This window comes from Quercus lobata, chromosome 11 (assembly GCF_001633185.2).
Source record: "Quercus lobata isolate SW786 chromosome 11, ValleyOak3.0 Primary Assembly, whole genome shotgun sequence".
In the NCBI taxonomy this organism is placed as follows: domain Eukaryota; kingdom Viridiplantae; phylum Streptophyta; class Magnoliopsida; order Fagales; family Fagaceae; genus Quercus; species Quercus lobata.
In genome coordinates this window covers 3,810,753-4,050,589 of record NC_044914.1, presented here as the reverse complement: position 1 = coordinate 4,050,589, position 239,837 = coordinate 3,810,753, and the positions used below count along the sequence as shown (strand labels likewise).

The window sequence follows — 239,837 nt, the reverse complement described above, 5'->3', positions numbered from 1 at the left end:
AAAATAAACGTGGGGCTACTTTTATGTTTTTTTATTTCATTTATCTAATTCTTTTATTAAGTGAAACCCATATTAGGAAATTCTTTTAGCCCATTTAAAAGGTAAATAGTAAAACAAAAAGGCAAATTAAACGTGAATGGTAAAAATATAATAAACAATTCAAATTTACAGGGCAAAAAATGTACTTTATTTTATTTGTAATTTTAGTTGATTTTTTTTTTCTTTTTTTACAATTACACTCTTCTTCTTCTTTTAAAAATATTGATTGTATTTATAAGGGTAATGCTCAGTAACTTTTTTTTTTTGAGAGTCTCAATAACTTTATTTTAATTGTTCTAAATTTTAGGTTGATTTTATTTTATATATATTATAACAAAAAGGGGAAGTAAAAAAAAAAATTACAATTTTATTATTGGCACAAATTAAATCTCAAAATTTCATACTTGTATATAATGAAAAAATAAAAACCAAAACAAACCCACCCCTTACATATAAAATGCACATCCGTGAAGTTATAGATTTAATTAAGATGTCTAATATAAAAGTTTGGGGTTTAATGTGTTCTAATAATAAAACTATGGGTACATTTGGGATCCACTTATTTTACTAAAACTGAAAACTTTTTACTAAAAGTACTGTAAATAAAGGTAAAAGTTAGTTGAAATAGTACAATGAGACTCATGAATAGTAACAAAAGTGCAGTAGGACCCATAAATAGTAACAAAAATAAACTAAATAGTAAAATAAGTTTTACCAAACGGACACTATGAGGTTTAAATTTAGAGGGATCACTTTCATTACATTTGTACATTAAAAGGAAGACAAAAAAGAGTGTTGTTCTTCCAAACAACCAAATTACGTCTAGAAATAAGTAGGTTCAGCCGTTTAGGCAAGATTAACTATATTGTATTGTAGGTATTTTTTTTGGTTTTTTTTAAATGAAGGAATTCAAATTTACTCTGATATGGAGAAGATATTAGATATGTTATATGCGTCATCTCTTGTATGTTTATCAAAAAATTGATGAAGCAATAGAATGATAAATGAGAAGTTGATAAAAACAAATAAATGCCCTAATGTTACGTGCTCGATAAAATTTTCAGACCCTAGTCAACTCAATTGTCCATCATTCTCCATTATGTTTGGAAACAAAAGGGTTGTTCAATACACCTGCGTGTTGACCAATGTTGGGTTGTTGGGTCAGTCTATGAAGTGGCCATCGGTGTGCCAATGATGGCGGCCATGAAATGAAGCCTACAAAGCTTGTTTTTAAATATGTTGGGGGAGAAACAAAGTAGACGGTTACCTTTGTTAAGAGGGATGCACTCAGGGCGGCCAAGTCTTAATCTGGGCCAATTGTCTAGAGCAATGCCAAAAACCATGTTAAGAGCCCAATTTTTTTTTCATGGACACAATTGTGAGATTGGATTCTATGCCATGCCATTTTGGGGTTAATTTTATGACTGAAGGGGCTTGTAGAAGGACGTGTGGATCAAGATATGAGTTGCGTGAAGTTTGGGGAGGCTAGTTGGTTGGTTAAGGAGTGTCTAGGTGATAAAAGTGTTTCCCAATAAGACTTCTAGTGTTAATGAATAATTAGTGTCACATTAATGACATAATATATAAATAAATAATACCAAGGTAACTACAAAATGTTTACAAACTAATGTAACAATTAGTATGATTAATTTGTTCCACATTACTTTCTCAAAAAAAAAAATTGTTCCACATTAACAACATAGAAAATAAATTTCTTAATTTCTTTTTTTATTTATTTTATTTATTTTATGTTTAAAAATTGATACATCTGTTTGTAAATCCTATATAGTAAAACTTATAATAGTTGCAGTTGTAGTACATAAAACATCTTTTTGAATTATTTGCAACTTTTTTTAATGAAAAAACCAATTTATAGCTAGGTTTCCCATAATTTACCAATCAAATAAAAGTCATATAATCATCTAATTATATTTCATATATTTTTTGAACCTTTTTTTTTTTTTTAAGAATCAAACATTTGCTTTTTATTCAATTGGCTGGTAAATCAGCTAATAACAAGTGTGAAATGTCCAGAGGAACACTCTCCATCCAAACTTCATAATCACTATAAAATCTAGCTCTTCTAGCTAAGGCATGTGCTACCACATTCTCCTATAGTATATTTTTTGAACCTAAAAGCTAATTAATGTTACGAAGAAAAAGAATATGGAAAAAGTTAACGAATGCCCTAAGGGCATTTGTTAATGAACCACTTTAGGAAAGATTTTATGGGAAAAGAAAAAAAGCAATTAATGTTTTGATAACCTTTTCAACTTCCCATAAAAGTGTTTAAAAAAACATACCTAAAATGGTGTATTAACAATTGGTTTGGCTTATCTTTAATACTTTTTTTAACTGAACATCTCTTTTTGTTTTAAATAACAATTGCAAGTTGTAGTGAGTTTTAATCTTCACTTTTTATTTAGTTAGTGGGTTATATGACAGTTTCTCATTAAAATAAAAGGAGATTCCAGTTAAAAAAAGTATTAAAGGTAAGTCAAACCCATTAACAATTGCCCTAAAAGTATCCGTTAACATGACCCTAAAATATTTTTCAAATCGCAAATAGGAAATAACAAAAGTCAAACAAGGTATTGATTCCTATGTCTTATCCCATTGTTTTGTTCTTATTTCTTTCCTCAAATTAAAACCGCGTCCTACTCTATTTGTCTTGCATTAGTATCTACTTTATTTTGCAAATGGATGCCAAAGAAAGTGTACCCTTAATCTCTTCTCCTTTATCAAATGGGAGGTTTTGGGTAGATAGCTAGCAAAGCAAAGTTTGACAGTAACACTTGTTGGGGTAATTTGGTTTTGGGAAGTAGGTTTTTTAATCATATAAACTACTTTTTCTAAAAAAAATTTAATTTAAAACATCGAAAAGTTTCAATGAAGTATTTTTGAACTGAAAAGTTTTTCAATTAATGTTTAATAAATGTATTTCAACAGAAATTCTTGTTTGTGAACTACTATTCTAATATGGCATCAGTTGATGAGAATAATGAACGAGGAGTCCTAGTATTTATAGCCTCCTTCGTATCTCTTGAGAAGAGATATGTTTATTTACAAAGAGTTGTATCTTATCTAAGAGACACAACTCTTCAATAAATAACTAACTCTAAAACTTTTAATTAATTCTCTACTCTATGTTGGTGAAGTAACACCATCCACACTACCGCACACCCCCGGTAAGATGGTCACTCCACAAGTATAAGTGCTTGTGGAGTGTGGGGGGCAAGAGCCAGGGTTCAAGTCTCCAAAAGGGAGTTTCACATACATATACACTTAGATTAGATTAGAGTAGAATTCTATCTTGTATAAATATATATATATATATATATATATATATATATATAATACATCCACCAAATGAAGGATATTTTATAAGTGAGGGTGCACCATATTATCATGTGATCACCTATCACTATTATATATAACATCTCCCACTTGATCGCACCATGATTAATGGTGTTAACTATAATCAACATATACTATGGTGTCACTGCAGTATTGTCCAATGTTGATTTTCATCTATGTTCTTCATAAATTCGCATCAATGTCTGACTTTGGTGTATGGACACTTCAATTTTTTTTTTTAATAAATAGCACAAGCCAAAGGAAGATGAGTGCACCAAAAAAAAAAACCCAATATTGAGAATTACAAGAAAAGAAAGTGCACATGGGCAAAGAAACGACGAAACCCATGTGCAAGTGCACATGAGCATTTTCGTCACCTCAATACATTGAGCTCCCCCTCAGTTTTCTCCCCATTTTAGGGAAAAAAAATTTGGTGGGCTCGAGGAGAAAACACTCGAGTCCACCACCTTTTATTTTCTCTCCCTCTCCCAACCAATGATTCAGATCCTCTAGATTTCATAGGGTACTCTACCAAATAAATTTTCTTAAATCTTAACCATTCTTTAATGATTTAATGGTCTAGATTTGTCATGTCATCATCTACTAACAATTTTCTTAAATTTTTTGTTTGCAACATTATTTTATTATTTTAAGAGTATTGTTAGTAAAATGTTGACATGACAAAATCTAAACCTTTAAATAATAATAGAGTGTTTAAGATTTAAGTAAATCTATTGATAGAGTACCCTAGGAAATCTAGAGGATCTGAATCCCCCAACCAAACATCCACTAAAACTACTTTCTATCCAATTTTCTCTCCTCAATTTTCCATTCTCCCTAAAATCTCTTCAAACAAACATACTCTAAGGGAGAGACCAACTAAGGTAGTCTTATATGTTAGTATTTTTGGGTCTTATATCATCTCTACCATCTTGTTTCTAACTTTGGTCTCCTTGGATTTCTCATTGTAAACTATCCCTTCATTCCCACATAAAAATTAATTGCAACATTAGTCTAGTCCAACCAAGGTTGACTCAACCCCCACAATATTAATTTTAGAAATGCTTTTTTAAACTTTATAGTATATGCTTATATTCTCAATAAAAAAAAAAAATAATAATAATGTAATATTGCCATATCCTTATCGTATTGTATTGCAAGTTTCAACCATGTCTAGTGTTCGTATCAATGCTACTTAGCCCTCTCTTTATATATCTAAGGATCAAGTTCTATCTGTTCGATGCTCCACACATATACATGACAAGACCAGCAGTGCGGTTCCACAGCTAGATGAATCAAGTTTTTGTTTCCCATATCTTAGAGCCAAGCAATTCAGACAAAATAAAAAGAGAGCTATGACAAATTGTATAGATAACAAACTAACAAGGTTATCACAAAATAAAAGACTATGGCTAAGCTAAGTGAAGGAATATACTGTAAACCAAAGTAGAAAACAAGGAAATAAATTTTATGCATTCCAAATCTTGGAAGGGCTAGCATCAACAAAGAAAAGCAACAATAACAATTCAATTAACAAATTACTAATTGATTAAACTCTTTTAGACCGGAGTAGTCATTACTTCCTCTTAATATTCATGTGGATAACAACTCAAAGACAAAAGTTACAACAGTGTCACGGACTCACAGGGTAAAGAGAAAGTAATATGACCGCGTTATTGTTACCAACCCCAAATTCATAAACAAATAATTGATCATGCTTTTCCAAACTTGATTCTTCCGCGTAAATCAAAATGGATGGATCCAATGTGACAGAATTGGTGGAGTAGTTGATTGATCCTTTAGAGAAATTACTGGGTTATAAAAAGTAACAAAGGAGCAGTTCTATTATCTTTTAGTTTTAGTCGTTTTAGCAATTAATTGTATGGAAAACTGAAATCTACTTTCTAAGGATAAAGAGAGACTTTATACTTTCCTTTTAGATACTAATGAAAAATAAAAATTATTTTATTATTCAGTTTATTTTTGTTACATTTATGTATCCCATTATACTTTTTAGGTTTTACTGTACTATTTTAGCTAACTTTTACTTATTTTTATAGTACTTTCAGTAATAAATTTTTAGTTTCAGCAAAATAAACAATATACAGACTCCTAATTTTTGTGCTATAATTTTTTGTAACAATTTTGATGCAATTGAAAAAGAAAATGATCCGTTCATGTAAAAATCATAGTTACCAACTACAGTCGACCCATAAAAAATTATGGCACCAAATTCACCAATAGTTTCTGAAAGTAATAGTAATCTAAAACGAAGTAAAACCCTCGTGGGCCATCACTAATCAACTGGAGTAGATCTGGAATCCACTAATGGATAGTTTCGTCAAAGCCGTGTGGAGCCAGATGTGAAAAAGCTTGCTAAAGTGACAAGGAAAGAAAGATGGGCCAAGATGTAAAAATGAATTAAAATCCCACTAGGAATATATCATCCAAAAGAGAATATGCTATAGTCAACTCAAGTCCACGCCCTTGGAACCAAAAGTAAAAAGACTTACAGGTAAATTAAAGGCCCTGAAGCAAAATACTAGCTGATAAAGCATTTCCCTTCTGGCAATTCACTTCTCTTCAACTATCCTGTATTCCTATAGCAATTTATTACTAGAGTGAGTGAAAGAGAGATCATATGGCGGACTTACTTCTTTCTGCCTTGGTGAGCACTGTGGTGGGGAACTTGAATACTTCTGCACTTAAAGAATTTCTGAATTTGGAGTTGCTTGGGGCTTAAGATTTATACCAATTCTTATCAAGCCTAGTCTTCACTGTTCCCAAATCCATTGGATGCTTTACAATAGTATGGTAATCATGAAGCCCCAAACCCTTCACATCCACTGGCTTGTTAAACACCCAACCAAACTTATGCTTCATCAATTTCGTTAGCAAATCACTACAGGTCTTAAACACAGGACTCGAATGCCAATCCAATTCAACAACACTTCCCCCATTGGATTTCACCTTCTTCATCTTCTTCTTTACATTATTGGGATTCGGTGCGTTAGGAACGGTCCTTCGCTGATCATGATTGGGCTTCTCCTTCTCCTGCTCCTGCTCCTTAGCTTGAAGCTTCTTGATAAAGCCTCTAACTTGGTCTAGCTCAGTGGCTAGCTTCCTCTTAAGCTCTCTAACCTCACTCTTCCTTATCGAATTTAAGGAAATCTGGCGGAAGACATTCCCAACGTGGCTGGACGAGTCGTCGTCGGAAGCATCACGAGGCGGGGAAGTGGAGTAGTTGTTATCTTCGGTTAGGGTTAGGGTTTGGGTTTTGGGTTTGGTTTTGGGGACATTGTGGGAATTCTTGGGCTTCTTAGGGGTTTTTCGGGAATAGAGCTTGTCGCCATCCTCCCAAGGACGCTTCTTGTCTCTGGCTTCGTCATCGCCCAATGCACCTAAAGCCATACATACATACCCTAATTAATTCCGAACCAAACAAAGCGGCTGTTTTTCGATCCTTTGCTGTGCCCTGAAAAAAGTGATAAAAAAACAGAGCATTTTTTACGGAGTAGAAAGGAAAACAGAGTAAATAGAAGAGAAAAAAAGATAAGAAAGAAAACAGAGAAGAAAAGAGAGAAAATTAACGAAAAATGAGAGGTAATATAGCAGGCATGTATCAGTAGATCGGTTTCTTTTTTTTCCCTTAAATCTTGCTCTTTCAAAATGCAAACAAGGACTCTTCTTTTTTGGGCACTAATCATTCAGGTCCGACACTCTTAAAGCCATTAATCTCCACTGCAGGATCCTTTCCTGGGAAATTATTTACATTGAGAAGAGGCGTTTTTTCCTCTTTGGTTTTGCTTCGGCAGACTAAATTTAAAACTTGATTTATGCCCATTTGATTAGTTCGTATTATTTTCTTTACTTTTTCTGTGATTGACATCATCATGACTATAATCATACTTTATAAGTAGGGATTACATAGTCATTTATTTAAAATAGTCAGAATACTTTGTTTTAGTTATTATTATTATATCTGTTTGCCGTAACTCATCTGCAACAGTTTTGCTTGCCGTAAGTTTACTCCTGGCAGACAAGGTATAAGTTTGTGCACAAACCGGTCCCAGTTGAGTTACAATTGGATCAGTCCCAACTCCCTTACTCATAAACATTCGGGCCCATCACCGCAGGAGGCAACTCAACACACCATGCACATAAAGGGCCCCTACAAGATGTTATCCACGTGGGTTCGTTTGAATATAGTTTATTTTGCTGAAAACTGAAAATTCAAAATATTATAGCAAAATAATTTTTAAATATGTGAATATTATCGTGAAAGCCATTTTTAATGAAAAAATTGCTAAAAAATAAGGTTTGTGGGTCTCGTAAACAGTATACTAGACCCACTGGTGTGCACAGAAAAGTCAAAAATCACGGCTCAACAGTGCATGAACAACACTTACCACTATATAAACAGTGTACTTTGTCCCCTAAAGCTGAACGCGTGCAAAAAAAAAAACAAAAAACAAAATGCCAGACGCAAGTTCATCGGGATCTAAACACATACTAAGTGGAAGTAATGATTAATCCGGTCTAAAAGAGCTTTAACAAATTAAGGTTTGTTTAGTACATGTGTTTAAACAAGAGTTTTCTGTTTTTTTTTTTTTTTTTAAATATGTATGAATGAAAAAATGTGTGGAAATACATATAATGTTATTTAAAAACTGAAAATATGTGTTTCAGTTTATGTACCAAATGAGCCCTTAGTATTTGTAAATTGAAATATTATTGTTGCTTTTCTTTGTTGATGCTGTCCCTTCCGAGATTTGGAATGCATAAAGTTTGTTTCCTCTTTTTCTGCTTTGGTTTACAGTATATTCCTTCACTTAGCTTAGCTATAGTCTTTTATTTTGTGATATCCTTGTTAGTTTGTTATTTATACAATTTGCCACAGCTCACTTTTTATTCCGTGTGAATTGCTTGGCTCTAAGATATGAGAAACAGAAACTTGATTCATCTAGCTGTGGAACTACATTGCTGGTCTTGTCATGTATGTGTGTGGAGCATCGAACAGATGAAACTTGATCCTTAGATATATAAAGAGAGGGCTAAGTAGCACTGATACGAACACTAGACATGGTTGCAATACAATACAAAAAGGATATGACAGTGTTACATTAATTTTATTTTTATTTTTATACTGAGAATATAAACATTTTCTAAAGTTTTAAAAAAATATTTCTAAAATTAATATTGTGGGGTTTGAGTCAACCTTGGTTGGACTTGACTAATGTCACAATTAATTTTTATGTGGGAACGAAGGGATAGCTCACTGTAGGGACTCGATTCGTGACGACCCCAAGATAACATTAGGGTTGTACGTAAAGAGGGTCCAAACAATATCATTTATAGAGCGTGGGTTTGAAAGGTTAGGCCTTGGTCACCGGACGGTGGTTCAGGTTGGCTTCAGTCAGTGAATCTCGTCCAAGGAGTCTGGGGAGCTTTGTGCTCTTGTTATTCTCCTTATTTCTAGGACACCATGGTTGGGAGGACTGGTTGTCCCCCCGCCCCTCTCACACTGCCTTTCTTAACCTTTTATACGGGCGTTTACCCTCTCACCGGTGTCCACGTGTAAGGTCAATTTCCTAGGATTTACGACTTGTCCTGTCAGCCCATACCTAGAGTGGTTGGGGGGTGGTTGTAAAAGCTGAAGAGTATGGTCCCGTCAGGTGCAGAATGCTTTATTGCAGTACTGGCAGCATTTTATTTGGGCTGTTTCTGCACTGTGCTCATTTTTCCTTTTAGGGGCATTATGGGATGCCGTGCATAAGTTCGTCTTCGGCCATTTCCTTAGGCCGTCCTGGACTCTCATGATGCGTCCTCGGCCTTACCTCTTCTCGGCATAGGCCTTGAGCCTTAACATGAAATGGGCCGGGGTCATAGATTTTCTGACCCCACAATAGCCCCTCAAAATCCTGCTGTCCGATCTCTTGGTCGGAGAGGAGGGTTTTGGTGATGCCACGTCTTTATTACGGTCTGCTTAGTTCTGCCCTTCATCAATGTGGGTGTCTCTTCTTCTACCCAGAAAACACGCCGGACTACGAGACATTCTTCTAGATTCACTTACGATGCGCTCCTGCCGTTTCAGTGTTTGAGACGCGTCTTTAATGATTTCCCTTTACGAGACCACTCAAATTCGACGGTTATTGACGGCGTTGGGAAGTGGAGTGGGTATATTCACGTTTACAAATCTTCTTGGAAATTTGGATAGATTAAATGCCACCCATCTTGCCCTCCATATAAGAAGAAAAGCAAGAGGTTACTTCCCTCACACAGAGACCCCTTAATCCCTCTAAAGTCTTAAACTCCTAGCTTCACCCAGAGTTTCCCTCATCCGCTCATTCACACCTTGAATTGTGATATGTCTGAGATAGGAGTGGGGATGAAGAGACCATATCCTTCCCGAAAACGTTATGTTCTTCCGAAACTTAAAATGGCTCAGTTAGGGCAGGGTTGGTAAAGACTCAAGATACCTCTCATCCCTCCTTCAGCCAAAATTCGAAGCAGGGGCTCATCGCGTCAAACTTTTGGTGCGACTGAGCTGGGGTCACCTATTATCAGTACCAGCCGCTCTCTTATGAGTATAGCTAACATGGCACCAGCGTGTTAGGAATCAGGGCTGACGCAGGGATAAAGTGTCCCTGCTTCTTCTTCTCTTCCTTTACTGGTGCCTCATTTTGCCTCCCTTTCTTCTTCTTTCCCATCACCAGATCCATCTTGGTGCTTTTACTTCTTCCTCTTCTTCTCCTCTTCCATCGAAGGAAGTCCTCCTCTCAATATGGTTGCTACTGGAGCAGAGTTTGGAAAGACTTCGGAGCAGAGCTTAGAAAGACTTCTGGTTGTTTGTTTTTTTTTTTTGTTTTTTTATTATTGTTTTTGTAATTCGTTTTCTGTATAGGCTTGTTTAAGCCCTTCATTGTACGCTGTACTACTTCTTTACATTAATAAAAGTCAACATTGCTTTATTTTGTGTATTCTATCTTTTTTTGCAATGGTTATGCCGTGAATAAACGTACTACCATATGACTTCTTTTTCATTTTTATATTCTGAACGATGCTTAGGGCCGAAATCCCAGTTAATAAAAAGCTCTTGCTCTGCACTTATTGAAACTATCCGGCACAATAACGCCGACTTGAACAAATGATATTTAGGACAAAAACCTTTATTTGAGAGAAAGATGTTATTCTGTACTTATCGAGATATTTAGCTTGATAATGCCGACCCCAAACTAACCGAGATGATAGCTGAATACTCGGTGCGGTGTAGGAGGTAACCATCCGAGGATGGGTGGTTCAAAAGAGGATCGTCCATGCGGGCCGCCAAGTACTGGAGTGTTTCGCCGCCTTCCTGATGGCTTTCATAGCCTTGGTCCTTTTTTGGTATCCAGTCTGAGGACCGAGGTACGATCATGCCGAGCTTAAATGCTCGTTTGCATCAGTTCCCTTAGAGTTGAGACTCTAATGACAGGTCGGGATCTTCATTATATCTAGGACTTAATCCAACTTTAGTAAATAATCTTCCCATAGGTCTGAGTAACCTAGAATTCTCCTTAAGTAGTTGGTTTCCCCATAGGTTTGAGTCCGAAGACCATGCAATACCTTGGTTCTGTCCAAAACTTAGATTTTTTAAGTAGTTGGTTTCCCCATAGGTTTGAGTTCGAGGACCATGCAATACCTTAGTTCTGTCCAAAATTTAGATTTATTTTAAGTAGTTGGTTTCCCCATAGGTTTGAGTCCGAGGACCATGCAATACCTTGGTTCTGTCCAAAACCTAGATTTCTTTTAAGTAGTTGGTTTCCCCATAGATTTGAGTCCGAGGACCATGCAATACCTTGGTTATGTCCAAAACTTATATTTCTTTTAGTAGTTGGTTTCCCCATAGGTTTGAGTCCGAAGACCATGCAATACCTTGGTTATGTCCAAAACTTAGATTTGTTAAGTAGTTGGTTTCCCTATAGGTTTGAGTCCGAGGACCATGCAATACCTTGGTTTTGTCCAAAACTTAGATTTGTTAAGTAGTTGGTTTCCCTATAGGTTTGAGTCCGAGGACTATGCAATACCTTGGTTCTGTCAAAAACTTAGATTTTTTAAGTATGGGAGGGATTAGCCCCTCAACCAAGATGTGAGACGTTGATCCGCCATGGAAAGCCCCTAGAACCGTCCGCATTGCTAACGTTTCGACACGCAGCCCCTAGTGGAACTTTGTGTTAAGATACAACAATGGTCTGCTAGAAATGATGAGAGGATTTCTCGTTCCACCGCCTGGGCCAACGCACAAGCCTTCCCCACAGACGGCGCCAATTGTAGGGACTCGATTCGTGACGACCCCAAGATAACATTGGGGTCGTACGTAAAGAGGGCCCAAACAATATCATTTGTAGAGCGTGGGTTTGAAAGGTTAGGTCTTGGTCACCGGACAGTGGTTTGGGTTGGCTCCGGTCAGTGAATCTCGTCCAAGGAGTCTGGGGAGCTTTGTGCTCTTGTTATTCTCCTTATTTCTAGGACACCATGGTTGGGAGGACTGGTTGTCCCCCCACCCCTCTCACACTGCCTCTCTTAACCTTTTATACGGGCGTTTACCCTCTCACCAGCGTCCACGTATAAGCTCAATTTCCTAGAATTTACGACTTGTCCTGTCAGGTCATACCTAGAGTGGTTAGGGGGTGGTTGCAAAAGCTGAAGAGTATGGTCCTGTCAGGTGCAGAATGCTTTATTGCAGTACTAGCAGCCTTTTACTTGGGCTGTTTCTGCACTGTGCTCACTCTTCCTTTTAGGGGCATTATGGGATGCTATGTACAAGTTTGTCCTCGGCCATTTCCTTAGGCGGTCCTGGACTCCCATGGTACGTCCTCGGCTTTATCTCTCCTCGGCACAGGCCTTGGGCCTTAACATGAAATGGGCCGGGGTCATAGATTCTCTGACCCCACACTCACAATGAAAAATCCAAAGAGACCAAAGTCTGAAACAAGATGTTTGAGATGATATAAGACCCAAAAATACTCACATATAAGACTACCTTTAGTTGGTTTCTCCCTTAGGATATGTTTGTTTGGAAGGATTTTAAGGAAGATGGAAAATTGAGAAGAGAAAAATGGAGAAAAAGTAGTTTTAGTGGATGTTTGATTGGGAGGGAGAGAGAAAAAAAATGGTGATGGACCTAGATGTTTTCTCCCCACCTAGGAAGGGGTTGGGGGGGGGGGGGGGAAGAATCTCAACTGTATTGAGCTTATGAAAATGCCCATGGAGGGATGACAATTCTGCCTATACAAAAAATTCATGCCAAGGAAATTTGCTTCACCCATAAAACCAAACATTATCTCATTCAAAATTTTTTACAATTACAAAAATTGTTGAACCCCTGCTATGTTGCTTTGCTTTACTCTCTCTAGGAAAAAAAAAAAAAAAAAATCTCACGTTAATTCCAAGTTTCCAACTCAATCATTTATGATTTTGATTTTGAATGTTTAGGGTCTGTTTGGTTGGTTAGTTTGAGTAATGTTGTTTGAGTGTTTTTTATATACATGTGAGAAAAAAATGTGTTGAAATGTGTGTATGGTTGTTTAAAATGTGTAGAAATGTGTTAGAACTAATCTACCAAACACCCCCTTAATTTTTGTCTCTTACCGGTTACAAGTTCATATCTCTAGTCTCATTTGGTTCATTTCATAGATTTTAATACATTTCCAGAATATTGAAAATTGAATTATTTGATTTATTTCATACTAGATAGCTAGATCTTAATAAATTTCTAGAATATTGAAAATTTAAGTATGTTTTAGGATGATATCTTGCCAATTGAAGTATGCATTTTTTTTCCCTTGAAAAAGGATGTTTACCTTATGGTGGGGTACATACAATCACGTCTAAAATACCATCTACAATGTAAGTTTGGGATTGTCCATCGACGTTGAGAATTTTTAATTTACACCCTCAAGTATGAAATCAATGTAAATGTGCCCCTTCCATCTTGGTCGGTCTCATTTTGGCTATTAATCCACTCAAATATGACATCATTATAGGGTGGTTGCAGCGATATCGCTTGGGTTTGCAGTTAAGTTTGTGGTTAGGCTGGCAGACACAATGGTAATTTGGTGGCTCTGAGGTGGTTGGGCAATGGTGTTTGGATGGGTTGATTTTTGAGTTTCGTTAGTCTTTGGGTTAATTTCTTATTTTTAATCAAAAGATGTAATTTAATGGGATAACATGCAACATACAAAATATATATATATATATATAACCAAATCAAATCAACATAAAATAAAGTTGAACATAAAAATTCATCAATTTAAAGAATTAAATAATCATCAAAAGAAAGAATATATATATATATATAATTCAGAAAAAAAAAAAAAAATATATATATATACATACATAAAATGTATTTACCTTTTTGTGTGATTAGAATATAAATTGAATGGAAAAAATAAAAAAATTGACAGAGACAGCTTACATATTTTTCCATCTTTCTTTCCTTGTCACTTCAGCAAGCATTAATTAGTGATTTTCAAATCTGGCTCCACACGGTTTTGACTAAACTATCCATTAGTGGATTCCACATCTACTCCAGCTCATTTGATTGCTCCTTTGTTACTTTATATCCCAATAATTTCTCTGAAGTATCAATCAACTGCTCCACCAATTCTGTCACATTGGAATTGGATCCATCCATTTGATTTACGCGGAAGAGTCAAATTTGGAAAAGGGTCGGTGACAGTGACGCTGTCATATTGCTTTCCCTTTACCCGTGGCAAATATTGTAACTTTAGTCTTTTGAGTTGTTATCCACATGAATATCAAGTGGAAGTAACGACTACACCAATCTAAAAGAGCCTTTTTTTTTTTTTTTTTTTTACCGAAACAAGGTAAAAATGTAGAATAGTATATTTAAATAGCACTGATACAAACTCTAGACAGTTTAGATATGGTTGTAGAAAATTATTAAGTACTTTTGAAGTATTATAAATGTATATTTTTTCCACTTACATGAATAATAGGTCTGTGAGAGTGCCTTTTTTGTGACACTCAGGCCCAAAGATCCCGGGCCTAAATAAGAGGTTTGGTGAATCGGGTCTTGACTCACTGTAGCTAAAAGGCTGTTTAAGAATCAAGTAATGTATAGGGGATACTTCCTACAATACAAGTAAAATGACAAGTAAGGATATTCGTATTGAAAGACATGCCAAAACAACAAGGTAAATTCAAAAAGAAGGATTAACAAAGAGGCACAAAATTAATGCTAAAGGGATCCTAGAATTATTGAGACATATTTAATTAATATGTTCTTTGTTAAGTTACAGAAAGCTCACTAGAACGTGATACAAGGTTCAATAAAGCTCAAAAATTACAGTCTTGAGTGGCTATTTCAGCCTTCAAAACTTGTAAAGTTTGATTCTCTTTGAATCCGAGTATGTGCAATAGTAGCTTTTACAGGATACCAGAAAGCAATATTCATTTTTCCCTTAGTGTTTTTTCTTTCTCTTCACCACAAATTTACTGATAGTTATTTTCTCTAGAAAATCTCTTTTTTTTCTCTCTTTTTCACTACCCCTTTCTTCGCAACCTACCCATTCCTTTTATAATGAAGTTCTGGTCTTCCCGAGGAACCATTGGTTCCCCTGTTTTGCCTTCTTGTGAACAGAGCCTGTTCCATGCCTATCACTCGGTAAGTCCCATTTCTCGTTTTTCTCATTCTTTCCTTCTTTCAGCTTTGATTCATTTGAAAGTCCCTGGTTGGCTACCTTCTTTGGGATGTGCTGAGGTATGCCCTTCTCGGCCTCACCGTTTGGCAATTCCACTTTTCCCTTTTTTTCCTGTCTGGGCAGAATCCTATTCTGCCAACTTGAAAGCCGCCTGTCACCATTCTCTTTTTCGTGTTTCTTTGTTCTGGTTCCCCGAGACTCTTTCTGCTTGTACCATGAGAAGTCGCTGGGTTTTTCTGGCGCTTGTGTTCTTTTGCTTTGTTTCTTATTTTCTTTTTCTGTCTTTTCCTTTCGAGCTGTCCTAGTCTTCTTTTGACTGTGTGCCTGGAAAAATCCGCGCCTCTTGATGATTGCTGAGGATCCTGACTTCTTAACCTCTTACCGTGGTTTTCTTTTTCTTCTCGATACTTCTTCGTCTGGGCTTCAAGCCTCCTGGGCCTCTTTATTCCTTTGTGGTCCATTTGCACCTGCTTCTTTAGACTTACCTTGTTCTTTTCCTTTTGGGCCTGACTCATTCTTTTGGGCCTCCCTTACTATGATCATTTTTAGACCTCAACAAGGTCTTATCATGAATTTAATTAATAAAATCTACCAGTAATGTGAGAGTAGAGAGTACATATTAATAATATTTTGAAAGTACATAATAATTTTTTTTTTTTGAAAAGCAATATAAGACATTGATGCACGTAGCTGGCTCAACAATTTTCGAGGCTTTAATCGAAAATTTTTGGGGAAATTTTTTATATTTAAATAGTAATTAAATAATATTAATTTTTTTTTTTTATATTTTTAGTTTTATTTATTGTGTGATTTAATAAATTAGTATTATTAAAATATAAATAAGTTAATATAATATATATCAAATTATTAATTGATATAATAATTAATAATAATTGATGAATTAAAAATTTGCATTAAAAAAAAATATTAATTTGAGTGGGTATACATTGAGTGTGGCCCGTGTGGGTGGATTAGGGAGTTTGTAGCTGTGTTGGTGGGGGTTAAATTGTTTTCCACTTTTTTAGATAATAAAATATTATATACTCAACAATTGCACTGTGCCTTGCATTGCTAAGTCCTGTCATTTTATCAAGTACAAAGCTTTGTGCAGTGTGCACTGTCACTGTGCATTGGCATTAGTGCTGTGGAGTGTGAGTAGATTGTGCGAGTGTAAGAGCAAACCCAGCGTGTTGTCCTTGTCGTCAATCAAGTAATTAAAAAATGTAACTTAAAATGAATGACTGAGCTTATAGAAAAAGATCACGAACCAAGACTCAGCGTGTTGTGCTTATCCTGTCAATTAAGTAGATTAAAAAATATAACTTAAAATGAATGTCTGAGCTTATGGAAAAAGATGAAGAATCAACACAAAGAAAAGAAAGGAAAGAAGATAGATAGAGAGGCAGACAGATTGCAAGATGAAAGATTTTTTCTTTTGATTTAGAAATTTATAATCTTTATTTTAGTATGTTTTAAGATAATTGTATTGTATTATTAATAAATTTATCTAGTATTAATTTTGATTTTAATATATTTTAAGAATGAGTTAATAAATTTGTTTCTTAAAATTTAATTTTATTAGTTGAAATTTGGTTATTTTTGTTTTTTTTTTCTATTTAATTTTCTACCTTTTTAGATATAATGAGATTTTTTTAATGCATTTTACTAACTAATAAAAAGATTAAAATATTTTTTATAATTAAAATATATAAATAAATATTACACATATATATTTTTTAAGTGAAACTTTCTTTTATTTAGTAGCTTTAAATAATTGATTCAATTGTATCTACCGTTCAGTTGCCCGTAGTAATCTAAAATAATGTAAAACCCTCGTGGGCCATCACTAATCAACTGGAGTAGATCTGGAATCCACTAATGAATAATGTAGTCAAAGCCGTGTGGAGCCAGATGTGAAAAAGCTTGTTAAAATGAATGACTGAACTTATAGAAAAAAAAAATCAAGAATTAAGACTCAGTGTGTTGTCCTTGTCCTCTTAATCAAGTAACTTATGTAAAATATAACTTAAAATGAATTTAAAATGAATGACTGAGCTTATAGAAAAAGATCAAGAGTCAACACAAGGAAATGAAAGGGAAGAATATAAATAGAGAGGGAGAGATGAAAGATTTTTTCTTTTGATTTAGAAATTTATAGTCGCTATTTTAGTATATTTTAAGATAATTATGTTTTATTATTAATAAATTTATTTAGTATTAATTTTGATTTTAACATATTTTAAAAATGAGTTAATGAATTTATCTCTTAAAATTTGATTATTTTGTTAGTTGAAATTTGGGTTTTTTTTTCCTTTTTAATTTTCTGCATTTTAAGATATAATGAAGCTTTTTTAATGTATTTTATTGACTATTAAAAAGACTAAAATATTTTTTTTTAGTTAAAATTTATAGATAATTATTATACATACATATATATATATATATATATATATATATATGAATTTTACTAATGTGTGCCTTTAAGGCATATATTAATTTTCATTTTTAAAAAAATTTTCTTCAAAAATTAAAAAAATAAAGGTAACTTTTTCAATCCTTAAAAAAATATTTTCAAAAATAAAAAATTTAGTATATACATATATATATATATATATATATATATTTTTTTTTTTTCTTTTCCAAGAAAGACCTTCTTTTATTTGGACCTTAAATAGTTGCATCAGCCGGCCCTATAGAAATCTAAAACAAAGTAAAATCCTTGTGGGCCATCACTAATCAACTGGAGTAGATCTGGAATCCACTAATGAATAGTATAGTCAAAGCCGTGTGGAGCCAGATGTGAAAAAGCTGACAAGGAAAGAAAGACGGAAACATTAATTAAAATCCCACTAGGAATATACCATCCAAAAGAGAATATGCTGTAGTCAACTCAAGTCCACGCCCTGTGGAGCCAAAAAGTAGAAAGACTTGCAGGTAAATTATAGGCCTTGAAGCAAAATAGTAGCTGATTAAAGCATTTCTCTTCTGGCAATTCACTTCTCTTCAACTATCCTGTATTCCTATAGCAATTTATTACTAGATTGAGTGAAAGAGAGATCATATGGCGGACTTACTTCTTTCTGCCTTGGTGAGCACTGTGGTGGGGAACTTGAATACTTCTGCACTTAAAGAATTTGGAGTTGCTTGGGGCTTGGGAGCTGAGCTCGGCAATCTTAAGAGCACGATGTCTGCCATCCGATCCGTTGTCAAATATGCAGAGGAGAAGCAGTGGAACAATGAAGTTATCATGGATTGGCTGGGAAAGCTCAAAGATGTAGCTTGTGATGCGGATAATGTTCTGGACGAGTTTGCAACTGAAGCTCTAATGCGAAAGGTGGAGAGAGAGAAAGCTGCGACAAGCCAAGTAAGTAGATTCTTTTCTCTTCCAAACAGACTTATATTTCGCATGAAAATGGCACATAAATTGAAGAATGTGAGGGATAGACTGGATGCCATTTCTAGGGAGAGATCTTTTCACTTGGGAGAGGGAGATATAAACATGGAAGCTTTTGATGTAGAAAAAAGACAAACTGGCTCATTTGTGAATGAAAGTAAGATTTATGGAAGAGATGAGGAAAAAGAAAAGATCATTAAAGTGTTGCTCACTAATGAGTCTGATGATCAAGATAATCTGGCCATTTATGCTGTATGGGGCATGGGGGGCTTGGGTAAAACAACGCTTGCACAGTTAGTCTACAATGATGCAAGGGTGAAGAGCCATTTTGAATTGAGAATTTGGGTATGTGTGTCAGATAATTTCCAGATAAAAAGGTTGCTAAGGGCGATCATAGAGTCTATTGATCGAGGTGCATGTAGTATTTTCGAGTTGGATCCACTACAGCAACAGTTGCAAGAAAAATTGCGTGGGAAGAGATTTTTACTTGTATTGGATGATGTTTGGAACCATGAGGAATGGGACCCTCTAAAAGATATGTTGACGTGTGGATGAAAGGTAGTATGGTTATAGTGACGACTAGGATTGAAAGAATTGCGCAAATGATGGCCCCAATACTTCCTATACACCACATGGGATTCTTGTCAGATGATGATTCTTGGTCCTTATTTAAAGGACATGTATTTGGGATGGGAAGGGTAGAAGAGAAAACAGAATTGGAATCAATTGGCAGGAAAATAGTGAAGAAATGTGGAGGCGTGCCTCTAGCTATAAAGGCTCTTGGAAGCCTCATGTCCATAAAAAGTAGTAAGAATGACTGGGAATCAGTGGAAAAAAGTCAGATTTGGGATTCACCAATAGGTAAGGATTCCATCTTGCCGGCCCTCAGGTTGAGTTATCACCATCTATCCCCACATCTAAGGCAATGTTTTGCTTTTTGCTGTGTATTCCCCAAAGATCACAAGCTTGAGATGGATAAGTTGATACAACTGTGGATAGCTAATGGTTTTATTCCCTTCAAAGAACCATCAGAGTTGTATGATTTGGGTGTTGATATCTTCAATAAATTAGTATGGAGATCTTTCTTTCAAGATGTCAAGGAGGAGTATCCTGGCTATATAACGTGTAAAATGCATGACCTTATGCATGACCTTGCTCAATCTATTATGAGGCATGAATGCGTTGCAGTGGAATTTGTTAAAGATGTGAAGGTTGAAGGCAGGATTTTTCATATGTTTTTTGGCATGTTCTCATCACCAAACATTTCTTTGAATGAGGACCTATATAAAGTTCGATCTCTACGCTCATGCCTTGGTGCATTTGATGGTGAAGCTTCTCGGCCTTTCTTCTTTAAACAAAAGTATCTTCGGGTATTGGATATTAAACATATGGGTCCGGAAGTACCGAGATCAATCAACAATTTAAAACATTTGAGGTATCTTGACATGTCTAAGTCTGCTATCAAAGTTTTACCTAAATCAACAACCTGCCTCTTGAACTTGCAAACGTTGAAACTAGATGAATGCCGCTCTCTTTGTGAGTTACCCAAAGGTATGAAGCACATGAAAAACCTAATGCATCTTGGGATCACTAATTGTGATTCTCTTACTCGTATGCCTGAAGGAATGGGACAACTAAGTTGCCTCCAATCATTGAGCTTCTTCATTGCTGGCAAGGAAAAAGGTTATCAAATAAGTGAGTTGAAAGTACTAAACCTTCGAAACAAGTTGACAATAAAGGAACTTGATAATGTCAAAAATTCAGAGGAGGCCAAAAGTGCAAATTTGATCGGAAAACAAAATCTTTATTCACTAAGTTTGGTTTGGCAGAGTGACAATGAAAGCCATGTACCGGACCATGTTGAAGATGTTCTTGATGGTCTCCAACCTCATTCAAATCTGAAAGAACTGGCCATAAACAACTATCATGGTTCAAAAATTCCAACATGGATTCAAGATTCAATTCTTTGTGATTTGGTTCAAATTTCGCTCTATTGTTGGGAAAGATGTGAACATTTGCCACCTCTTGGCAAACTACCATTCCTCAAGGTTCTTGATATAACTGACTGGCATGCTGTGAAATATATTGGCAATGAGTTCCATGGAGACGGTGTAATTTCATTCCCCTCATTGAAGGAATTTAGGCTCCATAATATGCGCGATTTGGAGTAATGGAGAACAATGAATGGAATAGAAAGTTTTCCCTGCCTAAGCACATTAAGAATCACTGAGTGCCCAAAGTTAGTTGAAATTCCTATTATTCCTTCCATTACAGATTTGACTATGAGAAGCAACAATGCAATGTTAATTAGGTCAGTGATGAATCCCACTTCACTTTCTTCCCTTGTGATTGAAGACATGGATGATGAATTGACAGTTCTTCCAGATGGACTGTTGCAAAATCATAAGACGCTTAAAAAGTTGGAGATTTCCAAAATGCCCAATCTCAAGTCACTGACTAATCAGTTGGATAATCTTTCTGCGTTGAATGAATTTCGTCTTGAATGTTGTGACAAGATCGAAAGTCTTCCAGAAGGACTCCAGAACTTACATTCATTACGGAGACTTTCTATAAAGGAGTGTAATAATCTTTTATCCTTACCAATGAATGGTTTGCAGGACTTATCTTCACTACGGAGTTTATCCATTTCGAGCTGCTACAAATTCTGCTCTTTGTCGGAGGGAATTCAATATTTAATTGCACTTGAACATTTATATATCAACAGGTGTCCTAAGTTATTTTCATTGCCAGAGGGTATTCAACATCTAACTACTCTCCGTTATCTGTTCATCTGGTACTGTGAAGACTTATCTTCTCTGCCTAAGCAGATTGGATGCCTCACATCGCTTTCAGATTTGGATATTTGGAAATGCCCTAATCTAATGTCTATGCCAGACGAGCTACAAAATCTTACGTCACTCAAATTATTGATGATTGAAGGATGCCCACATCTGGAGAAGCGGTGCAAGAAAGACAGTGGAGAGGATTGGCATAAAATATCTCACATCCCCAAAGTTCTCATCATTCCTTATTCAGAGATACCATCATCGACGGGTTGGGGATCGCTACGAAAACTGAAATGTTGCTAAGTTGGTCAACGCTGAGATGGCAATGTTAACATTTATAAAGGTAATTTTCTCCCCCCCCCCCCCTCTTTTTTTTTTTTTTTTTCCTTTTAATGTTTATTCCTTATCTTATGAAATTGTATTTGGATTTTAATATGGATATTAATATATGCATTACTCTAATGTATGCTTGCAGTGAACTAAACTAATGATGCCTGCGGTGGACAATACAGTGGTACATTTACCTTCAATCTTTACTTGCTGCAGTGTTCAGATTTTCTTCTCTCTTTTTTTTTTTTTTTTTCCCCAAAAAAAAAAAAAAAATGGTTAATTCAATTTTGTGACACATTTGTCATTACTATTTGTATATTTATTGTATTTTAAAATTGCTATGGACAATCCGATATTTTTTTTTTGCTTGAGTTCTTAGAGATTTCCTGTTTGTCCAATCTCAATTGCCATTATCTATTATTAATGTGAGTAGGTGTGGCAAGTTTGTATAATGTTTTTATTTTATACAATTGTCATTATCTATTTGTCATTGTTTTTATAAAAATATTTTAGACTAAATGACAAAACTAAACCATTGGCACTCTATTTTTTGTTGATCCACACAGCTACACTCATCCATACATAAATAATGCACGAATTCTTTACTTAACCAATCAAATGCTTAAAACAATCCGTCAATCACTAACTTTACCATTCTTTTTCTTGAATCTAACTTTATAACAAAAAGTTATTATAATATAATAACAATAACAATAACAATACATACACATGTAACAAACACTCTGTATTTATTAATTATTAAATTATATAAAGTTATATTATATTTATACTATAAACGCACACATTCACACACACCACAATTCACACAAACAACATTATAACCAAAAAAAAATTGAAAAATAATGCACACTAACAGTATCACAATCAGAATTAAACACACACTTACACATACATAATATAAATTTATAATAAAGAAAGAGATACTCACAACTAATAAACACTCACTCTTAACTCTTAAAGCCAGCAATACTGAGATAGTCGAATAGAGAAGAGAGATAAGATTAGATAAGATTCATGATACTGAGATCAAAGAGAAAGAGAGAAAGATCGATGACCTATGTTGTTTGGTTTTGGGATGGGCAAATTTGTTTTGTTGCTTGATTTTGGGTTGAGCTAATATGTGATTAGGATGTGCAAGATTTAAATCAAGGTGTGCAAAAGTGTTTCCAAGATAAAATTAAACTAGTAAAAAAATATTTTATATATAGATAATTTTTTTCTTTTCCCAATACCCCTTGAACAATACGTAAAAACACAATGGTACATTACCTTCAATTTTTGCTTGCAGTCGGAGTTCAGATTTTCTTCTCTTTCTCCCAAAAAAAAAAAGTTCAATTCAATTTTGTGACACGCTTTTCATTACTATTTGTATATTTGTTGTATTTTCAAATTGTTATGGACAATCCGACATGTTCCACTATTTTTTTTCTCAAAAGAAGAAAAGAAAGGACTTTTTTTTTTTTTTTTTTTTTTTTTTTTTTTTTTCTAAACGAGCAAGAAAATTTCTCAAAACAAAACACAATTAGAAATAAGTCAAGTAGCTCATAAACTAGCCAAAAAACATGCAAAACAAGCAAAAAAGAGTTGCAACTCTCTTAGCAAAGCAACAAGCCTCTTGACCAGAACCACTAAATCAAACTTGAGATGCATAATTAGAAGCAGTGTTTCCCATCCCATATATAGAGGAGAAAATGGGCCAAAAAACCATATAAGTCAACCTTGTCATTAGTTCAGTCATACTAATTTATTCTATACTTTTTTTGTTTAGATCATAAATAGTGGGAGTATGAAAAATAAGATTCAAACCACATGTACAGAGCACAAAAGGATGCCCTAACAATTAAGCTATCACTTGAGATAACAATTTTTTTTTTTTAATTTCTTATACAACCATTCACTCTCTTCTAAAAAAGCTCCACATTACCAAATAAATAAAAACTAATTCACTTTTGATAATTCAATAATTACAATGGGGAGGAGGAATTTGAGCCCTAAATATTTTTATTAAAAACACTAGAAGGTATCCATTGAGTTATAAGGCTCTTGGCAAATAAAAATCATTATGGAATCAAGTCACAAGAAAATCTTGAACATTAGCAATGCAAAATCACCCTAAAAAGCTTGAACATTGCACATCTTTAAATTGAAAAGGAAATAGAAAATTTAATGATTTAACCATTATTCTATCACCTCCTTATGTGTGAGCCTAGACTTTCACTTAATAAGTGATTAATACCATAATCAATTACCAATTTATGCCAAAATCTTAAGTTGATAACAACTAGTGGGTTAGATTAACGTAATAATTATTCTAAAAAGTCTATTACATCATCCATATAAATACCAAGTCTTTTTTATCATAATATACAAAAATATTTATATCTTCTGCACTAGTGAAAACTAAAAAGAATTTGCCTTAAAATTTGGCAAGAAAGTGAAATATTGTAAACCAAGTTAGGTATAACTAAAGTGCGTTTACATTAATGGGATGGAGGACCACAATCCCTATCTTCAATTGCCGAAGTTAGTTACAACTTGGGTCATCCAACATCTCTACTACCGGAGCAAACTGCAAAGTTGAACAATGAGCAAGGATGAGATCATGAGCGAGAAAGTCCATAGATCAAATTTTTAATATGGATACGCACTAACCTCGTCATCTCCTTCAAAGTATATTCCATTGACTACACTGTTTAGCTGAAATTCCCACCCTAGATTGTTCTCAAGCAACTCTTTAAGTTTCCTTGTCTATAATAATAAAAAGAGAGGACATTACAATTTGTCTTAATAAGTAGAAAGCAACTACTTGCAATGAAGTGAAAGCTTAACAATCCCTTATGGGAGGTTTCACTCAAATGAAGGCTCAACAAACTCCTTTCCTATAGCCTATGGACCAAATGACTTCAACCAAAGTGTTAAAATGCATTAAAACTAATGTGGCTCAAATCGAGTGTAATGGCCCTTACATAACATTCAGAGTCACAGACAAAATTTTACCAAAACCAGCTGAAGCTACCATAGACTGTTGAAAAATATCAAATATTGACAACTTTTGGCCTTTATACCAGATGACAAATATTGACCACTATTGGCCTTTATGTCATGCATTTCAGCCATCACTAGCAATTACAGGCATGGCATTGATATCACAAATTCATATCAGGCTATCGGTCACCTAAACCAAGACAAATCAACTATTTTCCAAGGTAACCACCAAAATTTGACTCTTGACTAAAATACGATTTACACCCTTTAAGTTTGGCATTGCTATCATTTTGTCCCTCGACGTCTTTTCATTCTTGCTGCTAAACCACCAAATAATTACGCCCTTTTGAATATAAGGAGACAAAATTAACCAAAACCCAAAAATCAACCCATCCAAGCACGATTGCCCAAACACCTCTGAGCCGCCAAATCACCACTGTGTATGGCCAACCTAACAACAAACTTAAAGTCTAACCCAGGGTAAATCATTGCAACCACCCTGTAATGATGTCATATTTGAGTGGATTAGTAGCGAAAATGAGATAGACCACGATGGAAGGGGCACATTGACATTGATTTCATACTTAAGGGTGTAAATTACAAATTCTCATTGTTGATGGACCGCAACCCCAAACATACAAAGTGTAGATGGTAGTTTAGCCTTGATTGTATGTGTCCCACCATAAAGCATAGATGCTGAGGTCATTGATTCAATCTTATAAAAATACGTGAATTGTCTTTATCTATTAAAAATAGGAAAGTAAACATCCTTATTCAAGGAAATCAAAAAATGCATAATTCAATTTGCAAGATATCATCATAAAACAAACTTAAATTTTCAATATTCCATAAATGTATTAAGATCTAGCTATCCAGTATGAAATGAATCAAATGACACTAGAGATATGAACTTGTAATTGGTAAAAAACAAAAATTAAACATTCAAAATCAAAATCATAAATGATTGAGTTTGAATTAATAAGATTTTTGGTTTTTTTTTTTCCCCCTAGAGAGAGAATAAAGCAACATAGTAGGGGCTTTCAACAATTTTTGTAATTGATAATGTTGGTTTTATGAATGAACCAAATTTCCTTGACATGAATTTTTTTATAGGCAGATTTATATGTTATATACATGTATCTCTATAAAACCAGTTAAAATAATAAATACATAACATCTAATTCGCAGAGTAGAAAATCCATAATCTTATACAGACCAAAACAGAGAATCAATTGCTAATGCCTAAAAGGAAAGTGTATGAAGAGAAAATGAAAGCCTGACAAGTTGCCCCCAGTCCCAACCTCCAAACCAACAGAGAATCAAAATGAAGAACATGAAGAAGCAGGATTAGTGTTCATACCCACGACAGCAGATGTCCATCAACAGATGAGGCATCTAGCATCAATGAAAAGAAGTCCTGCAATTCCATTTAGCAATTCGTCAAAAATCTGTGATAAACTTACCAGTCTTCTTTAACAAGTAAAAATGTTACGATGGAAACATAATTCAATCAATGTGATTAAAACTGACTAAGCAATGCTTTTTTATTTCCTTTTAAGCAAGTTGCTCAAATTGACCGATAAATGTTGGTGAGTAGGTAAACAGTTCACTAGATCAATGAAAGCCTTGAAATCTGACTTGCCAATAAAAGTTTTGACAACAAGGGAAATTGTAAATTTGCACAAATGCCCGTTAAGCATGGCAGCACAATCATGCATTTAAACAATGACTTAGTAACCTCAGAGAGGTACCTTGCAAAGATGGTATAAAAAGCTATCAGCAGATAACCATGAATCATCCGATAGTGCAGATACCCCTGTTGATGCACCACTGGTATCTGTATGATCTTTCTCAAGCCCAAATTTCAGTTGATAGTAGATGACCTTACTGAACTGCATAGAATTCTATAAGTTGTCAGAGCTCTGTATAATACTAACATAAAAAAAAAAGGACAATTACATTTATTGAGTGTTAATCTATATTAAATGAAGAAAGAAAATGCAATTTTAATTTGGCAAATAGCCAAAAGCCATGTAGCTAATTAGTTGGCATTTCTTAGTGTTTCCAACCAAAACATCCAAAGTTCAAATCCCCCTACTCCCAAATATCAATGCATCAAAAATTTTAATTTGGCGAATCAAACATACTAGGAAATTCTATGCAAGTTAATTACAGATGTTGCAAAGTCAAAACCTGATAAACCAATGAAGCTTATTTCATGCCCAGTACCATAGTTTAATACTTCAATTTATAAGGGGCTACATAAGAATTAAAAACTTCAGCAAGAAGAGGACTTCAAAGAAGTAACTAAAATAAAAACTTTCGATAACACAAACTTATAAGTTATAAAAAAAGGCCAACTGAAATTGATTAGGCTTTTGAAAATTAGGGCAGAATATCAAACAACCTTACCCTTTCTTATTTAGTGTATTGTTGTTATTATTAACAAAGGAATAAGGTCCTATAGTCTATCAAACAAAATGGCCCCACATTGAGCACAATGATGAAACAGAAAACAAAATCATAAAAAGAAAATAGTTGGCAAAGGGTCGAAGGCTTTGCCGGGTTGACTTGCATCTTGGATATGCTTTAATAGTTACATTCCAAGCTCAATGGTGGCTCCAGGAAAATTTTTTCAGGGGTCATTAAAGGTTAAATTAACAACAAATTTTTTTAAAAATAGAACTTGAATATATTGAGTTATTGGCACACAAAAGATAAATAAATAAATAAATAACACACACAAATACATGAAATTTTACAATTTCCTTCTATGGGTTTTCATATTTTGAAATCTTTACATGATAGTTAATTATCAATTGTCAATGTAAATAGGTGTGACAAGTTTGTATAATGTTTTTATTTGTATGCAGTAGTCATTATTTATTTGTCATTCTTTTTATAAAAATATTTTAAACTAAATGACAAAACTCAACCCATAGGCACTGTATTAGTTATTGATCCACACAACCACACTCATCCATACATTATACATATAAATAATACACTAAGTGTCTACTTAACCAATTAAATGCTTAAACAATCAGTCAATCACAAACTTTACTATTTTTTTTTTTGGAATCTAACTTTATAATAAAAAGTTATTATAACATAATAACAATAACAATACATACACGCATGGAACAAACACTCTACATTTCTTAATTATTAAACTATATAAAGTTATATTGTATTTATACTATACACGCACATTCACACACACCACACGCCCAAAACCGCGCTTTGCCAGCCTCCTTGCGTAGATCGACTAGCATTATCCTTGTTAGCTGCCTTATCATCGATCTAGCCGGCTTCATCTTTGGACTCGCTATGCTTCTCATCTTGCCATAAAAAATGCGCAAATGTTGAGCCAAGATTGATCTGAGTCTTCTGGGAGCGAGTTGGAGATGGAGTCGTCAGTGATGGCGATGGAATTGGCGTAGATCCAAATATGAAGAAAAGGCAGAAGGTGATGGGTTTTGTGGGCATTCAGACCGGTTTGGATCTGTGGGACATCACGATCTACAAAATCAACCTAGACCCACGAGAGAGAAAGAGGGAGACGGAGAGGTGTGTGTGTGTGAGAGAGAGAGAGAGAGAGACGGATGGAGGGAGAGAGGGCAAGAGTTGTGGTGGATTGTCTGTGTGTGAGATGAGGTTTATGCGTGTGGGTAATAAAAAATTCTTTTTTTCTTTAACATCTAGCTACAATGAGCTACTAGAGATAGTAGCTACTGTAACACGCTAAAATTTTTTTAACTTCACCTTCCTTGCTGTGAATGTTCTAAAGCAGGTAGAGAAAATAGGAACAGATATAAAATGTTCATATTATTGAATGGAAAATAGAAAATCCTCGTAATGCTTGTATATCCTTACTAAATAAATAGAAGGAACTGTTGCCCTCACTCGCTTGCTAATGGACTATAGCATGAACAAGGGCATGGATTACATACCAAGTCTTTCTCATACTAGTGCTAGTGCAGATGAAAGCCTTTATGGGAGAGGAAGGGATTATTAAGGGCATCCTTGGTCTTACAGTGTCTTTATGCAACAAGATTAAGATTAAATGGAGGTAGAGGGAATGGGTCTAGTTCAGTTTTAATGGTGAAAGCCTCTTGAAAAAGGCTTAGTCATTGCCGAGCAACATGAGACAGGAGCTATAGTATCTCCATGAAAGTATAAAACCGAGTCATTCTTTCTAAAATACTTGCTTGAATGCAGGACAAGACTGGAACCAAAGCCAAGGGCCCGAAGTCTATCATTAGGACCAACAAGTCTACTCGCAGGTAGACCTTACCTCCCATTAAGTACAAACAAGATACAAAAGGATGGATCTAATGGCCTATTTGGATTGAGGTGGGAGAGATGAGGAGCAAGGGGGAGTCTAGTAGAGTTAGCCGGAAATTAAGCTAATTTCCAGCCAAGTCCCCTCTATTCTTCCTCTCTTCCCCTTAATCCAAATGGATCATAAGAGACTACTATTAGCAAAATTACTTTCTTTGCAATATATTGCCAATGTATTGATGGAACCAATGCTTTCAAATTGTAGGACCTGCTAGAGCAAACCTCAAACAAGACAATTGAGCATTTTTTCTATGAAGCAAACTAATGTGTAGATGCAACTTGTTATATTTTGCATATTAACCGTGGTGGTAAATTTGCTAGCTTTGATAAGGCTGAGCTTTTTCTTTATAACAGAACAATATATGTTAATGCATTTTCTTCTTATTATTGAAACAAAAGCAAAAAAGTACCGTCATCTAGTGAGTGTGCTCTCATAATCAGCATATTTAAAGATGGAAATACAATGGAACATGTTACAGATTGTTTTCATAATTAAATTACAAAAATTCAATCCCATTCATTGCTACATTTTAAACCAAAGAGAAAACATTGCAACTATCCTGTACCTAAGGACTATAAACTTTGCACTCCAGTCTTTTAACTTTTTCAGACAAAAATTGAAAAGGGAAAATTGAAAGATATTTATCTCGTGCTATTGATTTACTTGAAAAGTTAATTTATAAATTATATGATTATCATCCATAAAAGAGGTGGCCCCATCAAATTTGAGAAGACACCATCCTTTTCAAACAACAATAAATCTTTTGACACTTGTTAATGTACACTCCACTTGACAATTAATCCACAATTTCAAGAGCAATATCCACATTTTTTTGAGAGTACCCACATTTAAAACATTGAACTGATTCCTTAAAAAAAAAAAAAACATTGAAATGATTATGTGGTGGACCCCAGTGAAATGCCTAGTGAGATGCTGTGTAAATTTTTTCATTAAAAAATCTGGTAGCTGTAGCAGAACTCATCAGGATAACATACATAACTCATGCCCAATGTATGGTCAGTCAAAGTTGAATGTTCAAGATTAGGAAAGGTTGCAAGTTCATGATATGTTTATGTGCATCTGATCCTAAAAATCGAAGTAAATTATAATACAAGTATATTATAGCTGTATATTGGCCGTAAGTTTGAAAATTCACAATTTCACATTATATAGAAATTAATAATAAAGATTAGAAATTAGTCTGCATAATACAACTAACCTGTACTCCAAAAAAATCAACCTTCATCTTCATTTTTTGTTTATACTTATGAAACCAATTACAAACTCGCATTACAATCGCTGCATAACCATGCCCTTAAACTCACCCCATTTGGCCTCTCATACAGCATGTACCAAAATGCAGTGAAGCAAGTGTAAAGCAGAATGGCAGCGTGGTTAATTAATGCTGGCTCTAGAGGGCAACCAAAAAAAAAAAAAAAAAAGCATTTCTCTCTGTCTCTCTCTCCCCACAAACAAAATGAAAGATTATTTGTAATATGAATTCTTTAATTTACAAAAGAACCCTCAATTGTCTTTCTAATCAAGGCAAAATTGTTTCTTTTTTTCTTTTTTTCCTTTTTTTTTTTTTAATTTTACACGTCAGCGATCAGTTTTTTAATCAGCAGCAATCTTTTTTTGTTTATGGAGGGATGGAGAGAGAGACAGAGAGAGGATGAAATCACATTTTCTTTTTATAAATAATGCTAAATTGTATCAGATAAGCATGATTATTAAATAAGCCCCACCGCATATCACCCATTTAGTTGAATTTTTCAGCTTTGAATGCAACTTGTGGATTGCGAATGTTATCCTGGCTTTGAATCAAACGAATCTCCAAACTACTTGATTGGTTCTATAGTCATTCAGTGTCCTCTGCAGAAGTGCCTGCAAGGATGAGAAACACTCCAACAATCAATTTAGAGAATCCAATTGCAGATGGTAACTGCAGGCCATAGTTTAATAATCTCAAAAGTAATGGTTCCTCTACTAATGTCTTCCTTTCTTCTTTTACTTTGTAGGCACACACATGGAAACAGATGTAGAATCACTAATTCTTTTTTTGCTGTAATGTATAAAATCACTAATCAAAGCTTGCGAAAGTGGCAAAGAAAGAAAGACATTAAAATAAAACCCCAATCAGGTCATGACTAAAGCATATTAGCATCTCATAGAGGAATATGCTAAGTCAAGTCCACGCCATGTGAAGCAAATGATAGAAAGACGTGCAGAGTTGTAGGTAAACTAGTCTTTAAAAATATAATAATAATTAAAAAAAAACCATTTGATCACGAAGCACAATAGCAGATCAAGCATTTCTGTTTTCGCAATTCACTTCTCTTTACCTGTTCTGAATTCCTATAGCAATTTGTTACCAGAGTGAGTGAAAAAGAGAGGATATGGCAGACGTACTTATTTCTTCCTTGGTGAGCTCGATCATGAGGAGCATGAATACTTTAGCTCTAAAAGAATTTGGAATTGCTTGGGGATTGGAAACTGAGCTTAACAAACTTGAGAGCACGCTGTCCACCATCCAAGCCGTTCTCCAAGATGCACAGGAGAAGCAGTGGAACAGTGAGGCTGTCAGGAATTGGCTCAGAAAGCTCAAAGATGTAGCTTATGATGCGGATGAGGTTGTTGACGAGTTTGCAACTGAAGCTCTAATGCGAAAGGTGGAGAGAGAGAAAGGTGCGACAAGCCAAGTAAGTAGCTTCTTTTCTCTTCGAAACGGACTTATATTTCGCATGAAAATGGCACATAAATTGAAGAATGTGAGGGATAGACTGGATGCCAATTCTAGGGAGAGATCTGAATTCCACTTGAGAGAGGGAGTTATAAACATGGAAGTTTTTGATGTAGAAAAAAGACAAACTAGCTCACTTGTGAATGAAAGTGAGATTTATGGAAGAGATGAGGAAAAAGAAAAGATCATTGAAGTGTTGCTCACTAATGTGTCTAATCAAGATAATCTTGCCATTTATGCTGTATGGGGGTATGGGGGGCTTGGGAAAAACAACACTTGCACAGTTAGTCTACAATAATATAAGGGTGGAGACGCATTTTGAATTGAGAATTTGGGTGTGTGTATCCACCCTTATATTATTGTAGACTAACTGTGCGTTTTGAGTTGTTTGGGTGTGCGTTTTGAGTTGCAAGAAAAATTGCGTGGGAGAAAATTCTTACTTGTATAGTTGTATTGGACGATGTCTGGAATGAGAACCAAGAGGAATGGGACCGCCTAAAACAACCAGAGTCTCAAAGTTTTCATCATTTTTTTCTTAACCTATGTACCCAATAGAACCAATCTTTACCAAATGGGTTCTGCTTCAGAGCTAACAGTTGCTGCTAGAGGCATGAGACACATTTTACAACAACTATTTACACTCAAACGTAATTAGTTTGACACTTGAAAGTTCAAATAGTATAAAAACACCCTTAAACGTTTAGACCCCCAATTTACAAATTAACCAATTCAAGTTTTATGTCAAACAACTAGTGTGCGGAAAATGAACAAAAGCTATAATATAGAATTGGAAAAACTATCTAAGCCAAAATAAAATCACAACTCACAGCAGATAATAAAAAGCAAAGATAAAAGGGAAGGAAGATGCAAACACAAAGACAACACGTGATGTGTTATTGAAGAGGAAACCGAAGCCCTCAGCGTAAAACCTCTCCGCCACCCTCCAAGCGGTAAACAATCCACTAGAAAATGTAGTTGGGATACATGGATAGTAATAGACCCTCCAAGCCTAATTTACCTAGTGCACCTAAGCCCTCCAAGCTTCTTGCTCCAACGAGATTGCGCCGAACCTTTTTCTTTTCTAACTTCCCGGATTCCGCTACTTGACCATAGCATCAACCAATGTAGATTGGTTCCTTCCTAACGGCTTCCCAGAACACCAAACAGCCCTCTCACAGTAATGAATATGGTGAGAACAAGGTTTTGGTAAAATGCCTCTCAAGGGTTTGACAATGGAGAGGAAGAGAGTTGAGGAATTTGAAGAGACTCTAATGTATAGATTGTAGGTGAATCAATCTTATTTTACTCTAGGCTTTCTCTCTCAAAATTCTCTCTGGAAACTCTCTTTCATTTGTGGGTATAAAGGGTATTTATACTGAGATGAGAGGAGAATGTGAAACGTCAGGTTTTTCAAAACAGGGGTGGCTCGCGGCTTGGCCTCGCTACTTGACTGAGTTGCGAGATCCAGTCGCGAGATAACCATATGGCCAGTTGTCCTATTTTGTCCTGTAGTGCTCCAGCTAGCATGACTGTTCACCTTTTAACATGCTTGGCAAGTGTGCTGCATCTGGCGGCTTGCAGCCGCAAGTTACTCGCGAGATCAAGCCGCGAGTCTCTGTTTTCTTGCACACTCTTGAGCAATCAACACTTTATCTCACTCACTACCCTTACAACAAAACCCACCTAAATACAGGGTTACTAAATGCTGAAATACAAGTAAATTTGGTACGGAATAAAGCCAACAAGATGGTTGATTAAATTCAACCTTACAACACCATTTACAACAATTGTAACAAAATCATGCCTACAATCGGATAAGACACATTTTACACAAACCCAGAGACATCACTGAAACACCACCACTCGATTTGCCAAAACCCCCCATCAAAACCCCAAGCACATTTAAACTCATTAATGAGAAAATAATCATTGCGGCATGTAAAAGACAACAAAATTCTCATTAATGAGAAAAACCACACAGACATAACCATATAGCAAGAAATACTTTAGATCATCATCATTGCAGCATATAAAAGACAACAAAATTCTCATCTTGATTAGTAAATTTACTACTTTTTAAGTTTCAACAAAATAATCAAAATCCCACATAAAACACAACCTAATATTAACCAAGATCAGAAAAGATATCAGAGGAGAGGACCGTACCTATAATCAACGGCGGCGGGAACCAATGACGACTGATGGAGACTGGAACCAACGACGACTGATGGAGAGTGAGGAAGAGTGGGGAAGCCTGATCGCAGAGCGAGCGAGAGAGAGTGTAGAGAGAGAGTGATGGCAGAGAGCGAGGGAAAGAGAGTGTACAGGGAGAGAGAGTGAGTGAATAGGCGTTGTGAGACGTTAGGGTCCTATTGATTCAAACTGCTGAAGAAAACTTGATTTTACGCTTCCCGAGTTATGAATGTCTACACAAACATTTTTTTATTGGGAAAAACCTACGTCTGCAGCGCCAACTTGGCACAAAGGACGTCAGACTAACTCGATCATAGAAATATCGAGTTCTTCATAAAAACTAAACTCTCGTATTGTCAAGTTACAAAAGAGGAGCATTTCCTTAATTAGTTTGGGAAATGGGGCAAAAGGATGTTTAATTTGCGAGAAAAGGGCATTTGCCCATTTTGTCCTATCTCAATCAAAGTCCTTTACTCGTTTTGGTTTTCAATGGCATGTCAAATGAAGAAAAAATTGTTGCTTCTGCTACTTGTATTGCTGGTATCGAACTTGCAACCTTGTGTTAATGGAACGCAACAAGTGCCTTGTTTCTTCATTTTTGGGGACTTATTGTCTGATAATGGGAACAATAACAACCTTGTGACTAAGGCAAAGCCAATTATCAACCATATGGGATAGATTTTCCTGGGGGACCCACCAGAAGGTTTACTAATGGTCGCAATCTTGTCGATATCATTGGTTAGTATTTACCTTTTTTTAATTATAAAATTTATACTCCTTACAGTTTTTATAATTTTTCCTTTTGCGCCGTTTTGAAGTATTTGAATTGGGAAAATTTGATTTTGATTCAAGGAGAGTTTTTATATTTTGGAAGAAAATTGATTTTGATTCCAAGAGCTAGTCTATAGGCTTGCAAAGTTGAATACAAACTTTTTTATATTTTTTTCTTTTTGCTATCAAGTTGAATACGAACCTGCCTATATATCTACTCGCACTTTTTCTTTCTTTCTTTCTCTATTGTTTTTTTAAGAAGATGTTTAAACCTACTTAATTCACTAGAAATTAAAAGAAAAAGTAGTTACAACAAAATGGAAGTAAGAAATTTTATATATAAATATCTCCATTAAAAATACTAAAAAGTATAAGATAAATTATAACTTACAAGGTTCTAGGCATTAATTAATCAAATATTAGCTACACGTTTAAAAATGACACAATCTCAAATTATTTGAAATGGAGAGAATCCATTTCATAGATATTTTTTTTAATATGATATTGTATAAAATACCACGTCGTTTAAAATTTTAAATGAGATGACACTAGTGGCTAAGCAAAATTTAACTTTAAGCGAGGAAATTTATAATTTACTTACATATATCTTTTTACATGCACACATACATAGTTTTTATACACATTTTGGATGAGCACACTGTACAAACATACTACATATAATACTTAAGACCAACCTGTACAATAAAGTATCACACACACACACACACTCACGTGAATACTAAAGTGGTATTTTAATGGTGGGTTCTAGTTAGCTCAACTGGTAAAATTTCTGATAGTTGTATAAGAGATCTAAGGTTAAATTTTCGCCTACACTAAAAACTGATTAGACGCTATAGGTTGGAACTCTAAAAAAATAAAATAAAAAATAAAGTGGTATTTTAATGTAAAAAAATCCTTAAAAAGATAACATATACTATATTGTATTTATTTGTAAGGTTTTTTTTTTTAAAAAATAATCTAAATAAGTTGTGTTACAATTTTTCCATAGTCAAATTAACTTATAAATCTCGTATAATGGGTTTCAAAGATTAAATTAACATCGAGTACAACTTATATCGATTTTGTTAAAGTGATAAAATAGTTAGACTATATAACAATTTTTTTTTTCAACCAGCAATAGACGCGTCTCGATTAGAACCTCACGGACTGCGTCATTGCCCCAAGTGCAAAGATAACTATATAACAATTTTAAACTGATAGTAATCATATATTTTGCGCCTATAATTTTAGATTTAACTTGAAACAATATCAATTTATGTATTTTGCTATGTAACTATTTACAGATTTTTATAAAAAAAAAATAAGTTACTGCATAAGGAATTTAAACTCATATAACATTTTTGGAAGGCAACAATACGATCTTTTTTTCTTGGTTCAACCCGCCCCTCCCCTACTTTTGTTTTTTTCCTTTTCTTTTATAATTTTTTTTTGACAAACAAGAGTATCTAGATCTCTTTAAGTATCTGATTATTTTCTTAGGTATTTGTAGTCTCCTTGTCCTACACAAACCGGATTATTACATGGAGAAATCTCTTAAGGTGGCTCTAAAATGCTGCCAACACAAACTGGGTTATTATAGGAAGGAATCCCTTGAACTGACTCTAAAATGCTACCAAGATGTTTCAAACCGAGGATCTTATAGATATCATGAGGTCTTAAAAACCATTAAACCAACTTCTTGAGATTACCTTAACAAACATAGATATAATAAAAATTATATATATATATATATATATAACTTTTTTCAATGAAACTTATTAAAAGGAGATATTTGAAACAACACATAAAATAAAAGAGAAAAATAAGGAAGGTGGGGGGGGGGGGGGGAAGTATATAGGGAAAGTTTTGGTGGGGCTAGGGGGCAAATGCCCTTTCGATCCCTTACTCCCATATACATGTAGATTTGTAATATTTAATCTCATGGATATGTTTATATGTTTCCTAATACAACTGACACAACCGAGTGCATCTCTTTGTTACAACCTTTTGAACTTGACTACTTAACAAGTTTTTCAACACTTTCTCCTTGCAGCTGAACATCTGGGTTTTAAAAATTCCATCCCACCTTTCGCTACAGCTAGTGGTCAAGAAATACTTAAAGGGGTCAATTATGCATCGGGTATTCGCGAGGAAACAGGACAACAACCGGTAATTAGTCAATAAGGAAAATGTTAAATTAGGTTATCTCTTGTGCCTATTATGGACGCCAAATATGGAAAGTTAATTGGGTCAGTATTAGCCTTTATAACTTGGCGTAGGAATTTTTAATACAATAAACTAAGGGTCATTCTACCGTACCCCCTCCCTCCAAAAAAGAGAGGGTACGATACCCACCTACATCTAAACCATTCATTTAATATTGTTTTAATCTGGACCATTAATGTAATTTTAAAGGGTTTTGGTTACCAGTTAAACAGGTTTCATATATAAACAAAAAAATTATAACATTCATCACACTTTTTTCCTCTCTCACGTTTGCTTCACGCTTGCTCTGTCTCATGTTTGCTCCTTGCTCTATCTCACGTTTGACTTTCTAAACAAAACTCTCAAAATAGACAGCTAAAACCATACCCACAGAAGAACCAGACAGTGGCACAGCCACAACCTTAAATCAGCGGCGCTTCTTCTCATCCAATCCAACTCATCGGCTTCGCTCTCTAGCTTCTTCTCATCCAATCCATCCTTAAATCGACAGCGCACTCATATCCAATCCAACTCGGCGGCGCTTCCTCTCTTCCATTCTAAATCGGTGGCACCACCCACAATCTTCAGGTTCTCTCTTTACATATGATTTACACTAATATGGGTTTATATTATTTCTCTAAACTTTGTGGGTTTAAGCTATTATTTTTTTGTTTGAGTTTCGGTTCTTATATATTTGACAAATTAATCTATTCTGGTTAATTTTTTTCCCTTGTTTTCTTCTTCTTCTTACATTTTTGTTTATATTTTTTATAAAACAATCTTGAGTTTGAATCTGGAAAATTCTACAAGAAGTATTTAACTTAGGAGTATAGTCATGTGTAAGTTCAAAATAGCTTAAATCTTTTTTTACCTGCTTGCACATTTTGATAACAACATAAGGATCACTGCATCTGACATCCCTGACTGCAAGGTTTACCCCTCTATGGACCTTCATGAGGTTTGCAGTCATATCTTGGCTTTCCTTCGTGGTAAGTCCTTTACAACTCTGTTGGTAATATGAGTTCTTTATATTGGGTCTTGTATTTTTTTTCTTCCTTGTATGATTATAAGATCATGTTAACTTACCAACTTGTCATGGACATATCTACTTGAGATTCTTTACCTGTTTCATGTATTTGTTACAATATGACATGATTTGGGATAACTTTTGCTTGTTGTCTATGTGGTCTATAATTACATTCATTAGGAAATGATTTTAGATAACTTTAGCTATTCACAAGATACTAGTAAAAGAGAGCTAATGACTTCCAAGGAAGACAAATAGTTTTTGGTTCTTAGAAGTTATTTGGGTGAAATTTAATGTGTGGGGAAGGTACTTTTTTGAAGAAAAAATGCCAACTAAACTGCCTTATTTATCATTATGCCTTTTGTTTCTTCTATCATAAATGTGAACACTGCATAATCTGCATTATTTACAATATTTGCATGACATATTAGGGGATATGTGCCAAGACACAAAATGTTGCTGAGCAACCAAAACTAATCTGCTTTCTGTAGTTTTATATTGAAATCAGGCATTAGTGTTTTGCTTGGTTATGTTGAGTGTGGTCCTTAGCATTTGATTTTTGTGATATAAGAAACTGGTAAACCATTCAATACGGTGGCTTGGAACTGCAATATTTGCTTCATTGCTGTTCAGAGGGCAGTTTTATGTTTGTAAAATCAATAAGGGTTTAAAGAGGGGAAAAGTTATTTTTTCTTTTTCTGAGATATTTGCATCAGGTTTTGGAATGGGGAAGGGGAAGATATGTCAATTTTTTTGCATGGGTTCATATGTGTGATAGACCTAGTGCCATCAAATGAATGTACTGCAATGTTTTCTTCTTTTCTATATATCATTCTTTTGAGGTCTCAAGCTGAACCACGAGGTTATAATTTACATCCTTTAACTGTTATTGCAGAAGCCAAAACTCCCAAGTTAGGCAAGACGCCAATCTCATCTGGCAATGAACAAGGTAAAGAAAGCAATGGGATTGCTGGGATGAGCCGGATCCCAATTGGCTAAAATCTATTTATTCAGAGAAGGCCCCTCAGTTGGACAAGGCACCTGTTGTATTTCCTCGATTCACAAAGTTGCATTTGGCTGAGGCTTAAGAAATGCATAAACAAAAATACGAAGAAGTCCAGGCTCTAGATAGAGCACATCGAGAGTACTATGATATGAAGATGAGGATGCAAGCAGATATTAAAGATCTGTTACTGAAAATGGAAGCTACAAGACAATCTTGAATTGTGATTAGCCGATCAGTAGGTCTTTCTATAGAATTGTCATCTTCTCAGGTAATTGTATCCTTACTGCTGAAGGTTCTATGTTGTATTATAACATCATGTGTCCTATCTGTTATAGTTCATGATCAGTAGGTGAATTTTCTGTTCTAGGTTCTGTAAACAATGCAACTAGATTAGAAAATTTTCTTTTGTCAGGTCTCTTAGTCTTAGGCAATTTGGTGGATAATTTCTGTCAGGCAGCTGACCCACCTCAAAGAAGCAAAAGAATAAATTATGAAAGTAGTGTGTGAATGTAAAAAAATTCTATAATAATCTTTATTTTCTGATGTGCTGTAGATGGAAGAAACCACTTTTATTTGGATAAGTTTGTCTTGTCAATGGAATTCTCCTCTGTTGAACTGATGGAACATTAGGAAATGTGTTCTAAAATACTGTTGGGCTTTATAGAATTTCTTAGGCATAGTTATCTTGATTTGTGATATACTTGGAATGATTAGATACCAAGTAGTACTTTGGAATATGTGCTTGTGCTGCACTATAGAAGCCTAAATAGCTAAACATTTATTGGCTGCAATTGTTTCCTTCTAATTTACTTTATGTCATTCAATGGCAAAGGACATGCTTGAATCAACAAAACCGAGTATGACTAGCAGCTTGGCTACTCTAGCTTCTACGTAATACATTCTTCAATCTCTTTTTCATATGTTGTTGTTTCTTTTTATGTGGCATGGTTTTTAACAGGTTTCTAATTTGCTCTCATTTATCAAGAGCTGAGGAATTGAAAGGCAGCAGTGATGAGAGGCCTGCTCTATTTAGTGGCAACCCCTTTGAGTCAACAGTGATTGAACTAGCCAGTGGTTCAAAAACAGGTCTTCAGAATCAACCAGATGCAGAGCTAACAACACCTATTTCCAAGACCAAGGAGTCTCTCCCTTCTTAACCAAAAGAATGAATTATGAAAGTAGTGTGTGAATGTACAAAATTCAATAATAATCTTTATTTTCTGATGTGCTGTAGATGGAAGAAACCACTTTTATTTGGATAAGTTTGTGATATACTGTTGGGCTTTATAGTAAAATCTCTAGATCTTATACTTACAGTTGCCCCATCTCTCTCTCTCATTTGCCAATGATGAGGTTAATTGAAATTCAGAGTTTGCAGTTTGCTTAAGTACTCCAGCATACATTTGGTAGATAAGTCAATTTCATTTTAGCATATATCTTTGACTTCTCATTTTCCAAGTGCCACTACATTTTAATCTCCTATGATGAGAGATCCACAATAAAATAAAATACATATAATAATCCTCAACCCAAAATAGTTTGCATGACCAAATACATCCAATTTATGACTTTTACTCTGTCCAAGTGCCACTACATGTTTGGCGGAGCATAAAATAGAACATAGTAAGAGTAAGACAGAGGACTTTTACTCTGTCCATTTCACCTTGCATTACAAGCTGTGGTTCTAAAGCTCATTGCCATTTAATTATTAACATTGTGGGAACCAGGTATGAGGCTGTTGGGCCTTAAATCACTTGGGCTCACAATTTATTTGTAGTGGGCTTGAGGATTTCCTACTCTGGGTCGTTCTCGGCAGAGGCACTCAAAGCAACAGTCAGTTTCTACTTTCTCACTTGACTGTTTTCTCTCTATTTTTCTAAACCCCTTCTTCCTCCCAAACTTCTGCTATTTATAACCAAGGTTAGTGGTGAGATTACGATTTCAACCTCTGTTAGTGCTATTGAAGGTCCAATATTATCTGATTTAAGTGGATTTTTAGGTGGGAGTGGGGTGCAACAATTATCGCCTTGGAACTTGGTTCCAGCTTAGTCGATAGTGCTCGATAATGCAGTTTACCGAGCATATCATGATTTACCCGGACACGGTTAATACGCTTGCTCGGGAAAGCTTGTGTCGAGCACATATCAGAATTCAAGGCCCAAAATTAGTTTTTACGCTAAGGCAGATCCAAGAAGGGCTTAGGGCAATGGGGTTGTTCCTATTGGGCCTGGGCCCAATGGCCTATATGGGTCTTGAGATCTCGGTGCCGTACAAACATTTTAAAAAAAAATTAAAAGGAATTTACATTATGGCACTGAGTATGCACTTGGGGTTGTAGGGTTATCTCTAAATCACTCTATTTGTAATTGTGTTGCCTGAATGTTTTTAGGGATGTTTGCCAAATTACAAAGCTTGTTTAGTTTGATACAAGCTGAACTGAAAATGAGACTATTAATCCAGTTTGTCTAGAATCAAAACCAGTTTTAGTTAACAGGTAGCTTGTGAAAATGTCAAATTTGTACGCATGTGAAAACACCAAAATTTAAAAATTTAATTTGGAGGGCATGATTTTTAAAGAACCACTTTGAAGATATGGGAATGCATTTAGTTCCCACTTTGAATAAGTTTTTTGAACAAAAGACTTGCCAAACTAAAAACAATTAAAACTAATTATGTTGATCTTGGCTGCCCGACCTGGTTTTGTGATTTGCTACATTCCTTTACTTATTGGTAATTGCTGCTGCCAGGGAGGCATACTTGAAAAAAGAAAATAGTGGAGGCTCTCTCAGACTTAGCTAGTGGAGGTTTTGTTGACTCAAATGAGGCTCACACTTATCATTATGGCCGAAATGCTAAACTCTCAATGACCAAATTATTTTTGATAATTTTTTTAAAATGACTGGGTTGTTCGTTTTTTGTAAAATTGGTCAATTGTGCTTAATTGTTTTTAGCTTTTTTATTGGTAATTTTTGTTATTGTGGAAATTTTTTGGGATGCTTATTTTGTTTTAGATGGGTCCAAATGTTATAATAATTTTATGAAACAAAATTGCATAGACACTTTAGTTGGGGTGGTTATATCGGTGTCGGACATAGACATTTGGGACACCTTCGCACACGTAGATCTAATGAAAATGCCTAAAAAATATAAAATCTAGTGTATTAGCCTCGATTGATGACTATTTCATACTGGATCTGTAATTTCAATTTAGGTGTTTACTGAAAATTTTAAAATTGTCAACAATCTTTGGATTGGATTTTTTACATAACTTGCTAATTGTATGGTCACCCTATTTCCAACCTTAGACACCACAATAAAAACACAACTATGATTAAGTTGCAGATGTTGCATAAGAACAATTAGAGAGCACATAAGGTTATACATCTTCGGTTTTATAGTATATATAAATAATAAAAATATAAACATCAAGAAAGTGACCAAACACAAATGCAAGAAAAAAGAAAGGGAACCACCAAATGTGAGAAAAGAACTGTCACATGTAATGGTAGAACTGCACAATGTGAGGATGGAACCGTCAAATGTGAGAAAAAAGTAAGGGAACCACCAAATGTGAGAAAAGAACTATCACATGTGGTGTTGGAATAGCATAATGTAAGGATAGAACTGTCAAATGTGAGAAAAAAAAACGGTCACATATAGTATTAAAATTGCACAATGTAAGGATGGAATCGTCAAATGTAAAAAAAAAGTAAGGGAACCACCAAATATGAGAAAAGAATTGTCACACGTGGTGTTAGAACTGTACAATGTGAGGATGGAACCGTCAACCACCAAATGTGAGAAAAGAACTGTCACATGTGATGTTGGAACTACATAATGTGAGGATGGAATTGTCAAATATGAGAAAAAAAAGTAAGGGAACCACCAAATGTGAGAAAAGAATTGTCACATGTGATGTTGGAACTGCATAATGTGAGGATAGAACTATCAAATGTGAGAAAAAAGTATGGGAACCACAAAATGTGTGAAAAGAACTGTCCCATGTGGTGTTGAAACTGTACAATGTGTGGATGGAACCGTCAAATGTGAGAAAAAAGTAAGGGAACCACCAAATGTGAGAAAAGAATTGCCATATGTGATGTTGAAACTGCAAAATATGAGGATGAAACCGTCAAATGTAAGAAAAAAGTAAGAGAACCACCAAATGTGAGAAAAGAACTGTCACATGTGATGGTGAAATTGTATAATGTGAGGATGAAACCGTCAAATGTGAGAAAAAAGTAAGGGAACCACCAAATGTTAGAAAAAAGTAAGGAAACCACCAAATGTGAGAAAAGAACTGTCACATATGGTGTTGGAACTGCACAATGTGATGATAGAATCGTCAAATGTGAGAAAAAAGTAAGAGAACCACCAAATGTGAGAAAAGAACTGTCACATATGGTGTTGGAACTGCACAATGTGATGATGGAACCGTCAAATGTGAGAAAATAGTAAGGGAACCACCAAATTTGAGAAAAAAACTATCACATGTGATATTGGAACTGCACAATGTGAGGATGGAACTGTCAAATGTGAGAAAAAAGTAAGGGAACCACCAAATGTGAGAAAAGAACTGTCACATATGGTGTTGAAACTGCGCAATGTGAGGATGAAACCGTCAAATGTGAGAAAAAAGTAAGGGAACCACCAAATGTGAGAAAAGATCCGTCACATGTGGTGTTGAAACTGCACAATGTGAGGATAGAACCGTTAAATTGAGAAAAAATTAGGGGAACCACCAAATGTAAGAAAAAAACTGTCACATGTGGTGTTGGAACTGCACAATGTGGCGATGGAACCGTCAAATGTGAGAAAAAAGTAACCTGATATAGCAGGTTACTTACTAGTGGGTACTGTACCCCCCCCCCCCTTTTTTTGTGGGGGGGGGGGGTACCATAGAATTACCCTCAAATATATATAGATAAATTGGTTACAAACCCGTGTGATGTACAAAAATGCTATTGGAAATGAGATCTAGTAAAGATATTTTGGTTTAATTTTCTTATTTAGTTGAATATATAAACCTTTTCTTTTTGGAAGTTTGAGTTGTTGTTAGTTTTTTTTTTTTTTTTTGATAGACTGAGATGTTGTAGATTAGAGAATATTTTGATCATTATATGATTTTAGTTTTGCAAGAAAAATATGCACAAATGCATAATATTTCTAGAAACAAGAGATGATGTTAATAATATACTAATGGTGTTTAACTTTAGTTTTTGCAATGTTTTCTAACCTAATTTATCGATTTTGTCTTTACTTCTATGTCTCCATATGTTTAATTCATGTAATCATGACTTCTTTTCTTAATAAAATATAAATTACACCCTTTAATTTAAATGAATTTTATTTATGTCGCTAATTTTTTTGTGAAGTCCATATTTTAAATTTTATTTTTGTTATCAAGTTAGTCAATTTTTTTTTTTTTTTTAATGTGTGTTCTAGTAGGTATTACTGTTTACTTAAAAAAAAAAAAAGTAGGGATGTTTATCCCATATTGATTACGTGTATCTAGTGTCTGCTGCTTATAACCTCAAAAGACAACTATAAAGATTAGACCATTTTATAGTTGTACTTTTATTATATAATGTATTATAAACCCGGTTTAAAATATTAATATTACTATTTTCGTGTGTATTATAATAGATATTACTATTTACTAAAAAAAAAAAAAAAAAAGTTAGTCATTCTCCTCATTACAAAATGACATAAATATGGCTTCTATGCAAGCTTTATTGTTTTGATACTATCTAATTTTTTTAATATTAAAAAAGTACCCAATTTTATTTTAATATATCTCACTCTTCTGGATGTTTCTCACTATTCTTTCTCTCCTCCTCGAATCGTGGCTCGCCAGGGGAGACAATCAAGCTGGGCTTTGTTCTTGTCAAGGAGTTCATTAAATGCATGTGAATTGTTTTACACAAGGTTTATTTATTTATTTATTTATTTATTTATTTATTTATTATTATTATTATTATTATTTTATTTTGTTTATTTATTTTTTAATAATAAATGCTGTGTGGCATATGACGTGTCTTCAAAATAATTATTTAATATAACCTTTTTGCCATCTTAGATTTTTGGCTAAAATTACAAATTAGTCCTCTAATTTTGACCACACAATCGTTCAGTTATTTTCTCTAAGTTTCATGTTTATTCAATTAAGACATTTTTAGGTGAGTTCCAGTTAGCTAAATTGATAAAGTCTTTGATAGTTGTATAAGATATTTGGGGTTCAATACTCGCCTAAACTAAAATTAATTGGTATTTTGGTATGATAATAAAGAGTTATTATCAGGAACGGACATCATAGATTGAAACTCTCTAAAAAAAAAAAAAAAGGTATTTTCAACAATTTTTGTTAGATGTTGTTGTTAAGTAAATGTTTTATTATTTTTAATTTTTAAAATAATAAAAATCCATAAAAATAATAAAAATATTTTTTAAAAGATAAAAACTAAAAATATATAAAATTAATTTTATTTTCAAATGGGAAGAACACAAACCCATTACATATAAATTTGAACATAAAATTTCTTCACAGATTCAAACAACTTTGAATCTTACAACCAATACCTTGAAGCTCCACTATCATATACACAAAAGATGTTATCAAATCGAAGAAAAATAAAAAATTGATTGCAATATTGAAGTAATGAACCTCACAAAAAACCTAGAAATCGCAAACATAAAAAACCCAATAAAAATTACAAAACTTAACTTTAATTTCGTCAAATTGGTGTGCAAATAAATAGATAACCCATAATCTGACCCACAACAAGTTAGAGGCAAAATTTGAGATAGATCATAAAAACCTCAAAAACCAAAGATCTGAATGCTAGTGTTTGCTTTGTAAAGGAAAAACAATTAAAAAGAGAGGGAGTACTGTTTGAGATGGGTTTTTCGATAAAATATTTTTTAAGCTCTTTTTTTCCAATCCAACAGAACCATTGGTAATGAAATCCTTGGCGATTATGTAGGTTTGTTCTTTGAAGAAAATGTTTCGATGGATTTGGAAGTGTCGTAGTCTTGATTTCTTTGCAAGGCATGAGCATTGGGATTTGGCTAGAGATCAAAATGTAGGTTGGATTGGGCGGAAGGGGGGTAGTGTACAAGGATGCCACAAATGACGTCGTAGGGTGGTTGAAGGGAGGGAGCAGATTAGGGTTTGGGAGATTTGGGTGAGGAGAGAGGGGAATGAAACAATGAGACAAAGGTTGATATAAATTGGGGAAGTGATTCTAGATTTGAGCTTGAAGTTGCTAAATTTGACAACATAGATTTCATGGAGTTAGGGAATCAGCGGCTCCATTTATGCTTAAATAGGAAGTAGAGTAGAGGAGACAGTCAAACAAGAATTGAATTTAGGACCTCATACTCTGACACCATGTTAAATTATTGATTCTTCCAAAAGTTTATGCTATTGGAAATAATAAATTTAACCATTTAATCACATACTCACACACACACACACACATATAGAGAGAGAGAGAGAGAGAGAGAGAAGTATTTTACCACTATTTGCTTTTTAAAAATCCAAAATAGGAAAAAAAAAGTTCATTTTGACACACAAAATTATTATTTTTCTAATAACTCACACATAAAAATATAGTTTCATGTTGCATGCTCACATACATTAATTATGAATCCCATCACTCATAAAAACACAAACTACTTTGGATACCTTTTATGTGAACAAAGCATATAAAATATTGCATTGTAGCTCAACCAAATCCGGGTTCAAATAACTCCACATTTAATTATTGAAGTTTTTTTTTTTTTTAATTTTTTTTTCCAAAATACCAATATATTTTCTTTATAAATTTTCATGTGAAATATTGGAGGAAATTATGAAAAAGTTGAGGGATTTCTTGGAGGAAATTATGAAAAAGTTGGAGGAAATGGGTGCATGTGTAATTTATAAATATTGGAGGAAATTATGAAAAAGAGTTTCACATGATCTAATTGTGCTCAACTCATACATTTTTTTCATTACATATCTTAAATTAGGAAGACCAAACTGAAAGTAGTATTACAGAAGTTGAAGAAATAGAGGTTGAAGACTCAAAGCATAACGGCTAGTTTTGCAACGGCTACTTGTAAAGAGTTAAAACGGAGTGTTTTACTTTAATGAGACACGACGTCGTTTTACATTTATACACGCGTGTCACATTAAACCTTTAAACCAAACGGTGCCGTTTTGATCAAAGGCCTTTCCCTCTTCATAGATTCAATACATGCTCTGTTTCTTCTCTCCTGGGTTCAATTATGAATATATTAGATATTTGTAGATATTTATCTGAGATGTACAGCTGTAATTTTCAGTCAGTTTTGGTAGGAGTTTGTTACAGGTGGTTAGATTAGAACCTTCTAGAAGCTTCCAGGGCGGTTACCATTCTTTGTAAGATATAAATAAAAGATGTGTAAGTAGTGTTCATTTAACAAGCTTGAATAGAAATCTTTTCTTGATTCATCATTTTTTTCTCTCTGTTTTTCTCTTAATCCGCCATTGTTAAAGCTTTAAGCTTGTTATCTTTCATGGTATCAGAGCCTGAATCCATGGCTTCCACTACTCCTGCAAACACTACTACTTCTACAAACACTAATCTTCCATCACCACAGATCACTACTCAAGCACCCTCACCATTATTGCTACTGTCTAATATGTCTAACTTGATGTCAATCAAGCTTGACTATACAAACTACATTCCTTGGAGGCACTAGTTGATCACAATACTGGAAGCTTACTCTCTAGTTGAACACATTGATGGTTCAACCTCACAACCTGGTCAGTTTCTTCTTAATGCTCAAGGGCACTTGACCACGAATGTGAATCTAGAGTTCTAGACCTGGAAAATCAAAGATAAGGCTCTCCTTTCTTTGATCAATTCAACACTCAGTCCACAAGCTTTCTCTCTCATGGTTGGAATTACCACTTCAAGAGAAGTGTGGAATACTTTAAAGCAGAGGTTTACCTCAACTTCAAGGGCTAACATACTCAATCTGAAGTTGGAATTTCAAAGTCTCAAGAAAGGTTCAGATTCAGTGAACAACTTTCTGTTGAAGATTAAGATCGCTCGTGATAAACTTCTTGTAGTTGGAGTAGTGGTGGATAATGAAGAACTCATCTGCATTGTTCTTCGAGGTCTACCCAAGGATTTTGCTCACTTTTGTTCAGCAATCCGTATTAGGAGTGAACCAATTACCTATGAACAACTCTCAATTATGCTGCAGAGTGAAGAACAGGCCATGGCAGAGAGTCTTGATAGCTTTTCACACTCTCTAGCCATGTTTGCTTTTGGAAATAAGGGCTCCATTAGCTCTCATCTCCAGCCACACAACCATGGTGGTTTCAATGGTGGCTCTAAGAGAGGAAGAGGAAGGAACAATGGTAATAGGGGTAGAGGTGGAGGAAGGTTCAACAACAGTCATGGTGGACATCAACACCAGTTTTTCAATTCCCAACCTCAACAGAATTATAACTCACCTCAGAATGCTCACTTTGGAGGTCAATTTGGTGGTCAATCTGGTGGTCGGACCTTCAAGAATGATAGACCTAGCTGTCAGATTTGTGGCAAGACAGGTCACCAAGCTCTTGACTGTTATCACCGAATGGATTTTGTCTATCAAGGCAAGAATCCACCAACCAAACTAGTAGCAATGGCTTCAGCATCTAATGCAGCCTTAACCAATTGTCAAGATCCTTGGTTAGCTGACTCAGGCACTTCAGACCATCTCATTGTTAACTTGAACAACCTTTTTGTTCAGTCACAGTATAAAGGTTCATAACAGATCACAATTGGCAATGGACAAGCCCTTCCTATTAACCATATTGGTAATGCTTCCCTCTCTACGAAATACCATAAATTTCTGCTTAAAGATGTCCTTCATGTCCCGAGGATAGCCATGAACCTTCTATATGTTCACAAGTTTTGCTTACATAATAACTGCTCCGGTCATTTTGATGCTAATCAACTCACTGTTCAAGATGTTCCTATGGGGAGAATCATTTACAAGGGCTTGAGTGAGAATGGGGTTTACCCAATCTATCCACAGCTTTTCAACAGACCTTTTTCACACTCTACTTCATCCACACAGTTCAATTCCCCTTCAACACAGAACAACTCATCTTCTACATCTTTTCATGCATGGAAGTCAAACAAATGGTTGCTTTGGCACCATAGACTAGGTCATCCTAGTGATAATGTACTTCAAGGTGCCCTATCTTCTATTTCCTTTCCTATTGATTGTAATAAACCTGTTTTTGGTTCTGACAATCATTGTAAGCATTGCCTCAGTGGTAAAATGCATCACTTACTATTCAATAAATATGATTTTGTTGCTTCTAAGCCCCTTGAACTTGTTCACAATGATGTATGGGGACCAGCACCTATTACATCCATCAATGACTTTAGATATTACCTAGTCTTTGTTGATGATTACTCTAAATTCTCTTGGCTATATCTGCTTAAACATAAGTCTGATGTGTTTCCTATGTTTAAGTATTTTAAAGCTTCACAGTACTCTCAAAATTTTAAGGATTGATGGAGGGGGTGAGTTCACTATAACTGTCTTTCATCAGTTTTGCTCCAGTCATGGCATAATCCATTAAACATCCTGCCCTCACACTCTCATCACACAGTTCCTTCCATCTCCCTACATCAGACTCTCCATTTGCTTCCACACCTTATCAGTCTACCTCACCTGCTCCAATACCTGACCAGTCCATCTCCACGGACATCATACCTGCTGTTTCATCATCCTTACCTGACCCCATCCCTATTCCAGTAACCTTACCTATACAGTTCACCCAACCTGCTACTCAATCCAATTCTAGTTCATCTGTTGTCTTGACTGTACCAGATTCTGTGCCTATTTCAAATGTTCATCCTATGACTACTAGACCCAAAGCAGGTATTTTCAAGCCCCAAGCCTTTGGTACATCAAAAACCAAGGTTGCTTCAATGGATTACACTATCACTGAGCCTCTATCATTTAAGGTTGCTGCTAAGTATAAACAATGGTGTACTGGTATGGATGAAGAATTTGATGCTCTCACTAGGCAAGGCACTTGGGTTTTAGTGCCTCCCACACCAACTCAAAATGTAGTGGGTTGTAAATGGGTCTTCAAGTTGAAACACAACAGTGATGGTAGCATCAACAGGTACAAGGCTAGACTTGTGGCTAAGGGATTTCATCAACAGTATGGTATTGATTTTGATGAAACCTTCAGCCCTGTGATCAAGCCTCCTACTGTCAGAATTATTCTCTCTCTTCCTGTCCAATTCAATTGGCCTCTCAGACAGTTGGATGTTTGAAATGCTTTTCTTCATGGTGTCTTGAAGAAGGAGGTATACATGGTTCAGCCACAGGGTTATGTAGATCCTATCTTCCCTAATGTTTGTAGACTCCAGAAGTCCCTTTATGGTCTCAAACAAGCACCAAGGGCTTGGTTTGAGAGATTTTCATCTCATCTCCTTCATTTGGGGTTCCTAACCTCTTTTGCAGATTCCTCTCTTTTCATCTTGAGGCATGGGAAGTTTCTGGTGTATCTGCTGGTCTATGTTGATGACATAGTCCTTACTGGCAATTGCCCTTCCTTTTTGCAGTCAATTTTACTCAACTAAGCACTGAGTTTGAGCTCAAAGATCTTGGCCCCTTACACTACTTCCTTGGGTTGCAAATTACTAGAACTTCTGATGGTCTTTTTCTCGATCAATCCAAGTATGCCCATGATCTTCTTCAGAAACACAACATGCTTAATGCTAAGGTTGTTAAAACACCCTGTGCTCCCAATCTCAAGTTGGTTCCTGCCTCAGGGTCTTTACTAGCTGATCCTCATACTTATAGAAGCATTGTTGGCTCTCTTCACTATTTAACCTTCACCAAACTTGATCTCAGCTTCGCAATTCATCAAGTTTGCCAATTTATGTCTGCTCCATGTGAGGCTCATTTGATTGCAGCCAAACGCATTCTGAGGTATGTGAGTGGCACTCTCAATTTGGGGATTTTCTTCCAACATGGTCCTTTTTCCCTCTCTGCCTTCTCAGATTCGAACTGGGCTGGGGATCCCTATGATCGTCGCTCTACTACGGGGTTCTTGGTCTACCTTGGTTTAAACCCAATCACTTGGAGTGTTAAGAAGCAAGACATTGTTTCTCGTTCTTCAACAGAATCAGAGTATCGTGCTCTTGCCACCATTGCTGCTGAGTTGGTTTGGATTCATCAAGTTTTAAAAGATCTTGGTCTCTTTCTTTCTTTTGCTCCAAAGCTCTGGTGTGATAATGTCTTTGCCCTTGCTATTGCCTCGAACCCAGTTTTTCATGCTCGCACCAAGCATGTGGAGGTTGATTATCATTTTGTGCGTGAAAGAGTACTTCGCCGAGATCTTCAAGTTCGTTATGTGGCCATTGGTGACCAGCTTGCTGACATCTTTACGAAGAGTCTTCCTTCCTCACGTTTTCTCTGGTTTCGTGACAAAACCATGGTGTCTCTAGACCCCTTGGTTTTTAGGGGGGATGAAAGTAGTATTACAAAAGTTGAAGAAACAGAGGTTGAAGACTCAAAGCAAAACGGCTAGTTTTGCAACAACTACTTGTGAAGAGTTAAAACGGAGTGTTTTACTTTAATGAGACACGACGTCGTTTTACATTTATACATGCGTGTCACATTAAACCTTTAAACTAGACGGTGTCGTTTTGATCAAAGGCCTTTCCCTCTTCACAGATTCAAGACGTGCTCTGTTTCTCCTTTCCTGGGTTCAATTATGAATAGAGTAGATATTTGTAGATATTTATCTGAGATGTACAGCTGTAATCTTCAGTCAATTTTGGTAGGAGTCTGTTACAGGTGGTTAGATTAGAACCTTCTAGAAGCTTCCAGGGCAGTTACCATTCTTTGTAAGATATAAATAGAGGATGTGTATGCAGTGTTCATTTAACAAGCTTGAATAGAAATCTTTTCTTGATTCATCATTTTTCTCTCTCTATTTTTCTCTCAATATGCCATTGTTAAAGCTTCAAGCTTGTTATCTTTCACAAACATCTTGTAGCAATTTCTTGCTAAGGTTTTAGAAAATATCTCATTAATGATCATATATACATAAGTTAAAGGACTAAAGCTAGACTTCTTATTACACAAATCTAATGAATTCTTTCTTGAAGCAAATAGAATTCTTACGGATACAAGTAGGTTACAATCCAATCCAAAGTAACATACAGATAAAATGAAGGGATAATTATTATTATTATTATTATTATTTTGAGAAGAAAATGAAGGGATAACTAATAGGAGAAGATAAATAAAGAGAATTAACATAAATCCAAAGTCTTCCTGCTGAGTTGCAATGTTTGGTGGTTTAGAAAGCTATGAGTATCATATCTCAAAAAAATTTATTTATTTATTTTTAAAAGAATTGTGAGAATCGTAAAGAAAATTTTACCCCATGATTACTAAGTGAGAGGTTTTCTTTTGTTGAGAGCAAGGTTTTGAAACCCGGATCGGACCGTACGGTCCGACCAGAAAAACCTCGAACCGTTCAGCTTTACGGTCTGTTTAGGGTGAAGAATCGTTCCATGCCAAAAAAGCAGGGACCCGCATGGACCGCGGTCCGATCGTCTGGTTTTGTGAACCATGACCGGTTTTTGGGGTTCGAACGGTTTCTTTTTGTTTCAGCTTTTCCGGTGAATTTTGGCCAATACACCGGTATGAAGTTATGATCAGATCTAGAAGAAATGAAAGAGCACGAAGAAGAACAAATATCGGAAGGAGATCTGATTATTTCAGATCTTGAACAAAGGGATTTGTAAGGAAAAAAAAAAAAAAAAACCAGAGAAAAAAGAAGACAAGTTCCTCAAAAAAAAAAAAAAAAAAAAAAAAAAAGGAAGAAGAAGAACACAACGAAACAGGGTCTACGCCCAGTTGAAGCAGTAGCCAGCAGATTGCCAACACAGTCGCCAATCACACCTTCGTCGTCTGCTGCTGCTTCTTCTTCTTTCTTCTTTTTTTTTCTTCTCTTTTTTTTTTTTTTTTTTTTCGTTGATGGAGATCACTCTGTAATTCCTTTTTTTTGCTGAATACTACTGCTATGTTGCTATCAATGCTATGTGTTCTCTTTCTTTCTTATGTTACTTTGTTACTCCTTTTGAGTTTTGAATTCTAGGTCCCTCACATGACATGCATTGGAATGATGAAAGTTTTTAAATTTTTAATAAAAGCAAAAAAATTTCAACCATTAGATTGAGATTTTTTTTCAGCTGCCAGCATGATGTGAGTGTGACAAGCATTCCCTCACGTGGCTAACATTGGAATGATGAAATGTTTTAATTTTTTAATAAAAGCAAAAAAATTTCATCTATTGATTCAGATTTTTTTTTTCCAGCTTCCCAGCATGATGTGACATGCGTATTAAATATTTGAAGTATTTTTAAGAGGAGTAATGCTCTGACACAAATTATTTTATAACATTTTTACAAAATGTTGATGTGGCCAACCTCTTATTGGTTTTCATCTAGGCCCACCATTAATATCACATTTTTAATTACCAATAATCACTCATCACATCAGTAGTTTGTAAAATTTTTTGTAAAATAATTTATATCTCTAGCATTATTCTTTTAAAAGTAATGTAGTATCATAATATTTTACACAATTTTTTGCTATAATTTGACACATGGCAAAGTGTGAGTAATGAAAAAAAAATTATGGGTCTACATCTCTACCACTCATATCTCGTCACGTGGTAAATTGTGGCAAAATTTGTATAAAATGTTATGGTATTATTATTGCTCTAATTTTAATTAATATTTACAGTTAAGTATATAATAATTATTAAATAATTATTTCAATTTAAAATTATTAAATAATTTAAATAATTTATTTTATTTTATTTGAGTGACTTTCTAGTTCTTATATAATAATAATAATAATTATTATTATTATTACAAGTTTAACTAATCAATATATATAAATAAATAAATAAATAGATATTATATTTAAATTTGCTAAGGATTTGATATTTCTTATTTGTCTTGTAAAAGTTATGATATGAAAATATATATTTGAAATATAGATATTTATATTTAATTTGATTATTTTAGTTAAATTTTCTATTTATACTAATTTAATATATTTATTTATATTAAAATAATTATTAAATTAATTATAACGTCATCACGATTCGACCCCTATTCGACCTTAAAAACCTTGAACCTCTCCCTTTTACGATTTAATGAACGATCCGGATCTGAAAACTTTAGTTGAGAGAGTGAGAGGCTTGTTGAGATATATGTGTGCATGTATATCTCATCTAGAGGCGGAGAGCCACATAGCTGCTCTCTTTCCCCACCCCCCCAAAAAAAAAAAAAAAAAATCTCCTATAGCATACATGGCAAAATGATATGGGCACACTCAAAAATTATAACTGGCCCCCCATTTGTTCCTCAAAGTTGTTCTAGTCCAACAACTTGTCCTCAAATAAAATAATACTCGGTCCCTCCAATTGTCCAAACACTTGTAATTAATCCAATGGTCAATAACTACTCTCTCCAAATAGCATAGATGTCAACCCATTAATCATTTCAAAACATAACTTTACTTTTCCCTCTTTATTCTCACTATTAAGGAAACTACTGCCTACAAGTGCTTTTGCTTGTTTTTCTTTATGGTGCTACCAACCTATTATTTATTTCTTATCAATTCATCTCATCCCAATATTCTCAACACGGTCAAACAAAAACATCAAAGTTTGTATTGGTGTATAGATTTTTAAGAATATGCTTTGTTTGTTAAAGTTGTGTTCATTTTTTTTTTCTGTAGTTAAATGATGGTATATTACTATATTACATTTCTCTTCCGGTTAGTATACATGGCAAAATGATATGGGCACACTCAAAAATTATAACCGGCCCCCCATTTGTTCCTCAAAGTTGTTCTAGTCCAACAACTTAAAGAAGCTTGTCCTCAAATAAAATAATACTTGGCCCCTTCAATTGTTTTTTTTTTTTTTTGATAAGCCCCTTCAATTGTCCAAATACTTGTTATTAATCCAATGGTCAATAACTACTCTTTCCAAATAGTATAGATGTCAACTGACTCAACCCATTAATCATTTTAAAACATAACTTTACTTTTCTCTCTTCATTCTCACTATTAAGGAAACTACTGCCAATATGTGCTTTTGCTTGTTTTCCTCTATAGTGCTGCCAACCCATTGTTTATTTCTTATCAATTCATCTCATCCCAATATTCTCAACACCGTCAAACAAAAACATCAAAGTTTGTATTGGTGTTTAGTTTTTTAAGAATATGCTTTGTTTTTTAAAGTTGTGTTCATTTTTTTTTTCTATAGTTAAATGATGGTATATTACTATATTATATTTCATCATTTTTTTAAGTTTATTTTTTGGGATTTGAAATTAGGTGCCAAATAATTCATTAAAAAAAATTAAAATATAAGAAAATTTTAATAATATGAATAATGATGGGTTGATAATGCTTAAAATAATAGTGAAATTTTCAATAGATTTATGAATTATAATTATTGTATCAACACTATGACTCGGCCTCCCAAGCGAACATTCCTGACTACATCATCAAACCATAGGTAGATCTCCAATTGATAACAACCTTGAACAAAGCATAGGTAGCTCATGAATACTAACCTTGAACAAACCCATCTAAATACTTATCTCTCTCTCCCTCACATGCAGACCTTCCTCTATTTCTACCAATGTCAAGCGAATTGTGATGAAGGAGTTAACAGTCACTATACTTTCTGTATAGGATAGCAGTTGTTGAAGAAAATTCGGAAAGAACTTAAAATAAATTAAATTTTTTTTCTGGATTTTTAAAATAATGAATTTAATTTTTTAGTTGAATTATTTTAATAAAAAAAATAACAAAATTGGGGCACTTGATGACAACATTTAATAGAAATTGATAGGTAGGCCATAATTGAATAAACCTAAAACTTAGAGGACTCAATACTAGCATGTGCTCAGAAGCTAGTATTCTCTCTTGATACATAAAAAAGAGAAGAGAAGTGCTTTAATTTAAATTACTTTCTTTCTCACTAATAATAGCAAACAACAATCTATCACAACGTCACCTAAGATTTGTTGTGAAAATACTGTGGATATAACATTTCTCAAAAGAGAATATATATATATATATATATATTTTCCCGACAGCAAAGGAAACCATTTATTTCTACCCCTTGCTTTGACTAATATGGCATTATAAGAATCACTTAATCAGACATCAAAATTTTAAATGCGCTAGGCAATTCTCATCCTTTTTTCAATTCTCATTTTCATTCACAACTTACTAGTATATTGCCTCTTTAAAAAAAATTAAATTATTATATTGATTTCTATTTTTTTTTTTTTTTTAAAGATTATGTTGCCACGTTCATGCCAAATCTTTGACGAATTAATGACTATAAGTACACTCTTTATGAAAGTAGAGAGAACTTTTCATGTTTCTAGTTTTTATTATTTTTTTATTTTTATTTATTTATTTATAATATAGAAATTCTACTATAACTCAATCTATGTGTATATAGGTGTGACTCTCACTTTTAGAAACTTGAATCATGACCCTTACCCCCACACCCCACAAGTACCTATACTTGTGGAATGATCATCGTGCCAATGGTGCGTGGTGGTATGTTTCTAGTTTCTTAATTTGAAGATAAGATGAGTATGTTATTCTCTAAAAAAAAAAAAAAAAAAAAAAAGGAAGAGAGATATGTTTGGGTATATACTAGAAAATCACTACATATAAATAGTTATTATTAAATGATGCTTGGCTAATATATATATAGCCAAAACTCAAATAAAATCCAATTAAAATTTAATTAGATTTTCAATTTTGCGTCATGTGTCTTATTTAATTTTTAATTTTGTGTCAAGTGAATTATTGAGCGCAAAAATCGAAAAGTCCAAATCCTAATTTTGTGTCAAGTGAATTATTGAGTACAAAAATCGAAAAGTCCAAATCCAATTAGATTCTAAGTTGGATTTCAATTAGAGTCTAATTTTCCGCTATGTATCCATCTAAGTTTTTAATTTTTGTGACAAGTGATATATTAGATGTGAAAATCAAAAGAGTCTAAAACTAATTAAATTCTAAATCATATATATATATATATATAATGAAAAACCATTACAGAAATTTTAGGGGTGTTTGGATTTTACACCCTAAAGTTTTAGAATTTGAGGGTGTAAAATCCAAACACCCCAAACTTTAAGGATTAAAATCTAAATTCTAAAATGTCATGGTGTAAAATCCAAACATCCCAAAGCTTCAGGAAGTAAATTTCAAATTTTGAAACTTCAAGATGTAAAATCCAAACACCTCCAAATTTTAGGAGTGTATTTTGCAACTTACCCTTGAATTTTTGAATATTGAGATATAATAAAATAATTTTACTTTCTTGGACCATAAATTTTGTCATAGTTCAGACATGCATAAAAATTTGTGAGCGATTGCTAATTACTTTGACATAAATATATGGTCTTTTATTCATCATTCACAATCATTGACATAAGGGTTGTGAAAAAAACTGTGGCACAAGAATGGTCTCTGCGGGTTTTAGCTATTAGCTATACTGCAGCGTGCGGCCCTGCAGTCCCTCTGAACAATGATGACCCATTCCGAGCTAACTCCTTAAGAGGCTTGTCTGTGAATCTGATTAGATTATAAGCAAGTGCTCCGGCAATTGTTCCAATAATTGGCCCAACTACGTACACCCATAATCCTGTATAGGTACGCCTTACAATAGCAGGCCCAATGCTCCTTGCTGGATTCATTGAAGCTCCTGAAATTGGCCTGCAATCATTTTATTCTAAATTGTGTCAGCAGCATGTGTAAAGAAATATATATGATCTAAGTTTAGTTATAAAATTGGTTGTAGTCTTAAGTTATAATCTTATTCAATATCTTTTTTTTGGAAATGAATTTTAACAAATCCACTATTGGATTATATCTTTTTCTTATATCCTTCATACTTGCAAAATTTATAGAAAATAAAATATAAATAGCTAAGTCATCAATAAATTATGTAAATTGTAAGTTTTTATAGTTTAAAATTATGTATAAAATATAAACTTGTAGATCATATAATAGATAATATTCGATTGACATAAATCTGACATATGTATTGAGGGCGTAAAGAATATGTAATTTAATGGTTAAATTTTCAAAATATGCAATAATGTTTATTTTATTGAATAAAGTTGTTGCCTTAAGTTACAACTAATTTTGTAACTAAACGTTGTCCGTATATATTTGCTTTTGAAAATTGTAGATTTAAATTGTGTGTTTACTGTTTAGAAGCAAAGTTTTAAAATTTTGATATAAACAAACAAGTTAAAAAGAAAAGACTTGTTAGTTGTGACAAACCAACTATGAATGGTAGTTGTCAAATCGGCTTAGTTTCTTACATTTATTGTTGAAAATAGTTAAATGCAAAAATTCTGAAATCGTTGTTTCTTTTATTAAATAAAAATGTTATAAAAATAAATTATTTATAAATTTTTGAGGTCTCAAAAGTTTATGTGACACAATATTATAAGGTTAACCAAAGGTTAAACATATTTAGTTTTATATATTCCTATATTATAAATTAAACTAAAAGTGCAATAATAAATTTAAAAAAAAAAAAAAAACCAAAATCCGTAAATTTAGGACACACATTAGAGTAAGTAATATGATATATATAATCTAATAATTTTATGATATATCCACGTTGACATAACATTTAACAACTATGTCATGGTGTTAAAAAAATTTGAAATAAATAAATAAATAAGAATAATTCTTTATTATTAGACCAATACACCAATCGATTTTTAGTGTAAATGAGAATTGAACCCTAGATCTCTTAGCCTTAGGTGACAACTTTACTCAATATTTTTTTATTGGAAGTGAATTTTGACAAATTCACTATTGAATTACATCTTCTTCTTATAATTTTCATGCTTGCAAAATTTCTAGAAAATTAAAAATCAATAGTTATGTCATAAATAAAATGTTTAAATTGCAAGTTTTTGTAATTTAAAATTATACATAAAATATAAGTTTAGAGATAATATAGTAAATAATATCTAATTAACACAAAATTTGACATAAGTATTAAAAGCGTAAAGAACATACAATTCAACGGTTAGATTTTCAAAATATATACTAATGTTTATTTTATTGAGTAAGATTGTAACATTAGACAACAACCAATTTTGTAGAGTGTAAAAAAATGCAATTCAACGATTAGATTTTTAAAATATATAGTAATGTTTATTTTATTGAGTAAGGTTACAACCAATTTTGTAACTAAAGTTTGTCCATAATGCATAATGAATTACCCATGAACGAAGATATTTAATAGTACATCACTACTTATTATCACAAAATAGTGAATTACCCCGCAACGAAGACATTCAATAATATGGTCATTCCAATGGCAAACCCTCCTACTCCAGGTGTCTGTCGAACAAAACAAAAACAAAAGACAAAAAATAAATAGAATTTATTGACTTACAAATGTGTTTAATTGTAGTTTTGAGCAAAATATAGTTTTATGGAGAAAAAAAAATTTTAAAACTGTTTATAAGCAAATAATTTAAAATGCTAAACAAAAGAGCCTTTACCAAACGCGACTCTTAGATAATAAAAAATAAGGGGGAAATTGTAAGAGTAGTTGTCGTCAACTTGAAACTTTTTCTCATCCTCTGTTTTGAGTCTAAAAAATGAGCAATTTAATAAATATGATATTTTTCACAACTACTAAATTGACACGTTATCGTGATAACAATCAACAAACTTAGTAAGTAGTATTTTATGTGTTTGGGAAAGGAGAAATTTTTTTTTTTGGTTTCCCACAGCGTATTCTCAAAGTTTTCAACTAGAGACTAATCACTGTTTATGACAGGTGGACCCTAGTGGGGTAAATCACTAACTTAGAGAGTTTTTTCAAAATGCAAGTACCCAGACTCGAATTGGAGAGCACACTTAGTCGAACTTGAGACAAACACTTTGAGACCGAGTACCCAACCACTCGGATAAGCAATTTGGAAAAAGAGAAAGTTTAGTATTTTATGTATGGAAATGAAAAATGAAATTACAGTGTGTAAAAGTAACAAAAATATTAAGGTGTATTTGGAGTACATACTGCTCTGTTGTCTGTGCCAACACCGGAGACAACAAACATCAAGAGGAAGGATATCACAATTTCCAGAAATAAGGATTGGCCGTTCGATCCAACCGGTACGGTTCCAAAGTAAGTTTTAGGGGTTATATGAAACGCTATAGTTAAAGCAGCACTAGCAAGAATTGATCCCATTAGTTGAGCTACTATGTATAGAGGAACCTGCAGCATACATTGGCAAATCATATATTATGTATTTACAGATATTATGCCACAACTATTGTGGCATTTGTTCCTTGTCACATTTAGAGGAAAAATATTATTACTGTCAATTACTCTTAAGCATTTACAATAAATTAGAATCTAAATTGGGGATGAGAAAGTATATGCATGGTCTATATACTAAAATTAGAGAATGTGGGTGAATTCTTGTGGCCTAAATGTTTGATTTATATGGGAAGCAATTTTAATTTGCATGAAAAATAGTTAATACATTCCTTTTTATAATAACTAGTCGAAGGTCTACGCGATGTGCGAGAATATATAAATATTATGTAATGGGATGCAATATATAAAAAGTAACAATTACTTCAAATATTGCATTTTTTAAAGATTTCTGTTAATATTTTTTTTTTTCATTTTTACAAATATATTATTCTATTATTTTTGTGTGTTTGATTACTATTTTTTTAAGGTGAACCATATTCTTCTAACTTCTGTTATAGTGTGTTATATTTGCCTAATATACAACTAAACTTTATAAGTTTCAAATTTCTATTCTCTTAAGGAATGACATCACAAAATTGCAATGTTATTTTAACCAAAATTAAAATGAAATTGAAGGAATAAGATATAGTCATGTAGGTTGTGTTTTAATATAAAACCAAATTCCTATTTCCAAAAAAAAAAAACTAAGTATTAACCCAAACCAAAATTCAACCAAAGGTATAAAGGGAGAGAGAAGACTTTGTGATGAGAAATTAAAAAACACATATTCAAAAAAAAAAAAAATCATCAACCTTAATTAGAGTTATAAGAAAGAACAAAAATATACCAAAAGAACGTAAAGAAAGAGAGAGAGTACTCACAATTTTTTATGTGGGAAAATTATGGATTGAATAGGAGAAATAATATCAAATTTATACAAAATAAAATGAAGAAAAGAAAAGTCAAAATATAAGAAAGAGAAAATTATGAGGGAAGTATAACGGTAAAGTAAAGAGTAGTGGGGAGATAAAGAGGCAAAGAGAGGGGAAAGGTTGGAAGAACTGTAAGTTGTAATAGTAGGTGTGGACTAATAGGGAGACTAAGAGTTTTATTTTTATTTTTATTTTTATTTTTAGTTTTATTTTTATTTTTTTATAAATTTAAGAATAGGGAGAAGAAAAGTTTAATAACAAAAAAAAAAAGTTAGAAAATAAGTGGTCGTTGATGTGGCTCAATAAAAGCATAACAACAATAAATACTACGCTTCAGCTTTTAGATATACTAGTCACTAACCTGTGCAATGCATGAGAATAATTATTGGATGAGTTTCAAGAAAAAAAAAAGCCATTATTTTTGAGTTGGAGTAGTAAAAAAAAAATGCATGAAATTTTAAAAAACAATGATTTTGAATAGTAGGTGTAGCACAAAATTTTATTAATTATGTAGAAGAAAGCAATGCTATTTTATTTATTAGTTTTTTGTGGGAAGGAATAAGAGACAAAATATTGCGTCTCTAGTTCAATCTGTGTTGCACATATATGTATATGTAAGGTAGGTTGTAAGTTGTAATATATATACCAAAATGTGACAATTGAAATGTCATAACCCTTTAAATTAGATATACTAAAAGATGCATATTCATGAATGAAAATGTACCTATTGACCGAAAAGGTGCTTATTGAATAAAAAATGTCTATCAACCAAAAATGTGCCTATTGAAAAAAATGAAAAGGCACAACTATTCAAGTTTTTCAAAATGACATAAATTTATATAATCATGTAGCATGATAAAGAGCGGTCAACAAAAGGTCAAACTTTTCACTTTTATATTATATATAGATATAGATGAGAGAATACACTTTTAAAGGAAAAAAAGTCCTTTGCGTTTGGATTTATGTTTCACCAATTGTAAAATGTTATAGTCAATGGCCTTGTAACTCAATTAGCTCCTCCTAATTGAAAAATTCATTATATGTATATATCTATTTTTAAAAACCTTGTTTTTATTTAAAAATGTAAGTGATTGATAGAGTATAAATTGTAATTGATGGAGTATAATCCAAAACAATTAGGGTGAGATAGCGAATTTCAAGATAATATTCAGGTGGACCCTTAAGAAGAAAATTACTTGTTTACAAGGGAATCGACGAAAGATGGCGAAAGTAATAGTGACTGCCGGATTAAAGTGAGCTCCAGAGATGTGACCAACAGTATAAATCATGACCATGACAATCAAACCCCATGTCACACATATGCCTGGAAATGTGACCGACCCATAAATCTTGTTCACAACAACTGATCCACAGCCAGCAAATATCACAAAAAACGTACCAATGACTTCTGCAATGAACTGCAAATAAATATTAAAGAATAAGTACAACCATACATAATCAATTCTAATTCCTATTCGAAAATTCAACCAAATTAAGAATTTATTGAGATGTTATTAGTGTGATATGATGTATTGAACTTTAAGTAAAAAGCTAATGTGACAATCTTTTAATGGATGGTGTAAAATATGGATTTTACATCCCATTCTTACTAAATTCGAACTCTTCTTAGAAATCATACCCTATAATGTCTATGTAAAAATGAGGAACATTTCTTCTTGGTGTAACACTTAGTATCCGTTTAGTTAGACAATTGAAAGCCCAAAAGTACGTTTTTAAAACCCAAAACGCTGTTTTGCAATAACAACAACAACTCCTCATAGCTTTCTTGGCTTTTTTACAAAGGTTCATTTTAAACCCAAAATTTTATTTTGTAGTGATTTTTACAAACACACCTTTAAAAGACATCTTTACATTTGAGAAAAAGAGAGATAGAGGAAGAGGAACACTAATTGTTTATTGACCAACCTTTTGTGCGATAGTTACTGTCGAAGGGGATGAGAAAAAACCAACGTCATAATTGGTTTTGCCTGTGGTCTTTGGACATTCCTCATCTATGTGATCAACAGATATGCTGGCCATTGTTGTGAACAAAAATTTATGACATTCTGAGAAAGAAACTTTTGAAGATCTTATACTCTATTTGGTTAAGGAGATTTGGGGGAAAATAGAAAAAAAAATGGGAGAAATAATAGGAGAGAAAATCATTTTTTTGGTTGTTTGGTTGGGAGAGAAAAGGGGATCAAAAACTGGTGGGGTTCAAGTATTTTCTCTACCCACCAAAAATACAATCTTCCCAAATTGGGGAGAAATGTGAAAGAGAAAATGGAAACACAAAAGTGACTAGGCTTTTGGACAAAACTATCCCTATGCAAACAACGTTCTTTTTTCTTCTTTCACCGTTCATCTTTTTTTCTTTTTTTTCTTTTTTTTTTAATATCCATTTTTTGAAGATGACAGATTGATGTTTAGTAGAGTTGTAATGGTGTAGTGTGTGTTGGAAGAGTTGTGGCTTGGTCCTCTTTCTATAGAGCTAAGTATTTATACTATCAATAAGAGAATTCTCCTCCTCAATCTAGACTCTTTTAAAGTAAAAAATACCTTTATCCAGTATCCAATAATTTCTCTTACGAATGTTTTAGGAATAGGGTCAATATCGTCACACCAATAAACAATGACTTCATTTAGAAATAAGGATAACAATGTCAAACACCCAATTTAAAATACACGTAAAAAAAAGAAAAAAAGTATTAAAATTTAGTACTTTTTTTTTTCTGTTCACAATCTTTTTTTTTTCCTAAAATTTCTTTGACATTCATTTTTTCCCCTAAATTTCAGCCATTTTTTAATATTCATTTTTCCCTTTACGTTGACCTTTTTATTTTCCCTAATATTTAGCTTTTTTTTTCATCCAAACAAAACACCCCCGGTAAAATTTAAAAAAATCACCTTTTACCGACCTTTTTTATGTGTTTTTTTATATATTAAAACAAACATTTTCTATATTTTTAGGGGAATAAACATGTTCTATTTTTTATTTTTGAGAAAAAACATATTCTATTTGAATTCAAATTACTGATACTTTAAAAAAGAAATACTTATCATTATCCTATTCTTTTCTCTATATCACTTTTATTATTGCTGAGGTCGACTATGCCACTTTCAAATACACGTCCAAGTAAGTTCCAGTTAGTTCAACTGGTAAAGTCTCTGATTTTTTAATAAAAGATCGATGTTTAATCCTCGTCTACACCAAAACCTGATTGGTGACTTGGTCCGATAATAAAAATTTATCACTATGTAAGAGGTAAAAAGTTAACCAATTGTAATTATTAGGGGGCAAATAAGTCATATCACCAATTTTCAAAATCCTTGAGTTTAGATAAACTTCTACTCTCCCACCGTCCCACTACACAAATTCAAATGTCATTAAGTTTATCACAACTAAAATTTTGGGGAAATCTACTTCAAAAATTAAAACCGTTTGGAACTTCTCATCTATTTAAGTTTTAATTCAATTTCCCCCTCAAAAAAAAGTTTTAATTCAATTTTTTATCTATTTAACAATTATAACTAATCTCCATTCCTCCACCCTCTTTTTTTTCTTGCCAAATTCAAATGTTAAAATCACGTTTAAAACATTTCTTTAAAAAAAAATCCACATTCTTTGAAAAACCTTTACTCTTTTTTTCCATAAAATTTAAATAAAAAAAAAACCTTCATATTTAAAACTATAATCATCACAATTAGATAAGATATGATCATCTTTAAAAGTAAAACTAGAAAACTACCAAACCCAGCACACATTTTTTTCCCTCTTCATTGCACTATATCTCCAATTCCTTCATTTTGTGCCTATGATCTTGAAGCTAGGTGGGTTTTTCTACATTTTTCATTTTGATTGATAATGGTTTCTTACTTGATTAGATGTCTCCTATCAGTCCAAATTTTCATTCATATTTACTTTTTGAAAGTGCTCAAGTATTTGATTTTTTATTTTAAAAAAATAATGAGCACATTTTACCTTTTTTTTTGGGGGTTATGTGCTTAGCCTTTCTAATTTTGGAATTGTATACGATGGGATTAGTTCTACCTTCACGTTCATTGGATTAAGGTATGATTTTTTTTTTTTGGGTCATTCTATCATTAAATTTTGAATATTATTCGTCTCCTTCCTTTACCATTTTTTCATAGTCTCGGGTTCTAGAATAAAATTTTATTTTATATTGGATCTTTCATTTGCAGTAGGAAAAAAATCCCAAGCAAAATTTGATTCAAACACTTGCTTGATAAAGGTATGGTCATTTTGCCCCCACTTTGTTTCATTTTTTATCCTATCATTTCACTTTTGTTCAATTGCTCACCTCATTGCTTTACCATTTTTCTTTTCTTCATAATTTCATATTCACTTTTGTTCATTCACTTTTATTTTTTATTTTCAGATTTTATGCTATTCCATTTCCTGGTTCTTGAGAATCATGAAAAATATATGGAAAATTTGAAATAGTTTCGGGGGTTTTGAAGACTAAAGTGGTTTAATGGGGTTTTGAAGATAAGACCAGGTTGTTTTCATTTGGGGGATTCTACAGTACCCTACCTCCTCTCTTTTTTGGGGTATGATTTCATAAGTAGGTATAATAAGCAATTTGTGATCAAGCACTTTCTGTATAGGATAGTGGTAGTTTGGAAAAGGTGAAGAAAAAAGAAGAGCTTAAAAAAAATCTATGTATTTTTAAAATGTTTTTCCTCAATTTTTTAAAACAGCAACATCTAACAGAAGTTAACAAAAATGCCTTAATTGAATAAACTCGAAGCTTAGATAATCAATTAAACGAATTTAAAGTTATAGGAATAATTTGAATTTTGGTCAAAGTTAAAAGGTAGAATTTGTAATTTAGAATAGTTTTTTTTTTTTCATCCACTATTTAATAACAAGGACTATTTTAACGTATTATCAAAATGTTAGGCACTTTTAAAACATTAGAAACCATTTTAAAACATGAGGCAAAATTAGGGACCAAAATCGTAATTAAACTTTTTTTAAAAAATTTATTCCTTTCCTGTTCCTTGATTTTCTCCCTCAGTGTAAGGATAAATTCAATGCTTCTAAGGCATTTCTCAATATGAGATAGAATGTCAATGTTGTAACATTACAGCAAAAGGCTTTTCACGAGCTACACATGGCCAAAGCCTGTATATGCAATTAACATAAGGTACAAAATCAACATGGAATGCAATTAAAACAAAACAGTGTCAATCAATAAAACTGAAAACTGGAACCACAAAAAGTCTAGACTATTAAATAAAAATCTGTGAAACGGCAAAGTAGTTGAGTGACGTGGGTCAAGTCCTACCTTAGGATTTGTACACAAGAAAAGGTAACAAACCGTTAAACTGCTATGACAAGTGAATGCAACCTTTAAGAATTGAATTTCCTAACTCTGACAAGTCTAGTTTGGTCAGGCTACGTAACTTTTATTTTTATCAGTTCGGGAATCAATCATACTTCAAAGATTCCAGAAACTTCAATTACAGTGAAAACAAAAATTGAGGATTCAAGCCAACGATGACTTAAATTTTGACACTGATCAAAGCAAAGATCAATTCAACAAACAACAAACAGATGCTGACCCGAGGCCCATCAATCTTGAACCAGAAGCAGCCTCAGGAATTACTGTATCTGTGTCATTTATCACATGAGAGTGATCAAATGATTTACAAACAACCATCAGATGGTGTCATAGCTGAATATTTAATTTCCAAAAGACTTAGAAAACTGATTTCTTCTGGTGATTTACAATCTGTGTAATTTCATTTGAAATTTCTTCTTGGGTCTAGTTAATGACATACATTAATTATCCATTTTAAGAAACTTTTCATGAAAAATAAAAAAAGTTATCAACTTTTTTAACTGCCTTTTCAATTCAAAAATATCAATGGACTCAAGAAACTTCAGCCATGATTTCTGTAACTCTGCATAGGTCAACCTTATCATACAAGGAAAAATTATGGTACATAAACAAATGGAAAAAAGAAGAACTGTACCATTTGTATAACACTATTAATACAGCAAGTCCCTTTACAAACCAACTACAAAATTATGCTTTTAACTTCAAACAACCTTTTAAGTTTATTGACATTTACCAGTCACCCGATACCACCATAGACGGCCTGGACTGGCATTCCTTACTATTTTTTTTTTTTCTTTTTATGCTATGGAAAATTACATTTTACAAACCCCATGTGGAAAAGACAAAGGTGTAAACCAAATCGATCATTTTGAAGAAACTTCAGAAGTACAACTAGCAATAGGCAGCTTCTCAGTTGGTGTGCATACCAAAGCCCTTTGTTGTAAATGTCTCAAGCTCTGTTCCATGCTAACTTGCACCATCTCTGCTAGCATCTTCTTTGCTTTTCCGGATTGTTCCTCTCCATCAATTTGAGATATAATGTTACACACTATGTTCTCCAGTGTGTCAGGTTGAAGCTCGGATCTTGGATATGGAGACTCTCTCAGCAGCTGCAAGAGCATTTGTGCTTTAGATTGAGACTTGGGTGTTCCTTGAACAGTGAGCTCAAGAAGTCCAGGTATTACCCCTTCTCTAAGAATTGGTTCCCTATATTTACATCGATCACTCTGACACATTGTCAGCAATGCTCCCACTGCATGCTCTCGACTTTGGAGAGAGCCATTTTCAAGCACCTCAACCACTGCAAGCACTCCACCTTCTTCTGATGTCAAAGCAATTCTGCCTTCCTCGAAACCCACTAAAGACTCTATGAGAGCACTGCATTTTTCAGCAGTTTTTGAAGATTTTTTACAGTTTTTAAGCAAATTAACTATTGACGGGATTGGTTTGGTTTCAAGAATGACATGAAGATTATTTGGGTGTGTTGAGAGGTTGGAAAGGGCCATTACTGCATCAGCCCTGGCTTGTGGGCTTCCATGTTTAAGGACTTGCACAAGGAGAGGAATGGCACCAGAAGCAGTTATAATTGGCTTGTTGACGGTTGAAGCAGATAGAGTAAGCAGAGAAGCAGTGGCATACTCCTGTAGGTTTAAATCTTGTGACTTGAGGAAACTAATTATGGGTTCCAAGGCACCAGCTTCCACAATGCTGATCTTATTCCTGCAATGTAAAAAACAAGTATTAGACTTCCTTTGTACACTGTCTAAATTAATTTTGTCTACAAAATCTGCTAGAAGAGTGAAAGGTATTATATCATTTATATCATCCAAGCAATTAAGTTAACAAGGAAACATTTGATTGTTGTCCATTATGCAATTCTTGATGTCCAATATGAGATTGAATGTAATCCACCTTAAAGCAAGAGAGAGCACATCGAAACTAAAAAGGAAAACATTTAATGCAAAAACTGGAATTCAACTAGAATCTATACAGATGGACAACAACCACATGTTTCCTTATAAAGTAGCCGAAATTTAAGATGGAAAAAAATCCAATGACAATCTGTAGTTGATGGGGCATAAAGTAGAATACTCATAGTAGAATAGAGGATTTTCATTCTTAAATATACTTCCTCAGATAAGTATGCACAAGCCTGACGACATAATTAATACTTGAACATAACAAATACTTGAACATAACTTAAAGTTAAAATTGTCAACTAACTATAACGAAAATGCATGCGTTATAATTTCAAATATTAGGATGCTTTGATTCTATCATCTTATCTCATATGAACTGCATAATAGTTCTCCTTAATTACTTAGCATGTATTACACACTTTTTTTTGTTGGTATAAAATCATATTAAGAACACAATATTTTTCATAATTGTTAACATGACTGGTTGTAATTGGACCAATATTACTTTTATTTAAATCAATTGGGTAAAAAGTTATCCCGGAAATGATAATTAGGGAGGAAGGATAAACCAAAAAAAAGGACAAAAAAGAAAAAGAAAAAGAAAGACAGATAGAAAAAAAAAAAAAAGTAAATACTACGACTTTGAAAAAAAGAAGAAGTAAAACGCACAAACACGCAAAAGGGTAAAATTAAAAGTGAAAAAAAAGGAAAGAAGGGTAGAACCCTTCAAACTCACATAAGGTATATGATTTGTTTCTACTTTCTACATCAGCAAACAGAAGCGAACCCACAACACATTATAATACAGCAACAATAACTTGAAAGACAAGATATAAAAAAAATAAAAATAAAAAAGCAAAAAGGAAGAGTAACATGTGAACCAAAGAACTACCACCCCTCATGGAATCCGATCACACTTTCCAGTTTCAACCACATAATTATTATTTTTATTATTATTTAATTATATTATTAAGCATCCAATTCCTTCCAAACCCAAAAAAAAAAAAAAAAAAAAAAAGCAGATTGAAATTAACATAGATAGAATCATTTTATGCTACAATAAATATAACAACTTTAAAAAAAAAAAAAAAATCACGTGTCTAATAACAAATTTATAAGAAGAAAAAAAGGTTAATCATTATTTATTTTTATTTCACATTCAAATATTTAATATTGAAGTTTATTTTTATTTTTATAAATAATATTGAAGAATAAATGAAAAAAAATAAAAACAATATGTAGCATATTTGTTTTTCCTTCATTGTTGCTGTTGGTATATCTTTTCGTGCCCATATTCTCACCAACCAATAAGATTAAAGAGAAAAATATTTAAAACTTTAAGAGAGAGAACGAATAAACATCAGAATCTTGGAACACCATACCAAACCACTACAACTTTTTCAACCAAATTGATGAATCCGAGGAAAAAGTATATATGGCTATGGTTGGATATTTTTATTTTTTTTTTCTTCTTATTATTATTATTATATTTCTCCAAATAAATAACTAAATATTAATTAAAAAACACAAAAAGGTATAACAAAGTTTTACGCAATATCCTAGAATGAAATCTGAAGCAAAGAACAATAATTTGAACTTACTTTTCGTCTTTGACGGCGAGGTTAAGGAGGGCGAGGAGGGCAGCTTCGTGTTGGGGCTGTGACTCGGGCGAGTCGACTCGGACTCGGAGCATGGAGACGAGTGGCTTCACGGCTTCGGAGAGCTGGCGGCGACACCGCTGGGAGGTTTTGGTGAGCCGTCGGATCTCGCGGGCTGCTTGGAGCTTGGAATCGGAGTCGTCCGATTGGATCAGGAGAAGGGCTCGCTGGACAGCGGAGGAGGAAGAAGAGGAGGATATGGGTCGGGTCATGTTATTGTCGGCCTCGGAATTGGAGTCGGTGCTATGATTGTCTGCAGCGGACTCCATCACTATATACTAACTCTGTATGTATTATGCAGAATTGAAAGAAAGAAAGAAAGAGAGAGACTATATACTACTCTGTATGTATTATGCAGAATTGAAAGAAGAGCAGAATTGAAGGAAGGAAGAAAGAGAGAGAAGAGATATAAAGAGAGAGAGAGAGAGAGAGAGAGAAAGGAGAGGTGTGGGATTGGGGGGGTAGGAACTAGGAATAGGAGTAGGAGTAGGACGGTAGAGGTAGGGGGAAGAAAGGAAGTGTGGTATCTTTTTATTTTTGTTTTATTTATTTTATTTGTTGTTGTTGTCGTTTGTTGATTTGCTTCTTATTATTCATTTGCTTTTTTTTTTCTTTTTTTTTTTTGTTTTCAACTTTCAACGGCTTTTCTTTCTTGTTTGGCAGTTGTTGGTTTGGGTTGTTCGGTAAAAAGCAAGGTTGATGAATTATAAATTATTATTTATTATTTAAATAATAAAATTCATACATATCTTATGAATAAGTTTAGTGTCATAAATTTTTCCACAACTTTACTGTGTAATGATTCATGGATGGTGAAATCGTGAATTTATATGGACCTACTATTTTATTTCTACTATTTACAAGTTGGCATATAGCAAAGTTCTGGTAAAATTGTGGAAAAGTTTGTGACACTTAACTTAATCCTATCTTATATCTATCATAGAGCTTGTGATTGGTGTGGGGGGGGGGGGGGGAACTTCTTTGTCTTTTGGCCATTGATCAATGCCTTCCTTGATATGGCATCTGTCTCCACCTTTAACTTTGGAAATTCTTAGCAGCTCTATAAAGTCAATTTTCTTACAAACTAGTAAGGGGAAAGTAGAAAAGAAAAATGCTAAATCTATTAACTATTTTATGAATTTTTTAATATATAAATTGCTAACTTAATAAGCAGTAATTGGCAAATAAAAAAATAATGATAATGATAGGTTCACAACTTTAATGTGATAGACCGTAAATGGGAGAGAAAAAGTTGTAGGTCCAGGTAAAAGTGACACATAATTAATCATAGTCTATTGTATAAAATAGTTGTGAAAAATAGTGTGATAAAGTGTATTATAAAGGGTGTGATTCTAGAATTACTTGAGGAATTATTAACAAACGGAATAATTCTATTCGACAATTTTTTTTTGGACAAAGTTTTCCTCCAACAGTTATGTGACGATGGATAAAAACATCAGCTTATTTTTTTTGCTAAACATCAGCTTATATTACCTAAACAAGTTACATAACTCATTAAATGTTGGAGTAGTTATAACTGCTTGTGCTTATGTATTTCATATTGCCCAAAAAAAATAAAAAGTCACACGAATCATTAAATATGAAATTTGACTTTAAGTTACTACTTTGAATACTCAATAAATTTTTAGTCCAATAGCTTCTAAATCTAACACCACTCACGGCTTCACAACTCAATTAATTGTTATTCCAATCTCCAATAGCTTCTAAATTATTATAACTGTTGTGTAATTATCTGATTAAATGACATAATGGAAGCGAATTTATCTATTTAATGATGGAGACATTTTTTATTGATAAGCTAAGAGTTTTGTAATTCAAGTGCTCAACTACTAATCCGAGAAGGTATTTTGATACCATGTAAACGGTATTAAAATCTAATAAATGTAAGACACCTCAGTAAAAAATAACTATCTCACTAACAAAAGAAAGACATATGTTAGTGAGTAGTTATTTTTTCACACATATTTCTCATTTATTGGGTTTTGATACAGATGATGTGATATCATTTGATACAAAATATTTTTTCCTACTAATCCTTCCTAGTGTTTTTAATGGAAACATTTAAAATTCAAATCTCTCATCCCTAACAATTGAACTATTAAAAAAATTCTCATTAATAAAAAAAAATGAGAATCCTTTTACATCATTGGTCATGTGTATTTTATCACTTTTAAGAAAGAAAATTTTTTTATATATTTATTCGCAATGAATGAGAAAGAAAGAAAGATGAATGTGTCAATGGAAAACAGAGATTCAATTATATTTAAATAACTTATTATAAAGCCACATAAAGAGATCCAAAATAGCACTAAAATAGATGTACTGAAGACAAATATGGTAAACAATAAATGACAAATAATATGCATTAACTCATAAAAAACAATACTCCAATTCTTACAAAAAAAGATCCATGCAATAAATTGCAATTAAGTAGAGTTGAATTTTGCTAAGAGTTTTGTAACTCAATTCAATTGGTTTCTATCTTTTGGTATTTTTAAGGGAAATATCTAGGATTTAAATCCCTTTCCTCAATTATCAAATTATAAAAAATTAAAAATTAAATAGCATGAATTTTAATAAATATTAATTTGAAAATAAACATGCATTCAAAATACATGATTTTACCTTAACTTTAAATTTTTTTTTTAATAAAAAATAACATGCTTGACTCAAACGCTTCCTTTATAATTGTAAAATGACGGGTGCATGTGATATAATTTGAATGAGATTTATGGGAAGGGAAAACACAATGATGGAACATGTGATAGAAATATAGGAGCGTGAAAAAGGAGGAATGCTCATGAAAAGATAGATTAAAGTCTGATGGTAGCGACTCTCATGCTTTCTGATTCTTTACTCTAGAACTATTGAACTAGTTTTAGTTCTTATTTTCTATATGTTTTGTAGCTCAATTATATTTTTTTTAGTGTTTTTAATAGAAACATCTAGAATTTAAATCCATCAGTTTTTGGTATAGGCAGAGATTAAATCTCAGATTTCTTATTCAACAATCAGATATTTTACCAGTTGAACTAACTGGATCTCACAAGAAGCTGTAAATTTTATTAAGTAACAATAGCCAAATCAGCTTGAATTACAACAATGTTGTATGGTGTGACATCTTCCATTCACACTAGAAAATTTTGTGACATGACATGTCTAGCAAGGTTGTGAACTATAGAGTTTCTCTCACAATGAACACAAGAAAATCTAATACTATATAAAAACTCTGTAAAAAATTTGCATCCTGTATCAAATGACCAAAAGAAGCTAAAGAGAAAGATTCATTCTTAAGAGAATTGATCACCAACTCCGGATCACCTTCAAGAACAGTTAAAACTAAACCCAATTCTCAAGCAAATAACTTGGATTTAACTTTTTCATATTAATTATGAGCTTGACCTATTTTTATATTGATGTTATCTTTTAGAGAACTTGTATTGATTGGTGTGGAGGCCATCATTTTGGGTTTGCAATTAGTTCAATTCTCTTAATTATCATCATACAAGAGGCTCGAGTTTTGAATCATACCTATACTAAAACGAAAATCATTAATGTCTTGACTCAAAGGTACATAACAATTATCTTGGAGCGGGTCTATCTATGAATTTCAAATCTTCATGATATATATAAATTTTTCCCTTTAAATCGATTTGTTGTACTAACTGATTTTTAGAGGACTGCTTAGTTAACATGAGGTCGCAAAGCAGAGAAGCACCAACAGAATTTGGTAATTCACTTTAAAACATTTATCTGAAATCAATCTATTCATTTAGAAGATAACAATAATATTTTTTGCCGCTATTTTCTATTTTTGGTTCATGGGAAACCAAACAATTAAAAACAGAAATGTCATGATTAGATAATTCCTTTTATTTTTCTTTAGGAACTACTATTAGGAACATTTTTTGATAATAAAGTAATGAAAACTTTTTCTTTCCATTTCTTTTTCCTCCCAGATTTTAGGAAAAGTTTTTATTATATCCCAATTATGGTTGGTGTAGTTTTAACAAATATGGATTTAATAATGGCCAAGACTCATATGGCTATTTATGTGGTCTTTCTAAACAATTTTTTTTTTATAGATATTATAGGATTTGAATCCTATGACTTCGCCTCCACGATGATTACTCTTTATTATTGTACGTGCAAATTAGATTTCTAAAGGTTATAAAAGTGAATATCTCTAAATCCAAATCTTAGTACATTTGAAATAACATTTGTTAAAGCTAAAAATGATATTTTTCTACTGCAAAGGAAAAAAAAGAAAAAAAAGAAAGGGAGAATGGATGCAAATTACTTAAGGAAATTAAATAGACTCAGAAAGTATGTGTAAAATCCCAAAGAAAGGGGAAGCAAAACCACGACATGGAGTATTGTTAGAGATATATTAGCCTATTAGCATAGGCCCAAACCTAATTCTACTTTGTGTGCAAGCTAAGAGCCTGTTTGGTTTAAGTGTTTCCGTAACTCAATTCTCAGTTTCCATAACTCATAACTCAAAAATGATGAGACCCATAGCAAAAAGGTTGTTTGGCCAAACGATAACTCTGTTTCCATCACTCAATTCTCTGATTTTTGAGTTATGAGTTATGAAAACTGAAAACAACAAAAGGCTGTTTTCAGTTTCTATAACTCATAACTCAATGGCATTTCCGTAAATAAACACACATGAGGAACCCACAGCCGCAACTTTTGACCACCTTTTGACTTTTTTTTTTTTCTAGGTTGGCGTTGGCTGTTCGTTCCTTTTTTTTTTTTTTTTTTTTTTTTTTTTTTTTTTTTTTTTTTTTTTTTTTTTCTGGTTGGCATTGCCTGTTCGTTCCTTCTTTTTTTTTTTTTTGGGTTGGCGTTGGCTATTCGTTCCTTTTTTTTTTTTTTTCCTGGTTGGCGTTGGCTGTTCGTTCCTTTTTTTTTTACTGGTTCGTCTGTTCTGTTCTATTTTTTTTTTTTTTTTTTTTTCCTTTAGTACCTAGACTCACCAAACTTAGTGAAAAAAAACAAAAAAAAAAAAAAAAAAAAAAAAAAAAACCCAGACCGAAAGCCAACCCAGGAGGAAAAAAAAAAAAAAGAAGAAGCTGCTAGTGGAAAAAAAAAAAAAATTGCACTGTGACAGGCGTGGGCCCTCCAAATAGTGTAAAAAATAGTGAGTGATGAAAACTGAGTGATGAAGGCAAACGGATGTGAAAAATTGAGTGATGAGTGATGAGTGACGGAAATTGAGTGACGAAAAAGGTTTACCCAAACAGGCTCTAAGTCTCCTACTTGTACAAGAAGTCTATTAGTCTAGAGTTTAGTCTACTACATATATATACATGTTATGATTCATTGTAACACATGATTTGTACTACACTATAATATATTATTGATGTAGCCCTTTAGGATTTCTTCCGTGGATGTAGCCCTCATATGTTATTGTATTCTATACTTAATGCTTTCGTTTCTGCATCTATACTAACATATTCAACATGGTGTATCAATGCTAATATTTAACAAGTATGAACTAAATACCCTTACAAGTGTATAGATTCAATTTGCTCAAAAATGTTTACAATGGAATAGAGCTTTTTGTTGCTCTTGCGTCGTATATATTTCTATCTTTTTCCTCTCATTCCTCCTTACCTAGTATGTGACCAATGTCATTTCTTTTATAATACAAGAAAGTACCTGGTGTACAAGGACAAAATGGCAGCACTCTATTAGCGCTTGCATAGTCCAAATTAAAGAACAGCTTGCAATCATACAATATTGGTTGCTGGCAGGAAGAAAGAGAAAGAGAGCTGAAGGAGAGGAATAAAAGAGGGAGGACAATGCTAGCCACAGTCATGGGGAGCCATGATCATGGGCTGACCTTCCCATGAGCCATTAAATGTGTATACTATGCTACTCAAGCAAACTACTGACTAATGAGGATACCCAGTGTAGCACCATTAATTTTAGGAATGGTCTGGTACCACTCTAGGGTAGTGCTTGGGGTGTGGCACAGTACGTCAGAGGGAGTCTCCCTTATCCTAATGAATGTGCAACTGTACCTAATGTGCCTCTAGTACACACTATTTGTGTGCCCTGGAATCCAGGTCTTCTCACTTGGTCGTGACATTCCTCTAATCCCTGCATGTGTACGTGTAAGGTCGAGATGTGTTATAAATGTTTGACTTGTTGAAAGACCCACGCACCCTTGGTTTTATACTTGGTGACTGTACAATTATCAAGCCGAAATACCAACTAGTTTTAGTGTAGACAAGATTCAAACGCATATCAATTATTTGATGACAAGAAGATTTACTAATTGAACTATATGGAACTCAATTCCTATACAAAAAACTTGGGTTTGAATCCTCTGACTGCAACTTGTTTTAAGGGGTGAAAAGCTCTCTACTACTAAATGCAATATACATTTGATTAGAATATTTCTTACTTTGTTCAATAAATGTTGTGTTTTTTTTAATAAAAATAAATGTGTGTATTTTTCTTTCAATTTGTTGGATATATCATCACTTTTGTAATTTATCATTTTCTTACTTCTACTAATATTATTTTAGGTTTTATTTAACCTTTTTTTGTTTCCTATAATTGAATGAAGTTAATCTTTTTAAGGATGAAAATTAATTGTTCCCTAGCTTGGATGTTTTTTAAAAGGAAAAGAGAAGGGTTTGAAGGGATTTGGAGGGGTAAGAGATTTGGTAGGGGGAGAGAAGGGGTTCCACTTATATTTAAAAAAATTATCAATTTTTTCTTTATTATGTCAATTTATATCTATTTCTTTAATATGATCATTTCTCTCCCCTCTTTTCTCCTATTTAATATTTAAGCATTCAAACATAAGTGAGTAATAAATTTCTCTTTCTCCAACTTAAATTTTAAAATATTTAAATAAAGGTAAGACGTAACTATTTTTATCTTCAAACTTCAAAAACACACGGTTGGTCTTTCATTCTTTAAACCTCAGGTTTCTCGTAAGTATTCAGTTATGTGAAAGTTATGTCATATCATTCTATAAATTGTGATCCCACGTAAGAGTGGAATTTTTTTAGGCCTAGCTGGTCTTGAGGGAAATAATGGATGAGAACTTGGAATTGACGTGGAAAATGTTTTATTTGGTGGAGCAAAAGCATGGAATTGTGATAGAAGAAGAGTTGGTAGAAGATGAGAGAAAGAAAGGGAAACATTTGTTTAATAGTGAAGTAATAATTTTAAAACCCTTTCAACTCCGAGGCACTAAAGATCGTGATAAGAAACCTATGGAAACCAACCACATGTATAAAAGTGGGAGAAAATTTGTTTCCATTCAGTTTTTAATCTTATTTTTTATTATTCCTCCTCCAAACTACAATCATGCCTTAGATGTGGAGATCTGAAACACCAATACATGTCTTGAAGAGATTGTGTTTGGGCCCTACATGTTTGGATTAAATTAAGAAAAATTTGATATGACTGACTGTGAGTAATGAGAAAAAAAGTTTATATGAAAGTAACAGAAAATCAGTCACAATCAATCACATATATAAGATAATTGCTAAAATAAATGCGAAATTGCTTGTGATCTTAAAATAATTAGCAAGTTAAATGTCCCTTTGCAACCAAATATTTTCCAAAGAACCGGTCCTTAGATGACTTCACCAGAAATTGACATCACAGGAACCTACCAGGACCTAAAAATTGGTCTGTGTCTTTGCTATATGGACAAACTAGCTAGCTCGTAATGCTCTCATCTCATCTTCAAGAAAGAATAGAAAAATATCAACTAAAAAATAAAAATCTTGCCAATGAATATTTCTTTCTTGCTCTCCCTTGTTCTTCACATCATACTCTCCTCTTCGAGATCTACATTAGATGAAAGTATTTTAAGGGAAACCTACCTTTCTGGGGGGCAGAGGACTTCCTTCGGGAAATGAAGGGTAGATGAAAAAAAAAAAAATTAGTATCTTGGTTTAATGATAAAAAGTTATCATTATGAGAGGGAACTATAGATTGGAACTCTTAAGTGAGTAAGTTGAATTGTGGGCAATTTGATGTGGTCTTGAGTGACATAGAGTGGCAAAAGAGTTCCATTCCACTTGATATGATTTTAATGCTAATATCTAACCACAACTGTACTCTAGAGGATTGCAGCAAATTCTTTGAGTCGGCAGTGGGTGGACTTACCGTGAACCAAACACGTGCGCAAACCTTTTTTGGCCAATAAAGGAAGACTCCGGCATGAACCGCGACTCACTGAATACTATTACTGTCTGCAATTTTTTTTTATGTGTTTTGTTTTGTTTGGGATTTGCAGGATATCGCTACAATAAACTATATTTATTTTTTAACAGTTGAATTATCGAATTATTAATGTATAAAAAAGAATTCCCTTTTAACCGAAAAACAAAAAAGAAAAAGAAAAAGACAAAAACCAAACAACCCCCAAAAAGAAGATTTAAAACAAATCATTATTATACTTTAGTGCCTCAGATTTTTGTCCTTAGACTTAGACCCAAATCATGGGTAACCCCATTCAATCATATTAAAACTTGTTTCTCAAAAAAAAAAAAAAAAAAAATCATATCAAAGCTTCAAGCTCTACCCTTTTGTTTTTGTTTTTTTTGGTTTTTGGGGTAAAGTATAAAAAAAAGGTTAAATGGAGATCACACAAGTCTCATGAAAGAAAAACACAACATGATTTCAGAGGGGCTTCCTCCTCTATCAGCATTAGCGGCACTGCATTGTCCTATGTATCCCTTCATTACTCACTAGAACATTAGCTAAAATTTATCAATTGAAGTTTTTACAAACATGTTTTCGTCCATTTTTTTGAACTAAATGTTTTATGACTTGAAAATTTCACAATCGAATTTACTGGTTTAGAATCGTAAAATCGGGTATCTATTAATTTTTTAACACATTTAGCAAATTAGGTCTAAATCAATTGATTAGCCCATGACAAAATTGCATGGATAACAAAAAATCACTGCACATCCCAACTCACACACCCAAACACAAGATGTAGTTACGAAGAGAAAAAATGACAACTAACAAAAACTATTTGAGTCATTGGCCAAGAAAATGAATTCACTAATGAAGATAGTTGCGATACAATACACTTATAGAACATTTAGTTCTACGTAGATGTACAAGTATATGAGCTCCCCGCTCTTGCTAGCAACCGACTACCAACCGTAAATCCAAACTATTGAATACTTCAAGACCACTTAATGGTTTGGGATAACTTTTATGATTTCCAACACCAATCCATCGTCACAAAGAAATTGTAAGGGTTTGGTTTGAATCTCCTCTCAATGAGTATGACAATTGGAAGATGGTGAAGGTATGGAGACTACAAGGAATTCTCTCTCTTAAAGAATTTGGTAGTCTCAACCTTCTCTCAAAGTTTTTAGGGTTAATTTCATTTATATGTGTCATAAAAGAGACTTGATTGGATATAGGACAACCGAACAACAGAATATTTTTTTATAAAAATTTTCTCTTATAGGTGCCAATTTGCTCAAAGCCAGTTTGGGGCAAGAGTTTCTACCTTAACTGATTTTCAAAGCATATAGCACCTTACCTAGAAACTCGCACGGTTCTTGTTCATTGGAAAGATGTAATTTGAAACCATCGTTCTATTGTTTGGAATAAAGTGAGTTTAGAACTTTACATAGATTGCAAAATGAGCATCCTCCTCGTATTGAGAGTCGTAAAGTAAGTAATTAATCATTATGGTAATTTCTGTCATTATTCATAACTGCATTGACTCCTAAGTCCTGACCCATCCCCTTATATGTGGACAAAATATTGTCCAATTTGAATAACTCATTATGAATCCCAACTTTTGAATTTTAGGAGACCAATGTAGAAGAAGCCAAAAGATTAAAAAAAAAAAAAAAAATTGGACATAGTTTTCCTCCAACAGTTATGTGACGAAGGATAAAAACATCAGCTTATATTACCTAAACAAGTTACATAACTCATTAAATGCTGGAGTAGTTATAATTGCTTGTGCTTACTATTATGTACTCCATATTGCCCAAAACAAATAAAAGGTCACACGAATCATTAAATATGTAATTTGACTTTAAGTTAACTACTTTGAATACTCAATAAATTTTTAGTCCAATAGCTTCTAAATCTAACACCACTCACGGCTTCACAACTCAATTAATTGTTATTCCAGTCTCCAATAGCTTCTATATTAATATAATTGTTGTGTAATTATCTGATTAAATGACATAATGGAAGCGAATTTATTTGTTTAATGATGGAGATATTTTTTATTGATAAGCTAAGAGTTTTGTAACTCAAGTGCTCAACTACTAATCCGAGAAAGTATTTGATATCAAATGATACCATGTCAACGGTATCAACATCCAATAAATGTGAGACCTCAGTAAAAAATAACTACCCTACTAACAAATGAAAAGACATATGTTAGTGAGTAGTTATTTTTACACACATATCTCTCATTTATTGAGTTTTGATATGGATGATGTGGTATCATTTGATATAAAATATTTTTTCCAACTAATCTTTCCTAATGTTTTCAATGGAGACATTCAAAATTCAAATCTCCCTTCCCTAACAATTGAACAATTAAAAAATTTCTTATTAATAAAAAAAATAAGAATCCTTTTACATCATTGGTCATGTGTATTTTATCACTTTTATGAAAGAATAATTTTTTTAAATATTTATTTATTTGATTCTTAAAAAAAAAAAAAAATTATTTATTTGCTATGAATGAGAGAGTCCAAATCTTCTGTCCCATTTTTTCTGTTCCACTCTATACTCCACCAATAAAAACTTGCCACATTTTCACTTAACTGATTAAATACTACCATTATTGACTTATTATTACTACCATTATTAATTAATGATATTAATTAATTAATTAATTAATTAGGTAAATATGTGGAAAGTTTTTATTGGTGGAGTATAGAGTGGAGTAAGAAAAATGAGACAAAAGATTTGGACTCTGAATGAGAAAGAATGAGAGATGAATGTGTCAATGGAAAACAGAGATTCTGTTATATTTAAATGACTTATTATAAAGCCACATAAAGAGATCCAAAATAGCACTAAAATAGATGTAGTGAAGACAAATATGGTAAACAATAAATGACAAATAATATGTATTAACTCATAAAAAACAATACTCCAATTCTTACTAAAAAAGATCCATGCAATAAATTACAATTAAGTAGAGTTGAATTTTGCTAAGAGTCCTGTAACTCAATTAGTTTCTATCTTATAGTATTTTCAAGGGAAATAAATATCTAAGGTTTAAATCCCCTTCCTCAATTATCGAATTATATATAATTAAAAATAAAATAGCTTGAATTTCAATAAACATTAATTTGAAAATAAACATGCACTCAAAATACATGATTTTACCTTAACTTTAATTTATTATTATTATTTTTTAATATAAAAAATAACATGCTTGACTCAAACGCTTCCTTTATAATTGTGATATGACGGATGCATGTGATGTGATATAATTTGAATGAAATTTATGGGAAGGGAAAACACAATGATGGAACATGTGATAGAAATATAGGAGCGTGAAAAAGGAGGAATGCTCGTGAAAACATAGATTAAAGTCTGATGGTAGCGACTCTCATGCTTTCTGATTCTTTACTCTAGAACTATTGAACTAGATTTAGTTCTTATTTTCTATATGTTTTGTAGCTCAATTATATTTTTTTAGTGTTTTTAATAGAAACATCTAGAACTTAATCCATCTGTTTTTGGTATAGGCGATGATTAAATCTCAGATCTCTTATTTAACAATTAGAGATTTTACCAATTAGCTCCAGTTGAGCTAACTGAAACCCACAAGAAATTGTAAATTTTATTAAGTAACAATAGCTTAATCAGCTTGAATTACAACAACGCTGCGTGGTGTGACATCTTCCATTCACACTAGAAAATTTTGTGGCATGACATTTCTAACAAGGTTGTGAGCTACAGAGTTTCGCTCACAATGAACATAAGAAAATCTAATACTATATAAAAATTCCGTAAAATATTTGCATCTTGTATCAATTGACCAAAAGAAGCTAAAGAGAAAGATTCATTCTTAAGAGAATTGATCACCTTCTCCGGATCACCTTCAAGAACAGCTAAAACTAAACCCAATTCTCAAGCAAATAACTTGGATTTAACTTTTTCATATTAATTATGAGCTTGAACTATTTTTATATTGATTTTATCTTTTAGAGAACTTGTATTGATTGGTGTGGAGGCCATGTTTTTGGGTTTGCACTTAGTTCAATTCTCTTATCATCATAAAAGAGGCTCGAGTTTTGAATCATACCTATACTAAAACGAAAATCATTAATGTCTTGACTCAAAAGGTACATAACAATTATCTTGGAGTGGGTCTATCTATGAATTTCAAATCTTCATGATATATATAAATTTTTCCCTTTAAATCGATTTGTTGTACTAACTGATTTTTAGAGGACTGCTCAGTCAACATGATGTCGCAAAGCAGAGAAGCGCCAACAGAATTTTGTAATTCACTTTAAAACATTTATCTTGAAATCAATCTATTCATTAAGAAGATAACAATAATATTTTTTGCCACTATTTTATATTTTTTGTTCATGGGAAACCAAACAATTAAAAACTGAAATGTCATGATTAGATTATTCCTTTTATTTTTCTTTAGGAACTACTATTAGGAACATTTTTTGATAATAAAGTAATGAAAACTTTTTCTTTCCATTTCTTCCTCCCAGATTTTAGGAAAAATTTTTATTATATCCCAATTATGGTTGGTGTAGTTTTAACAAATATGGATTTAATAATGGCCAAGACTCATATGGCTATTTATGTGGTCTTTCTAAACAATTTTTTTTGATAGATATTATAGAATTTGAATCCTATGACTTTGCCTCCACGATGATTACTTTTTATTATTGTACGTGCAAATTAGATTTCTAAAGGTTATAAAAGTGAATATCTCTAAATCCAAATCTTAGTACATTTGAAATAACATTTGTTAAAGCTAAAAATGGTATTAAAAAAAAAAAAAAAAAAAAAGAGAATGGATGCAAATTACTTAAGGAAATTAAATAGACTCAAAAAGTAAGTGCAAAATCCCAAAGAAAGGGGAAGCAAAACCACAACATGGAGTATTGTTAGAGATATATTAGCCCATTAGTATAGGCCCAAATCTAATTTTACTTTGTGTGCAAGCCAAGTCTCCTACTTGTACAAGAAGTCTATTAGTCTAGGGTATAGTCTACTACATATATATACATGTTATGATTCATTGTAATACAGGATATATACTACACTATAATATATTATTGATGTAATTCTTTAGGATTTCTTCCGTGGATGTAGCCCTCATATGTTATTGTATTCTATACTTAATGCTTTCGCTTCCGCATCTATACTAGCATATTCAACATGGTGTATCAATGCTAATATTTAACAAGTATGAACTAAATACCCTTACAAGTGTATAGATTCAATTTGCTCAAAAATGTTTACAATGGAATAGAGCTTTTTGTTGCTCTTGCATCGTATATATTTCTATCTTTTTCCTCTCATTCCTCCTTACCTAGTATGTGACCAATGTCATTTCTTTTATAATACAAGAAAGTACCTGGTGTACAAGGACAAAATGGCAGCACTCTATTAGCGCTTGCATAGTCGAAATTAAAGAACAGCTTGCAATCATACAATATTGGTTGCTGGCAGGAAGAAAGAGAAAGAGAGCTGAAGGAGAGGAATAAAAGAGGGAGGACAATGCTAGCCACAGTCATGGGGAGCCATGATCATGGGCTGACCTTCCCATGAGCCATTAAATGTGTATACTATGCTACTCAAGCAAACTACTGACTAATGAGGATACCCAGTGTAGCACCATTAATTTTAGGAATGGACTGGTACCACTCGAGGGTAGTGCTTGGGGTGTGGCACAGTGCGTCAGAGGGAGTCTCCCTTATCCTAATGAATGTGCAACTGTACCTAATGTGCCTCTAGTACACACTATTTGTGTGCCCTGGAATCCAGGTCTTCTCACTTAGTCGTGACATTCCTCTAATCCCTGCATGCGTACGTTTAAGGTAGAGATGTGTTATAAATGTTTGACTTGTTGAAAGACCCATGTACCCTTGGTTTTATACTTGGTGACTGTACAATTATCAAGTCGAAACACTAATTAGTTTTAGTATATATAGGCGAAATTCAAACGCATATCTATTATTTGATGACAAGAAGATTTACTAATTGAACTATATGGAACTCAATTCCCATACGAAAAACTTAGGTTTGAATCCTCTTACTGCAACTTGTTTTAAGGGGAGAAAAGCTCTCTATGTTCAATAAATGTTGTGTTTTTTATAATAAAAATAAATGTGTGTATTTTTCTTTCAATTTGTTGGATAAATCATCACTTTTGTAGTTTATCATTTTCTTACTTCTACTAATATTATTTTAGGTTTTATTTAACCTTTTTTTGTTTCCTATAATTGAATGAAGTTAATCTTTTTAAGGATGAAAATTAATTGTTCCCTAGCTTGGAAGTTTTTTAAAGGGGAAAGAGATGGTTTTGAAGGGATTTGGAGGGGTAAGTGATTTGGTAGGGGAGAGAAGGGGTTCCACTTATATTAAAAAAAATTATCAATTTTTTCTTTATTATGTCAATTTATATCTATTTCTTTAATATGATCATTTCTCTCCCCTCTTTTCTCCTATTTAATATTTAAGCATTCAAACATAAGTGAGTAATAAATTTCTCTTTCTCCAACTTAAATTTTAAAATATTTAAATAAAGGTAAGACGTAAACATTTTTATCTTCAAACTTCCAAAACACACGGTTGATCTTTCACTCTTTAAACCTCAGGTTTCTTGTAGGTATTCAGTTCTGTGAAAGTTATGTCATATCATTGTATAAATTGTGATCCCACATAAGGGTAGGATTTTTTTAGGCCTAGCTGGTCTTGAGGGAAATAATGGATGAGAACTTGGAATTGACGTGGAAAATGTTTTATTTGGTGGAGCAAAAGCATGGAATTGTGATAGAAGAAGAGTTGGTAGAAGATGAGAGAAAGAAAGGGAAACATTTTTTTAATAGTGAAGTAATAATTTTAAAACCCTTTCAACTCCGAGGCACTAAAGATCGTGATAAGAAACCTATGGAAACCAACCACATGTATAAAAGTGGGAGAAAATTTGTTTCCATTCAGTTTTTAATCTTATTTTTTATTACTCCTCCAAACTACAATCATGCCTTAGATGTGGAGATCTGAAACACCAATACATATCTTGAAGAGATTGTTTTTGGGCCCTACATGTTTGGATTAAATTAAGAAAAATTTGATATGACTGACGGTGAGTGATGAAAAAAAAAAGTTTATGTAAAAGTAACAGAAAATCAGTTACAATTAATCACATATATAAGATAATTGCAAAATTGATTGTGATCTTAAAATAATTAGCAAGTTAAATGTCCCTTTGCAACCAAATATTTTCCAAATAACCGGTCCTTAGATGACTTCACCAGAAATTGACATCACAGGAACCTACCAGGACCTAAAAATTGGTCTTTGTCTTTGCTATATGGACAAAGTAGCTAGCTCGTAATGCTCTCATCTCATCTTCAAGAAAGAATAGAAAAATATCAACTAAAAAATAAAAATCTTGCCAATGAATATTTCTTTCTTGCTCTCCCTTGTTCTTCACATCATACTCTCCTCTTCGAGATCTACATTAGATGAAAGTATTTTAAGGGAAACCTACCTTTCTGGGGGGCAGAGGACTTCCTTCGGGAAATGAAGGGTTGATGAAAAAAAATTTAAGTTTTTTTAGTTGTATTTAACTACTTATATTTTATAGTACACGTATTGTTTTACACAAATTTGTACACACTTTTAAATAACTGAAATTAAAAGTAACTCAAGTAACTTAGTTACTTTTTTTGTGGGTTCTAATTACTTCAATTGGTAAAGTTTTTTATGGTTGAATAAAATATTTGGGATTCAATCTATGTGTACATAAAAAACTAATTGATATCTTGATTTAATAATAAAAAATTATCATTACGAGAGGAAATTATAGATTGGAACTCTTAAGTGAGGAAGTTGAATTGTGGGCAATTTGATGTGGTCTTGAGTGACAAAGCGTGGCAAAAGAGTTACATTCCACTTTATATGATTTTAATGTTAATATCTAACCACAACTGTACTCTAGAGGATTAGAGCAAATTCTTTGAGTCGGCAGTGGGTGGACTTACCGTGAACCAAACACGTGCGCAAACCTTTTTTGGCCAATAAAGCAAGACTCCTGCATGAACTGCGACTCACCGAATACTATTACTGTCTGCAATTTTTTTTTTTTTTTTTTCAATGTGTTTTGTTTTGTTTGGGATTTGCAGGATATGGCTACAATAAACTATATTTATTTTTCAATAGTTGAATTATCGAATTATTAATGTATAAAAAAGAATTCCCTTTTAACTGAAAAACAAAAAAGAAAAAGAAAAAGACAAAAACCAAACAACCCCAAAAAGAAGATTTAAAACAAATCATTATTATACTTTAGTGCCTTAGATTTTTGTCCTTAGACTTAGACCCAAATCATGGGGTACCCCATTCAATCATATTAAAATTTGTTTCTCAAAAAAAAAAAAAAAATCATATCAAAGCTTCTAGCTCTACCCTTTTGTTTTTTTTGTTTTTGGGGTAAAGTATTAAAAAAAAGGTTAAATGGAGATCACACAAGTCTCATGAAAGAAAAGGCACAACATGATTTCAGAGGGGCTTCCTCCTCTATCAGCATTAGCGGCACTGCATTGTCTCATGTATCCCTTCATTGCTCACTAGAACATTAGCTAAAATTTATCAATTGAAGTTTTTACAAACATGTTTTTGTCCATTTTTTTTAGAACTACATGTTTTATGACTTGAAAATTTCACAATCGAATTTACTGGTTTAGAATCGTAGAATTGGGTATCTATTAATTTTTCAACACATTTAGCAAATTAGGTCTAAATCAATTGATTAGCCAATGACAAAATTGCATGGATAACAAAAAATCACTGCACGTCCCAACTCACACACCCAAACACAAGATGTAGTTATGAAGAGAAAAAATGGCAACTAACAAAAACTATTTGAGTCACTAGCCAAGAAATTGAATCCACTAATGAAGATAGTTGCGATGCAATACACTAATAAAACATTTAGTTCTACGTAGATGTACAAGTATATGAGCTCCCTGCTCTTGCTAGCAACTGACTACAATCGTAAATCCAAACTCTTGAATACTTCAAGACCACTTAATGGTTTGGGATAACTTTTATGATTTCCTACACCAATCTATCATCACAAAGAAATTTTAAGCGTTTGGTTTGGATCTCCTCTCAATGAGTATGACAGTTGGAAGATGGTGAAGGTATGGAGACTACAAGGAATTCTCTCTGTTAAAAAATTTGGTAGTCTCAACCTTCTCTCAAAGTTTTTAGGGTTAATTTCATTTTTATGTGTCATAAAAGAGACTTGATTGGATATAGGACAACCGAACAACAGAATATTTTTTTATAAAATTTTTCTCTTATAGGTGCCAATTTGCTCAAGCCATTTTGGGGCAAGAGTTTCTACCTTTACTGATTTTCAAAGCATATAGCACCTTACCTAGAAACTCGCTCGGTTCTTGTTCATTGGAAAGATGTAATTTGAAACAATAGTTTTCTTATTTGGAATAAAGTGAGTTTAGAACTTTACATAGATTGCAAAACGAGCATCCTCCTCGTATTTAGAGTCGTAAAGTAAGTAATTAATCATTATGGTAATTTCTGTCATTATTCATAACTGCATTGGCTCCTAAGTCCTGACCCATCCCTTTATATGTGGACTAAATATTGTCCAATTTGAATAAGTCATTATGAATCCCAACTTTTGAATTTTAGGAGACCAATGTAGAAGAAGCCAAAAGACAAAATTTTATTATTATGATGACCAATATCGCCCTCGGTTATGTTGTAGTGGATAGATGATGATTCTCACCTGGACAATGTGCTTAAATAAATGGATAAGAAAGCCGCCCCCATTGGAGGAAATGATCAAATTCGTGGGTCCTCCTCAACTTTTGGCCACATGTGAGTTCTTAGATATTAAGTTTTGTGTTTTATGGGTTCTAGTTAACTTAATTAGTAAAGTTTTTTATGGTTGAATAAGAAATTTGGAATTCAATCTCTGCCTACACCAAAAATCGATTGGTATTTTAGTCTGATGATAAAGAGTTATCATTAAGAGCGAATGTCATAAGTTAAAACTCTCTCAAAAAAATTTGTGTTTCTCAAAAAAAAAAAAAAAAAAAAAAAAAAAAAAAAAAAAGAAAGAAGAAGAAGAGAGTTTAAGTTTTGCAAGCATAAAGCCAATATTGCATAAAAGGGAAAAGTAAAAGTTTTTTTTAAAAAAAAAAAAATGCTTATTAAGTTCCTTTCTTGGCCTTCAAGTGATTTTCCAACAAGGCTTATCTTTTGGAATAGAATCATGTAAATGTTCTCTCCCTCGTGTTATTTTGTTCCTTTCCTTAATTAAAATATGAAAGCTTCCTTCTATTTTTTTTTTTTTTTTTTATCAGAAGCTTCCTTCTATTGTTTATTTGTTTTTACAAGCTTTTTATTTGCTAACTAGGTCCAATAATATTCAATACGACAACAACAAAATGCTCAATATATGTGGTTAAAATAGCTATCACATCACATCTATGGTGTGATCAAAAAAAAAATTTTATGGTTAATTAATTTAATTAGTGACAAGATTAATGCAAACATGCGTAGAATGTGAGCAGTGAGAATGAGATTGAATGAATGATGATGTTGTTTTGTTGTTATTATTAAGAAGAGGAAAAAAGGTTACAACTTGTAAAGCTAAGGGATCAACTTAACCCATATTTCTATGCCTTTGAGTTATTAGGAGAAAGTTTCTCCGGCCGACAGTTTCCTTGAATTAATTAGCAATTAGTTGTCGGTATAATAGATGTTAACGTTTGCCGCTAAAATTGAAGGGTTAATATGGAATTTGGGAGTGTACTAGAAGAAACTAAAATGTATCCATCCCGCATAAAGAAAGAAACCATATATTTTTGAAAAGCACAATGATGACAATGTGGAAAATGAATTTGTTGAAGTATTAAAATATAATTTTTTTAAATATAAAAAACTATGGACCCGTGCTTTTAGGCTTTTTAGCCATTGATTTTATTCACTATATATATAAAAAATGATTGGGATATTTTCTTGTCAATAAGGTCAGGATACAACTGTTTTTACAATTTGTTGAAATAGTTGAACTGTGTGAGTGGTAGAAAAATAAAATAAAACAGGAGGCCATGGTAAAAGTAATTATCTACCACTTTTTAGCAAGTTATGAGAAAAATTGTGGGAAAAGTTGTGTTCATAAACTTACGGGTTAGATGCAAAAACACCATATGGGGTTTCAATTCTTTCTTATAATTCTATGAGGTTTCTATATCTATTATATTGACCCCCAACTCTGAGACTAACTTTTATTAGTTCTTATAAATTAAAAAATCATGTGATCACCGCATGATAAATAAAGCAAACTAATTAGTGAGCTTTTCATTTTTCTTTTTTTCTTTTTTTCTTTTTTTTTTTCTTCTAAATGTCGTCATGTGATGGTTACGTCATATACGATAGTTACAATAGAAAAGGAAGAGGGACCAAAAAAGAAAGGAAGAAACTTTTAGTTATTACTTGTGTTATACTAAGATTTTAGTATCTAGCTATGAGACAGCTAATTATAGAGGACCTTCAGCGCCCCCATTGTGGATTAATTATATTGAAAGTATAATATGAAGAGTACCCCAAAATTATTTGATTATGTTTTATATGTCAAATTGTCAATCTAATAATCTGTCTAGTTTTGAGATTGAAATTCATATGGTATTTCTCATTGGATGAACTTGGACAGTAGGACATGACAGCATTCAGAATTTTGAGTAGGCCGTATACATCATCGAAGTATATCGACCCTAAACCCGTATCTCGGCCCTAAATACATTCAAAACATTATTGGGAGCTAGGTTTGCAAAAGTTCGTTGTGGCCCAACCTATCCTCTTGTCCAACGAGTACATTTCTTTCACAATATTTGGATATCCACACACTTGCTACAGTAATAGATGTCTATAGCTTTCCCACCCTATAGAGTATTTAACGGGTGTTTGACTTGGGAAATCTATGGCATGCACTTCCTTGGCTAGGGAATAGGATCGAGGTCTCTGAAATGGTTATCCTGGTTCCTGAACCATATACACAGAATAGAAAGGCATATATTTTCTGCACATGAAAATTTGACTTGGGAAATGATCCAATCCTGCACATGACATTATTCCCCTGAGGACTTTCAGGTTCAGCTATTATTTTTTACATAGATGGAGACAGTGACGACTGGTTCAAATATATAAAAAAAAAATGGCTTGTCATATAATTTATTTGAATATATATACATGACATCCCATGGCTTGCGGGATTGGTAATGAGTTCATGCAACTTAATTACGTGTGGAATTATAAACAGCTCATGCACTTAAACTATCCCCATCTTCAGCTTCCAAAATGAGTTCAATGCATGATTGACATTTGGAGTCAAGAAGTCAATTGTACAATAGATTTGTCTGTAAATTAAACTAGCTTTATAATTCTACGAAAATTATTCTTACTAACCCAATTATATTGTCAAATAGAAAAGTTGAGTCACTTAACTAATGCCCTAGCATTATATTATTAGGAGATGGTAGATCATTTTAGAATTATGTGGTTAAATTATTAAATTCAACATATCCTAATAGTTTAAGAGCTTAGAAGAATCAGTATAAAGCTAGGTTAAGTCGGGTGCAATGTAGGAAACGTTTTCACAACTTAAAAAGCTGGTGTTTGGTTTAAGAAGAATAAAAACAATTTTTCATATTAAAGAAAGTTCGAGTTGAGAGGGAAAAAAAATGGTGTTGATGTTTATTTCATGAGAGACAAAATGTGTTTAATTTTATACTATATTGCTTTTAATGTAGTTTTCCACTTTTAGTTTTAGTTTTTTATTCTATGTATCTTATGATTTTAAACTTTTTTTTGAGGATGTGTTACTACTAATAAAAAGAAATGTTAGGAGTAACTTTGTTATCTTTTCTTTTATTCATATTTGATTATTTTTTGTAAAGTTGTTTAAACTATATTTATTTTTCAATAGTTGAATTATCAAATTATTAATGTATAAAAAAGAATTCCCTTTTAACCGAAAAACAAAAAAGAAAAAGAAAAAGACAAAAACCAAACAACCCCCAAAAAGAAGATTTAAAACAAATCATTATTATACTTTAGTGCCTTAGATTTTTGTCCTTAGACTTAGACCCAAATCATGGGGTACCCCATTCAATCATATTAAAATTTGTTTCTCAAAAAAAAAAAAAAAATCATATCAAAGCTTCTAGCTCTACCCTTTTGTTTTTTTTGTTTTTGGGGTAAAGTATTAAAAAAAAGGTTAAATGGAGATCACACAAGTCTCATGAAAGAAAAGGCACAACATGATTTCAGAGGGGCTTCCTCCTCTATCAGCATTAGCGGCACTGCATTGTCTCATGTATCCCTTCATTGCTCACTAGAACATTAGCTAAAATTTATCAATTGAAGTTTTTACAAACATGTTTTTGTCCATTTTTTTTAGAACTACATGTTTTATGACTTGAAAATTTCACAATCGAATTTACTGGTTTAGAATCGTAGAATCGGGTATCTATTAATTTTTCAACACATTTAGCAAATTAGGTCTAAATCAATTGATTAGCCAATGACAAAATTGCATGGATAACAAAAAATCACTGCACATCCCAACTCACACACCCAAACACAACATGTAGTTACGAAGAGAAAAAATGACAACTAACAAAAACTATTTGAGTCACTAGCCAAGAAAATGAATCCACTAATGAAGATAGTTGCGATGCAATACACTAATAAAACATTTAGTTCTACGTAGATGTACAAGTATATGAGCTCCCTGCTCTTGCTAGCAACCGACTACAACCGTAAATCCAAACTCTTGAATACTTCAAGACCACTTAATGGTTTGGGATAACTTTTATGATTTCCTACACCAATCCATCATCACAAAGAAATTTTAAGCGTTTGGTTTGGATCTCCTCTCAATGAGTATGACAATTGGAAGATGGTGAAGGTATGGAGACTACAAGGAATTCTCTCTCTTAAAGAATTTGGTAGTCTCAACCTTCTCTCAAAGTTTTTAGGGCTAATTTCATTTATATGTGTCATAAAAGAGACTTGATTGGATATAGGACAACCGAACAACAGAATATTTTTTTATAAAATTTTTCTCTTATAGGTGCCAATTTGCTCAAGCCATTTTGGGGCAAGAGTTTCTACCTTTACTGATTTTCAAAGTATATAGCACCTTACCTAGAAACTCGCACGGTTCTTGTTCATTGGAAAGATGTAATTTGAAACAATAGTTTTCTTATTTGGAATAAAGTGAGTTTAGAACTTTACATAGATTGCAAAATGAGCATCCTCCTCGTATTGAGAGTCGTAAAGTAAGTAATTAATCATTATGGTAATTTCTGTCATTATTCATAACTGCATTGGCTCCTTAAGTCCTGACCCATCCCTTTATATGTGGACTAAATATTGTCCAATTTGAATAAGTCATTATGAATCCCAACTTTTGAATTTTAGGAGACCAATGTAGAAGAAGCCAAAAGACAAAATTTTATTATTATGATGACCAATATCGCCCTCGGTTATGTTGTAGTGGATAGATGATGATTCTCACCTGGACAATGTGCTTAAATAAATGGATAAGAAAGCCGCCCCCATTGGAGGAAATGATCAAATTCGTGGGTCCTCCTCAACTTTTGGCCACATGTGAGTTCTTAGATATTAAGTTTTGTGTTTTTATAGGTTGTAGTTAACTCAATTAGTAAAGTTTTTTATGGTTGAATAAGAAATTTGAAATTCAATCTCTGTCTACACCAAAAATTGATTGGTGTTTTAGTCTGATGATAAAGAGTTATCATTAAGAGCAAATGTCATAAGTTAAAACTATCTCAAAAAAATTTGTGTTTCTCAAAAAAAAAAAAAAAAAAAAAAAAAGAAAGAAGAAGAAGAAGAGAGGAGAGTTTAAGTTTTGCATGCATAAAGCCAATATTGCATAAAAGGGAAAAGTAAAAGTTTTTTTTTAAAAAAAAAATGCTTATTAAGTTCCTTTCTTGGCCTTCAAGTGATTTTCCAACAAGGCTTATCTTTTGGAATAGAATCATGTAAATGTTCTCTCCCTCGTGTTATTTTGTTCCTTTCCTTAATTAAAATATGAAAGCTTCCTTCTATTTTTTTTTTTTTTTTTTATCAGAAGCTTCCTTCTATTGTTTATTTGTTTTTACAAGCTTTTTATTTGCTAACTAGGTCCAATAATATTCAATACGACAACAACAAAATGCTCAATATATGTGGTTAAAATAGCTATCACATCACATCTATGGTGTGATCAAAAAAAAAATTTTATGGTTAATTAATTTAATTAGTGACAAGATTAATGCAAGCATGCGTAGAATGTGAGCAGTGAGAATGAGAATGAATGAATGATGATGTTGTTTTGTTGTTATTATTAAGAAGAGGAAAAAAGGTTACAACTTGTAAAGCTAAGGGACCAACTTAACCCATATTTCTATGCCTTTGAGTTATTAGGAGAAAGTTTCTCCGGCCGACAGTTTCCTTGAATTAATTAGCAATTAGTTGTCGGTATAATAGATGTTAACGTTTGCCGCTAAAATTGAAGGGTTAATATGGAATTTGAGAGTGTACTAGAAGAAACTAAAATGTATCCATCCCGCATAAAGAAAGAAACCATATATTTTTGAAAAGCACAATGATAACAATGTGGAAAATGAATTTGTTGAAGTATTAAAATATAATTTTTTTTAAATACAAAAAACTATGGACCCGTGCTTTTAGGCTTTTAGCCATTGATTTTATTCACTATATAAAAAATGATTGGGATATTTTCTTGTCAATAAGGTCAGGATATAACTGTTTTTACAATTTGTTGAAATAGTTGAACTGTGTGAGTGGTTGAAAAAAATAAAATAAAATAGTAGACCATGGTAAAAGTAATTATCTACCACTTTTTAGCAAGTTATCAGAAAAATTGTGGGAAAAGTTGTGTTCATAAACTTAAATACCATATGGGGTTTCAATTCTTTCTTATAATTCTATGAGGTTTTTATGTATGTTATATTGACCCCTGACTCTGGAACTAACTTTTATTAGTTCTTATAAATTAAAAAATCATGTGATCACCGCATGATAAATAAAGCAAACTAATTAGTGAGTTTTTTTTTTTTTTTTTCTAAATGTTGTCATGTGATGGTTACGTCATATATATGATAGTTACAACAGAAAGGGAAGAGGGACCAAAAAAGAAAAGAAGAAACTTTTAGTTATTACTTGTGTTATACTAAGATTTTAGTATCTAGCTATGAGACAACTAATTATAGAGGACCTTCAGCGCCCCCATTGTGGATTAATTATATTGAAAGTATAATATGAAGAGTACCCCAAAATTATTTGATTATTTTTTATATGTCAATCTAATAATCTGTCTAGTTTTGAGATTGAAATTCATATGGTATTTCTCATTGGATGAGCTTGGACAGTAGGACATGACAGCATTCAGAATTTTGAGTAGGCCGTGTACACATCATCAAAGTATATCGACCCTAAACCCGTATCTCGGCCCTAAATACATTCAAAACATTATTGGGAGCTAGGTTGCAAAAGTTAGTTGTGGCCCAACCTATCCTCTTGTCCAACGAGTACATTTCTTTCACAATATCTGGATATCCACACACTTGCTACAGTAATAGATGTCTATAGCTTTCCCACCCTATAGAGTATTTAACGGGTGTTTGAATTGGGAAATCTATGGCATGCACTTCCTTGGCTAGGAAATAGGATCGAGGTCTCTGAAATGGTTATCCTGGTTCCTGAACCATATACACAGAATAGAAAGGGCATATATTTTCTGCACATGAAAATTTGACTTGGGAAATGATCCAATCCTGCACATGACATTATTCCCCTGAGGACTTTCAGGGTCAGCTATTATTTTTTACATGGATGGAGACAGTGACGACTGGTTCAAATATATATAAAAAAAAAAAAAATGACTTGTCATATCATTTTTTTGAATATATACATGACATCCCATGGCTTGCGGGATTGGTAATGAGTTCATGCAACTTAATTACGTGTGGAATTATAAACAGCTCATGCACTTAAACTATCCCCATCTTCAGCTTCCAAAATGAGTTCAATGCATGATTGACACTTGGAGTCAAGAAGTCAATTGTACAATAGATATGTCTGTAAAACTAGCTTTTTAGTTTATAATTCTATGAAAATCATTCTTACTAACCGAATTATATTGTCAAATAGAAAAGTTGAGTCACTTAACTAATGCCCTAGCATTATATTATTAGGAATGGTGGATCATTTTAAAATTATGTGGTTAAATTATTAAATTCATCATATCCTAATAGTTTAAGTTTTTGGAAGAATCGATATAAAGCTAGGTTAATTTTCTCTAAAGATTGTATGAGGGCAAGTTATTAGAGTTATGTAGGATTAAGTCGGGTGCAATGTAGGAAATGTTTCCACAACTTAAAAAGCTGGTGTTTGGTTTAAGAAGAATAAAAACAATTTTTCATGTTAAAGAAAGTTCGAGTTGAGAGGGAAAAAAAAAAGCTGTTGATGTTTATTTGAGAGAGGAACAAAATGTGTTTAATTTTATACTGTATTGCTTTTAATGTACTTTTTCACTTTTAGTTTTAGTTTTTTTATTCTATGTACCTTATGATTTTAAACTTTTTTGTGAGGATGTGTTACTGCTAATAAAAAGAAATGTTAGGAGTAACTTTGTTATCTTTTCTTTTATTCATATTTGATTATTTTTTGTAAAGTTGTTTAAACAAGTTTTATATATGGCCATTAAATATTTTGTATGATTAAAAGTATATGTAGATTCTCATTTTAGTCGCCACATATAACTGTAGGTTAGAGAAAGTTTGAACGAAAATTATATCCTTAATAGAAATGGAAGTTTCCTAGTTTGCTAGTAACCTGCATGCATCATTTAACATTTACAAAGCAAAAGTCATCATCCCAATTCCTCAAATTTACCTAGTCTTTATCCTATCTAACTATTTTATTTCCCTAGTTTTTAAACCTATGAAGTGTACTGAAAATGAAATAACTCTTCTTGTCTTTTTTTTTCCTTTCAAAAATTAGATATTACAAAGTGCGCTATTTTTTTTTTTTTCTAATTCAATATAAATTTAAAGAAAGAAATGAATTGTTAAAAAACAAAGTGTACAATATAAAAGTTAAAAGCTCCTTTAAAAAAAATGAACAAGACCATGGTTTTTTGTGGATAATTAATTAGCTACAAGAAGTCCTAATTTTCCACTAATAAAAAAAAGTCATTAAGAAATCAGTCATATGGACCATTAAATTCAAATCTTTATGATTCACTACAGTTGATTTTTTGTCTATATTTGCAATGATATTACATAAGCATCTTGGGGTGGTTGAGCATTTGAATGAGCATACAAAAAAACAGTGCACTAAGTTCTTTAATTGATTAAGACTTTAATTTTCATAACTCCTACTCAAGTAATAAAACCCAACCCACAGGACCAATTCAAAATCTATGCTAATAGTAATACTACATATATTTGTCCATACCAGTCTGTTTCCCATGTTCCAAAGTTTGGACAAAAGAAAATATACATTTTTGAGTTCATACTTTGAAGTCATAACTCATAATATATAAGCTGGCCCTCAAACTCAACTACTCAATTGTTATTTGTTGTCTACATGTTGTAAGTTTGCAATTAATGCAGTATCTCACTTCTCACCACACGTGCATGTGATGACCATGATGATACAGGGCCCATATACTTCAAGTTGCGGGCCAACTGGGTTTTTTAATTTGTACAAATATGAAAAATCCAACTTGCATTTTCCCAATTTTCTTAATATTAGTAATATATATATATATATATATATATATAGAGGGACGGAACTACAATTCGAAGTCGAGAGAGGCAAATATAATTTTCTTGAGAGGGGCAAATATAATTTTTCTTGGGTTTATTTTCTAAAATCTTAAATATATACCTACTATTTAATATTTTAAAATTTTTTTTGGGGGGGGGGGCACAGCCCCCCTCAACTTGTACATGGTTCTGTCCCCGTATATATTTGTTCTTTATCTCACTTATGTGCAATTACATGCTTAACAGCTAGCTTGTTTTATTTCCCAACACTCCGTATGTTTCAATAGAAAATTTTATGTAAAAATAATTTTTCATATTTTCCAATATCTAATTATATCTAAAAAAAATGAGTTAAAGGAAAACAATCTTTGACCAATAAAAAAAGTATGTCTTATTTTTAGAGATTGTTTTTCATTAAATTTTTTTGAAAAGTAACTCTATCTCACAGCAAGTTAAATAAGGGAAGTTAATTAAAAGATCATTTTTCAACTCATTTAAGGTTACTATCAAATATAGAAAAATGAAATAATTTTATAGAAAATAATTTTTGGAAAATTAATCATTTTTTAGAAAATATTATCTTTAATTTCTTCTAATAATGGGTTCTAAACCCTACCCCCATTCCTTTTTGGGATTACAGATTAGGCTTCTGTTTAAGCTCCATGGTTTTTTGAGGCAAATACATATGCACATACTCAAACAATCAAGAACAAAGTTTTTTTTTTTTTTTTTTCCTGGGAAAAACTTTTTAATCTACATCATTCCTCTAGTTTTAACATAAGCTCACATGGGAAGCCTCTACTTAATCCAGATTTCAAATGGAGGTACAGCTAGCTACACCAATGTGGGAGAGCATAATACAATTAATAACCTAATTAAAATAATAATGGGATTTAATTTCTTCTGTTTTAATTCAATTCTAAAAAAATGCCAGGCGCTTTGGACAACACATGATTGGTATGTTTCCATGCTTTTGCTTTATTTTTGACAAATCTTTGTTTCGAAAATGATAAATTTAAGATAAACAATTACTAAAATTTAACACCATAAATGGAAAATGGAGACCACGTACTATAGACTATAGAATCGAACTTAAACACAGTAAGATCAAGATGAATAATTATATAAAATATATATATACGTACGTAGCTAGTAGTCTAAAATAAAGGGATGGCATCTGACAAATTTAGTTGATTTTTTGTGTGTGATAACTTTCAATGAAAGTGGTCCTTCGTCATATATATGACTCTTATCTTGTAATATAAAGTATTGTCCAGAAACACAATTCAATCATTTGGCAATAAAATAATATAGATTACCAAACAAGGGGAAAAAAGAGAGTTTGAAATTCTAGCTGATAAGGAGACACATCACAATCTCTCCTAATAGTAAATGCCTGCATGGAATTCCAGACAGATCCACGGAAGAGATGAGAAAGATAACAGAAATCAAGGGTCAATCTTAAGATTCTAAATAATGCAAATCGATCATTAGAAGAAATTTTATTTTCTTAGAATGAAAAATCATCAAGTACGGAGCAATCTCAATAATGGTAGAGCTGGAAATTAATTTATGAAAGGGATCCTTTGTAATTGTTTTTACAAATTAATATATATGCCTTAGTTGAATAATTTCATTTTTTCATTAATCCTTGTAATTATGCTTAAAAACTTTTTAGGTTATAGTACTTTTTAGGTATTTATCCATATCAAGAGGCTTGCATAAATTTAATCAAAATCTCCCCTTCAACTAATTTGGGTAAAAGAATCACTGAAAAAAACCAAAATAATAATAATAACTAACAATAATAATTGGGCAACGTACTAAGTTATATAAGCCAATTATCAACCCAAATTCAGAGATTATTGTTTTTGTAACATACTTATTTTATTTGTTGTCTTTATTGATTATTACAACAATAAAAGAATGATATTTGAATCATGATTCTTCTTATAAAGGAGAACAAGTAATATCATTAAATGATAAGGCTCTTGACATTTAAATAAAATAGATTAAAAATAGATTGTTGTTTATGATAATAAAATAAAATGAAAAAAAAAAATTGAACTAATGAGATACAGCCTATAATTAAACTTAATGGACTTTTCATGTGAAATACGCACGAAGTCCACAAATATAATTATATATAAGCCTTAGGTAATGACTTTCATCTGCTACACAAGATAATATTGTTTTTAATTTTCACCCTCCTAATAAGTCCCATATTTTAAGGGAGGTTACGACTTACGAGTAAATCTTCATTGGAAAGCTATATTTAGCTTTCATCACCAATGGTAATTGGAACATTATTTTTCACATCTAATTTTTTCTTGTTTAATCCAAAAGAATGAGTAATAATTTATTTAACTCCAAAAATTACAGAATTCTAAATTCAATTGGAGATTATTAATTAACATGTCCATCATAGAATTAAGTGGTGATGATCGAATCATATATGGAGAGATGAATAGAATATTGGATTTCTTTGATAACATTCGGTTAGTACATTTAATTTGAGTTTCTTTGAGAATGTAAATACTGTATAGAAACATGTATTATGGTTCCCAACCAAAAAAATTAAAAACCACATTTTATGGGATTTTGGCATGTGATAATCCATGTGATCCCTATTGAAAGTCACGCGTGACAAATATGGTCCCCTTTTCTTTGAGGAGTACCCTAAAAAATAGTGGAAGATAAACAGCACATGATATATAGATCTCAAAAATCTTTATCCTTGATTGAAATTGATACTTTTCTTTCTCACCATCGACAGTGCAGCCAAGAATCTGTTCGGGTGCTTTACATTTGCATGCAAAACAAAGGACAGTACATGCATCCATCCTGTTCATATTGAATAAAAGGACAGTCTTTGTAAACAGTTTTAAATTACCCTTTTTCAACTCGTAGCAATTTATATGACTTCACGTATATTATTTAAATAAATTACATGATTCATTAAAAAAATTATATGACTAAAACTATGTATAGTGACCTCTTTAACAATCGATATGTAGTGGATTACAAGAAAATAATTTCAAACTGTTTGGAAGCATGTTTTTTCCATAATAAAATAGGCGGAGAGATCAACCATATTAATCATGGCCAGAAATCATAACGGCAAGGCGAAGACGGAGCAGCAATTATAGAGATGAATGATTTAAACTACGAACATATCTGTTAAAAATATCATGATAATGTATACATATAGATAACCTCTTAATCGTCATGTAGTGGATTACAAGAAAATAATTTCAAACTGTTTGGAAGCATGTTTTTTCCATAATAAAATAGGCGGAGAGATCAACCATATTAATCATGGCCAGAAATCATAACGGCAAGGCGAAGACGGAGCAGCAATTATAGAGATGAATGATTTAAACTACGAACATATCTGTTAAAAATATCATGAGAGTTACCTATTGAACTAAAAAATAAGCTTAGTTAAGTGGCAGTACATTATGAACGCACGATAATGACTGAAATGAAACACACAGGCATAAAAGTGAAGAATTATTGCTTACTTTTTTTGGTTTTTATTGATAGAGAACTATTGCTTAATTACTTTCGGTATCGATGAGGGGACAAAAAAACCATGACCCTCTTCAAATTTTGGATCTGAAGTGCTATTATAAATGGATCATGTTCATGCATGTGTCTTTAGTCTTAATCCTAGTAGACCACCACCACCACTAGACTTCTTTCTTGGATGCATTTTACATGCCAATTTCACCAAGTATTAATTTTGTGGATTTTGTGCTGAAATCGCTTTACAATGTGTGTGTACTTTGTATTTTGAACAAAAAGGAGGAAATTATAGAAACACCAAAAAGAAAATACTGAGTAATACCGGTGGAGAATGAATAAGTTGATTTAAGGACTTGTAATAACTATTCCGATCCTCTATCTCCCAACATTCATTGTTTTGATAATTAATACTGGTGGAGATTGAATGAATAAGTTAAGAGAGATTGAGTTGTTCAATCAAAACAATTGAAGGACATGGTGACTTCTTTTCAAGAATTTAATATATGGCAAATGGTACAAGTTGGACGGAATTGTTGACCAACTCTCTTTGTAAAGTATCTTCCTAAAACTTTGTTTTCGTCACTTTTTATCGTAAATTGGCACCTAATTACCTCGGGTTTATTTTAACTGTTGTGGTTTTTTTCCAGTAAATATTATTGTAAATTAATTGGCTTCTATACAAACGTTCATATGGTTGAGACTTGAGATAGCGAAAATTTTGTTACTAAATTATATGAGGGTAGTTGATTATAGTTTTCTGAACCTTGTTATGTTCAAAATTTTATGGAAGTGGTAGTAATTTTATGGCATAAGATTATATATGGGGACGTTGGGACTCATACACGAAACACAAAAAATATCCGTTTGACAATATCAATTAACATCACATCAACAATTGACACTCAACAATAACAAATTATACGAAACACAAATCAGCTATAGTAATTTCATAATAATTCATAATCAAAGAAAAATGGAAAAGAGCCCCCAAAAAAAGCATCGAGTGGTAGTTTTTGTTAGTGCGATGATCAGTTGCTGACGTTGGGTATGAAAAAGAAGAGAAAACTATTTTTATGAGAGAGAGAGAGAGAGAGAGAGAGAGAGACGGCAAGAATCTGAGCCATTAGCAATTGTGACATTCTTTATGAGCCTTATGACGATGTCTATCCTATTGTAATTTTTTATTATACATGTAGCTTGTAATATGTTAGTAATCTTACTTTGGAAGTAAAACAACGAAAAAAAAAAAAAAAGAATAAGGGTGTGCTTAGATACGGTTTATTTTGCTGAAACTGAAAAATTATTGCTGAAATTACTGTAAATAAAGGTAAAAGTTAGTTAAAATAGTATAGTAGGCTCATAAATAATGCCAAAATTTGTAATGAGACCCATAAATAATAACAAAAATAAGCTGAATAGTGAAATAATTTTCATTTTTCTTTCTAACCCAAACGCACACTAAAAGGAAGAAGATCATGCTTTATGTCTTGCTTAAGCTAGCCTAAGGGTTGCTCAACCGAAGCTATAGTACATTGAGATTGCCAATAGGGAAACCAAGGGTGCAAAATTGCAAATCAACACTTAGTGAGCCGGCTTGATCGAGTGTATAGCAAGATTCAAGCGGTTGACAAGCAGGCACAAGCAAGAATAGGTGGGCTAGAGCATGAGCTAGCTCAATGGCCGCTCAAGTAATGTACTAATAAGGCATGCTCGAGCAAGACAATTGTAGAAACTATTTTCTATAAAATTTTGGAGGAAAATATCGGAGATGAGTCTTTTGTGTTTCAAATGGCTTGTAACAACCAATGCAACATTTTAGAGGGCATTAGAAGGCTTGTTTCACCAAAAGTGGCATTTTAAATGTGACTTTTCAAGGGAAACTCTTAATTGTGTATAAATAGTGTACCATATTCACAAAATTAGAGAAATATAATAGTTTTTATTCTTTCAAAAGCATACACAAATTATGTGAGTGTGACTCATCACTGGAGAGAAATTCACAGGATTCTTTAAGCTTGCTACTTATAGAATCCTCGTATCCTAGAGGTGATTTTTCTAGAAACTTCTAGCAAACTAAATTGAGTGGGGGTAAATAAATATCATCTTAAAGATAGCAAGTGTATGCATGCCTCTCAACCTAGTTCATTTTTTGTTTTTCCATTGTTTTTCCTTATAATCCCAATATATCTCGTTGACAAACAATTAGATGTCGAGTGATCGATCTAATGTTTGTATGCGACAAAGGTGTGGTGGTTTTATGGGAGGGGGTGATGAAAGATTTGATTTTTTGTGTGGAGGGATCTTATTTTTAGGGAGAACAAAAGATATGATTTTGTTGGAGGGTTATGTTGTCAGTTTTCAAGCTATTTTCAAAACTTGTTACTGACTACTACATTGAACTCATCGATTTTGAAATATTTAGACTAAAGTACACTTTTGACTCTTAAAGTTCAAGGCTTTTTTCATTTCGGCTATTTAAGTTTCAAAATTTTTATTTTAGCCCGTCATGTTTAATTCAATTTTCTATTTGGCCCTTTATGTTTTAAATTTTTCATTTTTAAACGTAAATGGCCAATACGAAAATAAATCAAATATGAATGGTAAGAAAGTTTTGAAACGTAAAAACTAAAATTGAAACAACCTCAAACATTCCAAAAGTGAAATTAAGTCAAATATTTACTACCAACAACCGCTAATGACCTTGTCAGAGGCCACCACTGCCAGTCAGCTATGATTGGTGGTGTTCGGTGGGTGAACAACCATACCTATATATATCAGAACTTAAAATTATGTTCAACTTTGGATGGACCAAATTGTCATGCATTCTTACATATTATAAGCTTAACCTCAACAGCATTGTTCAAAAGTATGATCCCATGTATGGTTACAAATGTTAAATTATCGGCCGTTTGTTATATTTGTTGTAATGTTGTTCAGGAGATATAATTATCCTTAAGATTTGCAGCCATATGTCAGAGACTAGGTTAATATTGATTAAAACCAAAAGTACCAGAAATTCAAAATGTAAATATATAGCTAATGACAGGATCATCATGCATACTCTAAATTATAGAGTGAAAACAAAATACATAGATTCTCTGTGAATTGGGCTAGGTTGCAGTCTCGGCTCTCATTGCATATAGAAATGCATAATTAGATTACAAGAGCTTCAGATATAAAAGAAAAGGAAATGTAATCTATTAGTTAGTCTTTTTCTTTTCTTTTCTTTTTTTGTACTGGAGCATGCTAAATGTCAAAACAAAGCTTTTCCTTTGCCTCTCAAGTTGCCCTTTGATTATATTATTGTATTCTTCTTCTTCTTCTTCTTCTTCTTCTTCTTCTTCTGCAGTTTTAACTCCATTACTTGGAGCTTGAGTCTGTGTCTCTCTGAGAGCAGAGAATAGCATCAATTGCATCCTTTACTTGAGAAATATCAGGAGCTTTCCCACCTTGAACCGGCCAAAATTCATCTGTTGCCAACACCTGAAACCAAAAGAAAAAAAAAAGTCATATATACGTTTTCAATGATTTGAGGCCTTGGATTTGAGAGTAAAAATGGCTTTAAGTCACACACCTTTACTTGAAGTTGAAGAAACTTGACATAACTAATGGCTTTTTCTAACATGGTAACAAGATCAACCTGTGTAAGGCAAAAATAAAAATTAGATAGAAGAATTTAATAGAAACCCAATATTCCAAGATAGTGAAAAGTTTCTGTTATGAGGTCTAAAGTAAAGAAGCAAGAATACAGAAAATGGGAAGTAGTAATGAAAATGCTCGTCACCTTGGAACCATTAGGTACAAGTTCTTGTAGTACTTTAAGCCGCTCGCTAATCCTCTCTCTTCGATTCTGAAAGACAAACATTCTTTCAGTACCACTTATTGATTTTGCTTAATTTGCACTCAAACTATATGTATGGATATATATCAGGTTAACGTAGGATTGAGGCAAACCTTGGCAGCAATACTTTGCGGGTCTTTTGACGAACTTGACTTTGGCTTTGGCTTCTTATTTGCATTGGCGAATTGCTTCTTTGAAGCTTGTGTGCTCTCTCCCTTCAAAAAAAAAAATTCACTAAGTTAGACCATTTATGTCTACAACCCTATACCAACGGCAAAGATTGACAGAAATTATTAAGGTATTCATAGAGTAACTAAACGTGTTAGTTGTTACTCTCTCATTTTGCATGAATTATGGTTCCATTATGAAGTTATTAGTGGGACCAAATTGAACTCCCAAAATGCTGAATAATTATTGCTAATTATATGTGTAGTGCAAGGCAAAATTGAAGAAAAATTACCATATGGAGCCGCTTGTGGAAGCTTGTTTCATGTGTTCCAGACTCTTGGATGCTATCAGTGTCCACAGGTTCTTCTGAGTATAACCATCCATATGCACCATCCTCATGCTGGTTTTCTTTTGTAGTGGTACTAGTGATGGAGCTGTAATTGCTAGCTGTCTGAAAACAATTGAACTCCGCCAATAGGCGAGGCTCACTGCTGCATTTCGAACTAATTTCATACCGTTGGTAACTCTGATCACTGAAATTACCCTCCCACATTGAGTACTCTTCTTTGTGATTATTAGTTTTCAAGAAACTGTTCTGAGAAGAACGTTCAGTTTGCTCGAAGCTAAGCAAAGATTCACAAGTACTATGCATAAAATTACCATTACCATACCCGTTTTTGAAGTTTATCAAGGAGTGAGCTTCTTCATGATCTGGTTGATAATTTGTTGGCCTAAACACAAACGCATTAGAATTCATGCCAACATTCTTGACAAACCCAGTACTCTCCAACCCGGCTACTTCTTGAAGCGCCACCTTGTTACATTCATCATCATCAACTGCATAATTTCGTCCCGTTGAGGAAAGGTCTGGGACTAATTGATGAACTGAGCCCATGCATGAATCATGTAGCATTCGGTCCTTGGCAAGAGCCATTGAGAAAGACAGTATATATGAATGAACTAGCTAGAATTGGAGCTACTAAGGCCAGTTCAAGCAGACAGGCAAGATTTAGAATGACTACAACTGTGGGAGGGCCTATTTGTAGAAACTTATAAACTAAATACAATAGGTGTTTTACACTGTATTATATTAATGGTGATGGAATTTATTGTATTGTATATTAAACTAACAAAGATCAATTATAAAAATCATGACTGATAGTAGTTAGAAAGTCTTAATGGTCATGGAAAGTGTGTAAAATTATAGATGTCATGAAATTGCTAACCATTATACAATTAGTTTTTGTATTGGGATTGTTAGCTGGCAGAAGAAAATAGATTGGAGATTAATTATAAAAAAAATTGAGAGTAAACTAGCAAAAAGCTCGGCGGATCTTTTGGTATCCCACGTCTTCACTGAGATTCCAATCTTGTAAATTAGTCTCACTTTCGGGAACCTGGACCAATTTGCAGGATACTTCCTCCATTGTTTCCTTCTTGCTTGGGCACGTGGACACCTACTCTTTTTAATACTATATGTTACATATATTCTGTGTGTAGGGGTGTAGCTGGTCATGGATATTTTTCATGGTTATGAATTGTTTTTAATGGATTCATGGTTATGGCTACTGCATTCAGAAGAGTGAATTGTATCCAAGTTTAAGCGCATCTTCTGCAGAAGATGCTTTTGCCTACAGAACTCTCACATGTTTGCCTGATTTTTTTTTTTTTTGGAATAGATAGAATAGGAAACTAAAATCACTAAGTCAACTATATGATATGCAGTTATATATCATATCCTTGCTGGGACAATCTTACAATAGGCTTATTACCAAAGTTTATATATTTCTTCTTTTTTATATAACGAAAGGAAAAGCTGTGAATTGATGTTCTATTATCTTAAATTTTGAAGGAAAGAATTGTTAGAAATGTGGAGTTAACTTAACTTTAGCAATTTTTAAATGAGTAATGTTTATTTCACACTTATTATTGCACATAAATGTACATGTACTCACACTTGTTATTGCACACAAACAATATACGAGTATTAATCCTTTTTTCAAATAGTGAGATATCACACTCGAACTTATTTAATAAGTCTATTATAATATAATGTTTTATTGAAATTCAAATCCATAATTGTTGCAATTGAGAAGAGAACACTTGAGGGGACTCCAATTGAGGGTTTTTTTTTTTTAATGGAATCCAATTGAGTAGTTAATATAACATATACAAATATCACTTAATTCAAAAGATTAAAACTATAAATTTGAACCAAATTATATTATATTAATCACCCACTTTTTTAATTTTGCTCAATTAATGTTGTAGAGTATTCCCAACAATAACAAATGTGAATGCTCCATCGGTCGTGAGTTGAGTTCTCTCCTTATAAATTATTAAAAAAAAAAAATGCCACCTGACAAGAAAGCATAGGGTAGAAGCTTCTACCCCCGCGTTTTGTAGTGAAGTACTGTAATAAGTCTCCATTTAACTAATACAGTACATCACTAATAATATTTAATTCATGTTCCAAACTATTTGATCTCACCAAATCAAGCACCTTCAATCCCTCATGAGTTATAACTCAAACATAAAGATTATCATCAAAATATGTATTCATATATAATTACTGAATATACATAAACCGAAATAAGGAGCCATGAAACAAAGATATGTATCGATCATCATGATAGGAATTTGGTCCATATTTCATTGAGCACTTAAAGAAATAATTGGATGGTGTAAACTCCATTGATGTGAAGTAGTGTTGACAATCAAAATCGTTCATTGTTATTTGTTAAACCTAGTACTGGTATATTGAAGGTTGTTTGCTAGGATCTACGTGCGATGCATGGTATCGTGGAAGAGAGTAACTATCAGTGAAAAAGCACTTGGAACATGATAAACAACTTAACAAGATGAAACCTTATGTTGCAAGATGCAAAATGTCCATATACAGACCATAAAAACTTAAAAACTATATATGATCAACCAGTTTCACTTCTTGAAATCAAAATATGGAAGTCGATCGGGACTTTATTGTAACTTTGTAGGTGCAAGGCTTTAAGAAATGACATGTGCATTGAGGTTTGTATAAATGCAACAAAAGAACACTCACTCAGTTTTGTGGACAAATGACACCTTAAAGTTTGTATAAATGTATAAGAATATTTTTAGGATAAATAAAGAAATATTCCACTAACCACCAGGCCTAGATGCCTCAATGGTACCCGGTACCTTACATGTCCGCTAACTCGGGGGTTCGATCCCCCGCAATAACAAATTATCCAGCCAAAAAAAAAATATATATATATATATATATATGTGTACAGTTTCACAAATGCAATACTTTAATTAGGTTTCTTGATTAAATTTAAACACATAATTATATTGAATTTAATTCTCATTAGGAAAGATAATTACTATATGCATTGCATTAGTCAATGTAATCATGTGTTTGAATTTGATTTGGGAACCTTAGATACTTTACATAAGCAATTTCCTTTATGAAACCTCAAGGGTAGGAGTGTCATTGCCTAAAGATAGCATTTGGAAAGCATCAATTCATGAACAGTAATGTTAACTATAAGTGATGAAAACAACTAATTAACACTCATAAAACGTGATGGATCCATATGGTCATGGATCCATCACGTTTTATCCACCACTCACAATCAATTATTTCAATAATTATAAAATTTACCGTGAAAAAAGTTGTTTGCCGCATTATTTGGTGAAACTTCAAGTAATCTAATTTATACCCAAAAAAAGTTAAAATAAATAAATACTAAATAAAACATATATATATATATATATATATATAGTTCAGTGGTTTCGAAGAGGATCAATAGGTGAGTATGATGTGTGCTATGATGTTTTCTGAGATGATTTTTTTTTTTTTTTTGTTTGTTCTGAATGAGTGAGCAAATTAACTGTCGTTATCAGTTACCGACGCCGACTATAAATTCCTTCCTTCCACAGCTTCCAGTACAACCACCACTTTGACTTTATATCAATATTAGTATCTTTATTAAACGATATAATCATAGATTTAAATACTAAATAGTAAATAGGCATGCACTACTGAATGTTAGCAAACTATTAATATGATGCAAGCAAACCCTTTTTAAAATACCCCTATAGCCGTATAGAGCCAAAACTAGCTTCACTCTACTTAGACACAAACCGAATCAAATTAAACATTGCTTATAGTCAATAACTTGTAGTAATAAATTAATAATTACTATATTTAAACTTTGGCTGCATATTCAAACTTTTGGTGGCATATAAAGAACATTTAAATACAATACTATATCATTTATTAGTATGTTAATGTTAGCTCGACTTATAAGAATACCAACATCAGTCCATGCAAAATTATGTAAAAACACATGATTGCTACACTGACACTAATAATTTTCCTTTAGTTTTATTTTATTCTTTCTTTACATATTCCGATGATGAAGAAAGACAATGAATGATGATTGTTGTGTGTAAAAAAATAGAAAAAAAAATTTTAAAAAAATCAATAAAAATTACTACCTCTGTCCCAGTTTATTTGTCCTCTATTCCATTTTTTAATGTCCTAAAATATTGTTCTGTTTCTAAAAATAAAATTATTAATTTACTAATATTCTTATTATACCCCTACTTTATTTTCAAAACTATTTGAAAAAAAAAACTAACAAATATTTTAAAAAATCAATCTAATTGGAGCACCTTTTTAGTTGCCTCATTAAGAATAACTATTTCAAAAAAAGCTAATAAATTTATTTAAAAGTAATTTTGTAAACTTATACATTTTAATGAGGTAAACAAGATAATAAATAATGTTCTCTTAAAAAGTTTGACTTTTCAAACAGGACAAACAAATTAGGACGGAGGGAGTAATATTTAATTAAATCTAGTATAAAATACATAATCTGATGTGGGGTGTTTTGAAAAGTGAATATACAAAATAGAAAAAGTAAGTTCTTAGACTAAAATAGATAAGAATTTTTGCACAAGATATACGAATATTGCTCTAAAATCTCTCTCTTATTCTCAAATAATAAATTTGGAATTCCAACCTCAGATATCCATCAAATAAAAAAATACTCCTATATTATTTACTATTTAGACAAAAATATATATGTCATTTACTGCCCCAATGAAGATTATCATCCACATGTTTTGTTGTCCAGACAAGAAGAATTGAATAGGGTGATGAAGCAGCAAGCTGGCATTGACAGAGGAACTCTATCCCTTGTTTTAAGGAGTTTTGAGTTATTCCTCTAATGATGAACTTGGCAACCCTTACCACAATGTACAGTTCATGTTTATTATTGCCTGGTTTACCTTATCTCAAAGATTTAGGCATTAATGACAACCTGAAAATTTGATATCCTAATGTGCTCTCTCTCTCTCTTTTTATACGGGTTTATGAATCCAACTGGCGAGTTTAAGTTCCTAATGATTCTTAATTATTTATTGAACATTATTGTTTGTTAATGTCACAGCTCTTAATTAAAGAAGTTGATGAAAACTATAGTTCTTGGTTGTCCCGATAAGATGCTTATTGAACCTTTTGGGTTTCTCTATAACTCACTCACGCACACATACACTTGTGCACACACATTTACTCTCCATTGTGAGTATCTTTATACTGAAATTCGTGTATGTTTTGTATACAGGATCTCAATATTCATATTCATCTGGGTTTTTTTTTTTTTTTTTTTTTTTATATGGGGATTTGAAATAATACACACGGTATATAGTCTTTGCTGCCTAACGTGAGAATGAGAGTTTAAAGAACATGATCAATAACAATTTATCGAAAGCCAAAAGTCTTTATTTTTCCTCCTTGGATAAGTGAGTAGATGATCCTAAGGAGAAGTAATGAAAATTTTGAATGAGTCTTGTAGGGTTAAGGACCCAAATCATATGTTGGACCTTGGGTCTAGGCCGAGAGTATGAGCAGTCCGAGGAGGAGCAAATGGTAACGAATGATTCAAGCTTAGGGTTTAGTGAGCAAAATACGAATGGGAAGTTGGTCCGAGGAGGAATAACTCCCCGGATACGATAAGTACAATTCAGATATGTATTCCAACAATCGAGGTGACCTTCCAAGAAGTTTCATTGATAGGGACGTGCATCATGAATATACGAAAAGGAGAGGAACCCAAAATATCTAAGGGAAAGCTGCAACCACCGCATTGAATGCACTGCAGCTACTTTTCTGGCCACATTTATGTGAAGAAGACCCCTAAACAGTGCTGCCTTGGCCACCTATCACAATCTCCCTCACTTAAATCTCTAACGTCCTCGTTAGGACCCACTTTATGGGTAGTGTCTCTGAGCCCACACGAGGTTGCCGGGCTGGTTCTGATACCATATGTAACGACCCAAGGAAAAGCGCTAGCCACATCTGCGCTATACCTTAAAAGAACTAGTCACAATTGAGGCTCCTTGTAGTTGTTAATAAAGCCCAGATCTACCCAGTAAATACCCAATGTGGGACTCATCACACACCCACACACATCACACAATCAATCAAATTGGAGTATCACAAAGATGATCTGAAGGGAACTATATAATGTAAGGGACCTTCCATGAGGAAGGGATCGGAAAAATAGAAAAATAATATTGTAGCAATCTAAATTGTGCTTATACCCAATTGTGATCAATTTATAAAAGTGAGACCTCTTCAGACTGTAAGTCCATTGATATCAGAATCTCTTATTTGTGTTTGATTGTCATTTAATCCAGTACTAGTCGTTGTCCAACTCACTAAGGCCTAGTTCTTTGACCCACTCTCTACAAATTCATTGTATTGGACTCACTAGGCCAAGATCATACATCTTGGACTTAGACTGCAAAACGGGTCCTTACAAGTCTCGTTAATTGATGTCTTTTGGATATTTGTTAATGAACTATTTTTAAAAAGTTTTTTGATACTACTTTTATGAAAATATAAAAAATTATCAAAAAATCATTTTTTTTTAAACCAATACCCTTAAAATATTCATTAACTTTTTCCCATTTTGAATTTAGATTGGGGTTGGGTTTAATAAATTGGCTTATTTTTTAAACCAACTTGTGTATGGTTTATGTACAATTATATTTTTACTTTACTTATTTTTTAACAAATACTCAAAAATACTAAAATGTGGTGAAACTAGATCCATGTTTCGCTTTCAAGTTTGAGCACGATAATCAAGAGATGACTCTGAGGTGAACTTTGTTTGGACAAGGCGACAAAGGAACAATCTGACAGATGAAGGGGACAAGTGCAGCGGAAGGAATTTGCAAAGGAATGGCAATTTCTCTATAATGAGAGTAAAACTGAAATGAAATGAGTGGTGGACGAAGAGGGTGGGGTTGATCTAAAATATTTTTTTTTAATGAATAATAATAATCCCAAACATTAAGATTAGAAAGAGTGGACTTTTTTATATTAAAACATAGAAATTATAAATTGATGGATTTAATGATTTTGAAAAATAAAAACCTTGCAAAAGTTTAATAAATTTCTTTTTGGAAAAAAATTAATGAATTTCAAGTTAGTTATAATAAGTTAATTCCAAATTACATAGATTTGGTAAACTTCAAAACTATAAGATGCATTTGATAAATTTCAAATTACACATAATTTTAAAGAAGTTTCACGAGACTAACACAAATTTGATAAATTTTGAATTACAATAAAATTTAAAAAATATAGCTGTTATGAAATAATAAAGTAAAGAAAAATATTTAAATGAAATAGAGAGACATAATATAAATTTTGTTGAAAAATATATTTAAAAAAGTAAATAGATGAAATATTTTTTTTAATAAAAAAAATAGCTTTTCTTTCTATGTGAGAAAATGAAAATTCTACCAGAGATGCTCCAAGGGTCTACATGGATCCTTTTAACTTATTGCATAGGAATCTTTCCTCGTGCATTTGTCCTTTCATGTGTCTCAAAAGGTATTGCGTTGGAATGGATAAGGATGTAGTGCAATTACCCCTTAGTGTGAGGAAAGTTATAAAAATAAAAAATTATCCAAGGGCTGAAATTAAAAATAAACTTGTAACTTTCAATCTTAGCAATTAAACACTTAACATAAAACTTATATGTTGGACAGTGACACGCCACAATAGTTAGTTTTCTCTGCTGCATTGGGTCAAATCTGCCGAAGTGTGTAGATCATAGTATAATTGACTTGGTTATATAAAGGTTTCATCATTCATGTTATATACAAGTAATTGGAGAGTTGTCACTTGTCACATAGCAAAACTTGTACAAGTAATGGTTTCATGTTATATTCTCGAAAAAATTTCACATTTTATGCAACAATTAAATTGGCAAGCTTTTCATAGTTTGCATTTAAACCCACCACCATCACTTTCTTATTTACTATTAACAATCTACCATATTATCGAACAACAATTACGAAATTTTGTCCAAATAAGTGTGAAGATACAGAGAGTATACCTACTTTGTTATCTATTGGTTATGGGAAGGAGAACATGGTGTACCAGCAAGAGCTAGGACTAGGATGGTGGCCTCAGCTATAGGAAACAAGAATATCCTTGAGAGAGTAAACTTATGAGAACAGCCTAATCAATTTCTCATATTGCAAAAAGTCTAATTAATTTTCTCAAAGACTCTAAAAGAGCATTTCTTTGCTCATTATGCAAGCCATCACCAAATTTAATTCACTAATGACAATATATATTAAAAAATTACTTAACCCCCCTCACCATTTTCTCACCCTTTCCATTTGTCCTTGACAGTGTTTACCAATGCCTGCATAAGCGACCAAGACTTGTGTATACTGTATATCATAAATAGCGCTAACGCTTACCACCATGAATGCATTTTCCATTTTCAAACACAACGCAGGCAAAAAAATTGCAACATTATGTGGAACTGATTTCCAACTAAAAACAAAAACTCCAAACAATAGCATTATAAACATTGGTCATGTTTATCTGAATCATGTTAATGTTCAAGTGTTGCACACATAATAAAGCATCGTAATATGGAAGTAACATCAGAAGCAATCCGTATGATCAGTACCCAAATTGTAATACCTTCTAAATGACCACTAGGACATTAAACAAGAAACAAACAAAAAAATTAGCAAGATGCAACCACATGATGTGGCAGGTTTTTCCATAATAGTAACAGGTACACAGATCCATATAAAGTATTTTAATTACAAAGCATAAAACAGAGAGGGACTAATGCCTAACAAAACTCAAAATGAGAGCTTTGATTCCACCTAAACAAAATATATACACTTACACTACAGAGCAAGTTTCCAAAGCATAAAATGGGGAGAGATTAATTTCTTACTAAACCCAATATGACAGCTTTAAGCCAACCTAAACTAAATATATACACAATTCATACACATAAGAGCAAGTTTCTTTATTGGGCTACCGAACAGGGTGGAGCTTGAGTTATTGGGGCTTGAGTAATAGGAAAGCCGGCAATTGACAACCTGTAACAACAAATTTACTTCCAATTAAGAAACATAAACACCTATACAAGAACAGCAATATATATGGAAATATGCACATATAGATTTATGATGCATGAGGGCATGCAATGCAGAGAGATAAAGAAAGATGCATGCCACTGCCAGCTTCAATGATATTCAACACATGCCTAGAAAAATTGAGAAAGAGATGGTGAAGAAAGCTTTTAAAATTAGTGAGGAATTTGCGAACTTTTGCAAAACAAAACCTGTAAGTAATTTGAGAGAAATGTAAGATAGAGCTCTTTCTTATGTAAATATCTAATTTATGACCTTCTCAATAATCATCCAAAGAACATCCAAATATCTAATTTACATGTTAGTCTAATATAACCATAGAACCTGAAAATATCTTTTTTTTCCTCACTAAGTTACAAAGAGCTTAAATCAGCTTTATGACTAATCAACAACAGCATGATGTGGAAATTTTTTATAAAAGGAGTAACTAGCAATAAGAAACTTACATAGATCCTAACTGGCAACAATAAAGTTACATAGATCCAATCAAAGTATCAAACCATAAAGCAACTTCAACCTCAGAATCTGGTTCATAGTGCAGAAACAATAACAAAATTTACCTAATGCCCTATGCTATATATATATATAGATAGATAGAGAGAGAGAGAGAGAGAGAGAGAAGTGATTGTGTGCAGCCACATCAGCACTGATAGGGCCTCACTGATTTCACATATATTGGTGAGATCACAAATATTTTAAACCTAACAAAGAAATCTATTAACTAAAGATGGACATCTTCCAATTTTTGCTTGATTTACTAGATCAAAATTATTTATATACATAAATACATAGCTATGTCATAGTGTGCATGAGTGTGTGCGTGTGTGTGTGTTCGTGTGATTGGTAAGTTATAAAATAAAAAATAATCAATGATAACCTTTAATAGAAAGATACCTAAGATACCTTTAGTAATATATTGTCTACTAGTTCAAAGGATAGTGCCACTGCACAAAGGTTGTAACTTAAAATTTTACATATATTATTTCAGTTTCTTAAAATTTTTATATGGTAAATTTGAAAATAACTATCAATTGACAACATAATAATAATACAGACATAGTAGGATGCATGGATACTCCATTTTTGCTCACGTACCCGTATCTGATATGTATAGTCACAGTATCATAACAGATACATCTAAATACATACCCAAACATTTTTTTAAGTGCCAATACATATAGGATACACCTGTGATATGACTTGAATATCGTTGTAAACCAACCCCCGATAGTAAGAGATAACCCAAACTTATAAGAATTTGTATTTATGTGTTTTATATATTGGTTTCAATGCTGAATACTTATCTAGTTATCTTTTATTTACTATTTGGATCTTGGTTTGTATTCTAAACATTATTTGATGGTCATGGATTCACTTTACAATCCATTATTGCTTTTAAATTGGTATATGTTAAAAAAATATATAAATAAATGCTTAATAATGTATAAAGATATATAAATAAAATATATTTAATAAGTAATTAATACACATATCCCAATGTATCGTACCCTAAGTTTTTCAACAAATGTTGTATCCCCGTATCAGTATAGTACCCATACCCATATCAATACCCACGCATCTGTCACGTATATACTTATACATAACATTTTCTATCATTCTCTTCTGCTTTATATGCACATAACATTTTCTATCATTCTCTTTTGCTTTATAAAAATACATAATGGTAATAGCTATGATCAAAATGAAGTATATGGTTCAATCAAAATATCGAAAAGTATAAAAGCAAAAGGCAAAAGAATAGTAAATCTTTTGATATGTAACAAAAAATTGTGTAGTATAGAATCTTAAGAATGGTGATTCTATGATCGATCAATGGTTGGTGTCATTTCCTTCAAAAATGAGTGGTTATTTTTAGTGATTCATTAATTTTTCTAATAAAAAAAAATTGTGCCTAGGCATGCTTTCATCTTCTTCAAAAAGCACCAAAAAAAAGTGTGCTTGAGGCATGCCTCATTGGAAGAGCTTTGCTTCTCCAAAGCAAAGCACTTAGACCTTTGAGCTTTGAGAATTAAGCATGCCCAAGCACACTTTTAATAACACTGGAAACAATACAGATTTAATATTATTAATATTTTTTTCAATTAAATATGACAATGATGCCCCTGTTTCAGATTTCATAACATTTATCCCAAACTTTTTACCTAGTTTCTAAGAGCTGCCATTGCATCCTGCTAACAAGTTTGTTGATATGATTATTACAGTTTGTGTCTACCATTTTTTTTTTTAAATACATTGCAGGATTAGATGACAAGATATTTTGAAATCAGTAGCTCCAATAATAGCTCCCAGAAAATTATTGTCAGCATACAGGATCAGAGGTAAGCAAATCAGGTATATAAATGCAGCGTTAGTTCAAAAATATGAATTAAATTTAAAGAAGAGAATTATTTCTGAAATTTTATTTCCATAGGAAAAGGGCTAAAATTGAAGGCTTACATCCGGCTATCAACTCTACCATCAATGAAGGACATTCAGGCCAATAAATGGGTTAAAAAGACAGAGGTGATTCAAGAGAAATTCATGATGAAGTATTCCACTAGATAGAAGTAGCCAAAATAGTAATATTTCCAAGCAAATGAAACCTACAACAAATAAGACAAGAATCATGCCAAACATGAAAAGAGAGAAAAGATTAAAACATACTGAGTGTCAGACCGCAATTTCTTGTTAGGTTTCTTCTTATTCTTGCGGCGCTTCTTCAAGGAACTTGGACCTACATCTGAAGGCTCTGGTAACACAGCAGGCACAAATTCAATTGGCAAATTCACTGCTTGAGATGGTTCAGGTTTTGATAAAATGAGTTCACGGCTAACTTGCCCAGAACCTTGTCCTATACTAACTCCAACAGCCTGGGGTACAGCACTGATATTCGCATGGCTTGTATCCTTCAATTTATGCAATGCAGCATAGAGTTTGTCTTTAGACTTGATTATCTCAGAAAGAACCGTTCCCAACCCAGAATTACCTGCATTATATCCTCAATTAGTAGCCGCACAAAGTTTAGAACACACAGGCGTAAATAGTTTAAAGACAACTTCATAATAATCATAGAGAAAAAAGATACCCAAAAGAGAAATAATAACAGCACGTGCTGCCAATTGTTCAGCTTCTTTCTTGTTTCTACCAAGTTCACCAGTATGACATAAACCGTTGAAAACCAAAGTAGACATGAAAACTGGAAGGAACCCTTCTCGTTCTAGCTTAACAGTATTGTAAGTAGGCTTCTCCAGGTTCATCTTGACAGCAAACTCATTGAGGATAGACTTGCAAAATATCTTATCCTGGAAAATAACTACAAAAAGGTTATTTTATAATTTTTTTTTTAAAGAAAAAAAAAAAAGGAAAAAGATCTTGGTCAATCGTTGAATCAATATTAGATCTAACATAAATATGTCAGACATACATAAATAAACAACCCTAATTCTAAGCAAACTGATCCTACATGACATTTATAAGCACATTAACATTACACTTCATATATGTGTTCATCATTCATGATTCCTTAGATTCACATACCTAAAGAGTAAAGTGCAAGTTTCATAATTAGATGAGTTACAAATATAAAGTGACATAATGATATTATTTCAACCCTTGCCATTCTTACAAAGAAACACATAAATCCCAATGTCTTGGGAATGAGATTTAGGAGAACATATTAACATTGCTTGATAAGTGGGTTTTATTGCCCGTTTAGCTAATTTTGCAAACATATCAATTATGTGACCAAATTTGAAACATATTAGTTATATGGCCACTTTTAGAACTCAGGGACTCAAGTTCCATGGAGAAATCATGAGAAAATATTTTTTTTTTAAGTTTCTAGTGGAACTCGAGTTCTTCACATTGAAACTCGAGCCTCAGTACTCAAGTTCCAAAAGTGGTCACACAACTAATAGGTTTCAATTTTGGTCACATAACTAGTGTATTTGCAAAGTTAGCATAATAGGCACAAAAAAAAACCTTGATAAGTAAAGTGTAAACTGAAAAAAGCTCCTTTTCTCCATAATTAACACGTGTTAGCTTATCATTTAGAAACTACCTAGCTTATCAATAGCCATACCAAAGTTAATATATAGTAACAAAATAATTATCTTAGATGTCAAAGTTAAATAACATGCTCAAGGTTGTACCTTTAATATAACAATGCAACCAAAACAGGTAACTTTTTTTACATAAGCATCGTTTTTGCCTTAGGATCTAGCTTGAATACTTATTATCCAGATTAAATTACTAATATTCAAAATTAATCCACCTAAAAAAAGATGCAACCTACATATTAATGTTCTAAAAGTTCACTAAAACTTTATTGTAATAGAAATGAAAAGATCATCTTCACAGACATGAAGACATTCTTTCACACATAGAAGCATCTTTTAGGCTCACAATCTAGGCTTCTTTCAACCTCAAAACAGTTAATCTCCCGTCTTTTGCCAAAAAAAAAAAAGAATAAATTTCCAGTTTCACCACACAAAGTCTAAATTTACAGCATGATGTAACAAACCTCATGAATATGAGGACATCCTTCATCCTTTATCTTCTTTAATATGTGCTCCAATGCAAGTTTGGCAACGTCTTGTTCGGCTGTTTTTCTAAGCGAAAAAGTGTTTGGAGAGGTATAGATGCATCCATCCACTTCCACTGTTGATCTAAACTTTGGCGCATGTTGCATTCCCTCATTTCTAGTTTTATACATTGGCATCTGAATGCCCAACCTTTGTGTGTATTCCTGCAGGCGGTTCTTGTGCATCACTGGTTCTGAAAGGCCTAAACAAATTCCATCCACACAACTTTTAGAGAATACTTCTCTACAACAGCTAGCAAAACAAATTCAAGCAAAATATTGTTTATATTATTAGAAGCCTTGAAGGGAAACACAAATCAACAATGAGAAAGCACTGTGCAATATTATAAGAAGCCTTGAAGGAAAATTCTAAAGGAACACAAATTGCTTAATTACAATAACAATAGAAAGTGAACTAGTCTACTCTTTAAGCAAACACATCATCTTGTACATGGGAAATAAAAGCATCAAGAATTTAGACCCCTATTTGAACAAGTACACTACCAAAGACAGATTGGGTCCTTAAAAACACATTAAATAAGTTGATCTAGCACATGATGGGGTTTTGTTTGTTTGATGACACTTATTTGCTAAAAACACCTACCCCAAAGCAAATAAAAATTAAAATATGAATCTGCACAGCCATTTTACATAAGAATCACATCCCAAGTTTTGATTTTTCTAACAAAATGTAAAATTTGAGTTTACACAGCTATTTTACATAAAGATCAAATCCCAAGTTCTGATTTTTCTTTTCCCTTTATTCATCCACAGAGTCCAACAAATTGTATAGCATAAACAAACCCCATTTCCACTCAGAAAACAGGAAAATTCCCTTATTTATTATTTTGACAGAGAAAGTGAGACACCCTTTGGTTGCTCAAAAAATGTATTAAAAAAATTTTCTAAAATATTCAACAACAAAAATTGGACAGAGAAGAAGCAAGAAATTTTTCAAAAGCTCGTATCTTTAAGTATTAAGGACTAAATTATCAAAACCCAAAAAGGAAAATGTATGAAAAAACAGAAACAAATAAAACCCAGAAAAGTTTAGACTTACGTGAAGAAGAGTACTGTGCTGCAGAGGTAGAGGTAGACTGAGGCTGAGGCTGAGGCTGAGGATGAGGATGAAGCAGAGGCTGAGGCTGAAGCTGAAGCAGAGGCTGAGCTGAAAGCTGAGGCTGAGGAAAGACATTGGAGCTCAATTTCTCCATTTTCAAGGGTTGAGAGGACGAAGAAGAGGTAGACTGAGGCTGAGGCTGAGGCAGAAGCAGAGGCTGAGTTGAAAGCTGAGGCTGAGGAAAGGCATTGGAGCTCAATTTCTCAATTTTCAAGGGTTGAGAGGACGAAGAAGAAGAGGTAGACTGAGGCTGAGGCTGAGGCTGAGACTGAGGCTGAAGCAGAGGCTGAGTTGAAAGCTGAGGCTGAGGAAAGGCATTGGAGCTCAATTTCTCAATTTTCAAGGGCTGAGAGGACGATGAAGCCATCATCTATCTCCAAAAAGTAGTGAGCTCACTGTGTCTGTGACTGTGTGCTTGTGTTCAATGAAATGAGAAGAGAGAGAGAGAGAGAGAGAGAGAGAGAGGTCCGTGTGTGCTTGTGTTAAAGCAATTGAGAGGTCTTTTGTTTCGCCATTTTCGGGAGAAGTGAATTTTATTATAGAGATGCGTAAGACCAACCTATTTTTTTGGAGAAAGAACCTATTAATTTCCTATACAGAACAGAAAACGATTAATTTCCTAATTGAAAATCACACCCTTTTTTTTTTTTTTTAAGAAAAGTCGATTGAATTTTTAAAAAATTCAAACCTAAAAGGCTAAAACGGGATTGATTTTTTTTTTTTGGTAAAAAGAATACTATTTTTGTTGGATCGATCAATACACATAAGTTTGAATTAAATTGAATAATTTTTTAGTACATAGATGTATATTCCTCCATCTCATATGAATTGGGAATTGAAGGTGGGATTTGAAATTTTTTTAGATTAATTTGGATAACATATCTACTACAATTTTTTTTTTTTTTTGAATTTTCCTATATGCCCTTAATTTTCTTTAAGAACAGTTTGAAATGTATATATATATATATATATGTATGTATATATTAATATTTAAGGGGTAATTTTTGAAATTGCGTAAGGCATTAGTAACTAACTTTTGGTATGCCCTTAATAGTAACAAAAGATAAATGAGTAACAACCCAATTAAAAGCTCATAGAGAATCACAAAGATTCATTCAAGATTATCCCAAAAAAATAATAATAATCAATCAAAACCTACTTATTGAGGACCTAATAATTTCTCCTACTTAATTATATAATCCAAAATCAAGGCTCCTAAGTGGCCTACTCCACTATAAATTTATTTTTTTAGTATGTATGACTATGAGGATACCAAGAGAATCAAGTCTCGAAATTTGGAACTAATAATGGGGTATTTTTTGTTAATGGTGGAACCATATACATTGGATATGACCAATGACCGGAGTCTAATCCTAGCATAGGTTCTCTTGCAGCTCTTGTGAGTTGTGAGCACCACTCAAAATAGGATAATAATGATGTACACCAAATCCTTTTTGAAGACTCATATAATGTTATGAATTTAAATCCAAAATTTTAAATATTAGAGACAAAATTAAAAATAAAATAAAAATTTGAGAAACATTTTGTTTTGTTCCTATAGTTTGACGAGTTCTAAGGAGGAAATATGGAGAATGTTCGCGCACGTGTTGGAGAATTTACACTCGGAATTCACAAACACTTTTTTTTTGGGGGGGGGGGGGGGGGGTTAAAACAAACCAAATGTTTTTTGTTTTCTCCAATAGTGGCAATTAATGGATTCATAAATTGGCTGTTTGGTTGTAATTCCCAGAAATAATGATAAATATTTAGGAATGTTTATGCAGTTGTTAAAAAGGAATTGAGTGGATCCCATTGCAGTGAGAAGTATTCAGCCCATTTGGTACACTCATTCAATCACATATTTTCAATTTTTTAAACAATATGATACATATTTTTATACACTTTTTTTACTCATACGTATTTCCATACATGTTTTCAAATAACAAAATACATGTTTTTAAGTACATATATCAAACACCCCTTAACTATTCAACTTTTTAGGTAACAATAATGCCACTCTAAGAGCATTCACAACTGGGCTTGCAAATGTCATATTTAAGCATATTTTAGTATTAAGCCTCAAATCCTCCTAACAGCTGGCCTGCTAAACTTGTAAAATTGTAAATTTTTTTGGCATTGTGTTACAGTACCATTGTAAATGTATGATGGTACTGTAGCACAATCCCAAATCCCAAATATTATTTTTTATTCCAAATCTCAGCTCTTTCTCTCTCTTCAGTCTCTCTTCTCAGACTTCTACTCTCCCTCTATCCACAACAATCCAATCCACACTCCTTTCTTTCATCACATCACTCTTTAGCTCACAGTGGTGGGTATTTTATGGCGTGGATTTCGGCTTGGGTCAGGTGACAGTGTGAGTCGTGGTGAGGCCATGCGTGGCAAGGTGGGTTATAGTGAGTTGGGTCACGGACTCATGGCGTGGATTCCGATGAGGTGGGTCACAGACTCACGGTAGAGGTAAGTGGGTTTTGATTTTTGTGGTCGGTGTGGATCGTGCGTGGTTGATGCGTCTCTCTCACGGTGGTTGATGGGTCTCACGGCGATCGCCCTGGGGTGGAGGTTTGTTGATGGGTTGTTTGTGGGTTTAGTTAGGTTTCGAGTTTGATGGGTCGTGGGTTGTTCGTGGGTGCAGCAATGGAGATCAGCGAGGTTATGCAAGGTGGTCGCTGTGAATCATGGCAAGATCGTGCGTGGTGGTTCCGATAGGGTTCGTGTAGCGGTGGAGATCTGTGGGTTTGCTGAAGATCTGTGGGTTGCTATGAGTTATGGTTGATTAGTGGGTTTGCTTGTAGTTTAATGAGCGTGCTTTCTGTGAGAGAGAAGTGAGAATATTTTTATTTTATTTTATATTATTTCAATGTGTAGTATTGTAAAATAAAAGTTTAAATGTTAGGAGTATTGTAAACCCATTAATCAACCACAACCTTTTAGACGTTGGGAGTATTCAGACACAGTTGTCATCTCTGAATAATCTCCATTCGCATTCGTTGAACCATGGAGTGGAGTTGATAAGGAAACCCATATGTCACCATCCTCTTTCTTTCTCTCTCAACCTTTTTTATTTACTCTCTGTGTCCCAATTTGTTTGTCCTGTTTGAAAAGTCAAACTTTTTAAGAGAACATCATTTATTGTCTTATTTACCTTATAAAAATGTATAAATTTACAAAACTATCCTTAAATAAATTTATTAGCTTTTTAAAAAATAGTTATTCTTAATGAGGCAACTAAAAAGGTGCCCCAACTAAATCGATTTTTTTATTATTATTACTTAGCTTTCTTTTCAAATAGTTTTAAAAATAAAGTAGGGGTATAATAGGAATATTAGTAAACTAATAATTTTTGTACCCGTTTGGATTCAACATCCCACGTCCACGTTTTGCTAAAATCCGTGTTTTCCCTTTTTTTTTTTAAGCCTGCATTTGTTGACTTTTCCACGGTGAACAGTGCATTCGTGCACTGTTCACGGATCCAAAAATTACACATTTCAGCAACTTTTTCATTAAAAATGGGTCTCACGGCACTATTCACATATTTAAAAATTATTTCGCTATAGTGTTTTCAGTTTCAAAAAAAATAAGCTCAATCCAAACAGACCTTTTATTTTTAGAAATAGGACAATATTTTGAAACATCCTAAAATGGAATAGAGGACAAACAAACTAGAAGGGAGGTAGCATTTATTACCATATATATATATATATCGATTTTTTTATTGAAATTTGTTTATTATATATCTATTTGGTAGTTAAGAAAATGTAAGAAAGTAATAGAAAAATATGTTTTTCAAAGTATTTTCATAAACATAACCAAATATCTAAAAATATTTCTGTGGGGCCCAATAATTTAAGGGCCAGGACCAGTTGCTCTTGGAAAATCCGAAGGCCCAAGCCGAGGAGAGCTGTGGCTCAAGCTCTACAATACAGAGCATAAAACAGTTTTGGGAGGCAGCCGAGGACAGTTCAGTCCTCGGCAGATCCAGAATCCCACCGGAATAAAGGGGTAAAACTGGTATAGGAACGAATTTGTAAGGAGATCCAAAATATCTTGGGAGAAGTTATCCTTACTACCCTTCCAGATAAGACTCTGCACCTGACAGAGCCGTACTCTGCAGCCTTATCAACCATCCCCAACAATTCTGGGATTAGACTGATGGGACAAATATCAGTCTTGTAAAGATTGACCCTACACGTGGACGAAGGACAGTTAACACAGACGAGTATAAAAGAAGAAAGTAAGTAAATCGAAAAGGAGGACTCCCATTCCACCTCCAAAAAAGGGAGACGATCTGGGTGAGAACATCTCAACAACACCTGAGATTACAGAAAAAACCCATTATCGGGTAACCGGGGTAAGACCCTAATGGTCCTCGGATCAAGTCCGAGGAAGCCTATCCCATAGGATGCGATGCCGTAGGGCTTAAACGTTCAAGCCCAAATCCTTTTTCTACACGAATTCCTCTAAAACCAGGACCGGGCACCGCCCCGTGACCAACGGCTAGCTTTTCAAGCTCACTCTCTACAAATCATATTGTGAGGGATCTTTCATGCGCGAGCCCAACATCCTTATTGGGCCGCCAAAGAATTGTGTCCTTACAATTGGTGCCGTCTGTGGGAAAGCTTGCGCGTTGGCGCAGGTGGCGGTGGAGTCAGCTCTCTAGCAAGCAGAAATTCCTGGGGCTTCCTCCGTCTCCGGCGACATACAGTTGTTGCTCCGGCATAAGCTTCTGCTAGGGGCTACGCCTTGCAGTGCCAAGGGCACGGGCATCTCTAGGGGCTTCCAGCCTCAAGCCAACTTTCCCCGCCCTGGTATAGGGGCTTATGGTCGAAAAATGAACCGAACAAAAAAAAAAAATATCACAAGTTTTGGACAGAACCAAGGCCTTGCATGGTCCTCGGACTCAAGCCTATGGGGAAACCAAGTACAAAAAAGAAATATCACAAGTTTTGGACAGAACCAAGGCCTTGCATGGTACTCGGACTCAAGCCTATGGGGAAACCAAGTACAAAAAATAAAAATTACAAGTTTTGGACAGAACTAAGGCCTTGCATGGTCCTCGGACTCAAGCCTATGGGGAAACCAAGTACAAAAAAGAAATATCACAAGTTTTGGACAGAACCAAGGCCTTGCATGGTCCTCGGACTCAAGCCTATGGGGAAACCAAGTACAAAAAATAAAAATGACAAGTTTTGGACAGAACCAAGGCCTTGCATGGTCCTCGGACTCAAGCCTATGGGGAAACCAAGTACAAAAAAGAAATATCACAAGTTTTGGACAGAACCAAGGCCTTGCATGGTCCTCGGACTCAAGCCTATGGGGAAACCAAGTACTCACAAGTTTTGGGAACCAAGCCATGGTCAAGACTCAAGCCTATGGGGAAACCAAGTACAGAAAAGAAATCTCACAAGTTTTGGACAGAACCAAGGCCTTGCATGGTCCTCGGACTCAAGCCTATGGGGAAACCAAGTACAAAAAAGAAATATCACAAGTTTTGGACAGAACCAAGGCCTTGCATGGTCCTCGGACTCAAGCCTATGGGGAAACCAAGTACAAAAAAGAAATATCACAAGTTTTGGACAGAACCAAGGCCTTGCATGGTCCTCGGACTCAAGCCTATGGGGAAACCGAGTACAAAAAAGAAATATCACAAGTTTTGGACAGAACCAAGGCCTTGCATGGTCCTCGGACTCAAGCCTATGGGGAAACCAAATACAAAAAAGAAATATCACAAGTTTTGGACAGAACCAAGGCCTTGCATGGTCCTCGGACTCAAGCCTATGGGGAAACCAAGTACAAAAAATAAAAATTACAAGTTTTGGACAGAACCAAGGCCTTGCATGGTCCTCGGACTCAAGCTTATGGGGAAACCAAGTACAAAAAAGAAATATCACAAGTTTTGGACAGAACCAAGGCCTTGCATGGTCCTCGGACTCAAGCCTATGGGGAAACCAAGTACAAAAAAAAACCTTACAAGTTTTGGACAGAACCAAGGCCTTGCATGGTCCTCGGACTCAAGCCTATGGGGAAACCAAGTACAAAAAATAAATCTTACAAGTTTTGGACAAAACCAAGGTCTTGCATGGTCCTCGGACTCAAGCTTATGGGGAAACCAAGTACAAAAAAAAACCTTACAAGTTTTGGACAGAACCAAGGCCTTGCATGGTCCTCGGACTCAAGCCTATGGGGAAACCAAGTACAAAAAATAAACCTTACAAGTTTTGGACAGAACCAAGGCCTTGTATGGTCCTCGGACCCAAGCCAATGGGAGAAACCAACTACTTGGATAAGAAGAGGTTTGAATTCTGTAAAATGGGCTACTTGATAAAAAATGTCAGGTTACTCCGTCCACGGCTTAAACACCATAAAAGGTTAAGGCCAACAAAGGTGTAAGGACGGTGGTGGGACGCCCCAATATTCAGTAGCCTAAGAGGGCTGTTCATTTGGCGGGTGATATGTCTTCAGATGGTTATTTCTCACACGGCATCAAGCCTTCGGTTCTCTCCTCGGCTAGCATGGGTAAGTATTACTTTTCACTGGTTGGCCTTATTGTGCCAAGCACTTCTATTAAAGTTATGGAGTTATGGCAACATCTTTTTATTATTAAGTATCTTGGTTTTAGTCGTCATTGATTTAGATGCGATATTATTGAGTCGAGCAGTACTTGCAAATTTATAAAAACAAAGAGACAGAATATGCGAAATGAAATGACAACAATTTTTTATTAATACGAAAAATCATTACAACGTACAAAGAGGGGCTCAAACAAGCCTATACAAAATGTAAAATACCTAAGCAACAATAACATCCGTAGTACAGATATGTAAACAGTCAGGCGTCTTTTAAACTCGTCTTCAAAAGTCTCTCCAATCTCTGCCTCAATGCTGCTCATGTTATGATAAGAACTTTCTTTGGAAAAAGATGAAAGAGAAGGAAATAATAAGGAAGAAATCAATGAAGAAGATGGAGGAGATGAATGAGGAAGATGGAGGACATGAGTAAAGAAGGAGGAGAAGAAGAGAGAAGAGATGAAAAAAAAGAAAGGGAGCAAAAGAGGGAGAAGAGAAAGCACCAGAATGGATCTGGTGCTGGGAAGACTAGGAAAGGAAGGCGGAGAGGGCCACCAGTGAACGAAGAGAGGAAGAAGCAGAGACACTTAGTTCCTGCCTCGGTCCCGACTCCTAACACGCTGGGGCCATACTAGGTGAGCTCATAAGAGAGCGGTTGGTAATGATGATGGGAGTTCTCGACTCAATCACGCCGAAAGTTGGACGTGATGAGTCCCTGCTTCGGATTTTGGCTGAAGGGAAGGTGAGACGAATCTTAAGTCTCCGCCAGCCTTGCCCTGACCGAGCCATTTCGAGTTTTATTAGAACACGATGCTTTGAGGAGGGGTATGGTTCCTTCATCACTCGTTATGGTAAACGCATTCTGATTGGGTGTATTACAATGGGGTTAAGTGAACGCTAAGGGAGGCTAGGGGTTTCAGATCTCAGAAGGATGAGAGGGAGTCTGCACGAAAGTGATGGCCTCCTGCTTGCCTTCTTATAGGAAGGGCAAAACGAAGGGAATTAAATTCATTCAGATTTCCAAAAGGAATCTAAAGAATAAAGGTGTGTCCGTTCCACTTCCCCACCTCATCAGATGAGTCGCCGAACGCAAATTAGCCTCGTAAAGGGAAGTCATTAAAGGCGCATCTTGGACAGCCAAACGGCAGGAGTAGATTACAAACGGATTAAAGGGAATACCTGGTAAACCGGCGAGTTTCCTGGACAGGTGGAAAACCGCCCACATTAAATGCAGGGCTGAATTAAATAAAGCCATACTGAAGGCCCGGGTTTACCAAAACCCTCCTTTCCAACCAAGAAGTCGGGTAGCAGGGTTTTGAGGGGCTATTGTGGGGCCCAATAATTTAAGGGCCAGGCCCAGTTGCTTTTGGAAAATCCGAAGGCCCAAGCCGAGGAGAGCTGTGGCCCAAGCTCTACAATACAGAGCACAAAACAGTTTTGGGAGGCAGCCGAGGACAGTTTAGTCCTCGGCAGATCCAGAATCCCACCGGAATAAAGGGGTAAAACTGGTATAGGAACGAATTTGTAAGGAGATCCAAAATATCTTGGGGGAAGTTATCCTTACTACCCTTTCAGATAAGACTCTGCACCTGACAGAGCCGTACTCTGCAGCCTTATCAACCATCCCCAACAATTCTGGGATTAGACTGATGGGACAAATATCAGTCTTGTAAAGATTGACCCTACACGTGGACGAAGGACAGTTAACGCAGACGAGTATAAAAGAAGAAAGTAAGTGAATCGAAAAGGAGGACTCCCATTCCACCTCCAAAAAAGGGAGACGATCTGGGTGAGAACATCTCAACAACACCTGAGATTACAGAAAAAACCCATCGTCGGGTAACCGGGGTAAGACCCTAATGGTCCTCGGATCAAGTCCGAGGAGGCCCATCCCATAGGATGCGATGCCGTAGGGCTTAAACGTTCAAGCCCAAATCCTTTTTCTACACGAATTCTTCTAAAACCAGGACCGGGCACCGCCCCGTGACCAACGGCTAGCTTTTCAAGCCCACTCTCTACAAATCATATTGTGAAGGATCTTTCATGCGCGAGCCCAACATCCTTATTGGGCCGCCAGAGAACTGTGTCCTTACAATTTCCTTTTCAAGAAGACAACTAAACTCCTAAAAATATTTAAGTAAAGTAATAGCGATCTAAGTTTTGCCCTATATTAATATTAGACTAAAATGTAAAACTCACCATCAATGTTTCCCGCCATAATTCATTTCATTTCTCTAACTTTGTTTTCATTTACTTCAATACTCTAAGTTTCAAGTTTATTAAATTAATGTCTCTCCATCAATTCCTATTCAATGCTGCGGTTAATTGTTCAAAATTTTAATTTTGTTTTCTTCAAATTTTTAAAATTAAAAAAAAAATCCAATTAATGTTTGAAAAATATTTGTCAAAATTTATTTTTAAACTTTTGTACCGGAAGTTGACAAAGAGGCCTTAATTGAATAAACTTGAAACTTAGACAACTAAAATGAACAAAACCAAGTTAGAAAACTGAAATGAATTATAATGAAACTTTAGGTGTCGAATTCTACTTTTTAGCTTTTATTATTATTATTATTATTAGTATATATTATTGTAAGGACTGAAATTGGATTGGACCCAAAATAGGATTGTGCTCTAACTCAAGCGGCCCAAACAATAAATTTGTAAAGCGTGGATAAAAGAACTAGATCTATTCCAGAAGAGAAACGATTGAATTTGGTAATTTAAGACTGTTAGACACAAGTAGAATTAGAAAATTTATCCTCAAAATAACTTGAGGTGTTTATATTATATTGTCTTGTTAAACAATAAAATTATACAAGAGTGCACAGTCTTATTCTTCAAAATCCTTGATTTTTTCTGATCCCCTTTTTTTAGTACATCTTCCCATGTTATATAATCCAATCTTGGTGTTATTCTTACTACACATGTGTAGGTTAGATTCGGGAAACTCTTTCCTGTTCCATCCAGCACCTCCCGGAACTATTAACTAGTAGCTGTAAGATTGCTTAATCACTGTTCAAGCATCAATTTCACATTAATGCGGCCAGAGAATTGGTTGGGTGTCATTTAATGCGAAGGTAGCAACTTTTTGAAGATATTTGTTACCTTTCTCCTTTCTTATCCCTTGTCCAACGTCTAACTCTTAGTGGTGATGTAATTTCGAAGAAAGTCCATGATAATATGGCATTTTTACTGACTTCGGACACTTGTTGCCGAGATGGTTTTTATCCTCAGACGCTCGTTGGATTTATCTCATATTATATCTACTCTTCTCTTTACTCCGTTCTCCTTATAATCTTATCTAAACCTCCTCGGATGGTCTAATGTCCTCGGATCGGACTATAGGCCCAGTTAGTACTGCCTTAACAGTACTTCCTGATTAACTAGCCTCCACAATTATCTTATACATTTTTAGCTTTTGTACTATTTTATAAAAAATAAATAAAATATTCTCAAGAGTGAGTTAGACGAAACCAATGCAAACTCAAAATAGTTCAACTATCATGCTATGTTTGGCTACAATTATTTTGGGGAGGATGGAAAAAGGGAGTAGAAAATATGAGAGAAATTTGATAGGAATGGTATTTGGTTGGAAGGATGAGGGAGAGAGAAAATTGGTTAGACTGAACTATTTTATTTTCGTGTCTACTAAAATTCAATTTCTCCAAATTTGAGGGAAAAAACACAAAGAGAACAATGAGCAAAAGTTTTTGGATTTTTTTTTTGACAAAATTGCCCCAGCCATGGTAATTATTATGCCCCTAGCAAGTTTGCTTCTTTTCCTTTTTATTTTTTTATTTATTTTTTTGTTGTTGTCATTTTGTTCATTTTTTATAAAAAAATTTATTATGTTTTCTTATTTTCTAAATTCTTTGGGTTCTTGAAATTTATTTTTAAATGAAGCGTCCGTTCATACAAATTTTTTTAATAAAAATATAATGTTTAATTTTTGTTTTATCTAATAGAGATAAGATAGTAAATTTTTATACAAACTTTCCTATTATTTCATTTTCCTTCTCAAACAAACAATAAAAAAAAATTTCTACCTCTCCATTTTTTTTTTCTCCCAAACCAAACACACTTTAATAAGTTTCACTTTCCATTTTGGCATTTTCCAGTCAACTTCTGGTCTCCTCCCCCACTGCCACACACCTAGGTTTCCTCTTCCTCTTCCTCTTCTTCTCAAATCCCTCTCCAAAAAAACCCAAATTTTCAACCCAGAAAAACAAAAACAATGGGCAAGAACAAGAACAACAAAAGACCCTATTACAGCAGCAACAACAACAACAGACCTTCAAAGTCACCCAAAAAACACCATCCCTCTTCAAACATCTCAAACCCAAAAAACTCCTCACCATCACAACCACAACAACTCCAACCCAAAAAGCGCCCAACTTTCTCCTCTTATCTCGACACCCGAAACCTCCCTCCAAAAGTCAAACTCCTCTGCGAAATCATCGCCACCACGCAGTCCAATTCCATCGACGCTTCTCTCACCGACACCGGCATCCGGGTCACCCAGGCCGACGTCGAGCAAGTCCTCAAGCTCTCCTACTCCTTCCCGGGCCCTTCCGTCAAGTTCTTCCGCTGGTGCGGCCACCAGCTCAACGACGATCACAGCCCCTACGCCTGGAATCTGGTCGTGGACTTGCTGGGCAAGAACTCCCTTTTCGACGCGATGTGGGACGCCGTCAAGTCGATGAAGCGAGAGAGGTTGCTGTCCCTTGCTACCTTCGCTTCCATCTTCAGTAGCTACGTGATTGCCGAGCGGGTTCAGGATGCCGTGCTGACTTTCGAGGTCATGGAACAGTACGGCATTCCGCGTGATGTGGTGGCGCTGAACTCGTTGCTCAGTGCTATATGTAGAGATGGTAAAACCATCAATGCAGTTGAGTTCCTCCACGCTGCGCAGGAAAGGATCAGACCCGATATGGACACTTATGCCATTTTGTTGGAGGGGTGGGAGAATGAGTCCAATGTGGTTTGTGCCAGAAAGACGTTTGGTGACATGTTGTTTGATATTGGTTGGGACCCGAATAATGTCCCGGCTTATGATTCGTTCTTGACTACATTGATCAAGGCCGGGCCTGATGAGTTTGATGAAGCGCTTAAGCTGTTTCATACTCTCCGGGAAAAGGGGTGTTATCCCGGATTGAAGTTCTTCAAGGTAGCACTTGAAGCGTGTTCTAAGAAACGTGATGCTCGCGGGGCTGCTATGCTTTGGGATGTAATGCTTCGTGTTCGTGATCGCGGTTTGGCTTTTCATGTAAGCCCTGATTTGGAAATGTATTCCTGCGTTATTACTTTGTTTTGTACTTGTGGTGATACGGATACTGCGAAGAAGTTGTTGGATGAGATGGTTTTAAATGGGATTTTCCCGAATTCGAAGATTTATAATGTGCTGTTTCAGTTCATGTTGAAGAGCAAGCGGTTGAGGGATGCAACGGTTGTGTTTAATGAGATGGTTAAGAATGAGTTTGTTCCGGACTGTGCTAATTGTGCTTTAGCTGTTAGGAGTTACTTGAATTCTACGGAATATGTTATGGCTATAAAAATTTGGAAATGTATGATTGAGAACTATGATTCTGACTTGGAAGAGACTGGGAATCGCTTGGTTGTGGAACTTCGTGATATGAATAGGCTCCCAGAAGCTGTTAAGTATGCTGAGGATATGATTGCTAGAAGAATCAAGGTGAGCTCTTCCACGTTGTCAAAGCTGAGAGAGGGCCTTAACAAAGCCAGAAAGACATTAGTGTATGATGAACTTTTCAGAAAGTGGAAATATCATTAGGTAAGTTACGGGCAGTCTCCAAATAGTATAGAATTTGATATTTTTGCTCAATGATACATGCAAGTTCCATGGGCCTGGATTTATCTTTGTTGTGTACATGTATGGAAGTTCGTCGGATCATCTCACATTATGGCTCTTTCCTTTAAAAAGATTGGGTGCATGATGTACATATTGTATCTTGTGTAGGTCTATAGGTTTTTCCCATGTTTCAAACCATACTAGAACTTTTTTTTTTTTTTGATAGATAAAAACCATACTAGAACTGTGTAGCTTGAAATTTAAAATAATAATAATAATAATGGAAACAAGCTAATAAATACTTGAGGTCAAGAGCCTTGTAGCTTAGTGGCACTGACTAGTCTCCTTCATTAAGGAGAACCAGAATTAAATTATCAAAAAGGCTAACAAATAGTTCAGAATGCATTGGACTGAATCAAATGAGTTTGTTATCTAACAGATTAGCACTTTCTTTAACATTTGATAGATCAATAATCTTAAGAGGAAGAAATTTGTGAGGACCATGGAAGGTCTCTTTGTGCATTTGCTAATAAATTCTGCCATATACAATGCTTTCTTTTTAGTTATTTACTTCATATCACCAATTTCATCCTGGAATATATAATGGTAGAGAAAATACATCTTCAAGACTCTTAAATTGATAATTCGTCAGCTAATTCTAGTTAGTGTAGCTTTGGTTTTGGAGCTTGTGAAGGAGCCCAAAGTGGCTGTGCAGGATCCAAACCCGTACCTCAAACAGACTACTACAAAAGGAGCTTAGACCTACTGAAGAAGTCAGCATGATAGGTTTCAGTAATCTAAAAAAGAGTATGATGACTTTTTGAGACTAAGCAACTGTATAATTTCTTTTAAAAAGGGGATGATCTTAGATATCTGTTTGGCAATTTCTTGAGAAAGAGGAGCAAGAAAAATGTATATGATTTGTGCCTCATATAGTTTATTAGATATTATCACTGAGGACATTAGGAATGTGAAACTACCATTCCTAGAAATTCCAAAACAAAGGTTTTGCTGCTTTCTTTTATAAGCTCAAAATGCAAGATCTGATTTTCTCTTTACCTTTAAAGGTTGTTTCTTTCATAAAACCATTTTCTAGGTTCATTATTTTCACTTTGAATTTATCCAATCCAATCTCTAGTTTGAAACTCCCCTTTGATTGTTGATTGCAGCATGCTAGGCCTAGCCGAACTGCTATAAAGGTTCTGCAAACACAAATCAGGCCTAAGCCTATAATTGTGGAAACCAGATAATTTACCTAGTTTATGACCTTCTTTGTGTGATGATTTCGTAGTTAGGTGAGGGGGGATTTGAACCTAGGCATCTCCATTGGAAACACAAAGAAATGCCAATTTAGCTTCAAGGCTCTTGACACCTAGTTTTTGACAATTTTGAGACTGGAAGTAGTTTTAAGACCTTTTCTTTGGCTCTCTGTTGCACTGCAACCATTTTCTGGAAGGGGGAAAAGTCCTGTTTCAGTTGACTATGTCATTAAAGCAGCTGCTGGTTTTGGCTCCTATCTAGTGACTTCTTATCTGTACACTCCTGCACCTTTAAAATGTTGCTATTTTTCTACTTCAAATCTGCAAAGAGAAAAGCTTTGAGACCCACAATATGGCAAGTCTTGTGTGATAGCTAAGTGAACCTGAAACCTGTTGAATTAAATTGTAGGTGCTGGGACAGTCTGATGGCTGTTGAGTGCAAGAGAGTATTGGATGTAGGACAGCAGCTTTAGTGGGCCCTGATACCAATTTGACGTAGTCTAAGTTAGGATTCTTGATAAGTTCTTGAAGGATTCTTGTATAAGGTTGGATATTTAAGGGTTTAGGAATGGTTAGGTGATGAAAGATTGGATCTCAACTGATTCTTGGGAAATTTGATGGTTGCATGATGTAACCATGAATTGAATGAGAAGCAAAGGGTGATAAACTCTAGGCAATCGCATCCTTAAAGCTTAACAATATGCTAGAACTTTATTAAATTCAATCTCTCTTAGTTATATTGAATTCATACAAGTCTCTATATAGGCTATGGGCAATTGTTTTCTTAGGAAGACTATGATTCCTAACACAATAAAAAGTAATTAAAGAACTTCTAAACCATTTTAGAAACTGTCTGAACAAAATAGAACAAAGACTCAAAATATAAAATTAGACTCATGGGCCTCTGTTATAGTCCGTTCAAGCAAGTATGGAAACTACCAGTACCAGATTTCCCTCTGAAATAATAAAAGCTTAAGAAAATTTAATTCAATGTGAGCAGCAATTTTTTTATTGTAAAGGGACATAAAACTAAGACTTATTAGCAACTAAAATAACCTTTGAAGGTGCTGATTAGATCCCACATCAGAAGTGGACCATATTTTTGAATTATTTTCTTATTTGCTATTTTTTTTCAAAAGCTTTTTGCTGGCTTGCATCATTTTTATCACAAGGTCAGCAATAATTCAATCAAAAGTCAAATTGTTTATTATCTGTAACTCAAAGACCAGGAAACGGAAGCATGCCATGCACGACCTTCTACCCTGAATGATTGAGATTTCAATTTTAAGGGTGGTGCCATGCCGCAAGATCAATCAAGTCTCACATGTGAAAAAAATTGAGAGGGAAGAGGGACTCCATTCCTCGTCCTTCCTTGCTTGCCAACTCCTTTCTGCAACTTATAAAATGGACTAGTCCAATTTTTTTTCTATTAGTTAAAATTTGGAGTTAAGCGTTTCAGAACTTTTCCTCACATATATAGAGACACATATTGGTTGCATCATTGATGCAACTATTGCATTGTTTAAATTTCAAATGAAATAATGCCACCGCCTCAAATGGAGCCTTTGCATTGGAATGGCTGATTCTTTAGGTGTTTTATCACAGCCTAAGCACTTCTAGTTACCTGGTCTCTAAAACTTAGAAGGTAGAAAATTTAGAAGTAGAATGCAGGTTCTACTAGAAATTGTGTTTTATTTGTCTCTTTGTTGACATTCTATAGAAATGGAATTGTGTTTATCTGTCTACATTAGCATCCTCTTTTTCATGTATAAGAGTTTGCCATTTTGTTCTCCAGAGAAAGAATACCTTTTGGTTGTACAGTTGCAAGAATACATGCACACACACACAGAATTTACTGTTCTTTTATTGCAATTTTTGGTCTATAATCTTTAGTTTGAAGTGCATTGGGCTTTTTAGTAGTTTGTTTGCGTGATGGGTGGTGGGCTGAGGATACAAATTGTGGAAAGTTTAAGATGGTTATGTTACCTTGAGAAAATATTCTTGCATTTATTGTAGCTTTTGGGAATTTTCAGTTTATGGTTGTACCTCATTCTTTGATGTGGTGTATTTAAGGGGAGAGGAATTACCGGAGCTTTAAGGATTTAGAAAGGACTTTAGTGGAACTGAAATTGTTTTTCTTTAGAACTTCATTGGATTGGATGTTAGCTCTTGGAACTCACTCTTTATTTTTGGTTTGTGATTGGATAGATGTTTGTTATTTGAGTGTTTGATTGTTTTCAGTCCCAAGTTGTATACACCCTGTAGACTTGGGCAATTCTGTTTTTGGTTCAATAAATTTCATATTATTTATTTATATACATATATAAAGATTAGTTTTCATATATAAGTTCTTTTAATGAACCTATAACTGGTGAATTGGATTCCAAATTAGTGGCACTACCAGTGTGGACTGTCAAGTCTCATGATTGTTTATTTGGTGAGGAGAACTTAGGTCTAATGTAGAAGAAGGGTTTAAGAAGAAATTTTAGCATCAATCAATATTAAAGCAAAGAAAAAGATAACAGAATTAAAGATAACATAGTCTTTTTTATAATAGAGTTTAGTGACGACCATAGAACCCTAATACTTTATCTTACATATAACAATTAGATTCTAACCATCCAACTTCATTAAAAGTCACTTGCTAGTGATATGACATTTTGAAATACTAAATACATAATAATAAATAAAATATAACATAGAGAAATAAAAGATAAGGGACTAATGGTTTCTTTTTTTTAAAAATTAAAAAATTCTTTTAGGCTTACATTTCCCTACATCAGTTGTGAGTTGTCTTCCTTCATGTATGTACTATTTGTAGTGGTTAGTCCTTTTTCTGTTGGTTGATTAACTCCTTCCCTCATAATCTTCCTGGTTTATTTTGGGTTACCTTTGGTTACATCTTTCCTTTTTTTCTCATGTTATAGCTTGTTTCCAATATCATGTGGTTCTTGTTGCTTGTAATGTGCTTGTTTGGATACCTTATTTGTTTTTCCTACCAAGTGCTTCACCATCTAGCTTGCAGACATTAGAAGAAAATAGTAGGATCTTTTTGTCTTCTTGCACTTCATTTGGAGTTCATGCTTCCAATCCAATAATTTTTTATTCATTTTCAGATTTCTGTGCACTGATGCATCTTTTGGTGATTTATTCTCAATTAAGCTTGAAACTTATCTATTTGAGGCATCAGAACATTATAGCAAAATAGATAATTATATAACGAATGTGATCTGTGAATATTTTTATATGTTATTTTACTTATCAAAATTTTATATAGTATTTTAAAATGTTTCTTGTGTTATATTTCAGAATCTAGAACTCAGCTTTGAAGTTCTTTGTCATGTGAGAGTTTAATGATTTTTATTGAAATGAGTCCTTCTACTCCATGCAATGTTTTATTTGTTAGCTTTTCTGACAATTTAATACTCATTATGTTAATTGTGATTCAAGTGTATATGCTCCAATCACCACAGATGTATTCTCTTGGGTTCACGAATTGGCTCTTTTCTTTCCTTTTGGTTTGTTGTTGTCGTTGTTGTTGTTGCTACTGCTGTTTTTACCCCATTTAGGTAATGGTTGAGAGCAAAACTTGCTTACCTTATAAAATTAAGCACAAGCACAATAGGAGAATGTACTAGGCTTACATGAATTATGAAATTCCAGGTTACATTCCTTTAGGTTATAGTGCTTCCCTGTAATTGGCCTGATGAAATACATCCCCATTGGTAGGTAAATCTTTGATTTTTTTTTTTCAAGCAACAATGTGATACTGATACCTAAAATCTTGTTGGTATCCCAGAAAAAATAAATGATCTCTCTGTTTATTTGGAACACCTAATAAATCATGCTTGTTCAGGCTGGTATGAGAACACAGCTGTGACTGGAATTCCAGGTTCTGAAAGTAAAGCTATTCTCAGGAAAATGCTCATTAGTCTCCATAGTCACCCTATGGAGATATTGGGTTTCAGAGTCTTGTGTCATAGACTTTCAGACTCTGTCACTAATCAAAAAGTTCTGGCTCAGTTTGCTAGGATAGATTCCTGGATGAGCATGTTACCATCCAATGTGATTTGATCAAAGCTACTTGAATCTCTTATTAAATATAATATACAGGTCCTCTGGGGTAATGTCTTAAGTTTCTTCAAGGGTCATCAAAGATCAAAGATATTGAGGCCAAACGAGTGGTGGTTTATGCTTTAAATTGATGGGAACAATATATGAATCTTGTCATGACTCTGAAAACCACTTGGTGATTGTGCGAGGGTAGTTAAATTATTAAACTGTATGTTTCCAAAATAAAATGAATTTATTTTATTTTTTTAAAATGTACTTGGCGGGCATGACCTATAAGTTGTCATGCCTTTGGCATAGATGAAGATCCTGGAGTTAAAAGGTAAGCTTAATGGTTTATGAAGTGCATAACTTGCTACCAACATGGGGTCTCGAAAAAGTTTTTCATTTATCCTATCTCCCTTGGGAAGCAAGCAAACATTATCAACTTTCTAGTTGAAGGAAAATGGTATCCTTGTTTTTCTCTGGAAGTCTAGAGGGCTCCTAGTCCAGTTGTTTCAACTTTCCACTTAACAGTAGCTTATCAAAAAAAAAAAAAAAAGAAGAAGAAGAAAGAAATAAAAATTCACTTTAGTGTTTCATGTGTTCTGATCAGATCTAGACATTTTTGTTATGCATGAATGCATATATAAACCAATGCTCTTATGGCAATCATTAACTTTTCCTATGGTTATATGTGCTGCTCTTCTAGGTAGTCTCTTTCTCGTGATTTTTGTTCCTCGTTATTTTCATAAATTTTTTGTTAGGTGGGGTTGATATCCTTACTTTCTTATTTGTTTGTTGAGAGCTTTAGTAGGCAATCTGAATTTATTGGAAACTTGTCATCTCACCAGGTTCCTATCTTCTAAACGGAAATTGGAAAGAAGTGAGGATTGATCTAGTAGTGATTGTAATGTTGTCATTGGATTTTAAAGCAAGATTGAACAAAACTCTATATGAAAGATATTCCATGGCCAGCGTAATGTGTAGATGTTCCTTACTTCCATCCATGTCTTGTAGAAATTGTCCATCAATTTATCAGCAAAAGCCTTGAGCTATAATGGCTTTCATATGTGGGGAAGTTTCTACGGCAAAATTGGTTATGCTGAACCATTCATAGTATTCGTAGCCTAATAAAGAGAAAATTTAATTTGATCTGAGCAGCAGTTTTTTTTTGTTGTAAAGGGACATAAAACTAAGACTTATTAGCAACTAAAATAGTCTTTGAAGGTGCTGATCAGATCCCACATAAAAAGTGGACCATATTTTTGAATTATTTTCTTATTTGCTATTTTTTTCAAAAGCTTTTTGCTGGCTTGCATCAGTTTTTTTTTTTTATCACAAGGTCAGCAATAATTCAATCAAAAGTCAAAGCTGTTTATTATCTGGAACTTAAAGACCAGGAAATGGAAGCATGCCGTGCAAGACTATCTACCCTCAATGATTGAGATTTCAATTGTAAGGGTGCGGCCGTGCCGCAAGATCAATTGAGTCTCACATGTGAAAAAAATCGAGAGGGAAGAGGGACTCCATTCCTCGTCCTTCCTTGCTTGCCAACTCCTTTCTGAAACTTGTAAAATGGACTAGTCCAATTCTTTCCTCTAAGTTAAAATTTGGCATTTAGCGTTTCAGAACTTTTCCTCACATATATAGAGAAACATATTGTTTGCTTCATTGATGCAACTATTGCATTGTTTAGATTTTAAAGGAAATAATGCCATTGCCTCAAATGGAGCCTTTACATTGGAATGGCTGATTCTTTAGGTGTCTCATCACAGCATAAGCACTTCTAGTTACCTGGTATCTAAAACTTAGAGAAGGTAGAAAATTTAGAAGTAGAATGCAGGTTCTACTAGAAATTGTGTTTTATTTGTCTCTTTGCTGACATTCTATAGAAATGGAATTGTGTTTATCTGTGAACGTTAGCATCCTCTTTTTCATGTATACGACTTTGTCATTTTGTTCTCTAGAGAAAGAATACTTTTGGTTGTACAGTTGCAAAAATACATGCACACACACGGAATTTACTATTCTTTTATTGCAATTTTTGGTCTATAGTCTTTAGTTTGGAGTGCATTGGGCTTTTTAGTAGTTTGTTTGCGTGATGGGTGGTGGGCTGAGGACACAAATTGTGGAAAGTTTAAGATGGTTATGTTACCTCGAGAAAATATTCTTGCATTTATTGTAGCTTTTGGGAATTTTTAGTTTATGGTTGTACCTCATTGTTTGATGTGGTGTATTTAGGGGGAGAGGAATTACCAGAGCTTTAAGGATTTAGAAAGGACTTTAGCGGAACTGAAATTGTTTTTCCTTAGAACTTTATTGGATTGGATGTAGGAAGTCACTCTTTATTTTTGGTTTGTGATTGGATAGATGTTTGTTATTTGAGTGTTTGATTGTTTTCGGTCCCAAGTTGTGTACACCCTGTAGACTTGGGTGATTTTTTTTTTTTGGTTCAATAAATTTCATTATATATATAAAGATTAGTTTTCTTATATAAGTGCTTTTAATGAACCTATAACTGGTGAATTGGATTCCAAATTAGTGGCACTACCAGTGTGGACTGTTAAGTCTCATGATTGTTTATTTGGTGAGGAGAACTTAGGTCTAACGTAGAGGAAGGGTTTAAGAAGAAATTTTAGTAACAATCAAGGTTTAAGCAAAGAATAAGATAACAGAATTAAAGATAACATAAGCTTTTTTATAATAGACTTCAGTAACCATAGAATCCTAATCCTTTATCTTACATATAACATTTAGATTCTAACCATCCAACTTCATTAAAGGTCACTTGCTAGTGACATAACATTTTGAAATACTAAATACATAATAATAAATAAAATATAACATAGAGAAATAAAAGATAAGGAATAATGGTTTCTTTTTAAAAAAAAAAAAAAAAAAAAAAAATCTTTTAGGCTTACGTTTCCCTACATCAGTTGTGAGTTGTCTCCCTTCACGTATGTACTATTTGTAGTGGTTAGTCCTTTTTCTGTTGGTTGATTAACTCCTTATCTCATAATCTTCCTGGTTTATTTTTGGTTCCCTTTGGTTACATCTTTCCTTTTTTTCTCATGTTATAGCTTGTTTCCAATATCATGTGGTTCTTGTTGCTTGTAATGCGCTTGTTTGGATACCTTATTTGTTTTTCCTACAAAGTGTTTCATTATTGCACTTCATTTGGAGTTTCATGCTTCCAAGCCAATAATTTTTTATTCATTTTCAGATTTCTATGCACCAATGCATCTTTTGGTGATTTATTCTCGATTAAGCTTGAAGCTTATCTATTTGAGGCATCAGAATTCAGAACATTAGCATATTAGATAATTATATAACAAATGTGATTGGTGAATATTTTGTATGGTATTTTACTTATCAAAATTTTATATAGTATTTTAAAATGTCTCGTGTTATATTTCAGAATCTAGAACTCAGCTTTGAAGCTCTGTCACCTGAGAGTTTAATGCTTTTAATGAAATGAGTCCTTTTACTCCATGCAATGTTTTATTTGTTAGCTTTTCTGACAATTTAATACTCATTTTGTTAATTTCGATTCAAGTGTATATGCTCCAATCACCACAGATATATATTCTTTTAGGCTCACGAATTGGCTTCTTTTCTTTCCCTTTTGTTTGTTGTTGTCGTTTTTGTTGTTGCTACCGCTGTTTTTTACCCCATTTAGGTAATGGTTGAGATCAAAACTTGCCTACCTTATAAACTTAAGCACCATAGGAGAATGCACTAGGCTTACAGGAATTATGACTTTAGGAACCCCTAGCAAAGTCCGGGTTACATTCCTTTAGGTTATAGTGCTTCCCTGTAATTGGGTTGATGAAATAAATCCCCATTCGTAGGTAAATCTTCAATTTTTATCAAGCAGCAATGTGATACTGGTACCTAAAATCTTGTTAGTATCCCAGAAAAAGAAACAATCTCTTTGTTTATTTGGAACACCTAATAAATCATGCTTGTCCAGGCTGGCATGAGAACACAGGTTTGACTGGAATTCCAGGTTCTGAAAGAAAAGCTATTCTTAGGAAAATGCTCATTAGTCTCCATGGTCAACCTATGGAGATATTGGGTTTCAGAGTCTTGTGTCATAGACTTTCAGACTCTGTCGCTAATCAAAAAGTTTTGGCTTAGTTTGCTAGGATAGATTCCTGGATGAGCATGTTACCATCCAATGTGATTTGGTTAAAGCTACCTGAATCTCTTATTAATTGTAATATACAAAGTCCTCTGGAGTTATGTCTTAAGTTTCTTTAAGTGTCATCAAAGATCAAAGATATTGAGGCAAAATGAGTGGTGGTTTATGCTTAAATTGATGGGAGTAGTATATGAATCTTGTCATGATTCATGAAAACCTTTTGGTGATTGTGTGAGGGTAGTTAAATTATTAAACTGTATGTATCCAAAATAAAATGGAATTTTTTTTTTTTTTTTTTTTTTTTTTTAAATGTACTTGGCGGGGCATGACCTATAAATTGTCATGCCTTTGGCATAGATGAAGATCCTGGAGTTCAAAGGTAAGCTTAATGGTTTATGAAGTGCATAACTTGCTAGGAACATGGAGTCTCGAAAAAGTTTTTCATTTATCATATCTCCCTTGGGAAGCGAACATTATCAAATTTCTAGTTGAAGGAAAATGGTATCCTTGTTTTTCTCCGAAGTCCGGAGGCTTCTAATCCAATTGTTTCAACTTTCCACTTAATAGTAACTTATCAAAAAAGAAAGGAAAAAAAAAAAAAAAAAGAAAGAAAGAAAGAAAAATTAACTTAGTGTTTCCTGTGTTCTGATCAGATCTAGACATTTTTGTTATGCATGAATGCATATAAAAATCAATGCTCTTAGGACATTCGTTAACTTTTCCTATAGTTATATGTGCTGCTCTTCTAGGTAGTCGCTCTTTCGTGATTTTTGTTCCTCTTTATTTTCATAAATTTTTTGTTAGGTGGGGTTGATGTCCTTACTTTCTTATTTGTTTGTTGAAAGCTTCAGTAGGCAATCTGAATTTATTGGAAACTTGTCATCTCACCAGGCTCCTTTCTTCTAAACGGAAATTGGAAAGAAGTGAGGATTGATCTAGTAATGATTGTAATGTTGTCATTGGATTTTAAAGCAAGAATGAACAAAACTCTATATGAAAGATATTCCATGGCCAGCGTAATGTGTAGATGTTCCATACTTCCATCCATGTCTTGTAGAAATTGTCCATCAATTTATCAGCAATAGCCTTGAGCTATAAAGGCTATCATATGTGGGGAAGTTTCTAAGGCAAATTTGGTTATGCTGAACCATTCATGGTATTCCTACTAATAAAGAGAGAAAGACCTTTATTTATTTTATTTAAAAAAAAAAAAATTAATGTTGGGATGAATGACGATGAGAATAGCCTATATATTCTTGTAATCAATAGTTTACAATTATGAATAGTATTTGCATTAGAGCAAGATTTAGGTACAGTACTTAGGTGTTGTTTCTTAAGTTCTTTTTTTAAGATTCTACCATATAGATTTTTTCTCATGGGAAGGAAGTGTATTTTTTAGTTAAACAGCCACATGGCTGAATCTTAAGATGAGAAATTTAAGAAACAACACCTAATGTACTATAGCTAAAGTTTTGTCCTTTGCATTATAGATTCCATATTGCAATAATTCAATCTTTCAACAGCTATGAAGTCAATTAAATTTGGTAAAGGTTTGCTCAAGTTTGAGCAAATCATTTTTTGGCTTAATTGATACCTCTTCGTAATTAGTGTTATGCAGAATGTGAGGTTATATGTTCAAGATTCATCGGGTGTGTAATTTATCAATGAATATAATGGTTAAATGCAATGCTAGTTGGGTGTGAAAAGCTAGTTGGGTGTGGTTTTCAGTGCTGGTAGTTGGGCTATGGTGCCACCATGAATGGAGAGAAAAAAGAAAAGAAAATAAATTAATTAGCAATAAAACTATTTTTTTAATTAAATTTATTTAAATGCTTTTTTAATTAATTTTTCTATTAAATGTATGCATTTCTTTTCCATTAACGGAATGGTAACACAAGGTGTCAAGGTATGAGATGGGCATTTATCAAAGTTCAAAGATTTATTATTATTATTATTATTATTATTATTAATTCAATAGTACAATAATAAGGAGGGGAATTTGAATCTCGATTCTTCTAATAAAAAAGAGTAGACTATACCACTTAATTACAAAACTCTTGATAAGGAGTATAATTTCAAATTAGAAGTACAATGATCAATATGATTATAGGGTGTTTTCGCATTTTTTCTCTAATAAAATTACAAAACAACTATAAAAAGTGGATCCATCATATTTTCTCTAGTTGTCAGCTTGTGACCCTCTTTCTCCCCCCCCCCCCCCCCCTTCTTCACACTTGTTTGATTATAGGGTGTTTTCGCATTTTTTCTCTAATAAAATTACAAACAACTATAAAAGTGGATCCATCATATTTTCTCTAGTTGTCAGCTTGTGACCCTCTGTCTCTCCCCCCCCCCCCCCCTCTTCTTCACACTTGTTTGCTCCTCACACAATATTTACAACAATAGGTGTGAGTCAATCTTCAAATTCCTCTTCTCCTTCTCTTCCTCCAACAACAACGAGCTTTATTGTGTCATATCTATACAACTATAAACAAATTGTTAGGATTTTTTTTTTAAATAACTATAAAACCCAAACTATATTATTAGTTAGGCAACGTTTGAAACTAATTACGTTTCTAACAATTCGAGTCCAGAGGACTCGATTTTGGGGAGCTGAGATGTTCACGTAGGCCTGGAAATCGAGTTCATTGGACTCGGTTTCTGTACATGGAAATCAAGTCTAATGGACTCGGTTTCTGTACATGGAAAACGAGTCTAATGGACTCGATTTTCGTTCATGGAAATCGAGCTCAGAGTACTTGGTTTTCTTTGTTCAGCCGGACATGAACTCACTAAGGAAGAGAACACACATGCTCTGTTTTACTCTCCACAAAACAGAGCATGTGAGGAAGAGTGGTGGCTAACAGAGCATGTAGGTGTTGCTTGCTTTGTTTTATCCAACATGTCGTCCCTAAGGAATGCTGTTAATAGAAGAGCTCATAAGGAGCAAGCTCGACTGTAAGTCTCACCAGAAGTAATAATTTCTTTTTATATTGTACCCTTTCAAATATATAAAAATATTTTTTCATTTTCATATCCAGACATGCAAGGAAAAAATTCGGGCTTCTTGAAAAACACAAGGACTATGTTAAGCGTGCACAAGCATTTCACAAAAAGGAGGATACTTTGCGGGTAAGTGTTCTTGCTTCTTGTTTAGCTGGTAATCAAACTCTCAAATACATAATGGGGTTGTTTTGTAAATGGGTTTTTTTTTTTTTTTTTTTTTTTTTTTTTTTCTCTCTACAGAAACTAAAGGAGAAAGCAGCTTTTAGAAACCCAAATGAATTTTACACTCTTCTTATTTTCTTAATCTCTACTCACATGCTCTGTTTTGTGGAGAGTAAAATAGAGCATGTGAGTGTTCTCTTCCTTGGTGATTTCATATCCGTGTGCTGAACGAAGAAAACCGAGTACTCTGAGCTCGATCACCATGAACGAAAATCGAGTCCATTAGACTCGTTTTCCATGTATAGAAACCGAGTCCAATAGACTCGATTTCCATGTACAGAAACCGAGTCCAGTGAAATCGATTTCCAAGCCTATGTGGACTTCTCAGCTCCCCAAAATCGAGTCCTTTGGACTCGAATTGTTAGAAACGAAATTAGTTTCAAACGTTGCTTAACTAATAATATAGTTTGGGTTTTATAGTTATTTTTTAAAAAAATCCCAAATTGTTATGATTTTAACTTTGAAATATTGCTACATACATATTCTAGGAGCTTCGATGCATGTTGTATAGTTTTGAAGTTCTTCAAGTTGATGCACCCTTTGTTCAAATTGGTATATGTATTACCAAATCATCACACAATTTTACTAGCTTAATGCCTTGTTTTTCAGCTTATATGTTGCCAATGGCTATATGAGGTATAGTATATGCTCAGGATCTCTATTATAATTAGGTAAAAAAAGAAAAAGGAAGGTTTACATGTCAAAGCTAAACCAAATGAAACCTTGCAATAATAAATAGTGTAATAGTAGATACACAATATTTTTCACAATTATTAATATTAATATGAATTATTGTAAATGGAGCAACATCACATTTATTAGGGTTAATCACTAACATCACAATTATTATGTGATTATTTTTATTATATATATAATTTGTTTTTTTGGCTTTCAAAAAAGAGTAGTTCTAGTGGCACAACTTGTGTCACAACTTGCCCATGTGGCGAGTTGTGGTTGGTGGAGGGGTGTCCCCACATGGACCCACCATCACCCTTCCACCAACCACAACTCACCACATGGGCGAGTTGTGGCACAAGTTATGGCATCAGGATTTTTCTTCAAAAAAATAAAAATTCACTGCAACAAAATAAGTATTAGATGAAAGTACAATTTAGGCCCTGTATCCTTTCAATTTAGGCTAGGCTGCTCAGAGTGGTGTTTTAAAATCATCAAGCCCCTGGCCCAGACCACCCCATATCATATCACATCACATACTATATAATAAAAGTTGAGTTTAAAAGTTGTGATTGCGTCAAGTGGTTTCACCAAATTGCAGAATTTAATTTTTTTTTAATATATATCATTTTTTATTCTTATCTTCTTCTTCTATAATTTATATGTTGATAAAAATCTTAATTTGATTACAATCCAAATTCGACTACAATTTATTTGTTCATATCATATCAAATTTTATTTTGTTTTTTCAGATAAATAATAAAACAACCATTATTAGAGCATCCATAGCAGTTGTGCCAAATGCCAAATATTTGGTACATATGCCACACCAAACATAAAAATAAAGCTTTATCAGATGTTTCAAATCTCAAAAATTATGCCACATTGCTATAGTACCGTCTTAAATATGAGACAGTATAGACAACAATTGCAAAATGGGATAATATTATTTTATTGCATTTTTCTCTCTCCTCTTCCACAGATATCTCTCTCTTCGTTGACTCTATCTCATTTCTTCTCTCTCTGTCACTCTCTATCTCTTCCTTCTCCTCCCTGCTCAAGAAAGTTGCTCAAGATCACTCTCCAGTCCTCGCTGCGATCTCGCTCCCTCACTTTCTAGTCCCTGCCATCGATCTCGCTAGTTCTCGTTGCTGATCTCGCTGCCTCATTTTCCACAACTTACCACCGATCTCACTGCCTCATGCTCCAGCCCTCGTTGTCGACATCCACAGCCCTCACCACCGACCTTCAGATCTCTCTTAATCAGGTTGTGGGTGTGAGATTTAGGATGGGTTTTGATGTGGGTTTTGGGTCGGCGTTGTGGGTGTGAGATTTGGGATGAGTTTCGATGTTGGTGTTATTGCTGTTGATGTTGTTGATCAGCGTTGATGTTATTGCTGTTGTTGATGATAATGGGGAGGAGATAATATATTATTTTAATGTATAGTAAATATTATTTTAATGTATAGAATTGAATGATAAAACATATGATAAATGAGATATTGTAAAATGATGTTGTAAAATAGTAAAGTAAGCTTTTCATGTGTCAAAATAACATTTTTTATAGAACATCTGCTACAGATGCTCTTACGGTCTTAAAAAAAAAAACGCATCCTACTTGGTTGATAACTATACAATAGCTATGGGATACTATTTTAAATTATATTTTAATTTTACCATTAACTTTAATTAATAGTTTTTTTTTTTAATTTGTTTATATCATATTAGTTTCCTTTAAAGTATTGATATCTACAATGGAGTACTTAGGGTCTGTTTGGATACAGCTGAAAATTGAAAACTAAAACTGAAAACTGAAAAATACTGTAGCAAAATAATTTTTAAATGTGTGAATAGTACCGTGGGACCCATTTTTAATGAAAAAGTTGCTGAAAAGTGAAATTTGTGGATCCGTGAACAATACACGATGTGTACTGATTGGCTGAAAAAAGTTTGAAAAGTCAAAATTTGCCTGTTCATTGAACAGTGCATGAACAGTAACTACAAGTCTAAAAAACGTGTGAAAAAAAAGAAGGGGGAAAAACGCAAATGCGCTGGAATCAGTGCAATCCAAACGCAGCTTTAGTAATTTCGATCACAAGAGATTGTCAATGTAAATTATTCCATCTAAAAAAATAGAAGAAATGAGACATTTGATAGATGAAAGATTATTATTATTATTATTTTGAGAGTTTTAATTTATAATAACTCTTTATTATTAGACTAAAATATTAATCGGTTTTTGATGTAAACAAGATTAAACTAGATGTCTTAATCAACTATCAAAAGCTTTACGAGTAAATTGAAACTCATATTATTATTATTTTTTGGTTAACAATTCATTTTAGAAAATTTTTTACATAACTTTTATAAAAAAAAAAAGAAGTCAAAATATATATATTTCCTCATAAATTTTTTTAAAATGAATTATTAATTAAAATTTCGGTTTTTATTTTATTTTATTTTTATTGTTATAAAGTTGCTTTTTACTTCTGACAGAGCTCATTGGAAGTTGTAGTTTTCTTTTTTTTTGAGAATCTATTTGAAGTTGGAGGTTGTAGTTGGCAGTGAAGTGATGCTCGTAAATTTTGCTTTACAGCTGGATGGGTACGCCCAAGGAAATAGGTACTGTAGCTGGAATTAATTGAGCTTCAGAGTTACTTGAATCAACTTGAGGCGAAAGAATTAGATACACGGAGAGAGACAAATGGAAGATGGAAGGAGAATCAAAGAATGCAAAGACTGAAAGAGAGTAAGAAGGAAGTTCTGTAAATCGCCGGGTTGACTCGCTCTCCCATTCTCTACTGACCGAGTTTCTCTCTCTCACACACACAAACACAAACACGCATTTTTCTCGCACTATCCTACTAAAAACGAAAACCAGAATCTGGGTTGTTTAAGGTTTTTGTCGATTCAGTACCTATTTCTCAGTGTTACTGTCTTTTAGTTTACAGTATCTTCAAGCAATGTCAGACAGCTTATCTTCTGAAGAAGTCTCCAAATCGATGTGGGACTCTCTACCTCCAGAAATCGTGACTGATGTTTTCCTACGCTTGCCTGTAAAATCCATCATAACTTGTACATGCGTCTCCAAAACATGGAAATATCTCATCCAAAACCCCACCTTCATTTCCAACCATCTCCACCACTCCAACAACAACAACCACCCCCTACTCCTCTTCGGACTAAATGAAGAAAATGCAAAAGAACAATACGTTTTGCATTTTGACGACAACCAAGATTTCAATGAGTACACCAGGTTTGATTGCGACCCTTTTCGTGTAGTGGGTACTTGTAATGGCCTCATCTTCCTTGCTGATGATTCATATAGGCACTGTTATATTATCTATAACCCTCGTGTTAGAAAGTTTGTCAAGCTTCCTAAACCCAATATCAGCTTCTCCTCACATGGCGGCTACAACGCCTCTGGGTTTGGATTTGATTCCAAAACCAATGACTATAAGGTGGTGAGGTTTGTGACTCTTGAACAGAAAGTCCAAAAGGGTAAGTCTCCACCGGAGGTGGAGGTCTACTCACTCTCCACTGGAAAATGGAGAATGATTACTGCTTTGCCTCCTATAGCTTTTGCACGTGATCGTGATTCGCGTGCTTTTGTCAATGGAGCTCTGCATTGGGTTGCTTTGAGGGAGCCTAGGAACGAACGTCTTGTTTTTGTTATGGTGTTTGATTTGGGGGAAGAGGTTTTCCGTGAGATAGCGCTGCCGGAACCTTGGATGAGCGTATCTATTTCAGCGTATGGGAATTCCCTTGCCCTGTTCCAATTTTCTATTCACTGTCTCAGATCCAGTATATGGGTGATGAAAGACTATGCGGATGCATCATCATGGACCAAAATTATAACTTTGTCTGATGAAGGTCTCATAGAGGGCATACCAATACCGAGGCCAATAGGTTTTAGGAAGAGTGGTGAGTTTATTCTGGATATGTATGGAGAATACCTCGTCTCACGAGACCTTGAGACCCAAGAGATTAAAGATCTTAGGATTCGTGGCTATGGATGTTATTTGGTTGATTCTTATGTTGAGAGCCTAGTTTTACTTGACAAACCCAACCAACTAAGGAAAAGACAGAAAAGAAAGAGGAACAACGACAGGCAAGATACATCTTATTGTCAAGCTTATTTTGATGGTTTTCCATTTTGTTCTTCATATATACCTGGTTTTGATTATGAGTTTGATATGAATATAAATTCTATAAATTCTTATTGTTGATTGATTACCTTAATTGAGTGGCTTTATATTTAGAATAGATAGCAGATCAACGTTGTGGTTGTTTTCGGTTATACTGAGAAAACAAAGTGGTTTGTCTTGGTTATGAACTTTTAGCATGCTTATTTATCAATTGGTTGAAGATATTTGGACTGGGTGAGTATCATGTTTTCTGCCACTTATAATTTATATTATATAGATAGATGTACTCAACTTATTCTTTCTTGATAATGTTATGGTGGCCTCTTTTAACTTCACGTTTTCACACTCGTACTAGTATCTGTTTGGATCCACTGAAGACATGCATCATCCCAACATGGTACAGCAAGTACATATCATAATACTCCTAACTTCGAATTTCAGCTTAGTGTTACCTCTGAACAATCACCCCAATGCATCAACTTCTTAATTTTTAGTTACACATCAGGTTCCTAACCTTTGGGTGGTTAAGAATTGAAAATGAATTTTTTATAATCCTCCTCTTCTTCTTCTTCTTCTTCTTCTTCTTCTTTTCCCTCCCTTCCCCCAGATATGTAAATATAAATTATAAATGCAAACGTAATTGCAGAAAACAGATTTGTGGACCAATGTTATATAAGATCCACAGGTTTTTCTCAAGATGCAAAACACAGAATCGCTCTTGGTCCAAACACTCCAAACTCAGGTAAAATCCTCTTCTTGAACTAATATTTTTTATCTTTTGTTCTTTGGCTTAATTTGAGAATTTTTATGCCAATAAAATAGTAATGCTTAGATGTATTGCTTTGTTGACTCCATTTCCTTCCTTTGTTTTTCTTTTCCCTCTCTTCATCTTTTGTGAATGAGTTAGTATTTTCTATTACATAATTGTATGAAGTAGATGCAAAACAGTGTCTGCCATGCTTGCATTGTGTGTGTGTGTGTGTGTGTGTGTTAAATTTATGCTTTCTCAGTGAATAAGATAGCAGTTATGTCTATGTAATGGGTGTAAAGGTATTTATGGAAACTACCTATAAATCTGTTCTTTAATCTTAGGATATTACATTGATAGGGTGGGATTGCATATTACATTTCACCATCTAATAAGGGCTTTGCTGGATACATTCAAATCGCAACATATATCACCGTTACTAGAAGAACCGGGGTTTAAATTCCCCCCTCCCCCTCTATAACTATCAAATTGTCAACAAAAAAAAAATAGCAACATAAGTTTAATTTTATTTTTCTAGTCATTTATATTAAACATAAAATTTGAATTTTATGTTAATATCCTGCAATGATAGCAAGTTTAAGAGACAAAACCAAATGGACTTGTTGATCAGATGGCCTCACTTGAAACATTAAATTGAAGGCCTTCTTTCTATGTACAGGAAAGGCAGCAACCTTGGAGGTAGGAATTCATAAGGCTTTCTCTGGGACGGCATTGATACTTTTCCTTAGAAATGGAGTGGCCTAACTTGGTGAGTTCAAACATAGGATTTCCAGTGTTTCGGAAAATAATAATAATAACTCTTTTTGAGACATGTTTGCCATGCATTGGGATGAAGGTGCTTGCCAGTGCTCTGTGTGTATTGTCTTCATCTTAAACCATTTGGTCACTAATGTTTCTTTAAATGTGTATAAGCACTATATTTGTGTGATAATTCTTCTTCTATGCAAGCATACAAGAGTTTTTGCTCCACTGTGCTCACAGATGAATATAATCCCTTACTTGGAAGAGATCATTCTGGAAGTTCATGGTAGTTAGCATCTTTTTAGCCTTTTATTTTTCTTTAAATGAAAACATGTTGATGGAAAAATCAATCTTTGGTTCCTAGGAGTTATTTTTTACTGTTGCAATGAGATCTGTGATAGCGATGCTTAGTGAAAAAGGCAATGATATCTGTGATAATTTGTTAGTGTTGCTTGGCGAGAGATGGTGGTTCAGTCGTGGTTTTTGGTTATATTTTTTCTTCTTATGAAGATTGCTAACTTTTGCAGCTAGTTTCTTTCACCTTTCCCCAATTTGGGTGGTTGTTTCTCTGCTTTGTAACTTTTCCTTATTTGGAGGCAGCAAGAGGCTGTAGGCAGTGAAGCCTTTCCTTATAGACATTCCTCTCATCCCTTGTGAAGGTGAAACTCAATCCAAAATCCTAACACCACTCCCCAAAAAAAATATCTACCAAGAAGCTAAGTTGGCAACTTTTCTTATGTGATTTATAAGCTGAAATTCTTTTCATCATATACTGTGATAATGTTCTTACTTGGTTCTTTAGATCAAAGTTATCCCTCACAAAATGGTTAAAATATTTCTCTTAGAGAAAGAGGACATTGATGTTATGAATGAAGAGAACACAAGTGATCAATTATTGTTGAGCAAGGGACAACACCCTGCACATAAGACATTTAACACTTAAGGATGTACTATTAAAAAGGGGTGGGAAAAAAAAACCCTAAACTAGCATCCAGAGATGTATTACTTAAGAGTCTTAGAGCATGTTGATGGATGATACAAACCTTGTCTCATAGTCGTAATAGTGATTTGTGGTTATCTAGTTGGCTTTAGCTTTACCTTGAAATTATTTGTTTTGGTTGTAATTAACAGTTAATTTCATATCGTATTTGTGTTCTTTCTATTACTATGAACTTTGCAATATTTCTACTCCTGTATTTTCTTTTGGAACACAGTCTTCTCTTTACAATTGTTTGTAGTTAAGTAGCAGGAAATCTTCTTATTATATAATTGTTGTCATGGGAACCTTCATATATCATTTGCCCCAGTCCCCCGTCCCCATTGTTGCTAACGTTCATGTGGTAAAGGCTTGGAGTCTCTCATAATTTGTATATCTCGAAACCACAAATCTTAGTGTTTATTTTTCTATATGATTACTAAACTGATTAGTATTATTTTACCTTCTTATGTTAAATCTTGAACAAGAATGCTCTTACAGTTTTTAAATTCTTGCAGGACCTTTTGAAATCATGCTTGATGATGAGTTGTACATAAGTAACAACTTTAACTCAGGGAAAGAAAAGATTCAACAAAGTGTTTTGATGGTGTTTTGTTTCTTAGTATTGGCATTAGTTTTTATGTCAAAATGGATTGTAGTAGCTATTATGTGAATTTACTTTGTTAAACTCATTTGGGCTACACCATTCTTGTGTTTGTAATTCTGGATGATATGTAGTTTGGTTTCAGTTTGTTTATAAAAATGATTAAGCGCTAAACTGTCTGCCATGCTTCCATTGTGCTTGTTTGTGAACATGTATTTGTGTGTCAAATTTCTTCTATCTTAGTGTGTTAAATTTCTTCTTTATAGCGAATGAACTAGATAACGGTTATATCTATGTAATGGGGTTATAGGTTTCTATGAAAATTGTCTTTTTTTTTTTTTTTTTTTTTTTTTTTTTTTAATCTTAGGATATTTACATTTAAGATGATAGGAAGGAGGGGGTGTATTTTTACCATCTAATAAGGGTTGTATCTATGTAATGGGTTTAAAGGTATCTATGGAATGACTTTACCAGAGCTTTAAGGATTTAGAAAGGACTTTAGTGGAACTGAAATTGTTTTTCTTTAGAACTATATTGGGTTGAATGTTAGTTGTAGGAAGTCACTCTTAATTTTTGGTTTTATGATTACATCCCCAATGTACTCGGCTTGGCACTTTTTCTATTATTAATAATATTTTTACATTACTTATCAAAAAAAAAAAATTTTGGTTTGTGATTGGATAGATGTTTGTTATTTGAGTGTTTGATTGTTTTCGGTCCCAAGTTGTATACACCTTGGAGACTTGGGTGATCATTTTTTTGGTTCAATAAATTTCATTATATATATACACATATAAAGATTAGTTTTCTTATATAAGTTCTTTTAATGAACCTATAACTGGTGAATTGGATTCCAAATTAGTGGCACTACTAGTGTGGACTGTTAAGTCTCATGATTGTTTATTTGGTGAGGAGAACTTCGGTCTAATGTAGAAGAAGGGTTTAAGAAGAAATTTTAGTTACAATCAAGATTAAATCAAAGAAAAAGATAACAGAGTTAAAGATAACATAGGCTTTTTTATAATAGACTTTAGTAACCCTTGAATCCTAATCCTTTACCTTACATATAACAATTAGATTCTAACCATCCAAATTAACTTCATTAAAAGTCACTTGCTAGTGACATGACATTTTGAAATACTAAATACATAATAATAAATAAAATATAACATAGAGAATAAAAGAAAAGGGACTAATGGTTTCTTTTTTAAAAAATAAAAAAATTCTTTTCAGCTTACGTATCCCTACATCAGTTGTGAGTTGTCTTCCTTCATGTATGTACTATTTGTAGTGGTTAGTCCTTTTACTGTTGGTTGATTAACACCTTATCTCATAATCTTCCTGGTTGATTTGGGTTACCTTTGGTTACATCTTTTTTTTTTTTAATTAATTAATTAATCTATTAATTTTTTTTTTTTTATGTTATAGCTTATTTCCAATATCATGTGGTTCTTGTTGCTTGTAATGTGCTTGTTTGGATACTTGATTTGTTTTTCCTACCAAGTGCTTTATTATCTAGCTTGCAGACATTAGAAGAAAATATAGTAGGATCTTTTTGTCTTCTTGCACCTCATTTGGAGTTTCATGCTTCCAATCCAATAATTTTTTATTCATTTTCAGATTTTTGTGCACCAATGCATCTTTTGGTGATTTATTCTTGATTAAGCTTGAAACTTATCTATTTGAGACATCAGAATTCAGAACATTATAGCATAATAGATAATTATATAACGAATGTGATTGGTGAATATTAATTTGGTATTTTACTTATCAAAATTTTATATTGTATTTTAAAATGTTTTTTTGTGTTATATTTCAGAATCTAGAACTCAGCTTAAAGCTCTTTGTCATGTGAGAGTTTAATGCTTATAAAGAAATGAGTCCTTTTACTCCATGCAATGTTTTATTTGTTAGCTTTTCTGACAATTTAATACTCATTATGTTAATTTCGATTCAAGTGTATATGCTCCAATCACCACAGATATATATTCTTTTAGGTTCATTATTTGGCTTCTTTTCTTTCCTTTTTGTTTGTTGTTGTCGTTTGTTGTTGTTTTACCCCATTTAGTTAATGGTTGAGAGCAAAACTTGCTTACCTTATAAACTTAAGCACAATAGGAGAACTAGGCTTACATGAATTATGACTTCAGGAACCCCTAGTAAAGTCCGGGTTACATTCCTTTAGGTTATAGTGCTTTCCTGTAATTGGCCTGATGAAATACATCACCATTGGTAGGTAAATCTTTGATTTTTTTTTTTCAAGCAGCAAGGTGATACTGATACCTAAAATCTTTTTTGTGTCCCAGAAAAAGAAATGATCTTCCTATTTATTTGGAACACCTAATAAATCGTGCTTGTCCAGGCTGGCATGAGAACACAGATGTGACTGGAATTCCAGGTTCTATAAGTAAAGCTATTCTCAGGATAATGCTCATTAGTCTCCATAGTCACCCTATGGAGATACTGGTTTCAGAGTCTTGTGTCATAGACTTTTAGACTCCGTCGCTAATCAAAAAGTTCTGGCTTAGTTTGCTAGGATAGATTCCAGGATGAGCATGTTACCATCCAATGTGATTTGGTTTAATTATAACATACAAGTCCTCTGAAGTAATGTCTTAAGTTTCTTCAGGTGTCATCAAAGATCAAAGATATTGAGGCGAAATGAGTGGTGGTTTATGCTTAAATTGATGGGAGCAATATATGAATCCTGTCATGAGTCACGAAAACCTCTTGGTGGTTGTGTGAGGGTAGTTAAATTATTAAATTGTATGTGTCCAAAATGAAATGAATTTATTTAAAAAAAAAAAAAGTACTTGGCGGGGCATGACCTATAAATTGTCATCCCTTTGGCATAGATGAAGATCCTGAAGTTAAAAGGTAAGCTTAATGTTTTATGAAGTGCATAATTTGCTAAGAACATGGAGTCTCGAAAAAAGTTTTTCATTTATCCTATCTCCCTTGGGAAGCAAGCATTATCCACTTTCTAGTTGAAGGAAAATTGTATCCTTGTTTTTCTCTGGAAGTCTAGAGGGCTCCTAATCCAGTTGTTTCAACTTTCCACTTAATAGTTACTTATCAAAAAAAGAAGAAAAAAGAAGGAGGAGAAATTCACTTTAGTGTTTCATGTGTTCCGATCAGATTTAGACATTTTTGTTGTGTATGAATATATATATATATATATATATATAAACCAATGCTCTTGGGGCGATCATTAACATTTCCTATAGTTATATGTGCTGCTCTTCTAGTAGTCTCTTTTTCGTGATTTTTGTTCCTCTTTATTTTCATAATTTTGTTGGTTTGGTGGGGTTGATATCCTTACTTTCTTATTTGTTTGTTGAGAGCTTTAGTAGGCAATCTGAATTTATTGGAAACTTGTCATCTCACCAGGTTCCTTTCTTCTAAACGGAAATTCGAAAGAAGTGAGGATTGATCTAGTAATGATTGTAATGTTGTCTTTGGATTTTAAAGCAAGAATGAACAAAACTCCATATGAAAGATATTCCATGGCCAGCGTAATGTGTAGATGTTCCATATTTCCATCCATGTGTAGAAATTGTCCATCAATTTATCATAAATAGCCTTGAATCTTGAGCTATAAAGGCTATCATATTTGGGGAAGTTTCTAAGGCAAATTTGGTTATGCTGAACCATTCATTGTATTCGTAGCCTAATAAAGAGAAAAAGTCCTTTATTTATTTTATTTCTTAAAAAAAAAAAATAATGTTGGGATGAATAACGATGAGAATAGCCTATATATTCTTGTAATCAATAGTTTACAATTATGAACAGTATTTGCATTTATAGATTTCATATTGCAATATTTCAATCTTTCAACAGCTATGGAGTCAATTAAGTGTCTGCTTGGGAAACGCGTTTTTCAGCGGTTATGTTTTTTTTAGTGGGTCTCGTGTACAATTTACAGGATCCGCAAGTACTTTTTTTCAACAAAAACAACTTTAAAATTAGGTCCTACGGTACTATTCACACATTTAAAAATTATTTTGCTACAGTATTTTCAGTTTTCAATAATAAACGATATTCAAACAGACCTAAATTTGGTAATGATTTGCTCAAGTTTTTGAGCAAATCATTTTTGGCTTAATCAATACCTCTTCGTAATTAGTGTCATGCAGAATGTGAGGTTATATGTTCAAGATTCATTGGGTGTGTAATTTATCAAAAGAGATAATGGTTAAGATGCAATGCTAGTTGTGTGTGGCTTTCAGTGGAGGTGGTTGGGCTATGGTGCCACCATGAATGGAGAAAAAAGAAAAGGAAAGAAATTAATTACCAATAAAACTATTTTTGTAATTAAATTTATTTAAATAATTTTTTAATTAAATTTTCTATTAAATGTTAGCATTTCTTGTCCTTTAACGAAATGGTAACACAAGGTGTCAAGGTATGACTTGTGAGATGGGCATTTATTAAAGTTCAAAGATTTTATTATTATTATTATTATTATCGTGCTGTTTGGGTTCCTAACCTAAGTGATGTATGAACTGAGTCCCAAAAAACCCAATACAATGAATTTGTAGAGAATGGGTTGGAAAAATGGGTTTTAACGAGTTGAACAACAAGAATAATGGATTCAGGTGGCAAGAAAAGGAAAATAAACTAATTTAAGCTAAAGAAAATCGTTTTCGGCATAGTCTGAGGAGATCAGTTCTTATATATTTCTTTCAAGTTTGATTACAAAGTCAGTTCTTGATGGCTACAATGTTTTTCCCTTCGTTTCTCGATCTCCTTCTCTCATTGCTTCCTTCTTCTTTTATACTCTTTTCCCCTTTCATCTTTACCCTCCACGTGTAGACCAGATAGTTGGTGTTGATACTTGTTCCATCAGTATCTTCTTAAAGTCTTTATGTAGTAGCTGTAAGGCTGAGAACTACTGTTCAAGTATCACCTTCACATTAATGCGATCGGAGAGTTAGCTGCAGAGCATTTAATGCGGTGGTAGTAGCTTTTTCCTTAAATATTTTAGGACTCCCCATTTTCCTATGTTTCAGCAATGCTTATCTGTACCAACAAAACTTCTTGAAACGTTTCTCTGGATGGCAGACCACCTCTTTGGACATTGGCTTTGGTTAGCCGAGGAGGCATTCATCCTCGGCCCACCCTCCTGGACCATTATGACCAAAATTAATTTCTTTATTTACTAACACGGACTCCCTTGACAATGTTTACTCCTCCTTGGATAACCTTTCATCCTCGGCTTGGGCCTCAGGCCCAATATACACATAGATAATGAGCTCCTAGGCCCAATACCCATACAATTATTATTATTATTATTATTATTATTATTATTATTATTATTATTCAATAATACAATAATAAGGAGGGGAATTTGAATCTCAGTGCGCGTTTCTACGTTTTGCTGAAAAATGGTGGGTCCCATGCACTGTTCATGGGACTCGCAAGTACGGAATTCAATAAAAAAAACTTAAAAACTGGTCTTACATGACACTATTCATATTTAAAAATTATTTTGTTATAGTGTTTTCAGCAATAAGTTTTCAATTTTCAGCAAATAAGTGATATTCAAACAAACTTTTAGTACTTCTAATAAAAAAGAGTAAATTATAGCACTTAACACTCTTGACAAGAGGTAAAATTTCGAATTAGAAGTACAATGATCAATTTGATCACAGGGTGTTTTTGCATTTTTCTTTAATAAAATTACAAAATAACTATAAAAGATGGATCCATTGTATTTTCTCTAGTTGTCGGCTTGTGACCCTCTTTCTCTCTTCAAACTTGTTTGCCCCTCACACAATAATTACAACAATTGGTATGAATCAATCTTCAAATTCCTCATCTCCTTCTCTCCCTTCAACAACAACAATGAGCTTTATTGTGTCATATCTATACAACTACAAACAAATTGTTATGGATTTAACTTTGAAATATTGCAACGTACATATTCTAGGAGCTTTGATGCATGTTGTATAGTTTTGAAGTTGTTCAAGTTGATGCACCCTTTATTCAAACTGGTATATGTATTACCATATAATCACACAATTTTACTAGCTTAATGCCTTGTTTTTAAGTTTTTATGTTGCCAATGGCTATATGAGGTATAGTATATATTCAGGATCTCTATTATAATTTGGTAAAAAATGAAAGAAGAAAGGTTTACATGTCAAAGTATGGGACCTTGTGATAATAAATAGAGTAATATTAGGTACACAATTTTTTTCACAATTATTAATATTAACATGACTAGTTATAAATGGCGCAACATCGTGTTTATCAAGGTTAATCACTTACATTATTTTTATTATGTGTGGGACCTTGTGATAATAAATAGAGTAATATTAGGTACACAATTTTTTTCACAATTATTAATATTAACATGACTAGTTATAAATGGCACAACATCATGTTTATCAAGGTTAATCACTTACATTATTTTTATTATGTGATGATTAGGTGCTCACTTACATTATTTTTATTATGTGATGATTAGGTGCTCTCTCTCTCTCTCTCTCTCTGGGTTGCTGAGTTGTGAAGGAGGCTAGAAATGTTTTACTGAGATAGGGGCTCTATTTTATTGGTCAATTGAAATTTATTTTCAATTTGACCGTAATTTCATATGTACCCAAAAAAAAAAAAAAAAAATTTATTTGTGCGTTCACACTGATGGAATATTTAAATCATTTCTTTTCTTTTTCTCTATGGTTTCTCCGTCTGTCTTGCTGGGTTGTGGTTCGGTTCTGTTTGCTGGGTTTCGTGGGTCAGATCGGCGTGTGGGTTGTGGCCTGGTTCTGTTTTTAGACGATAGGGATTTACATCCCATCCAACTCGCCGGGTCGACTCGCTCTCCATTTTCTCCTGAGTGAGTTTCTCTCTTACTCTCATTTTTTGTTTCTCGCACTTTCCTACTAAAAACGAAAAACAAAAATCTGGGTTCCTTGTCATTTGTCGATTCAGTACCCATTTTCACTGTTTTTCAAGGTTGAAGGAAAGCAATGTCAGACAATTTATCTATGTTGGACTCTCTACCTCATGAAATCCTGACCAATGTTTTCGTTCGCCTACCTATAAAATCCATAGTAACATGCACAGCAGTCTGCAAAACATGGAAATCTCTCATCCAAAACCCAACCTTCATTTCCAACCATCTCCACCACTCCTCCAACAACAATAACAACAAACACCCCCTACTCCTCTTCAGGCACTGCTCTTTGGAAAATGAACATTACGTTTTGCATTTTGATAACCAAGATTTCAATGAGTACACCAGGTTTGATGACTTCCCTTTTCAAGGTCAAAGCTATGATGGAATATTTCTTGTAGTGGGTACTTGTAATGGCCTCATCTTCCTTGCTGATGATTTATATGGGCACCATAAGTTCTTTCTCTGGAACCCTTGTGTTAGAAAGTTTGTCAAACTTCCTAAACCCAATATCACCTGCTTTTCACATGACGCCTTTGACGCCTCTGTTGGGTTTGGATTTGATTCCAAAACCGATGACTATAAGGTGGTGAGGTTGGTGACTCTTGAAGAAAAAGGCCAAGAGGGTAAGTCTCCACCGGAGGTGGAGGTTTACTCACTCTCCACAGGAAAATGGAGAATGCTTACTGCTTCGCCTCCTATAGGTGCTGCACGTGGTCGTAAGCCGGAGGCTTTTGTCAATGGGGCTCTGCATTGGGTTGCTTTAACGAAGACTGGGAACAAATTTCTTAATTTTGTTATGGTGTTTGATTTGGGGGAAGAGGTCTTCCGTGAGATAGCACTGCCGAAACTTTCAGGTCAAAATGGAGATGAGTATTGGGTGAGCGTATCTATTTCAGCGTATGGGAATTCCCTTGCCCTGTTTCAACAGGGGTTTTCTATTAACCGTCTGCGTATATGGGTGATGAAAGACTATGCGGATGCATCATCATGGACCAAAATTATAAGTTTGTCTGATTTAGTTTTCATAGAGGGCATACCAAGGTCTTGTATACCTAAGGGTTTTAGGAAGAGTGGTGAGGTTATTCTGGAAATGTATGGAGGATACCTCGGCTCACGGGACCTTAAGACCAAAGAGTTTAAAGATCTTAGAATTCGTGGATATGCATATACTTTTGTTGATTCTTATGTTGAGAGCCTAGTTTTACTTGACAAACCCAACCAACAAAGGAAAAGACAGAAAAGAAAGAGGAACAACAACAGGCAAGATAAATTTTATTGTCAAGCTTATTTTTATGGTTTTCCATTTTGTTCTTCATATATACCTAGCTTTGATTATGAGTTCGATATGAATGTGATTCTATAAATTCTTATTGTTGATTGATTACCTTAATTGAGTGGCTTTATATTTAGAATAGATAGCTGATCAAAGTTGTGGTTGTTTTCGGTTATATTGAGAAAACAAAGTGGTTTGTGTTGGTTATGAACTTTTAGCATGCTTATTTATCAATTGATTGAAGATATATGGACTGTGTGAGTATCATGTTTCCTGCCACTTATAACATTATAAAGATAGATGTACTCAAATTATTCTTTCTTGATAATGTTACGGTGGCCTCTTTTAACTTCATGTTTTCACAATCATACTAAATGTTCTTTGTGTTCTCCTGGGATTATTAAAAAATTTCTTAATTTATCAATTATGATCTGTATATGCTAAAGATAATGCTTGTACATTTTATATCTTCTACTGCCTTAGATGCCTATCTTCTTACTGCAAACATTCCCATAGAGCCATGTTCATTGAGAAGGCAGCTCACCAGTTGTCATTGCTAGCTTTGGTGTTAGGATCTTGGATATTGGGTAGTTAAGAGTATGAAAATTAAGGCGATGGCTAGATTCGAGGGTAGCATTGCTTCCTAAGATGTGAGAGAGAGAATGAAAGACTAAAAGGTAAAACTGGTTTATTCATCAATTGATCATAATACAACAATACAATTGAGCAGATCAATTGTTAACTACTTAATCAGCTGTAACAACTAACTGACTACATCAAACACCCCTAACAACAACCAGCTGACATCATTGTTTCTACAAGTAACAGCTTATCACTTGACTTCTTTAACACCTGTACATTTGCACGTATACTAACCTGTAAGACATGCATCCCAACATAGCACAGCAAGTACATATCATAATACTACTAACTTTGAATTTCAGCTTAGTGTTACCTCTGAACAATCACCCCAATGCATCAACTTCTTAATTTTTAGTTACACATCAGGTTCCTAACCTTTGGGTGGTTAAGAATTGAAAATGACTTTTTTATAATCCTCCTCTTCTTCTTCTTTTTTTCCCTCCCTTCCCCCGGATAAGTAAATATAAATTAAAAATAAAAATGTAATTGCAGAAAACAGATTTGTGGACCAATGTTATATAAGATCCATAGGTTCCGGTTCTTCTTGAGATGCAAAACACAGAATCGCTCTTGGTCCAAACTCTCCAAACACAGGTATAATCCCCTTCTTGAACTAATATTTTTTTATCTTTCGTTCCTTGGCTTGATTTGAGTATTTTTAACCCAATAAAATAAAAATTCTTAGATGTATTGTTTTGTTGACTCCGTTTCCTTCCATTGTTTTTCTTTTCCCTCTCGTCATCTTTTGTGAATGAGTTAGTATTTTCTATTACACAATTGTATGAAGTAGATGCAAAACAGTGTCTGTCATGCTTGCATCATGTGTGTGTGTTAAATTTATGCTTTCTCAGTCAACTAGATAGCGGTTATGCCTATGTAATGGGTGTAAAGGTATTTATGGAAACTACTTATAAACCTGTTCTTTAATGTTAGGATATTTACATTGATAGGGTGGGATTGCATATTACATTTCACCATCTAATAAGGGCTTTGCTGGATACATTTAAACCGCAACACATGTCACCTAGAAGAACCAGGGTTTAAATTCCCCCTTCCCCATCTTTAACAGTATAACTATCAAATTGTCAACAACAAAAAAATGGCAACATAAGTTTAATTTTATTTTTCTAGTCGTTTGTATTGCACATAAAATTTGAATTTTATGTTAATATCCTGCAATGATAGCAAGTTTAAGAGACAAAACCAGATGGACTTGTTGATCAAATGCCCTCACTTGAAACATTAAATTGAAGGCCTTCTTTCTATGTACAGGAAAGGCAGCAACCTTGGAGGTAGGAATTCATAAGGCTTTCTCTGGGACGGCATTGATACTTTTCCTTAGATATGGAGTGGCCTAACTTGGTGAGTTCAAACATAGGATTTCCAGTGTTTAGGAAAATAATAATAGTAACTCTTTTTGAGACATGTCTGCCATGCTTGCATTGGGATGAAGATGCTTGCCAGTGCTCTGTGTGTATTGTCTTCATCTTACAACATTTGGTCATTAATGTTTCTTTAAATGTGTATAAGCACTAAATTTGTGTGATAATCTTCTTCTATGCAAGCATACAAGAGTTTTTGCTCCACTGTGCTCACTGATGAATATATTCCCTTACTTGGAAGGGATCATTCTGGAAGTTCATGGTAGTTAGCATCTTTTTAGCCTTTTCTTTTTCTATAAATGAAAACATGTTGATGGAAAAATCAATCCTTATAGACATTCCTCTCATCCCTTGTGAAGGTGAAACTCAATCCAAAATCCTAACACCACTTCCAAAAAAAAATCTACCAAGAAGCTAAGTTGGCAACTTTTCTTATGTGATTTATAAGCTGAAAATCTTTTCATCATATACTGTGACAATGTTCTTGCTTGGTTCTTTAGATCAAAGTTATCCCTCAGAGAATGGTTAAAATATTTCTCTTAGAGAAAGAGGACATTGATGTTATGAATGAAGAGAACACAAGTGATCAATTATTGTTGAGCAAGGGACAACACCCTGCACAGAAGGAGACTGTACATCTCTGGATGCTAGTTAAGGGGTTTTTTTCCCACCCCTTTTTGATTGTACATCCTTAAGTGTTCAATTGTTGATGGGTGATACAAACCTTGTCTCATAGTCATAATAGTGATTTGTGGTTATCTAGTTGGCTTTAGCTTTGAAATTATTTGTTTTTGTTGTAATTAACAGTTGATTTCATATCGTATTTGTGTTCTTTCTATTACTATGAACTTTGCAATATTTCTACTCCCGTATTTTCTTTTGGAACACAGTCTTCTCTTTACAATTGTCCTTAGTTAAGTAGCAAGATATCTTCTTATTATATAATTGTTGTCATGGGAACCTTCATAGATCATTTGCCCCAGTCTCCCATCCCCATTGTTGCACATGTTCATGTGGTAAAGGCTGGGAGTATCTCTTAATTTGTATATCTCAAAGCCACAAATCTTAGTGTTTATTTTTCTATATGATGACTAGACTGATTAGTATTATTTTATCTTCTTATGTTAAATCATGAACAAGAATTCTCTTACAGTTTTTAAATTCTTGCAGGACCTTTTGAAATCATGCTTGATGATGTGTTATACGTAATTAACAAACTTTAACTCAGGGAAAGAAAAGATTCAACAAAGCGTTTTGATGGGGTTTAGTTTCTTAGTATTGGCATTAGTTTTTATGTCAAAATGGATTGTAGTAGTTATTATGTGAATTTACTTTGTTAAAACTCATTTGGGCTACACCACTCTTATGTCTGTAATTCTGGATGATATTTAGTTTGGTTTCAGTGTGTTTATAAAAATGATTTAGTGCTAAACCGTCTGCCATGCTTGCATTGTGTGTGTTTGCGCACATGTATTCGCGTGTCAAATTTCTTCCATCTTAGTGTGTTAAATTTCTTCTTTATAGTGAATGAACTAGATAACGGTTATATCTATGTAATGGGGTTACAAGTTTCTATGGAAACTATCTTTAAATTTGTTTTTTTAATCTTAGGATATTTACATTTAAGATGATAGGAAGGAGGGGGTGTATTTTTACCATCTAATAATGGTAGGTATCTATGGAATGAACACAACCAGTTGCCATGTAACTTTAAATTTGTTTTCATCAATTGCTCGATAATGTGTGGCAAATTCTCAATGATAAATGATTGGGTAAAAATTCTAATCAATGCAAAAAGACAACTCAATATTAAGTGAGAACAAGTATCAGACCTCCTTTTTGCAAACAATAATGTACTGTGATGTGTTGTGGTTATATCCCCAGATATAAACAAAGCCTACACTTCTCACATTTTCTCTGGGGAATTTATCAATAGGCCTCAAATGAAGAGACTTTGACTTCAACTCCTCCCCATGCTTACAAAATCAATTCTCACCTCCTGATGCTTATATAAAATTATTAGCATACTTTGCTCTAAATAAAACTATAATACTAAAGTTTTAAGAAATTTAGAATACCACACTAATAAAACTAAATACCAAAATTTTAAGAAATTTAAACGACTTCCATTATTTATGGTAATATACTATTTATAGTTTTTAGTTTTCATAAAAGTTTGGTTTTACGCAATTTGCATCACTATGTAAATTGAAGTAATTTATTTTAGGAAAAAAAAATAAATTGTTGGTTCCTAAACTTTAGTACATAATCAATTTCACTCTCTGAAATTTAAATTAGTTGCATTTAATCTCTAACAACTTGATTGTTCTATTCCTAACGAACTTATAATAATCACTTTTAGTCCCTAATGTGTCTAATATGAAGTGATGACATATCAATCTTTAGTTGAACTCGTTATCTATAAGACTAAAATTGATTGTTTTTAACTTTAATGACCAAAATAACTCATAGACTAGGTTTATGACCAACAGACTAGGTTTAGGACCAGCGTTTTGCCTTTAAATATATGATTTTTGATTTACCCATGGATCAAACTAGCATACTATTAGTATTTTAGAATTTTAGTAAATTCATCTTAGGCCTTGTAACTTAATTAGCGCTGGTGTCTTCTAATATTTTTAAGACATCTAGGAATTAATCATCTATTTCCTATTGTAATTATCAAATTATAAATAATAAAAAAAGATTTTAGTATTACCGCGCACCCTTGGTGTGGTGGTCATTCCACAAGTATAAATGCTTGTGGAGTGTGGGGGGCAAAGACCGAAGTTAAGTCTCCAAAAAGGAGCTTCACACATATATACACTTAGATTAAGTTAGAGTAAAAATTCTATCTTGTAAAAAAAAAAGAAAATTTGAGCGAGTTCAACTGAGGGAAATGGGAGGAATTCGAAAAGCCCTATTTGCAACATTGCTTTGTTGTGACTTTTTTTTTTTTTGGTAATTTGATAGTTGGAGGAGTGAGAATTTGAATAATATCAATATGTAGTAATTTAAAAAAAAAAAAAAAAAAGTTAAAAGATAGAATAATATGTAGCAATACTAAGTGATCATTTGACTCTCCTTAATTGTGGCAGTGTCAAATTATGGTTGCTCTAATTAATCAGGACTGGTAGTATGACAATATCCAACCATCAAAACACAGTAAGACTTTTCTTAGATCCTCCAATGCAGTTAATGGTACATTCTCAGTGGGCAAAGGAAGATTCTCATTTCTCATCGGTATACCTTGTTTATGGTTTTAATTCTTGAGGTCATTTGGAATCTCAAGAACTTTGTTGCTCATATGAAGAAAAAGGTGACAGCACAGTCTCAAGTCCAAGTTTCTAGACAAAAAATTCACTAGTGTTCCTCCTTTCTTCTTCAATTGATTGAATTTTATAATAAAAAAAAAAAAATCCAATGGAAACCTCCCACAACAAAAATAGTGAATGTTGATGGGACTAATACGGATAAATTCACAACATTGGCTATGGTGGCTCAAGATAAAAAAGGTAAGGTCACATCTAAATATGCTTCTGTAAATAGGTGGTTTGTTCGTTGTAATATGTTCTCCCTCACTCCATTAAGTGTTTTAATGATTTTGTGCTTTATAGTTATTTTTAAAAAAAATGAACCTAATCAAAATCGGAGCCCAATAAAATAAAAAGAGAAAAAACGGTGGTTCTATTGTTCTAACATGGGTGTGATCCACTGTATAGGGAACATAAAAATCATTAAGTCAGTCCCAAAACAATTTTTGAACCATAAGCACATCATATGCTTGAGTCAAAGTAGACAATTCTAATATATTTAAATTTTTTTTTTTAATCTAGGAATTTTAAACAGGAAATAATCAATTGGATTAAAGCATCTCCATAATTGTGCTTTGAGGTCAAATGCATCGGCTAGCGTTGGAGAATCATAGGCCTTTTTTTCTCCTGATAATAGAAGAAGAATCATAGAAACTCAAACTCCCTATAGTACATGGTCCACATTCAGTGGTGTTGCTCTAAAGGGGCAGAAGGAATTTGGGCAATTGTTAAAAGGGAATTAAAACTACCACTAATAATATACTTGCTTTATTCCTGGACTAGCATATTTTACACAAGTCGCTACATCTCAACTGGCATATATAGGAAGGAGATGGCCCAGGTCCAGGTCCTTTTGTTCTGTTCTCTTACACAATCAATAAAGAACTTATTCACCAAAAAAAAAAAAAAAAAAAAAAACATAAGTGGATTTTAGTTAACTCAACTGATAAAGTTTCTGATGATTGAATAAGAGATCTTAAGGTCAATCTTCGCTTACACCAAAAACTAATTGATGTATTGGTTTAATGATAAAGAGCTATCAAGAGTGGACGCCATAGGTTAAAACTTTCTTAAAAAAAAAAAATATATATATATATATATATAGGATAACATTTTAAATTTTATTTTTTGGAATATGTACAATTCTATGTACTGGAATTGCATAGGCTAGTGTAAGAGGTTGCTCAAGCATTAAGCATAACCGTACTATTACTCCAATTTTGCTAAACGACACAAGTATAATTAGACACGTATAAGAAGATAAATAAATAAAGAGTTATGCTAACGAGCGTCTTTAGAGCATTGGTTAACAATTCAGTTAAAAAAAGTTTTTATAGAAAAAAAAAAACAATTAATATTTTTACAGCTTTTTTTATTTCTCATAAAGTGACGTCAAAACTTTCTTATAATGGATTGTTAACCAATATTCTAAAAGTATTTGCTAGCATTTCTCATAGATAAAAAAGAATGCTTTGTGCATCTCAAAATTAGTCTTGGGTTCAAAATGGCACCTTAAAATATTGCTTACTAAAATAATGCTTACTTGGTATTATAGAGATGGGCACGAGCTTTAATGAATTTTTTAAAATAAAAAAAATAAAGAGAGTAATGTTTTTCTTTTAAAAAATGAATACTTATTTGGGACATCTTAAAAAAAAAAAAAAAAATTTACGACATTCTCTTTGTAATAATTACTCTTCATTATCAATTTAAAATTTCAAATATTTTATTCAACGACGTGAAAGAGTTAAATGAAACCCATAATTTAATGGGTAATTTGTTATGAAAGCAATTATTTACATTTTTTTTGTTCAACACAGATTCATTACTAAAGATCTTAGAAGCTAGCAGACTGGTTTAACATTTACAAGATTTGGAAACTGTTATGTCAGCGGGCAAGGAAGCACCCAACCAACGTTGATACTGTATCTGCTACTTTGTCCCAAAAAGACATTTCCTTCCATTCTTTCTGGTCGATTTATCCTCGGCCTTAACCATTAATATATACACAGTTTTGACCTATTATGCCTTTTTTTTTTTTTTTTTTTTTTTCTTCTGTTTATCTATTCATTAAATCAAAATCCTAATTGTAATTCTAAACACCACCAAGAAGCCCAAGGTAGTTTCTTTCTTTCTTTTTTTAATTTTTAGACTAAAATGGTAAAAGTTTAGATAAATTGACGTTTTTGTTTTTAACTTTTTTTGGTCGATTTTGTCATTAAAGTTCACATTTGTTATAAATATGATCTTTACATTCATTGCCTTTAAAGAATTTTCCATCAAGGCCACAAAAACAATGTTGTTTATAGTTTTGCTTTTTTAAATAAAATTTCTTTCAAATTTTTTTCTTTTAACTTTACTATATAAGAGTTGGATTCATGGCACAATCATGTGATCTGAGTATTTTTTACCACGAACTAAATAGTCAAAACACTGCAAAATTCATATAGCTCAACTAACATCTTTTAGTTTTTTTAACGAAAACATTTAAAATTCAAAACCTTCTCCACCCAACTATTCAACTAAAAAAAATCCTTATACTGTTAACCCAAAAAAATAAAATTAAAGAAAAGAAAGAAAAAAAAAAAGAGCCATGATTTTGGCCGCACACCTTAACCAGCTGCTGGTATTGAATTTGTATTAAAAATGTCCAGAAGAGTTAATAGAAAAATCCAAACCAATTGCAATAAAAGGAAAAGATTTTTAAAATAAAGTTAGAATTGTTGTTGATCTTTTTTTTGCTAGGTAGATGAACAATTAATGTTTTTTTTATTCCACAATTAACGTTTACTTAAAACAAAAACAGAAAATTCTTTAATATAGCATTCTCTGAACCAAAAAAAAAAAAAAAAACTTGCACTCTCTTTCTCTCTCACCTAATTGGAATTAAGTAACACAACCATTGAATATGTGCCGTGTATCTATTCTTGATTTTGTACCTTGAAAGAGGAGTATTATTATAGACACAGTTTTATAGTTTTAAAGATGATCATTATTCTTGGTAGGTCCGTTTTGAGCACCTAATTCTACTACACGTGCAAGAGCATTCATGCATGATTATCCAATTAATTCTCTTGTGTTTTGACAACTAATTATTAGAAGTTAGAAGTGACCAACCATACCAGAGCCCTCATTATCACCCAATATTTTGGCCACCATCTACATCACTGGTACCAAATTGGGTCCTTTTTGTGATTATTAATGGTTGCCAATAAATAGTCTAACCTACAGCTAGCTGAGCTTGGCTTGAGCTTTAGCTCATGAAATATGTTATACATTAACAATGTTGGGCATTAATTAATGTCGCATATTCCCTATTATTACTAACCCTACAGTCTTAAAAATAAAATTTTAAATTACACTCACAATTTTGAAGCATGGATCATGAATCCTCTCTCGTTTTGTTTTTATTTTTATTTTTAATTAAAAATTGAAATATGATGAGAATTATACCCAAGTTCAAATTCCACAAATCAAAGAAGAAAAAAAAAAAAATCTACAAAACTACATGCTCTAATTCTACTTATTGAGAAGATAACATCTTGAGAAAACTTTAATTAAATAGTTAATAATATAAAATATGTGGCCATCAATTTACCCACAAACTATCAACCAAGATCTAAATAGGTATCCATATAGTACTAACAAACTATCAACCAAGATTAATATACAAAATCATTGTTTTTTAATACATTAAGATGCAAATCATTTACCAACAAAGAAAAAAATGCAAAATGATATTGTTTCTTAAAAGCATCAACTGTTGCAATATATATATATATATATATATATATATATTCACAAACCAAAACTTACTTTTGCTACTTTAATATAACGTTTGAAATGTCTTGTACAGTATTGTTTTTGGTATTTAGTGTTCTAAATACGAAATATTTACCATTTAAAACATTTAATATTAGTACTATAATACTGGGCTGATTAAGATTTTTTATTTTTTATTTTGTTTTTGTTAAGTTTTTGAGTCGGATAGTTGCTAGTTGGGATAGACTAATTAAAAGAGAGGGAGTCTAAGTCTTCCAATAATTCACTTGTCATAAAAATTAAAAAATTAGATGGACACATGGCACAAAATTGGATTACAATTGAAATTCAATTTAGAATTTAATTGCATTTGTATTCTTTGACTTTTACACTCAATAATTCACTTAGCATAAAAATTAAAAATTAAACGTGACACATGAAGCACAATTAAACTCGAATTGAAATTCAATTTAGATGAGAGAGAGAGAGAGAGAGAGTTTTTCTAGAGGTATTTTTTTTTGGGATGAGGGGGAAGGGGGGGGGGGTGCTCAGATTTTGGAGGCTCAATTTTTAAAATCTTTTTTAAAAAAATGTTTTATATATACCCAAAAAAAAAAAAAAATCATCAAAATTTTGAGGGGGGTGATGAGGCCCCAACTCATAACGTGGCTTCCCCCACTGAATCTGCCCAACTTCTATTGTTGCCCAATTAATTGAATGTCTAATCTTATCCAAAAAAAAAAAAAAAAAAAAACTTTTTTTGAATGTCTAATCGGTGATCAGTCACATGATTGATTTTAATTCAACACTTGCACTCCAGTCCTATGATTGCTATTAAAATTACCAATATATTCTCTTTTCTTTTTTAGATTTGAATTTGATATGACTCTTTCTTTTTTGGAGATATGATCATTTCATATGAATTCCTTCTTTTCCTTTAAATGGAATTGGCCCCTTAGCATAATCTGGATCAAACTTTTTATTTTTTTTTGATAATCTAATCTGGATCAAACTTAGTCTTTCATTAATAAGGCACTTTAATAAGTACTTAAGTAGTGACTTGATGAAATATTCTCCATCTAATCAACTTTCTTGTTTGTCTCAATTTGAATTTATTTGGTTTGTTTTCAAGATTTGAATTCTATATCTTTTACTTTAATACGTTCGCCACTCGTTATGTTTGTATGTCTACTCTAGGAATCAACTTAGGAAGATCCTTATTTGAATACGGCTTAGGTAACATCGGTTAAGTGATTCTTTCTTGTGTTTTTGTGTAACATGTTTAGAGTTGAAATCACATCTAGCTCCCCCTATTTTTTTAATTTTTTTTAAAGAATACTAAAGTATTTTAACACACATATATAGGGAGATGGAAGAAGGTCTTAAAAAAACTGACAGTGGTGTATATAAAAAATGACCTAACTCTTGGATATACAACACATATTTTAAATTTCTTTAATTCACACTTATTTTCCGATATGGGATTAACTCACTTCTCCCTTAATTGTTAAATTATTAAAATAAAAATTAGTGAACGACCCAAGTGGTTAGAAAGTAGAATATTTTCAATAATTTAGAGATGATTTTTTTGAAAAAAAAATTTAGGGACGAAAACAATATTTTAGTATATTAATTTTTTATATATAAGGTTGATGAACCTAATTTTTACCATTTCATAAACGTAAATTAACTCAATTAATATAATTTCAGCTATAATTTAGGCATTAATAAGTATTAGAAAAGTTTTAATTTGTGATTGTGTAAAACATTTTATTCGTAGTGTTTGTTATATATAGTAAAGAAAAACTTGATTAAGTATCTTGTGAATAAGATTGAGCTTGTTTAACAAGAAAATGAACTAAGATTAAACATGTAATCTAGTTTGATGATACGCTCAAACTCAACTAGTGTTTGAAATAAAATTAAATGAACAACAATAAATTTTTAATAATCGGCTCGGCTTGGGTCAATTCGTTTAAAATTCTACTCCTTTTTCTAACATAACCTTTAGTGGTATATTTCTAGGCTCGTGTCTAATATTGAAATGATATGTATATACATGTTGGATAAAACTTAGGTACAATACCTTAGTTATTGTTCCTTAGGTTCCTTTCTTAAGATTCTACCTTGTGGCTACTTAACTAAAAAATATACTTCTATCTCATGAGAAAAAATCCATATGGTAAAATCTTAAAAGTGGAATCTAAGAAACAACCCTTAAGTATTGTACTTAAATCTTGCCCATATATGTATAATATCAAACTAGACAATTCTTGTACATTGATTAGAGTTTAAAAGATGAAAATATTTATTAAAAAAATTAATAAATATTTAAAAGGAATTTTTTTTTTGAGGGGGTTTAAAAGGCAAAGTTGATTATGTTGTATGCACCATTATTTATGAATTATGAACTCTGGTATTAAAAAAATTAAGATCTGTATTTTGGGGGGGGGGGGGGGGGGGGGGGAATGGGAGGTACATGAGCACCGTAAGATAGTTAGATCTGGTGAAAAGGACAAAAGATGAGAGTTGAAAAGGACGAAATCAAAAAAAATGAAGACAATTAGATCTATTGAAGCTCAAAATGGCAATAAGTTTTTTTTTTTTTTTTTTTTTTTTTTAATTTTAAATTTCCTCTAATTTTATATTGCAAAAATAATATATTTTTTTTTGTTAGAAAGTTTAGAGAAACATACTAATTTAAATTTTCTAAATATGTTACAAATTATCAAATAAGTACAATAAGGAAGTAAAAAAGAAATGATTGATGTGAATATGATCCTGCCATTTATTTATTTATTTATATGAGATAAAAAATTATACTCTTATTTAATTTAAGATTCTAAGTATATGTATGTGAAGTTTTTTCCTAGAGATTTGAATCATGTCTTTTGGCCCCCCATCCCTCAAGAGCTTGTATTTTTACATGCCCAAGGAACATCAGTTAGTGATTAATAGCAAGAATGTAATGTGTGCTTGTTTTTACTCCACAAAAAATGCTGAACTATTATAAATTTTGCTATAATTGATTTTATATTGATGTTGTAAGGACCCGATTTGAATTCCTAGCCCAACACGTGGATGAACTTAGGCCCAAAAAACCCAAAATAATGAATTTGTAGAGAATGGGTTAGAAAAACTGGGCTTGGGTTGATCGAATAACAAGTTAGATAGGTTTAATGACAAAAAGATGAAAATAGACAACTGTAATGTGGAGAATAAACATCCTCGGCAGAGTCCGAGGACCCTGGTTCTTATGTATAGTTCTTAAGTAACGTTACAAGTTTGATTACATATTGCTACAGTGTTTCTTTCATGAATTTTTCGATCCTCCTATCTTACTCCCTCTTTCTCATCTTAAATTGTCCTCCCCTTGCATTTCCACCTTCCACGTGCATTCTAGACGGCTCATTTGGATACTTATCCCATCCGCACTCCCCATAAGTCCTCATGCAATAGTTGTAAGGCTGAAATCCACTATTCAGGCATCACCTCCACATTAATACGGTCAGAGAATTAGCTGCAGTGCATTTAATGCGGAGGCAGCAGTTTTCTTCTAAGATATTTTGGGACTTCTCCTTATTTGATGTCCATGCAATGCTTGTTTGCTTCAACTGAATTTCTGGGATTGTCACCCTTATTGATAAACCATCTCTTAGGACCTCGGTCTTATCTAGCCGAGGACTCCTTCATCCTCGGAATACTCTCTTGAGCTATTACGACCAAATCCCACCTTTATTTCATCAACATAGCCTTCTTTGATGAAGACTTCTCCTTTTCGAGCAGATACTTGTCCTCAGCTTGAGCCATAGGCCCAATATATAGGTAGATAATGAACTTCTAGGCCTAAGGGCCCTACCAATGTGATAATGAATGTAATTTATGCTATTTCAATAATATAATATATAAATGTCTAAATTATTTTTTGTGATTGGTGTACACATCAATTTGTAAGATTTGGGTGGTAAATTTTTTAGTATTCTTAACATCACTCTTCCTATCTGCATATTGTAATTGTTAGATACAATCAGGATTAGATGTATTCAAATATAACTAGAGTTGAGATATGATCAAATTAAAATCGGAATATTAATTAAATTGTGTAATAATCAGAATAAATCTGAAAGATTGAATACAATATTAATTGGAACACGTCTCATACACGGAATGAAATTTTTGATAGCAATAGTAATCTTTAAATATGGAAAGTTTGTAAAAGGTGATGCATATAATTTTTAGAATTTTGGAAATGTATTAATTTTAGAATTTTTTTTTTTTAGGGATTTTTTTTTTTTTGAAAATTTTACAATTTGTTACACATATTAAGGAAGGTCTATTACAGTCCTTTTGGAAAAGGAATAGTTATTCCTCAATTTAAATAATAGTTTTTTTTTTTAAGAAGTTAAATAACTGGATAGTATTTAATCATCAATAATCATTCTATTACCAGACCTATTATACCAAACATGTCCTTGGAACATAACTTTGTAGTTGAATTGACAAATTTGATACACATATTTGGGCACAACAAATCGAATTTTGATTGCTGTTTAAATTTAAAGCTCTAGGAAATCAAGAACTATGGGTTTGTGAAGAAGGTCAATTATCAAAAGGGCTCATTTTCCAAGCTTACAAAGGCTAAGCCAAGCTGTTAAGACTCAAGAGGGGGGGTTGTTGGGGGGTTGGATGGCGGTGGCTAGTCACCAAACTACATAGTCATCTTAGTATAATTTTTGTACTAGTTATCTACTTATTCTCTAAAAAAATCTCCCAAAGGCACAACCTCACCTTTTCCTCCTCCCATCATCATAAACATAGGCCACCACCTCCTTTATGTACCATAAAAATGAAAAATCCTTACTCATCTCTCTCCTCCTTGGTGATTATTGAGTAATACTAATATCAATCTCATAATTCAATCTTGCAAGAAAATCCCAAAAAAGCTTCAAGCTTCTCCTTTTCCCTAAACTTGGGTAGCCCCCACAACTCTCTCTCCTTCCTCTGTCACCATCCAAATTATGCACAAGTGGTACCATTTTGTGGGTTACTCTTTGTCCACTTTACCATTAACATTATGATTTAAGAATCTCACTCTCTCTCTCTCTCTCTAAAAGAATCAACTTACCTTAAGAATAATTGCACCACCCACAAACCAAACCCATATAATATATGTATTAAGTAATAAACCATTCCTTGTCTTTCGTATGAAATCTTCTTTGGGGACCATAGTCTATACACCCCTCCACCCTACATTTTCTTGTTCTCCCACTACCATGTAACATTTCTTTAACCAAAATTCCATTTTTATATACATACATATAGCCTATACCAAATACACATCTCTCTTGATATTCTCTCCCACCCTGCAAGCAAAGCAGTCAGCTTTCACCTTTTTTTTCTTTAATCTTTCTTTTCCCAATTGGTTTCTGGGTTTCCGTGCTCCTCTCATTGAGATTTGAGATCTGCTTCAAATATAAAAAAAATGGGTTTTTATCAAGGCACTAGCACTAGCTCTAGTGAGGACTACTCTGACTATAACGAGTCCAAAGTCAAGTCCATACTGAGAAAGATGTTTTGGCAACTTGGGTTATCCTGTGTGTTCCCGGCTCGCCTGAGGAGAATCTCTAGCAAGAACCAGAGCCAAGCTGACATTCTCAACAGCAATGGTGGGAACAAGAATTTGGAACACAACAAGGCATGGTTGCTAGCAGAGTCTGGTGGGTGTGGGGCAGAGTTGACAAATGCTGACCCACAATCTGTGCACTCATCTTTCAGGTTCAGTTTTTGCTCTCAGGTTGAGCTTGAGTCGTTGAACATGAATTCTTCAACTGCTGCTACTGTTTTAATGGTGAATTTGGATAATGGAATGACTGAGTCTCGAGCTAAAGAGCTTAAGTGGAGAAGAATTGAGTCATTGGAGAGAAGCATATCACCTGTGGCCAATACTCTTATCAGATTCAGCTATGGTGAAATTCTTTCGGCTACTCGCAATTTCTCCAAAGGTACTTAAATGGGTTTCTTTTGTTTCAATCAAATTTGCTTTATGTTGTATTGTATGAGATTTCTGATTGATTTTGTTGTAATGGGTAGGCAGAGTTTTGGGAAGAGGGGCTTTGAGCTGTGTTTTTAGGGGGAAAGTTGGGGTTTTGAGGACAGCTGTGGCAATTAAGAAATTGGACAAGGAAGATAAGGAGGCTGCAAAGGCATTCTGTAGAGAATTGATGATTGCTAGCTCTCTTCACAACCCAAATGTTGTTCCTCTTGTGGGTTTTTGTATTGATCCAGAAGAGGGTCTTTTCTTAGTCTATAAGTTTGTCTCTGGTGGAAGCTTAGAGCGCCATTTGCATGGTATGTTCTTATATTTGTATTTTTATTGGGAATTTGATTTGGATTTGATGAGCTTGAATTGATTATGTGACATACACGTTGGCAGGGAAGAAGAAGAAGGGTGTGAAAGGTGGTTCTTCACTTCCATGGTCTGTGAGGTATAAGGTTGCCATAGGGATTGCAGAGGCAATAGCATATCTACATAATGGAACTGAGAGATGTGTTGTTCATAGAGACATTAAGCCCTCTAATATTCTCCTTTCTTCAAAGAAGATAGCCAAGGTAAAAGGGCTATTTTCTTTTAAATTTCATGTTGGTTTCACACTCAATTTGTTCTATGGTAAGTTCAATTCATTCTGATGGATTGTTATATGTGTTAATGGTGTTTACAGTTATGTGATTTTGGATTAGCTACATGGACTTCTGCACCTTCAGTTCCTTTCCTTTGCAAAACTGTCAAAGGAACATTTGGGTATGTTATCTAGGAAACTTATTATAATGTTCTAAAAGCATAAAGAAAGGAAATCTTTTTGGTTGATTATTACATGAAGTCTTGTTTTCTCTCCATTAACTGAATTGATACCATATGCACAGTTACTTGGCTCCTGAGTACTTCCAGCATGGGAAAGTATCTGATAAAACCGATGTATATGCTTTTGGAGTGGTTCTACTGGAACTCATAACTGGCCGGAAGCCAATCGAAGCGAGAAGGCCTCCGGGGGAAGAGAATTTGGTCCTATGGGTAGGTTAAAGTTCAATTTCTTTTATAGTTGCCTTTGACTTTGTGATGGTTACAGTGAGTGTCCCCTATTTTTCTGATGTGGGGAAAAGGAAGTTTTCCTAATAGCTAATTGTGACAATAGCCCAAATGACCAATAGATATATTGATTTAATCATGTGGGCCATTTAATTGATAAAGGTTTTTTTTTTTTTTTTAGCAATGGTGTCAAAACACTGCATTGGTTTCTGACGTATTAGATAATCTAATTCATTGGTCGATTTTGAGTAGCGTTTTGTTATTGTGATAGGTTCAACATTTTTTTCTTTGTTTTAAGGTTGCACGCATATGTGACCAACATAAATGGTGCACACCATATATGACCTACATGTATAGAGAAATAAGAAGTAAAAGTTGAACCAAGTCAATCTGTGGGTCCCACAAAAAGTAAAATTTTTTGAGTTATCAAAGTTGGAAACAAGTGCCAAACATGCCACCTTAGGAAATTGTGGTATTTTCAATGATAAGTGATGAGTTATAGAGTGACAAGTGATGATATTTGAGTGATGAGTGAGCATTTTTTGAAATCCAAACAGCCCCTAAATTTCATAAGAAGTATTTTCATGACTAAGAGTATGGGATTATTTGTGCGCTGCCTGATTAGTTGGTGCTGCACCTTGAATTTTGTATATTAAAGCAAAAAAGTTTTGGTGTTCCTTTAAAGTCCACACAGACGCAAAGATTCCATCTGTTCTGTATTGTAGAATCCCAGAGATACCCACATTGTACAGTTTTAGTTTTAGTGATGGCACCATTTATACGGAATATAAGGCTTTCTTTAAAACAAGCTGATCTTTTATTTCGGTAACCTAAAGTTTGTTCTAACTGCACTTGAATGTTTGTAATTGGTGTAACCTAAAATTATGTTATTTTAACTTGTATAGCTCAAAACTATTTAGCTTCTTCATGAATAGTGCCTTATAGATTCCTGAAAGACTAGGAAGTGTTTTTAACATTTAAACTACACAGCTTTCATGCTTCAAACAAATTATGACATAAGACTAACACAATGTAGTTTTCACATTAGAATTAACGAGATCTTGAATTTTAGATTTAGAAATTTGTATCGTACTAAATTTTTTACTGGACTAGATATCATAAACTTATAAAGTTGTCAAATTTATTAGTATTTGCATCTTCCTTCATTTATTTATGAGATTTATAGACTGGCTATATTTGCATGGGTAATGTACTAAAATGATTTGATGTACAAAACATATAAGGATCAATATTCCATCGGACAACTCTGAAGCATTCTCTATACTTTATTATTATTCTCTTGGAACAAATGAAGCCTCTGTCTTGAGGTTATGGAATTTGATGAAGTGAAAATCCATGGGTTTCTTGGCCTTGTGGCATTATAGGTTGGATGTTATGGGTTCAAATCCAGATTGGAGTTAAAAAAGGAGAGTGAAGTATAAATTGTGCGTCTCCTAACAATTAAGCCACTGACTAGTGTTTGCATCTAGAAACCATGTATGAGAACAATGTCTCCAAAAACTTTATAAAGCATCCAATCTAGGAGTATCGCTTACGTTTGCTTTTGATTTCCATGGCATTTATGCTGTGGGGGTCAGAATATATAAACATATTACTTTTGAAAGTCGACTAGGATAAATCTGAGAATAAAATGATGTGGCGAGCATGAACCAATTGTGATTACAGAGCTTTCTTCACTTAAAACTTATGACTTTATCTAGATTGACTGACTGAATGGTTGTTTCTCAATTGCTATGAAGCTCTACTTCAGTAACCACAAGCTCCTTGGCTCAAGGTGTTCGATTCTGGGGGCTAGTACCCCTTAAAAACTTACTGTCGCAAAAAAAAAAAAAGAACTCAACTTTAATAGATCTTTTTCGATGAATATAGTGCATGAGCATAATTTCTATGAAATTTAACTCACTGTTTAAACACGAAGATATAAATTTAAACAACTCTATGTTTTTATAGGCAGTATATCTCTGTTTAAGGTATTATTCGCTTGCAAAAGGGTTTGCCACATCTTTGGGGGTGTTTAATTTTTGTGGGGTGGGGCATTTAAGTGCTTATTGTTATGTCTCTGCTTGATACACTTGTGAAAAGTGAAGATTGGAAATGATAAACTTGGTACTGTTTTTGCAGGCAAAACCCCTTTTGCAGAAAGGGAAAGGAGCCATTGAAGAGTTGCTTGATCCACGGCTCAAATGTACTTTGAAAAATTCAGATAAAATTGCACAGATGATTGAAGCTGCAGCTTCCTGCATAACTAACGAAGAATCTCGGAGGCCAGGCATTGGTGAGGTTGTTGCAATATTAAAAGGTGAAGAATCACCCGTTGTCTCTAAAAGAAAGAAGTCTGGTTTTCTGGGAAATGGATGCGTTATTGATTGTTATTCTCACTTACAACAAACAAACAGTGAGATGAGGAGTCACTTAGCTTTGGCAATGCTAGGAGTTTCTGAGTTTGAGGACGACGATAACTTTTTCTGTCGTTGAAGCATTATTAATTGCACATTCTGGAAATTTCCCATTAATTTTTATGTTGCTTTGCTTGATGAGAGTGCTAGAAATTAGAATTGGAAAATTGTTGAATTTGTGTATAGGTATAGGATTCTAACGAACGGTTGGTGTGTACATATCTTTCATTTTACCTGCCCCTATTCTCAGAGGGAAAAGTGTAATAGATTTTCAAGTCCAGAGTTCCCATGAACCTCAATTCACAAGAATTTTGAAACGTGGTTGCATAATTGGTACTCGGAATGTTTTGTCTATGATTGATATATTTGTGACATGTTTTAGATGGTCCTGCATGGGTAGATAATTATTCAGAAACTTGTTTCAACTAAGAAAATAAATTATGTAAGATTTAAGACTTAATCTGGAAGCCTGAAACTTGCAAAGGCATTAGACAATGGAACATGAAAAGGGTTTTGTACTTTGTAGATAATGGAGATATGTTAATATTCATTATTTGGTAACAGAGAGGAATCATTCAGAAGCACAGTATGCTGTCATTTTCGCAAACAATGGCTAACATCAGGTCAACTGTAAATAAACAAAACAAAAAATAAAATAATTACGTCTTACGCATGGAAGGCAAATGCATTAGATCATACATGACTAATTTGAAGAATAAAAACAAAGATAAAATGAGGATATTCTGATGAAGTAGGGAGAGATGTCTACTACAGAGGAAGACCAGTCTAGCAAATGAGTCCAAAGGTAGTTTTCTATTATTTCTTTTTCTTTGACGTACATGCACACAATTTATAAAATATTTCCATATAGTGTAGCTTACCAAGGAAAGAAAAAGTCTACTTTGGCCAAGAACCACTTGTTTAAGAAAACGAATAATGTATTTATATTTGAATAAGTAGGTTCGTTCAACTATAAAAACAATTCTATCTTGATAAACATCCAAATAGCCTCCTTATGGCTCTCGTAGTGTCATGAAAATGAATCACATATAAAATATATGGGAGGAAAAAAATATATGAAAAGAGACACATTAAAATATCTTAGCAACATCCTTCATTAAGCCACTATTGGCAGATGCAAATGCAGTGAACTCTTGGAATGAAATGAACCCATCACCATCGGTATCAATCTCGGTCATCATACGTATCACCTCCTCGGCTGTGACTGAGCCAAGTGCTTTGAGGGCATCCCCGAGCTCCACTGAAGAGATTTTTCCATCGCCATTGGCGTCAAACCTCTTGAAAATGCGTTCATGTTCAGCCTTGACCTGTGCATTATCAGCCATTGTGTATTGTGGTTGTGATAGTTTTCTAAATTTGCTTGGGGGGGTTGGTTTACAATTGAATGTGTGAGAGTATAGTTTGGAGCATTAAGATTTTAAAGAGATGGTTTTCCAAAAGGCAAGGTAGTCCATGAAGCTAGGGGATTTAGCGTAAGGATTGGATCACCTAAAGAATGTAACTTCCTAAGTTCCAACGGTTTGCCAAATTAAGGTAAAAAGAAACAATGAGATTATGGGTCTGTTTGGATAGAGGGGTTGTAATTGGGGACGGGGTGCTCTTATTTCTATTGGTACAAGTTCACCACTTAGATAACACATGCTACTTCTAATCACAAATTGTTGTGAATATGTTTGGATGATAAGAATGCTCAGTTCTATAGTAGTTGATTTCCTTTTCAATTCAAAGCCAATATTTTTTAGTTTTATGTTTTTACTATTTATATTGTAAACATCCATATTTTCATATTGATATTATAATCTTGAATTTTTTTTTTAATTTTTAATTTATCAAGATTTTTCTATAATTTGATATTATCAAATTTTAAAACAAACATATTACCTTATGTATATTAAATTTTAATTAAAATATAATTTAATTTGCTATTTTACATAAAAAGTAAAAACACTACCAAGAAAATAAATATACTTAAATATATTGAATATTTAATTAATTGGGTTTTCATAATATATTAAGAAATTGTAAAACTACAATCAAATCATTTTTTTTTTAAATAGTTATTATCTATAGCTGTTACTTTGAATTAGTTCGTTCATTGCCATGTAAATACTGTTAATCAATTAAATTTCAATGAATAAACAATAAGATTTTTGCATTTCATTCTATTTTCATGGCTCATTTCCTCTTATTGTATGATCTTTTGGTTCACTAACTTCTATTCTTTAAAAAATATAACTGTGGTTACACTTCCAATTGCAGGCCAGAGTCAGACTTTATAGAGGAAATTGTTGAGAACATTTTGAAAAAACTAAATGAGGAATCATCTACCGCTCCATCCCTTCGTCAGAATGATGCCCCTGCTCAACACTATTCAGCAACCATCCCGCACAATGTTGCTTCATATGGTCAAAATACCACTATTAATGGTATTGCTGACTGGACTCCTTTTTTTTTTTTTTTTTTTAATTTTTTTTTCCGCGCATCTTGGCACGGAATTGAAAGTCCCTAAACCTCCGGAGAGCGAAATTGAAAGTCCATAAACCTCCGAAGGGTCACGCATATGCTTTTGGCAGAATGCTTTTCACGTAAAGCACCTTTCTTTTTTACTCCAACTTGCACTCCAAAACTCACCCTCTCCCTTTCGTTTTTACTTGCACTCCAACATACACTCCAAGATTCACTCCAGGGGGGGGGGGGGGGGCAAGGGGGGGCAAATGCCCCTCTTGTTCGACTTGCGTTGTGTTTCTTGTTCCTGCGTTTCTGGTTTTTTTTTTTTTTTTTTTTTTTTTTTTTCACGCGTTTTGTTTTGGAGTAATGCGGTTACTGTTCATTAAACAGTAACCGCAAATGTTGACTTTCTGTAGTGAACAGTATACATATGTACTGTTCATGGACCCACAAATTACACTTTTCAGCAACTTTTTCATTAAAAATGGGTCTCACGGTACTATTCACACATTTAAAAATTATTTTGCTACAGTGTTTTCAGTTTTCTCTTTTCAGTTTCAACAAAATAAGTTCTATCCAAACACACCCTATATCAGTTATACGATGAATGGTGGGAGAGATGGAATGGCTTGGATTATGTTCTTGTCAGCTTAGGATGCAGAAACAAAATCATCCATTGTTAATTTATTATTATTTAGAGTGAAATACATAAAGTCACTAATAATTTATATCATATTTCATATTATATTGTAAGCTTTTAATTGACAAATTAAAGTCTCAAATTTATGAATTTTGTTTATCGCTGTTATTCATTTCCATTACTATGGAAAGTAACAAAATAGAGAAAATTGGGACATCATTGATTAAATTATCCGTTTTACTTTGACAGCTATTGAACAGAGATTGTAGAGAGAGAATGCTTTACTTAAAATTTAAAATAAGAAAGTGATTGACAAAAAATTGAAATTGGTTGCCTAAGTGAAATACAAGTGTAAGGACTAGATTTGAGTTCCTTAGCCCAAAGGGTGGATGAACTTAGGCCCAAAAAGTCTAATACAATGAATTTGTAGAGAGTTTGTTGGAAATCCGGGCCCTAATGATTCAAACAACAAGTAAAGTAGATTTGATGACTAGAAAATGAAGATAGCCAAGTTTAAATTAAGGAAATTCGTCCTCGGCACAGTCCGAGGAGATAAGTTCTTATATATTGATTCCCAAGTTTGATTACAAGTTCAGTTCTTGATTGCTACAGTGTTTTTCTTTCTATTTCCGATCCCCCTTTCCTCAAGGGTCTCTTACATTATATATCTCCCTTTGAATGATCTTGGCCATCCATCGGAGACCCTTATAGGCTTTCTATGAGTTGGGGTGACCAAGGCAACACTGTTCAAGAGTCTTCTCCACATAAATGCGGCTAGAGAGTTAGTTGCAGAGTATTCAATGCAGTGGTAGCAGTTTTTTCTTAGATATTTTTCAACTCCCACTTTGCCTCGTACCTTCATAGTGTATATCCTTATCAACAGAACTTCCTGAAATGTTACTTTGGATAATAGAACTCACCTTATGACCTATTCTTTGTTTAGCTGAAGATATACTCCTCCTCGGCTTACCTCTCCCAGCCTTTACAGCCATAACTTGCTCGTGAAGTTCTTGATCTTATTCCTTCCTTACTGTTGATTTATTCTCAGACCACTGTGCCTCCTCGGACAAGCCCAAGGCCCAATATATATTTGGGCCTGCGTCCCCACAACAAGTTTTACAAACAAAATTTTCATTTTCTTTGTTTGATGACCCAATTTTTGCTAAGATTGGGACTTTTAATTGAAAAAAGAAAAGAAAAAAGAAGAAGGAAACATGATTTAAACTTTGGGTTGTTTTATATAATTTTCCATTATATTCATTACACGCGGTACGAGCGTAGGACCATATATTAATTTCTATAAATTGGCTCCACTTTACATCAATTTTGGGGAGTTTCAAACAGGAAGACACTTTATGCTTTTTACAATTTGTTAAGATAGGAACATTATTTTTATGTGTAGTCATTATTAATATCTCTTTTATTATTGACTTATAGACACCAATCACATATCATTTCAGAAATTTAAAAAAATTTCACTAAATTTATTGTTTTATTTAAGAGGAGAGGCCAACCCCATCTGGGTTGTACTTGTTGAAATACACTGTGTACATGGGCAAGCTCAATCTGATTTTCATCATAAAATGCTAGATATCGATAGGAAAGAAAAGAGTTGGTTGGTGCTGTTTTCAGGTTTGAGTCTGCTTCCGCCAAGAGGGTGAGAAGTTTGGGTTTGATAGAAAATTACTGGTTATCTAACACTTTTTTAGTTCCAAGGCCCAAAAATTGGTTTTGTCCTCTTCTGAGTTAATTGATGTGTAGACTATCATAGTTTGGTCCGCTATAAAAGGCTTTGTCAAAGAAGCCCACTCATTGTATTTGTCATAGTAATTTTTCCACCATGACACGACACGATTCACTGTTGTATATGTTCATGAGCATTTTTTGATAACATAAGGATTAAAAAGACCCAAAGTGCCCCAAATATCAGATGTTAGGGAAGGTAGTTGCTGCACTGCATATGACACTTTGGTTGGAAAGAGTTACATCACATGCTGTGTCGATATTTATAATGCATTTACAGACCAGTGCCACCATTCTTCCGAGGAATCATGACTGTCCTTGTGAAGGAAATTACCTACTTAAGTGAAAATGACATCACTAAACATTTATACTAGACTGTTTTGTTAATGTGTTGAACATAGCCTACTGGATCACCCCGCCCCGGAGGTCACTTTGGACGTCCGCGTACCTAACCGTGTAAAAAACCTGGTTAAACATATAATGCAAGTCATTCAACAACTTGTGAAAATGTTCATCAAGTTCAATTCAGTGAAAATAAAGAAGATGAACGGGCAGCATGGATGCGTGTTTAACCAGAAATCACAAACACATCAACCATATTATTTGTATTTTGAAGTCTCTTATACAAGATCTATGAATCTGCTCAATAAAAATAATTTCAGATGTTACATTTAACTTATCTCTTCTGAAATTTTGCTTTATTCTGTACGATCATCATCATCTTCCAACAAATAGCCAGGACCCAAGAAGGTACTTACTTAACAGATGTTGGGATGTAAATCTATGTTACAGACTGAAGCATAGCATCCAGCACAGCTTCTCTAGTTGGCAAAGCTGGTATTGCACCTCTCTCCGTCACAGTCAATGCACCACAAACATTGGCAAACTTGAGAGCATCTCTCAGTAAGTCCTCTTTCTACAATTCAAAACCACATACATCAATTTATTAAGGTGGCATATAAAAATGCATCATTGTTAAAGGAGATCCTAGTTATGCAAATTTACCAAGACTATTAGCCAATGCGACAAATTAGGGACTCAAACTTGTTCATGGTAAGAATTAGAATATGAGAATCGAGTAGGATAATATTCCAAACAATGTTAAAGAAAGAACTTGTAGGTTAAGAAGCAAGCAAAGCACACTAATTTTTTACAATAAATAATTAAAATTGGAAAAAGACATCATCATTGGTATCTGAAGACTATTCAAATAATTCAACAAAAACACTGAATAACTCTCAATATGGAATTTATCCCATTGATGCTGTATTCATGCCAATTTCACCATAATGCAAGAGTTACTTCTGATATAAGGTATCTGGTGAATGATGAACACCCATGGGCTAGTGAGTGATGCACGTGGGTTAAAAGATGCCTTCTAAAGAGTAACAAAATCATAAAGATGCTTTACTAGTGTACCAAAAATGAAATCTTTGCATGCATTTCAAAGTTACCATTGAGAAGTTGGTCAGTACAGATAAAGTCAGCATTGTTAATAATGGAAATGGAAATGAGTGTGTGCAGAACTGTAGATTGATATTTACTCAAGTTTTTACAACTGATCACTGCAGTGTGACACAACTTTGAGCCTAATGCTGCTTTTATAGAATGTGTATCAGAGTCTGAGGTTCAATTTCCGTAAAATCAGAGAGTGCAGTTAAGAGAGATCATTTGCCTGAGGTAAATTGGCATAAACATGTCCACAGCTCCATACTCAGGTATGATTTTTGTTTAGAAATTAGATATCTGTGAACTTCCAACTTAAAATTTGCTAATAATAAAACTAACTGGTTCTTGCAAAAGCTACCAGTTGTTTCTTAGGTGACTGTGTAGAAAGCATATACTATTTGTGTTTCTCCAGAAATTTCACCAATGCAATTGGAAGAGGTTAACGAATAGCAGTGGTATCAATAAGCAGCTGCAGTCTGAAACTGAAAAGTCCATCAGTTGAACTGCTAGTCTAGAGTGGCTTATAATTTAAGCGGTTGCTTTGGCTGCTGCTGAGTGGCTTATAATTTAAGCGGTTGCTTTGGCTGCTGCTGAGCACCATATTTGGCAGGAAAGAAATAAAAAGAAATAGGAAATCTTACAAGGACAGACTTCTTGTTCTGATATTTGCTTAGTGGCTGATGTAAATTTTTTTCATGTAGAGTTAAAACTGAAGATTTAGAGCTTTTAAGGAGATTTAAAAAAATTAGAAATTCTTACATGGACAGACTTTTCGTTCTTATATATGCTTGGTGGCTGGTGTGAATTTTTTCATGTAGAGCTGGACTTGAAAATTTGGAGTTTTTTTAGGCATCATTAACAATCAATTCTGATGTCGGGATTGCAGGGGTCTATGTTTCTCTGTTTAGTAAAGAAACAAGATCCCCAGAGAAACTTTCCCCTAAAATAGGGTACTGAGCAGTAGTACTATTTAGAGCATGCTTAATTATTCCAGAAACTGCATAATTTGAAACCTTCGTCATGTCAATCTAATATTTCTGCCATCTTATACATAACATATATCAGGAGCAGCATTTAGTTGGTAGGGTTTTTGCTTTTGCACATGTTTGCAAGTGCAAGTCTCTTTATTTACGTTTTGGGAGGAGGGGGGGAAGAGAGTGTTGCAAAGGCCATTAATCAGGGTTTGTTGATCCAAGACTGCAGCTATGAGCAAGGGTACCGTACTTAACAACTACGTGGAGGTTGTAATCTCTATGGTAACATAAATGTGATTACAATAATATTTACACCACACACTACTATATTATCATAAAAATATTATTAGTTTATAGCCCTCCACTGCTATAATTGATTAATATAACCTTTCCAAAGTAAATTATTACTAAGTATAAATTCTGATTAAAGTTTACACCTGGTATAACTTTTGTTAATATTACACCATTTAATAAATTATAAATTATTATTGCATGAATTTTTTGATAAATCCACCATTATATTGCCTTTGTCTCCTTACAACTCCATGCTTGCAAAATATCTAGATTATTAGAAGATCAACAGCTATCTCATTTATAAAATATTTGATTTTCAAGTTTTTCATAAGTTAAATTACTAATTTCGTTCCTTAACTATAATTATGTCAATTTGATCTCTCAATTATTAATTTTGTTAATTTAGTCCCTCAATTTTTAAAATCAAGTTGAGGGACTAAATTGACACAATTAATAGTTGATAGACTATATTGAACCTTTTCCAATAGTTGGAATACTCAAATGTAATTTTAACCTTTTTTGTATTTTAAATTATACACAAAATAATATCCTATTGATATGAAATTTGCTGTTTGTGTTTAGAACAATGAGAGTGAATCTAATAGTGGAATTTTAAAAATATTAATCCAATAAAAAGTTTTTAAGTACTCAATGCATATGGCTTCCATTTCTACAAGGTCTGCAAGAGGTTATTAGTAAGTAACCTTAACCCCCCCCCCCCCCCCCCAAAAAAAAAATATTTGGAGAGGTTGTTTCTGGACTCGAACCCACAGCTCATTACTTGAACGGATGGCACTTGCCATTGCAACAAGGTCCGAGCTTTCTCTCTCTCTCTCTCTCTCTCATATATCTATATCTATATATATATATATATATATATCAGATGATAACAGATCGGATTTGAAAAATGTTGAAAGGTCAAAAGCATAACCAAATGGTTGGGGGAACAGCTTTAAATGATGACAAAGGCAATGGAAAGGATTATTTGACAGAAATATACAAATCATTTCAAAACCAAAATAGTTATTCCAGATATACATAAAGATAATGAAGTACTGACTTGAAGGAAGCATATTAGGCATCTGTATCTGAAAAGCAGTACCTGAAGCAAAGAGAGATCAACAGATAATTGGGATAGCACTCCAGCAACAAAGGCATCCCCAGCACCAGTGGTGTCCACTGCATCTACCTTCAAACCCCTAACTCTCCCGCTGAAGTTCTGAAGAGAAATATACATCATGCAATTTCAAATTCACAATTATTAGAAAACTTAATAACTACTATCATGATTATTGTAAAAAAAAAATAATACAAAGAATTGCAAAAATTAGATTTGCATATAATAAAACCACTTATATATTGATTTATGGCAGCACTTCATAAATATATAACTTCTCCAGGGTTTTGTAAGGTACCATACGTTTCTTGCTGGAGAAGACCCTATGGAGTATGGGAAAATGCATGAATGCCATATGAACAAACTCAACCTCAAACTCAAACTCATGGAAGTTGATCCTTTGTCTTTTTACCCATCATATAAGACTTTTGCAAATTAAATATAGGGTGAATCTTCACATTTTTAATGATTTGACAACTAATTGAGATTAGAATATGGATAATAGTTGGCAGATGACAACAAATGCTGCACACTGATCATTACCAAGGTAATTTTCAAATCATCTCTGCCAATGAAAACTAATACATCTCTTTAATCCATAGTCCAGCAAGTCCCAGGTTTCATTATTCAGAGAAGAACACACACACACACACATGACATGATACTGTCTTCCCATTTTCCTCCAAGATTAATGCAAATTCGATCTAGGATAATAAAGCACTGTCTATCCTCCAAATTGTTGATCTAGTGAGCTATTTTTTATGAAGATTTTTGATTAACTTTCCTCTATTGCACTTCAATACAGCTTTGCTTTCGAAGGAGCTAGAGTTAAAGCAGTAACAAGTAAAACCACATTACTTATTACATACACACACATTTGGAGAGAGAGAGAGAGAGAGATCCATGCATTGAAAAAAAGAAAATATCCTCTCTTGTAGCAAAACAAAAAATAATTTTGGCAAAGCTTACCTTGGTGTAGTACCTGCAACCATCTGGGCCCTCTGTGACAAGGAGTAATTTAAGATTTGGATGGAACAATTTAAGAACAACAGCATCATCATATGGATCTTCCCCTTGCGTTAGAAAAGAAATTTCTTCCTCGCTTACCTGAAGTCATTGAAATAATCAGAGATGTCAATCTTGGCATTGCCTTGTAACTCAGCCTTCTAGAAAAGGGGCAAGAAAAATAAATTGTGAATCCCAAAACACATAATTTGCATTTCTAAAAGGATGGATACCTTGATAATATCTGCCATCTTCCATATACTCAAAATCCCTTCCCTGGCACTTTCTGCGGAAGGCCATAATGGAAGCCTCAGGTTTGGATCATATGACAGAACCGCACCAGAATCCTTCGCAGCTTTTGCTGCAGCAATGTGGGCTGACTTGCATGGTTCAGTTATAAGACTAATAGAACCATAATGGAAAATTTTTGCCTGCCACGGGATAGGGGGTCAGTAAGTAGGAAAACCCAACGAGTCAAATAAAACAAAATGGCAAACACTTTGGAAACAATTTTAGATTCATGTAATAAGGACAACAATATAGACCCGGGTGTCAATGTTGAGCACAGAAAAGTGGCATGACATGGTGGCCCCATATGGAAACAAACCCCTTTCTTATATATTTATTTATTTATAATTTTTATTATCAAGAGGATGTCTATATATACATGTTTCCAGAAATGACATAATAAGAATTTTAAAATTAGAGGGTCCTCATTACATTATGTAGATTGCTTGTAAGTGAAATAAGTTGGTTTAAGTGTAACCAATAGCATTCTTGAATCTAACAACTTATCATATGAGATATAATCTATAACCTTTTGCTTAAAAGTATATGTTGCAAACTTTCTTTCTATCAACTCTCATATATTTATAATGTTTTGTTTTACAATAGAAAATCTAACTTACCTTCCGAATTAAATTAAAATCAAGTTCAGCCTCTCGTAGCAACATATCAGCACTAGGGTTACGAAAAAACATGAACTCACGTTCCCCATCGCTCTTAAGTGTAACAAATGCTAAAGCAGTTCGTGCAGCAGGATCAAAACGCATCCCTTCATTATTCACATTATTCTGCTTTAATATATCTGCAAGCATGTACCCAAATTCATCTTCACCAACCTGTTCACATTGCATAAAATATTAAGGTTACATGATAATATTGATGATAAATTGATTTATTTTTCAAATAACTTTTCCAAAAGTATATAAGAAACAGGTTTGGATGCATCAATTTCAACAAGTGCAAAGTACATGAGCATTTGATAGTCCAGTTTTCTAATTTCACTCTATTGAGGAACAAGAAATTTCCCAATCACCAACTTGGACAGTTCCCTAATACTTTGATTTCTGATTTAAACGATCAATCCCATGGCCAGTTTCCTAAAATCCTGCTCTATGGATGAGCAAGACATTCAGGGACTACATTACTGTGGTTGGTGAGAAAATATTCTTTTTTTTTTTTTTTTCTGTACAACAAATCATAACCAAAACCCCCCTCTCCCAAAAAGAAAAAGAAAAAAAGAAAACCTGAGTGCTTGAAATATGATCTCATGATCCACCCATGAGTACAATACAACAAAATCATTGGAAACGGAGACCTTATGTTTAGTTGGTAGAAAAAATTTATTAAAGAAGGCAGACACAAAATTTCAGAAATGGTCATGGGCTGGACATTAATGATAAAGTTGCTACTTTAGGCATAAAAACTCCAGTGTTAGAAAGGATTTTCTTCAAACTACCACATTCAGACATATATAGTGGAGACCGAGAAAAGGGAAGAGAATATGGGGAAGCTGATTTAAAGTAAAAAGGCTACATAATCACTCAAGCATTTGATTATTTCTGCTCTCTTATACCTTACAAACCATGAAAACCAAAAACATCTAGACACAATAAAAAAAAATATACCTTCCCTATAAAAGCTGATGAGCCACCAAGACGAGCTATTCCAACAGCAACATTAGCAGGTGCACCTCCGGCAGCCTTTTTAAATGCAGGTGCTTCAGCCAATGAAAGCCCACTAATAGTTGGGACAAAATCAATCAGCAATTCCCCAAAACAAACCACTAGGGAGGATTCCTTGGTTTCAGGTACCCCATCACCTGGAAATGCTTTTCCTAAAACACATGAAAGTTGACAACAGAGAAGTTCAGTTTGCATGGGGAAAAAAAGAAGTGCACATAGAACTAGATGATTAAAACAGTCAGTTTATAACAGTTTTGATTCTATCTGGCCTACCCCTTTTATGTAGCCAATAAGGCATGGCCGAATGCCTTATTGGCTACATAAAAGATTAAAATTAAGAGATTGAAAAGGGTGACTTATCAAAAAAAGGAAAAAAGATTGAAATGGGCGACACATACAACTAACTCCTTATGAATTAATTTGTTTACCATGGGCACAGTGACTTTAGTATATCAAAATATAACCCAAAAACCTCATATAACTATTGATTATATTAATATGTATGGGCATGCTTGAAATATTATATCAGTTATATAAAATATCTAAGGACTACATAGATGCTGTGAGATAAAAGCGAATCCCCTCCTTTTCTCTACTTGCCATCAGTATGGATCATGGTTCAGACTGTTCAATAGCAAATATAAGTGAGAACTTTGAAGGCCAAAGAGGGGGAAGGATTTATGTGAATGGCAATTGCCCTTTGGTTTTTTTTTTTTTTAACAAGTCATGTTGTTTGAACTTTTAAGTTACAGAATATAACTAATCTTATAGAATTACTAGGATCCAGGATATGCAGGACAAAGGCAATCTATGTTCCTCCACCAAGAACTTCTTTGAAACTTGGCATTGAAGTTCATCTAAATGAGCAACATAAACAGAATAAGTGATAACAGATCAACTTAGATGAACTTTCTAAAAATTTTAATCTATTTTTTGACATAATAGTAATTGCACATGCTCATATTCAGGGAAAACAATATAAACTAAGAAGAAGGATGATCGATTTTGGAATAATGAGACTTCAGTTTCAAAAAATAAACCCAATGCTGAATTCTCAAACCTATTAAGTCCAAGTTATTTTCAGACATAAACTAATCAGACCACATTTCTTTAACATTCAACAGTGAACCATCAACTTTTACCCCCTCTACAGAGTTGGTCAGTCAGTCCACATATTCTGAATTAAGTTCTCAACTGTTAGACATTGATAACCATGCATTTTGTTGTCATTAATTTTCTACTTCAAAATCTTCTAATGCAGCTTCTCTTTTGTTTAGAAAGAGGACCGGATGACGATAATTATATGCTAACTAGAAATCCTCATAAAATGTTAATGTTCTCAAGTTTTCTCCCCTTTTTCATCTAAAATTCATAAATAGGTGGAGTCTATGTTTCTCTATTCCTTTCCCCATAAATAGGTGTATTAGATGCTCCCCCAGCCACATCTCCAGCTGCTTTCACCCAGCTTGGTTCATTCAAAATCAAAGAATATCACAGTCCTAGAATTGCACAAGAAGTTCTGATTAAATATCCGTCAGTTGCAATAACCATATCACCGTTTCTTCATATTCAGCCTCTTTATCTTCTCCCATCTTAAAAATTGTCCTTTAGTTATTCAATGCAGTTATTACATTTCATTTACATTTATAAAAGCAAAACATGTGTTGTGATAGTGAAAATTCCGATACTAATTAGTTGTGAAAAATATACAAAACAATAAAGGCAACACAAAGTTCAACGTTGTTTGACAAACTCTATGCCTACATCAAAGAACAATGCAAAATAACCAAAATCCCCAATATACCCACACTAACTCTCATACTCACACGCTACACAAAAATTAGGAAACTCTCTAACTACACAGTTTTGTCTTCTACCTCTCTCACACACAACAAAGTTACACCACCACTCTTTTTACAGGAACTAGAGCACCTCTATACTTCTTAATTTATTCACCTCCTTATTATTCTTCTAGCCAATGTGAGATTCCAAAACCAACTACGAACCTCTAATCTATTTCCCTCATGTGCTGCTGGACTAAAGAATATGTGTATAATTTCTTCTTCTTCTTTTTTTTTTTTTAATTAAAAAAAATCCCCATTTAGACTTATTATTCATAAGTAATATGTGAATATTTAGATCCAACAAGATTGCCAATCCAAATACACAGACCAAAACACACACACACAAAACAGAGCAAACTAAAACAACCCTCTAGTCTTTTGTAACTATAAAGAGAAAAAAGAAAGTTCTACCCAAAAAAGAAAAAAAAAGGGTACCTTTCAAATTCACCCGAGAAATTGGAGCTAACGATTGACATGAAAAGCGGGAAGCTTTGACAGTGCGCTGACTGAAAAATCTGACTCCATTATGGGGACCAGAGGCCACAGTACTGCTAAAGCAGAAAACACTTAAATGAAGAGCCATCAAACAAGCAAAAGTTTCGTCAGAATAATCTTGATTTCTCAAAAGCACCTCTGGGTATGAGAATTATTGGTTGAAAAAGGGGAAAAAAAAAAAAAAACAAACAAACAAACAAGCAAACAAAAATTTAACAAGCACTTAAGTGGGATTAGTGTTTGACTATATGATAATATTGAGTTTTTAGTATAGACAAGGCGATGAAATTGATGGGTTAGGAAGGAAGATTCGGATAAAGGGTTTGTGCCAAGAGATTTAGCATTGGAATGGCCGATAAATTGAAGGAATATTGGCTTTTGTTTTTGTCGTAGGTTGTGAAGAACAGAACAGCAAGCAGTGTTGGACTGGACAGGATACTGATCTGCGTACAATACTTTATATGGGACAAAGCTAAAGTGGGAGAAAAATAAAAGCAGTTTATTGTCTCCCACTTACTATTTTTTTAATGTTTTTTTGGACCATTAACGATGGTAAATGCTAAGATCCAAAAACACTTGAATATTTAGATTGATGTAATAGACCGATTATAAATATGATTAATGAGTTTCAACCAACTCATAATTTTATATTTAAATGAAAAAAAAAGTTTTAGTTTTAAAATTAGTGGTAACCTAACGTTACAATTTTATTCAATAAAATAAATATTACTATATATTTTGAGGGTCTAACCGTTGAATTGTATGTTTTTTATGCTCTTAATTCTCATACCAAGAAGTGCTTTTGAGAAATCAAATATTATTTACTACATAATCTATAAGTTTATATTTTATGCATAATTTTAAATTACAAAAACTTGTAATTTAAACAATTTATTGATGATATAACTACTAATCTTTAATTTTCTCGAAATTTTGCAAGCATGAAGTATATAAGAAGAAGATGTAATTCAATGGTCGATTTGTCAAAATTCACCTCTAATAAAAAGATATTGAGTAATGTTGTAATCTAAATCTACAACAAATTTTGTAACTAAACTTTGTCCTAATAAATATGATTAATGAGTTTCAACTAGCTCATAACTGAATATTTAAATGGACAAAGTGTAGCTACAAAAATAGTTGTAGCCTAACGCTAAAACTTTACTCAATAAAATAAACATTACTATATATTTTGAAAGTCTAAGTGTTGAATTACATGTTCTTTATGCTCTTAATACACGTCAAATTCTGTATTAATTGAATATTATTACTATATCTATATTTGTCTGTATCCCTCTCCTTATTGCTCTCACATTGTCTAAGTTTTAGGCATTTTGATTTGGTCATTGAATTACTATGCAAAGGCATGTTAGAGACCTTGCTTAATTCTATGCAAAGGCATGTTAGAGACCTTGCTTTAACATTTGTCTGCCTCTGTCTCCTTTCCACTACTCTCATATTTTTTTGCCTCTCTCTCCTTTATGCCTTCTTTGCTCTCTCAATTCTCTGCTTCTCTCTCTTTTGCTGCTTCATGCTGCCCCTAGCTCCAATGTGCGCTCGGTTCCAAGCTTTGAAACAGTATGTATGTGTGTTTCACCATACAGTGATTACAAGAATGGAAATTGAATCATCACTCATGAGATGCCGAGCCAAGTGAAATGAAAATTATGCGCAAAATTTTTCTAGTAATTGGCATTCATAAAACTCATGGTATTTGCCTATTAGCCATCAGACTTATAATAATCATTTAAAAGGTCAAACACACGAAACTTTTAACTTCTGTAAATGAAAACATGAGTGGAGACAAGATTTAAACTCAATACCGCATGCTATAATATCTTGATAAATTATCAATTGTTACAAAAGTTTAAGTTATTAAAAAATATTGAATTTAATTATTTAATCATTTAATTAATATTTTAACCGGTATGTTTATTTCCATATATTAATTTAGCTTGGAATTTTAGTATATTTCTTATTCTTGAATGGTTAAGAAAATTTCATGTTTTGGTCCCCTTAGGAAAAATTCCTGAGTTCCATCGATGGATTTAATCATGATGATAGTGATCCATGGCAAAATTGCAATGCAAACAAGAACCACTTCTTTGCACAAAAGTAAAACCAAATACTTTAGTGCTGTTTATTGCAAATGTTTAATTGAACTACACTTTACTCCCAACATTTTCCTTCACACTGTTCAAAGAAGAAGAACCAAAAGAGATTGTGCAACGATAAATAAAATAAAACCAAATTAGAATGATTAATTAAAAAGTCCCTACATATATAAAGACAGGAAGCATCAAGTATAGAAAAACTTATACAAATGTTTGTTGCATTTATAATATTATCAGAAGCATTGTGAATAACTAGCATTAATTTTCAGTGAATATTCCACAATTTTATCATATGAAATAATTTTAGTTGAATATGCTTGATGGATGAGTCACGTGAGAATTTGAAAAGCAAGAATGCCCTGAAAATTCTGGAGATGGAAGCAAATACATATCCAAATGAGTCCACTGAAAGTTACATAGACACAACACATGCATACAAGCATAAATGCCTTTGTATGCTACTAAGGTTCCCTGTTTTATTTAATCATTGAATAGAGCATATCCCAAAATCAGAATAAGAACCTTTCAGGACTAATGCTAATGTAAGCAATATCATCATTGTAAAAATGCAGGTATATATTCAGATTCATGTAAGGAAGAGTAAAAATTACACAAACTCTAATCTTTCTACATGAGTGTATCACACAATGAATAAAAGGAAAAGTAAGCTAGTTGCTATTTAATGATTCAACTACAAGTTTTATGTCTGACAATTTTGTAAGCACAAGGAACACCATTTACGATCATGAAATGCGAACAACACTAGTTTCAATGATTTAACACTGAAAGAAGTTAAGTGTTGACCATCACAAGTTCACAACATTGTGCAAATACCTTTGGAAGAGCATGTCCCAATTTTCTAATAAGCTCATATACATGGATTGATTGATACCCTGGTAAAGTGGGAGGAAAAAAAAAAGGAAAAAAAAAAAATCAAATCATGGGTAATTATATAGAACTAGTTGCAACTCTGCACGATGCATATAAATATCTAGTTATTTTGTAATAAAATATAAAATATAATTTATTTTCTAAAATATTCATAAAATCATATATTAGGATTACTAATCTGTAATAAAGCATTTTTCTCATAAGAGAATTTAATTTTAGATGTATTAAACTATTAATTAAGAAATGTTTTTTTAATATATATATAAACACCCTTTACCAAACCGACAAAGGGCAATGATTTTTTTTCCCCTAAAGTAAACAATGTCATATTCTTTCTTTAAATAATGAATTTTGTGTTCTCTATTAAAACAAAAATTATATATATATATATACACTTTATTTTTATATTAAAATTTTCATTTACTCATATTATAAGATAATTTGCTAGTGATAAAATACCAAGGGGGATTTAAGTTTTTCCAATAATGATAGTCAGAAATGAATGATAAAAGTAAAGTTTCCCACCATTAAATTTTTTAATTGATCTTTAATCCCAAACTAATTTTTTTTTTTGAAGTATACAAAGTAAGAACATGATCTCTAATTTAAGTTTTTCCAATAATGATAGTCAGAAATGAATGATAAAAGTAAAGTTTCCCACCATTAAATTTTTTAATTGATCTTTAATCCCAAACTAACATATTTTTTTTGAAGTATACAAAGTAAGAACATGATCTCTCTCTTTTTAAATACAGTGCTTATCTCAATACAATTATAAATATATTCGAATAAAAACATACCCATACGAAAATGCTATGCAAGCAAATAAAATGTCATATCAATCGTCGCTTAACAATGATTAATTAGACTAATAAGGAAAACAATTTTTCATTCATAATCAATTGAGATTATTTTACAAAATAAAAAATTATTTGCAAAATCTACTAATTAAGTTTCTATATGCATCCTTATATAATAATAATAATAATAATAATAATAATAATAATAATAATAATAATAATAATAATAATACAATTGCAAAAGTTAAAATATGTTACTCATCCAATTATTTTTGTTTGATTAATATTTGCTTTTGTCTAAATAAGTGGCAATATAGAGTACTAATACAACTATTAAGAGTATTTTCTCTACAAAACTACAAATTTGTTCACCCAAAAGGATTAAAAGATAAACAAAACTTGGTAAAAGCTAGCTTAGCATCTAAGATTCTAAATGGATTATTAAAAAAAATCAATTCTAACTTGCAAAACAACTAATTATTAATCCAAATCAAATCAAACCAATCAAATCAAATCGATTGAGAAAATTTACAAACGGTAGAATTTAAGAAAATGGAGAAAATTTAAAAATACATAAAGGAATCAAATGAAATTTTTTGAAAAACAATGATTGGAATAGATAAAAAAAATTGAACTAAGAAAACAATGGTTGAAGAAGATGAAAAGTTGAATAAAGTACAAATTACAAAAAATAAAAAGATAATATGTTAATGACATGGTGCAGAAAGAAATTAGAGAAATTTATTGCAAAACTTCCATATTATATATACTATAGATAGATGTGTATAAACATTGTTTTTGGCTTTTAATTATTAATTGATTTTATTTTTTAGTCATAAACATCTAAACTAAAGTAGATGAATATGTAAACACAAAATTATATGTAAATTTAAAACTGTCCAAGATGAATGTATAAAATCAATCTATTTATATATTTAATAGTGTCAAGAAAATTTAGGAATAAAAAATAAGTTAGAAAATGAATAATTATATGGCTAATGATGTAGTAGATGAGGTGGTGTAACATGAATATAACAATAATAAATACTACAAAACTACAAATTTGTCCACCCAAAAGGATTAAAAAAATAAACAAAATTTAGTAAAGTCTCATAATTTAGCATCTAAGATTCTAAACAAATTATTAAAAAAATCAATTCTAACTTGCAAAACAACTAATTATTAATCCAAATCAAATCAAATTAGGGGCGGACTTACAAGGGGGCCAGCCCCACTAGCCCAAAGAAAAAAAAAGGAAAAAAATAATTGGACCCCCCTAGCCGAAAGAATAAAAAAGAATTTTTTTTAATGGTTATATTATTTTTATTTCTAGTTTCATTCATCCAAAAACTTAGACCCCTTCCTTTAATTAGCCTAGCCCAACAAGCAACTACCCAACTTAAAAACCTAACAAAAACAAAATTTTAAAATAAAAAATAAAAAATCCTAGTCAACCTAGTATTAGAGTACTAGAACTAGGTGTTTTAAATGCTAAATATTTAGAACACAAAATACCAAAAACACTACTGTACGAAACATTTTAAATACTATATTAAAGTAGCAAAAGTAAGTTTTTGTTTGTGAATTTTTTGTGTGCAACAATTGATGTTCTTAAGAAACAATATTATTTTGTGTTTTTTTTTTTTGGTAGATGATTGCATCTTAATGTATTAAAAATCATTGATTTTGTGTATTGATATTGGTTGATAGTTTGTTAGTACTATATGGATACCTATTTGGATTTTTCTTCTTCTTATACTTCGCCCCCTCTTGTTTGAAATCTTAGGTCCATCCCTGAATCAAACCAATGGGACAAAGAAAAAGGACTTATGATCAGAAATTGGAATACCAAAATATATAAATATTCATAAAAGTCAATACAATTTGTCAAAAAGAGAAACAAATGTGATGTAACAATCAAATCAATAATAACAAAAAACACCATTAGTGGGAAAAAAAGGTTGAAAGTTGAAAATTTAAAAAGACATCGATTGAGAAAATTTAAAAACAGTAGAATTTAACCACCGTACACTTTTGGTGCGATGGTCAACTTACAAGTATAAGTGCTTGTGGGGTGTGGGGGCAAGGGCCGGGGTTTAAGTCTCCAAGAGGGAGCTTCACATACATATACACTTAGATTAGGTTAGAGTAGAATTCTATCTTGTATAGAAAATAAAAAAAAATAGTAGAATTTAAGAAAATGGAGAAAATTAAAAAATATATAAAGGAATGAATCGATTTTTTTTTTTTTAAAAACGATGATTGGAAGAGATAAAAAAAATTGAACTAAGAAAACAATGGTTGAAGAAGATGAAAGGCTGAATAAAGTACAAAGTGCAAAAAAAAAAAAAAAAAGATGTTAATGACGTGGTGCAAAAAGAAATTTGTAAAATTTATTGCAAAACTTCCATTTTATATATACTTTAGATAGATGTGTATAAACATTTTTTTTTTGGCTTTTAATTATTCATTAATTTTATTTTTTAGTTATAAACATCTAAATTAAAGTAGATGAATATGTAAAGAAAAAATTATATGTAAATTTAAAACTATCCAAGATGAATGTATAAAGTCAATCTATTTATATATTTAATAGTGTCAAGAAAATTTAGGAATAAAAAATAAATTAGAAAATGAATAATTATATGGCTAATGATGTAGTAGACGAGGTGGCGCAACATGAATATAGCAAAAATAAATACTACAAAACTACAAATTTGTCCACCCAAAAGGATTAAAAAAAATAAACAAAACTTAGTAAAGTCTCATAGTTTAGCATCTAAGATTCTAAATGGATTATTAAAAAAAAAAAATCAATTTTAACTTGTAAAACAACTAATTATTAATCCAAGTCAAATAAAATCAGGGATGGACCTAAGGGGGGCCAAGGGGGCCCGAGCCCCCTTGGCCCAAAGAAAAAAAAGGAAAAATAAAAATAAAAATTGGGCCCCCTAGCCCAAAGAAAAAAAAAGAATTTTTTTTTAATGGTTATATTATTTTTATTTCTAGCCTCACTCATCCAAAAACTTAGACCCCTCCCTTTAATTAGTCTAGCCCAACTAGCAACTACCTAACTCAAAAACTTAACAAAAACAAAATTTTAAAATAAAAAACAAAAAATCCTAGTCAACCCAGTATTAGAATACTAGCATTGGGTGTTTTAAATGCTAAATATTTAGTATTTAAAACACAAAATACCAAAAACACTACAGTACGAGATATTTTAAATACTATATTAAAGTAGCAAAAGTAAGTTTTTGTTTGTGAATTTTTTTTTGGGTGCAACAATTGATGTTCTTAAGAAACAATATTATTTTGTGTTTTTTTTTTTTTTTTTTTTTTTTTTTTTTTTTTGTCTTTATTGGTAGATGATTGCATTTTAATGTATTAAAAATTATTGATTTTGTGTATCGATCTTGATTGATAGTTTGTTAGTACTATATGGATACCTATTTGGATTTTTTTTCTTCTTCTTATACTTCGCCCCCTCTAGCTTGAAATCTTAGGGTTGCCCCTGAATCAAACCAATAGGATAAAGAAAAAGAACTTATGATCAGAAATTGGAATACCAAAATACAAAAATATGCATAAAAGTCAATACAATTTGTCAAAAAGAGAAACAAATGTGACGTGACAATCAAATCAATAACAACAAAAAACACCATTAGCGGGAAAAAAAAAGGTTGAAAGTTGAAAATTTAAAAAGACGTCGATTGAGAAAATTTAAAAACGGTAGAATTTAAGAAAATGGAGAAAATTTAAAAATATATAAAGGAATAAAATGAATTTTTAAAAAAAACAATGATTGGAAGAGATAAAAAAATTGAACTAAGAAAACAATGGTTGAAGAAGATGAAAGGTTGAATAAAGTACAAATTGCTAAAAAAAAAAAAAAAGGAAAATGTTAATGATGTGGTGCAAAAAGAAATTTGTAAAATTTATTGCAAAACTTCCATTTTATATATACTATAGATAGATGTGTATAAACATTGTTTTTGGCTTTTAATTATTCATTGATTTTATTTTTTTAGTTATAAACATCTAAATTAAAGTAGTTAAATATGTAAAGACAAAATTATATGTAAATTTAAAACCGTCCAATATGAATGTGTAAAGTCAATCTATTTATATATTTAATAGTGTCAAGAAAATTTAGGAATAAAAAATAAATTAGAAAATGAATAATTATATGGCTAATAACGTAGTAGATGAGGTGGCATAACATGAGTATAACAACAGTAAATACTGTAAAACTACAAATCTGTCAACCTAAAAGGATTAAAAAAAAAACAAAACTTAGTAAAGTTTCATAGTTTAGCATCTAAGATTCTAAATGGATTATTAAAAAAATCAATTTTAACTTGCAAAACAACTAATTATTAATCCAAATCAAATCAAACCAGGGACAGACCTACAGGGGTCCAAGGGGGCCCGGGCCCCTCGGCCCAAAGTAAAAAAGGATAAAAGTAATTGGGCCCCCCCTAGCCCAAAGAAAAAAAAAAGAAATTTTTTTTAATGGTTATATATATTTTTTATTACTAGCCTCACTCTTCCAAAAACTTAGACCCCTCTCTTTAATTTAGTCTAGTTCAACTAGCAACTACCCAACTTAAAAACTTAACAAAAACAAATTTTAAAATATAAAATAAAAAATCCTAGTCAACCTAGTATTAGAGTACTAGCATTAGGTGTTTTAAATACTAAATATTTAGTATTTAGAACACCAAATACCAAAAACACTATTGTACGAGTATTTTAAATACTATATTAAAGTAGCAAAAGTAAGTTTTGGTTTGTGATTTTTTTTTTCAACAATTGTTGCTCTTAAGAAATAATAAATTTTTTTTTTTGTGTGTGTGTGTGTGTTTTTTTTTTGTTCTTTATTAGTAGATGATTGCATCTTAATGTATTAAGAAACAATGATTTTGTGTATTGATCTTGGTTGATAGTTTGTTAGTACTATATGGATACCTATTTGGATTTTTTTTCTTCTTATACTTCGGCCCCCCTAGCTTGAAATCCTAAGTCTGCCCTTTGATCAAACCAATGGGATAAAGAAAAAGAACTTATGATTAGAAATTGGAATACCAAAATATATAAATATGCATAAAAGTCAATACAAATTTGTCAAAAAGAGAAACAAATGTGATTTGACGATCAAATCAATAATAACAAAAAACACCATTAGCGGGAAAAAAAAAATTGAAACAATAAAAGAATCCAACAAAAGAGAAATAAATTGGAGAGAGAGAGAGAGAGAGAGAGTATTGACTTTTTTTTGTAAAATTTATTGCCAAACTTCCATATTATATACATACTATAGATAGATATGTAAAAACTAAAAATATTGCTTTTTGTTTTTGATTATTCATTGATTTTATCTTTTTTAGTAATCAATCTTCTTAGTTATAAACATTTAAGTTAAAATAGATGAATATGTAGATACAAAATTATATGTAAAGTTAAAACTACCTAAGGTAGATGTGTAAAGTCAATCTATTTATATATTTAATATTGTCAACAAAATTTAGAAATAAAAAATAAATTAGAAAATGAAAAACTTTATGGTTAATGATGTGGCAGATAAGGTGACACAATATGAGTATAGTAACAATAGATACTGTAAGGACACGATTCGCGACGGACCGTAACAGTATTGGGTTCGCGCCACGTAAAAAGGCCCAAACAATATCATTTGTAGAGCGTGGGTGTAAAGAACTAGGTTAACTGTGATATCTACCTCCAAGATTTACTCTCAAGCCCGTTCACGGTTTTAAAGTTGGTATAATGAACGTTTCTCTTTAGTGATTAGTGCAAATCTCTTTTTTTTTTTCTCTTCCTTTCTCCTTTCTAGTTTATGTCTGTTCTTCTCTTTTCTTTTTCTCCCGATCCCCTTCTTCATGTTATTCTTTTAGTTTATATACCCCCCTTTTGCGCTCCATCCTTGCCGCACATGTGTAGGTTATGTCCGGAGGATTTCTTTCTGTCCCATCTGGCACCTTCTGGAACTTCCTATGGGCAGCTGTAAGGCTGCTTCCCTACTGTTCAGGTATCACCTCCACATTAATGCGGCCAGAGAGTTGGTTGAGAGGTCATTAATGCGGAGGCAGCTGTAGTTTCAGATATTTGTTTGCCTTATCTCTTTCATCTTTAGTCGGCTACTCTACCCTCTGAGATGACCTAATTCTGAGATTTGATCGCAGCGAGACCACGTCCTGATCGTCCTCGGACGCGATCTTCCTCGGATGCGTACTGCCGAGGAGAATGGTGTCCTCGGACGGGTATACAGCCTCGGATGGGCCACTGGCCCAACGATCCTGAACTAATTCTGAATCCTATGGGCCTATTAATCGAACGATCCCCACAGATACTATACCCCACTTTCTATATATATATATATATATAAAGAATTCTTATAATTTTCTGTGGTTTGGTAACAAGAATATAAAGTTGAACTTTCATGATCAAATTTCTATGAATGAACTTGTACAACGTCAGAACTCTGCAAAAGCCTAAATAAAATGAATTGCCTCAGACTCGTTCCAGGTGTTTATAACATGGTAGTGGTCATATTGATTTGCATGAGAGAGAGAGAGAGAGAGAGAGAGAGAGAGAGAGAGAGTCAAACCAAGGCATTAGAAGAAAAAGAAGAAGCACAAATATGTGCAACCGTAGGCCAAAATACTTGTTGAAACCAAAGTCTATTGTTTGGACAAATATATACCCCGCAAAAGTCTATATAATAGTAATAGCCAAAGTTGAGATAAATACCTAGGACCTAAAAAATGACTTTAATACACTTAAAACCTAGAAATTTACCAAAATACCCTTAGAATCTAGCAAATGACTGAAATAGTCTTAAAACCTAAAAAAATGATTGAAATACTCTTAGAACATAGAAAATGACTAAAAACCCCCTTGAAATTTAGAAAATGACCAAAATACCCCTTAAAACATTTATTTGCAAGACCAAAATGACAATAAAAATTTTATATAACCATTCTACTTGCTCCCCCCCCCCCCCCCCCCTCTAAAAGTTTTGGTGGAACTTATAAAATTTTCTTTTGTCATTAAGTTGTTATATTTTGTTGCATACTTATTTTGATTTAAATGTCATTTATGCATGCATTATTTAGATGTGTAAACTAATATATTTAGGTCAATTACATAATTTAGATACTTCATATAGCTAAGATTGCATACATCATATGTCTGTTTGGTTTTCCATAGTTTTTGGTTGCTTATTGTGTGTGTGTGTATATATATATATATATTTTTTTTTTTTTATCAAAAGACATAATTCTGATAGCCTATATTAAATATGTGACAAAAGCTAAAAGCTAGTTTATTTCAAAAAAATCTAAAAGTTAGCTTATTTGTAAAAAACTTGAGCCAAAAATTTAAAAGTATTTTAACTTTTTGCCAAATACATATGATCTGACAATCATATTTGTACATCACTAGAATATATTTCAGCATTTAATTTTGGTTTTGCATCTCATATAATTCATAAAAAATTAAATTAGTCTTATTCCCAACATGTCATGCTACATGACTAGTAAGGAATAAGACTATATGGTCAAATTAGTCTTTTCAAAGGACTAACATGGACATATACAACAAAGTTGGTTTTTTTTCAAGGGTCAAAACCTTTGAAAAAAAAAGTATAAAAAGCTCTAAAAAAAAATATTAGTTTGAGGGTCTAGGTGACCCTTGATGAACTTTGAAACGGATGCCCTTGAAACAAAAATTTTGGCAGCCTATAAGACCCTTGAAATAGAAATTTTGATGGCCTACATAACCCATAAAACAAATGTTTTATTTTTTGAGGGTCTCCTAATCCCTCAAAATAAGGTTTTTCTCTTAAAAAATAAAAATAAAAATAAAAAATAACACCACAATCATGCGCATAAACTTTAAAGAACCACATATTATAAAATCTATATTATACCAAAATACAAATATCAAAACAAAATTCAATTATCTTTCCATATCATTAAATCCTTCATTCTTAAAGGAACTTAATATTTTGACTAGAATTCTTTGGGATAGACAATAAAAGTTGATATCCAGGATAGTTGCTAATGAAGAATATCTCATTTGATTGCCTGAACTTCCTTGGATCATCTCCATTTGCATTGATTTCAAAGGAATATTGCTGCCAGTAAGGTTTAAAGAAAAACAAACTAATTAAAACAAAAAAAGTTGGCATTTGATAGCAAAACCTAAAAGATAATACACTGTGACAAATCAGAACTAGGAAAAGATAAACACATATAGATCTCATAGCTAGGAACAATTCTAAGGACAAGATCTTTCATTAGGAAACAGGGAGAATTAATAGTTAAAGCAGTGAGGTATGAAAAACTAAACTGTCAAATCAGAACTAGGAAAAGATAAACACATATAGATCTCATAGCTAGGAACAATTCTAAGGACAAGATCTTTCATTAGGAAACAGGGAGTATTAATAGTTAAAGCAGTGAGGTATGAAAAACTAAACTGTTACTCCAGTTTTCAAATGCAAATGTTATATCATGATTGAAAGTAGACAATATTTTTAAACAATTAAAATGTTAAACACCAGAAAGGAAATTTATTTCTGATCTAAACCACCATAAATTTTAATTTACCTTCATTCTAGCTTCCTAAAAAATGGGCAGAAAAATAAAATCAGGATCAACTGGAGTTGCAGCATATTGGCAACCATCTGTATGGGCCAAAAAAAAGAAAAGAAAAGGTTTTTTATAGTTTGAATTACTCGAAAGACAAACAAAAAGAATCCAAATCAATTACAGTCATCAGAAGTTTCAAGGTGATTAGAAACTAGAATCCAAAACAAAACAAAACTCATAATGCATAACAACAATAGCTAATACAAACAGGGACTAGAATATGTTAAAAATTAGTTAACTAAAAAAAACTGATAATAAGTGCAGGCAAAGAGAGAAGAGTTAATGAATCTTGTTGCACATACCTGATTTTGGATTACGAAGCAATAGCATTGGTTCAATACCATTCCTGTTTCCCCTGGAACTCAAATTTTACAGCCAAAAAACTCAATTTTATGAATGGAAGTTAAACAGCTTAGAAAATAATATGACCAAAAAAAAAAAAAAAAGGTTCATAAATGAAATACTTAGAAATACACAAAAGATGTTATCCTCTCTTCTGATTTGTAAAATTAAGACTTCTCTAAAAGCCAAACATAACAGTAAACACAAATGCGAATCAGTCGGAAGCTACTACCCCCACCCACAGACAGGAGTGAGAGAAAAAGACAGACAGAGAATCAGACAAAGTAGATATCAACTTGGGAGAAGAAAAAATAAAAACTTTTTAAAGCATTGATTTAAAGTATCTGTACTTACTAAAAAATGATGCTATGAACTTATTTATAGTAATTAAAAAAATAGATAAAAAAATCTATTAGCCTGATGGATTCTATGAAACTGCAATAGTATTTACAATATTCAATCATATAAAAGAAAGTTTCCATCCCAGCTTTAATCAAGGTTTGCTCAAGCTGTTAGTTCAAATGGATGGGGGGGGGGGGGGGGTGGGGAGCATTCCCTTCTTGCAACCTTATCAATTATAGGTCTTTCATCATTTGCAATTCCTCTCTCCAGACCCAATATGACCGTTAGCACTGCTTATCTTCTTGTCATCAATATGACAAAGCCGAGTCCTTTAGCACCAATTCAATGCAATAACTCCCAATGGATTGCCCTTGCTTTATTTCATAGAATGGTATTATCAAATAAGAACTGAAGGGGGAAAATATTAAGGAGGTAACAACGACATTATGAATCTTAATAAAATAGTTCAATTATAATTACTAAAAGGAAAGTTCTAGCGTCAAGATCACAGATGGGGATTCTCATAGACAAGTAAGATGGGAGAAGTTTAGCATTACAACATGCAGACCAAATAAGAGAAAGGACAGGTATTTCAGCACTATCAGGGCTTCCATAGCTTCTGGCTTTTGATTCATGGCCTCTTCCATGGGTTGTGGGTGGACTTTCAGCACTATGTAGGTACCACTCCCAATTCTGTAACTGGCAGATTGCATACAAAGCCTTCAATATTTGCTCGCCATAGATTATATGCATGAATCCAAGGTGCGGTTAATCATCTTGATGTTTTTCAGAAATTGTCAGAACTAGGAATACTGAGAGTTGACCTTGATCAAAACAAATCATTTTGGATGATAGATTGTTAAAGCACTACTAACAAACTTTAAAATTTTATTGTGCTGAGTTGCCAAGAGAGTATCAGAACATATTTAAAATACACAAAAATATAGAGGTAGTAACTACAAAAATAAGCAAATACCTTGGACCCAAAATACTAACATATATATACATAAGAATAACTTTATTGCAAAGAGACTACTTCATGAATAAAAAAAAAAAAAAAAAATGGAGTAGCCTAAAGAATTACAATTGAAAAATATTTACATATAAATTGACTCTATGAAATTTTGAATAGAAGTACTATATGTGAGGCCCAAAGCAAAGGACCACTCATAAAGAGAACTAATGAAAGATGTTAGCAATTGATTTGATGTGCACTCCATATCTTCAGAACACTAACATATACTTGAAATTGCCACTGTATATATGTGTACACATTAAAAGTTAGACCTTTCACACTTGATTGAAGAAAGGTGAACATGTAGCAAGAATGTCAATAGAAAAACAAGCTCTCACTACATAGCCTAAGGTATTTTTCAAAAATGCAGGTATACTCATGTACAATGGTCACTTCAGGCCTTGAAGCATTTGTACATGTTGAACTCATCCTAAAGAAGCACAATGACCACGAATGATGCTAATTTCCAACATAACAGAAACTCTCAATGCCTAGAACCACTGACCAAGGTTTTCGAATCTCAAGGCGAAATCTATATTCTCTCTTATTATTAGTTCAACTTCTTCCAAAGGACATTTAACACCCATCTTCCAAGACATAAATTTCATGTAAAAGGAAAGAGTGGAATTGAATTGCTCATCGGATGTAACAAATCTGACCTCATCAGTATGTTGTTCTATTAAGAAAAAACAGAACAGGAAACTCGAAAAAGTTTATCAAGAAAACACAATCAAATAGACGGAATGAATGAATCAAAGTGGGAAAAAAAAAGTTACAAAGAGATTTACCTGCTGTATGTGTGATCGGTAGTCATTGGAAAGAGAGAGCTTCAGTTTCACAACTCAAAGAAGCTCAACAAATCATAGCCACAATCCATAATCGCCAGCTGAATAGCAAAAAACCCAAGAATTTTTTTTCTTTTCCCAAACAGATACTTGAGGTGTGGATCTAAGACTAAGAAATACCAACCTGAGCATTTTTTGGCCATGAAAATCACTGTTTGGTCTCAGTTTGTGTGATTTCTCCTCTGTCTCCGAAATTTCGTTTGAGGGAGCAGGTTCCGAAACACTCTCTCGCACTCCTTTCCCTAGAGAAGTCAGGCGGTGCCCGTGGGCTAGTGTAAATTTTGGCCCCCAATCAGCCCAAACTAATTCTTTAAATACTAAAAGTAGGAAAACGAATTGAATTACATTGAAGCAAACCGCGTTGTCTACCTTCAAGTTATCATTTCATCTTCTATGGAAAATGGTGATGCTGATGAAATTGAGTTTTATGTGGTAGTTTTTCTTTTTCTTATTCGGAAAAGGTGGAGTATCTCATACCTGTTTCTATATAAAAGACGTAGACATGCAATCACTTTGCAGTGTTAGACGGCAAGCTGTATTTTGTTGCCAACGATTCCGTGGACGCTCCAGTCAGAACGTATGAAAATCCGTTTTGTCGTGAGGTGTGGACCTTGGAATTTGCATGTGCTGATGAGGGTTGGAGTCGTGCACCTCGATTGAAAACTGGGAGATGCAACCCTCATACCATCGTTCTAGGTGGTAAGCTATATGTTTTATGGAGGTTCTTGACCCATAAAAAAAAAATGGAACCCTTGACAAATCCCAACTTTAGCATTTGGTCGAATTTTGTGTTTACCGCTTCATTAGAGGATAATCAAAAGATTCTTGTTGCTACAATTTCAAGTGATTGTGAGATTGCTCAAATCTATAGTTATGATGTTGCAACATGTCTTTGGATAAAACTTCTGGCTGATTGTAAGATGGGTTTTCATTATAGGGTTGCAAGACCAGTAAGATCAATTGAAATTGACTGTTGGTAGCACCCTATATTGGGCTCCTAATAGGAGGAGTATAGATTTATTTGCTGTGTTAATGCATTCGATTTAGTTAATCAAAACAGTTATGAAGAAAGCTTGCACACTGATAATATTTTTGGGAGGCATGAAGTATTGGACTCTGTACGTCCAGATCTTCTCAATTTGCCTGATGGGAATTTCTGCCTTATCTTGCGGCCAAAAAGGATGAAGAGGAAGAAGAAGAATGGGAGATTTGCACGTGGTGCTCTTTATATATTGTGTAATACTTAAGGTGGACAAGGAAGAGGAAGAGGAAGAAGAGGAAGAAGAAGTGGAAGAGGGCGAGGAGGAAGAAGAAGAGGATGATGATATTTACAAACATGGGTTGAGAGTTTCCATTTTGTCAGTCCATAAATATTCCGAGGATGACTGGATACCCTTGCTTGAAAGTGTGTTAGTGTAAGATTATTTTATTTTGAATACATGCATTAGGAGGAGTTTATCTTATTTGCAGCTAAGAAAAACATTACATTTTGTCACTTATTTGTATGCTCCATGAAGGATCTTATACATCAAAGAAGAAGAAACTGAAGTCATCAAATGAGCAGTGGCTTTGAAGGTATTCTTTATTTGCGCTCATTAAATTGACGACATAGTCAAATATTAACGTCATTTTAAAAAAAAGATTAGTGGTAAATACTTTAGCTTGTGAATAATTTGGATATGCATTATTACTATAGTGTACATTTTTTTGTTATTTGTAGTTGCTTTCACCTAACAAATCTATTTTCTTGCATGTTTTCGAACATACTAATCTATTTTTTGTATAACTTTCTCTAATAATGTTTTTTTTGCCAACAGGGATGAGACTAGATTTGTTTATGCTTTGCAAGTGTGATACGAAGGCAAAGCTTATGATGTTTGTGATTTTGGGTTTTATTATTATTATTTTTATTCTTCTTATCGTTTAACTTAAAAGTATTAAATGGTGCGTTACTCTAAATTAGTTTTTCTATTATAGTCTCTATACTTTGTTTATACGAGCAAAATGTGTATTTTTCAGTGGCTAATGAGAGAATCCATCACTTTTCTCACATCCAAACTCCATTGTTGAGATCATCAGCTTCATGCTATTCCCATTTTAACACAATTTTCCATATCTGCTTGGCATGGTATTGGATTGATCTGTCACTGCTATGCTTATATGACCCAGCTGTATTCAAGATTGACATTCTTGTCCATCTCTAAGCCAACGTCAGTCACATACATTAGGCATAACCGCATAAATAACATAAAACCAAATTAGAATGATTTATTAAAAAGTGCCTACAGAAGAATAGACAAATGAAGCATCGCGAGCATAGAAAAAATTATACAAATGTTTATTGCATTTCTAATATTATAAGAAGCAACGTGCTCATGCAACTTTGTATTGATGATTCTTTGTATTTTTCTAAGTCTAAAAGAAATTTACTAAACTTTAAGGATATATATTATAATGATTATCATATTAAAACCAATAATGAAGGTAGTATTTCTTTACATTACTTCAATGGTTTTGGACCAGAATCTCATATTAGAAAAATTGCATATTTTCTTTTTTACTACAATGAGAACAATTGAAACAAATGTTAAAATGCACTAGAAGTGTTTGGACCCATAGGTTTTTATATTGCCAGGAAAATATGCTCATGCAACCCTATCCAATTTTCTCAAATTTTTATTTCTCTTTTACATTTTCCATTTTTTTTACAATGAAGAGAAGTTGTGAAATTTCTGGCTAATAACCCACCAGCCTAGAAATCAGTATTATAATATTGTGCGGTTAGAACAATGTGACAGTTTCAGTACCAAAACAACGAAACAAAGTAGATTTTAATCTAAACTTTTTAAGCATAACGTAAAACATTGACAAAGAAACAGTAGAGGTCGATCCATTGGAATACAATCAAAGGATCTCCATAAGCCATATTTATCTTAACCATACCGAACATCCACTTGAGCAAGGGTCAGTTTTATGTAGAACCAGTTTAACAATTGCATCAACAATTGAGCCACTGAATTTCTTAATATAACAAATATCTATTACATAAAGCACAACTATTAATATAGGTAAAAATTAATAAGTAGAAAAAGATAAAATATCTTACTAAAGAGGCTCTTATGACTCATAGATACAGCCTCTTCTCATTCAAAATATAGGTTCCAAGTTCAAATCACCATTGTAATTGCTGTACTATTTGCCCACTTCAAGTAGAGCAACAAAAAGAGGGAGACCTTTGCTCTATATAATACTTTATTCTCTTCCCAGCCAAGTTATAATTTTTGAGGTGATCAATTCAATCCGTTTAATCACATATTCTTGAGTGGTCAAGAAAATTTCTTGTTTTGGTTCCCCATGGCGAAAAATCCTGGTTCCATCCATGGTTTTTTATTTTTATTTTTTTTATTCGATACACCAGAAATGTATGATAGCTGTAGTCATACAAAATGTGAAAAAAAAAAAGAAAAAAGGCGAGCCCTCCATCCCTATAAACATACGATTATTATGCTCTCTCCAAGGAGTAAGGACCACCCATATAAGAGGAATGGCACTCCAAACATCTGCCATTTGAAACCGACCAAATCCAACAAGGCCAAAACACTCTGGGGCAAACCACAAACCATAGACCACAAAGTCATAGGCGATGGGACAATGTAATAATAGATGGTCAACAGTCTCACCGCTCCTCTTACACATATAACACCAATCCAATACCCACACCCTCTGCCTAAGCAAATTATCCATAGTTAAAATCCTCCCATGAGCCGTAGTCCAGCACAATCATCCATCCAAACTTGCAAAAAATCCCGTTGCAATTTTTCCAAGCATTGAGCAACATTAACAGGTTGAGGGAATAGAGATAGATAGTAATTAGGTAAGCAAGCTAGAGAGTGTACTCTTAATCAAAGTGCGACGCCCTCCTTTGAAATATAAATTTTCTTCAAATTACGAAGAACCAGCCTTAACCGGTTAGCCAACACTTTTGGCAAAATCTTATAAACGCTCCCAACCAAACTGATTGGGCAAAAATCTGTAACATTAGAAGCCCCAGCACATTTAGGAATAAGAGATAAAAAGGTTGCATTAAAGCTCCTTTCAAATGTGCCATGACTGGAAATAATGAAGCACTCACATCACGTCTTCTTTTACAATATCCCAATATGCCTGGAAAAATGCCAATAATGATGATCGATGATCCATGGAAAATTTGCAATGCAAACAAAAACCACTTCTATGCACAAAGTAAAACCAAATACTTGGTATTATTTACTGCATAATATGTTTCTTTGAACTGTTACTCCCAGTATTATTCCTTCACATTATGAAAATACTAAAGAACCAAAAGAGAATGAAAGGCCAGTCTTCACCATGCTAAGGCCTTCTCTATCGCTCACTTCTACCACAATTTGACAGCTTCTATGTATCAAGATACAAGTGCAAGTGCAAAACCTTCACTGGTTTAAGTTCCAACAATGTTGCAGATATAGTAAATGACGGGTGGTTTAGTTTTAACTACCGTATATTAAACGATAGGTTGTTTAGTTTTAATTAGTTAGGTAATCTGTTAGTTTTTCTGATATAGTCTGCTTCTTGTATAAGAGAAAAATGCTGTATTAGTCAGAAGCTAATGCAAAAATCCATCACTTTTCTCATATCCAAACTCCATTGTTGAGGTCCTCTGCTTCATGTCATTCCAATTTTAACAATGTTATGTGCTTGGCATATTCTTGGATTGATCTGTCACCACTAAATTTGTATGAACCCACTGTATTCAAGATCAACATTCTTGTCCATCTCTAAGCAAAAGTTCTGTCAAATATAGTAGGCACAAATTATTATAAAACAAATTAGAATGATTAATTAAAAGGCCCCTACAGAAGTAAGGGCATATAAAGCTTCAAGTATAGAAATCTTATACAAATCTTTGTTGCATTTATAATATTATCCGGAGCAATGTGGAATAACTAGCATTAATTTTTAGTGAATATTTCACAATTGTATCATATGAAACAAATTTAGTTGAATATGCTTGATGGATGAGTCACTAGAGAATTTGACCAGCATGGAAGCCTGAAAATTCTGGAGATGGAAGCAAATACATATCGAAAAGAGCCCAGTGAAAGTTACATAGGCACAATACAGGTATGCAAGCATAAGATGCCTTTGTATCTATTCAGGTTCTCTGTTCTATTTACCAAAGGCCATTTTATCATTGAACAGTGCATATCCCAAAATCAGAAAAGGAACCTTTTAGGACTAAGGGATAGATTTCAGATTAATGTAAGGAAAAGCAAAAATTACATAAATTCCCTATCTGATGATGTCAGATTGCCTCTTCTCTCCCACCTTTCTCTCTTCTTCATGCCTTCAATCTGCTTCTTATTCCAAATCTGAGGAAGAAAAGAAACCAACCAATTTCCTATCTATGTTTGGGAAATAAGCAAATACCCAAACCCGTTACTTCTCCATTAGTTTAATGGAATCTTTTGATTCATAGAATATTCTATTGTAAACAGTCTGTAATACTCTCAACTAAAAAATAAAACTGAACCCAACCCAAGAAATAAAATATGACTGGGGTAAATTAAACCCAACATGAAATCAGCCACTCGTGTGAGCAATAATTAGCTACTGCATGACCTAACTGAAACAAATCGTAGACAAATCAAGGGCCTGACCTATAATCAACCAAGCACTGTAAATAAGTGCTGGCTAAATTTGGGTTTTGTTATAAATTTATTAAACTTATTCAACACTCTATTTACATTTGTCTGCCTCCCTCTCCTTATTGCTCTCACATTGGCTAAGTTTGGGCATTTTGATTTTGTTGAGTAGAAGAGAGGTGATGTAGAAAAGCCAACAGAGACTTTCCTAGAGCAGAAAAACTGCTAGAAATTAGTGTGCAAGAAATTTAAGAAATAGAAAAGTACTAGTAGAAATCATTGGTGACAATGATGAAATTGAGTGAAATTTGGTGACGTGAAGGGAAACGATGCTGGGATAATAAATTGCTGCAATTGACCACGATTGAAGCCACTTTTAAAGGCAAATATAGAAAAACTAATATGAATGTCTGTTGCATTTATAATATTATCAGAAGCATTGTGAATGGCTAGCATTAATTTTCAGTGAATATTCCACAATTTTATCATATGAAACAATTTTAGTTGAATATGCTTGATGGATGAGTCACATGAGAATTTGAAAAGCAAGGATGCCCTGAAAATTTTGGAGATGGAAGCAAATACATATCCAAATGAATCCAGTGAAAGTTACATAGACACAAGACATACATACAAGCATAAATGCCTTTGTATGCTATTCAGGTTCTCTGTTGTATTTACCAGCTGACATTTTATCATTGAATAGAGCATATCCCAAAATCAGAATAAGAATATTTCTGGACTAATAGTAATGTAAGCAATATCATCATTGTAAAAATGCACATATTCAGATTCATGTAAGGAAAAGCAAAAATAACACAAACTCTAGTCTTTTTACATGAGAGTGATGCCCCAATTTGATTGATTGATTGTGTGATGTGTGTGGGTGTGTGATGAGTCCCACATCGGGTAATTACTGGGTTGAGCTGGGCTTTATTAACAACTACAAGGAGCTTCAATTGTGACTAGTCCTTTTGAGGTATAGCGTAGATGTGGCTAGTGCTTTTCCTTGGGTCGTTACATATGGTATTAGAGCCGGCCCGGTAACCCCGTGTAGGATCAGAGACACTACCCCACAAAATGGGCCCTAACGAGGACGTTAGGGATTTAAGTGGGGGAGATTGTGATGCCCCAATTTGATTGATTGATTGTGTGATGTGTGTGGGTGTGTGATGAGTCCCACATCGGGTAATTACTGGGTTGAGCTGGACTTTATTAACAACTACAAGGAGCTTCAATTGTGACTAGTCCTTTTGAAGTATAGCGCAGATGTGGCTAGCGCTTTTCCTTGGGTCGTTACAATGAGTGTATCACACAATGAATAAAAGGAAAAGTAAGCCAGTTGCTATTTAATAATTCAACTACAAGCTTTATGTCGGACAATATTGTAAGCATAAGGAACACCATTTACGATCATCAAATGTGTAACAACACTAGTTTCAATGATTTAACAACAAAAGAAGTTAGGTCATCACAACATTATGCATAAACCTTAGGAAGAGCATCTCAATTTTCTAATAAGCTCACATGCATGGATTGATTGATCCCTCGGTATGTTGGGATGTTGGGGGGGGGGGGGGGGGCGCAGAGGAAATCAAAGCTTGGGTTATTATATAGAATAGGAATTCCTATAATTTTGCATGGTTGGCTAACAAGAATATAAAGTTGAACTTTCGTGATCAAGTTTCTATGAATGAACTTCTACAACATCTGAACTCTGAAAAAGACTGCTAGTATGTTCTAATGGCCTAAATAAAATGCATTACCTCAGACTCATCCCAAGTGTTTTTAACATGGTAGTGGTCATATTCTCTAAAACCATTCTGATTTGCATTCGAGGGAGGGAGAGAGAGAGAGAGTCAAACCAACGCAAAAAAATTTGAAAGCACAAATATGTGCAATCCTATGCCAAAATACTTCCTGAAACTGAAGTCTGTTGTTTGGACAAATATCCTGCAACAGATGTACAATTAAATAAACAGGTGAGATCAATTCATTTCAATACAATTAAAATAATGCCGGGATCACCATAACCCATAGTTATCATAAATGTACTGAGCATCAACTTGAGCAATGGTCAGTTTTCTGTAGAACCAGCTTAACAACTGCATCACCAATTGAGCCACTGACTTCCTTAATACAAAGATATCTATTAATATTACTATTACATAAACCATAATTATTAATATAGGTTAGAATTAAAAAGTATAAAAATATAACATATCTTACTAAATCAGCTCTTATGACTTAGAGATACAGTCTCTTCTCATTCAAACTATAGGTTCCAAGTTCAAATCACCATGATAATTGCTGCATGCAATTTGCCCACTTCAAGTAGAGCATACAGAAAGAGGATACCTTTGCTCTATATGGTTTATTCTCTTCCCAGCCAAGTTATAATTTTTGAGATGGTCAATTCAATCCAGTTCAACAACCGGTTTATATAGTTGAATAGCTGGTTTTTCTCTATATCTGGCTATATAAAAATATCAAACTACAGAAACTAGTCAGTTCATACTTCAGCCGTTCAGCAGGTTCAAATGTCAGCATAGTACATTCTTGATAACTTTGCTTTAAGCTCATCCCAAAATCAATTTCAGGCCTCAAATTTGATAGGAATTCAACTATGCTAAATAAAGCATAGTCAGCTAAAATTTTAGACAAGCAGGTTGTATTCTGGCTCATTGAACTCAAATTTATCAAGAACATGAACCTAGAGCTAAAGCACCCAGACCATCAGTAAATAACCTATTTCAGGATCACAGTTCACTGTAACTCCAACATCAATGATAAACTTCCGAATCCTTTTCACTTGCACACATAGAAAATACTTTTTCCAACAATTTTATTCCAGTTTCCTTTCTGCTGCACTCATTTCTTTCGTCTTCTTATAGTCGTAAACAATTGCCAAGATATTCAAGAGTTGCCCTTTAATTCATGGAGCTGCGCACAAGTAATAAATTCATTTTATAGTTCATAAATAAAAGTGACTTCTAGGGTTAGTGAGGAAAAAAAAGAATAAGACTGAACTAAAAAACAAGGGGGTGGGGGAAGGAAAATTGATGGTAGTGACAAACCAGTAACAATGCTTCAAAGTTCAAACTGGCTTTAAAAGTTGGCAAGTCTCAAGTTAATTACAAGCCTTTATAAGCACACATTATTTCAGACAGTACATTATATATATACACACACACACACACACACATACACACACATTAATTGAATCTATGAAAATAAGTTAACAAGAACATGAACGTTAAGCTAAAGCAGTGGATTGAGCATGTCAATACTTTCTTCTTATTTGTCCAGAACTCCTAACTCATCCGTAATTTTCCTAAGATTTCATCTAGAGGTGGCCAATGGAATTCAAAATAACCTATATTTCCTGAATTTTTCTTACATTCATCTGATGCTGAAATTTTTCACTTCTTTAATTTTCTTGCATTTTCTCAGCTACCAAAGAAATCTTAAAATCACTAAGAGTAGCATTAAATGTGAAATAAAACAATGCCTTTTTAAGTTTTTCTTTCCCCACATTTGACACCATTAGAAACAAAACTTTTACAGTCAAAGAGAGAAATATATTTCGTGGGCTTGGCAAGCTAAAATTTTCTGTCCGAACAGCTTGAACTGAAAACAACGAAAAAAATAAAGATTGAAATCTACACAAGAGAAGCCCCCTCTACCACCATCAAGAACCCTCAGAGAGATTTCACTATTAAACAAGTATTTCTAATCTTGAATCCATTAAAGTTTCAAATGAAAGATGCAAAGAACAATGAGCATTCCCCTTAAAACTACTGCTTCTGGACAATTAAGAGAGAGTAAAAATGGAAGCATCCCAGTCAAATGCAATTTGACAAGTTTGAGAGGTCCTTGGGAACTTCATTATCCCCTCACAAAAACGACACTTAAGCTCTGAGCCTAGATCACTTTCAACAGTGATTTTCATTGACTTTAAGACTTTTGCTTCCTTTAGGATTTGTTCAACAAGTTCCATGTCATGCCCTGAAAATCCTTTATAATGACAAGTTGTAAGGTGTGATGACAAACACTCAGGATCTTCTAGTGGTTTCTTTAAGGTATAGTCATGTCTAGAACGACCTAAGCTATACTGGTGTTTTAATTCAAAGGCAAGTGTTTGTAGCTTTGGAGACTGACTGAGCAATAGTCGTACAGCATTCCACGGATACCATTTATCCATTTATCCATAAAACTTCAAGGAAGACAGATTATGAAACATGGGAACATCATCATGATTAGAAGAATGTTTGATGATGAACTGCAAGACAACATGTCAATCACAATTTCACAAAGTCAAAGCACAATCACGAGCATATTATTGAGTATTTAGCAATTTAAACAATGATAGAGAGTTAGAGCAAGAAAAATGTAACGTGCCCATTACCTTTGCTGTATATATCCACAATTCCATTGATCTAATGTTACAGAGTTGTCCCATAAAGTTCCACATTCATGCTGGATAAAAACTTTGAAGTTTAAGGACTGGTTTAAAGTTGGGGAAGCTTCCCAACACAATATCCTCAACCAAATAGCCTCGAAATTAAAATTTAAAGTACTCAAGAGCTAAGGTGTTTATGTACATTGAAGGAAAATATTGTTAGTAGGCATTGCAGCAAAATAAAGATAATTTTTTTATGGATTCTTTGATTTTTTGTACATTGAAGGACAATTGCTCGAACATATTTTATATAATCAACTATAAATGATTTACAAAATTTAAAAATTGTTGAGTTTCATTTTAATACATCACAAATGATTAAGTGAAAATAAATTATTAAACAATTGTTGCATATATTTTATTTTGTCTTCTTATTAATATTGAAATAGATGTAGTGATAAATTATTGAATTGCAGTGGTGTTTTTGATGTGCAATCCTTTTATATTGCTTTATTGAAAGCCCCTTCTGTTTCTTTCCCTTGGCAGAGCATTTGGTGTGTAAAGGTACCTAAAAGGGTATCTTTCTTTTTATGGACTGCTGCTAGGGGTGGGATTCTTACAATTGATAACCTTGTTAAGAAGAACTTGCCCCTTATTAATTGGTGTTGTCTTTGTAGGTGTGATGAGGAAATTGTGGATCACCTTTTGCTTAATTGTAAGTTTGCATCTGCTTTGTGGAGTGAGGTCCTCATTATGTTTGGGGTTCAGTGGGAGATGCCGGATACTATTGTCTCTCTTTGCTTCATTGTAAGTTTGCATCTGCTTTGTGGAGTGAGGTCCTCATTATGTTTGGGGTTCAGTGGGTGATGCCGGATACTATTGTTTCTCTTCTTTTTGCTTGGAGGAATTGGTTGGGAACTCACTCCTCAAAGGTTTGGAATATGGTACCAGCATGCCTTATGTGGTTAGTTTGGAAGGAATGCAATGCCCGAACTTTTGAGGACATTGAAAGACCCCTAGATATGTTGAAGAACTTGCTGGCTAGGACTTTGTTTGAGTGGTCTCATATTTGGGGTCTTACGCATTGTAGTTCCTTGTCTGATTTCCTTATCTCTATTAGACTTTCCTTTTGATTTGATTGTATTTGTTTCAAGGGCAGTGAGTTTACAATCATAAACACATTGTTCCTTTTCATTAATAAAACTCTTATTATCTATCAAAAAAAAAGTTTAGTTTCAAACCGGTTTGGAATCATCTTTTTCCAACCCATTGTGTGGCGATTAAAGAGATATCATATATAAATTTAGTCATGGGACTTTTTTAATGAGTCATGTGAGTTGTTTAAATAATAGTAAAAAGTCTTGTAATTTGCCACATAGTGAGTAGGAGGAAATAACTCCAATCTAAGAAGAAATTGTGATATATCTTTTTTGTATTTTATTCTTATTATTATTATTATTATTAAGAAAGGAGAGTGTCCAAAGCTTTTTGAATACAAGACTATTCTTTTGGGTGGTGAATTTAATCATTTAAAAGGCCAAATAAGTGAGATATTTAGCTTTTTTAAATGAGAGATTAAGTGACAGGATTTAGATATATCATCTGCTTTAATATCATCATAAACTATATTCTTTGTACATGAGTGTATCACACAGTGAATAAAAGGAAAAGTAAGCTAGTTGCTATCTAATGATTCAACTACAAGCTTTATGCTGACATTTTTTTAAGCACAACGAACACCATTTATGAATAAACTTCGATTTAAATCTATGAAAATAAGTTAACAAGAACATGAACCTTAAGCTAAAGCAGTGGATGAAGCATGCAGGTTTAATTTCTTCTTGTCTTTCAATCACTCTTATCTCATCTGTAATTTTCCTAAGAAATCATCTAGAGGGGGCCAATGGAATTCAACATAACCCATATTTCCTGAATTTTTTGTACTTTCTCATCTGATGCTGAAACTTTTCACTTCTTTTATTTTCTCGCATTTTCTCAGCTACCACAGAAAGCCTAAAATCACCAAGAGTAGTATTAAATGTGAAACAAAACAATGCCTTATCTAAAAATTTTCCACACTTGACACCATAAGAAACAAAACTTTTGCACTCAAAGAGAAGATGCCGTGGGCTTGGGAAGCTAAATTTTTCTCTCCAAATTGCTCAAACGGAAAACAACTAAAGAAGTAAAGATTAAAACCTACAGAAAAGAACCCCTTCTACCACCATCAAGAACACTTGGAGCAAAATTGAGCCCCCATGACTCACTTCAGCATTAACATAGTTTAGAACAATAGTTTGAATGGAGCATCCGTGTTATATAAGATGTTACTGGAAATAGCAAGCACTATATATATTGTATGCAATGTTTTCCAAAAGAAAATACAAGAGAACTTCACATTTAAACAAATAATTATAATTTTTTTTTTGATAAGTTAAAAGAGAGAGAACTTCACAATTAAACAAATAATTCTAATCTGTTTTTATTATTATTATTATTATTATTATTATTATTATTATTTTGTGATAAGTAAAAAGAGATTCAAACAAATATTTCTAATCTTGAATTTATTAAAGTTTCAAATGAAGGATGCAAAGAACAATGGGCATTCCCATAACACTACTGCTTCTAGACAATTAAGAGAGAGCTAGAGAGAGTAAAGATGGATGTACCTTTAGTCAAATGCAATTTGACAAGTTTGAGATGTCCTTGGGAACTTCATTATCTCCTCGTGAATACGAAGCTTCTCCTTTGAGTCTAGATCACTGTTGAAAGTGATTTTCATTGTCTTTAATACTTTTGATTCCTTGAGGATTTGTTCAACAAGTTCCATGACATGCCCTGAAAATCCTTTATAATGACAAGTTGTAAGGTGTGATGACAGACATTCAGGAACATCTAATGGCTTCTTCAAGGGAAAGTCAACTGAAAAACTACGAATGCAACACCGGTAATTCAATTCAAAGGTGAGTGTTTGTAGCTTTGGAGCTCGACAAAGCAATAGTTTTACTGCATTCCACGGAGACCACATAGCCCACAAGTCACCATAAAACTTCAAGGAAGACAAATTATGAAACATGGGAACGTCATAATGATTATTAGACGACGAGTGTTCGAGAATGTACTGCAGGACAACACAACAAAAGTCATAACACACTCACTAATAGAGAGTTAGAGCATGAAACAAAAAATAACAATTACCTCTGCTGTTCCTATCCACAATTCCATGGATCTAATGTTACAGAGTAGTCCCATGAAGCTTGTCAATTTCCACATCCAGTCTAGATGATAACAATTACGAACATCAAGGACTGATTTAAACAAGTTGGGGAGATTTTCAGAAACAACATCACTGTCCAAATCGCCTTTGAAGTTAAAGTACTCGAGAGCCGGGGTGTTTATGTGGAGTTTGAATGACCAGTGTAAAAAAGAGCAATCCAAAACTAATATTTTCAGCGTAGGTACGAATACAAGGATATTGAACTTCTTGTCTGTTTCCTTGTCCAAAAAATCCAAATCAGAGTCACCAACTTTGATCCTCAAATCTTGGAGCAGCGGGCAGGTGGCGAGTAGTGTGGAGAGAGAGTTGTGGTTCGCATAGTAAACGTGTGAAATTCGTAGAATCTTGAGACTTGGGAACATTGAAGAAGAGGAAGAAGCAGAATCAGGAGGATTGAGAAGAAAGTGGCCCCTCAATTTCAAAACCACTAATGTTGTACAGAAGAAGACACTACCGGGCAACTCCTTAGTTTGATTATGAAGGTCGAGAACAAGGTCGAGCTCTTGCACGCCACACAGGATGGCGGCTTGGACACATTTGTCAACGAAGGATCGACGAGGACAATCGATGCGCAGCTTGCAAAGGGTGGAGGGGTTTCTGGGCAATAAAATATCATCCAAGGTCGAAGTTCTGATACTATAAAGTGTGGGCTTGTCCAAGTGAAGACCAGGGACGAGAGTCCAGAGAGCCCTCCACCTGCTCGACAAAATGCTTGTGAGAATGGCCTGTTTGGTTGGGAGAAAATAGAGGATATGGGCGAGCATACAGTCTGGTAGACTGCTGATAATGTCAGAGTGCTCCTCCTCTTCCGTTTCTCTCCTCTGCTTCTTCATGCTTTCAATCTCTCTGATTTTCAGCGTGTGCGTTTCGTTTTTCTCTCCTCTGCTTCTTCATACGCTTTCTAGTTTCTAAGGTTTTAGGTTGATCTTTTTTTCCATTTAACTTTATTATTAGAAGAATTTTGTTATTTGACAAGCTGCGAAAGAAAATGGAAAACTAGAGCCTTTTGAGTTTTAAAATCTCGAGTTCAATAGCAAATCGAGTTTTAAAAATTCAAGTTCCAGACTTCTGATTTAGTGATGTGGATAAATATTCCACGTGGAACTCGAGTCTCTAAGACTCAAGTTCTAGTGGGTACCAACCTTGCAAGAAGACGAAGAGAAAGAGATCCACGGAGAAGAGGAAAAGAAGAAGAAGAAGAAGACCTAAACAAAACTATTTGTAACCTCTCAAATCTCATTCAATTTCATCTCTCTTCCATAACTTTTTCTTTCAAATCATTCACATCTTTATGAGTCCAGATCTAAACAAAATGCGTATAAAGCTAGGGGCATAACTGGGAAAAAATTGCCAAACAGTCTATACCTTAGAAAAAATTAAGCGCGTGGCACGTGTTCAAAGTTATTTAGTAAGTTAGATTGTTTTTGAAAGTCGAGTTTGGCAAACTCGACTTTGGGCTGGTAAACAGACACTATAGTGGCGTTTTTTTAGTGGCTATAGCAGCGTTTATAAAAAACGCCACTATAGGGAACCTATAGTGGCGTTTTTGACAAACGCCACTAAAAAAAACGCCACTATTGTGTCTGTATTCCAGCCCAAAGTCGAGTTTACCAAACTCGACTTTCAAAAACAGTCTAACTAACTAAATAACTTTGAACACGTGCTGTCCGGCTAAAATTTTTCAGAATTTTCACTGTTTGGCAAATTTTGCCGCATAACAGTAAGAAAACTGGCCACCCTCTGTTGTTAAACCCACAACCATAACCCATCAACTTCCCATCACCGGAGATCACATTTGTCGTTGTCGTCCATCACGAATCCCTTATTCCAACTCCAACAACCACAACGAACCCAGGTTCGCTGGGCTGGAGGCGTCAACTAGCCCCAACGACTACTTCGTGGGTCTCGTGACATTGTTCCGTCATTGCCTGACTGCAATTCCATCGTGGTTCTAGTCGGCTTCCACTGGCAACCCACAGACACCCTTTTTAGCCACCAACCGTAGCTTTGACCACCATGCCTCCATCGGATTTTCTTTCATGGTTACCAATATGCTCTTCTGGGTTTCCTTCTTTCTTCTGAGTTTTCTTCTTTTTCTGGGTTAGTAGTTTTTTGTTCTGTGTATTTTGAAATCGAGTGTAAAAGACTTGGGATCTATGTGACAAAAACCTATCCAAGTCAGCAAGTAGAAAGCAAGTTTTTGAAACTCGACTTTTATATGGAACTTGAGTTTCTAAAACTCGAGATGCTAGTTTCCAAACACCTTTTATACCCGTGCTAACTTACTATATTTTATTCTTTGACTGTGCTAGTCTGCAAATATCCTCATTTTAGGTTTGTTTTATTTTGTGTTTAAAAAAAAAAAAATTAGTTTTATTTTTTTTTAAATATGTGTGTATATATATATTGAATTCCAATTAATATAGACTTCTTTATATATTAGTATACCATTCAAAGAAAAATATTCCTTTTCTAAATTGATTTTGTTCGATTTTAGTTTATGTTTTTAATTGGTTTTCTTTTTCTAATAATCAATTTTGTATATTGATGCTCTAAGGATATGTTTTGCAATTTTATTAGGCTATAGAGACGGAAAATTCCAAGGAAAATTTAGAAAATAATATATTTTCAATATTAATTTTCTAAATTGATGGTATTCTAAAGTTTTTTTAAGAATCTAATATTTTTTTGAATAATGCTAGAGATACAAATTATTTTACAAAAAAAATTTACAAACTGTTGATGTTGTGAGTGATTATTGATAAATAAAAAAGTGATGTTAATGATGGATCTATATGAAAACCAGTAAGAAGTTGGTAACAACGTCAGTTTGTAAAAATATTGTAAAACAGTTTGTATACGTAACATTACTTATATTTTTTAAAACATGGTTTAAGAAAAATTCTAGATTCCTATCTGTGTTATCTCCATCCTGAAAATGTGATAGGAAAAATCTTTAGTATTGAGGTTGAGGGAAGATGGGAACAAATTTTGGTTGTTTTGCTCGGCCCCCTTCAAATATATTTACTAAAATGTCATTGTTATCAATGTAACATTAGGAGATTTGCATATTTACTTCATTTTAATTGAATTTTTAATATTTTGAGACTTTATTTTATTGTTTTTGTGGGTACCTAAGGCATGCTTGGCAACGTCCTAGGCATGCTTGCAACGTCCTCGGCCGTCCTCGGCATGCCTTGCAACGTCCTAGGCATGCTTTGCAACGTCCTAGGCATGCTTGACAACGTCCTTGGCCGATCTAGGCATGCTTTGCAACGTCCTAGGCGTCCCACATCGAAGGAAAACCCCCCCACTTTCTACCTTATAAGCTGTGAAGCAAAGGGAGTAGTGTACCACCAAGTATCTCTGTGATCACAAGAGACTTGGTGGTACACTACTCCCTTTGCTTCACAGCTTATAAGGCAGAAAGTGGGGGGGGTTTCCTTCGATGTGGGACGCCTAGGACGTTGCAAAGCATGCCTAGGTCGGCCAAGGACGTTGTCAAGCATGCTTAGGACGTTGCAAAGCATGCCTAGGACGTTGCAAGGCATGCCGAGGACGGCCGAGGACGTTGCAAGCATGCCTAGGACGTTGCCAAGCATGCCTAAGCATGCCTTAGGTACCCACAATAAAAGGGCCCTTTTTGTTGTGTGTTCCTTGGGTGTACGGATCTTCGGGCCAAGGGCTTTTTTTGCCTTGTAGCCTTTTACACCGCACCCTTTGGAATCCCACATCGAAAGAAAACCCCCCCACTTGCTGCCTTATAAGCTGTGAAGCCAAGGGAGTAGTGTACCACCAAGTATCTCTGATCACAAGAGACTTGGTGGTACACTACTCCCTTGGCTTCACAGCTTATAAGGCAGCAAGTGGGGGGGTTTTCTTTCGATGTGGGATTCCAAAGGGCCCTTTTTGTTGTGTGTTCCTTGGGTGTATGGATCTTCGGGCCAAGGGCTTTTTTTGCCTTGTAGCCTTTTACACCGCACCCTTTGGAATCCCACATCGAAAGAAAAACCCCCCACTTGCTGCCTTATAAGCTGTGAAGCCAAGGGAGTAGTGTACCACCAAGTATCTCTGATCACAAGAGACTTGGTGGTACACTACTCCCTTGGCTTCACAGCTTATAAGGCAGCAAGTGGGGGGGTTTTTCTTTCGATGTGGGATTCCAAAGGGTGCGGTGTAAAAGGCTACAAGGCAAAAAAAGCCCTTGGCCCGAAGATCCGTACACCCAAGGAACACACAACAAAAGGAATCCCACATCGAAAGAAAACCCCCCCACTTGCTGCCTTATAAGCTGTGAAGCCAAGGATCACAGAGATACTTGGTGGTACACTACTCCCTTGGTTTCACAGCTTATAAGGCAGCAAGTGGGGGGGTTTTCTTTCGATGTGGGATTCCAAAGGGTGCGGTGTAAAAGGCTACAAGGCAAAAAAAGCCCTTGGCCCGAAGATCCGTACACCCAAGGAACACACAGAGATACTTGGTGGTACACTACTCCCTTTGCTTCACAGCTTATAAGGCAGAAAGTGGGGGGGTTTTCCTTCGATGTGGGACGCCTAGGACGTTGCAAAGCATGCCTAGGTCGGCCAAGGACGTTGTCAAGCATGCCTAGGACGTTGCCAAGCATGCCTAGGACGTTGCAAGGCATGCCGAGGACGGCCGAGGACGTTGCAAGCATGCCTAGGACGTTGCCAAGCATGCCTTAGGTACCCACAGTTTTTGTTAAACAATTTGCTTGAAACTCTTTGTTTATATTAGTGTTAAATTTTTGGCTTGTATTTTAAGTAATATTGCTTTGGTAAAGACTTTGAAACTTCATATTATTGTCTTGGTAAAAAAAGTGTAAATTTTTATTGGGATTGTGTAAATATTTCATTCCAAAAAAGAGAGAGAAAGTTTAAAATAATTATGATTTTTTAAAAGATTGTATTTTGATCTTAGTCCCTTGCATGATTAATCTAGAATCGTTACTTTAATAAAACAAAAGCAATACAAAGACACTTTAACAAAGCCACTTTAATAAAACAAAAGCAATACACAGCCACTTTAACAAACAACTTTATCCCACTATGATAATTTTCCATCATCTTCCGCTAAAGTAGAGGGTGACTCTAGTGATGTCCCCTTGTCCTGCAGTGCAATGACCTGAAAAGCAAGGCCACACCATTGCTTCCCAGCTCATCTATTTCACTTATTATGCTACATTATTACCTTCAGTCTCTTTTACTTTTCGTTGTTTCTTCCAAAAGATTAGCATTTAGCAAGAAGGGTTGCTTTGTGTTATCTTCTCCATGATTTGTTTTTATTTACTTGTATGTTACTAATAAGAGCAGAATGAAAACAGCCAATTAGTCTGTGTATTTAAACTTCTCCTCGGATATCTAAAGAGTTGTTTCTAATTTGTAGAGTTGGCTTTCTTTTGAAGATAGGAGGACTGGTAAGATCTTTCATGTGATTTTGTGTACGAAATTATTTATTTATTTTTTTGTTTATAGATATTTATAGGATTAGATGACTGTACATGTTTTTTATTTATTTAAAAGATTATATTGTAATTTTTTAGGAGGAACTCTAGTATTCTTTTTTATTTATTTATTTTAGCTATCTTTTCCACTAAAATTTTAATTCAGGTAAAAGAAAACGTAGCCTTTCTTTTATATTCAGGGTCATTACTTGATTCTTTAACCTGCTTATAGTTTAAAATAAAATAAAATTGAAGGACAGAAAATTTGTTCTTTTAGGGTCAAACATTTTGTAAAGAAGGAATTCATTTTTTTTCTTCGTTTCCTTTTTTTTTAGATGGCGAAGAACCATTTCATATATAAGATTTAATTTTTTATGAATATATAGGAATATGTGATATTAAGACATTTAAATTTACTCATTATTCGTTTCTCAAAAAAAAAAAAAATACTCATTATTCGTTATTTGAGGGAAGATTCAATGTGATAGTACCTTGTACATCTTTAGATTTATGAAAATTTTAATCTTTTACTGTAAAATGAATCATGCATTTCCATTTGAAAGCAAACCAAGAGAGGACTAAAATTTGATCATGTGATATCTTTCAATCTGACGGTCTAATTTGGGAATCGGACATATCGTTGCGACCGTTAGAATCTCAAGATCATTTTTATGATATTCAATGAATGAATTAATGCATGTAATGCAACTCTAAATTTTGGGTATATGAATGATCATTCTAGTCATCTTCCAAGATTAAATTATGGGTGCAAAATTGAGTGTCCACAAAATGCCCTTCAGTGACAGAGCTTGCAAAGCAAATGTCAATGTAAAATAAGGAAACTGATTTTAGCAACCTTGACTTAATTAAGGTTGACTTTTCAAAGATTACCTAACACTAGAACCTAAAACCTTGGGACATAGAACTAATGTTTTGTTGTTTTGAAAAATGAGAATTGTGAATACTTGATCTACTTGATAATTGATAAACCTGACTTAAATCTTGAAATCTGAGGTGACTAGGAGGCTTCCTTACCTCAGTCTGAATCTAGGGTGACCAAGAGGCTTCTCTATCTTGATATGAATCTGAGGTGATCGAGAGGCTTCTCTATCTGTTTGAATCTGGGGCGATTGAAAGGCTTCTCTATCCTGATCTGAATCTAGGACAACCAAGAGGCTTCTCTATCTTGATCTAAATCTGAGGTGACAAAGAGGTTTCTCTATCTTGGTTTTGAATCTAGGGCGATTGAGAGGCTTCTTTATCTCAATCTGAATTTGGGGCGACCAAGAGGCTTCTCTATCTTGATCTGAATCTGAGGTGACCGAGAGGCTTCTCTATCTCGATTTGAATTCAGGGTGATTGAAAGGCTTCTCTATCTCAATCTAAATCTGAGGTAACCGAGAGGCTTCTCTATCTCAATTTGAGTCTGGGCGACCAAAAGGCTTTTCTATCTTGATATGAAGTTGAGGTGACCGAGAGGCTTCTCTATCTCAGTTTGAATTTGGGGCGACCAAGAGGCTTCTCTATCTTAATCTAAATTTGAGGTAGCCGAGAGGCTTCTCTATCATGATTTGAATCTAGGGCGACCAAGAGGCTTCTTTATCTAGATCTGAATCTAGGGTGACTGAGAGGCTTCTCTATCTCGGTTTTAATCTAGGGCGACCAAGAGGCTTCTCTATCTTGATCTGAATTTGAGGTGACTGAGAGGCTTCTCGATCTCGATTTGAATCTGGGGCGATTGAGAGGCTTCTCTATCTCAATCCGAATCTAAATTTGAGGTGACCAAGAGGCTTTTCTATCTTGGTTTGAATTTGGGGCAACCAAGAGGCTTCTCTATCTTGATCTAAATCTAGGGTGACCGAAAGGCTTCTCTATCTCGGTTTGAATCTGAGCTTTGCCTACAAAAGATCAAAATGTTGTTTTCTTTGTTTTGGGGAATTTTTGAATTGTTGAGTTGTTTGGTATTATGAAATTTAGACAATGTTGATGATTCATGAAGCCTTGCATTGTAGGTATCTTGTGGTATTGTTGGATGAATCTTGACTTGATTTTTATGGATATTGAAATCATGAGAATTTGATGTGTAGGCATGGTTGAGTAAACTTATTTTTTGATGAGTATGGAAATTTTGTTGAGATGTGTAGGCCTTATTTCATGAGCATGGAAATTTTTATGTGTATTACTTTCATGGGTATGGAAATTTTGTTGCGAGTAAAATTTTTTTGGTGTTGGGCATGAAAATTTATTTGCTGGGCATGGAATTTTTTTTTTTGTGTTGGTATGGAATTTTTTTTGGTTGGACATGGAATTTTTTTGTGTTGCGCATGGAATTTCTTTGTTGGACATGGAATCTTTTTTTGTGTTGGGCATGGAATGTTTTTGTTGGCATGGAATTTTTTGTGTTTTTTGTCGGTATGGATATATATATATATATATTTATTTTTTTTTTTTGTGTGTGTGTGTGTGTGTGTTGGGCATGGAATTTTTTTGTTGGCATGGAATTTTTTTTTTTTGTTGGTATGGAATATTTTTTTTTTTTTTTTTTTTTTTTTTTTTTTTGTGTTAGGCATAGAATTTTTTTGTGTTGCGCATGGAATTTTTTTGTTGGACATAATTTTTTTTTTAATGTTGGGCATGGAATTTTTTTTTTTCTTTTTTTGTTGGTCATATGCTTGAGTCATTGTTGGATGAACTTATGGAGATGAAGGATTTTTGGGGTTGATGGGGGCTATCATTAGGATGTCATTGAATTTAAATTTATGGAATGACCTTTGGGGTTTGGCTAATTTTTTTAGGGGCATTATTTTATTTGTTGGGATTTTGGGATGAGTATTTTGGGACATGGTGTTTTGTGAACATCTCAATGATTGGCTAAAATTTGTTTTGTAGAACCTCAAGAGTCGAGGTAGTCTCTAGATGTTGAAGAGCAGGTGGGAGGTATTGTTTGCAGACATTAAAAATGTCATTAATGAAGTTGGTTTTCAAACCTTTTTACGAGCTCTGTTGGACCATGATACCAATGAGTATAAGAATCTCCAACTGCTTCTTGCCTTGTTAGAGCGATTCTGGGATACTACTTGCACTTTCCATTTTTCGGGTATTGGTGAGGTGATGCTGACACCCTATGACTTCTTAGCCATTACTAGTTAAAATTGGGTGGTAAAGAATTAAAGTTAATGATTCCATCACCTTAGTGGAAATTAGAGGTCTTCTGGGTGTGATGCCTCCAAAAATCAGGAGTAAGAATGTACCCTTGATGTGGCTATACTCCAATATTGATAATTGTAAGACTATAGCAACTAACACTCGCATGTTCATGCTTCTCTTCATTGGAACTCTCTTATGTCCAGACTTGGGGAGCACTGTGAGTTTGTGCTATTTATGGAGTCTGAGTAATATTGGTCAGATCAAAAATTATGTTTGGGGTGGCATGGCTTATGCAACCTTTTTGCACTTCATAACTCAGCTTTCTCAGCGCAGAATTTCAAGCTTAGGAGGTGCGCCTTTTGTTTGGCAGGTGAGGTTTTGAATTCTTGGTCGGACGTATTTTGAAAAAGGTTATTTGCATTGTTGTGCTATTGATGATGTGTGTTGATTGATAACTTGACTGCCGATGATGTGAGTTTATTTATTTATTAATTTTTAGGGGTTTTGTGTTCTTTCCCTCTTTTTTTTTTTTGTTGTCGTGTGGTTTGGCTTCTTTTCATTATGGGTTCTTTGTGATTTTCAGATGTCTTGAATCCTTGGCTTGGATGTGAGGAGCATGCCGAGTGTGCATGGGCTCAAGAGCTGAACGACCATCAAGTGTTGTTTAAGTGTGGCCATGGGAGATATTGGTATATTGGCGACCAGGTACTGGCTCAAGTTCAACACGTGTACCCTCCTAAGACAATTCCTATTCATCCTTGTCCCTTCATCTAGTTGGCAGACCTTTTGGCTAATGAGGAAATTGCTTGTGCTCGAGTCGGCCATGATGTTTCGGGGACATCAGGAGACTATTTTGAATTCGTCCAAACTTAATTGTAGGATTGTTTAGCTGGCATTCCTGTAACCTCGGTAGCTTTCTTTCTTTCCAAAGTCAATTTGCACCTCGTCTTGCATCTTCATCTTTTATCTTCTTTGTTTTAACTTCTATGAAAATATCTGCATGTTGCATTTTTAGGCTTCATCCTCTGAAGAGGAGGAGAGTCCTCCTCCTAGCCATGCTGATGACTCTTCTAGTTCTTTTATGGAGACAGATCCTCATTTTCCTACATTGCAATACGAAGTAATGAACCCTAATGGGTCATACAACTTCATGAATCTAGACCGGCCAAAGTACACCCCAAATGTCCCCTAGAATGACTTGGTATATTCCTGAATCCTTTAGTCCTTTGTCCTCATTTTTGCTCATTGAGTTATTTCTGAACTTGTAGATTTGTGCTTTAGGTCGGTGTTGATCTTATGAAAAAAAGCAAGTGGATGATTGGAGGTTTGCAGCTTGTGGCACGCACCCAATCTTATCAATATGTGCTCAATGAAATGAACTGGGTAAAGGATTATGCTTCCTTAATGCTTTTGCTTGAACTCTATGGTAATGGATTTAACACTTGTCTCTGTTGATTTTTCAGAACAGTCGAATGGCAGTGGCTGATGCCAACATGAGATCCTTGGAGGAGAGAATCAGAAATCTTGAACTTCAGAACTGGCAACAAGAATCTCAGTTTTATGCAAGTCAGGAAGGAGACACTGAAGGTGGCTCCTCTAGGGGTGGGTCTAGGAGATCTTCTTGCAGGTGGACCCGAAATCCGAATGATGCTTGACTTGTATTTTAATTTTCCTGAAAAGACAACAAAAACTTTTCCTTAGACAATCTCTTTATCTTTGGATTGCTTTAAGCCTTGCTAAAACTTAGATGAGACAAGTTTTTAGAATTCACTTGATGAAGTTTTGCAATAAGCAATTTGAACTTATCTCACCACTTCTGATGTGATTTGTACTTACCTTAATGAGGCACAGCCGAATGCCCCTAGCCTAAAAACTTGTGCATGATGACCTTTTATTTTTGAAAATGGTTTTTTTTTTTAAAAGAGTTGAGTGATTTTTACTTGTTCAAGAGAGAGGGGATAAGGCACAGCCGAATGTCCCTAGTTTAGAAAATAGATGCATGACTTTGGGAAATCTTGATGTGGTTAATTTTTTTTTTTTTTTGAAACAAGTGATGCAAGTGATGTTTTTTGAAAATAAATGGAAAAGGCATGTCTAAATGCCCAAGTTTGAAAAATCATGCAAATTTTTGAGAAACTTTATTGCACAATCATTTTTTGGAGTGAAAACAGAGCCAAAATAGACCCACGAAGTGCCCGAAAACACAAAACAGGTTAATTAGGTCATGGTTCGGTTAGGTGCCAATCGGCACTCTTGGAGTGCCAATCAGCACTTGGGGAGTACGATTGGCACTTTGGGGTGCTGACAAGCACACCCAGTTTTGCTTCGATTCCTCACGTTTTTCCAACGCATTTTCTGTGTTTTTGAGTTTTTTGACAAATATTTTCTCTGTTTAGGACTATGAAACACTTTCCTATGAAACACTTTCCCAATCAGCTGCAAATAGTGTGTTATATATGCCTAATATATAACCAAACTTTATAAATTTCAAATTTATTATTCAAATTTCTCATTTCTTAAGGAATAATGGAGTTATAATAATAATCAAAACTCATCGCAAAATTACAATGTTATCTTAAGCAAAATTAATATGAAACCAAAGGAATAAAAAATAGACTTTATAATAATTTATTACTCAAATAATTGATAGGAATATTTAAATTCATAACCATGTAGATTGTGTTTTGATATAATCTTAAATTTTTATTTCCAAAAAAATCTAAGTATTAACCAAAATCAAAATACAATCAAAGCTATAAAAGGGAAAGAGAAGACTTTTTTGATGGGAAATGAAAAAAGAAAAAAATGGAACCATCAACCTTAATTAGAGTTATAAGGAAGAACAAAAATCCACCAAAAGAAAGGGGGGGGGGGGGAGAGAGAGAGAGAGAGAGAGAGAGTACTCACATTTTTGTGTGGGAAAAATATGGATTGAATGGGAGAAATGATATCAAATTTATACAAAATAAAATAGGGGGAAGAAGAGTCAAAATATAAGAAAGATAAAAGGATGAAGGAAGTGTAACAATAAAGTATAAAGTAGTGAAGAGATAAAGAGGCAAAAAGGGGGAGACTTGGGAACATTGAAGAAGAGGAAGAAGCAGGATCAGGAGGATTGAGAAGAAAGTGGCCCCTCAATTTCAAAACCACTAATGATGTACAGAAGAAGACACTGCCGGGCAACTCCTTAGGTTGATTATCAAGGTCGAGCTCTTGCACGTCACGCAGGATGGCGGCTTGGACACATTTGTCAACGAAGGATCGACGAGGACAATCGATGGACAGCTTGCAAAGGGTGGCGGGATTTCTGGGAAATAAAATATAATATAAGGTTGAAGTTCTGATACTATCAAGCGTGGGCTTTTCCAAGTGAAGAACAGGGGGACGAAAGTCCAAAGAGCCCTCCACCTGCTCGACAAAATGCTTGTGAGAATGGCGTGTTTGGTTGGGAGAAAAGAGAGGATATGGGCGAGCATACAGTCTGGTAGACTGCTGATAATGTCGGAGATCTGTTCCTCTTCCGTTTCTCTCCCCTGCTTCTTCATGCTTTCAATCTGCCAAGCCAAGCAAAGCCAAGGTCTGAATCTCTGATTTTCGGCGTGGGTTTTCGATTTTCTTAATTTCCTCTGCTTCTTCATATGCTTTCTACGGTTTTAGGTTTGTTTTATTTTTATTTTTATTTAAATTTTTTTTTAAAATGTAGTTGTATTTAAAAAAAAAAAAAAGTATATTGAATTCCAATTGATATAGGCTTCTTTATATTTATCTTTTAATTGATATCTAAAGTAAAAGAAAAATACTCCTTTTCTAAATTGATTTTGTATGATTTTAGTTTCTCTTTTTAATTGGTTTTCTTTTTCTAATAATCATTTTTTTTAGAAGAAACCCCACTGGGGTAACGATTGTATTATTGCATCCTTAAAATATCAAGCTGATAGACATTAAGAATATTTGAAGGAACAGACTTCATCCAAACAAGAAAAGGATTATTGGCGCCCTTCTACCAAGTTTATGGGCAACACAATTTCCTTCTTTGTGAGTATGCTTAATAGAAATAAAAGAAAAGCTAGAAAACATAAACTTAATGTCCTGCAAGACATGACCCATATACGAATTGTCCATGTAGTCACCAAGAATAGCATTGACAACTGATTCAGAGTCACCTTCCACTTCCACCTTGTCGAAATCGAGTTCCACAGCAAACATCAGAGCTCGACGAGCCACTACCACTTCCGCCATCTCCACCAAAGCAGGTGATGGAATTTGTTGTGAGAGAGTAGCCATAACAAGTCCCTGGTCATTCCGGATTATTACACTGATGCCAGCTAGTCCGTCTTGAGAGAACAACGCGCCGTCGAAATTCACCTTCACACATGATGCACTGGAAGGCTTCCATTTTACTACACAGGCTGTTCGTGGAATAGCAATATGGTTGGGAAGTAACTGCTAGAATTCGCGCAGAGCATCTGACGCCTTAGGAGGAAGCATATTAAGAGAAACCATGGACTCACCCACATGGGCTCTGTTTCTACGCTGCCACACTTCGGATACCATCATAGCGAAAAAGCTCAAGTGTAAATTTACCTGTTGAAGCCTGCTTAAGGATCTCGATGAACTTGGAGCATGTGCCCGTGTCTGCCATGAGCCTGCTAAAACTAACCTTCCACATATCTTCTAGAATCGGGCAAGTCCAGAGTGCATGCATCGTGTCCTCTGGCTATGCCTTACACTCTTAACAAACATCTTCATTAAGTACTTTCCTTCGAACCAGATTAACCTTTGTTGGCAACGAGTTGGTCCCCGCTCACCAAACAGGAGTCCAAACTCTGTTAGGAACCCGCATACTCCATATAGCCTTCCAAACAGTAGAGACAACACCACGATTAGCTATAACTTGCGACTCTGTGTCCTCCTGTTCCATCAAAACCCAATAACCCGATTTCACTATATATACTCCATCCCGATCAAATAAGCTAAGCGGGATAGCCTTGATAATTGCTGCCTCTTCGAGTATAAATATACTATCAATCTCTACCACTTTTCAGCTCCTATCGACCTGATTAATTAGACTAGAAACTAAGGAATTTTCATGGCTATCTAAGACAGGGGAGAGGACTCTACCTTGATGCTCTAAGGAGTAAGGATATGTTTTGCAATTTTATTAGGCTATAGAGATGGAAAATACCAAGGAAAATTTATAAAATAATATATTTTCGATATTAATTTTCTAAATTGATGGTGTAAGGACTCAATTTGTAACTACCCAAAATGATATTGGGTTCGCACGTAAAAAGGCCCAAACAATATCACTTATAAAGTGTGGGTTTGAAAGGCTAGATCTTGGTCATCGGACGGTAGTTCGGGTTGGTTCCGGTCAGTGAATCTCGTCCGAGGAGTCTGGGGAGCTCTATGCTCTTCTTATTCTCCTTGTTTCTAGGACACCATGGCTGGGAGGACGGGTTGTCCCCCCCCCCTCCTTCTCACACTACCTTTCTTATCCTTTTATACGGGCGTTTACCCTCTTACCAGCGTCCACGTGTGAGCTCAATTTCCTAGGATTTAAGACTTGTCCTGTCAGGCCATACTTAGAGTGGTTGGGGGAAGGTTGCAAAAGCTAAAGAGTATGGTCCTATCAGGTGCAGAATGCTTTATTGCAGTACTGGCAGCCTTTTACCTGTGCTGTTTCTGCACTTTGATCACTCTTCCTTTTGAGGGCATTTATGGCATGCCGAGCAGGAGCTCGTCCTCGGCCATTTTCTTAGGACGTCCTCGACTCTCATGGTGCGTCCTCGGCCTTGTATCTCCTCAGCGCAGGCCTTGGGTCTTAACATGAAATGGGCTGGGGTCACAAAATCTCTGGCCCCACAATAGCCCCTCAAAATCCTGTTGTCCGACCTCTTGGTCGGAGAGGAGGGTTTTGGTGATGCCACGTCTTTATTGCGGTCTGCTTAGATCTGCCCTTCATCAATGCAGGTGTCTCTTCATCTATCTACGAAACACGCCGGACTACGAGACATTCCTCTGAATTCATTCACGATGCGCTCCTGCCGTTTCAGTGTTCGAGACGCATCTTTAATGATTTCCCTTTACGAGACCATTTAAATCCGACGGTTATTGACGGCGTGGGGAAGTGGAATGGGTATATTCTCGTTTACAGATTTTCTTGGAAATTTGGATAGATTAAATGCCTCCTGTTTTGCCCTTCATATAAGAAGAAAGGCAAAAGGTTACTTCTCTTACATAGAGACCTTTTAATCCTTTTAAAGTCTGAAACCCTTAGCCTCCCCCAGAGTTTCCCTTATCCGCTCGCTTACACCTTGAATTGTGATATGTCCGAGATAGGAGCGGGAATGAAGAGACCATACCCTTCCCAGAAATGCCATGTTCTTCTGAAGCTCAAAATGGCTCGGTCAGGGTAGGGATGACAGAGACTCAAGATACCTCTTATCCTCCCTTCAGCCAAAATCTGAAGAAGGGGCTCGTCGCGTAAAATTTTTGGTGCGACTGAGCTGGGGTCACCCATTATCAGTACCAGCCGCTCTCTTATGAGCATAGCTAACATGACACCAGTGTGTTAGGAGTCAGGACTGACGCAGGGACAAAGTATCCCTGCTTCTTCCTCTCTTCCTTCACTGGTGCCTCTTTTTGCCTCCCCTTCTTCTTCTTTCCCATCACCAGATCCATCCTGGTGCTTTTCCTTCTTCCTCTTCTTCTCCTCTTCCACCAAGGGAGGTACTCCTCTCAATATGGGTGCTACTGGGGCAGAATTTGGAAAGACTTCGGAGCAGAGATTAAAAAGACTTCTGGCTGTTTGTTTGTTTTGTTTTTTTGTTTTTTTTTAATTGTTTTTGCAATTCGTTTTCTGTATAGGCTTGTTTAAGCCCTTCATTGTACGCTGTAATACCTCTTTATATTAATAAAAGTCAACATTGCTTTATTTTGTATATTCTACCTCTTCTTTCTGAAATGGTTATGCCGTGAATAGACGTACTAACATATGACTTCTTTTTTTATTTTTATATTCTGAACGATGCTTAGGGCCGAAATCCCAATTAATAAAAAGACCTTGCTTTGTGCTTATTGAAACTATCCAGCATAATAATGCCGATTTGAACAAATGATACTTAGGGCAGAAACCCTTACTAAGAAAAAAGAAAAAGATATTATGATGAGCTTATTAGAGCTGTCTGGCATAATAACGCTGACCTGAGAAAACAATACTTAGGGCCGAAATCCCTTACCAAGAAAAAAGATGTTATTATGAACTTATTGGAGTTATCGTGTACAATAAGACCGACTTGAAAATGGGTTGTATACCCCAAACTTGAATGAGATGATGGCTAAATGCTCGATGCTGTGTAAGAAGTAATCATTTGAGGATATATAACCCAAAATGAACAGCCCCTGCGGGTCGCTGAGTAATAGGGCGTTTCGCCATCTTCGTAATGACCTTCATAGCCTTAGCCTTTTCTGGTACTTGGTCTGAGGACTGAGCGACTTAGAATTCTCCTTAAGTAGCTGACTTTTCCATAGGTTTGAGTCCGAGGACCATGCAATACCTTGGTTCTGTCTAAAACTTGATTTTTTAAGTAGTTAGTTTCCCCATAGGTTTGAGTCCGAGGACCATACAATACCTTGGTTCTGTCCAAAACTTGATTTTTTAAATAGTTGGTTTTCCCATAGGTTTGAGTCTGAGGACCATACAATACCTTGGTTCTGTCCAAAACTTGATTTTTTAAGTAGTTAGTTTCCCCATAGGTTTGAGTCCGAGGACCATGCAATACTTTGGTTCTGTCCAAAACTTGATTTTTTAAGTAGTTGGTTTCCCCATAGGTTTGAGTCTAAGGACCATGCAATACCTTGGTTCTATCCAAAACTTGATCTTTTAAGTAGTTGGTTTCCCCATAGGTTTGAGTCCGAGGACCATGCAATACCTTGGTTCTGTCCAAAACTTGATCTTTTAAGTAGTTGGTTTCCCCATAGGTTTGAGTCTGAGGACTATGCAATACCTTGGTTCTGTCCAAAACTTGATCTTTTAAGTAGTTGGTTTTCCCATAGGTTTGAGTCCGAGGACCATGTAATACCTTGGTTCTGTCCAAAACTTGATCTTTTAAGAAGTTGATTTCCCCATAGGTTTGAGTCCGAGGACCATGCAATACCTTGGTTCTGTCCAAAACTTGATCTTTTAAGAAGTTGGTTTCCCCATAGGTTTGAGTCTGAGGACCATGCAATACCTTAGTTCTGTCCAAAACTTGATCTTTTAAGAAGTTGGTTTCCCCATAGGTTTGAGTCCGAGGACCATGCAATACCTTGGTTCTGTCCAAAACTTGATCTTTTAAGTAGTTGGTTTCCCCATAGGTTTGAGTCCGAGGACCATGCAATACCTTGGTTCTGTCCAAAGCTTGATATTTTAAGTAGTTGGTTTCCCCATAGGTTTGAGTCCGAGGACCATGCAATACCTTGGTTCTGTCCAAAGCTTGATCTTTTAAGTAGTTAGTTTCCCCATAGGTTTGAGTCCGAGGACCATGCAATACCTTGGTTCTGTCCAAAGCTTGATCTTTTAAGTAGTTGGTTTCCCCATAGGTTTGAGTCCGAGGACCATGCAATACCTTGGTTCTGTCCAAAACTTGATTTTTTAAGTAGTTGGTTTCCCCATAGGTTTGAGTCTGAGGACCATGCAATACCTTGGTTTTGTCTAAAACTTGATCTTTTAAGTAGTTGGTTTCCGCATAGGTTTGAGTCCGAGGACCATGCAATACCTTGGTTCTGTCCAAAACTTGATCTTTTAAGTAGTTGGGGGACTTAACCCCTCGGCTATGGCGTGGGACCTTGGTTTAGGGAGATTATCTCCTCTGCCAAGCCCCTAGAACCATTCGTGCTGCTGACGCTGCGAAGCGTAACCCATAGTGAAGAAACGTAGCCCCTAGTGGAACTTTATGCTATAACACTACAACCGGCTGTTGGAAATGACAAGGGGACTGTCTCAACCTACCTCCTGTGCCAACACACAAGCCTTTTCCACAGACGGCGCCAATTGTAAGGACTCAATTTGTAACGACCCAAAATGACGTTGGGTTCACACGTAAAAAGGCCCAAACGATATCACTTGTAGAGCGTGGGTTTGAAAGGCTAGATCTTGGTCAC

At 33.6% G+C, this 239,837-nt stretch overlaps 14 protein-coding genes, 4 long non-coding RNA genes, 1 other non-coding gene and 1 pseudogene across 50 annotated transcripts; 8 read left to right on the top strand and 12 right to left on the bottom strand.

The window, feature by feature from the left end:
* Positions 1 to 5,550: 5,550 nt before the first annotated feature.
* Positions 5,551 to 7,257, bottom strand: LOC115967325 (transcription factor GTE5, chloroplastic-like). The gene is made up of 2 exons (XM_031086397.1): positions 6,988 to 7,257; positions 5,551 to 6,871 (listed from the first exon to the last, which is right to left on the bottom strand). Exon 2 carries the CDS (start codon positions 6,805 to 6,807, stop codon positions 6,136 to 6,138), a length of 672 nt encoding a protein of 223 aa, XP_030942257.1. The 5' UTR covers positions 6,808 to 6,871; positions 6,988 to 7,257; the 3' UTR covers positions 5,551 to 6,135.
* Positions 7,258 to 17,982: 10,725 nt separating this feature from the next.
* Positions 17,983 to 21,966, top strand: LOC115969039 (putative disease resistance protein RGA3). 2 transcript variants are annotated; one of them, XM_031088600.1, is made up of 2 exons: positions 17,983 to 21,624; positions 21,757 to 21,966. In XM_031088600.1, the coding sequence occupies exon 1, from the start codon at positions 18,163 to 18,165 to the stop codon at positions 19,048 to 19,050; it is 888 nt and encodes a 295-aa protein (XP_030944460.1). In that variant the 5' UTR covers positions 17,983 to 18,162; the 3' UTR covers positions 19,051 to 21,624; positions 21,757 to 21,966. The 2 variants fall into 2 exon arrangements, with proteins under 2 accessions (XP_030944460.1, XP_030944459.1); XM_031088599.1 differs by having other exon boundaries at positions 19,056 to 21,624.
* On the top strand, positions 20,676 to 21,584 carry LOC115966297 (disease resistance protein RGA2-like). The gene has a single exon (XM_031085553.1). The coding sequence runs from the start codon at positions 20,676 to 20,678 to the stop codon at positions 21,582 to 21,584; it is 909 nt and encodes a 302-aa protein (XP_030941413.1).
* A 2,376-nt stretch (positions 21,967 to 24,342) lies between the features above and the next one.
* Positions 24,343 to 26,489, bottom strand: LOC115968160. The gene is made up of 3 exons (XR_004086681.1): positions 26,369 to 26,489; positions 25,978 to 26,034; positions 24,343 to 24,380 (listed from the first exon to the last, which is right to left on the bottom strand). It is a non-coding gene; the product is annotated as an uncharacterized LOC115968160 (long non-coding RNA).
* A 9,180-nt stretch (positions 26,490 to 35,669) lies between these two features.
* Positions 35,670 to 35,860, bottom strand: LOC115969685 (annotated as a pseudogene).
* Positions 35,861 to 37,149: 1,289 nt separating this feature from the next.
* LOC115969495 lies at positions 37,150 to 40,220 on the top strand. 2 transcript variants are annotated; one of them, XR_004086981.1, is made up of 3 exons: positions 37,150 to 37,860; positions 38,794 to 39,172; positions 39,863 to 40,220. It is a non-coding gene; the product is annotated as an uncharacterized LOC115969495 (long non-coding RNA). The 2 variants fall into 2 exon arrangements; XR_004086980.1 differs by having other exon boundaries at positions 37,150 to 39,172.
* Positions 40,221 to 47,826: 7,606 nt separating this feature from the next.
* On the top strand, positions 47,827 to 48,696 carry LOC115966296. The gene has a single exon (XM_031085552.1). It carries the CDS (start codon positions 47,827 to 47,829, stop codon positions 48,694 to 48,696), a length of 870 nt encoding a protein of 289 aa, XP_030941412.1.
* An 8,710-nt stretch (positions 48,697 to 57,406) lies between these two features.
* LOC115969299 (probable aquaporin NIP-type) lies at positions 57,407 to 63,241 on the bottom strand. The gene is made up of 5 exons (XM_031088918.1): positions 63,118 to 63,241; positions 62,388 to 62,609; positions 60,077 to 60,274; positions 59,330 to 59,391; positions 57,407 to 57,738 (listed from the first exon to the last, which is right to left on the bottom strand). Exons 1-5 carry the CDS (start codon positions 63,229 to 63,231, stop codon positions 57,513 to 57,515), a joined length of 822 nt encoding a protein of 273 aa, XP_030944778.1. The 5' UTR covers positions 63,232 to 63,241; the 3' UTR covers positions 57,407 to 57,512.
* A 3,932-nt stretch (positions 63,242 to 67,173) lies between these two features.
* LOC115969549 (U-box domain-containing protein 4) lies at positions 67,174 to 70,655 on the bottom strand. Its single transcript, XM_031089225.1, has 2 exons — positions 70,081 to 70,655; positions 67,174 to 68,279 (listed from the first exon to the last, which is right to left on the bottom strand). Exons 1-2 carry the CDS (start codon positions 70,404 to 70,406, stop codon positions 67,424 to 67,426), a joined length of 1,182 nt encoding a protein of 393 aa, XP_030945085.1. The 5' UTR covers positions 70,407 to 70,655; the 3' UTR covers positions 67,174 to 67,423.
* A 33,471-nt stretch (positions 70,656 to 104,126) lies between these two features.
* LOC115966295 (putative transcription factor bHLH086) lies at positions 104,127 to 105,709 on the bottom strand. The gene is made up of 5 exons (XM_031085551.1): positions 105,068 to 105,709; positions 104,721 to 104,822; positions 104,551 to 104,616; positions 104,341 to 104,406; positions 104,127 to 104,249 (listed from the first exon to the last, which is right to left on the bottom strand). Exons 1-5 carry the CDS (start codon positions 105,707 to 105,709, stop codon positions 104,127 to 104,129), a joined length of 999 nt encoding a protein of 332 aa, XP_030941411.1.
* An 8,106-nt stretch (positions 105,710 to 113,815) lies between these two features.
* On the bottom strand, positions 113,816 to 120,497 carry LOC115966270. Its single transcript, XM_031085524.1, has 5 exons — positions 119,889 to 120,497; positions 118,769 to 119,031; positions 117,332 to 117,548; positions 116,911 to 117,232; positions 113,816 to 114,192 (listed from the first exon to the last, which is right to left on the bottom strand). The coding sequence occupies exons 1-5, from the start codon at positions 120,316 to 120,318 to the stop codon at positions 114,120 to 114,122; spliced, it is 1,305 nt and encodes a 434-aa protein (XP_030941384.1). The 5' UTR covers positions 120,319 to 120,497; the 3' UTR covers positions 113,816 to 114,119.
* A 10,147-nt stretch (positions 120,498 to 130,644) lies between these two features.
* Positions 130,645 to 156,641, top strand: LOC115969360 (pentatricopeptide repeat-containing protein At1g77360, mitochondrial-like). 15 transcript variants are annotated; one of them, XR_004086948.1, is made up of 5 exons: positions 148,277 to 149,814; positions 150,498 to 150,593; positions 151,279 to 151,368; positions 151,962 to 152,020; positions 152,856 to 153,115. XR_004086948.1 is itself a non-coding variant. In XM_031088987.1 (2 exons), the coding sequence occupies exon 1, from the start codon at positions 130,770 to 130,772 to the stop codon at positions 132,324 to 132,326; it is 1,557 nt and encodes a 518-aa protein (XP_030944847.1). In that variant the 5' UTR covers positions 130,645 to 130,769; the 3' UTR covers positions 156,332 to 156,592. The 15 variants fall into 15 exon arrangements, 9 of the variants coding, with proteins under 9 accessions (XP_030944847.1, XP_030944848.1, XP_030944844.1 ...); XR_004086951.1 differs by lacking the exons at positions 151,962 to 152,020; positions 152,856 to 153,115 and adding an exon at positions 156,332 to 156,641; XR_004086950.1 differs by lacking the exon at positions 151,962 to 152,020 and having other exon boundaries at positions 152,839 to 153,115.
* On the bottom strand, positions 150,484 to 150,614 carry LOC115969661. Its single transcript, XR_004087025.1, has one exon. It is a non-coding gene; the product is annotated as a small nucleolar RNA snoR2/U65 (small nucleolar RNA).
* Positions 156,642 to 159,607: 2,966 nt separating the features above from the next.
* Positions 159,608 to 164,595, top strand: LOC115969362 (F-box/kelch-repeat protein At3g23880-like). 2 transcript variants are annotated; one of them, XM_031088989.1, is made up of 5 exons: positions 159,609 to 159,782; positions 159,902 to 161,105; positions 162,253 to 162,354; positions 163,033 to 163,122; positions 164,313 to 164,595. In XM_031088989.1, exons 2-4 carry the CDS (start codon positions 159,916 to 159,918, stop codon positions 163,064 to 163,066), a joined length of 1,326 nt encoding a protein of 441 aa, XP_030944849.1. In that variant the 5' UTR covers positions 159,609 to 159,782; positions 159,902 to 159,915; the 3' UTR covers positions 163,067 to 163,122; positions 164,313 to 164,595. The 2 variants fall into 2 exon arrangements, with proteins under 2 accessions (XP_030944850.1, XP_030944849.1); XM_031088990.1 differs by lacking the exon at positions 162,253 to 162,354 and having other exon boundaries at positions 159,608 to 161,105.
* Positions 164,596 to 175,364: 10,769 nt separating this feature from the next.
* On the top strand, positions 175,365 to 180,071 carry LOC115967748 (probable serine/threonine-protein kinase PBL25). The gene is made up of 6 exons (XM_031086878.1): positions 175,365 to 176,220; positions 176,309 to 176,566; positions 176,652 to 176,827; positions 176,938 to 177,017; positions 177,140 to 177,287; positions 179,445 to 180,071. The coding sequence occupies exons 1-6, from the start codon at positions 175,701 to 175,703 to the stop codon at positions 179,796 to 179,798; spliced, it is 1,536 nt and encodes a 511-aa protein (XP_030942738.1). The 5' UTR covers positions 175,365 to 175,700; the 3' UTR covers positions 179,799 to 180,071.
* Positions 180,072 to 180,564: 493 nt separating this feature from the next.
* LOC115967753 (polcalcin Ole e 3) lies at positions 180,565 to 181,125 on the bottom strand. The gene has a single exon (XM_031086887.1). The coding sequence runs from the start codon at positions 181,063 to 181,065 to the stop codon at positions 180,811 to 180,813; it is 255 nt and encodes an 84-aa protein (XP_030942747.1). The 5' UTR covers positions 181,066 to 181,125; the 3' UTR covers positions 180,565 to 180,810.
* Positions 181,126 to 185,138: 4,013 nt separating this feature from the next.
* On the bottom strand, positions 185,139 to 194,182 carry LOC115967752 (probable fructokinase-6, chloroplastic). Its single transcript, XM_031086886.1, has 7 exons — positions 193,657 to 194,182; positions 191,321 to 191,529; positions 190,319 to 190,531; positions 189,644 to 189,841; positions 189,375 to 189,512; positions 188,391 to 188,507; positions 185,139 to 185,487 (listed from the first exon to the last, which is right to left on the bottom strand). The coding sequence occupies exons 1-7, from the start codon at positions 193,802 to 193,804 to the stop codon at positions 185,353 to 185,355; spliced, it is 1,158 nt and encodes a 385-aa protein (XP_030942746.1). The 5' UTR covers positions 193,805 to 194,182; the 3' UTR covers positions 185,139 to 185,352.
* An 11,301-nt stretch (positions 194,183 to 205,483) lies between these two features.
* LOC115967755 lies at positions 205,484 to 208,971 on the bottom strand. Of its 2 annotated transcripts, XR_004086542.1 has the most exons (4): positions 208,865 to 208,971; positions 206,499 to 206,551; positions 206,155 to 206,231; positions 205,484 to 205,679 (listed from the first exon to the last, which is right to left on the bottom strand). It is a non-coding gene; the product is annotated as an uncharacterized LOC115967755 (long non-coding RNA). The 2 variants fall into 2 exon arrangements; XR_004086541.1 differs by lacking the exon at positions 206,155 to 206,231 and having other exon boundaries at positions 208,865 to 208,924.
* Positions 208,972 to 213,362: 4,391 nt separating this feature from the next.
* On the bottom strand, positions 213,363 to 223,333 carry LOC115967749 (putative FBD-associated F-box protein At3g50710). Of its 8 annotated transcripts, none has more exons than XR_004086531.1 (4): positions 222,007 to 223,333; positions 221,478 to 221,929; positions 218,812 to 218,990; positions 216,820 to 217,346 (listed from the first exon to the last, which is right to left on the bottom strand). XR_004086531.1 is itself a non-coding variant. In XM_031086882.1 (3 exons), exons 1-2 carry the CDS (start codon positions 222,916 to 222,918, stop codon positions 221,480 to 221,482), a joined length of 1,362 nt encoding a protein of 453 aa, XP_030942742.1. In that variant the 5' UTR covers positions 222,919 to 223,333; the 3' UTR covers positions 213,363 to 213,549; positions 221,478 to 221,479. The 8 variants fall into 8 exon arrangements, 5 of the variants coding, with proteins under 5 accessions (XP_030942742.1, XP_030942740.1, XP_030942739.1 ...); XR_004086532.1 differs by having other exon boundaries at positions 218,812 to 218,882; XR_004086533.1 differs by lacking the exon at positions 216,820 to 217,346 and adding an exon at positions 218,612 to 218,685.
* A 3,885-nt stretch (positions 223,334 to 227,218) lies between these two features.
* On the top strand, positions 227,219 to 232,575 carry LOC115967754. Of its 7 annotated transcripts, none has more exons than XR_004086539.1 (5): positions 227,219 to 227,519; positions 231,277 to 231,602; positions 231,709 to 231,894; positions 231,975 to 232,076; positions 232,157 to 232,575. It is a non-coding gene; the product is annotated as an uncharacterized LOC115967754 (long non-coding RNA). The 7 variants fall into 7 exon arrangements; XR_004086537.1 differs by having other exon boundaries at positions 230,436 to 231,602; XR_004086535.1 differs by lacking the exon at positions 227,219 to 227,519 and adding an exon at positions 228,258 to 229,425 and having other exon boundaries at positions 230,436 to 231,602.
* The last annotated feature ends 7,262 nt before the right edge of the window (positions 232,576 to 239,837 follow it).

Coding starts and splice junctions, on each gene's coding strand:
- LOC115969360 (XM_031088987.1), top strand. CDS start 130,770: ATGGGCAAGAACAAGAACAACAAAAGACCCTATTACAGCAGCAACAAC.
- LOC115966270 (XM_031085524.1), bottom strand. CDS start 120,318: ATGATGGCTTCATCGTCCTCTCAGCCCTTGAAAATTGAGAAATTGAGC. Junction 119,032..119,888: donor AGCACAGTACTCTTCTTCAC/GTAAGTCTAAAC, acceptor GAATTTGTTTAG/GCCTTTCAGAACCAGTGATG. Junction 117,549..118,768: donor GATGTCCTCATATTCATGAG/GTTTGTTACATC, acceptor GTTATTTTCCAG/GATAAGATATTTTGCAAGTC.
- LOC115969299 (XM_031088918.1), bottom strand. CDS start 63,231: ATGGCCAGCATATCTGTTGATCACATAGATGAGGAATGTCCAAAGACC. Junction 62,610..63,117: donor CAGTAACTATCGCACAAAAG/GTTGGTCAATAA, acceptor ATTTATTTGCAG/TTCATTGCAGAAGTCATTGG. Junction 57,739..59,329: donor TTGAATGTCTTCGTTGCGGG/GTAATTCACTAT, acceptor AAATGATTGCAG/GCCAATTTCAGGAGCTTCAA.
- LOC115969039 (XM_031088599.1), top strand. CDS start 19,059: ATGGTTATAGTGACGACTAGGATTGAAAGAATTGCGCAAATGATGGCC.
- LOC115966297 (XM_031085553.1), top strand. CDS start 20,676: ATGAATGGAATAGAAAGTTTTCCCTGCCTAAGCACATTAAGAATCACT.
- LOC115967752 (XM_031086886.1), bottom strand. CDS start 193,804: ATGGCTCTTCATTTAAGTGTTTTCTGCTTTAGCAGTACTGTGGCCTCT. Junction 190,532..191,320: donor CATCAGCTTTTATAGGGAAG/GTATATTTTTTT, acceptor CAATGTGAACAG/GTTGGTGAAGATGAATTTGG. Junction 189,842..190,318: donor ATTTTAATTTAATTCGGAAG/GTAAGTTAGATT, acceptor ATCCCGTGGCAG/GCAAAAATTTTCCATTATGG.
- LOC115966296 (XM_031085552.1), top strand. CDS start 47,827: ATGGTTGGAATTACCACTTCAAGAGAAGTGTGGAATACTTTAAAGCAG.
- LOC115967749 (XM_031086882.1), bottom strand. CDS start 222,918: ATGAAGAAGCAGAGGAGAGAAACGGAAGAGGAGGAGCACTCTGACATT. Junction 221,930..222,006: donor TGTGGATAGGAACAGCAGAG/GTAATTGTTATT, acceptor GTTGTCCTGCAG/TACATTCTCGAACACTCGTC.
- LOC115966295 (XM_031085551.1), bottom strand. CDS start 105,709: ATGGCTCTTGCCAAGGACCGAATGCTACATGATTCATGCATGGGCTCA. Junction 104,407..104,550: donor TTGTACCTAATGGTTCCAAG/GTGACGAGCATT, acceptor TGCCTTACACAG/GTTGATCTTGTTACCATGTT. Junction 104,250..104,340: donor TTCTTCAACTTCAAGTAAAG/GTGTGTGACTTA, acceptor TTTTGGTTTCAG/GTGTTGGCAACAGATGAATT.
- LOC115967753 (XM_031086887.1), bottom strand. CDS start 181,065: ATGGCTGATAATGCACAGGTCAAGGCTGAACATGAACGCATTTTCAAG.
- LOC115967748 (XM_031086878.1), top strand. CDS start 175,701: ATGGGTTTTTATCAAGGCACTAGCACTAGCTCTAGTGAGGACTACTCT. Junction 177,018..177,139: donor ACTGTCAAAGGAACATTTGG/GTATGTTATCTA, acceptor CCATATGCACAG/TTACTTGGCTCCTGAGTACT. Junction 177,288..179,444: donor AAGAGAATTTGGTCCTATGG/GTAGGTTAAAGT, acceptor CTGTTTTTGCAG/GCAAAACCCCTTTTGCAGAA.
- LOC115967325 (XM_031086397.1), bottom strand. CDS start 6,807: ATGGCTTTAGGTGCATTGGGCGATGACGAAGCCAGAGACAAGAAGCGT.
- LOC115969362 (XM_031088989.1), top strand. CDS start 159,916: ATGTCAGACAATTTATCTATGTTGGACTCTCTACCTCATGAAATCCTG. Junction 161,106..162,252: donor AGAAAGAGGAACAACAACAG/GCAAGATAAATT, acceptor ATGTAATTGCAG/AAAACAGATTTGTGGACCAA. Junction 162,355..163,032: donor TCCAAACTCTCCAAACACAG/GTATAATCCCCT, acceptor TTCTATGTACAG/GAAAGGCAGCAACCTTGGAG.
- LOC115969549 (XM_031089225.1), bottom strand. CDS start 70,406: ATGGAGTCCGCTGCAGACAATCATAGCACCGACTCCAATTCCGAGGCC. Junction 68,280..70,080: donor CTCGCCGTCAAAGACGAAAA/GTAAGTTCAAAT, acceptor TTTACATTGCAG/GAATAAGATCAGCATTGTGG.